The sequence below is a fragment of the Alligator mississippiensis genome, chromosome 6, assembly GCF_030867095.1.
Source record: "Alligator mississippiensis isolate rAllMis1 chromosome 6, rAllMis1, whole genome shotgun sequence".
Classification (NCBI taxonomy): domain Eukaryota; kingdom Metazoa; phylum Chordata; order Crocodylia; family Alligatoridae; genus Alligator; species Alligator mississippiensis.
Window position 1 is genome coordinate 36181679 of NC_081829.1, and position 288358 is coordinate 36470036.

General features: G+C 42.6%; 2 protein-coding genes and 2 long non-coding RNA genes across 5 annotated transcripts; 1 reads left to right on the forward strand and 3 right to left on the reverse strand.

Moving 5' to 3' along the window:
• Nucleotides 1-53033: 53033 nt before the first annotated feature.
• LOC132251153 (uncharacterized) lies at nt 53034-56212 on the reverse strand. The gene is made up of 2 exons (XR_009463017.1): nt 55485-56212; nt 53034-54457 (listed from the first exon to the last, which is right to left on the reverse strand). It is a non-coding gene; the product is annotated as an uncharacterized LOC132251153 (long non-coding RNA).
• Nucleotides 56213-58266: 2054 nt separating this feature from the next.
• SH2D4B (SH2 domain containing 4B) lies at nt 58267-177649 on the forward strand. 2 transcript variants are annotated; one of them, XM_059729798.1, is made up of 8 exons: nt 58267-58353; nt 85938-86097; nt 87343-87490; nt 100105-100252; nt 117579-117789; nt 122115-122242; nt 168859-169079; nt 174242-177649. In XM_059729798.1, the coding sequence occupies exons 2-8, from the start codon at nt 85997-85999 to the stop codon at nt 174332-174334; spliced, it is 1050 nt and encodes a 349-aa protein (XP_059585781.1). In that variant the 5' UTR covers nt 58267-58353; nt 85938-85996; the 3' UTR covers nt 174335-177649. The 2 variants fall into 2 exon arrangements, with proteins under 2 accessions (XP_059585781.1, XP_014458107.1); XM_014602621.3 differs by lacking the exon at nt 58267-58353 and adding an exon at nt 67047-67441.
• A 7327-nt stretch (nt 177650-184976) lies between these two features.
• Nucleotides 184977-189806, reverse strand: LOC132251253 (uncharacterized). The gene is made up of 4 exons (XR_009463208.1): nt 189702-189806; nt 187635-187749; nt 186895-187021; nt 184977-185951 (listed from the first exon to the last, which is right to left on the reverse strand). It is a non-coding gene; the product is annotated as an uncharacterized LOC132251253 (long non-coding RNA).
• A 55794-nt stretch (nt 189807-245600) lies between these two features.
• Nucleotides 245601-256687, reverse strand: LOC109285591 (uncharacterized). Its single transcript, XM_059730325.1, has 4 exons — nt 256284-256687; nt 255360-255507; nt 246540-246920; nt 245601-246006 (listed from the first exon to the last, which is right to left on the reverse strand). Exons 1-4 carry the CDS (start codon nt 256685-256687, stop codon nt 245926-245928), a joined length of 1014 nt encoding a protein of 337 aa, XP_059586308.1. The 3' UTR covers nt 245601-245925.
• Between the last annotated feature and the right edge of the window lie 31671 nt (nt 256688-288358).

Genomic DNA, 288358 nt, shown 5'->3' on the forward strand with positions numbered 1-288358 from the left:
AACAAAAGTTTAGGTTAAGTGAATCTTAAATGCAGTTTCTTTCAAGAATGCCAAAAGAGCAGCCCTGGAGAGTCTTTTTTTTTAAATTGGAGCTAACAGGAAGTGCTCCATAGCTAAAAAGTTATAGAGAGATATAAGGTATAGACTGGGGTTCAGTAAGAGTGAATGGTTGGACACATTCAATATTACCAGACCCCAGAACTTTCAGCATATGGCAGTGTGTTTCATCTGTAGTTCTCTACTCTTCAGTCATAGTAATAACATCTTAACCATATTAGGACTTTCTAAACGAAATATCTAATGTTTAGAAGAGAAAACAGCAGCAAAACAGGCAGCAAAACATTCCGACTCAGAGAAGGTTGTTTTACAAATAGCAGGGAGAAGAATCAACATTACCCTGGGTCACTCATTAGATTGGTATTCTGGTAATTAAAAATCCAGGTGCTTTGTTATTCCTCTAGGGACTAGATCAGTGGAATAACACCATATGCACAATGACACTCAAAGTCCTTGAAAATATTCAATCTAGTTGAAGTCCATTGTGTTAAGGAATTAAATCAAATGCTACAAGGAAGATAATAAATAAATGATTGAATAAAAAGCTAGGTTCAAGAAAGATTTACAAAACCAATCTTAGAAATAAATCCATCTTAAAGCTTTGAATGCTTTTCTTCTTGGATGCTCTTGTCCAGCATCCATTTTTCTTCATTGTTTGCTATATACCAAAACTTAAACAACATAAAACTGGTCCCTGAATACTATCACTTTCCAGAGTGAGATCTTAAAGTAGTTGGGAGGCTGAGTTGATAACACTACAGTCGGCGATCTCAATGGCACAAATACATGCTATGACTGGAGTTGTCCTAAAGAGGAAACTTCTGTATCGCATGGAATTTAAGGTTGTCAGCAGGTTGCTCTATGTATGAACAAGAGTTTAACATTGTGGTATTTGTGGCAAAAAAATGGAACTATTTGTTTTGGCATTCACAAACCCGCACACCTGTCTGCCAGTGTGGAAGCCAGGGACTTGACAGCTGGCTGATGGCCTGCTCTTCAACCAGGTGGGGGGCAGGTTGGCAGAAAGCCAGTCAGACTGGCCAGTTAGCTAGCCAGTGTACCCGCCTGCTTCCTGTTGAAAGTTTCAACTGAAAAGACATGTTCCTATTGAATGTTTTGATTCTGTTGGATCAATGTTTTCTGATCGAAAACTGTTCTGACAGAAAATGTTTGCCCAGCTCTCATTCTGACTGTGCATGGGGATAAATAGGTTATGGGAGATAACTCTGATTAACTCTATCAGGACTGATATGCAGGGATTGAATTTGGGACCTCTGTATTGGTGTGAGTCTCCCCTGGCTGAACAAAGACACTTTTAGCCATCTTGGAGAGGATGCAGGCACACATCTACATGCAGTCTAACCAGTAGAATGGGAACAAGAACCCACACTGTGTTAGTGCATTGTGTAGTTCATTGACAGCGTCCTGCAACAAGCATATAGTTTCTCTTTGAACTATAGCATATGTTTTAGGGCCAAAACAGACTGCCAAATGAAGTGGGTTAAGTGAGGGTGGGATGCATCCTACCGTAGCTGATCTCCTTTTACTGGGCAAAACCCATGTACCTATTGTCCCACATTGGGCAACATCTGATGTGGGCAATTTGTCCCCCTTGCCTAGGAATTCCTCGCATCCCTTGCTGCCCAGTGCCTCCTTGCTGGGACTGATGCCCATGCTGGTCAATGCTTCACATGAAGGCATAGGTCAGAGCAGATCCTAGTATGGAGGCACAAGACATTCCAAATTCCCTGGGTCCCACTCTACCCCTTATCTCCCTGTTTGGACATGTGTTTCAGCAGTATGAGGGACCCAGTTCTGTTCAGGAATTCCCCCAGTGCACAGGATTGGGCCACTCAACCCCCAGAGTACCTACCTAGTACATCTACAGAGCAATAGATGTCTGCCATAGTAAAGGGGCACTATTTAACACTATCTTTTGAGCAACTTATGTGGTATGACAAGGGGTAGGGATATCTATTTGTTCAGCCATTTAGGCTGCCATAAACATTTTTATGGTGGCAAAAATGACATTAGGCACTATCTGTTTCTTCCCATGGACAGATGTCCAATTGTGATTTGAAGACTTTAGGTGAGGGAAGAAACACAACACCCCTTAAGTCATTCCAATATATAGGCAGTCCTCGGACTTACGACACAATTGGTTCCTGAAAACCACGTCTTTAGTCAAAACGTAGTAACTTGGAACCAATTTTCTCATAAGGAACAATGTTATAAATGGGGGACTAGTTCTTGAATCAAGGCCTTATTTTCACCAAAAATAACTCAGAATTTTGTACTCAATCAATTATAGATGAGTAATATAGCTACATTAATGTATTTATATTGTAAATAGCAATCATATTGATTTGGAAGGACTTCTTTGAGGTGACTTTGCTGGACTTTTTGAAAGGCTTTTGGTTGGACTTTTTGAAGGGTTCTTGGCTGCAGTCTTTTCAGGAGTCTTGGCTGCAGGTTTTTCTGGAGTCTTGTCTGCTTTCCTAAAGAAAGTGTCCATGGAAGTTTGGACAGATGTTCTCCAGGAAGATGAGCAATGCAGCAAACTTGTTCGCTGGCATGACGTTGCATCGTATCAAGCGTTGTAAAGTTGAAACTGACATCATAAAGTTGAAACAGGGTGTCAATTTATAAATGTTGTAGGTGTGAAACATTGTAACTCGAAACATTGTAAGTCGTGGACTGCCTGTATATATATTTTTATTCTTGTTAAAAATGAACACTTTTTTTGCTAGTTTCAGGTTCAATTTACTGATTTGGTAAGGCCTTGCAGGAAACATGCATAGGATATGGATTTTAAATGCTGTAAATGTAAGGAATAATTTGCAAGTATGTTTCATTGGCCATTTAAGTCAACTGGTTGGATCCTCAGCTCATGTCAATTGGCATGACCCATTGGTTTCAACAGACTTAAACCAATTTACATTAGTTTGGCCTTATTTATCTAGCCTCTTTCTGACCTTTCTCTTTAGTAATTTTATACATACAACCTCCCTCCTCCCCATTTTTGTTCATTGGTAATTTATCTCTGAAAAGATTTTCTATTAATATTAGTACTATTCCTAAATTCACAAGTTGGGGAATTCTTTTTCCAGATCTCTTTTTGAAGGCTTGGTTACCCATCTTGTCCTACGGAGAAATCTACTCCGAATTTACCTTGTGACTTAAACTGTGAATTCATGACTTCCTGTGGCTCATATAAACAACATGCTTCATGGAAGGCATGAGGAGAGACTCTCTGCTGATCAATTTACAGGAGTTTTTGAGGTCAGGATTATTCAGAAGATATGTAAGTCCTTAAGTAACTAAACTTTCCAGCACAGAAAATAGGAATGCACCATTTCTATCAGGAAAATTAAAATAATGGGTTCAAATGGATTTTAACCTCTTAGGATTATTTTGGGGGGTTTTAGAACTAAACACATTTCCTTAAGAAATGATTAGCAGTCACCTAAATCTCCTTTGTAATTCCACAATAGCTGTCTCAAAACTTCACAGAAGAACTGCAACACTTCACTCCTTCTCCCCTAAAGAAGGTATTTATTTGGTATGCCAGGTATTTATTTGGTAAAGAAATGGGAAAGGACAAGTTTGATATGAAGGAAGCTGGATGACGGACTGAATGAAGGGCACATGTGCAGTAAGGGCCAGATTCCCCAAGCTTTGCTCATGATAAGGAAAATATCATTCTCTGTATGGTCCCATTTGAAATCAAGGGTGGCAGAATCTGCTCTTTGACTCCAGTGGTCTATTTGAGAAGTAAACGTGAGGAAAGGTATTAGACTTTCTCTTACAGTGAATGATTACATTCCTCTTTTGCAAAGCGGACCCAGTGAAGAATGTCTTGCATTCAAAAGCTTGTCTAACTCTATCCCAGCTTAACAGTTGGTCCAATAAAAAATATCACCCTAAGAAATCCTAGCCTCTCGCATTTTTTTTCCAAAGGCATTAGAATGTCTCAGAACTAGCTGACACAGATTGTTTCCAACAGAAGTATCTTATCTGGGTGCATAAAGTACAGTAAAGAAGGAACAAATTCTCCATCTCGTCAGACTATCAAAGCCATAGCTGGAAAATTGTTCCATAAATCAGATAAGCCATTATTTCTGTCTTTGTGAAAAGCCACTTACAGTCATGTTAGAAAATATGTCTTGTGTCTCTGCCATTTTATGTAGGGGTGAGTAGATTTCTAAAAAAAAAATAGCTGCAGATTAAAAAGGCACTCAGGAGGGGGTTTAAAATTGGTATCCAAAAGACCACAGGCACATAATTATAAACAATTTTTCACTAGATCTTTCTTTTTATAGTTTCTATGAAAAGTGTTTCAGGTTACTCGCATCTAATCTATAGTCATAAAAGAAATTGAAAATGGAAGTAAATTTTCAGGATTATACAAAGCAAGCAAAATCTTGCTATTCTCTCCCTTATCATCCATGTTAGCGAATAGAGGTGGAAAAAGATTTTTTCCCCCTTAGGAGTGACTGCTATATTTCAGAGTTAAAGGCATTAAAAAAATTACCGTCTTCCTGGAGAGATCTATTGTATTGAAGGTTAGCACAGATTTAATATGTGGGGTTTAATGAACTTATAAAAAAAATTATTTGCAATACTCAGAAAATATTGTACTGTCTTTAAGATACAGGGTCCCTAAATTGTAGTCTTGTAGCTAAATATGCTCTTCAAGGTCCTGGGTAGGTCAGTGCCTGGCTGGATGGTTAGGTAGGGAGGGAAAATGACAGATCCCTTTTCCACCGATCCTAAGCCTGACTGGCAGTCAAACTGGAGGCTGGGGCCCAATGCCTCCATTTGTGCTCCCTCCTCCACCCAGGATGATCTGAGCAGCGTGTGGGGCTGGGACAAATCAGCTTGTGCGGGGTTTCACCTCCCGCCCCATGGCACGTCCATGGGGAATTACCAGCATGGCACACCAGGTGTTTGGGGGGGGGGGGGGAACAGGAGGGGGACTGGCCGGAATTTCCTGCTAGAACATCAGAACAAGCCCACAACCTGTCGGGTGGGCGGGTAGGCTACACAGCAAATGTGGGAGGCTCTCCCGCAGATGCCCCCCCACCCCCAGGCCAGTGCCTATGCCCCCCCACCCCCAGGCCAGTGCCTGGGGGCCATGGCCCCCCTCCCATTGGTATGCCACTGGCCTCAGGTGCTGACTTAGAGGGGTACTAGTATGCCCCTCTCTCTCCAGAAGTCTTTACAGTGGTAGGGGCAGCTCTCTGCTACCCAGCCATAGGAGCCAGGCAGGCAGTGTCCCATGACAAGTAATGTATCTGGGGGCAGCTGTGGAATGGTACCTCCCTAGGAGGCTTTGCCACTAGAGGCACAGCTCTGGACCTTGAAGGAGGGAGAGAATGACATACTAGGAGCAGCCCCCTGTGAGCCCACGTTACTGCCTGTCCTCCAGCAGTAGCAGCTGCTATTGGAGTGAGGAGAGCTTGGCAGGTAAGACTTCTCTCCCCCTCCTCTCTTCCCACCTGCTCTCTACTGGTTAGCATAATTCCTCCCACCCCCTCTGCCTTGTGCACTGAAATAACTTGCTGTGCCTCTGCTACAGATTTCTTTATATTCTTGTGAGTTGACAAACAAGCAATTTCTGGCAATCTGCTGGGGCAGATATAAGTATAAGCAATTTACTTCTGTTCAAGATTTCAACTGAAATTAGGCAAGGCTCTTGGGTGCCCACAAACTAGCTAAGTTCACCCTTTGCTGTCACAATTTAAACCTACTGCACAAGTAGTGAAAAGGGCCTTCCACATATTTTCCCCCACATTTAGCAGTGATAGACCATACGAGTATAAGTAGCCTTTAAAAAAAAAAAAAGAAAACCCAGTATTTGAATAATAAAAACAAAGGGAAATTAACTATCTCTTTGGGGTCCAGAAAAAACATACTTTTTCACTAGGTGCACTGAGCCAGGAAGCTCTCCTATTATACCACAGTTCTGGACTCCTGAGGGCTCCTGTGTACTCAGCGTATCTTTGGATATTAAGGGGCAGTTAGGACAACAGCATGAGGATGCGACTTCTTTGCAGCTCCAGCTAAAACTATTTTGCTGGCCAGAGAGAGAAAGAATGATGGAAACAGGAATTCAAGCCACAGGTACTAGAAAATACAAAAATGTCCCCTATTAACTGCAAAGGACCTTGAATAGTCTCTTATAATCACTAGTCAAGATTTGTTTAATTGTCATAAATCAGCAAGGACAGTCACAGATTTTGTTTCTCTGACTGAGGTGCTTGCCTGTAATATTTTTTTACAGAACCTTTGAGCCACAACATTGGGTGAAGGATAATAGAAAGTCATAGCAATAAAACGAGAGAGGAAAATGTGTCACCTTGTCGGAAACCAAATATTGGTGTTTTTAATGGGGTAAGAGTAGTGCTGTAAGGAGGAAAAAGAAGTCTTAAAATGTGATTCAGTTTGAGAATCATTTGAGGATTTGGTAGCCCTGTAAAGGGGCTGAAAGGAAATTTAATCTCTCAGTAGGAGGTGTTTGGAAATCCCACGGTTGAGGGTTTGTGTTGGTTTCTTGTAAGGACTAAGTAGATGCTCCTCTCTTCTATCCCCATGGAGGTATTAGTGGCCTCTTTTATTTTGCCCTTCTCTAAAGAAGTGGTTTTCAACTTGTGGCCTGTGGACCCCTGGGAGTCCTCAGACTGTCTAAGGGATCTGTGAAAGATGACTACAATTGATTAAAAGTATGTTAATACCCACCCATACAGTTCAAAAGGGTCTGCATCTTGATTCATTTTTTGGGGGTCTGCAAATGAAAAAGGCTTTGAACACCGGCCAGAGCTAGAAGTAGAAGTTCGGCTGGGGTGTGCTGCTCTCCTACAGGTACATATACTTTTCAAGTGTCTATCTGATTGGTCTAGCTTATACGTTCAAGGTGAAACTGATTGCCAAATTCATGCCAGGAAGCTAGTTTTCCCTGGATTGCCATGGACCAGTTTTTTATTTCCTCTGTACCATGAAGGCTGGTGGTTCTAGGACTGTCTAAATATATTTTCAACTAACTAATTTCCTACCACTGGTGTGGCAAGGCATTGGCAATATCCTTCCCCCTCCCCCCCCTTCTTGTAGAATATTATAGATTTTTTAAATGTGTACTTGGTGATGTGAAAAACTTATTCTTGTGGGCCTTTTTGCATACTTGTTGCCTGCCAACAGGGGGCTGGACTTGATGGCCCAGGAGGCCCTTCCAGTCTATGATCCTTAAGTCCCTGGCAGATGTGCAAGTAAAGATGTGTGGGATCCCACAAACACGCTTCCTGTCATGCCTCATGTGCACGGCAGGAGGTGAGATTGTAGGATTGAGCATCAGATCCCATCATGCCTTATTGCTATTGCAGGGGATGTCTGGGATCATGATCCTGGGCTCCCCCTGCCCTGGCAAATAGCATGCTCCTGCAGCTGTAACTCCCATCAGCTATTGGGGCTTCCAGCTGTGAGAGCTCCTGCTTGGCCACACATTCAGTTAAGTGTGTAATAGGAGCCAGTCTCAAAGTTATTACACATTTTTTCTGTAGTAACTTTGTGGTTTAGCCTCATAACAACTTAAGACATGATTAACTAGTTAATCACATGTGATGTGTGCTGGGGGCTTTAGAGGAAACATAGAGATAGTATGTGTGGGGCAAAACGACTCCACAGCCAAATGTCAAGTGTTGGCTCAGGTAACAACTTTAAGAGCAAAAGGGTATCAACTTCAGTATAATTTCATCTGGCATAGGAAACCAGCAAAGTGGAAAAGGAGCAGGGAGATGTGAATCACAAGGTAAAGCAAAGATGTGTTGTAAAGCTTGGGAGTGAGGTGACTAAAACCAAGGATTTTGGAGTGTTGTACACTGCAATGACTGACGTACAAGATCCCAAGAGTGTGAACCAGGGCCCCAGCTGTATCATATTAGGATGCAAAAAAGATGATACTGACAAGAGGAGAAGCTTGGGCTGAGAGATTTAAAAAAAAAATGTTGCTGGTCAAAAATTATGCCAGTGCTTGTGGTAGTGAGTCTGCCGGAAATAGCAAGAAAAGCAGCCAGCAAAAGACATGGAAGAGAACTGTAGTACAGACAGAAGAACACTTTTTCATCCTGATCATGTTTTTTTAGGGTAGATGTCTTTCATTTGAGAGAGAACAGAGATAAGACAAGCAGACAAGCATTAGATTCTAGATATATGGTCTGGGGTGGGGCAAGAAAGACATAAAGAAATTCAGTTCTCACCAGCCTTCAAAAGGCAGTGTAAACCGTGAGCAGAGATCAGTTTATCTAGGCACTCTGTGATGCTCAAAGTAGTATCAGCCAGCATCTTATAATGTCAGAAAGAGTGCAAGCATAGGAAAAAAAGAGCTGGGCCTAAAAGTAGAGCCCTGACCAAAAACAGATAAGAGGAAAAAGACGATTATCTTAGGATAACCTGGAACGGATCAGCTAGATAAGTCGGGAGACAGCCATCTGAGTGCAGAGTCGGAAAGAACGCATGTGCTGAGGTGATGAAGAGAATAAACCCAGATATAAAAAGCCACTAAGGCTTATATTACTAAATTTATCCTGTTTACTCTTGGGATAGGAAAGCTACTTAGACTGTTGATGTAAAGAAGTGCATCTTGTACTGCTTTTTTTGTGTAATTGTGTACCTAATTTGTATGTACAATTATCATAACTCTATGTACAAAATCTGTATTCATTTTTTTACAAGTGCATGTTCCTCTCTTGTAGTATGTGTGAATATTGGCTTGTGTGTACAACTGCTATAATTTTGCATACAAATGAGGGCACAGTGTTTTACAATAAAAATCCCACATGAATAGCTACAGAAGTTATATAGTCACAAATGCCAACCTTAAACACTCCAAATTATGAATAAGACATTTTAAAGAAAGACACCTAAAGAAAAAAATATTCTCTTTTCAGTTATATCTTGACCACATTTTCAGGAGTTTTTTTTCATCCATATGAAACTTAGTTGATGATTTAAAAAAAGAAAAGAAAAAGGACCCGGATTCTTCTATACTTAGGTGATTCCAGGAGATTAAACGTTAATTATAATTGTTATATATTTAATATAATAATAATATAATTATTATTTATAATACTAAATATGATAAAACTGTGAGATTTGGCAACTTCATGTGCTAGTTCCAGAAGTCTGTAAATGGGAACTGATAAGAATTGGCATGAATTGTGACAGCTGGACTGTGACTGACATACATCTAGAATACATTAGACTTCAGGAAGGCCTTCGATACGGTATCCCACCCCATACTGGTGAACAAGTTAAGAGGCTGTGACTTGGATGACTGCACAGTCCGGTGGGTGGCGAATTGGCTGGAGGGTCGCACCCAGAGAGTCATGGTGGATGGGTTGGGAATCCATAGCCGAGAAATCACTAATTTTGTTTGGCTGACAACTACTGCAAGGGTTTTGTTCAGTCAAGTAAAAGAACAGCTGTGGAAAAAAAAAGCTAAACCCTCTCTCTAGCTCAGTGCATCAGACCCTAAATGTCAACACTGAACAGTTTGTACAGACTGGGGATGCACCATGGATATACAATATCGACTGAGACATAAACTTTGCTTGGATTCTAAATTGCACATGAGCACGGCAGCAATGTGAAATGGCCTTTATAGTGGGCAGAGATGATGGGTGGCTACAGAACCCTGATTGGCTAGACAACTGAAAAGAATTACTAACCCTACTTTCTATCTGCCCTCTTGTTTTTGCACTGATGGAAAGCATTTTCATTCCTCAGTGGTAGTACTGTCCAGCCCAGGTGGGGAGAGGGGATTGGTTGCAAACCACCTGGTTAGCCCTGGGGCTCTTTGGCTGGCTCAGAGGCATCACATAATTGAGGAGAAGGATCAGACCCAAATTCAGCCTTGACTTGGGGCTACAGAATTAGCCAAGACAAGGTTAAATCTATGGCAGCAGCCAGGAGAAAGCCCAACAGAGGAGCCCTATCCACCATAGTAACTACTAGCACACGTACTAAGCAATATGGCAGACCTTGGAGCTTGGCACATGGAACTTGAACTGCACCTCGGTATGGAGGAGCACTGCAGTATTCTTGGCATTTCCTATTGGCTAGCTTGGTTGTCAGACTAACTAGACCCCATTTTGGGTTGCCTTACTTCCCCCATGCATTTTATAGGATCCGTGATAGCCAGCTCAAATCTGTGGATTTTGCTATGGTAACCAGGGGCCTAGAAGTCTGAAGCCACAATTCTCAGATCTAGCTTTAAGCTGATTCTGCACATGCCCAGAACAAAATTTCATAAGTTTTAGGAACTTCACTGTCAAAAATCCAAGTATTTATGGGCAGGCAGCTCCAGATTTAGGCTGCAGTTTCATGGGCATGGTGAGGATCTACATGCTCAATTGAAATACTTAAATCCTTTTGTTCCGTTGAGGGAGGCTGGACACAGGCAGGATAGAATTCATAAGGTGTTTGACTACTGTAATATTTCTGTGCGTTTGTGTGTGACCTGCTACCTTGGTCACATGTAAGGTTGTACCTCACAGGAACGTTTATTTAAAATATTCTTAATCAGAAAGTAACAGACTGAATCAGTTTCACTTCTTAATCAGAAAGTAACTCCTTTTCTAAAATAAATCAATCAGATCACATTATGGTGTAAATCTGAAATTTAGGTTAGTTTGGATTCAGATGCAGACCCAACATTTTGAAACCTGTATCTCTCTCTACCGGACAGATCTGAAACTTTTCATGCCAGTGCTCCAAGCTCAGAGTTCATTTTGAGGCTGAATATAAAATCTGAATGTTTTGATTCTGGTCTGTCACTATACTTGAAAAAAAACAGCCAACCTTCAGCGAAGGATGATATGTATTGCCTTCCTCAGAGCGTCTTCTAACTGATAATTTATGCCTGATACTGACATGAAGTGCCAGCTCAACTGCTTGTCTGCGCTACTGTATGATGTAACATGTTAGACCAAAGAAAGAGAGAGGAGAGTTACCAATTAAAATGACTGAAAATGCCTACTACAATGCATTTTCAGGATGCTCTTCCTGGTAAGGTGAAACAGAGGTCCCCACTATTCACATTATACAAAATGAATGGGTATATCTTTTTCCAGGGAAGAGAACAGTTCAAAAAGTCATTGGTGCTTGTTTTGGCCAGGGGAATAGCTTTACTTTCTATCATTTTGCATGTCTATGTTTTCATTAATAACCTATGCTTTGAGGGAGGGGACTTCAAAGAGACTTGAGTCTGGTAGTGAATTTTTCTTGGTTTTGTGAGAGAGTTCACAATCTTATATTCTTTGTTATTTGCTTTGCATTCAGAATAGGTTCCATGTTATGTGAAGAAAGTGGAATGCCAGAGAATGAAAATTGGTGGCGGGGGAGGGAGGATGAAACTGGATGGATCTGCTGTAGAATATCAGAGAATGGTGGCTGTAGAACTTCCTGTGCATCTTCCTGATACTGCCCCCAAAATAGAAGACAGGACTTAAAGTATAACCCTGCACTGATGAATTAGAACCTTTTAGGCTTCTTTCATTTATGATTTGTTCAGTGTATTAGAGGTGTACATCTTTTTACAAAATCACTTTCTTTTTAAGATTCTGTTTTGGAGTTCACACAGTTGTGAGAAATTCAACTGTCTAGTTGTACCTCTGTATTGGTAGATTTTCATGGGCATTTGTACACACCACAGCGTTTGATCCTTGTTCATTTAACATGCCTAAAATTTTTTAACCCAGGTTATTTTGGTGCATCGCATTTGTATCTGCATGCCATGGGCTTTTGAATGACTTAAGTCCCTTGTGTAATTAATTCTCTGCAGATTCCAGGAGGGAAAGAAATTACAAGTCTTTGAGTCACTGGGTGTTTACACACCATGAATCCATAGATATGTTGATGTAAGCGGTGGCAACACAAACTAAACTATGTCCTAACCGCTTTAGTTTAATGTGCCGAAAAGACTTTTAAAATGGTGGGAAATCCTGCTTGTGCAAACACAAACGCAGTTGCGGCGGCATAAATGGGAAATCTTGTGTCATGTATAAACGCCCCATGTAACTATCTTCCTGATCTTTGTATGCTTTTAGATCCTGACTTTTGATATGAGTTTTGAGTAAGGAAAATAGTGTTTAGGAAAATCTTAGTTGAGGTTATGGACTTTCATAAGTAACACCATGAAGCTCTAGGGCTTTCATGATTTGGCAGTAAAACCATAGCAGCCCAAATTCAGTTAAAGGCTTGTGAATTCAAGCAAACCTTTCCATGACAGTTTGACAAACTCCAAACCCCTCTACTTTTGATTGGTTTTGCAAATTCCAGTCTCAATACTTTTGGGAAGTGTGGCAAATCACTGAAAGTTAGTTAAATGGCAGCTGCTATAAATATATTAGGCAGCAGTAATTGGTATGGAAAATGAAAGCATCTCAGAACAATCCAGTTTAGGCAAGATTACTTATAAGAAGGAGGAAGTGTCTATTGGAACAGAAACATAATTTGCTTATGCCAACTTTTTCAGCAAACTTCCCAAGAGTCTGATTCTGTGCTGTGATAACCTTGGAGGATGGCTCAATTTATAGTTTTTTTTACATTTATATTTATGGTTTAACATAAACCATGCTGAGCCATGTGAATTTCCCTTCCCCCATCTACGTTATATTTTGCAGCCCAGACAAAAACTGCCCAAATTGTGCTTATTTCTGCAAACTAAATTACTCAAGAGACATCCCCCCAAAATACATGTTTTAATTAAAATAATTGCTTGATAATTAATTAGTTAATCATTTCTACTTAATTATTTGCATGACATTTGAGTTTAATTTTCCCAAGAAAAAGTAGGAACATGTTAAATTACGAAGCCAATATATAGAAAAAGGACATAACTTAGTTCATGATTAAATACATTCCATGCTATCAAATTTTCAGTGAAGCATATTATGGAAAGAGGGTCAAGTGGTTCCTCACTGTTCTAGTTTTGGAGTGTAATTAGAAAACCTGTGGTCTTTAATAGTTACTAAAGTTGTATCATAACCTTTATATTCTTTTAGTGAAGGCTTTTTGGCTAGTGAATTTGTTTCCTCTGTTACGAGCCAGTCCGTAATAACCTTATTTAAGCTGAGCAGTCTGTTACTCCTTGAATAATCCTGTTCATTTCAGTTGGGCTATTTAGAGAGTAAAGTCCTATTCATTGTGGGTGATGGTATTACATCTGGCAGAAAACTTGCCACTGTGTTTATTCACTACTCCATCATCAAGGAATTAAACTAAAATCATGAGCAAAATCCATTTTTAATAGAAATATGCAAGTAATTTAGCATTCTATACTCTGTGACTTTGGTAATATTTAAGCATCAAATATAAATTTTGAAATTCTGATCAGTATTTTGGATTCTTAAAATAGTAAGTCAAAATTAACACCTTGCTTTGGAGCTCTGTGACAAAAATATTAGACAAAAAAGGAGTATTTCTAAGTACTATAGAGTAAGCAAAAGGTCTGGGGACCCTCCCCTCCCCTCTCCTCCAAACAACAAAAACATTAACAAAAAGCTCAAACAACCCCCCACAAAAATGCACTCTTACTCTTTGTAGCTATTGTCAAAACAACAATAAAAATGTATTTTTCTAGGAGTGATGTTAGTTCCTACATCAGGAGGTTATATGCTAAACTTAAATGATTCTATTTTGAAATTTTAACACAGACTTGAATAACTAATCGGTATAATAGCCATGTTCACTGGAAAGATAACGCATTGTAATTTATCATTTATTAAGGGCGGGATTTCCAGAAGTAAGAAAAATAGACATACAAGTTTCATTACATTTCAATGAGAATTAGATACTTTTAATTCCTATTGGTTGTTTTGGAAAATCCCAACTTCATTGTATCTATTAAAGTCTACTACTTGTAAAGTGTTATTCAGGGTAACTGGAATTACAGGCTGGCCCTAAAATTGCAGTTGGCATTCATTTCTAAGTAAAATGAGGCTACAGACATTGAGACCTGAGTAAATCTGGTAAAAAATATTAACATTCATTCCCATTTTATCAAAACCATTTAATGTAACCTTTTCTCTCTTTTTAAATTAACTTTCTGCAAATTATTTGTAGCACAAGTCTAATGATAGAAAAGTTCATTAACATAACTAGTTTTCAAATAAATATTAAACAGTATTAAATGGAAAGTGATTTTTAATTTGTAATCACGTTTCTAATATGCTACTTGATTCTATGATTTATTTTCAGTCAGTCAAGGAATAGAAACATCCTTGGATAGAAGCCAGTTTTTTAGAAGCACGCATCCAAGCTGAAGTTGGAATCTTAGGCAAATTTGCTGTGGTGCCAAGTGCACCTCCTATCTCTTTGGTGGATTTCTCTCAGTTTCACTACTAGAGGATTTGACTCATATGGACATTCATTTATGAGTATAAAAGTAAGACTTTCACCATTTCAGAAGCCTCTTGAATATTTTCCCCTTGTTGTTATCCTCTACATTTCTATTTGCAGTGATGGTATGTCACTACTGACAACTACTGATTTGAAATAACAGTGATCAATAATTTGATCATTTCTCTTCTAGCCCATTGGCCAGCATGGTAAATGAGCAGAAAGCGCTCTATAGCTGTAACTGAACAGACAGGGCACATAGAGTGCTGTAAAAATGGTGCATCCTGCTCTAAGATAACTCTGGGTGTATGTGGTATCAGACTTTAGTGCTGTAGGTTAGAGCATCTGTATCACATCCTAACACAACTCGTGGTAGGCCACATTCTATTGACATCCCATGAAGCAGCACCCTACTCATCCCCTCATGAGGTGGTTGTCTAGCTTAGGCCAGATCTCATCTCTTCCTCAGTGACCTGAGGCAATGAAGCCTCTGTTTCCAAAGCTGCTCCCCTGCCCCTTTTACCTCTAGCCAGCTGTGAGCCACTGTCTGGTATTATCACTCAGTGTGCAGATTTAATTCTACCTCATCTTGGCATTTGTAAAGATTGAAGTTTTTGATTAAGTGCTGTGCTGATGGTAGCCACTACACTCACACAAGGGGCTGTCCAAGATGTTCGCCTTGTACAGTGTTGTTTTGATGTGCCTGTATTCAGGTCTCAGTCTGTTCAGCTTGACCCACGCTCCTCTGTCAAGGTTCTACCCAATGGGAGGACTCATTTGGTATTAGTATAAAACACTGTAGGAAGAGATTTCAGACCAGGCTATTCTGAACTATCATTTCATTTCCATTTACCCTGCCCCTTACCTAAATTTAATGCAATACACAAGGCTACAGTACCCAGCCTGCCAGGCTCTCCATGGCCCTAGAAATCTGGCAACAGGGGAGTGGTTAGGGTCTGTTTTCTTATGTCAGTTGGTCTAATGTCCTAGACTGCAGGGAATACATTGGTGTATGTGCAAGTTATGCAGCCTGTTATGAATCTCTGTGCACTAAGTACAGTGTCAAACTTCTGGACCATACAGGAGCACAGTAATTTGCTGGGTTGTATACTGTTAAAAGAGTGGTAGTTCTGAGCTCTCTGAAGTTGGCACACCATGTCGTGCTGGCTAAACATCTTAAGGCAGATACATATGCAGACATTGTATTGCTGAACCTTCTGAATGTGACATTTATAGGTGAGGGAGGTACGTATGGTAAATTTATTGGTATGGTCTAATATGACCCCTTGGTAAAGTTTGGGTATGCTTACGGGGAAGGATGTGGTTGCCTACTCTGATATTCAGCATACTCTTGGCTCGATGATTGTGCAGGTGGAAGACTGCTGGTACTGATTTACTGATGCTCCTCACTGACCTCTTGCCTTTCAAATCCCCCCTCTACCTCCATCCTCCCCAACCCCTGTGCCACTGGCCAGGAATGAAGCTGTTGTTGGGGCTTATCAGTCTGTGTTACATTGAGTGGGATCATACATTTGGTTACTTGACAACTGACTGCCCCATCCCTCATGGCCACATTGCTTTCCTGAGAGAGGCCAGTGAGTTGACACCGACCTGCCTAACACAAACCAGCATGCAAATACTAGGGCTGTGTGAAACGGCTATGTCTCCTTTCGATTTCAGATTTGGCCATTTTGGAAGACAGCAATTCATTTTGGTGTTTCGGATCACTGCTTCATTTCGATTTGGCTGAATCTGTCGTGGAGTTTTGATGCTGTTTCGGAGATTTAGATCAGGCTGGGAGAGGCAGGCACAGCTGGGCAGCTGCATGTTCTCCCGCAACTCCTCCAGCTGTGCCTGCCTCCCCAGGCAGGGGAAGCCACGGGCAAAGCCCCCATGGCTTCCCTACCCAGCGCCATCCCCCACCTGGCCCCAGCCTAGTCCTAGCACTTAAAAAAAAAAAGCCCCACACTCACTGGCTGCAGAAGTGGCAATTGGAGCCTCTGGGTGCTCACGACAGAGCTCCCCCTCACAGCACGGGGCAGTGGGGATCACCCCCCCCGTCTACCACCCATGTGGTAGTTGCCCCATGGCACAGGTGCAGCATGGCTCGGCAAGGCACTGCACGCTGTCTGGAAGCTGGGACTGCTGGGGCTGAGCGGTGCTGGGATCTGGGTGACTGTAGGGGCTGCCCCAGCTCCCATATAGGCAATGGGGCTTCTCCTGCAGCTCCTTTGGCTGTGCCTGCCTCTGGTCTGGGAAGGGGAGCCACAGGAGAAGCCCCCATGGCTGACCTGCCTGGCCCTGGCCCTTGCCCAGCCCCAGCCTAGTCCTGGCACTTAAAAAAAGCCCCACACTCACTGGCTGCAAAAGTGGCGATTGGGGCCTCTGGGTGCTCATGGCAGAGCCGCCTTTTGCAGTGTGGGGCAATGGGGGCAGCAGGGAGCCCCCCTCCTGCCTGGCACCTACGCAGCAGCTGCCCCATGGCGCAGGTACAATGTGGCTCGGCAGGGCACTGCACACTGTCTGGGAGCTGGGGCCACTGGGGCTGAAGCGTTGCCAGGCTTGGGTTGACTGCTGGAGCCACCCCAGCTCCCAGACAGTGCGTAATGCCCTGCCGAAGCATGTCGCACCCGCAGCATGGGGCAGCTGCTGCATGAGTGCCAGGCGGGGGTGGGGAGGGGGAGAATCCCTGATGCCCCGCTTTGCCCCTTACTGCATGGAGGGGCTTTGCCAAGGGCACCCAGAGAACCTAATTGCTACTCCTGCAGCCAGTGAGTGTGGGGCTGTTTTTCTTTTTAAAGTGCCGGGATGCTAGGGCTGGGAGGTGGCGGGGGGGAGGGGGCTGCATGGAGGGTGCTCTTCCAGGAGGCTCCAGAGCCTCCATAGCCCCTACTGCATCCAGTGAGTGTGGGGCTTTTTTTTTGTGAAAGTGCCAGGAGGCTGGGCCAGGCAGCCATGAGGGCTTCTTCTGTGGTTTCCCTAGCTGTTCTCGGTGAGGGATGAGTTGAGCAGACTGGGGTGCTGGCACTGGCCTCAGCTGGCAGCAGCAGCAGCATGCTGTCATCCTTCACACAGATCCAGTGGCCTGCACCCCCCGGGAGGGCTGTGGGCCTCTGCCGGACTCCTCCTGGGGGTGTGGGCCCCCAGATCTGCATGCAGGATGACAGCAGGCTGCCATCCCACCCCCAGAGCACTGGGGTTGGAAGGAACCTCAGGGACAGCTCACAGACACTGGTCAGCTATAGATGTCAATATCAGAGCAGCCCTTCCACTCTTCTTCCCCCTCCTTCTTTTTAGTTTCTGTTTCTCTGCAAGCCCAGCTCCAAAACATCTGAAACATTTTGGATGGTTTTGTTTAGTTTCAGAGATGTTTCAGAGCCTTCCATTTCATTTTGGATTTGGTGTTTCAGGTGCCAAAATGGGCCAAAAGACCTCTGAAATGAAATGGCTGCTGAAATTTTGTACAGCCCTAGCAAACACACCCTGAAAGACACTGAAAGCTTTTTTGAGCCCCACAGCTGAGGTGTAACCAACAATTGCAACTGTAGGTTTTTGCTGGCCTGCCTCCAGGTAATGTTTGGCAGAGCAGCTATAAATGAGTACTAATGCAGGTAAGGCACAGTGGAAATGAAAAATTCCCCCCAGCAACCCCCATCCTTTCTTACTTCTCCTACTGAAGAAGGCTTATCCCAGCCCTCCCGGCTCCCACAAGAGGGAGATAGACCCAGGTGTCTGGGTTTTCCCAGGTGGGAGGTGGAATGCAGACATTTCATGGTGTGGTCAGTGCTGCGTGGTGAGCATCTGCATGGCTTCCTAACCCACGCCGAGGAGAGTCTGCACAGGGAACATACCATAGGTCCCTCTGTCTCCCTTGTCTTCAGACTCCACATCTGTGTGTGGGAGGCCTGGTTGTGAAGTCCAAGATCCTGGATCTAGGATAGTCAGCCAGACACCTGCAGAGCACTGGAGACATGTGCTTAGATGGCCAGCAAAATGAGGACCAAATAGGACCCTTGATGTGGGAATTCAAATGGACAGGTTGGTGACTGTACCCGTGCTGCTGCAGCACTTGAATGAACTTTCTAGGGCCAGGAATGTGCTGTGCAGGTTCAAGAATGAGGTCTACAGATGGCTACCCATTGTCTGAGGGCAGCCACCCATGTTACTATGGAGCAGAGAGAGTCTCACTGCCAGGTTAAGGAGTTTATGCATAGGATCAAAGACTGCTTGGGATCTAGCTATGACATCCCTGAGTGGTGCTTGCCCCCAACACCTGCCCCCCCGCCCCCGTGTGGAGAGACCATAGCTCTCTTGGGCAGGAGTGGGACCACAGCTCTCAGCCTCCCCTGGCATAGAGAGCCCTGCTCCAGGGATTCTTTCCTGGGGTGACAGGAATTGGGGTCCCATGGGGACAAGTCCTGAATGACAGCCAAGAGGGAATGCTCCAAAGTGTGCATGGGAACTGCTGATCCATGGTCCAAGGAGCCAGGAGGTCATTTGGTGGGGCCCACTCTGGGGAGTAGCAGTGTCAGAGAGGAGTGGGGACCAGGCTGTCTGGGACCCAATGCCAGGGCCAGCAGTGACTCAGCCCATCTTCCAGGGCCAACTCACTACTCTCAGCCATAGGTGGTCACTGGCATAGGCACAGGGTCCCAAAGAGGTTCTAGGTCAGTCCCAGAAGGGCATGGGAGTCCTCAGAACTGGGAGGAGTAGAGCCTGCTGGGCCAGGCCACTCTGGACCCAGATCCCACAGTGGAGTGGTGCAGCCTTTGTGAGGATAGGCAGCCCCTAGGCTCAGGTCCAAGGGCTGGAGTGGGCAACATTCCAAAGTTTTTATTTCTTAAGCACATGAAAAGTTTGACAGCTGCAACATTTAATTAAACTGAGAGGCATTAGTGTTACATGTAGTATGCCCCCTGCTGCCCCAAGATTTTGTGTTTGTTAAGTTGAACCCTTCTCTGCCCGCTCAATGTCATAACATCCTGGTGCAGGTAGGTTCTTTTCTCATTCTCTTAATGTTAACTAAGAAGGTTCCAAGTTCTGGAGCGGGCAGCATTCCACAGTTTTTGTTTAATAAACATTCAAAGTTTGGCAGCTACAACATATGATTAAAATGAGGCAAATCTCTTCCTAGAGTTGCATTCTCCAGTGTGGGCCCCTGTGGGGATTGAGGAGGAAGAGGAGAAGGGGATCATGTCTGGCCAGCCTGGGTTGTGGGCAGCAGTGCCAGTGATGCAGGGCCAGAGGACCCCATGGATGGACTCCTATGGCCTGGTGGGGGCACTCAGTCCTCCCGCTGTACTGATCCAGGAAGAGCTCCTAGTTTACATGGGTGAGAAGCCAGAGCTTCACAGATCTGGACTACTTGTCAATGTGCAGGGTGTGAGCTACCAACATTGGCTGGGGGGGATTACAGACATCTAGGACATACACCCCTCCTCCACCCATGTGCGCACACAGAATACAGGCATCTGGGACACGCACACATGGACACACAGAACCCAGGCATCCAGCAAGTGTACATGTGCACAAAAAGATTAATGTGTGTTCTGCTTGCTGCCGACCTAACCTTGAGTGCTTAGAGTAAAGCTCGAAAATTAGAGTGCTCCCACCTCAGGCTTTATGAATGCCTGTACTTAGGCTTAGTGAACTTAGAGGCTAGGAACAGACATTCAAAAAGTCCAAGGTACAATTGATCTAAGTGAAGTGGTTTTTTCTAAGTGGAACAGTTTAGATCAGTAGCAAAAAGAACACACTTTCGCCCTCTGATATGTGTGTTGGGGAGCAAATCTTAGACCAGGTTAAAAATGGCAGCATTTTTAAACCAGTTTGAGTGTCAAACTTCTGTTCAGTTCTGGGTATAGACCAGTTTTGTGTACAAAGCTTCTATTCTGTTACGGTTATACGCTGGCTTCCAATCACTTATATTGGTAAAAGTGTAACATCTGTACCTGGCCAATGAGTACATATTACCATATTACTCTGGTAAAAGTTACAGAAGAAAAGCTCTAGCAAACAGCTATATTATTTGATTATCTTGTGTAACTCTATGGCCATCTGTATGGTCACCTGATGAAGTAAGCCTTCTTCTTATGAAAGCTGATGTTATACATCATTGATTTAGTTAGTTTATAAAGGTGCAAATCTACACTGCCTCTTGCCTGACTTCAGACTGATGCAATTAACTGCGTCTTTCATCCTTTTGAAAATCTTACTAATTGACTGCCTTAATTTTGAGAGACTTTAAAAAAACTTTTACTGAACTCCATTTAAACATCTAAATGCATAGTACAGCTGACTTTTTATTGCTCTAATATATGACCTCTCTAACAGAATTTTACACCAGAGCCAAGTTAATTTACCGGAGTGCTTAGTGACCATGTTATTGTCAGTCAGTTACTGTATATTGACTGTATTATTCTTGACAGAACATGGAAGACAGCATTTTCAAAGGTATATAGGTGTCTATAGAACCAAATATGCTGCTAGTAGGATTTTAAAAAAGGTAGGGGGTCTGTTAAATGTACTTAGGTTTGCCTGTATATGTTTCTATGCCTTTGAAAGTCTGGTCTAGATATCTTATACTGAAAAATGTTTCATTTCTGCATGGTAGACAGTTTATACACTTTTGGCTGTAGGATATTTTCAGGTACAATTAATAACAACAAGAGTACCAGCCTGTGTTAAAGTACTTAAGAGAGAAATTACCCAATTGATCCCATGATTCTCTTTCATTTTATTTCTCTCCTTAGGTAAATACTGATGCAGCCTTTTTCTGTTTATAAGAAGACTAGAGCTTTTTAGACACCTATATTTTATATAAAGCTGTGCAAAGCTGTTGCACTGACCAATCGCACACACGAGATTCTGAGGCCACCTTTCTTCATTGTCCAGAAACTGTCTTTCTGGTTAATAGGGATTACTTGCCACATTGGACATCTGGCATTTGGTAAGAGATTTTAGTAGAATAGGGAAAGAAGATATTTAACAATAGAATACAATGAGACAAATAAAAAAAAACAGATTCCTTGGCTTTATGTATTTAAATAATATAACCTGTTACATGTTTCTCTGTTCAGTAAAACATTTTCCACATACTCTTTCCTGAGGCATTTGCATTTTGAAGGGAGACAAAGGGATTGGCTTTTATGCTATTTTCAACATCTTAAAATGCATTTTGAGATTTATCTAAATGAGAACTCAGTTAATTTCTAATCTCTTACATTAGTGAAAGCCAAAGGAACTATGAATGAACATCCACTACAGACACAATAGATAATTCACTTTGACACATGCTTATTTTGTTGTAATAGCCGTATTTCTGGTTATGTCAAATGAGCTGTCTTTTGTTACATGAATGGAGCTTCTTGAGATTTACACCAATCTAGCTGAGCAGAATTTGTGTATTTAATCCAAATAATATTCTGAGTGTGGGGCTGCAAACAACTTGAAACCAAAAGGGCTATTCACATGTCTATAGTTAAACACATGCTTACCTGTTTTGTTTGACGGACTCCTGGATGAAGTGATTTGTATGGCAATGTATAGTTTGCAATTTGCTGTTCATTATTAAAAGGGCCTATCTAAAATATTACCTAGATTCAGATATTAGGTTCTCTCTAAGCAGCAAAGAGTTAAGGCAACATTGTCCATAAAGAATATCTATGAAGCACTTTCTTTCTCTCTCTTTTTTTTTTAAACAATTGCCATTAACTCATGAGTAAAGTGTATTTAATGTGAAAGGAAGATGAAGACAACTTTGATATGCACAGAGCAGAAAAGATAAGGGTTTTTCAGCGGCTATCAGTGAATGTGTGACACAAGATAACCCACTGAAAAATTAAATTGCATGAGAACAAGGGAGTGAGAGCCCGGATCCTTAACAAATGTAATTACACAGGTCTAAAAGACAAATCCTATAAGGTGCTGAGCATTTTCACTCTGATGCTGAAGTTAGTAGGAGGTGAGGTTGCTTGTAGGAAGGTGGGGGGTTCCTCTAAACCATGACATTTGGGGGCCCTATTTGTCAGATTCTTAGTTGGTGTAAGTCAGCATAGCTTTATTAACTGGTGTGTAAGCCCTGGTTCTAATTCTGCAAAACAAAAGTGGCTGAATGAATTCCCCTTACACATTAGCAAGCCACAAGCTTTGTTGACTCCAATTTATTAAGCACAACTGACACATTGTTTTCAAATCTATGAAAAAGTCTTGAACCAGTCAGCAGCCTTTGGATTTCCCTCTGTTATGGATGTATTAATGTATAATGTTGCTGAAGAACTAAATAGTGTACTGTAAGAAGCTGTGGAATATGAACACCATACATGCAAATAATTCCCAATATTGTTTAGGTTAGTTTTCATATTGCTGAGGTGTAATATGAACATTAAACTGTTTCACAAGAATAAATGTTTCTTTCAAAAAGGAATCTTGCAAATCCATTTTAGACATGCGTCATTTGTTATTCTCTTGTTCAAAGTTTCATAATAGGAGAGTGGAAACAATGCCACGTGAATAAATGTGGGTTGTGAATAGCAATTATGAAAGAAGGGAAGGAAACATTTTGCAAACAACGCATCATTTTAAAGCTTTTTCTTTTGGACTATTTTCTGAATTCAGAATGCAGAAATCAGGACTGGTTCACATGAATCATGAGTAAAACAAAAGAAAAAAAAATCTTTCTCTGGCATTTTACCTTTAGGTCAGATTCAGTTTAAAAAAACCCAACCCAAACAACTTGTGCAACAGTAGTTTAGCCAGCATATAGTATTTTATTGCTTCTGGATCTTATGCTGGTCATTATGCTTTTAATTGTATTTTAATGTGTCCCTTATATATATATGTGTGTGTGTGTGTCTGCACACACACACACACACACACACACACACACACACACACAAAATTATATCATTAGTAAAAAAATACTTTAAATTTATATATATATTTAAATAATGTTTTTACTTACTAATGATATACATTCTTATACATGCTGCTCAGTTGGCAGAATTCATTTAGGGAAAGATTATTTCACCTTTGTGCATTTTGAGTATTTCTGTTATCTGTCACTTTTCATGTCATTGGAATTAACTTTTGAGTTGGCTGATGTAATGTAAATGAAGGTAGCAGAATTCATCCCTTAATAATTGATCCTTCCTGGTATCTTTTAAGAATTAAAATCTCATAAGTGTATTTCAGTTCTAGTATGAATGTGACCCATTTTATAAGACAAAACTATTTAGAGTTAAAGCTGACTCTCCATCCTTTCCTAGCTTAATTTTTGAGACATGATGAATCAAATGCAAAGGCTGTGAAACATTTAAATATGGCTTTGTTCTTTTTAGTGGCTATTGACAATTAAATTAAAAAAATAAAAATATGGCTGGAAGGAATCTCAGAAGGATACTACCTTGCTTGAGGCAGTATCATCCCTGTCTAAACCATCCCAGACAAGCAAGTGTTTGACCTGCTCTAAAAAACTTGCAAAAATAAAGGTTTCACAACTTCTTTGGGTAGTGTTTTTTGTGCCTAAACACCCTCACACAAAGTTCTTCTTAATATCCAACCTATATATTTCCTTTATTGCAAATTTAGATTGTTATTATTTGTCCTGTTCAATGCAGTGGTAGAGAATGATTTACTACCATCCATTCTATAACCACCCTTCATGTATTTGAAGACTGTTACCAAATACCCCCTCAGTCTTCTCTTCTCCAGACTAAGAAATCCTAGTTCTCCCAACCTTTTCTCATAACTCTGTTTCCTAGACAATGTGCAGTAAATGCCCAGAGCCATATGTAAGATGTTTTGCCTCATCCAATAGGCAATGATCCAATTAACGTCTCCTTCAATGTATGTGCTGTGGTTGTCACCTTTTTATTTTCCTTTTTGTTCTTGCAAATCACATTAGTTGACTTTGTGTATATAAAGTTTGAATTTTATATTGCCCTTCTCACACCTTTAAAAAAATTATAAGCACATCTTATCATTTACATTTGGTTTTAGGGATACACTTTAATCCATGCATGTTTGAAATAAGACAGACAGATTTCAGGTCATAGTAGTAATGCGTGTACTGGAGAATTAGTTATGCATAATTGAAGAATCCTAAAGCAATAGTATTTTGTGTGTGTGTGTAATATTCACATAATTATTTATGTAGGTAAAAAAAAATCAAATAGTTTTGCTATTCCTAGTAGAAGAAATTAATCATGTATTAAATATCTTCCTCTTTATATTTAGCATTAGCATTACTCACCCATGAGGCTGCAGATCCACAAACAAAGGAAAGAATAGGCAATCTGTAATGTGAAGCTCTGTCCTTTGCAGCTACCAAGCTGTGAATAAAGAGAATATTTTCTAGCTTATAGGCAAACTGGCAGCCCACACCTCAATCTCTCTCCCTCTCTCTCTGTGACCCTGGTCTTTAAATGTATCTAATACTCCATAATTACTTAATCCCCTACCACTGCTTGTGTTTCTAGTTCTTAGATGTCATTAACAGAAATGGGAACAGAGTAATTATCATGCCAGGAAGAACCTTTAGGAACTTCAAAATAATTTTGATTGAATTTGCCTCTACTGTCCTTAGATTAGTAGCTATTGAGCTAAACAAGGGCCTAGTTTTCAAAAGAGCCCAGATCTTACATAGGTCCAATATGCTTTGGCCAGTTCCAAATAATAATTAGTTCCCAAGGGCAACTTTAAAAAATCTGACCAGTGTACTTTCGTGGCCAAATGAGAAAGCATGATTGGCTACTAAGTTCTTTGGAAATCCTGGGACTTTTATTCAGTTTCCCCTGCATATTCACTCTACAAAATACAGGGTTTTCTTTCATAAAGAATGTTTTAAAACGTGAAGCTAGATCCAAACTGCCTTTATTCTCTTATTTGTAAAAATGCTTAAAAATGTGGGTTTTTTTCTTCTCAACTGTCTTTGAAAAATACACTTTCACATGGACTGCATTTTTCAATGGCTTGCCTTTATTTCAAGGGTCAAGTATCTAACTGTCAATTTGCATCACTAGACTGGTATAATCAGCTACAAAACCATAAGGAATAATTGTATGACAGCTGATGCTTTTAAAAAGTTGCAAGAGATGGTAGATTGGGCTCCACTGTGTGATGCTGCTTAACAGACATAGGGGTGGATCCAGGGGTTGTGCGGATCCCTTTTGGTTGTACTGCCACATGCACAATAAGCTCACTGGTACTTCAGCACAGCTCCTGCAGAGAGCACTTTTGGTTGGCGCAGGCTCTTCCTGGAGTCTGCTGCTCTTTGTTCTTCCCTTTTCTCCTTCTCTCCTGCTGCTGAATTCAGCAGCAGGGAAAGGAGGGAAAGAGCAACTCTAGAGATTCCCCATTGCCTCTGCTCTGCTTGTACCATCTCCTTTTTTTCCTGCACTTTCCTTTTCTTCACTGGACCACACCCTAGCTGCTGCAATCCTGGACCCATCCATGAGCGGCCATTACATGACAAAATGCAGTCCTGGGAGAGAGAGCTGAGGTAGTATTGTACTAATGTAACTGCAGTATTTTCAGCATTGAATATTCCTACAGAGCACTGGGTATGTCTACACAAGACATTACGTCACCATAGCTCATCACTATGGCAGTGTAGCTCACTGCTATGGTGATGTAGCATCGGCAGGTATGAATTCTGTTGCCAGCGCTACTGTGCAGTAGCTCATTGCTAGTGAATTATTTACCCTGAAGAAGAGCAAATTGGGGGTCGGGACAAGAAGTAATGATCTTAAATTGTAACAAGGAAAATGTATGTTGGATACTAGGAAGAACTTAATAACAATGAGGGTGGTTAAACCCTGGAACAGATTACCTAGAGCGGTAGTGGTTATTGGAAGTTTTTAAGAACAGGTTAGACCAGTCTTGTCCAACATATGGCCCGTGGGCTACCATGCGGCCCGCCAAGCCATTTTATCTGGCCCGTGGCGGTGGTGGTGGCACGGAGTGCGGAGCTGCGGCGAGGTGGGCAGGGCCAGCCCACGGGCCCCAGCCGGCAGGGAGGGGAGCTGCTTACCCCCGCGGGGCCCAGGGGAGTGGCCCCACACAGGAGGCCAAGCAGCGGCCACTGGCACTGCCAGCCCGCGCCTGCCTCCTCACCAGCCTGCTTTGAGCCAGCCCCGCTGCCCTGCCCGCCCCACAGCAAGGCGGCGTCTGCTTCCCCAGCCAATCTCCCCCAGGGCTCTCCGGGCCCAGCCACCCACGCGCAAGGCCCCAAGGGGGCCGTTTCTCATGTGCTGCTGAGGACGGGAGGAGCCCGGCCGGGTCTGCACCGGCCAGCTGCATGCTGCTTTTCCTGGCTGGTGCCAACCTGGTTCTGCCCAGGCGGGTCCTGCAGCACCATGTTGACCCGGGTATGGCACTGGCAGGCTGGGCGGGACCCAGGTTAAACCTGGCTTGGCCCCGCGGCTTCTCCAGCACCAGGTCAACCTGGTTGTAGCCAAGCATCTCCTGCAGCACCATGTCAACATGGGCATGCATGCCATGTCAACCAGCACCATGTCAACCTCTGCAACTTCCTTGGTGTCAAAGGTCACGTGACATCACTTCCTGATATGATACCACTTTCTGTGATGTCTTTGAATAGGGCTCGCCGGCCCACTGGGTGATAAAAAGTTCATGATCCGGCCTCACATTCAAAAAGGTTGGACACTCCTGGGTTAGACTAACCTACTTCTCTGTGATTCTGTGCTATACCTACTGTTGCTAGAATAGGTCTTGTGTAGAACCTGTGTTATATTAGATAGGCTCTTGGAAAGCATTGTGATATAAATGTCTAGGCAAACAGAGCTGCAATATCTCATCCAATTTCATTCTGTATGATTTACCTAATCCTCTTTACATCAATGCTCATGACAGGTTGCTTAGAAGCTCTTGTTCACCATTGCATGAGCAGTTAGCACTGTGCTCAGTTTGCTGATATTCTAAAACTTTTACTGAATCATGGTATCAGGTGCACTGAGTGAAGTTTACATTATTTATATATCCCTAGCTTCTACTGAGAATACATATTTTATGCCCCAAGCAGCAGGCAAGACAGCCTAATCGATAAATAAAAAAGGTTATAATGTCAACTCCTCTGTTCCATTCCCTGTGGCTTGTGAAAGCATGCCAACTTCTAAACTGGATATTATGTTTAAGTCATGGGAAGCTGCAAATGTACTGGAAAAGAGAAGTCCTTAAGTAAGGATTGCCTCATTACATTCAAGAATATGGAAGGATTCTTACATAGTTAGCAGCAGCCTGCACCACTGAATAGAGAAAAACAGTGTGTTCCACAGACATCAAAACACTGCAGAAATGTTTTCAGGAAGAATATACTTAACAAGGGCATGTGTTTCAAAAGAGACTAGGGAAAATTAGGTATAAAAACAAGTAGTTACAAAATGCAGAGTGCCTACTTCTATGCACAAATTCAAGAGTTTGCACAATGAACTTAAAATGTGAACTTCTACTGGTTAATACTGGGCATCAAAGACACAGTCATTTTATTTTGGATGTCAACAGAATCCAAACTAGAATTGCCACATGCTGGAAACATGTGTGGAGGTACTGAAATTTCAGAAATCCAGGAGGGGATAAATGTTGGCATTTTGCAGGCAGACTTAATAAACGATGTGGTCCAAAGACAGGCAAAATACAATGTACCAAATGAGCTTAGAGACAGAGGAGCAGGTGGTGTTATTGTGACATTAAGCAGCCAGAAACATCCAGCCTATGTTGGGGGAAGAGGGGAAGGGACATGATCCAATGCCACTGAAATCTGTGGGAATCTTTTCATGGACTTCAAAGAGCATTGTATCAGGTCCAGGGATATCTGCAGAAAATACAGGAATTACTTTTGCAAAAGAATGTAGGCAGCAAAAGTGGCAAAGAAAGATATGTGGAACATAGCTGCAATCAAAGAGGAAAGCTCATCTAATGAACTCATCTTCAGTATCATACATCATGTAGGTGCAGTGAATACCAATGGGAAAACAGACAGCTCATAATATTGTGCTAAGCACTGAAAAGCAGCCAGGTATGGAAATCCTGTGCCAGATGAACGATGGTTTTATATGTAAACTAACCAGCTATAAAGATTGCTGAAAAATAAGAGAGGATGGGAATCCAGAATTATCCATTTGTCAAGTTTTTCTAAGCTTTTCATCATGGAGACTTCATATACCAGCAGAACTTTAAGGCTCTGATATCAAAACCCCATTTTCTGAGGCACTATAACCAAAGTGAGAGAGAGTCTCTGCTAAGTTAGAGGCAAAGGGTGCAAAGTGAAACAGAAGCACAAAAAAAAAAAGACATGTCACAAAGAATCAGGAATGAAACTCAATTTGGTGACTTCCTCTTCAGTACCATTTTGACTAGGCAACATTGCCCACTAATATGGCCCATTATTTAAAACTACTAGTAGCAAACAAGATAGAGACTCTGTTCCCATTAAGGGAAGATAAAGGACTGCTCAATGTACACAGCAAGACAGTTTTTCAGAAAATCAGATATTAAGGTGTTTGAACTCCTATGTAAACACTTATTTTGGTTAGATTGGATCATTTTGGTTTAGCTTAAATGGTTAATTAACTTAAACTAAAGCAAAAACAAACCAGTATTACTCTGAAATAAGAGTATCTATGTATCCTTTTGAATCAGTTCAAATGCAGTCATTTAGAACAGTGCATAGGCAACATGTGGGGTTGGGGGGGAAGGGATTGGGGATGGGGGCATGTGCCCCCCCCACCCCAGATTTCTGTGCTAGTGGCGGGCACAGGGCTGCAACCTGATTTCAGCCAGCACCTGGCAGTAGTGGGGGTGGCAGCAGGAGTGCAGAGAAGTGCTCCTCACCCCTTATGCATCATCTATAATAATGCCTACAGACAGTCAAGCAAATTATATTAAATTAAACAGTGGAGGACGCTACATAAGAACAGCTCCTTACCAGCAGTTGGTGAATGATACACCAGTCCAGATACTTTTTAAAGAGAGGAGACTGGATTATCAAGCACATCCTGAAAATGTGACACAAATGAAACTGTTGACCAGAGCAATAAGGCATTGCAGTATATTGACTATAGGATTAGATTGGGAGTCAAAAAACCTAAATCTTTCTCTAGACTTTGTCACTTTCTTATTATATGATGTTAATGAAGGCACCTCTCTGTACCTAACCTCTCTGTATCTTGTTTCCTGTTCCATCTTTTGTCTATTGAGGTTACATGTAAGCTCTGAAAAACACTTGAACATATGTGCTTCCCTTCCTTTTTACCCCCCCCAACTGTTTGTGTGTTTCAGTCTCCTTTACTGCAGCCATTAGAATAATACATTTTTCTCCCTATTTAGTTGTCATATGAATTTAGTTCGCTTCTACTCTGATAAAAATATATATAAACTGATTTTGATACTGTTATCATACAATAAAAATGCCAAGAAAAAATGGGTGAGTGTATTAAAAAAAAAAGAAAAATAAAGTGTTTGCTATCTAGCTTCCTCCACATCAGAAACAATCCTCCCTATTCCTTGACTCACCCTTTTTATAAGCTGATAGAGAAATTAATAAGCTTACCTGGAATTTTAAGACAAAAGGCAGAGGTCTGGAGGAGTTGAAAACTATGATTTTTTAAACCAATAAGAAAGTCCTTTTTTAAAAAAAGATGCAAAAGAAGAATCATCATCATACCACTAAAAAAAGAGCTTGGATGGCAAATAACTGACTAATAGGAATGTGTAGTATTTTGGTTTTAGCTCTCATTAGGAAGCTTCTGTGTGAATATTCAAGCTGAAGGTAGCTGTGCCATTCTCCTATCCTGCATGAATCATTTTTACAAGGCTCACATGCTAACATTTCTCATAGTTGGCATAACATTATTCCCAGGTGCATCTGATAGTACTCCAGCAATGTCAGCAAAAGAGCTCAAAGCTGCGCTGGTGAAGCAATAAGCATTTGGTCTCAGCATGCTGACCAAATTCCTATGACAGTAAACTAACTATGTTGCTCTGATACATAGGCAGATCCAGGCTTTTGTAAAGGGAGGTGCAGGAGCCCAGGGCTGCATGTGTGGGCTGTATCTTCTCTCCAGCCTCTCCCATCTGTATCCCGCCCACCCCCCCCCAAGCAACCAGGATGGGCAGACCACTCTGTAGGAGCAGAAGCTGGAAACTTTTCTTAAGGCCCAAAATCAGGTAAAATCCTTTCTTCTGTGCTTAGTGTCATGTGACTTCTCTCACCTGCCACTGCCACTGCCACTACCTCTATTCTTTATGACGAAGGGTGGAAGAAACTCCAGAGCCATGCCTGTCTCACCCCAGCTGGACTGAAGGGGAGACAGGCTAATCTGGAGAAAGTGTCTTAAAAAAAGTTCCCAGCTGCTGTTCTGGCAGTGGTCCAAAAAGGGGGGGGTGCCATCATGTACCCTCTGGATCTGCCCTTGCCCTGGTAATGGAACTAGATATAAAATTATTTCTTAAAACCTTATAAAGTAGTGTTGCTGAGTCAGAATGGTTCCTATGGTTCCAGCCATATGATGCTGGAGGAAGTCCATGGGAAGATGATTGTAGTATAGATGGAACATCATCCACTATCTATAATCTACAATGGGTATTTAATCCAGAAGCCGTACATATATGAATGTAGCCTGTAAAATATGTTGTGTAATAAAAGAAGCTGTATAGTATTATGGCAGTATTAGCCTTTATTCAGTCATTTTTATTATAAAGGCTTTGGTAGTGTTCTTGAAGGAGCAGAGAATATATGTATTCAGGCTTATTAAAAGAATATTCATTACATGCTTTCTTTTTTCAGCTCCTCTTTTGATTTGTTGCATGACCCTGGGAAAAAAAGCATTTTCCTACTCTGTGCTTTGATTTACCCATTTTTATAATAGGAGCAATACTTACCTGCATCACTGGATCATTGGGGGAGTTAATTGTTTATAGTATGCAGATCATTTGGAAATCATCAGATGAAAGTTGCTACAGGGGTGTGAACTAGCTTGGCTTTCTACTCAGTGAATAAATGTTCCTTGTTTGAATGTTGCATGTCCCTTATTACTAACTACTGAGAGAGTTGTTTCTCCTTTATTTCAAGTCATAGTTTCCTTTTATATGGTGCAAAAGGATCAGATTTCTATTCCCTACTCCTGTTGCAAGGTTTTAGTGGCCATGCAATCCAGCATACTGACAACAGTCAACAGCAAAATTCTAGGGTGTGGAATCATTGCAGTATTTTATTGAATAAAATGGGAGGGATGTTTCCTTCTATAGATTTGTAGGAAGACTTCACCTCTTTGCCAAATTAATGTTCTGAAAATGTTTTCCACCTGAATGGATGTTTTAAAAAAAACCCCAAACAACAAACAAACAAAACTCCCCAGAAAGAATTTCACCAAGTTTTTCAGTTTCCTTCCCTAAGATATTCAGTAGCAGGAGTATTTGGTTCCTGCAATTAGTGATACTCCTGAAAGATATAGTACAAGCCCCTTTATCAGTAAAAGTGGTGCACCACTATTTACATTTGAAAATAACTGTGTGTGGTGTGTGCATAGAATAGTTATTAAATTAACTGTATACTACATGTAGCTTACTCTCAGATTCAATGGAGGGATAATTTTCCAGATATGCCATATCACAGTCGGAGCTTGCTGGAGGACACCAGTTCTGTTCCATGGCAACTCCCAAGATAATTAAATTTGGCTTTGTCCCACATTTAAAGATTTTGACTCCATTGCAGTGTTTTCATAAAAATGGAATTGTGTTGAAATGTCTGGTTTTTGGAGCAACACTTGAGTTTTTTATTTGAAAAGGTCCTTCTCACTTTCTCATCTTGTGTTTGGGGTAAAGATGTAGGAGAGATTTGGCTGGTGATAGGGCAGTCAGGATGTGAAAGATCCAGTTTCAAGTCCCTATTCTGTCTCATTCAGAGTGATTTCAGATGAAAATCTGCAACGAATCAGACAGAACAGAGACATAAAAAAATAGGGCTGGAAGAGTTCTTATGAGGTCATCAAGTCCAGCCCCTTGCTCAAGGCAGGATCATCCCTAACTAAACCATTCCAGCCAAAGGTCCGTCTAACCTAGAAATGAGAGCAGGTTAGACAGATATTTGGCTAGGATGGTTTAGTTTAGGATGGTCTTTGGCAAGACCCCTAGCAGTTTGGAGCAGTACCAGTGCTGGTGGCTGTGTGGCAGTGTTCCTGCCTACCACATAGGAGATCTAAGTTCAAGTTCCTGCTTTGGTGACTTGGGGTGAGTGAGCTAGTAAGGACAAATTCCTCATGCAGTGGAAATGGGCCATTGTGTTTTCCCCCCTCCAGGTACCTAGGCGCTATATTTCTTTGTCCTTTGACATTTTGTATTTTGTGCCTTTTTATATTTCCCCAACCAGTATTGTTTGCTTTGCTGTTTGTGTTTTATATTTTGTTAACCCTGTCTTTTGCCAATGATTGTAAGTGTCTAACCTTTGTTGAAGCCTGCCCCTTGGGGCATTGTAGTGTTCACTATACCCCCTGATAATACTGGGAACATAACAGGCATAGTTCCCTCATTAAAAGGTATATGGTTAAGTCCCCAGTGGTGGCCTGGCTCTGCTCTATAGGGGGAGGAGAGTCCCTACACCTCCCACAGCGCTTGTGCACCTGCTTTGATCCCTTCAATTGGAGAGGGGGTACCTTTTGGAGTACCGCCCGGGTTACAAATACAAATGAGTTTCAGTCCACAAACCTTCCTGATCACAGTTTTGTCAAAACCCCTAAGTCCCGTGCAACATTTCAGGTCCATGAAATTTCATGAAAATGAAATTTCATGAAAATGTTCAGATCAGCTCTCATCACATCTCTGTGTGCCAGCATATACAACACAGAATAAAAAAGAAGAAACATCCTGCTTTCTACAATTACTATGTTTATTGCTCTAGGGAAAAGTTTAAAAGAGAGCATCAGATTCAATTGTTTGCAATTTATCTCTATCAGGTTCTGTGGAGTCATATTCCAAGCGTTTGAATGTCAGATACAATTTATTACAGCATTACTTGAAAAGTCCTACCAAGATATTCAGTGTCTTGTATGTAATTTATTAATTACATTTTAAAAAGTATCTTGCCTGTTCTCTTCATGCAGGTTTTTTTTTTGTTTGTTTTCAAAGGGAAATCCGCAGGGTTTTGCACTACCAAAGCAATTTTTTTAGTGTCATATCTTTCCTTTAGTTCCAGTTTAGTGTCTCTCCTTGCTGTTATTAATAACCTTAGTGTGTTTAACAGCAACTGTCCTTATCCTTTACTTGTTAATACTGAGGGTCCAAGGAGTGGATGCAAAGACCTCTGAAGAAAAGAGAAGCACTGTTGACTTCCCAGGACTTATGATCAGACCCCAAATGCTGGCTGTCTGCCCAAAGTGATCATGATGGCTTTAACATCACAGTAGGAAAACAGATTGCCATGTCAGAAGTGGCTTGGTTAAACTAATCTCTGTCCTGAGGTATAGAGAGTCGGTAATGGTCTAAATTGACAGATAAGGAAACCTCAGAAGCTTGGGATTCCGTGTGAGGTGAAGAAATATTCGGATAACTCTAAGAAACAAAGAACATCTATGTTTATATATTTGATAGAATTATGTACCACAAAGCAATCAACTAACTTGTCTTTTTAGTAAAAAACATTAGCTGTGTTCTGCATATAGGATTTTAAGCCTGCGTGAAAATTTGTACTCCATTTGCTCTTGCTTTCAAAGAGCATGTACAAAATAATAGAAATAGCTTAAACTAAAGATTTTTAAAGGTATTAAAAGACCTGTGTCAGGAGATTTTTCTAAAGCCAGAAGAAATATTTATTGTTCTTGCCACAATGGGATACAATTTGAACACAATTTGAAAAGTCATAAAGGTCTTTACAAAAAACAAAACAAAACAAAACATAAAAAACCCCAGAAAAGGTTGCAGGTATTTGTGATGTTGTGGCTTGTCAGTCCTGAAAAGAACAAGATGCTTTTTCTAATCCATGATGGGCCTTTTCTAGCTTAGTAATGACTGAACCTTTGCAAAAAAATTAAATTCTTAAGAATTTATTTTTTAAGACAAGACACTGTCACCAACATAGCTATTGTTTTTATATTTGCACCCCCATAGGATTTAAGAAGGTATACTAATACAAGCATACCCTTATTTTGATAGGGTATAGTAGCAAAGCAGTGGAAGTGTTCGGGAGCATGAATTAACCACATTTGTCCTTGAATCTCTAAGCATTGGAGGATCTATGACTTCAGTGGTTTATCTTATCTGTTATCTACTTTTGATTATGTTTCTTTGCTCACTTCCCAACATATCCAGTAAAGGTGTGCTGCTACCTAAGAACTTGTACGTGGGTAGCTGTGTTCTTAGTGGATGCAAACCCACAACAAAACAGAGCTGGTGAGGGGTAATATTGAAAGCAGGTTGAGCTGTGTGGTGGCACAGTGTGAGGAGGATCATGAGGGGCTGGGGTACTGGGGTGAGATGGGGGTGGATCTGTGCAGTGTGGGGGGCAGGCTAAGACTCAGTGGGGTGTGAGGGGGATGGTAGGGTCTGATGGAGGTTGGGGCTCAATGGAGTGGGGCTGATCATGGGTATGATATGCGGGATAATGGGAAACAAGAGTGCAGCCAAGGGATATTGGAGGAGGCAAGTGTAATGCATGAAAGGCAATGGGGAGCACTTTGTGGCCATGGTGGAATGTCTGGGGGATCCATGTGTGGAGGCAGTAGTTCTGTCCATGGACAGGCTTGGGGAGTAACAGCTGCACTCCCTTGAGATGAGGTGCCTGCCCTGTCCTAGAGCTGGTAGTCCCCTTCCCTCAAAATCCAATTACGTTTGTTTTTGCTTGGGTCCTTATGACTGTGGCATATTAGTAAAGCTTCTAATTTATTTTTAACTGGAGAAAAAATATGTACATGTTATGCAGTGGTGCACCACTTCACCTGTACCCATTTTTTCATAATCCTGAATCCACACATGCATATAGATTCTCCAGTAGGCCTGTGCAAAGCAGCAAGTATTCACTTCAGATACAGATTTGGCCGATTTGGAGGGACAGTGATTCAAATCACTGGCGATTTGATTTGGCCAATTTGGATCTGGAGACTTGGTGCCGATTTGGAGATTCAGCCATATACTACAGGCAGCAGTCCTTGGTGATGCTGGACACAGCTGCCTTCAGTTGGTAAGTCTGTTGTGGTGGGTGGAGGGGGAGGGAAGGGGCATGGTGAGGGGGGTAGATCAACACCTCCACAGCTAGGGAGGGATTGGGGCTGGGGCTGGGACAAGATGCTCAGCTGGAGTGGAGGGGCATGGGACATGGAGAGGGGGGCTCCCCTCTGTGTACCACCAGTCCAGGAGCTGCTCTTCCAGTGGCTCCTCCAGTGGCTGTCACTGCTGGTCTGGGAGGGCATGGGAGTGGAGGTGTGCCCAAGGATCTGCGCAGGGTGGGCTGGGCCAGGCTGTGCTCCAGACAAGCAGAGGGAGGTGTTGGGAGTGGGGGCTATGCCTTCTCCACCGCTGACCCAGCTGGGGCAGGGAGACGTGGGATGGTGCCACTGCACTGCCTCAGACAAGTGGCGCTCAGTGGCGGAAGCCACTTAAGCCTCCCCGTGCCTCCTGGACAAGACGCAGTGTCATCCCGCTCTGCCCGGGCTGGGCAAGCAGCGGCAGGGCATGGGGGTGGGTGTGTGCACCTGGATCGGGGCAGGGCGGGCTAGGCCACACTGCATTTTGGGAGGCTAGCCCCAGCCATCCGCTGCCATGCTGCACTTTGCGGGGTGGGTGGAGCCAGGGCTGCACTCTGGGCTGCGGCTGGCGCAGCCCAGCAGCGGAGGCTTGCTGCCTGGAGTGCAGGCCTGGCTCTACCTGCCCCCAACAGTGCAGTGGAGTGGGGGCTATGGTGGGGCTGCAGCCACCCTAAAACTCCTGATAGCTCCTGCTGCCAGGCCTGCCCTGATCTGGGTACACACACCCATCCCATGCCCTGCTGCTGCTTGCCCAGCTGAGGCAGGGCAGGGTGAAGCCACGGCTTGTCTGGGAGGCACAGGGAGTTTGAAGCGACTTCTGCTGCTGTGCACCGCTTGTCCGAGGCAGCGCAGTGGCACTGTCTTGCACATTCCTGCCCTTGCTGGCTGAGTGGTGGGAGGGCATATACACCCACTCCCAGCGCATTCCACTGCCTATCTGGAGCGCAGCCCAGACCAGCCCACCCCGCATAGATCCAGGGGCACAAGCCCGCTCCTATGCCCTCCCAGACCAGTGGTGAGAGCCACCAGAAGAGCCACCAAAAGAGCAGCTCCCGGACCAGTGGTGCGCAGTGGCGGGAGCCCCCTTCCCTGAGTCCCATGCCCCCCCCACCTCAGTTGGGCAGCTTGTCCCAGCCCCAATCCCTCCCTCACTGTGGAGGCCTTGATCTACACCCCACCCCGCTCTCCTCCCCCTCTGCCCACCACAACAGACTTACCAGCTCGAGGCAGCTGTGTCCAGCATCATCAATGACTGCTGCCTGTATAGTCTATGGCCAAACCTCCGAAACTCTCCAGATCGATTCGGAGACTTCCAAATTGATTTGAACATTTTAATGGGTCTCCTAATTCGATTTGGATTTGGAGATTCAGCCACTGAATCAGGCTGAATCTCCTCGGAATCAAATTGGCTACCGAAGCTTCGCACAACCCTATTCTTCAGGTGGAGAGGATTGGTTCAACCCATGGCAGATTTCAAAGGAGGTTGTGTTTGGAAAACAAATCTCTCCAAGGATCTCCCTGTGGAGTTTTCCACACCCATTCATCCTTTGGTTAAAGATTGGGTTTTGCCTCCAGAACCCCCCTTTGGCTATCCCTCAATATGAGGAAATTATCTGCCAGGAGGAGAGGGAGTGAGTTTTAAGGTGGCTGAGGAGTCCAAGCCATGCTCTGCAAGTATTTCCACCGATATGACAGGTGGTGCCTTGACAGAAAGGCAAAGCGGGGCACAGCTGTTGGCCAGGATATTGGGCGCTTTCTTTCTTCCTCTGCTGTTTCTCAGCTTCCCAAGCAAGACGGTTCTCTATGAAGTGGGCTGTAGCTTGATGTAGCTTGAAGTGGGCTGTAGCTTGGTGCAGTGCCATTGAGACCTGTTACCAGGCAGCACTTCCCAATTTCTTGGGTTGATGCCAGCCTTCTTAAAGTATGCTTTCCTTGTAATGTCCTCCACGGGTCCACTTACCATGAATGAGTTGGAATAAGAGGACTTGTTTTGGGAGATGAGTGTCAGCCATCTGCACACAGTGGTCAGCCCAGTGGATTTGATGTTTCATGATCTTTGCCTCAATGCTGATTATGTTAGCTGCAGAGAGGATACTGGCATTGCTGTAGTGGGCTTCCCATCTAATGTGAAGGATCTTCCTGAAGCAACACTGATGGAACCATTCCAGGCACTTAAAATGGTTTTGATATGTCATTCATGTCTCATATCCATAGAGGAGCATGTAGATTACCACTGCATTTTAGACCAGGATATTAGTTACCATCTGCAGTTCTCGGTACTACAGTAGAATAGGCTACTGCTCATTACAGTGTCTCATGTAGATGTGCCTAGGGTCATTTATAAATTCTATGGAAAGGATACAATTCCTGGTTAAATAATGCTTTGTAAAACTTTTCCACGGTGCAACAGTATTTTTCTGGCTTCACCCACATCAGGAACATGCAGATGGAAAATAACATGGAATGTTATTTCTTTTTAAAAAAGCGTCTCAGATCTTTAAGTTATGGGCTGGTTCAAGCTTTTTATGAAGGTTTGGGATAAGGACTCCTTTGTTTGAGGCATTTTTCTCATTTAAAGGTTGAGATTTTTCTACCCTTCCACTGAGAAGTATGTTAGCATATCAACTTTGCTGGTAATCACAGCAGGATTAGTCCTGTAACACAGGTACACCCAAGGGTGTGCCCTATTCTCAATTATATGGGATGGGTAGGTAGGACGGGGTGCTGTGAGAGGGATGCCAGAATTTCAAACATCTCTCTCTTTTGTCTATAGAGTTAGCCCAAGCCCAAAGTTCTTAACTATATACAATTTATTAAGTTATAATATACATAAACATAAAACTAAATATCATATACATATATTTACACAGTGAACACTAACCAATAACCAAGGTCAAGCCCTAAATAACTCTATTTATAACATCACAATACATTTCAATTACAAAATATAAGGCACAAACATGAACAATTTTAATAACATCTATTCCTTAATGTAGTCCCTGACCCATGGCAAGAGAGCCCTCCTCCCAATGGGGTCACTTGTGGGGTGTCCAGGAAGCACCAGGGGCCTTGACTAGGTGGAGGGCTGCTCACCTAGCCCCTTCTCTGGATTTGCCCACCCCAAACGTCCTTCCCCTGTGGGACCCAAGGGCCCAATAACTCACACTCCTTCAGGTGGCGGTGATCAGGGTGAAGCTCGATGGGGTCTCCTCTGCTGGAGCACTCTCCAGGCCTCTCCTGCTCTGCTGGGCTCCTCCTCACCCTATGCTCCACTATGGGCACCGAGGGCTCAGCTCCTCTCGGCTGCTGCACCACTGCTGCTGCCTCCCAGGTGCTGGGCCTCACACTGCAGCACTACCATTTCCCTGTGCTCTGGTTTGGCACTGAGGGCTCTCTTAGCACAGGCCAGGCCCTTCAGGCTCTGGCTGGCCATCCTCATGCTGGGTGGCTAACCCAAGCAGCCTCCACTGCTCCTTGCCTCCCAAGGCTTGGGCCCCGTGTGCTGCCCTGTGCACTGTGGGACCTGGCCGCTTGCCAGGAGATGGGGCCTGAGCTGCCTCACTGCAGCCCCAAGGCCTTTGCCCCATGCACTGCCCCACACACTGTGTGGCCCGCCGGCCCTGCTGGGGTTGCAGGCTTGAGCCGCCACTTGCGGCTCCCAAAGGCTGGGCTCCATGCACCGAACCGTGCACCGTGATGGGCCTGAGCAGTCTCACACCATTCCCAGGGCTAGGTTTCTGTGCATCATCCCTGTCAACAGCCCAAGCTTTCTCACACTGCTACCAAGGCTGCTTCTTCAGTGGCAGCTTCAGGAACCTTGGGCCTCTTGCCTGCTGGGGGAGAGCTTCCCAGCTTTTCTTGGCTCCACTCTTTTTGAGTCCCTTGCTGCATCTGCCCCTTGTGCTGGGCACGCAGCTCCTTTTATACGCTCCAGGGCTCCGCCCCTGAAATCTTCTGGACCTGACAGTTTACAGCCTTCAATCAGATCCAGGGGAGCTCTTCTCCCCCTCCCCTCAGGAAAGGGGCATGTCTTTATTTCTCCTTCTGCCTCCTGATTGATAGATGGGCTCTACCAATCAAAACAGCAGGATCTCAAGCCTGGGACTCAACCCAAGCCCTGAAACGTGAGCCTGCTACAAGTCCTATAGCCAAGAACTATACAGTATGTGATGGCAACTTAAATGCATTAGGTGGTGCAAACATGGAGAGAGAAAACACTTGTGAAATACTTGATTTTATGAGGATTGATAACTTTGCACTTTATGAATCCATAAGCCTATGTGTAGTTGGAAATTAGAAATAAGCTTTACTTTAAAATATACTTTAATACGATCTGTTCATGACATTCCTTCTACTCCACTGTTTGCATCAGAGGATAAAGCAAGAGGTCGATTCTGAATTTTCCAGCTTCCCAAGGTGGGAGCTCAATTTCTATGTCAAGCAGATTACATTAATGGCACAGCATAGTTATGCTCAACCTCTAGGTCACACGGGCCAGATCTGTCCCACAGAGATGTGTCATCTGGCCCATGGGGCTCCCTACAGGTCTGGAAATTTGGTGGCAGAGGAGTGGTAACAGTGTAAGTTGCCTCTCCCCTGCTGCCAAATTTCCAGATTCCTGGGCCAGAAAACATAGCCTTGAGTGCTAGATTGTGTTGGTGTGCAGTTGAGCTGGCACATGGGGTCACTCTGTAGCTGGATCAGGTACATGTGGTTGGGCTGGCATGTGGCATGATCTGGCATGTAGCCTCAGACTGAGACATAGCATGATCCAGTATGCAGGGTCAGGCCAGGATGCAGTATGATACAGTGCATGATGCTGGGATGGCATGTGGCTGGATCAGGCATGCAGGGCTGGGCCAAGATGCTGGACCCCACCCATGGACTAGCTGACTGCATGTAATCCAGTCTGCAGATTGATCCTGCACCTCTTATCTGGCCAACAAGTCTCAGGGGTTGGGTACCACTAGCACAGAAGATCACATGAGTATCAGGTGTATTACTAACTTTCAATACAAATAATAACTGCACATTTCCATTGAGTTTAATGACGGCTATGGATGTGCAATGACAGGAGAAAATGTGACTGTGTGTTATGCAAGCATAGTCACATGATACAAAAAATGCAAAGACTATGATGTGTCTGGTCTAGAGAAACCTGATGGTACCATGAAGGCGGGCTTGAAACCCTTATCAGTTAACTAAGCTGAGAACTGCTAGTTTTACATTAACTAAGAATGATTTGAGTCTTATGCAATTATTTGTATCATACTGGAATGTTTGGAATTTGTTGAAATAGGATGGGTTTCACTTTCAGCAATGACATTTCCCTCCCTCAACAACTTTTTTTCAATCTGTCCATTTTTTAAGAACACGTAGCTGTGAATTGAAAAGGACTTCAAATCAACCATCTGCATCCTCCTGCAGTTAGATTGTTTCTAGGGGCAGAGTCTATTTAGTCTTAATGTCTGTGGCATTTCTCTGTGAAAATGCAAACATTATTCATTTTGCTGTGCAACAGATTTTATTTTCAGAAAATAAAAGGTTATAATGTAGCATTTGGGGAACTGAACAACATGCATAAAGCTGCTCACAAGAAATATGATCTCTGAATATTTATATAACATCAATATGAAAAGAAGAAAAAATGAGGAGAAAGAAAAGAAAATGGAAACTGATTAGCCAGCCTTTAGTCAAGCCAACCTGTGTTTGCTGCAGGACTAGAGCAGTGAAGGAGAAGAGGTAAAGTTGACTTTAAGATCTATTTCCAGCTGTGGCTGGACTAGCTTAGGTCAGTTCCAGGAATGGATCCAGAGCAAGTGTGGCAGAACAGCCCCCCACTGGACTGTGCACTGTAGTCATGGTGAGCATGTACAGGGGAAGGAGACAAGAGGCCTGCTGCAACATGAGGCACCTGCTTTTTCCCTGTTGCTGAATTCCAGTGGGGAGGGAAGAGGAAGGGGATGAGCAAACAGTAGCAGCACTCACCCCTGGGCTCTGGAGCTGCTTGAAAGCAGGGACTCTGGGAAGACCCCATGGTGAGTAGCTGGTGAGCTTACAAAGCTCTCAGCAGGAGATCCACTGATATGCTGGTAAGCTCTGCGGCTAGGTCCTGACACTCAAAAAGCCCAAAGCAGAATCGATCTAAGTTATGTGTTTTTTAATAAGTGGCATAGTTTAGATTGGTACCAAACAGAGCACATGTTTGCCCTGGGGGGCGGTGCACAAATCTTAGAACAGGTTCTGCCATTTTTAAACCAGTCTATGTGGGCTGAACTTCTAGTCTGTTATGGGTATAGACTATTTTTTGATTGCTTATACAAGTAAAAGTGTAATGTCTGTACCTGACCTGAGAGTTCACCAGCATCCAGGATCTCAGCACAGGGTGGCAGCCATAACCCTTTCAACTATGCCTGTGCAAGAAGCTCCCTTGACTGAGCCTGTGCCATACTGCCAAAGGGTATGTGGCAGGACCTCTATTGTTGTGATCCTGGATTGGCCCATGTGTAATTCAGAAAAGCCTTAGGATTACTGGGTGTCCTTTTCCAGCAGGACCTGAATTCAGTGGAGTTGACAAATCTACAAGCAAATCCAGTCAATCCTAGAGAAAGATAAAAAGATGTTTTGTTTTCATTTCTATAACAGTTGTTATGGTTAGAAAGATTATTTTGTTGAATCACAGTGAAGACTAAATAAAATTACCAGCCCAAGACTATTGCATTATCCCAATGCCTTCTGGCAGTTACCATGTTTACCAGCCTCTGTGTACTGTTCAGTGACATATCTGTTTGGGAACAGTCTGTCTCACTTCTGGATGAGTTCATGTTCTAGATTCACAGTGTAAGGCCAGAAACAGCAATAAGGTCGCCTGCCTGTGAATCACGTCAGACTTTACCCTTTCATCCAATTATCTCTGAAATACTGATTTATAAAACTGAATACACCTGCAACCAGCTTGAAGTCAAACGGATTTAAAAAAGATTACTCACGTGCACAACCATAATTGTTTGCAAAATTGGGGCTATATATAATAACAGAAAACATATCTTCAGATCTGACATGTTGTAGAAGTACTGTTCATTTTAAATAACACTTTTCAAACCTGAAGTGCCTGTGGCTCCTTAAAAGCTCTGACTTCAGGGTCTGATTCATCAAAACACATAATCAAATGCTCAGTGCAATTAAGCACAAGCTTAATGGCTTTGTGTAACTGGGACCCAAAGCAATCAGTAGTGTTCTTAGCTTTGAACAAGATAGACTCAGCAGGAAGATACAGATGAACCAGGTGCCCAGGTGAAAGGAACAGGAGTTTATAGAAACATTCAGGGAATGCGAAACATGATACTCAGCCAGGTTTCTGAATGAAAATAATTTGCAGGGAAAATTTAATATGTAGCAATAGATGGGGTGATGAAAGTTAAAGTGCTGGAAAGATTGGTTTGACTGTTTGCTTAAAAAGTTGGCTGATGACTGTGGCAGGGCACCTTTGGTGCCTGCCACTTTAAGAGCTGAAAACAGGCAGCAGCCAGGTCCCTGATGAGGGCAGCCATTTTGGACCCAGGGATATAAGATGTAGTTTGTTGCAGGAGGAAGGAGGTAACATTAGGCTTAGAGGCTGCTCTGGCCAGTCAGGAGGTAAGGGCAGGGGCTATTGGGTGGAGGGCGACCCCTTTGTCCTGGGTAAGACGTAAAACTGCACCCTGCCAGAGAAGTGTGGTTTGGTGGGGCTCCTAGTGGTGTGGGAGCCCCCAGGAAATGCCAGGCCAGTTACCTCTCCAGTGAAAGGTGGGTCAGGTTGCCTTAATAACCCCAGCCCTACATCCCTGGTGGTGCTCTAGTGAGCAGGAGGAGCCCAGGGCTTGTTAAGGAGCCCTGAGACAGAGCTCAGGCTGGAGAAGGGACCTGGGGCCACACCCAGGCAGCAGGGGAAAGCCTGGGGGTGCGAGAGAGACCCTGAGTGAGAGGGGTGATGAGTAAGAAAAACCCTGGGTGAGAGGGGTGATGAACAGAGTGGCCCCATGAGTGTGGGCAAGTGAGGAGGTCCAGTGCAGGCATAATGGCCCAGTGAGGGGCTAGGAGCGAAATAGGCCTACAGTCGTAGAATTACCAGGTCATCACTTGGGAGAGGGTAGTGGGAATCACTCAACAGACTGCACCGGGACTGACCAAGGCGAGGAGAGCTAAGCCTGAAGCCAGGTGAGGCTGGGTGGTATGAGTGTGGCCCCTGAGAGAGGGTAGTGTTAAAGAGGCTGGGTGAAAGCCAGTGGAGTGAGTGGGACTCTGGTGAGAGAGGGGTAGCGTGTGAGTGGCCTTCCGGCAATGTATAAAAGAGCTACAACTGTGTGCCTAGTTTGCTCCACCCATAGGAAAGAGAACTAACACCAAAGTAGCATCTGCGAGGCATGGGACCTATGGAGGGGAGGTTAGAGTGGGTATGAAGGCCCTTGTCACTGGGGCGAGTAATGGGTAGCCTAGCCTCCCTCCTTAGTAACAACTCTCATATTTTTCCATCAAGGCATGGCAGGTGAGCGAAGCGGGTGGTTACCCCAGGAGCAGGGTGGCTGGCAAAGACCTGACGAAGAGGCCACCCCGTTATAATGACAAATTACTGTAGCACCTGTTTGCTTGTTGTGTGGTTAAAAACAATACTTCTATAATGAATGACTGGCCACGTGGTATTCAGAGATTATGTTCCCAATAATAAAATAGTTAAAAGTATTGATGTATTCAACACATTTTTGTCTAAAATGTCATGCAAAAGGACAATGTTATAAATATTGTACTTTATGCATATTTGATTTTGGCAGGCCACTTAACCATTAGAAACAAGGAAACATCATACTTAAGAAACAATACATTTTGTATAGACATTTGCCATTGATATGTCCCATCAATAAATGTTAGCTGAGCTGAAGCATACCTTTAAAAAACCCAGCCAATCTTGATTTTAATTATTCTTGGACACACACCTATTTAAGATACATTTAGTGGGCTGGTTTCACAACTGCTGGAAGTTAGATGAATCATTGAAGTCAATGGACTTATGTTGCTTGGCACCATCTGACAGTCTGTCCTACTATAGATCTGTATGCTATTTGATTCACATGGTAATAGAAAGTTCCCTATGTTTTAAAAACATGAGAGTCAAAGACAAGTTTATTTGTGAAAACTCCACTTGTATGTCAGCCACATTCAATACCCACCTCTTTTGTGATTCAAGTTGTGGTGGTTGCACTTAGGATGTCTCCTTTTACCACTGTCTGTAGTCACCCAATGACCTGTTGGTATCCCGACTTTCCCACCTGCCCCATCTTGGATGTTATTATTATTTTATGCTCGAATTTTTTGATGTCACTAGTCAGGAGGGTTGTTTAAAAAGAGAGTTTTTTCTCTCTCTCTTTTTTTTTTTTGGTGTCTCTTAGGGGTTCATGGGTACTATAGATAAGTTATCTTGCTCACTCCTCTGTATATTCACAGCCACTCAATGGTATAGATAATCATAGTCTGATTCGGATCAAAACTTGTATTTATTTATTTATTTATTTATATCAACTTGGTGATTCTATTTATATACTGTTCTTATGCTATTACTATCAATTTCACTGACCGGAACCTAGTATTAATAAAAAAAAGTCTCTTTTGTATTAGTCCATATTGCGTTTCTATCCTTTTCATGGGTTTTTATCTTCAAACCCTGCTATATACTCTCTCTTTACTTCGTTGGCTGATAAGTCTATTCCCTTTTTTTTTGCATGTGTCTGATGCCTCGGGTCCTTTCGATGGGCACTCAGACACTATCTCCACAGCTGAATAATCATGGGTCAATTTCACTCTTTTCTTTTCCTTTGCTTTCTCTTTCCAGGTCGGCAGTGCAATACGCATCCCATGGTGTTTATCTACTGGATCCGCCCCTCGCTTCCGAAGCTCTGTTCCTCCCACTGACTCTGTGAGAGATCCTCAGGTAAGTTACTGATCCCCTGTGGATCCTCTTTCCTCTCTCCTTTTCTCTCATTGCTGCTCCCTTTTCGCTGCTGCTGCCACCACCACACTCCGATCTCGGAGCTTCTAGCCTTATATGGTATCGGCTCTGGAAGCGGCATTCTCCGGGTCCTTTCACTGCCGCTGTGCTTACTCCTCTACACAAGTCCTAGCAAGGGGCTACCAATATGTGTGTGAGATAGTTTAGCTAACACAAGGCTTGGAAGTTGGGTAAATTGCCTTCCTGAGTCTTAATAGAAGATCGCTCTGAGCTACTGTCATTTCTAGACTTACATATAGGAGAGAGATTAAATGAAGGAGCTTCTTATAAGAGAAGAAAGTGGGGTTTCTTCCCCCCCCCCTTAACAGCTATTCTTTGTGCCTTTTAACCAATTTGCCAGTTAGCTACCTCAAGTTATCTCATCTGAAAAGGTGTGTCTGAATGTTCCCTGAGCATTTGTTTCAGGTGATAAATACTTATGGTTTATTCTGAATATGTGAACCAAGTTTCTCACTCTCAGCAAAGCACTGAGAATAGCTCCTGCTCTCCTGATTCCACAGCAGCAGAGTCAAGCTCTAAACAGGGCCATGTAGCAGTACCTTTGCTTGGCCAAGGGTACTGTGATCATTTATCCAAAAGCAACATCTGCCCTGTGAACCTGCTGCTGTCAGATCCCAAAGCTTTGCTATTTCCCTCTGTTCCCATAAATCAAAGCTGGGAGGTAGACTCACCATCTAATGAGCTACCTGAAGCAGCATTATTCTTTCATTACCTGTATTGGTCAAACACAAGGGCCACTCAAAATGGGGTAAACAGTGTAAACTTTCATCAGTCAAAGAGGGGTAAACTGTCCTGCCCACTAGTTCTTCCTAAGACCTCTGCCTCCGAAGGCTTTTGCTGCCCCCTACACATCAAATAATCTCAGCTCCCTTTTTGGTTCTTTTTCTGAGTCTTGGACTCCTTCATAAGCCTCTGGCTTTTTTGTAGTACTCCTTCAAAGAAAGGGATACTGTTCTGACAAGGACCATGCCCTCGGTTCTAACCTAAATCCTGGTTCTAAGTTCCAAGTTAGGCAGAAACTTCCCCACTGCCTCAGCTGACATATTTACTGGCTGTCATGAGAAGCAGGTGACTTTCAGCCTCAGCTTCACAAGCTCAGCTAGAAGTAGTGGATGGATTATCCATGCTAGGGGTAGTACAGAGGTAGAACTCTGCAGCCCTACAAACAGCCATAACATACTGTGGATTAGTGACTGCAGAGCAAATGGATATTAGAACATCCACAGGGGCTACCCTCTACTGAGGCTGGAGCTTGTACCAGTTGGTTTCATCCCAGGATAAGATAGGTCCTGGATGAGTGATGGGTCTTACAAGCTGTCTGGTGAAGACAGCTAACATGGAACAGGAGGTAGAGACAGTACTGAGTCAGCCTCTTGCCAATGTAGAGCCATTTCCCAAAACCTGAGGAAAGTCAATATTAAGAAGTGGTTAGAACCCAGCTGTTTCTGACGCAGGAGTAGAAGAATCTCTCTACACATGGTAGAAAGGAATAATAAGGGGGACTCCTAGTGCATGCTTCTGTGCTTGAGAGATGGCAAAGGAGTATGAGGACAGGGAATGGATAACCTTAAGCTATTTCTTCACATTTTGAAACTTTGACGAGCATGAGGAATGAGGAGAGGGGAGTGGGTGGCTTGAGTCAACTAACAGAAAATTGAATACAGTGGGAGAGGCTAAGAGACGAGCTTTCCTGCACTGCAAAACAAGAATCATCAGAGATACAGACATCTCCTGGGATTGTGAAGTCCTCACTGGTACCAGCACTAGAGCTGAGATGCTGCTCAGACAAGAACCTCAGAAACAGTAGAGCCTGTTGACTGCACATCTGGCAGCACAAGACGAAACTGGTCCTTTCTAACCTAGAAAATCGACCTGCATTGGCTGACAGTTTTGTATTCTTTTGCACCTGCTGTGAATGGCAATGCAAGAGGAGATGGTTACCTAAGAAGTGCAGGATTTGGAAATGATGTGGAAGATAAGAGAGTCAAGGGACGGACTGGAAGTGATCAAAGAATAGATGTAGGGTGGAAATGGGCAGAGAAATTTGTGATGCGATTGAGAAATGTAACTGTGATCACTAATAATATATTGGTGAGTTCTCTGATATTGACGGGTATTCAGTAGGCTGTTTGCAGTGATCCAGAAACTTTGGTTAAAGACATTAACTTTTTGGAGAGCACGTGCCAGATATGATGAAAAGCAGACTGCCAGGTGTTCATGGTTTTGTTGCTGAGACCAGATATCAAGAAGTCAGTGTTATGTTTTACAGCCATCTAGTGCCTGACAAACACATTGTAGATTGGTTAAACAGACACGTGACTGTTTTGGTCCCGGTGAGAAAAAATAGGGTATAGTAGTTTTTTTTCTAGGGGAATGCATGTTCACAATGCAGTTCAGAGGTACAACCATTGTATTTGCATTTGCCTGGCCCTGTTTGTGGTAGTGGAAAAATGGGGTTACTTCAGTTACTCCAGTATAAGCATGGGGCTTCAAACTAATTTGCCTTTTGTCCAATGTAGTTTTGCCCAATGTAGTTTTTTCATACTAATTTGCTTTTTGTACAATTTGCCTTTTGTACAATTTGTACTGATATAGGCACTTTGGTCAATTAGTGGTGGTCATGGTACCCCAGTTGCTCACAATATGGGAGCTGGGGGAACAGGGAGAAGGCATGTCTTGTTGGTGGATATGTGGTGTGGGGAGAAGACAGAGAATGTTTTGGTACAAGTAAGTAGAGAGCTGGACTTGGGTAAGCCCTTGGAAATTCATGGGCAGGGGGTGGAATCTGAGAACAAGAGGGAGGGTAAAGGAAGGGGAATAGTACTGCAGTGATGTCACCACCCCCTATTGCAATGAGCAGAGGTGAGAAAAAACAGTCTGGAGATGGTCCCCTTCTAAAGGAGATGGGAATTCTTGGTGAAAAATATAGAAGATCAAAACACATTGCCTCAAGAAGTGCCACAATAATAGGCTACATTTGAAGGAGAAGATATTAAGAGATAATGGTGACTCTTGGGTTGGAATGGGAGAGGTCAGGCAATAGCATTTTGGGCAGGGATTAGGCTGCTGTATTTGGCAAGGGGAGGTGGGGCGGTGAAGGAAGAGGGTTTCTTTCTCTCATACCTGTCAATAGTAATAGATAGAGATGGAGAAAGTATCTATCTTGCAGGACTTTGACCTGGCTTGGTGGGCCCTTTTTTCCTATTGTATTTCTGCCACTTAATCTCCTGCTTGTCAAATGATTTCTCTGAGAATTTGATTGGAGAAAATGGAAGCCTATGAGACTGACTAGGGTCTATGCTTGACAAAGTAGCAAAAGGCTGGTACTGTGACAGTGAGTCAGCAAGCTGAATTCAGGCTTTGTGGGTTGGAACAGGAGGATGGTGAAAACAGTCAGAACCTACAAGATGAGTCAGTACCTGGCAAGGTCTTACTTTGGTGGGGTAGAAGGGAGATGAACTGGGAATGGTGTTCCGATTTTTTTCTAGCCTTGTGCTATTACTGAGAGTGATAAATGAGCTGTTTTTGGAGGATTTGTTTCTGTCACCTGTATCTGAAACTGCTGCTTGCTCTGTTTCAGATTTTTTATAGCGATCAAAGCAAAACTTTTGATACTACAGCATACACACATTTATGAACTGAGTTACAAAAATATGGAATTCCTCAGATTCTTATTTGGTGTCTGCACACTTGGTATTCGAGTGTTTGTTGATAAGTGCCAGGGTATGAGGCCAGCATCTCTAAATTCTGGGATGAAACAAGGGTACCTACTGAGTTTGTCAATGTACACATTGCTGTAGAACTCTGCTTTTCCCAGATGGACAGCTGGAGCCAGGAAAAGACCCTGGAGGAGGGAGAGATCACTATGGAAAGGTAGAGAAGGTGGCAAACTCCCATCATCTTCCAAATGATAAAAATTATACATCAGTCTCAGTTTCCTTTATTCTTGGATTGCAGCTATGTGGGATATTTGAATGTGCTTATGGAAATCCAAGGTTAGACCTTTTTTTTCTTAAAAAATGCTGTTTATGATGAAAAAAATGTATTCCTTTAAGACCACAATATATTCTGTGCTGGCAAGCAAGGTGGCACTGTTACCAACACCAGTGGCTTTTCACTTCTATTGGAGAAAATGCAATACAGTCCTATCCATGCATGATTGGAGTGCTCAACAGGTTAGTCTGGGAGGGACATAAGTGAAGACAGGGGGTAATCAAATGAGTGTGAGTGCTGCTAGCCCTAACCTTTTAGAAGCCCCACTACTTAGTGGGTTCCATAGCTTCAGCTTAGGCACCTAAGCTCCATATCCAATCATGGGAAGAGTAGGTCACCAAAGAATAGGATTCCTAGAATCCAGAAAGCAAGGAACTCAGAGGAGTGCCTCAGAGAATCAGGCACCTAACTGGGTTGGAAGAAGGTGTGCTCCTCCACTTGGAATTAACAGCTATGAACCTTCTCCTGGAGTGAGGTACCTATGGCAGGTCAATATTTTTTCATGAAAAATGGAAGGGGTGGTGGTGATGGATCCCTCCCCATTCTTTGCACCCAGTAAACCAAACAGGAAAGCAGTTACCTATGATGTGGAAATCCTAAATTCAAATACCTTCACCTTTGTCCAGCTTGGAGCAATGATTTGAATGCAGACTTGTCCCTTATAGACATCTAGTATGGCATTGCCTTGTCCTTTGCTGTAGAATATTTATAGATATTCATAGAAAAATTAAACCATAAACTCATGTTAATGCACTCACCTGGGAGACCTGGGCTTCAGACTTTGCTCCAATGAAAATTTTATGCAAAATGAAAAGGAAAGATTGAGAGATGCCCACTGAGAACACATACTGGTTGTCCCTGGGGCTAGAATGCTAAGCATTAGGCTAATATGTATAAGGGGAAACACTTCTACCAGCATCTATTTTGTCCATACCATTTCTTTCTGTGAAGAGTGCAAGACACTGAGCCAGCAGGTGTGCCCTAAAAACACGGTGGGCCCAAAGTCCCTGGTTTCAAAATCATATTAGGGCCAATGTTTAATTGAAGTCTTCTGAGCAGCTCAGTGATGTCAGGATGTGGGTAATTCTTTGCATGTCCCTCAGCAGAAATGTGCTGAGCCTGGGAGCCCACAAAGAAGTGTGCCCCACCTGTTTTTTTGGCTTAGCACACATGAGATCCTGTAAATGCAGCAATATAGCTGTCTTAGAGCAGCTGTGAGCATATGAGAGAGCATGCCCAAAAGAAAACCCAAGAATGGCACTGAGATTCATAATTGGAACTGAGATTTACATAAAGGCCATATTTCTGAAATTTATCATGTGTTGAGTATAAGTGACTGGGAAGAGGGTGGGTTTCCTGGCAGAGCTCTCAGTCTTGGCATAGAGACAATGCAGACATGCCTGTAGAACTTCATTCTGCAGTACACTGATAAGGACAGGAGTGGTTTAGGTGAAAAAATGCTATACACTAAAAAAGAATCAGTTGCACAATGTGACTAATTCCAGGAACTTTGTGGATGAAACCAACGAGGCATTTTGTTGATTAACAACTTTCCTGTTGGTGGCCTTTAATTACACCCATAATCAATTTAGCTGCTATAATACAATTTCTGATTTGATGTGAAGTTAATACTATATGACTGCTGTATTATACATAATTCAGCTAAATTGTATCAGGGAGTATATTAAAGAAAATCAGCTTTTACATGATACATTTTGATACATTTACAGGGAAAAAAGTGAACTTACTCAGCATTTTACTAAGCTAGTATATATAAATAAAAGGAAATGAATGTTATTAATAGAAAACAGTGAATTTCACTGAAACTGCATTTGATCCTAAAGGGATTTGCTTCTGTGTTACCACATGGACTCCAAAGGTCTCCTGGGTTCCACAGATGCACAAAACTAATAACTCTTCTGAAGGAGAAATCCTCCTTCTTTTAGAGCTACAGAAGGCTGAATTATTTCCAAGGATGGACAGACTGTGATTAAGCTGGCAACTGGGGTCTTCAAATTCATGTTGGGGGAATCACTGAGTTCCTGATCTGATATTCTAAAATGAGTAAGTTTTTATATGCTGCTTTTTTCTTGACTGACATTTCCATCCAAGGGGAAACATGAGGGGAGAAGAAAATGGGCTCCCTAGTGTTAAGCCATTCTACTTCAGTGTTATATTGATTCAGCTTCCTAATCCTACTCTACAATGACCTCTTTTGCTAAACTGCTGTATTTTGTCCCAGCCAGTGTTACTGCAGGGTATTAGGCTTCAGTGTATGCATGCTGTCTAAGGGCGTGTGTAGACAAAACAGGGGCCCTAAATTGAAGTGGTGGGTTTTTAAAAACACCGCTTCAATTTAGGGCCCATTAAACCCCTGTGTCGTGCAAACACCCTGCTGAATTAACTTCCTCTCTGGTGGTGGCGAGGGGAGGGGGAACTGCCGGCAGGAGAAGCGGTTCCCAGGCTGTGGGGGAGCTGGTGCTTCCCTCTGTGGCAGTTCTTTACTGATCTCATACTTAACAGAGGATTTGGTCCAAAGAGCTTAATTGCTCATTTGTAAATGAGGAATAACTGAAGAGAAATCACCAGAATTACAGAATATAAATTAGAGGAGAAAGTGGTTCAGAGCCCTCTGGTACAAGGGAGCTGTGTTCTAGTAAACCATGTTGACATTTTTTCCCACGTGAACCATGCCTTCAAGTTTCTTGGATTCTGCTGAAGTCAGCTGTCATACCACATACAATTCAGAGGCAGCCTGCAAGGCCACGTGCTGCACTCCTTCATGACTTGAGTTTGTTTGTCTTTTATTTTTTGTTTTTTAATTTCCTTTACCCTTGCAATAAAATAAGTGGAGGTAAGAATATACATTTAATATTATGCCTGGAAAAATGTTAACTTCAACTCTATCCTTGCCTTGTATACAAGTGAGCACAGTAAATAGCACTGCATGAACAATGAGTATAATGTTCAGGCTGTTTCCCTATATATTACTGCAAAGGGAGGGAAAGTACAACAACTCTGTAAACTACAGCTAGGACAGTTGATGAACTTGTATTAACCTCAGCCCTTTGTAATGTAGGTCAGAATTTCAAATGCTCACTACCAACTGGAACAGAAATTGGAGTGCTGCCCTTTCTGACCAACTTGTCAAAGCTTTGACAAATGTTGCTGACCTCTGCAGAGGTCTACAGGCTATAAGTAATCATATACAACAGCAGTAGCAGGGGACACAAAGGGACAAGACCTAAAGGCATCTTGCTGCTAGGTAAAACTGTTGGCTACAAATGTCCAACTCGGGATCCTTAAAATTCTAGTTTATTAGGCGGATTGAAGCACTGCAATGAAGTTAAATCATAAACCTTGGGGTTGGTCCCCACATGCACACACATGTACACACACAGTAGCAAGCTACAAGAGTCAGGTATACCTATCCCACAGGCACTGGAGTCTGCCGTTGAGGCTTCTTTCAGCATGGTGTTATCTTCCAGAAGGGGGTCGCCAGCTGGTCCTTCTGGTTGGACAGGTCGGGTGCTGGTCAAGTTGGAGATCAAGAGGGCGCTACTGAGGGTCACTTTTCACTGCTTTTTATCTGTCCTTGGCAGACTTTGGTGACTTCCCCATTTTTTAGGTTTGCCCAATCCAGGGGTTGTTGACCCTCGTGGGACTTCCCCTCTCGGTGGCTACTGGATGGCATCTGTCAGCCCCAGGGGTCGTATGCATGTACATGCAGGTTTGGGAGTCCATTGATGAATTTTGAATAGGGCTCTGGGAACGGTCGATCTGGAGATATTCAGCCCAAAAGTTGGTCCCCGGTGTTGATTAACTCAGGCCAGGGCTTCTAGCCCTTGATCAGTGAGTTTAGAAATTTCCCGGTTGTTACATTGTCTTCTATTGAGTTCTTCTGTTGGTTGATCTGCAGTTTCCTTAGGTGTTAATTGCTGCCTGCTACTGTGTTACACATTCAATCACTGATTCACTCGCTCTTTCAGGGGCCAGCCTGATACAGGGAAGGGCAGTTTGATTCCTGCCCTTGTTAACATTGTTACAATGTATAAATTACTTATGAAACTAAACACATTTAGTTGAAAGTTGAAAGGTGAGGAGTATAAAATATAAGCTACAAAAGTAATGCCATGGCACACAAATAGATAAAAATACCAAAATACAAGGGGAGATACAAAATGCACATATACAAATTTCAAAACACAATTCCTTATCTTAAAGTTAAAGGAAGAGGAAGGAAGAAAAGATAGAAGAGGAAAAACATATCCAAGGAGGGGAGAGCAACTGCAGGCAAGAGGAAAAGGGGCTTTCTGCTACAAAACTATTGCTGACCAGATTTCTTCCTTAAAAGCAAGCAGTGTTGCACTAAATTAACCTAAAATCTCCCATTATCTTAATAGATGATTACAAATCACTGTATTGTCTGCAAGCCTGTACTCTAAATAACTCTCCCCCCTCACCTTTTTAAAATGAATTCTGTTAAGTTTATTTTTCCTACTAACAATATTGTCTATCTTTTTAGAAAGAATTTAAAAAAATATAACTTTGCTTAATTATCCATTTTTGGGATGCGGTCAGGTGGTTGACTCTTCCAGTTCAATTAATTTCCCATCTTTTACTACTGCCATCTGGATGCTTTTCCACTGCACAGATATACTGATACTTCTTTTGTGGGTTAAAAATATGGGATGAAGGTTTGGGTTGTCTCCTGTCTTCTACCCTGGAAAAGGAATGCATTTATTTTCTTAGCAATTCGAATGTAGAATTTAAAGGTGGTGGTTTCGTGTTAGACTGGTCCTTGATCCTGTTTCCATGTCTACAACTGTAATGAGGTGGGAAAGTCTTTTAACTTTTGACTTTTGTGTGTCTGCTAATTTGTACCATGGGCTAAATAAATTGTGATTGCTTCATGTTGTCATTGGATGGCTTTATGCCTGAAGTTCTTTGAAAAGCTTGGGGGAAAGTTCCTATAAAATTACAAAGCATTAATAATGAAAAGTACATTTTAAAGGTTGTCTTTAGTTGTGCTGATATATGCATTGAACTTGGTATCAGAGCTCTTCTTCCAAATTAATTTAGCAGCCAGGTTTCAAGATTGTATTTTGCAGTTATGCAAAGGTTCAGTTTTTAATCAGTGTCAGAATTATGTTATAGAGTTTATTTTGTACATCTGTTAAATATACCAACATAAGGACCAACTTTTCTATTGTACATCTGCTTTAAACTGTATAATTCTGTTGACCCCATTCCTTGGCTATTGTAAAGTAGGTTTGCTACTTTAAAACCCATGTCCTCAGGCTACAACTTCTGAATTACAGAAATGTAAGTAAGAGCAGTGTACAGTCTGTACCATACATCTTTACTAACCAATTTATTTGAATTTACTATATCAGATTCCATTTATTTATGGATGAGGGGGTTTTGAATAAGTGCAACTTGGTACCTATTTTGCTCTGTTAAGCTTTTATGTTTTCTTTGTGTAACCCTGGGCGCGACATTACATGTGCCCTCACCTGAATAGTAGGATCCTGGGGTACCTGGTAGCCAGTAAACCTGCCCAGCCCCCCTGGGAAGCTGCTGCAGTGCCCCTGAGCAGAGAGCCTCCCCTTACAATCAAGCACCCTCGCAGACAATTCTCAAACTATTTACAAGATTTAATTATTTACAACATAACAAATAATCATTAAATAAGCACATGGATATACCAACTAATAAACCCTCAAGAACGTATTTACACAGTCTCTCACTTGCAACCTGTGTACTGGGGATCCCGTGTGCACTGCCCCTGGTGGGGTATCTCAGGGAGTGAGACTGTCTGTGTCCCTGCACGTGGTCTGTGGATGCTCCCTGGCACTGGTGTCCGTCTCCGTGCTCCTGGGGTCTCCGGGCAGCAAGCAGCGACTCCTCTGCAGTTCCTACAAGACAGCCTTTCCCTGCCTTTGGCCCCCTTCCCTGGCTCTGCTGGGAGCAGTGTCTGGGCTGCAGGCTGTTGAAACCCTCCTGCCCCACACAGCCTCTCAGCCCCGGCTCCTCCCTGGGCTTTGCCTACCCCTGGGGCCCCTCACCCATCAGGGAAACTAGGGCAGACTCTGGCAGTCCCCCCCACCAGCTCTGCTGTGCTCACCCAGCCACACCGGCTGCAGTCAGGTCTCTCCAGGTTTGGATTCTCCGCACAAGCAGTCCCAGCCTGATCCTGCCGCCGCAGCTTCTCCACTGCTACTCCTGCAGGCCTCTCTTAGGGGCTCTCCGAGGGACCACTGTGCTGAGACTGAATCCGGTCTCCAGCCTGTCCCTCAGCCCCTCTCTCTCTCTCTTGTCCTCCCCCCACCCACATGGGAAAAACTGCTCCCCCTTTTATCCGCGCCTCTCAGCCAATCCCAGCTCAGGGCCCTTCCTGGGATTTTGCTCTATTTCAAAACTTTGCTGGGGTTACATCACCCCTCCCACTTCCAACAGGGCTGCTTCCAAAACAGCTTCACTTGCCCTCTGAGCCTACAGTGTCCCCTCTGGGACAAACTCTGTCTCTGCCAGGCAGCCCTTCCCATTCTGTTCAGGTGGGTCCCTTTTTTAAAGGCTGCTACATTTGTATTGTGAGAGCACCTAAAGGATGCCAGTCTGGGCCAGGACCCCATTGTGCAAGGGGGAATACACAAAATAAAAAGTCAGTCTCTCCCCGAAACAATTTTACAACCTGACTAATGTCCCTATAACTACTCAGAAATATTAACCAGAAATCCTTCCTTAACACAAACAAATACATTTACCTTCTGTCACCATCAGCTGGTTGTAACAGGACCTCTTTTCCAGGTGAAGGATTGTTAGCAATTGCTTCAGTGTCTTAGATCAGGCGTATTACACATATGGCCTGTGGAGCTGTTATTTGGCCTCATGGGCAAGGGGATCTGGGGGCATGGCCTGCTGCATAAATTTGGAGTCTTTACATCCTCTATACCTGGGCCTCAGCAACAGAAGACGATTGAGCGATGTGCTGACATATGCCTTGCAGCTGTGCAGCCACTTGGCACAGCTGTAGTAGGCAGCCGCTGGCCCTGCTGCCTCTGCCCTGTAAACCAGGCCAGATCTGGCCCATGAGAAGCCTCACAGTCCAGATTTGGGATGAGTTTGACACCCCTGTCCTAGACTATACAGTATCTTCTGTGCAATCCAGGGAAAGATAGAATGTACTACATAACCAAACAGCTAAAACAAATACTTAATTTCCTTTGTTAATAAGCTGGCGTGGCACCAAAGCAAGGAAAGGGGCCCTTCTGGAAATATTGACTTAGGATTTCTGAACTGCAGCATTAAACAACTGAATTAAGTGCATAGTCTAAACAAATTCATAGAATCATAAATCATAGGATTGCAGCATTGACGGGGACTTCAAGGGTCAATTAGTCTAAACAACCTGCACCAAAGCAGGATTTGCTGTTCCTACACCATCTCAAATCCATGCTACCCAGCTTCTTCATAGCATTCAGCAAAGGAAAACCTACAACTTGCTTAAGAAGCTTTTTCTTCATTGCCTTACTGTTCTTACAGTTAAGAAGGATTTTTCCCCTCTCAGATTTAATGTAAATATGCTTTGCTACAGTTTAAACCAATTGTCTTGTTCTGCCCATAGTGAATTATTAAATTGTAGTAGTCAGAGAAAAATAGGACAGAAAACCAACAGGGGAATCACTGCAGAATCAGTGGATTCTTCAAGCAAAGGCATTGATGGGACTCTGAAACCTCCCCTTTTTACTGTATATTACATAGTTCTTCTGAACAAGAGATAGCATAGCTGTCTGCATTTTACAGGGGCCACCAACATACACATATACAAGAAATCACTGAACAAAAAGAAAGCCTGCATAAATCTGTTTGGCTTCAAGACTGGTGACTTGCATAAATACCAGTATTCCTATGGAAAAAATAGTGACAAAACATCTAATGAATTCTTTACTTTTCATTATTTTATGTACATTTACAGTTCTGATTCCTTCTGCAAATGTTTCAGTGTGCTGTTAAGCACTGTTGCAACATTGCTTTGAAGCACAGTTTATTCTAGCCCTTAGAGGGAGCTACAGACCTGACTATGCCTTTTGAGGAAAAATAGGGTTGGACAACCAGTCTATCTATAATTGAGGAGGAGGAAAACAAAACATTCAGGTTTGTCTTTTTCCATTTTTCTAATTGACAGCAATGTCTGTGGAGATCAGACGTAAGAATGGTTTGTTTTGGTGAGTGCTTTAATGTGTTTGCTTTTCTAATGACAGTAGGGTTTTTTTTAAGGCCTTGAACAAAATGTTAATTTTATCTCTTCTTTCACATTGTCAATTCCCCCTGCATCACCGATTCAAGATTCTACTGTTCTTGCTCTGATGCTGATACAGCAGTTACACTCTAGGATTTACCAGATTACAAATACTACAAAGACACCTCCCCTTAAAAAAAAAAAAAGACAAAAAAAGGCTGTATGACTCACTGTATAGAAGAAATATATATGACTGATTTTATGTATGTATTGTCATTTTTCCCCAGTCACCCTTGCTTCTGAAGAAAAGATTTGCTTCTTTGTCTCTGAATATGTGGATTCTGACTGAATAACTTTATGTAAATTGCCTGACTGAGGTAGGTGTCGTAAAATATGAATGGAAATGCTGTGCTGGCACACACATGCTAAAGAAAATGGATGAGAAAATGAGGAAGACGTGTTTAGTTGAACACAATTCCTTTTAAAAAAAGAATAAAATAGCTTTTTATGCATGAATTCAGTAGAAGATGCTGAAATGACACTGCTTAGGAACTCAGGACCTCTGGTAGCCAGAGGACAGCTACTGGAGGTGTCATGGTGGCATAGGTATACTCACACAGAAGGATATTCCAGTCTGAACTCCCAATCAGCTCTGGGCTTTTTGTTAAGATACCGAGTAGTTGTCATGTGAACAGCTGTCTGCTGGGAACCAGATTAATGTTGCTCACTCATTTAGCAAAGACCATTGAGTAGCAATGACTTTCAGCCATGAAGTTAGTTCAGTCTAAAATTGGAAATCAAAAGGTGACTGATATGGAGAAATCGTATTGATGTAAAAACAATAGACAGCCCAGAGTTCCTTTTTGTGAAAAACTGTGAAGTGGCCAATGCTGAGTCTTGTCTTTAGGAGGTTTTAAACTCAGCAGAAGCCCATTATGTCTTTGTAGGACTTCTCAGGAAGACTGGGAAGGCCCCAAATGTCCAGAGCTTGGATCAGCAAGGGGGCTACTGCTAAGTTCAGAGTCCCCTTCCTGCTGTGTCCTTGCTTTATCAGCTCTTGAGTTCTTCCAGACTAAGACAGAGAAAGAACAAGGTCCCTTTTACAAAGGAGTGCTATCTGCTCACTTGTGTTTCCCTGTTTCTGTGTATCCTTCAGTGTTCTCCTCCTCCTCAGTTGATTTCCAATTCCAGTACAGGCAGTGGCTGGAATCCAGTACAGTGAAATCCAAATGCTCAAAAACCATGACTCGTTAAAAAAAAAAAAATTGAGATTTTAAAAATAAGCATGAAGTTCTTTATTTGCCTTCTGACTTTTGAGCCTTAACGGGCCAGTTTTTGACAAGATCTTTTTTTTTTCAGGAGTCATAAGGGCTAAATCCTTACTTTATTCTTTTCTTTTCATTTCTTTTCTTTTTTTTTAAAGGAAAGTTCAGATTCCCTTTTGTTTCTGCAGTCATGGCTCACTCCCTCAACATCAAAATTAAGGAAACTTTCCTCAGTGCTATTTCTAGAGAAACCCTTTGGCTTGATAGGTCTAGTTAGAAATCTGTGTCTCAGTTGGGCAAGGAAATCTTGCTTCTCCTCATTCATTCTGACTTAAAGCATGAGGAACTTGGGGAAGTTTTATTGGCTTCTTTGAACATTTGGCTTCCAGACATCTCTCTTTACATCAGCATCTGTGAATTTCTGTTCTGAATTCATTATACAGTCTTTATAGAAGACTGTAGCCTTACTGGCACAGCTTTCAGTCAATGAAAAAAGAGAACAATAGGCAGTGCAGTATAAACATCTGTCAGCTCAAATTCATTATAGCATGTGGTGTTGCAACCTAGACAATATATTTCTAACTAAAGCTCCTTGCAAGAGACTAAAATATGTGTAACGCAACCTACTCTTTTAAGAGTATCAAATCTCAAGTGAGAGAGAGGCATTATCATCTAAAAATATACCTCCCATGAGGAGATAAAAGCAATGTGGATTTACAAAATTATTCCTCATGACTGGACAAAGAGTTACAATGATGGAGGAAGGTTCCTGCATTTGAGGTGCCAACTAAGAAAAACAGTGTGTTAAGAAATTACACTTTGGAAAGAAGCAAAACAGGATTGGATGTTTTGAATAAACTGGCCTGGCAAACAGATGGAAGGAAACTTGTCCCACCGTCCAACTGTCACAGGATGCTTACTATATGTTGACAAATCATCAAAGTGTGTAAGATGCATCTTACTCTTCCTAGGAAAAATTGGCAGTGTAGACATTGGAACATTTCTTGGGTACCAGTAAGAGCAAAATTCTTTTTCAAAAAGCGAAGAGATGATCCAGTCAGATGTAATAAGTATGGCACATAGGATTGTTGGAGCATAATCTTTTTCCCTTCATCCTTCAATCATTTTCCTTTTTTTCCCCTTTGAGATTCTTTTTTTCAGAAGGGACGGGTGAAATTAAGGACCTTGTTACATGCTGCACTTTGAGCTGCCCAAAAGTTAATCGGTGTTAGTACTAGCTTGAATTAAGAGTGTTGATCAAGGTAGGATTGGTCTACACTACAAAGTTCTGAGGGCAGAGCTGTTTCAGCTGGAGGATATGGAAAGATTACGTCCACTACTCTAGTGGTTCCTAATCTTTTTTATACTGTGGCCTGGTAGGAGCAGGATGGGGCATGTGGAACCAGGTGCCTCCCTCCTGGGGCTGCCTTGCCATGCATCTTTAACCCTAGAAGCTCAGCTTTAACCCTGGAAGCTGCTCGCCTGGGTGGAAAAATGTGGGTCTGAGTGGGGGGTTCATGCCATAACCCAGCAGCCAACACGCCATGGCCTAGTGGCAGGCTGCAGCCTGGTGGTTGGGAAACTCTGCACTAGTCCAGCTCTGCCAGTAAACCTCTTCCCCTTTTCATTTGGATGCAGCCATGCTGCCAGAAGAAGTCATCTTCTGGTTGATTTAGTATTGTATGTAAAGGTGGTATAGCAAAGCTAGTAGAAAGCCCTGTTCTGACTCCATATCCTACATTTCCCCTAAAGCCTCTGAAGGCAAAGCTGTGCCAGCAGCAACTATATAATATGAATTAACCTCTATTTACTGGGGATAATATTGATCACAGATTTAGCTCTTTTTAGTGCCTTTTTCAGAAATCTGTGCACATTATTTATTTGTAAGTCTTCCTCAATTAGTTTGGATGAATGGTGTTGAGGCAATTGGTTTCCCCACCCCCCCTCAATTCCTCATTATTCATTAATTTTTCTCATGTGATTGTTCACCCAAGACACCCAAACACTCAGTAGTTGCCCGTATACTTGCATATATGCTGCCTTATACTCCCTACAAAATTTACAGAGCTATTCCAGCAGCTAGATGTATTATGCAACTCAGAAATAGCTCTCTTTCCTTTTCACACTTAAATGCACATAATCCTTGATGAAGAGTGTTCTTCATATTGTGGTCTCTTGTGATAAGGATTTGATTTCTCTTCTGTAAAGTCAAATAAAATGAAAAAGATGAAGAATGTGGAGAACATCAAAACTGCCTGCCCTGAAGCCTTTGCAAGGGTGAGTCTTTTTCAATTGATGCCAAAATGTGAAGCCTTAGTTCTAATATAATTGAGTAAAAGTAGACACATAAAGGACAAATCCCCCAAGCCTTTGTCTTTCAATACCTGAGTAAGTAAAATAGGAGAGAGGTAGTAGGATATAATTCCTTCTTCACTATGAGGTGCATTTTTTTTGCCAAACTGTATTTTTTTTCTTTCTTTAAACAAATGGTATGGAGGTATGGGGAGGGTGTTGAGGGAAGACTTTGTTACACTGTTTTGTAAGACAAAATCTCTAAATCCTTTTGGAGAAGAGGTGACTTGAACTACAGATCATGAACATAGATCTAAATTTCCCAGAGCTCAGAAGTGTTGTCATTTAGGCTCCATTACAAATTCAGAAATGGAGCAAGGGGGATGTAGCCCCCCACTTTGGCTGTGCTATGCATGCTGCACAGGCGACCATAAATATGGAGATTCCTGACTTAGGACAGCCTTACTCTGTGATCTAAATAATATTCTACCATCTAGAGAACTAACTAGATTATCTGGCAGTGTGATAGAGTGGAGGAGATGCAGTTATCTGGGGAAAACTGGCCTGGCCTGCTCTGACTTACATGTTTACATCTCTCCTACTTAGAGCAACCACCTTTTCAAAATGTAAAAGTGGGAAACATGCCATTTAAAAAAAAATCAGGGGAGGCGGGTATTGTACCACTACCACCACCTGGAGGATCTCTACAACAAGAAGTGAAGGGGGGGTGGCATAGAGCACTGGTCAGGGGGGGTGGCTTGAGGAGTGGGGGAGGGGTCCTCCCCCCAGCCCTGTACACATGGTGGGGAGGTGGGGAGAGGTGAGTGCTGCTTTCCCTTGGGGGAGACATTTCAAGGGTAGGTTTATCCTTCTGAAGTATGCTGGGTGGTGGGGTCATGGACCTTGTGACATCACTACAGAAAGGATGTGGACAAATTGGAGAGAGTCCAGTGGAGGGCAACAAAAATGGTGAGGAAGTTGGGGGACATGGCTTATGAGGAAAGACTAAGGGAACTGGGCTTATTTAGTCTAGAGAAGAGAAGACTGGGAGGGGATTTAATTTCAGCCTTTAACTGCCTGAAGGGGAGTTCAAAAGAGGATGGAGCTAGAACTAGACTGTTCTCAGTGGTGGCAGATGACAGAACAAGGAGCAGTGGCCACAAGTTGCAGTAGTGGAAGTTTAGGTTAGATATTAGGAAGAATTTTCTCACTAGGATGGTAGTAAAACACTGGAGCAGGTTACCCAGAGAGGTGGTGGAAGCTCCATCCTTGGAGGTTTTGAAAACCTGGCTAGACAAAGCTTTGGCTGGGATGATGTAGTTGGGGATGGTCCTTCTCTGAGCAGGGGGTAGAACTAGATGACCTCCTGAGGTCCCTTCCAGCCCTAAATTTCTATGATTCTATCTCTGAATGAGACATGCAGCCAGAAGGACAGAGCCTCAGAGCTTGGGCGGGGGGTCACACATAGAAACTGTGTTGAGGGGAATGCGGGACAAAATGCTGCCCTGGAGTTATTCAGACCAGGACCAGGATTTGAAGTTTACATTTTGGGATTGTCCCACCCAATTAGGGATGGGCGGTCACTCTACTCCTACTTTCTCTGTAGGTAGGAAGGCCTATTGAGTTGTCGATGGTTTTGGTTAGGAGTGATATGAAAGCTCAACATGGCCCACCTATATGTCTCATCCTTTTACTTCAGACGGAAAAGAATCAGATGCCCATTTTTTTTGCTAAAGCATTTGTTGTCCATAAACCAAACTAGGAGCTTGTATGCAAGATGTTAGCGTGGATGCAAAATAATTAATTTGAATAAATCATCCTAAGAGAAACCGCATAAACAGTTTGGCCATGGGGTTTGGGAAGAGCCTATGCTAAGGAATGCAAGTTAAAGAAGGGAAGTGGCAATCTAACCGTAACTTTGGAAAACCTGAATGGAATTTTAGAGTACTTCCAAGACCTGAAGACTTTCTCCTAGCTGAATGCGTAAGGGCAGCTGCAAACAATAGAGGTGAGAGAACTTCTCAAAAAAAAAAGCTTATGTGTATCTTTTATAGCTGAAAATGCTAGTCAAGCCTATATACAGAGACACAACCTCCCTTCTTAATAGAGGAGTAGAAAAACAGGCCTACTGTTCTAGTATTTGTCTTACATAGCAGTGACACAATTATTGAATATTCTTAGGTGATGGCTAAAATTTCAAAATTTTATACTTAGTGCTTATTGCTTATTATTCAATATATTTTTAATATTATAAATGTGGATAATTCATGTGCTAAAAAGAAAAATCAAGCTGTATTAAAGGAGCAGCTTTTTAATAAGTCAGCTCTCACACATTCCAGAGATAGAGATTTTATTTTGGTGGAGAGTAGAGAGTGTCTGATGAACCTTGAGAAGAGAAGTGGCAGGAGTATTGAGCCCAGGCTAGCAGGAGCTCTTGTAGGGGCTCTGCCTGCCACAGGCCCTGAGTGTCCTGAAGCCTCATGGCCTGCTGCTGTTGCTGGTGATGGGCTGCCCCCATGAACACCCCACACCCCCTCACACACCCCAGCCACCCTCCTCCTCCACATATGCTACAACCTTCCCCAGCCATCTTCCCCACACACACTCACATCCCCCCACAAATTCCATACCTACCCATACCCCACATAGCCACACCCACATGCTCTCCCACCCCACATAGAAACACCCACACACCTCCAAACCACATAAATCCCCACACTCCCACACCTATTCACTCCCCCACAAATCCCACGTACTGCCCATACCTATCTACCCCTCACAGCCCACACCCTCCCCTACACACCATATGCCCACATACTCAAACACCCACAGCCCCTCACAAACCTATTCCCACCCACCCATACCTCCTACACTCTCCCCATAATATACAAGAATAAGACTTCATTTTAAGCTATTATACAATCACCTTGATGTACACTACACAAACACAAATCATGACAAAAATATTTTTTTGAAATCAAGTTAATGAATGTTGTAGTAGATGTTTGATTTCAGAATATAATCTGGTATTTTTCTGGTTCTGAGATGGCAAACTCCCTTGCGGAAAGGAGTACTTCCAGGTACAAGGGGAGGAACTTCTGGTGGCAAAAGTCAGGGGTTAGGGGGCAGGACTTACAGTCCCAAGATGGTGACCAGGGGGGCAGGGTACTTTTAAGGGGTGAGACTACCCATGCAGCCCTTGACAGCTTGCCAAAACTTGATAAGTGGCCCTCTGGCTGAAATAATTACCTGCCCCTGGGATATAGTTACCCATTCTAGTCCTTGATTTTAGGGTGGAAATTTCAAGAGTGCCTACATGAGTTAAGCACCCAAGTGTCATTGATTATCAATGGGAATAGGACATCTAATTCTCTTAGTCTCTTTTGATCATCTCTTATGTAAAATTATGAGCCCAAATCTGTTTCCCCCTGAAATTAGACCTTGTTCTTCTACTGCCTTGAGTGAAAAAAGTTTCATAGGCAGCCTGGTTTTGGCAAAATATTTTTAGCCACAATGGTCCTAAAACATTTAGATTACAGCACTCCTGAAGATGGAATGAGTTCAGCTGTTGTCATGTCTCTTTCCAAGCAAGTGATAAAATGTTGAGTTTTTTTTTCTGTAATCCTTGTGAAGAAGATAGAGGACCACATTTGGGGACCAAATTGCTGTTTGAAGGCAACTGCATTGCTTGGTATCTCTGTGCTTTAATACCGCATTATTTTATATGTGCCATTGTCCACTAATTTGTCTTCTGATATGGATCTGCCTTCAGTTTTTAAATTCTTGTAACCCTTTAGCTATATAAATTCTCAGGCAGGAGCAATAGTATAGTGTCTTTAAGAAAACAGACCAAGAAGGATCATGTTTCCCTGTCTCCGGGTTTATGCACATTAGTAAGATGCTTTTACTGTTTTCTGGGTGTGGGAAAAGGTATTTTAGTTTACTGTGAAATCCCAACCTAAATCCAGGGACAACAGTTGCAAGGCATTCCCTATTTTTCCTGCACTTGGCAGAGAAAGTGAGATCTCCATACTTGCCCAAAATACTTATGGTGTAGCATCTTTCTTAAAAAATGGCATTGGGGAAAGATGAGCGAATTACAAGTAATCTCCAACAGAAGCCCCATAATGTAATAGATTCTGAGTCTGAGATTTCAATTTTCTCTTTTGAATTCAGTAGTTATGGAAATTTGCTGGATAGAAAAAATATGCAGAGTCAGTGTGACCTTTTGAATTTTGACTGGCTAATCAGCTTCAGCCCTCCATCTGAAAGGATAAGGATAAGGAGATAGTTCAGTGTTGAAGACCATTCTCTCTGACTAGAGAAATGGTTTTAGAGGGTGTTTGAAGACAGGGTTCCATGAATAGTCTTTAACTTGGACTGGTGCAAACCTGATCTTTGAATATTTGTGTTTAGCTATTATTTTGGCAGGTTGCCAAAAGCTTCCCGAGGAAGCCAATAAGAGGAGGGAAAAGGTAATTTTAGAAAGTTTCCACCTCTGGGATAGCTGAATGGAGTGTCATAGGACAGAAAAACTCACAGAAATTCCCAAAATGGAAGGTAAATAGAAATGTGTGAATTACACAAGCATTTGAGTTTACTTACATGTACTTAAAACAGCCCTGGTACAAATTTAGTTTGGCTCAAAAATCCCATGAAATGCATTTTCCTATGAAAATGAATAAGTCCCCTAGAGAAATTGGCATACTATCAGTAAAAGTTGGGTTGGACTTGTACTGGATTAAAAAAAAAAAAATTATTAACTGCAGTTGGTCCAAGTGCTGAAATAATAGTATTTCACTGAGATCCATGAAATGTCATTAAATAGTGAAAGGTCACAATTTGCTTGAAGAGCAATATTATATCTTCCTCCAGCCCCAAAGTGAAAATGAATTAACAGCAAGAGGGTTAGAGTCCACATGAACTGCTGAGAACTGACTCTTGTCTAATTAATATTAATTCACTCTTTATAAAGTGATAACAAGATTCTCCTGGCTTCTGTTGCATCTACTTTTAATTTTAAATGAACTTTAATCAGTTTGCTGAATCACCATGTCTGTTGGGTCTAAGTAAATATGACCTCTGGTATAATTGGATGGCACACCCTATTGAGACTAGTTAGGCAGATAGACTAGGAAACAATGTGCAAACTAGTTTCCTCTCTTATCGGAGGAGATCGATTCCCAAAGGGAGCCAGAGTGATATAGATATTGCTGGTGTAGTTGATACTTTTAACCATGACATCACTCAAAACCCAAGAAGAACGCTATATCACAAAGAGTACATTGCTACAGAATGGGAACCCATTCAACTAAAATAGATGGTGTGCCATAACCAAAGGCTTCCTTTTGTACTGAAGTTTCTTCACTTATTCAAGAAGCATAGATTGCAGATCCATTGTGCGGAGCCTGCTGTTTTTACTTGCCTGCAATACATTTCACGCAGGGCCTCTTCTCCTTTTCTTTTTTTTCCCCGCTTTTCTCCATATGACACCTGTTGCTGCCTGGTGGACACAATGGTCAGGGAATTCTGTAATTGTTAAGCAAAGAATTGCAGAGCATGCCGGTGAGAAGAGGGACAAAGCAGGAAGAATCAAATCTCCCTGGGCAGGCAGTTTTGGGAGCGTGCTCTTGCTTCAGGTTGCTTTGCAGTGTGCGGCGAGTAGGATTTTGTCAGCATAACGTGGGCCAGTCTTGAGGGCTGTCTTTTTTTCGGAGTGTCACCATGCTGCAGCAAATTTTACGTGATATGTACATTGACCCTGAACTCCTGGCAGAACTCAATGAAGAGCAGAAGCAGATCCTGTTTTACAAAATGAGGGAAGAGCAGCTGAGACGCTGGAGGGAGAGGGAGGAAAAAGCACAAACGGAGGATGCGCTGTTGAAAAAGACGGCAAGACTCAAGCGAAGTAAGCTTTGCAAGGCTTTTCTGTGTTTGGGCAGGGGCTGGATGCAATGGGGAGATGGGCATATATAATACAGAGGGGCAAGTCTGGCTATATGGCAAAATGGAAGATATTAGTTGGAAAGAGTATTGCCAAGAGGCTAGAACCAAACCTGGGTTCAGTTTCTGATCCTGTAATTTATTTGTCATATGATTTGAACATATATATTTGAACATGTATTACTGAAGACTAGATCTGACTTGGCTTCCACACGTACAGGGTAGTTCTCCATGGTTCTTTTGTATATCCTTCTTGAATTACCTGCTCTATTTTGGTTCCTGGTGGGTAGGAGTAAGTGGGGTTACACACTTTCTTTCTCTCTGGAGTAAATAGGAACACCCTTGGTTCCAAACCCCTATATTCATTTACTGGCTAGATTACCTGTTGCATGGCATGTGTTGTCACTTACAACTGATATAAAGGAGCAGTATTACAAGCAGTATTACGTACCCAGAACCAGATGAGTATGAGGCAGGATGCTAGTCAGCAATATTCCTGAAGTCATACTTCCCTTTCTCTGTGCTGCATCCAAGATCATAATCTGGTCTGTAACTTCTCTAGCATGAATTTTCAAATTGACTAGTAATTCTGGGTGGCAGATTTTATGAAAGTGCTGAGTACTTGAACCCAGAAAAGCATGGCTCCAGTTGTGTGCCTTCAAACTGAGTTATTATTAAAATCTCTTGAGAATTTAGACTTCTGTATCTGGGTTCTCTCATCTATACATTGAATGTGATAAAGCTCATCTTTCTGATAAGGATGCTGTGAATTGGTATTTGTAAATAAACTAATGTTTGGAATGCCTTGATGGCGGGTGTTCTAGCACTTGCACAATCCCAGGTTCAGTACATTATATACTTATATTAAGGCACAACCAAAGTAAAAGGCTTGTTCTTTTTTTATAGTACAGTTATAAACATGGATTACAAGGTTTAGCAGAGACCTTTTGTGTATTTAATAGCCTAAGAACTGTTGTTTGTGAGGTGGGCCGCACATACCATTAGGAATTTAACACCCTGAGGGATCTTTAAAGCCATCTCTTGATTACTTCATTTACTCAGAACAAACTCAAATGCTGAGACTTCTCCCATGAACAAGGGTCTTCACAATCTGACCCAGTTGTAAAATGATTATACCTCACAAAAGTATTGTTAGAACAAACAAGAAAAACTCTGTGAAAAGTGCAGATTATGTTTTAATCTATGGATTAGCAGCAACATAGGCTAGAATCAGCCCTATCTAGTTGCTAGCATGGGGTCTGAAGCATCCTTTGTTTCTTATTTTTCTATCTCTCTCATAACAGTCTTTAAATACACCATAAAGAGCCTTCTCCTAGGTCTATCAGTTTTGCCTTTCATAGAGCCCCCAAGGCTTGTGCACTTTGATTTGTAGCTGGGAAAAAATTAAAAATGCAGTTCAGGCCTACAGACCAAAACAACATTATAGCATCAAGATAATCTGTATTACGCTCATTCTCTGAGAAAAATAGATGCAGAAAAATTTAACTGCAAAAATATTTATATGATGATTTGTCACAGTGTTGACATCTAAATTTCCATATATAAATTATACATTAAATATATTCAGCTTCTTAGTACAGGAGACTATTTTCTGGGTAATTAATTTTCTGATTTATAAAGAATGAGAAAAAGGAGAGACGAGCAGCAGAAGAACCTATAGGTTATATCAGCACAGACACGTGCCCATATTCATGCTAAAGTTACCCAGAGTAAAACTACACAGTGGCTAATATTTGTGCTAGGTCCTTTCACATGCTAGTGCATCTATTAATTGTTCATATTCCCATGATTTATAATAGTAAAGGGTCTCAAATGAGAACTGGTTTCTTGTTTGGAAAATAATTTTAGGTCATGCAAAAATGATGCCCCCAATGCAGGAAGTACTATGTGAAATTCTATGGTGTGTGTTATACTGGAGGTCAGGAGTGATGGGTATCCTTGGTTTTCTCTTTGGATCTATTTTTGTAGAGGTTTGTAGTCCACTCCATAGTTCCAGAGGAAAATAAAACCGGTTTTCTGTTTTCCTCAACTTGCAATGTATATTGCAATTTAGAAGATTGTCCCTTCTTCAATTTCTTTTCAGTGCAATTGACATCCAGGAAATTTGGAAGCACCACAACCACCTCCTCCAATTTCCATTCCCACTGAGGGATGTGGGTGGTTTTAATTGCTGCCTCTGCCAAAAAGTGTAGTCTCTGTTTCTCTGATTTTAATGTGTGGCTTTATGCTGGTGTTACTCTGCAGTCAGTGGAGTTGTACTGGCTTTATCTTGGTATAGATGGTAGAGAATCAAAGTCTTAGGTTTTACTGTGCTGATCTATGATAAATTCTGATGCCCAAGAGCATTGTAGGAATGAGTCTTCAGTTCCCAGCTCAATGTAATCCTGCTGTAGGCCAGGATTACTTAAGATTCAAAATGTAAGGGTCAGCCTCCACTAGCTTGATTATTATAGATCACAGTCTAATGTGGATGTCCGTTACATAAATATTGTATTGCATTATACATTGTTTTATTATTTTATTATGTTATTTATATGGAAACTAATTTGTGTAACCTCTGAATTTTATCTATAATTTGTATTTTTACCTATCAAATTCTATTTTTGATAGTTCAAGGATAAAAAAAAGAAGAGAATAAATACTTGTCAATTTTTCCTATTTTATAACAATTTAAACTTAATAGTTGCTACATACATAAGAAGTCTTTATAGAAAGTAGTGCCCCAAAAATGCTCTTACTGTATATGGAGGTTGTACATCTTGACCTGATAGTGAACCAAAGTCCCAAATTGGTGTCAGGGAACATAAGATCTGCCAATCGGACAAAAATGGTAGAATTTTCATAAGCACCAGTTTTCAAAAGTGACTTGGGAATTAAGGCTGCTAATTTACTAGGGAACCAAGGCTGTAGAAAATTTTACCTGAAAATATATTTTGATCATTCAGTTTGCCAGGTTCTCAGCTGATAGATATCAGAGTAGTTCTGCTAGGCATGAGTACATGGCACTATGCAGAGGTACTCATGCTAGGTAGCTTAGATACTGGAAACATGTTAGCTATCAGCACAGCTAACATAGCACTGCCTGTGCTAATTGACCCTCTTAAGAAGCTGGTATGTAGATGTACTCTTCATGTCAGTGACACAGTTATTAGCAGTCAATAGTAATACCACGTGTTCTCTTACACAATATACATCTCTCCCCCCAGAATCAGCTCCCTAAAATTGGGTTTGCGTACCAAGTGAAGGAACTATTTTCTTCACTAGAAAAGACGCAGGCTTAAGAACACTTTATAACATGGAAATTGGAGGCTGCTATGGTGACTGTCACTTGTCTGGCCCGAAGGAAGAGGCAGAGTCTTATGTTAACCCTCTCACAGCCATAGCAATTAGCTGAGTGCTATAGCTTGCGCTTGAAGTAGCAAGTGAGCTCCTGGTAGTATCTTAATGGAACTTGCGATGTGGAAACTACTCCTTTGTTTATTGGAACATAAATAAAAAGCCACTTAGAGTAAAGAACTACCAGTCTTGCTGTTGCCCTTGCAAGGGTCTGGGGCCTACCCTTGTGTGATGTTGAACTTCCACACAAGGAAGGTCCTGCTTCATCTGGACTGTCTCCTTGGATGCAACACTTCCTGGACACTTTGGTTGGATCCAGATATTCAGGCATGCATGGTGTGGCAGAAGGCCACCTCTGTTTCTCCCCAGAAACTCTGCTCTGTGACAGTTTGGTTAAGATGGGCCCTGCAGAGGGTACACACCTTACCCTATCTCTTTAGGTAACCTGAGCTGGATACATTCCTGAGGGAGGGGGGAAACCTGCTCCCTCTGCTTATGTGACTGGCATCACATACTTGGGTGAGGGGCTTGGACTCCCTGGGAAGCTAGGAACTGCCAGTCTGCCCAGCAACTAGTGATGCATTTCAAATTGGTTGGCTGACAGCCAACAGCTGCTGGCTTCCATTGGACCAGGTAAATGAGGTCATAAGATTCATAGATGTTAGGGTCGGAAGGGACCTCAATAGATCATCAAGTCTGACCCCCTGCATAAGCAGGAAAGAGTGCTGGGTCTAGATGGCCCCAGCTAGATACTCATCTAACCTCCTCTTGAAGACCCCCAGGGTAGGGGAGAGCACCACCTCCCTTGGGAGCCCGTTCCAGACCTTGGCCACTCGAACTGTGAAGAAGTTCTTCCTAATGTCCAATCTAAATCTGCTCTCTGCTAGCTTGTGGCCATTATTTCTTGTAACCCCCGGGGGTGCCTTGGTGAATAAATACTCACCAATTCCCTTCTGTGCCCCCGTGATGAACTTATAGGCAGCCACAAGGTCGCCTCTCAGCCTTCTCTTGCGGAGGCTGAAAAGGTCCAGTTTCTCTAGTCTCTCCTTGTAGGGCTTGGTGTGTAGGCCCTTAACCATACGAGTGGCCCTTCTCTGGACCCTCTCCAGGTTATCCGCATCCTTCTTGAAGTGTGGCACCCAGAATTGCATGCAGTACTCCAACTGCGGTCTGACCAGCGCCCGATAGAGGGGAAGTATCACCTCCTTGGACCTATTCGTCATGCATCTGCTGATGCATGATAAAGTGCCATTGGCTTTTTTGATGGCTTTGTCACACTGCCGACTCATGTTCATCTTGGAGTCCACTAGGACTCCAAGATCCCTTTCCACTTCCATGCCACCCAGCAGGTCATTTCCTAGGCTGTAGGTGTGCTGGACATTTTTCCTCCCTAGGTGCAGCACTTTGCATTTCTCCTTGTTGAACTGCATTCTGTTGTTTTCTGCCCACTTGTCCAACCTGTCCAGGTCTGCTTGCAGCTGTTCCCTGCCCTCCGCCGTGTCAACTTCTCCCCATAGCTTTGTGTCATCTGCAAACTTGGACAGAGTACATGTGACTCCTTCGTCCAAGTCACTGATGAAGACATTAAAGAGTATCGGTCCAAGGACTGAGCCCTGCGGGACCCCACTGCCCACACCCTTCCAGGTCGAAACCGACCCATCTACCATGACTCTCTGGGTGCGACCCTCTAGCCAATTCGCCACCCACCGGACTGTGTAGTCATCCAAGTCACCGCCTCTTAACTTGTTCACCAGTATGGGGTGGGATACCGTATCGAAGGCCTTCCTGAAGTCTAAGTATACGACATCCACCCCTCCTCCTGTGTCCAGGCGTTTCATAACCTGGTCATAAAAAGAGACTAGATTGGTCAGGCACGATCTGCCTGCCACGAACCCGTGCTGGTTTCCCCTCAGCATAATTTGTCCTGCCGGGCTCTCACAAATGTGAGCCTTGATAATTTTTTCAAAGACTTTGCCAAGGATGGAGTTGAGACTGACTGGCCTATAGTTGCTCGGGTCCTCCTTCCTCCCCTTCTTGAAAATGGGGACCACATTGGCCCTTTTCCAGTCCTCCGGGACTTGGCCCATGCGCCATGAGCGTTCAAATATTCCCGCCAGTGGCTCTGCAATGATGTCGGCCAGTGCCTTCAGCACCCTCGGATGGAGCTCATCCAGGCCTGCCGACTTAAAGGCTATATAAGTTAAGGACTGCTCAGGAGGAGGAGGGAGCAGCCATGAGGAAGACTCAGAGAGAGAGAGGAGCCCCGAGGAAGGCACTCAGAACCTGGAAGGTGGTCGGGCGCAGTGAGGTGGGTGGCTCAACGCAGGAGCACCCCCTACTGGCCATACTGGCCCACCACACATGGTTTGTGGTGCCATAAACCTCTTTGTGGTATCACAGATCACATGTGTTACACATTAAACCATGTATGACACTGCTAATTTGCAGTGCTGGGGCAAAATTTGCTACCAAAATTTGCTGGTAGCAAAAAGAAGAAAAATATTGCGAGAAAAAAGCAGCGCAAAGCATGCCGAAGTGGCATGCGCCAGGACAAACGTGGAGATGAGGGAGCTGATAGGTCTGCTCTGCCTGCTCCCCCATCTCTGTGTGCTGCAGAGCTCCCATGCTGAGGCACCCTGCCTGTGCTTCAGTGCATGGGCTCCACGTGCCTTAGTGTGGGGGCTCCTGCACTGAGGCATGTGAAGACGGAAGCAGTCAGTGCAGGGCTGCCTGCCCCCCTGTCTCGAGGCACACTGTGCCCCAGCCAGCCAGAGAGCAGCTGCCTGGGGTGCAGGGTGCCTCAGTGCAGGGGCTTCATGTGTCCCTGCCCAGCTGCCTGGGGCACAGTGCCTCAGCACAAGGGCTGCCTGCTGGCTAGCCCCTCACTGAGGGACTCTGTGCCAAAGCCAACCTCTCCCTGCACCATGAGGCAGTGGGACAATGTGTCCTGCTGCAAAGTACATGAGCAGGGGTGTGCACTGCAGCATAAATTAGCAACGCATATTTGTGCCACTATTATTTGTACTGCTGCAAATGCACACCCTTGCTCGTGTGGACACAGCCTTTAGGTTCCCAGAAGAACTTACTGTGTATCAGACAATCAGTCATGACTCTGGAAGTCTTCCCCCGCCCCCCCCCCCCCCCCGGCCTCTATTTTGCTTTCCAAAAACAAGGTGTATGTTTTATTTGGGGGCATGCAATATGCAATAAATATAATAATCTTTAGAAGCTTCACTTTTTGTAAGAATAAGATTCCTCACTCTGTTGGAGAGATTATTTTCTAGCTCCTGTCCTGAGAAAACATCTTGGTATTGCTGGAGCAAAATAACTGACTCCCTTCCATCTTATGGATCCTTTCAAATATCTATAGAGGGTGAAGTGATCTGTGTAATCTTTAAGACTCAGATTCTTCTGGTTAACAAAAAATTCTATATTAACTTGACAAGTACAAGTTTTATGTAGCCCACTCAAAGCATAAAGAAAACTGTCCACTTTTAGAAACAGTAATTACAGAATTGAAAAAGAATAATACATTCATATGTCAAGGGACAGGAAACCTTGAATGGTATCTAAAAACATCTGCAGGTTCAAGTGAACATAATTCAGCATGACTTTTAAACAATTTATATATACATTCAAACTGTGATTTTTCTAACTTCTTTAGAGTTTCATTCAGTGCAGTTTGTACCATCTGATCCACTGGTACAATACATAGAGGGTCAAGTGTCTGTTCCCTTAAATGTAGAAACATGTAAGAATCTATCGCTAGACAAACTACATAACTGATATATGCTTATGTGCTTTATACTGAATGTTACAGTATTTCTGTGGGAACAGGGGGTTAGACTAGGCATCTCTAACAGACGTTACAGGACTGTAGTTATGAAAATAAGTTTTTTCTTTGTTGTTGTTTTTTATTTTTTTTTTGGTTCAGTAGCCAAACCAAAACACTGGAAAAATCAGTCCAGGGTAAACCAGAATGGGAAATTCAGGAGGTTTTTGACAGAATAGATAAAAGAGCAATTTTGTTTTGGGTCATCCCAAAACAAAATATTTTGTTTGAATTTTGGTACAAATAAATGTTTTGTTCTATGTCCAATTAAATATTTCACTTTTAGGTTATTTAATCTTTTATAATTTCATTTTTAAAGGAACATGGTAGTTCAAAAAAAAAGCTAACTGAAACATTTCAACCTTTTCAAAATGAAATGTTAATTTGAAAATATTGCAACAATCATTTTGAAAATATTGCAACAATCATTTTGAAAATATTGAAACAATCATTTTGACTCCTCCTTCCTCTTCTGCCTCCCCCATACATATTAGTTCTTTTCAGTAAATTTCTGTGTCAGGTTTAAAAATAATATTTGGTCCTTTCAAGGTGGATTTTTTTTTAGTGAATTTATTCTTTACCACAAAATTTTGACCAATTCTGCACAGTACCACTCTCATTGTCTAATAAACGGCTTTCCTTTCTGGTAGTTTGATCTCAGGAAGCCCAGAAGTGGGAGAGTGTTATAGCACAGGATTGCAAAGTTCTGGCACAGCTGCTTCATAACTGAAGCATATACTATACCAATTAGAAGTATACTTAACTTAAGCTAACAGTATCAGTCCACTGATCAAAGTATTATTATGTAATGTGAATGAGATGGATTGTGACATTGACTTCTACTGAAAGAACTTTTTCTTAATAATGTAGTAGAATTCTTAGAGCTTTGAATTTTGGTGCTGGTATACCATATTTTCTAGCCTATAACACACATCTATTAGAAATAATAATTTAAAAGACCCTTCTGCTTGAAATTGGGGTGCACCTTACAAGCAAGGAAATATGGTAATAACTGTTTCTGCTGCTTAAGCAAAAGTAATTACACACACTGCACGAGGAGCAGAACAATGTGTAGTTTTGGCTTTCTAGATGTTGCTGTTTAGTTACTTAGTATGAGGAAAAATCCTTTTTCTTCATTCTGCTATTCCAAAACAAGGTGCACTTCTTATTCCAGGGCATGTTGTATGCAAAAGACTATGGTATTTACAAACTGGTTCTCAGGTTTGTCCTGAAGGGACATATTTCCATAGCAGTAAGCAGAGCTCACAGTCCTTGCTTGACTTTTTGTCTTAAAATCACTTAAAATAAATTTTAAAGTCTTAAAATTTAAGACTTTTGTGTCTTAAAATCACTGACATAAGTCACCTCAGCTTCAAGATGCCTTTGGGATTTGCTCTGGGTTGAGTGACAGGCAGCTTTTCTACTTTCACAGAAACACATTTATTTGATCAGGCAGGAGCCCTTTAACTGATTTAGCTGAATAGGGAATAAGTGAAGGAACCTGCCATTTTGGTTGCAGATTTTTCTTCAGTATCCAGAGCTAAGGTAGTTTGGAACTATCAGAATACCATCAACAAGATATCAAAAACAATTGCATTAAGCTGCTGAAGTACAGGCTTGTGAGTGCGGAGGGGATATCGGTTTGCTGCTACTCATTCTGACATTTATTTATTGTGAGTTGCAACTCATGAGGTTCAGAAAGGAACTGGTTGTAACAGCTGTAGTGCCATTTTCATGTCCTTAGCAAGACTAGCTGGGGATAGATTAGGTACATTTATCATTGCATGGTTAGAGAATAATTTCTTTATCTAAATTATATCAATGTTGCAAGGTCATTGGAGAATGAATGAAGATTCTTGAAGGTAAAAAAATAGGGCTGTGTGACGCTTCAGTTGCTGATTTGATTCGACAGATATTTGGCTCGATTTGGTGGCTGAATCTCTTGAATCCAAATTGAATCAGGAGACCCTTGAATCTCTCCAAATCGACTGGAACCCTCCAAATTGATTCACAGAGGTTCAGAAAGATACAATGATTCAGACATAGACACAGCTTTAAATGTTTTTTTCTACATACCTCAAGGTACCAGGCAACTTGTGAATGCTCTGATGGTGGGGTAGATGGAGCATTCTATGGGAGCATGGTGGGGGGGGGAGGGGGAGGGAGTGTCCCCACTGTGCTCAGCAACAGACTTGGAAGTGGACCACAAGCACTTCCGGTCCACTTCCAGGTCCACTGGGGTGTGTGCAGGGGGGGCCCCTGCACCTCCCATCCGGCTTGGCGACTGGTGCCGTCTGGGTCTGGGAGGGTACCTGGGGTCACCCTACAGCAGCTAACCCAGAAGTGGACCAGAACTACTTCCAGTCCCCTTCCGGGTTTGGTGCCAAGCACGCGCCCCCCCCTCTCCCCCCCGCCCGACTCCTGTGAGACTTTCCAGCCACCCTACCATCACAGCATTTATGACCCCTGCCTGGTACCTCAAGCTATGTAGAAAAAACATTTAACACTGTGTCTGTGGCCAAATCACTGATTTTTTGAATCACTGAATCTTCAGATTCAGATTCGGCCCAATCGAATCGGGACAGTAATCCGAATCAACAAATCAAGTCACTGTCCCTGATTTGGGCCGAATCTGAATTGAATACAGCCCGTTTTGCACACCCCTAACAGATATCCCTAGTGTCTCAGCCTCGTAGTTGGAGACTCAACTTCGTAACATATTGTGAATTTCAGCTGTGTGCATTGGCAAGTGCTCCTTTGTACTTCCCATGGTTACTGTAGAAAATATCTCAAACACTAAAGCCTGTCCTTGTTTACTAAGCCCCTGAGCACTCTGGTGATGTTAAAGAGCTGTAAGTTGCATAAATATAATTACCTGAGACATGCATTGCCTACTGAATGGCATCTGCTTTTAACAATGTCTGTTTTCTCATTCTCTGCATTTTTGGAGATGGGTCAAAATAAGACTGAAGCTCTCCAAAGTTTTTTGCAGTATTTGGAACCAAAATCAGGAGTGAATTCTTCCATTTCCAATGCAGTTGCAACATGAATGTCATGCAAACAAACAGTGTTCATTAAGAGCCTGATCCGACTGTAATTTGAAGCCAGCGGAAGGATTTTAATGGGCTCTGTCGAAGTTGGATCATGGCCTTAGATTTCTCATAATGGATTGATCTTCTGAGACCAGTTTAAGATTTTGACCGTGTTGGATTTAAATCTTACCATTTATTCATCCTTGATCCAAATTTGTTTACTTCAAATCCCAGTATGCACTATGCTTCAAATCCCAGTATGCAGTCTATATATAGACTGAGGAGAAACTGTGCATACTGTGCCATATATATATATATATATATATATATATATATATATGGCACACATTATATATATATATATATATAATGTGTGCCATACATAACACAGACTACATGGAGTTATTTAAATACATTAAAATTGCAAACCAAATCTTCAGCCAAAAGCAAAACAAAACAAAACAAACAAACCAAAAAAGTGCTGAAGTCATATTCTGTTTGGTAAGAAATGAACTCACTGGTTTTTAGAATAATACTGGATTATTGAATTGCTGGTTTTTAGAATAATACTGGATTATTGAATTGCTGATGTTCAGTAATTACTGGGTATTTGTTATACATTTAACATAAATCTTAGAACTAGGAATTTAATTTAGCTTTTAACACTAGAGGCATATTGTTATTCCTAGGATGCAATAATGTAATAGTCTCCATGTATTTTACTGGCTTGTGATATGATGTGGTTTTTTGTTTAATACTTTATACCAGCTGCACTGAGTATATGCTTACTGCAGGAGCAGGTTGAGATGGGGCTAAACAGTGGCTTCCAGACCATCATTTGGCTTAACTGATCCCAGGGCTAGAGAGAGCTCTAACAGCCCCCATAAAACCTGGATATGTACCATCTGAAACAGTGTTGCAAGGACTGCTCTGCCAGCCTGGGTTCAGTCAGAAGTCTGTGCTTCAGTTTTAGTCCTTGCCTGCCCTGTCATGCCTGCAACACAGCGGTTCCAAGTACACTAGCTTTATTTTGCCTGTGGGTTCTGCTACATTACACATGCTCATAAGCCCTCACTTTATGTAAAGTCTAAACAATCTAGCATTGGCTACTGAGACAGATATAGTGGAACATACATAGGCCATTAATACTGGGATTTCTGTGTAACTGTGTCTCTGTTTTCATGGTGCGGTCTGATGTTGGCACTAACTGGACACTCTCACATTCAGGCGAGTCTTCAAATAAACACACGCATTCTGGTTGTGAGCCCTCTGGTAATCATATGAAACTGATGGTGAGTTCATGAATACGTGATGTGGAAAGACAATAATACGTCAGCCAAGAGGAGAAAGGGAATTGCCAAAGCATATGCAACATTTCTCAATTGTTTTTTGTTGTTTTTTTTTAAAATATAAATCACCATAATATTTGGCTTAAAGGGACTGCCTTCAGTTAGCTAGGACTCTAGGGAATGAAGAAGCTGGGAGTTGTTGCAAGACTAGTTGGTGTGGGTGGTATCACATTAAATGGATGGATTCTGGAAGCCACCTGTGAGGGGCCTTCTATGACACTTTTTAAAAAAAAGCAATGTATATACGGACCAGAAATCATATTGATAGATTTGTTCCATTTTTAAATAATGCAGCAGTTCAACTAGAAAATGAATTCAGAATATTGCACTTTAGTTGGATGATCTTACAAACTTTCTTAAGTCACTGGCATTGAAAAGTCAGAGAATAATGGGTGGGCAACAAATTTACTCTCAACTGCAAGGGCTGGGCAACAAATTTACTCTCATACTGCCTTTGTGAATAAGAGTGTAAATCCTGGATATAGTCTCCCAGAAGGTACACCTGATATGAAAATAATATTGAAGTGGACCTTAGAGGACCAAGAAGATCTTTAGAGTGCTATTAGGGACTAATTTAAAAATGCAGTGGATTTATTTTGCTCCTTTGTGGGAATATGATAACAGCACGGAAAACGTGGAACTGTACCATGTGAATATGCAAACTAACTTGTTTTTTGTGTTACATATCGTTATCTTTTGCCATATTTGCTAATTATCATAGCCCTATTGAAATAAGTGTTTGTTCCGTTACAATCTTATCTCTTTTTCTTCGATGCTGCAGGAATATATTGTAGCATAATTATTTCCATGGTAACAGGCTGTAATTCTATAAACACAGGATTATGAGTTCATTATACGATCAAGAAGCAGCAGAAGAGCTATGGAGGCCTGATTTTTTTTTAAAGAAGACTTAGACCCCTCCCACCACCCCTTGATATATTATACAAAGCAGCTAAATTTCTGCCTCTACAAAAAATTATCCTCTAAAAAAGCTAAATTGCTCCATTCTGAAGTATGTGGATGTTCTGGGCGCTAAAGACAAAAGTCTTGGGTGCCGGGAGAGAGGTTATTTTTTTTTACCTCCCTCTGTTAATTTAAACAAAAATAAAACAAAATAACAACCAAAAAAATGTGTTTGGGGCAGGATAAGGAGTAAGACAGAAATGTACCTTAAGTTTTGGATTGTTGTTTTGGCAAGATGGATTAATGGCCAGCAAGCAGATGTAGCAGAAAATTGAATTTATTACACTGGCTATTCAGTTTATTGCATGTCTATGTTGTTTTTTCACAAGAATATTGCTATGATATAATTGGCGTATATATTGTAATGGATGAAACTAGTAGATTTAATGTAGCAAATGTGTTTCCATTTCATCTTCTGCTGGATTTCTCTAATCTTTGTAATTTTCAGAAACATTCATTTACAGACCAACATTTCTTAGGTTTGCTCCCAGCAAAGAAACTAATATTATTTTTGTTTGAAAGTTTAAGGAACAAAGTAGTTCAGCAAGTTTTGAAAGTAAGCAGAGTGGGGAAAAAACTTGTCCTTTTTTAAAGAACCAAAATGTTTAATGAGTTCAGATCTGCTGGAAAAAATCCTTGACTGTTCTAGTGAGAACTGTTTGTGTGTTGACTGAATGATATTCTATCTGGTCTTGATTCTGATGTAACTAACAGTGGGTGAGTTTACATGAGATGCTTAATGTGCAGAAGAGTAATTCTACTGTGCATTAGCATGGTGGGCAAAGCAAAGTAGATTGTCTAATGCGCAGTAGCATCACCAAAAATGTCCATCTGTGTTAATGCTCAGTAGTTCCAAATATGGCACATTAAGTTACTACCTGTCATTACAGGTACTAAACTTAAAATGTACCATAATTATGGTGCATTATTGAGCATGCAGATGCGCCCAGTGGTATACAAATTGCACCAAAGCATGGGTGTGTTTGCCCATTCACTCAAATAAGGCAATGAGAGGAACTAGTTTTTCCTCCATATTGCAAACATACCTATGTGAAAATCACTTGCAAAAACTTGCAAGTAGAACTAGGTAAGCAATAATATTTTTATTTATTTGCTCTTTTTAATATGTGTGATTAGTCTTTTTTTTGCAGACAAAAAGTACCTAACTTATAGTGTTGGTGACATAAATGAAATAAAATCGGTGGATAATTCTATGGCAGATGATCTTGCTAGATCTTTTAATTTGAATTTACAAGCAATTAGGAAAATGCCAATAGTCAGCTGTGGTGAAGTTTTTCTAGGACCTAAGCATCCCTGTGCCACCTTAACTTATTTCGCTGACTAGAAGAATTTATTAGACCTGTAGAATGAAGATTATACTTACACAGATAAACAAAACATCATATAGAGTCAATTTACTACAGCACATAAAAGAATATTTACTCCAGTGAATGTAGTAGCTTGGTGCAAGTAAGCTTGGAGAGGCTGAGTCCAAGTTTCTCTGGCTCACAACCTTCTGTTTCTAACTTAAGCCAGAGCATAACTTGCCTGAATGTAGCAAATGTAACTTGGAATAGAAATGCACTTAGCCTGTAGATTTTCCAGATCCAACCTGAAAACTTTGAAGATGGAAATGTCCTTAGTTCTGAAGGGCGTGTGAGAGCTGCTGATAAAAACTTATGCAAAACACACCATGCTTTAATGAACATATATCTGGTATCTATGTTCAGAAAGAACAAAACATTCCCCCAGAAGCTGCAGTGTCTGAAAACTACAAAGGAAAACAGGCTGATCAGCCTGGTGCTGGAGCTAAATGCTGATGCAGCCTAATTCAAATGCAGTACAAGTTTCAGGAGGGTTTAACCTCCTTATAGAAATCGTAGTAGAGGAGTAGAAAGAAAAGGAATATTTTATGCAGAGATGATAAAGAGGTCAAAGAGTATGAGTACAAAGCTTTCCAGCTAGTCTCATGGCTCTACAGGACCTACAGCTGCACTCAGTGGAGAAGCCGCACTTGGCAGCTGGAATGCAGCCTCAGGGCTGCCACCACCAAGGGCTGGAATCCAGCAGATATGCCTGCTCCACCAGAGGAGGACCCTAGACAGGTGGATGCAAGTGTAGGTGGATGCAAGTGTAATGTCTGTATGTACCCAAAGTAATTATTTGTAAAAGATAGCTCTAATAAAGCTAATTAAATGAAAATATTTAAAAATGCCTCACATATCAGTTTCCTGCAAAAAAAAAAAGATATTTTTGATGAAATGCCAGTTTCTTTGTGATTATTTTCAGTTTAAATATTTCAACAAGCTCTAACAAGAAAAGACCATAAAAGCTTAAAATCTAAACAGACAAAACAGAGAAAAAGGCAGAATTTTTATCCCCATTTGAAAAATGGCTTACTGAAGTCATACAGGAAGTCTGGTTCAAAGTCAGGGATTAAAAATCAGGTCTACCATGCCCTAAACCACTCTTAACCACAAGAGTTCTCTCTTCCAACCCAGCCTGTGGTAGGCTGCAAAATAATCTTCCACAGGAAGTAATGAAAAATTAGACTGGCTAGAACACTTAAACTAAATGCATTATAAGGAAAATACTGTTTAAACATGGGAATGGACTGGATAAATTACCAGATCTCTATATCTCAGATATTTAGGTTCTAGAATTTAACAGCTTTAGTCCTCTACCATTTATTCATTTAAAGAATTCACTCAGTCATAGGCACTAGGATAAACTCCTGCAAGTTTGTGAGAGTTTGCAACATTTCAGAGATAAAATGCTCTATACCAGGGGCCGTGTAGTGCCCAACCTCAGATCAGAGGTCAGGTGTGCACAGGTGGCCAGGGACCAGAGTAAATTGGCTTAGCAGGCCTGGGTCCAGGTGGCCACCATCCAAGACCCTGTCCCTGCTCACTCCCCTGGGGCCAGCAGGCCACTGGGTGCTGGCCATGGGTAGTCTGCCTCCCTTGCCTCATTCCCAGGGTGGGACAGGACAGGCTTCTGACAGCACCTGCTGCCATGGCTCCAGACCCCTCTCCCTCTCCCCCCACTCCAGCAGGCCAACCACTCTGCTGTGCTGCTTGCCAGCCTGTAGTTGCCAGGCTTTGGGTATGTGGGGCTCTGGGAAGACTGGGATGAGGAGCTTCCCGTGTCCCCATCGTCCCCACAGGGGTCTTCTCTAGGGAGACACCCCCCCATGCTGCCATTGTGCCCTGAATGTGCCTCTCCTGTTCATGCCCTGGGTGGTGCATGAGGAGCTTTTTGTGTGGACTGAGGAGCACTGACCCACTATGCCCTGCTGCTGCTGGCCATAGTGCCCTGGGTGCACCTGTGCACCTGGTACAGGACCTTGAGCCACAATGTTGTGGGAGGCAAGCCTGGGCTGCCCTGCAACCTCTACTACTTCCTGGAGAGCTACCTGTGGGTGTGCTACACATCCCTGCCCCCTGCAGCCAAGGAGTTGTCACAGGCCAGCTGGGCACTGTGAGTGTATCAATTTTATCACAGGCCAACTGGGCTGTTTGGTTCAGTTTTGGATTGAGGAGGCAAAGTTGGGGGTGGAGTAAAGGCAAATTTATTATAGCTTACACACACACACCAGTTAACAGAAAGATAAATATGATAAGCAGATAATGCAGTATTAAAGAGCTAATAGTAAAAAGCAAATAATAACAACAGATAGATCAATTCTGTCACAGGCCAACTGGGCACTGCGAGGGTATTAGCCACTGAGCTGTTCAAAACAACAGATAGACAGACATGGGTTGGCAACTTATCGATAGTCCCTCAATGCCAGGTATGCATCAAGTGATTCCAGCGAAGTCAGGTGTCCCCGATTGCCGTTGTCAGAGGGATTAACGGGGAAGATCCCTTGATCAGGATCCGATCCTCACTCACACTGGGAGTCTGGGGTCTGGGCGTGGAACAGAAATGACCGTTCCATTCCCTCCTTCCTGCTGGTCACCTGATGCACATGCTTTTTATACCTAGTCTTATGCTAATCTGTTGGCTTTAGAGTCACTCACAATGTTACCCTATAGCTGACCTATGGGATTGAAAGGTGTTAAAAATTATCATAAAATGTTACTACCTAGACTCAGTTTTATCCAATAAGCAAATTACAATGTAGCACTTTTAGGTTTGAAATTGACATTGCTCTGCCTAAGCCCCAACCCCTTTAAGGTTTTCTTTGAATATGCTTTCCTGGAATGTGTTGGGTGTGCCAGGCAGTTGGATCCAGTTTTTTATCGTTAAAGCTGAACCCTGAGCAGAAACCATTAGGTCAGCTAATCTTGCATCTACAGCTTTGTCCATGGGGCCCAGTCAGTTCTACAAACAGTTAATTTTATCATTTTGGTTAAATTTATGACAGACAAGTTACATTTGCGGTTTACAAACTTACAAGCTTTATATTAACTAATATTACCTGTTTAGGCAAAATACCAAATGCCTCTAAGAAGCACATATTTATTACTTATTAATCCCTCTGGTTCTGGCTGTCACAGGAGTATATTACCACCAGCATTGATGCATTCCTTGGCCTGTGAGGCCTGTGCCCACCTAGCTGTGCGGGCATGGGCTGCTCAATAAAGTTTGGCAGTATCTCCCATCTCTCTGCATGCTGTGGGGGATTGGTGGGGGGCGGGAACCTGGGGCCAGGAGAGTGCAGACAGGCCAGGCCAAAAGGGAGGGCAGGGGCTGGGGGCTGGTGTGGGGAGGGCCCTCCCCCCAGAGCAGGGCTTACCATGTGAGTGGGGCTGGTGTGGCTGGTGGCTCCATGTGGCCACAGATGTTGGCAGTGGCATGTGGCTCTGGGCAGTGTCCTCGGACAGCAGGGCACAGTGGAAAGGTGACCATCTGGGCCCTCTCCCCTCCCCTTGGGGAGGAGCTGGCATTGCTGGTGGTTGGTGGTGTCATGGCCAGCTGTGCTTCATGGTGGGAGCTGGGGCTGCGGTGCTGTCTTGGGCTCTCCAAGCAGCTGGTGGAGGGTGCAGCTGGGGAGCTCAGTGGAATGTGCTGCTGAACACCCAAGGGGCCTTCCCTGGCTGGGACAGGGGCTTGGGCAGGCCACCCATGCTGCTATAGACAGAAAAACTGTAGCCTGGGTCCCAGGGCATGAGTATGTCCATCAGTTGCCTCATAAAGGGTATGGACTTACAGGCACTCCCTGACCACTGATTGTGGTTGTTGATGGATACCTACCGCACCTGCAAGGCCTTGACCTTTATGTGGTACTGCCATGCTGACCAGTCATGCCCATGCTCCCACATCCAGGCTGACAGCCCCTCATAGACATGGGTGTTGGAGTGCCCACCCTGCTCAAACTGACACTGCACCTCCACCTTGCCCCACAGTACCACGAGATCATCAGTTTCCTCCTGGACCAGTTGGGGTCCCACTTGGCAGGCATGGGTGTGGGCACAGCTGTGGATAAGGAAAATGCCATTGTGGGTCCTGTGCTACCTCTCTAGGTCCCCAGTGTGGCTGTCCCTGTGTTGCTGGGCCTGGACAAATGCCTTAAGCCTATTTTAATAAGTGAATTTAAATCATAGGCTTAATATTCCATTATGCCAGAGGTGTCCTGTGAGGTATGTCCTGAGGGGTTCCCAGAGGTGCTGGGAATTTGGGGGTGGAGTGAGTGGAGGCAGGGTTTACTAACAGATTCCTTACTACAGAGCCCCACTGGGGATACATGTTGGTGAGAGTTGGGGTTGGGGTGGGGCTGGGGGTGTGGGATGAGCAGCAGCAGTGCAGGGACAAATGTCCAAGCCACCAGGTACTTGCCATGAGAAGCCCTGTGGTTTGGATGTGACCCATGGGCCCAGGTAAGTTTGACACCCCTGCAGTATGCAATTTAACCTGTATTTATTTCTGAATCTGAGCTAGCTGCCTTATGAGACCTTATCCTGCTTATTTTGGTGGATGTTACAGGTAATGGCAAACGTGTGCAGTGGCTGCATGGAAGTGATGATGAGGTCTGGGTCTGGGTTATGGGAGAAGCCACAGGTGACAAGCCGTATGAACAGATTTCTGAAGAACTAATTGCAGAACGAGCCAGGCAGCAAGCACAGAAGGAGGCAGAAGAATTATGGTAAGGATTTAAGAGTTTGAATTCAGGCTCGATTCCTTGCCATTCACAGCCATTTAGAAAGGTGGCAGGTAATACTGAGGAAGTATGGTAATAATATTCTTGTATATATTTTTTACTTGAATGGGATTATTTAGATTTTTTTTAAACAAAATGCTGTATTCACTTCTAATTCAAATTGATGCAACTTAATTCTTTTCTACAAAATATAGAAACAAATTATGTTTTAGGAGGAATTTTTGTTTTCTTTGAAAAACTGGAAAACAAGGAAAAATTCTCACAATTTTTCATTTATTAAAAGATCCCTTTTTTACATCGCTAATTTTTATCTGCTACTCCGTATAACTTTGGCTGGACTAGATTTGCTCTGATGAACTCCTAAAACCATTAACCTGTTTGCAGAATAAAACTAACCAACCTGCTTTTGAATAACGATTAAATCAGAGATGCCCATTGTCAGAAGTTTGTGGCTACAACTGGAGGTTTTTGTACATAAATTCTGTTGCAGCATTAGTTTTTTTGTAAGTTAGTTTTAATTTTTAGTCCAAGAATAGTATAACTCATATTGCCATAACTATACTTCTAATAGAGACGTCTGTAGCTTTGGGAGTAGTCAGAGGTTTTTCTGATGCTCAGTGACATTGAGAGAATAGGGTCATTATAAAGCTTCCAAAAATGGGTATTGAAATGACAAGTTATTCTATATTTATTCCTTCTCATATCATTTGTTTTCTGTCCAAACTGTCTGCTGCCTATTTCTAGTTTGCATATTTAATGTGGTATTCAAATTTGTGTTCTTTTTGCCTCTTACATTGTCAGTGACAATGCATATTCTACTACTGGAATTTAGCAGTGGATTTTTTTTTAATATTTAGGCAAAATAAAGGTTCCACATTACTTTCCCATATTGCTATGCTGAATTTGCATTGCTAATAGGGGAACTTGTGTTTTTTTTATCGGGAAAAGAAACAGGTTATGGTGTGACTCAAAGACATTCAGGAAGCAGATATCACTAAGATAGTGCTATTTTTATTTACATTTGCTCTGCCAGCTGGGTATTTGCTTGGAACTTGGACCATAGTGCTTCATTTTAGATACATTTGAATTATTTTCCTGTATGTTTTCATGCAATCTTGTATATTACTTATTGTCAGTAATTATTGCTTACCTACTGAATAAAGGCTAATTTTCACTTCAATTATTTTCAATTTTTTTCAATTATTTTTATTTTCAAATTATTTTCTGTAGGAGGCAAAAAGAGGCTGAAATTACAAAGAAATTCCGGGATGCTATGGCTAAGGAAAAAGCCAGAATAGTGGCTGAAAAATGGAAAATAGAAATAGAAGATCGAAAAGCAGCCAAACTGATGGAGGAAAAAATTCAAGAGGAATTAAAGGTTTGCACATAATCATCTTTAGTCTCTATTGTCATTTTTACTTTTCCATATTGATTCACCGAGCCTGTCACCTTCATGCAGTTTATTTCTAAACACTGAAAAACTGTTGTAGGGTTCCCTCCTGAAATATACAAGTAACGCCATTGCATTTCTTCGGTACAGCTGGATGAATAACGTACAAAATAATACATTGCATTCAAAAATATCATGATAGTCATTAAATAGGTTTTTCAATTAACAAGTGAACAATTGTTTAGCTAGCTGTGTAATGAATAAAAATAGCAAGAATATACCAGGAAAAAGGTTTGGAAAATGTTGTCAGTATGTTTTAGATTGTACACGTGTATATTTCATTTAAAAATGCTTTTCCCTTTTTCTCCAATTAAGTAGAAATTGATCTTGTTCCTATTAATTATATGCATGAGGGAGGCAATTGACTTAATAGCTCATTGTTCTTCACTCCACAGGTGTTAACAATTATCTCTTCTTTATCAAGCTAACTTTTCTTAAGGCAATTTTACAGTCCACTAGCTTTACGGTTTTCAGCGTTTTTTGTACCAGGACTGATCTGTAAACACTGATGGCCAGTCCTGACCCAGTGCCCCTCACTCCTGACCTGTTGTCCCTCTGCCTCTGGGCCCTAGCCCCCCAGTGTGTGAAGCAGGGGTTGGGTGTGTGTAGGGTGTGGGGGGGCCCAAGTAGTCCCAAGCAGCCCTTTGAAGGCTGGAACTCTGTCAGCCTGCAAGGGAAAAGACACAGTTTTTCTCCTTTAGAGGAGAATCAATTTTTAAATTTTGTATGTGACCCTTTCATGTATTCTTCTGGGTTGCAACCCATAGGTTGAGAAATGCTGCCTAGCTGCTCCTGGTTTCTGTCCTCCTAATTCACAGCATTGGAGACTTGTTAGCTCTTTTCAAAATCATAGATCCACTTACAGAGACCAATCTTCAGGAGTAGCTAAGGTCTCAGCAGAAAAGTGAGAATAAACCAGCTGAAAATTAGGCTCTGATCCTGCTCTATAACTGTGGACCATTTTTTTCCCTTCACTCTGCCTTTCAAAAACAAGTTTCATATTATATTCTGGGGTGTGTTATAGGTGAGGATTTATGGTAATATTCTGCTAGTGACCTCCCAGGAGTTATAATCCACATAGGAAATGCTCACATATTACCTTGGTTCTTCTTCCAGTTAGTAGGTCAGATCACTGATTTTAGCTGATGCCAGCAACTAACCACTCTTGTTTCTATATATCAGGTTGAGGAAGCTGCTGATGTGTGGAGTTGTGGCAGGAGGAGATCCTGTGTCTGTTATATGTGTGTCATTAATTTTTGTGCAGTTGTCTTAAATGTATTCCTCCCTTTGTTAGAAATGAGAGGAGCAACTTTTGGAATTGTTAAAAGTAATAACACTGTCTGCTAAGTGGATTACATGTGTAGTAAGCAGAATAAATATTTGTGCTTGTCCTCCTCAGATCACCAGAAAGCAAAGCCCTCTTGAACAAAGAATCTTACACATCTCCTCACTTTATAAGTTGCCACCCATACCATGTTAGCAGCAACTAAAGTCAGATTGCTCTTATCTGAAGGATAATAGAACAACACTCTTCAGTCATAGTACCTTTCTTACATTTCAAAGAAAAACACACCTTGCAAAACAGTGTGGCAAATCATTGCATTGCTCATGTAACATAGTGCCACTTGCATTTAGGGGAAGGCAATCGCTTATGCTTTTTCTGCAGCTTTAAATTACTGATACCAAACTCTGCTCTAAGCTCAGTGGGTGTGTCTACACGTGCCCCTGACTGCACAGGTCATTTTTGACCCTACTGCACAGCAGCAACAAACTACTGCAAAACTACATGGTTAGTGCCTGCCAATGCTATGGTGACATAGCGTCTCATGTAGACACACCCACTGAGTACAAAGTGAGTCGTGGATTGAATGACCTTTACTCACACAATTCATCTGTGCGCTAGGAGACATTCCATAATCCATCACAAATTGTTATGAGGTTGGAAGCCTTGCAAAATTTCCCTGTGCTGTAAGGAAGACCAGAACCTGGTCCATTTTGAATACCAAACTTCAGTAATTTTTGCTCTGATCCTACTCAGGAAATGTAGCTTATTGTTTTTTTTCACTTTCCCATAGCTCAAACATTGGAAAAGATTGTGATGAAAATTAAATAAAGAAAAACTACTTTAAAGCAGAGGCCTCATTGAAATGAAAACTTAAGTCTCAAAGTTTAGCTTGTGAAACCAAAAAGTTATAAATGAAAGCTCTTTTGCAATACCAGTGTTATAATAATAGATGAATTACCTTGAAGCTCCAACCCTACAATCAGATCTGTATTTGTGGACCCTCATATTTCAAAGGGACTCATAGGATATTGCCTTCTTGGATGCAGTTGGGGGATTGGTACCTTGCATAAAAAAATCCTGTGTAAATGTTTTTAAAGCATTTCATCTTTCTTTTTAAGGGCAAATCATACGCATAGTTATCTAGGATTGATTAAAAACAATAGAGAAATGTAAAAGTCAAATATCAAACCAGATGGCCAGCTTGGTCAGTTGTTCAGCTTTGTGTCCACTAGAATATTTAGTTCCACTCCATTTATTCTTTTGATGTCTTCCTTTGCATGGTGCAGTTGCCCATTTCAGTAGCTATATCAGATATCTTTAAAAGAAATATGACTGGAAAGTATATAAAAGTGCTTCTAGCATTTTCTTTAAAAAAATATTTATTTCCCTCTAAGAAGTTAATCAAAGCAGGATAACAGTGGAAAAAGAGGCAAATTGGTTAAAAATCTATTCATGTTTGACTGCAATCATTGAAATCCTAAAGAAATGGGTCTTTCATGAATGATTCAGGGGATGGAATGAGATGCAGCTCAGTTAGCGAGCCCACGTTAACAAGTTTAAAATATTTAACACATCATTAATCATCCTTCTGTGATGATGACTGGACCACATTTAAAACAGTCTCCAAAGCGGGGAATAAAAAACATGAACTCCATTAAAATTTCATCGTCTTGAAGCATTTTGATTTGGGAAATTGAAGCTTTCTGTCCATTCTACTGATGTGTTTAATTTCTAACCATATTGTATCACAACTTGCCCTTTTAAAATAGCTTTTATTCCTCTTGACATATCATGGGACTTTAAAGTTGTCTGGACTAGATAAAATATATCTTCACATATCAAAGTGAGTGATGATCCCAGTTTCCTTTTGCTAATACTAATCTTACCTTCCTTGGTGTTTCTTAAGCAGAGGCGCATTTAATTTATGATGCCATAGACTAAGTGTTGATTGCTCTATTTTTGTAATTTAAGGGCAGCTATCCTTTTATGCTCCTTCTTCAATTGACAAATAAGAAAGCCAATTACTGACATTAATCTTCTGCTAATTCTCAAAGACTGGGCATCATTTTTACTGTTACCTGTCATTGCTGCTGCTGCCAAACAACTTTGCACAATATGCAGAATGAGCACAAATGAAAGGTTTGAGTCTTAGCTAGGTGACCATAGAATTCTTTATAGACTTAGAAGAAATAGTGGTGTGATTACTGAGTGACTGCTTCATCTGCTCCCCATTCAGCACAGAAATATTAATGGTAATGAACTATCTACTTGACAACTTGAGATGCTTGCCCAGATTAACGATATAAACACAGCTCATAACAAAGCTAGATTCTTTCTTAGGAAATATTTGCTAAATGAAATGCATTTTCAGCAAAAACTTGATAAAGTTCATTATAGCTCCATCGCAAAATTTAGTAATATCTAAGAATTCTGACTATAAAGAAAAAAACCTTAGTATTTTTCTTCCTGCTCCCATCACTTAAAAAATAAATATCTTTTTTTTTCTTTATACAGTTGCCTATTTATCTGTTATAAAAGTTAGAGAGCTGTTTGGTTCCCGCTGAGAAGGAGATCTCACAGTTTCCCCATCCTATATTTTGAAAATTTATGATATTTTAATTTTAAAATAAAATATTTTCCCCACCAACACCAACTGTAGTTTTACTGCCAGAATCAGACTCTTTATATAGGATATTAACCAAAAAGTACCATTTAACTCTGACAGTTTCTACCACCAAGCAGATTAACAAGATATGTTTAAGCCACTAATGAAAATAATGCCATATGTTTCATAGAATTCTTCAAGGCCCAAAAGATCCTTGTTTTGCAGGGCTCACATTTTAGGTAAAGCACAGCAAATTTGATCTTCGGCTTGTATGAAGTCCACACAACTTCATTTCCCTTAATTGAACTATGCCAATTTACATTAGCTGAGGATCTGGTTCAGCAAATGTAACCAGTTCACAGGAATACTACACAACTGCTTAGAAAGTGAACTGGAAGTGTTGTCCCCTAGTGAAACTTGAGGAGTGATAAGATATTATTGCCTGAACTGGAATTTGGCCAAAAAAACAAAGGTAATATCTGAAAAGGGTTTCAGGTCTTTTGTGATTAAAAAAAAAAAAATGGTTATGATCTCAGATTTTTCGTGGCTAGAGATAGTCATAATCTTTGCTTTCCATATTTTCCAAAGTAGAGCCTCTGTGCACCGAGGCACAAAGCCAGGTCACCGGTTTTGTACTGATTCTGCATCTTTGTCTATGGTAGATAATTATACCAGGTGTAATTAATACAGTACAACAATAACTGGCATCCTCTAGAGTGTCTAAATAAGAAGAACTCCTTCACTTGCATTTGTCTTCGAACTTATGAACAGGGTAGTGAATTGATACCTTACACTGCCCCTGGAAGTAAAGAGGGGGGCAACTTTTGGATGGGAGTTTAACTTTTAATTTAATGGCTAAGTACAGAGGTTCAAAATGCCCAAGGTGGAACTGATTCAGCCTTTGCAGGATTTTCTAAACTGCATAGATTGGACTCATAATGAACTGAACTGAACCCAGAATGAACTAATCTGAACTGATGTTTCGTGTTCCAGTGTCTAAAGCAGGCAGAACCCTGCAGTGGCCCAAGCCAGGATCCTGGGGACAATCATGCATGCCTCTCATCATGCCAGATCCTGCTGAAGGCTGCTGAACCCATCCAACTGGCATACCTGATTGGCTGCTGAAAACCACTTCCACCCTCTATTGTCAGCCACAGGCAGGGGGGAGAGCCAGTACACAATCGCTTCTCCCTATCTCTGCCCCCTCACCAACTGCTGGTTTCTCTAAGGGGTGTGGATGGGAGCAGGGGAATGTACACCTGGTTGGGCAGGGGTTTGCATGGCATGGGGGTGGGGGGTGGTACCACCTATGCGAGGGCTTTTCCATCAGCTGTAGCTCAGTGAGTCAGGCTGGGAAAACCCCAGTTTTGCCCCTTTGCCAGCTGCTGGCCTATCTGAGAGGTGGAGGGGGGGAACGCACCCTTGGGTCTGGCACTGCAGGGCAGTGCTGGGCGGGGGATTTGTTCCCCCCTCATCTCTCAGAGAGACTAGTGGCTGGTGAGCTGGTGGGGTTGAGTCTTTCCCAGCCTGACTCGCTGGGTTGTGGGCAGGTTGTAAAGCCCCTATTGTGGGGGCTGCCCTCCCCCAACACCATGCATATTCCTGCTGGGGCACTGGTGGCAGGCCAGGGTGGGGGGAAGTCTTACCCCTCCCCTTGCCTCTCAGAGAGGCTGGTGGCTGGTGAGGGGACGGGGCTGGGGCTTTCACAACTCAAGAGCTCTCTGGGTTGGCGGAGAAAGCCCCCCTTGGGTAAGGATTTTCCTCTCGCTCTGTGCAGACCCAGATCCAGTGGGGAGGAGTTTGTTCCCCTGTGTCCCCATCCTGCTGGACTGACAGATGCAGGCTTGGGAGAAGAGGCTATACTGCCTCTGCTCTGTGACAACTAGGGATGGGGCCATCCCTGCTCAGAGCAGGCAGCACACAGCCCTGGGCTGCAATAGACTGATTTACCTTAAATCAGTTAAATCTGATACTACATCCAACTAGGTTTATCTTAAACTGGTTTATGTGCCCTGAACTTTTTTATGTTACAGGTTTGAATTGGTTTTCAATCATTTGCACTGTTTTATGTGTAACTTCTGTCCCTAACCAATATGTATACAAGCACTTCTCTTTGGATCATGAGAGAATTTTCTGAACAAACGTCTATTGGGGAAATTCACTGGTTTTGACAGATTACTGTTGAAACACAGGTAGGGTTCCAGAGTCTGTGGCTTTGGGACTATTTTGCTTTGCAGACTGTCAAAGGATCTTGGAGCTTCCTGCTGCAGAGCTGAGTGTGGGGAAGCTCTGGGAGCTCCCTGGTTCTAGCAAGGCCTCTCAGGATCTAGGCTTCTGGGTCCCTGGCAAGGAGCACCCCAGTCTGCATATCCCTGGAAGTTCTAGACATTTTGATGTCACAGCAGAGAGCCTGGAAATGCTGAGGCTCCCAACTTGGCATGGGGAACTTGTGCAGTCAGGAGCTTGGGAGCCCTGGTTGGAGCTAGGGTACTTAGAACTTCTAGGCTTCCTTTCTGAGGGGGAGATTCTGTCTCTATATTGATACAATGGGGACTCTTCCCCACTTTCTGTGCAGGTTTGGACAACACAAGTAGACCCTAGACCCTGAGGAAAACTTCTGCTCAGTTTAGGGAAACTGTCAAACTGAAACATTTTGATTGTTCCACAGGAAACTCATTTTTGACAAGTTGCAGCTTCATCTGCACTAGCTGGAAACATTAGCAACCAACCTTATCTAAGAATAAGAGTGATTTATTTAGAGTTGGTTGCAGCAGGGCTAACAAATGTTGTATAAACATGGCTTTTCAGCATTGGCAGGAAATTTGTGGAAGACTCTTGACTTGCCAGGGGCTAAATAACATAATTTAGTTCACCCAAATTCTCCAGTATCCTTAAAGCCAGAGGGAATGCTTCTAGCTACTGAATCTCCAGTATAATATGCTGCAGTATGTTAGTAATTTAGAACTGAGTATTGGATTGGCAGCTTTCTGCCTGGTCTTTGAGATATTAAAGGATCACAGAACTAGGTGCTGTTTCTTTCATCTAGCAGCCAGGGTGTGATATTTCTGATGTGATGTGTGGATTATTAGAGCTGCTCTTTACTTACAATTTTGACCAATAAGACTGCGCTTATATGGAGAAAAAGGCAAGGTTGGTGGCAGAGTTTACCAATTGGGTTGTCTGTGGAAAACTAGTCCATGTTCATAGAGATGCACACACACATACCTTAGATTAATGTTTTATATTTTTCAAATTCATTCTCTCTAAAAAGGACAGCATGAAAGAGTTTTGTGAGTTTAGAGCAAGTTAATATCTTTTAAGTGCTCATTTTTTTCTTAGCTATTTCTCTTTTGACTTTGGCTTTTGAAGATTCAAAAAAATAAAAATTGCTGTAATTTTCTCACCAGGCAAGACCTCCCCGTTCTCACTACTCAGAGGTTTGCAAGATTCTGTTGTTCCCTTAGGCTGTAAATGGATATCTCATTTAAGGAAGTCTTTTTTGTCTTGGGTTTTGTCCCTGACACATACATTTACAAAGGATGTGAACAAGCATTCATTGCACCCAGTCTAGGCCTTATTTTAAGCCACCTTGATTGGGAGCAGTTTATGCAGCAGCATGTGCAGTCATTTACTGCTCCTGGGAGACACACAGGGAGCCTGACTTTAGTAACTTGGGGTTGGGGGATCAGTGAAGCTAATGGGTCTTTGGGGGGGAATTGGTAGGCCCGTGGGAAGGGGAAAGATTGCCTGGTCAAGGGTGGGGGGTCAGGGGGCTAAAAATAGCCCAGTCAAGGTTGGTGGGGGGTGGTGTGGGATTAGCGCAACCTGGGGGCTGGGGTGAACACTTGGGCTTTCCCAGCCCCAGGGCTGTGCTGCAAATGTGTACAGGCATTCAGGAGATTGGGTTACTCTACTAGATTGGGTTAATCTGATCTCTATCTAAATTGGTGCACTTCCTGGGGTAAGCTAAATTAGATCATGCACACCATTTTTTGATTAATTAAATCTCCTGAATGCCTACACAATTGGGCCTCTAGATCAACCTAATCTTGAATGTGATGTCTGTACATACTCGAATCTAGCATGTCCAAGCTGCAATGATACTCCTCTGCCAGTGGGTGGTTAGGGAGAGCACACTTCCTGACAGGCTTATTTTGAGAATGACTTGAAATTAATTTAGAGAAGCCTCTAGGGGAAGGGTCTCTGAGGAAAAGTGTTAGCATATTTTACATGGCATGCTTCACAGGAACCTTATGTGGGATAATGGGTGTGAATATCTGTGGGAACTTGAAACAAATGGTTTTCTTCTGGGAGAAAATGCAACATCTGTTTACAGTCTTAGCTACTGTCATTTTTTCACAACAACAACAACATAGGAATTTATTTTGTTTCTTTGTTAGTAGATTTGAACTTTTAGTTACTGGTGTAAATTGGGATTTTTTTTGCATGCCAAGACTGCCTATTTCATGCCCACTTTGCTTCTAGCTGCTGGATATGCTGTTTTGCAGAAGTGATGAAAGAAAAGGGGTGCAGGAAAGACATTTCACCTTACAAAAGATAGGGAAGAAGAGCTGAGCAAATACTTTATTCTGAAAACAGAACAAACCCCTTTGCTAACATCAAAGGTTATAGAATCCTTAGCTTTACACCAAGTAAGACCAGAGTTTTTGTGTTCTTGCCAGACCCCTGTCAAGAAGCTGCTGGGATTCAAATCTAGGTTTCCCAGTAGTTTTGATATATCAGAGTTGGTAGTTCAACTGTTTTTTCAGGACATGAAGGGTGGGTAGTCTTAGAAATAATAAGACATCCCAGCCTTAACATATAAAATGCATTTAATCCATAAAATGCATTAAAGTATAGTATTGGGCTTTATGCTATGTGTAGTCTAATTAATTGTTCCCTACATGTTGTGTTATGGAACCTGTATGTTCTCCATGGGCACAGTGTTGTTAATATCTATTATTTCAGCTGGGAAGATTTCAGTTTTGCTCAAAAAAAATTCAAAACAAGGGGATAAGTCTTGTGTAGTAAAGATATGGTAGCTTCAATGGAAACATTATGTTGATGTATGCTACTTGAAGATCTGGCCCTTTAAGAAGCATAAACAGTATTTGACTCATTGCAGAAGGCAGAGACTTGTACTTGCTCCTGTTTCCCAATCCCTGAAGATGATGATTGCTTGTAATTAGTAAATTGCTTGCTTTTTTCAATCACTTTGAAATGTCAATGGACATGAAGCATTTAGAGCAATGTCAGCTGGCTGAATACTGTGAAGCAAGTGATCCCTGTGAAACCCAAGACACCTGTCCTTGTTTATCCACAATTGACAAAGTATGGCTGTTCTTTTCCTAGCCTTGCTAATAGTGAGTGTCATTTCTCCTTAAGTATACCTTTCTAGTGTGCTCCATGCCTCTGAACAACCAAACAACTCTTATCTTTGCTGCTACTTCTGGCCCTTGCTGAGATTGCAAAGGTCACACATGACACACAGATACTTTGGAGAGTCATCTAAAATCCTCTGATCCTTGTAGCAAAAGCTCCTCAACCACAAAAAAAACCTTTTAGGTAGAAAAAAGAGAAAATAAAACTTGTTTTGCAGTAGGAAAACAAGACACAATGTTTTTTCTATGTTCTGGAGAGAGCCCCTTCTCTCTACTGGAAATGCAGCTATGTTCATAGACTCATAGATTCATAGATGTTAGGGTTGGAAGGGACCTCGATAGATCATCGAGTCCGACCCCCTGCATAGGCAGGAAAGAGTGCTGGGTTCAGATGACCCCAGCCAGATGCCCATCTAACCTCCTCTTGAAGACCCCTAGGGTAGGGGAGAGCACCACCTCCCTTGGGAGCCCGTTCCAGACCTTGGCCACTCTAACTGTGAAGAAGTTCCTCCTAATGTTCAGTCTAAATCTGCTCTCTGCTAGCTTATGGCCATTATTTCTTGTGACCCCCAAGGGCGCCTTGGTGAGTAGAGTCTTACCAATTCCCCTCTGCACGCCCATGATGAACTTATAGGCAGCCACAATGTCACCTCTCAGCCTTCTCTTGTGGAGGCTGAAGAGGTCCAGGTGCCCTAGTCTCTCCTCGTAGGGGTTGGCTTGCAAGCCCTTAACCATACGAGTGGCCCTTCTCTGGACCCTCTCCAGGTTATCCACATCCCTTTTGAAGTGCGGCACCCAAAACTGCACTCAGCATTCCAACTGCGGTCTGACCAGCGCCCGATAGAGGGGGAGTATCACCTCCTTGGCTCTGTTTGTCAGCAGATGCATGATAAAGTGCAGTTAGCTTTTCTGATGACTTCATCACACTGATGACTCCTGTTCACCTTGGAGTCCACTAGGACTCATATGAACTTCTTTTAAGGATAACAAGGAGTGACAAGCAAATACTAATTGGTATATGACCTTGACTTCTAGGTGGCCTATAACAACAGATTTGACTTTGACTATAGGCCTAGTGAGTAGGGGCCTGACTAGGAGTGACAGCTGTGAATTGCCACTAGAGGGCTGGTAAGCCCAGGACCGGCTTCTATTCATGATCTAGGTGGGGGGGGGGTGTGAGAAATGGATTATGGTGGGAGGAGGAGGGAACAGAAACATGAAGCTGGAAGGCAGAGCGTTAATGGGATGGGGCTGATTAATGAAATGGGAGGTGGAAAGGAAATGGGGGTGGGAGAAGGGTGATGAAATGAAGGAAGCCAGACACTGGAGGATAAAATAAAAAGACATAGAAAAAACCCTCAAAGGGATGTGTATATATACCCTTTGATCCATGGGATGTCTTTGATGCACAGGGCATTACTGTGCTGCTAGCAGCAATGCCATCAGTGCCAACGACTAACCACAGCTACTTTTCCGTATATATATATATGTATATATTTTAAGACTAGGTTCTGCTAAAGATTATGGTGCAGATTGAGCCCTCAACATTGGTGAAGTCTTGCTCTCTATTTGAGGGGGTGACACGAGTCTAAGCAAACTAATACTACAATCCACTGGCAGGATGGAGTAATTACTGAGAGTATACCACAGATTTCAGAAGATGGTCATAGCTAGGAAATAATGCCAAGACTTCAGTCACATACACTTGTTTGGGGATCTTGATTAGCTCTTGTAAGCTACCATAGGTCAAGCTGTGTTAGCACGGTACCTGGAAAAGAGACATCCAAGTAAAACTTGGATACCAAACTAGCACTACAGCATAACTCTGCGCAGGGTGGCACTGAGTCTTGATCTGGAAGTTATGAGACTTCGAGAATATCAATAATCAGTTTATAGTCTGAGTCCCAGTATCTCTTCATTCACTTGTATGTATTTATAGTGTTTAATAAAATAGACTGTAGATTGTACTGGTCAGGTTGTGAACCCTGCTGTAATGAAAACTGCAGAGCTATATAACACACTGGATTTATTTTTGGAGTGATAAAGTATGTCCTACCACAAAGTTCAGGGTACATGTCCATAATATAATAGAATACACTGAAATGTGTAGAGATCCCCCTTGGAATGAAGGAGCAATCCTATCCAAAAATCACTGTCCCTCTCCCACTCTACCTCTCTACCCCATACCCAACACTTGGGGAAAAATGAACAAATGCAACTTTTACATTTAAGAATCATTTGCTCAAATGCCTGAGCACAGGTGCCATGTTAGAACAAGTCAGTCTCTTTTAACACATGTAACAGATTATTTTCTATTTGTTTAAATAGCTATAATACTTTCCAAAGACTTGAAGCCTAGGAGTACGTGGTTGTATACTGAACCTTGGGAAATGTCGAAGACCTTAACCCACCTATTTTTCAGTGTCACCTTGTTCCCATTTAAATCAGTTGTAAAAAATCCCATCTAAAAGAAACAGTTAAATCAACACTATGCCCTTTTGAAAATATCATTGTTAAGCCTCACACATGCACAGGGTACTTAAAGCTATTGGCTAATAAAAAGCCAGTTTTAGCTGAAAATCCACTGCAAAGATTAGAAAAGAAAAAAAAAATCAGTTTTATTTGCCCTGATTTCATGGGGCTGTTCTTAGAGATTAGTTAATGTTGAATTTCTTGAATAACCCATATTTGCTCTGGGCCTTTTTAGGTACAGGCTGGATTATGACAAAATGTTTGTGAGGAAATTATATTATCTAACTTTGGTGTTATAGGAACATGTTCTCTTTGTTGCTTATACCATGTAGATGCTGTACTCTGTGCTGCTAAAATTAGGAAACTGTAAGGCAATTAAAGCAAACAATGAATTCCACAAATCCTGCATTAGAAGATACAAGTGGCTTTTGACTTAAAGATGTCACCCATGGTGATGTAGCTTGTGTGAAAGCAACAGGGCAATTTACAGAAATATGGCTAACAGGTATCACATGACAGCAAATTCTCCTTGCCAGATTTCAGGCAAGCAATCCTTTTTCAGTACTTATATGGCCCTGGCCACTGTAGTATGTTATGATAGTATTTAGTGTATTAATCTTCAGAACATCTTATGAGATAGAAAAGTATTGTTATTCTTATTTTATAGATGGGAAGGTAGTGAGACTAATGGTGATTTGTCCACATAGGAAGTTTGAGGAGAAAGGGGGATTAAATTTATTTCCTAAATGCTGACCCTCTTACTTTATTAGTGATTTATGTCTCACCTTCTTTCATTTAGAAAAGAGAAGAAGAAGAGAGGCAAAAAGGTGAAGAACTGATACGGCAACAGGAAGAACTTAGAGCAAAAGAGTTGTACTTGAGTCTCAAGCAAGCTCAACAACATAGCCAACATAATGAGCATGAGGACCAGGAATGGGCAGAACAGTGTGAGTAGAATTAATGTCTGAATTTGCATGCTGTGTACAAGTCTTAGCTAAAGACATGAAAGCTATAAGCATGTAAGACATTTATAAAATTCACACAAAAAAGTAATATGGAAAGGAAGCTTCTTTTTAAACCACAGAAAAAGGCAATATTCTAGATGAACTTACATTTATGATTTGGTTCTGGTGTCCAGCCTGGCTAAGTGCCTCAAGTTAAAATACTAGGGTTTTTTTTTTTAAAAGCACCTTGCACAGTGTGAAATAATGCATCATTTGTAGAAAGTAACTTATTTAACCATGTCTTTTCAGTTTTGCGAATTTTTCCTATTTAAAATTTCTTCTTATATGTTGGCATCTCTCTGTTTCTTTAATGGAAACTGCCTTTTGCCACTAATAAATTCTTGAAAACAGAAACGTTAACAAATATTGGAATATTTTGTGTTCAATGTAATTTGTAAAACTTAATTTAAATACAGAATATTTTGATCTGCATTTCAGTACCTCTACTGTAGGGCCAGATACAGACATTACACTTTTTCCCATATATGTGATTGGAAACTGGTCGGTAACTATAAAAGGAATTCGGCATGCAAAAGCAGTCTATACCCGTAAACAGAACAGAAGTTTGGCACACATAGACTGGTTTAAAAATGGCAGAACCCACTCTAAGATTTGTGTCCCCTCCCACGCAATCAAAGGGCAAGCACGCGTCCTGTTTGCTACTGATTTAAACTATTCCGCTATACTGGTTATATAAAATGGAGTGACTTGGATTGATTCCACCTCGGGCTTTTTGAATGTCTGTACCATTTAGCCTATAAGTCAGTGTGATCTTGTTAGCCAAATAGTTGCTTCCTTTCATGCTGGTAGGGCCAGACCCCGATGCCAGTACTCAAGCAGATTTCCACTGACTTTAGAGATTTGTTTTGTAAAGCATTTAGATCAGGGGTTGGCAACCCATGGAATGCATGCCGAGCATGGCAAGCAAGGCCATTTTCCTCAGCATGTGTTGGGGCTGGGGCCAGGGGTGGGGAGGCAGCAGCTGTTTGCAGCTGGCTTAGGTTCTGGGTAGCTACTGAAAGCCATGGAGCCTGGGCTTGGAGGCAGGGGTTTTGGATGGGGGGGGCAAGGGGCAGCAGGGCTGGGGGGCAGGGACTTTGGGTGGGAGGCAAGGGGCACAAGCAGGGCATCCTGCCATGTACCCCCTGCCCTCATTTTGTTTTTCTGGCATGCTGGCACTCTAGCACCTTCCAAGGTAGGCTTTGTGGGTTTTTTCAGTACTCCAGCCAAAAAATGTTGCCTACCTCTGATTTAGATCATAATCTTTAATAGATCTTTGTGTGATTTTGTCATTCCATAATGATCATTGTTCAGCTTCTTTTATAGATCATTGAAATATTTATCGATATAATTTGTGTGACCAGCAATAATTTAGAAACCTAACAGAAGCTTGTATTTATCAGTGACCCAATTAAAAGGGAAATGACTACCTGATGGTGTGTGTTCTATATACAGTTAGTCCAAGCCAGGCTGCAGGGACTAAAATGTATTTAGATCTCTCAGTCATATAGTTATAATTTGGGGATAGGCTGTGTACTCACTTGTACATGGGTGGAGTTCTCACTAATGATGAGAAGTACACAGTTTTACTGAGGGAAGACTATACTTCATGCCTCCTCATCTATATTGGTTTGATTACTCTGCACAAAGACAGGAAGACTAGCTCTAACAATTACATTGTCTTAATTATGTGCAACAGGAAGGTTAAAAACTAAAACTTTTAAAACAGCATTTGTGGGAGGGGGTCAAAGATAATTGTGTGGTGAATGAGATAATTTAGTATCTTCTGAAGTAGGGAAAGCTAAACAATAAAGGTTATGTTGTGTAGTGTGGCTAATTTACAGAAAAGGAAAACTGACAGAAGTAAAACACATCTCAAACGCATGAGATAAGGTGACATATTTTTCCCTCCACTTACTGCAAAAGTCAGGAGACTAATTGTCATAGTTCAGCCACCTGCCATTGACATGAAACTAAATCAATTGATACAGAATTAATTTGCTATATATGACACGCTGGTGTCAAATGTGGTAGCTCATTGACATTATTTTTGATAAAATAAAATGAACATACATTACATTTTCTTTGAAGAAAATAATTATTTTCTGTTAAATAATGTAAGTACGGGATAATTTGTTCATTCCAAAAGGGAATTTATATTTTCTTGTCTTCTATGTCTCTGAAGGCCACAATAGACATTACACTTCACAACCCAATAATGTATTACAACCCGTAACATGACACATGTGCATGAGGTTAAATCTCATTTAGGGGCCTGATCATGGCTTGATATCAAAAGTTTGATGGACATAGTTTAGCTGAACCAGATGTAGTTGAAACAGGTTCTGTGACTGGTTTGTAATGTCTATCATGCAAATGTGATTTATGGTCCACCTGCATTGAGAGTTATGTAATTTGTCCATCAGGTGTAGTTCCAGAGCCTGCATTTTCTTATCTCCATGCTTTGTTGTTCTGTGTGGGTGTGAGTGAGGTAAAATAGATAAAGCAGGTGTTGTTACTGCAAGTGCAAAGTACTCAATTATCACCTTGGTATTTGCCAACTTTAAAATTCAAGTAGCCACTTGAGCTAGGAGGTTTTAGCAGTGGGATCTTAGACTGTCCTGCAGCTATAACGGCTCAGACATGGGTGTGAGAGGGCTCAGACCAGGCCTGATCCATGCAGGGCTCACACATGGGGGTGAGAAGGTGCTGAGACAAGGCATGCTTTGTTCAGGGAACAGACATGGGTGTGAGATGGAGCTGAGACCAGGCACACTCGATGCAGGGCTCAAATATTGGTGTGAGATGGAGCTGAGATTGGGCATGTTTGGTGCAGGGCACAGACACGGGTGTGCGATGTATCTGGTATTTACCAGCACTGAAAGTAGCTGCTTGACATACACAATAGTGGGATGGGCAGTGTCTTGTTTTAGGAGGTTTCCCTCTCATCCTCCAAGCAATCCCCCTTGAGGTGTGGTTGGGGTGGGATTTGAGGATCAAGGGCAAGCTTGGTGTCAGTGACCATGATCTGATTACTTTCTCTGTCCAACACAGGATGGGCAAATCCTCAACTTTGGGAAGGCTGACTTCCACAGACTCAGGAGACTGGTTAGTCAGGCACTAAGGGCCATGGCCTCCTAGGAAGGGGAGTCCATGAGGAATGGTTGTTCCTAAAGAACTCAATCCTCAAAGCGCAAGTGAAGTCCATCCTGTCCCACAGGAAATGCAGTCAGAGGGCAGGGAAGCTCCCTTGGTTCAACAGGGAACTTGTGGGTCTCCTAAAACAAAACAGAGAAGCCTGCACCAGATGGAAAACTGGAATCGTCACCAAGGAGGACCACTCCGCACTAGCCCATACCTGTAGGGAGTGGGCCAGAAAAGCCAAGGCAGCAACCAAACTCAGGCTAGCCACTGGAATCAAGTATAACAAAAAGTCATTCTGCAAATCTGTGGGAAGTCAGAGGAAGAACAAAAGCAACATTGGTCCCCTGCAAGATCAAGTGGGCCAGCTGACACCCAAGAAAAGGCCAATCTCCTAATTGATTATTTTGTGTCAGTTTTCTACCTGCCCAAGGGGGTCACACTGTCAGATAGGATGCAAAGCAACCAGGGCTTGGGAGATGGGCCCACGACTGATGCAGATCAAGTGAGAGAACACCTCGAGAGTCTTGACATCCATAAGTCCTTGGGCCCAGATGGATTACACTTGAGAGTCTTAAAAGAGCTGGTGGACATCATAGCATGCCCTATGGCCAAGATATTTGAAAGCTTGTGGCACTTGGGTGATGTACTGGAAGACTGGAAAAGAGCCAACGTGGTCCCAGTCTTCAAGAAAGGGAAGACAGAAGATCCAGGGAATTATAGACCTATCAGTCTGTCTTCCATCCCTGGAAAAATCTTGGAGAAAATTATCAAAGGATACATCTGCAACAGGCTAATGGAAGGCAACCTACTGAATGCCAGCCAACATGGTTTTATTACTGGAAGGTCTTGCCTGACCAACCTCATCTCCTTCTATGACCAGGTGGTGCATTGCCTAGACAACGGAGATGAAGTTGATGTTATTTATCTGGACTTCAAGAAGAACTTTGACTTGGTCTCCCATGATATCCTCATGACCAACCTGAGGAACTGTGGCCTCAACCATCTCATGGTCCGATGGCTGGGAAACTGGCTCCGGGGTTGAACCCAAAGGGTACTAGTTGATGGGAATAAATCAATGTGGTGCCAGATTACCAGTGGAGTCCCCCAGGGCTCAGTGCTTGGGCTGGTAGTCTTCAATAGCTTCATTAATGACCTGGATTTGGGCATCAGATGCAGACTGGAAAAATTCATGGATGACACTAAACTATGGGGGAAGGCGGTCACTCTGGAAGAGAGGCGGGGGATACAGGCTGACCTGGACATGCTTGCAAAGTGGGCAGACCTAAATCTGATGGCATTCAATGTAAAAAAAATGCAGGGTACTCCACCTTGGGAGAAAAAGCCAGCATCATAGTTATAGGCTCAGTGGTGCTATGCTCACTAGCACCGCGACCGAAAGTGACTTGGGGATCTTGATTGACCACAAGATGAACATAAGCCCCCAATGCTGTGGCTGGCAGAGCAAACCAAACTCTAGGATGCATCAGTTGATGCATCTCGAGCAAAACCAGGGATGTCATCCTCCCACTTTACTCGGCCTTAGTGAGGCTGTAGCTGGAGAACTGCATCCAGTTTTGGGCCCCCCACTTCAGGAGGGATGTGGATAAACTCAGGAGAACTCAGAGGAGAACCACCTGTATGATCAAAGGCCAAGAGACCAAGCCTTACGAGGAGAGGCTGAGGGACATGGGACTCTTCAGCCTGGTGAAGAGAAGGCTCAGGGGGGACTTGGTGGCAGCCTATAAGTATATAAGGGGGGGGGGGGTGCATCAGGATCTGGGAGAACAGTTGTTCATCAGAGCTCTCCAAGGGATAAGTAGGTCTAATGGCCACAAACTTCTAGAAGGCTGATTTAGACTCGATATAAGGAAAAAATTTTTGCAGTCTGAGTGTCCAAGGTCTGGAACAGACTGCCCCCAGAGGTGGTGCAAGCACCTACTTTGGACTCATTCAAAAGGCATTTGGATGTTTATCTTGCTGGGATCATCTGATCCCTGCAGACTTCCTGCCTCTGGCAGGGGGGCTGGACTTTATGATCTTGCAAAGTCCCTTCCAGCCCCTAATGTCTATGAAATCTATGTATTGAAAATGCTAGCTCTCTGCCAGGAATTATGGCAAGTTCTGCAAACTCAGATCCTCCAAATAAAGATGGTTCTGTTGCTGCCAACACTGTACCAACAATGAAAATTCAAGTATGCGTACAGATACAATTCAAGACTGTCATGGTCTCAACAATGGAAAGGGCAAAACTTCCATTTATTATACTAATAAGAAAGTAAGATTCCATGTTAGGTGTAGTGACGGAAGCGTTACAGTAAGAAAAAGAAAAAGCTTTTAGCTCTGTAAAGAAATAATTATAGTATGACCTCCCTTTATGTTGTAGCAAATGACTGTTTTCTTCTTCTTTGGAGGGGTAAGAATGATGTAGGTTGCTGGAAGCATTAGCACTCCTAATGAAGGAATGTTGTCTTAATACCTGTCTTGTGTAGTGTGCAGTGTGGGAAATTTATATTTTGAAAGGAAGAAAAGTATACAGATTAAATGTATAATTCAACTCTTTTGTTTTATAGCCTGATTCAATTAATAAAGGAGAGCATCAACACGCACTCCAGAAGTGCAAAATACAAGGGATTTCAAAGCATTTTGTAGACAGAATTAAGCCTCAAAATGAGCTTCTGAGTAACATTGAGCTTTACTCAGTACAACTGTATTTGAGGAATGTGGTGGGTGAGGTGTAGGAGTAACAGCCAGGGCAGGAGCCAGGCACTGAGCTACTGGAGGCCTGTGGGGGCAGTAGGGGTGTTGGGGTCTGGGAGGGCAGCTCAGGGCTGGGAGCTCACACTGGAGCTCTGTGAGCCCCCACCCTTGCACAGGCCTTTCAGTCCTTGCCGGCAGCTCCCCAACCTTCAGTGCAACTCCCTGAGACAGTGAAGCATTTTTTCAGCTAAGCTATGGTGAGGAGGTGGCTGAGATTTTATGATCCTATGCGTTATGCTCTGTTACATTTACCCTTATGCTAACCCACAATTACTTTACCTTTATGATAACTAGGCTGCTGTAGCCAAAATAAGAATGCCCACACAATCTTTAAGTTGTACAAGCAAATGGATAGAAACTGGAAGGCTAACACCTAGAAGCAATTAGTGAGCAGTCAACTTGGTAATTGCTACCATTGTGAACTCAAGTAGCCCCTTGACCAGAAACAATGGTGGGGTGCTCTCCTCCCCACCCCCATCCCTGCCCACCTTAAGAAGAAACCAGGCTCAGAATAGCAAGCAAATAAATTTTATTCTTTACAGAGAGGAAAGCTTTAATTTATTTTATATACATACATACATATATACATATTATTAGTTACAGATAAATAAATGCTAAGGTATTAAAGCTAGCTACTTAAATCTTAAATATTTAAGCTTATAATATTCATTTATTTATTTAAGGCAATATATTTAAGCTTGCACAGATTTAAATTAAAGCTAAGTAATTAAAGCTAAATTAAAATTAAATAGATATATTTTCTGTCTAGAACAGCACCACCCCAAGCATGAAAATTTGAAGTACATGAATATACCCTGTCAAAGGTATCATGGTATCCATCCAGTGGTGCTATGAGGTACATAACTTAATACACATGACCAATTGAACATATATCACCCACATCTACTTTGGCATGCACCTAAATTGGATGCAGTTGAATCACATTTGGATAAATCACTTGTACGTGTATCAAGGCCTTGAGGGATTCAGTAGGTTGAAGGAAGAAAACTTTTCAGTTTTATGCCAGGAGGGGCTATGCCATTTTAGACCAGCTGACAATCTGTCCCATAGAACTATATTTCAGTTTCTTACACAAATGCTGGATATAGAAAGATATCACATTTGTAACAAAGGTACAAACCATGGAAAAAGATCTTTAGACAGAAATTGTTAACAAAACAAAATACTATAAAATTTACTAAAAATAAATAAAAAAACAGTAGCCTTTTCCTCTGTCTTTGTACTTGTTTTCTTTTTTAACATTGTTTTAAAACACCAAAATGATTTTTCTATTACTATAGTTTGCTGGAATATGGGGTATGGTATAGCTACTGTGATGGGAGAAAATGGAAAATGAGGGTCAAGATATGAAAGGAGGCAGGTTGCTGGAGTGCCAGATTCAGTTAGTCAGCACCATTTCAACTGCATCTTTTTTCTGATGTACACTGTTTGCAACCAGTAATTTCTGTTGTATAGACAAGGCTTTAGAGAACTTTGTAAATATAAGGGGAATCTAAAATAGCACAGCTTCTTCTATCACCCTCAAGCCCTATGTTTTGTCAAGTAAGGATATATTTACACTGTGGGCAAAGGCATATTTACACCATGGCTGCAAACAAGCATTCGCAGGGCCCGGCTCATGTTTAGGAGGCTTAGTTTAAGCTGCATAAAAAATTGAGCCTAGATTGCCATGTGCAAACATTTGTCACTCACCAAGAGGGGGTGTGGGCAGCTGGAAGCAAGTAAGTCAGGGGGCTGGGCACAGACCCAGGCTAATAGGTAAGAAAATATAATAGGTAAGAAAAATCAGATGCAAAGTCTAAAGGTGTCCCAATTATTGAACTTCATATGTGGAGAACCAGAAGAGAGGAGCATAGCTAGAACAATGATTTAAAATGCATATGTTAAGGTTAGCTTGAGGAATTCTGAATGAGCATAACAACACTATGCTCTTCACTTTTCAGTTTGACTCTAAATACTGCTTTCTCCTTTGAAGTTGTCCTCAGGTTCCCAACTGGAACATAGAAACGAATACTTGTACTACTGCTAGCTTTGCTGTAATTGCGGTCAGCACTGTTTCACATCTTTCATAAACACTAAATAAATAAATAAGCACATGAATACATTAAAGGGGCACAAGTAGATGCAGCATTAGCATTTTTGTCATTGCACACCTGCAGTTGAAGATATGTTATCCACCAGGATCTGGGCCAGGTTCCATCCAGTCGTATCTCCTTTAAGTCAGTCCCCTTCACTGAGCAGTTCTAGGGGTCAGGGCTGACAAGGAACAGCAGTGCTAGTGCAGCTGTTGTGGAGAGTGAACGTGGCAATGATATTGATGACACTACTAATTTATTTAGTAGATGGAATTTAGAATGGAATGAGGATTCATCTCTCATCATCACATTATCCCTCAGCTGTTTATTGCTGAGGCAGTAGGCAAAGTGTTGCTAAATTTAGTTTCTGTTGTTCAGTTTGTTTCTGTGGTTTGCTGGATTATGCCAAATAACAATAAAAGCTCTAAGAACTGCAATGCTAATTGAAATATATAATTTTAGTGCATTTTAACACAAAAAAATGACTAACATTCAATATCCTGAATAATCACCACCATAACAAGTTATTGATGTTGAAAATGTAATTATACACTAAAACTTCATGTGGGTGACACATGATAGGGGCTTCTTAGAGATAATTTGTGAGTTGATACAGGGAGCAAATATATTAGTGGACTAATATGAAAGTTAATCATGGAGAAGTGTGAACCAAAGAAGTCCATATTTCAGGCCTGGTAATAGACGATAATATGGTGAGACTGAGAAGTGAGCGCTGAGAATTAAACTTGAAGCACCCCTCAGAAAATGCCAGGTCTTCACTTTGACTTCAGAAAAAAAGTAGAGCAATACTTTGATTGCAAAGATCTCAAAAAGACTACAACGGATCAGAAAGTTTTCAGCGCTGTCTCTGGGTTTGTCTTGTGAAATCTCTGGCTTTAGCTATCCCACAGATATCACATCTCCAGGTTTATTTTGTGAATCATGTTTGCATACCTAACCATTGTGTGGCATCCTTGAAAGGATCCCAGGCATCCCGAGTGTCAGAGCACAAGTTGTGAATCACTGGGATAGATACTGCTTATCACAGTTGCTAAGCATTGTGCTAACGATCTATGATGAAGTAGGAATTTTCTATTTCACAGTCTCTAAAAGTGGCCTGTGGCTTTTGCAAAACAGTAAACAAAGGACTTGAAAATTATCAAAGGAATTTGACTAATAAATAGAAATTTCATTGAATATCAAACACATACTTCCACGCAATAAGTTATTTGCAGAAAACTATAAAATGTACTTAGTGCTATGTTAATACTGTTTGGCCAGTCCCAATCAACATAATTGCAGTGAATAATAAGCAGAGCAGAGTGAGAATTGCTAAAATTTTAGATTTTTGTTGACATTTTAAAAGGAATATCCTTAGGATGTTGTGTTGATGCATCCTGTTTGTATTTGCCTTCCACAAAATGCACATGAACAAGTTTACTGGCAGAAATGTAAGATGAGAGGATGAATTTTAAGTGAATAGGTCCCAGTTTAGCAATTCCTTTAAGCAAGTTCTTAGTTTGAGGTATGTGTTCATATTTGAGTAGGGACAGGATTAAGCAGGACATGCTTAAAGATAAACAGATTTCTGAACTGGAAGTATATTGCAGAATATATATGTGAAGCCAATTTCCAATTACAAAACAAAGATGTACCATGTGACCCATGTATGCATTAAAAAGTTTGACGTTTAAATCTGGAATACTAAATAGCAATAGTTAATTGCTCTTAAATGAGCTACAGGCGAGGAATTATTAACCAAGGCATAACTGAAACAAAATAATTTAGAAATTGGGATGCATATTCATGGACCATATTTTGCAGCATTCATCAGCTTTAGCTGTGACTCATAACTCTTCAAAAGCAAAAAACAGACCATAAAATGGTCTTAATCTTTCACAGCTGATGAGACTCATTTGACTACAGTCCCAGCACAGCATGAATTAATCCACATCAGTATCAAAAGATCTAGCATTAGAATCCTGTGAGCTCTGCAAACAGGGAGTTCCTGAATCTAACTGAAAATATAAAACACAATGCTGTATTTTAGGAAAAAAGATCATTTGGTGTGTTTAGGCAAATTGTAGGGGCTGGTAAACAGGTCTAGAATATGTCAGGTCAAATCAAAACTCTGCTGAACCTCATTTGTTTTCCCCAAGCTTTAGGACTGGTTAATAGGTATTCTATTCCCATGTTTTTCTCTTACAAGCTTTGAAGATTGTTTTTTTCTGTCAGTGCAGGTCTATACTGCAGTGATCATTGTAAGTGGATCGTATGCAGGTATGCCCTACCTAGTTGAGGTAGCAATATCAGCAAAATTGTGGCAACACAGCTTGATACAGGTTAGCAGCCTGAGAATTTACCCAGTTCTTGGTAGATTTTGCTGCCCATGCTGTTATGGCTACACTGTTATTAATATCTATGCTAGGTACCTGAAAGCTAGCTTATGAGCTACAGTGCTTTCAATGTAGCTATGTTCTTAATTAAAACTGAATTAAAAAAAATAACTCCATCGCATACTATTGCAAAACAGAAGGATAAAGCAGGATACTGGACTTCACAGCTGGAGACCTGAGTTCATTTCCTCATTCAGCCAGCAGACTTCTTGTGTAGCCTCAGCACACCAATTTATCTGGCTCTGTTCCTGGTCTGTTCAAAAAGCAAATGGTTTCTCTAGTTCACAAAGAAGCTGTGATGGTAACATGCATTAATGTGGCAAGGTACTCAAATGTCTGCATAGATAGATGGATATTAATGACATAGGTCCACCCATGTTGGATATCAGCAAAAAAAACCCTTCTCACTGGGGCAGGGGGTGGTGAATCACTGGAATGGGTTACCTGGGAAGGTGGTGGAATCTCTATCCTTGGAGGTTTTTAAGGCATTGATCAGGGGATTGGATTAGACGATCTCCTGAGTTCCATTCCAATCCTAATTTTCTATGACCTATGGAGTTTAAGGCCAGAAGAGCCCAGTAGTGTGACATCTGATGAGAATATGCTGCAATTTGTTTCATACCTAGGGTAAGTGTATACAATGGACTATATTTTGGTAGTCCACCAAGAAAAGCAATCCGCTTGTGCATTAAACAATCTAAATTACTTCTGCCTTCCTATTGGAGAAAGACTGCAGTGAGATCTGAAAGGTAATAAGGAGCACAGAATGTGTCTCATGTGCAAGTGTATAGTGTAATGATAGCTGTGACTGGTTTTGATCCAAGCAAAATATTTCCCTTTTAGAGAAAGCTAGGAGGTAGGAGGAAATTGAGAGTGACACTGAGTTATAGAAGGGTTTGGTAATTAAAAAAAACTTGACCTGAAGCATGTTACACTTCCACGAGTTGAACTTTGATGTCTGAGCATGTGGGACTGTGCAGAAAGAGTAGGACCAGCCCTAGAACCTACATAGTTTCGATTGTGAATTTTGAAGAAGGCCCTTCATGGATGCTTGATAGGTAGGGGTGGAAACAAGGTTGACCTTTGTCTATAGTTTCATTTCCCCTTAACAACAATGGCTATCCAGCCATAAATTAATGTTACAAATCTTGAATCAATAACTTCAGTTAATTCCCTTTAACAGTCCTTGGGCTTCTAAAGGAAATTCATTTGAAAGGGGTGGGGGAGGGGGTACCTTAAGAGCACTGTGTATGTTCCATATGCTTTAGTGGACAATTTGGGGGTAAGATATAGTGCCTCCATTTCTGATGAAGGTATTTGAAGTGATTAAATGAAGAGTACAATACATTTTTCTTTCTAAAGGAATGACCAGTAAGAAACCCATATGGTTGGAACCAATTTTCAAGTAGCTCCCATTAAGGAATACTTGATGGGAACACTGCAAAACACAAAAGATAAAACAGATAAATATATGAGAGAGAGAGGAGGATGTAAGTCATAGTTCCAACGTACTTGGAAAAAGGCTAATTACTTTTGATGTTCAGTTGTTCCAACCAAAGCTGCTCTCCTTAATGCTTTGTACTTAAACTGATCTGGAAAATGTAGTCCAGATCACTGACTCCTAATGATACATGTGCTAGCTTATGTATATTTTGCATACATCTGGCCACATTGGAGTTGAAATGCTATTGTTGCAGGAAATGGAAGAAGCAGATACTTTGTTTTCTTACCATTCTCTCTCTTCCAGATATACAGGGAAGCCTGAAGTATCTATATCATGGGAATAGAATCCTATCATGGGTTCAATAGAGAAGTCAGGGAAGACGATTGTGTTTGGAACTATGTTAGCTGTGCTATAACTGTAACACAGGTCTACCTTATTTTTTTTAACATGCAGCATTATAATCATAGCTCATCATCAGTGCTGTTCTTTGCATTCTTTTTAGGATAATGCCAAGACAATAATTAGAGCAATTATTGTCGATTTCTTTACAGTCTTAAAAAAATAAACAGGAAAAGCTTTCCAAGTAATACTAGCGACACTAAGGTTGCATATTAGGATCATGTCACTGTCCACTAAAATTCAGCCATCTCTAGATTAAGTAATAAAATCTGTTTCCCTGTTAATCCCCTCTTTGCAATAGTACAGTCTGCAGTACTACACTGGAAACTGCAGGGTGCATTTAAAAGGTCGACAGAACTGGAATTCTGCCAATGTCATCAAAACACAAGACTGAAACTAGATAGTTTTTCTTGTATTGCTTGTTAAATTTAATCTATTTTAATTTAATCTCTCTACCCTTCTGATACCACATGCCCTTTTATTGTGGACTTTACTAAATCCCCAAACTTCCTGGCCATCCCTTGGCCACTTATTTCTTGTGGTTCATTCTTTTGGTCTTTCCTGGTTTCACCGAGTGCCCTAAAACACACTTAGGAGTGTACCTTTGCTCGATTTAGGTTTTATAATCCAGGTGTTTGGAGTAAATTTTGGGAGTGAAGCAGCTGGTAAGAGCAGATAGAGTAGGAGGGAAAATATTCAATTTAGTATATTCAAAAGGTTGAGGATCAGTTGTTCATAATTTGGATATATCCATATACATTTTTGCTTGTTTCATTTGAGGTATGAAAGCTAAAGGCATATAAGCATCCCCATTGCATGTAGTTTTCTACTGTACAGTGCTAGCCAAGATATGATTGCTATAGAGGAAGAGTTTGTATATGTGAGAATTAGGGTTGTTGGGCATACACAAAAAACTATACTTGTAGAGCTTCCCTTGTTTTTTTAAAACATCTTATGTACACTGAGAATTGCACAGTGAGTGCTCACCATTTATCAGATCATTTTCTTCTGGTGCCTCTGGCCCCATTTTGATGATGTTTTAAGACACAAATAACCTCAGGGAGGGAAATTATTCCACTACAAAACAAAACTTTAACATCCAGTAAGCAAATGTTAAAAAGAAAATCAAGCTACTGCCTCCAGTAGCAATTATCAATCCTGCCACAACCACCCTAGTTTAGAGCATGGATGAGGATGGCCCTTAAAGCTAAACCAAAATTGTGTTTACTGTTCATCTGGGTGGTGGAATAGCTACTGATAGATACTGAAGATAAGTGATAGGATAAGCGAACAACATATTGTCTGCAATGAAGTTAACACCCACAAAAGTGATTTAGTGGAAAAATATGACAAAATAAGCAGTCTATTTGAAGTTAATATAGGCAACATTAATAGTCCCTATTGATGTATTAGTAAAATTATTTCCTATTCACTTTTTTGCTGCCAAGCTGTCATAGGTTTTTCAAACACTCTCCTTCTTGAGTATACAAGGTTCTTTGGGTAAATGTGATATCTTTTATGAGACCAACTAAATAGTTGGAAAAATTGTTCTTTGCAAGCTTTCAGGCACAAACATCCTTCTTGAGAGTTTGCTGGAATTGATTTAGGTTTAGCATTACAATGTTCTACTTCTACAGCTGTGCCAGCTAAAAATGTGAAAAGATCACACTCTCTCTACAGTAAGTATCCTGGCAATTCTTCCAATTTGGTTGCAGCTCTGCAAGCAGAAGAAGCCTTCTTCTGGCAAAGTTTGTGGCTTTTAGGGAGCTGTTGTAACTCTGATACATCCTCTGGCATATGCTGTATCTACTCTGAGGAGCTCTAACACCCTAGCAGTTGTGCCAGCAGGCTTGTAGCGTAGACAGCTCTAACTGTGCTAGGAGAGATCACAATGTTTTAATTGGGGCTGGCTAATGTCAGTAGTCAAATGCTAATTGACTGTATGTTAAACAGGTGTAGAAAATTCCTTTTTTTCTGTCCTTTTACTACACAGATTTCCAAATAAGAAGTGTTTGAATGCTTTAGTTAAGGATGTCTCATTTGAGGGCACCTCAGTAAAGAGTATCAGTCTGCTATTTGTAGAAATTCAATTTTACATGTTAGTGCAACCCAATAGTTGGTATAGTCATATGTCACCCACCCCCTCACCTCCCTCCCTTATACCAATACACATATAGTGGGAGTGTTTTATAGCACTAGATAGAGCCTGGTTCTTTAGCTCTAACTGCAGAAATTCAATTTTTGTGTTCCCCTGTGAAAGCGCCAAGCAACCTTTTCCAATTAATTTCATGTCTCTTTAGTTGTTTAAGATGTTTTCTATTGTAAAAGGCAAAGCAAAACAACAAAGATGCAACAGGGGAGTGATCCTTAATCTAAATTTAATTTTTATAACCAAGTGTGGTGCAAGGAAATGTCTTCTGGGACTCAAACAACTGGTGAAAGCTGAGAAAACAGGTGGAGAAAGAGGCAGCCAAGGAAACCTTTGAAAGAGAGAAATGCTATGCTGCTTAAAAGTGTACGAATGAGATATTCATAAACCAAGGCCTAGTACAGCAGACATGTCCTTTTTGGCAGGCACGTCACAGATTATCCTTGTACCCTGCCCAAGTGCCACTCTGATTATCCTATCTCTGCCTGATCTGATGCTCTGCTTTCTGCTCCCTGCCCTATTTGTCACTGAGCTGCCTGTCTCCTCTCTGATCTGTCATGTGCTACACAAAGGCTGCCCATGCCAACTGGGGCACACATGCAACAGGTTAGCCACCCTGGCCAAGTATATTCTGTACTCCTTCTCTTAGGAACTGCTTCCCATGGTGGAAGGACACTCAGCATATACTGATTGCTTTGTATTTTATATTACTTGTATTTTATATGTATTTTATATAACTTGAATGAAATTCAGTTATAAGAAAACATACATTAATAGCAATACATTCTAGCCTAGGTGTGTTGTATCTGTTGTACCTCAATCTATCAAAGAACTTAAGGGTGTATTTGTCTGTGTAAATAGTCCAATTGAATTTTTCTACGCATGTGCTGAAAATTAAACATTGGAACATGTTCTGTGCCAGAACAGAATGTTTGGTGTATGTCTGGTGTAGCTGAATGCATGAGGTTAAAGATTAAATTTTTCATAAAGCAGCCAATGTGTACATGAAGTGTTTCCTGTGTAATAACCTACTGACTATAAACAGACATCATCTTTGGAGCAGAATCAGCTGTGTCAAGATGCTTTCTGGCACTGAAGATCTGGTTCATTGGCATCTACAGGTGTTGTTGGAAGTGTTGTCCTGCAGAATCAGGCCTTTGCCACTCTTGGGGCTTCAGTCTAGTTGCTGTCCCATGAGTGTGGAAGTGAGAACATATGTTGCAGGAATCCCCTGCAGGGTTCTCCCTATAAGCACAGCACGGGGGCTTCTATGTAGGTTCCAATACTTGCAGATGTGCATCCTGAGTCAGGGTGCAGCAGCCTGATATGCATGCTGTGGGAATTCCCATGATACAATAAGCAAATAGTCATCCTCCCATGTAAGTCATCACAAACTGTAGCTATCTTGGGCATGCCCCATGACGCTACCTAATTAGCTCTGCAGTAAACATCTCAATATCTACATGTATGGCCCTATTAAGCTGCAGTAAACTAATAAACTCCACAGCAGGGCAGTGCTTGTAAACACAAGTACTACCCTCCTGCAGAGCATTTTTTGTGCACAGCATGTAGATGCTGATCCAGCTGGTTGAGGCACAAGCCCAGATGCTGACCCAGATACCTACTGACTAACCCCATACTGAAGCACCCTTGTGCCCCAGCCAGCCCCTCCACAGCATGTTGAGCCAGGCAGAAGCAGCCCCAGGGTGGCAGGCTTACCCTTGGGGCCCTCTGCCAGTTGGGATACCCTGACATTGCTTAATGTGCTTCAGTCCCAGGCTCATGTTCAAACAGTGCACTCAGGAGCAATAAACTGTGGCATGATAAGCACTAGAGTTTATTGCCTCGTATTAATTCCATGTGCAGATGTGCCCCCTTGGGAGCAGCAACATTTTTGGATACTTGAGCACTTCAAGGGGCTAGGACATCTACTTGCTCACAATTTCTGCTGCCATACATTCTTTTTTATGGTGACACAAGTATTAACCAATACTCTACCCATTCTTATATGATTGGTCATTGATCTAAGACTGTTTCACTTGTGGCATATTTTCTACAGCAGTGGCTATGTTTATAACATGTGATAACATTGGATGCAGACAGAAGTGAAAATTTTCATCTGATCTGGCTACAGAAAGTTTTCTATAGCCATGACCTAACACAAGTGCATGACTGAAGACAGCTTCCAAAATGGCCATTCAATTGAAAATATGAACCCTCATTGCCTAAAGCATTAGATGAAAACATTTCAAAACACAGTGTCTTCTGTATCTTCTGTCTGTGCTGCCTCCCAGCCTCGCATTGTTTTCATAATGGGAGGGAGTTTGGTCTGGAGTTTCAGGTGGGTGTATTGGAGCCCCCCGAGCTGGGGGGGGGGGAGGGGAGCTCCAATTCACCCATCCCATCCTCCAGTGCTAGATGGGGAACTCCTAGAATAAGCTCCATCTGTTCCCTTTCTGCCCTTCCATTCTGAAACAGGGACAGGCTGGGAGAAGGACGGGCTGTTGCTGGGGGAAACCAGCTGCAGGTTTCCAGCCAGCAGCTAGATTCCTCTCTCCCCTGGAACCAACAGTGAATTTCTGTTTGGTCCAGGGATCATTGTAACTCAGAATGCTTCCTGTAAAACATTCTCAGTTACAGGGGGGAGCTGCATTTCTGTCTGCACCCATTGTGTAATATGCTGAGGAATAAGGCATAATGATGACGAGTTTATTATTCAAACACGTTCAGACTTCCTTTATCTTCTATACATAATCACTAATGGCATTACCAGACAATTATCCATCTCTTTGAAGATACATTGTGTATTTATTAGAAATAAATATGTATATTTCTGTATTTAAGAAACCAAATTATTTTCTTTCTTGCCTTACCTGACATCCAGTGCGCCGCTCAAAAGCTGCAGATGAAGAAAGGAGTCATAAAGCACGCAGAGCTCGGGACGAATATCGACGCCAATCCCTGCGAGCCATCCAGAAAGGAAAAGTGGCTGGTTTAAGTAGCCTGTTCAGGGGTACTAGCCTGAATAATGATCAGGAGACAAAGCTGAACAACAACAGCCGAAGCCCGCTAATGATGCTCACTGCACCATCCAGGTTATATATGCTAGAGATGACTCAGAAAAATGATCTTCCATTGATTTGTTTCTTCCCTCCACCCTTTGAATGAGCAATTTTTTTCCCCCACAGATTCTCTATCCTTTTGCTCTTTGACCATGGGTATGAGGCAAATATTTAAAAAATGTAAACAGATGGAACGTTTAATGTACATTAAATTATAATTATTTCTTGAAAGACCTTTTACTGTCCACACACAAAGAAATGCATCTTTAAAAAGTGAATGGCTTTATTAGCATGCAAGTTTGGGTTACAGAGAAAGTCAAATGGACAAATTCTTTTCCAAACTTTAACTATCAAGCCTAGAAATAGCTGCTACTCAAGTGCTCTTTGACACATTTTAGAGAGAGCTGTCAAACTCCTAAGTCTCAATGGCTTTGAATTTTCTTCAGGTGAAATCAAGTGTCTTCTGAGTTTCTTATCTATTGATCTTTCATCTCTCTCTTTAGCAAACCAAGTGCATTGGAAAACAATCCAACAGAGAAGATGGGGTGCTGCAAAGTTTATCAATCTCTCCTCCTGGGTTTACATGTTGCCATCTGATATTATTAATTAGGCTTGGTAAGATAATCAAGATAATGTGAACACAGGCAACATAGTATGGTTTAGAAGGGAAAAAGGTAACAAAACCAATAAAAACCCAGGTTCACAAAAAGAAAGAGTGAAGCCCTTTGTAACACCTCTTATTTTCTTTTTTACTTCCAAGAGATTGTTCTTATGATGTATGGCAGCCCAGCAAAAAGATTTCAGTCCTTTCCTGCTTGGGGCCAGTGTTCTTCTTTGACAAGTAGCTCTTTCCTATGTTTTGCTGAGAGACATAACATGCTGATAATGGTTCATGAAATTCCCAGTTTGATGAGGAATCAAAATTATGCTGTCTCAAAGGCGGCAGGATGTCTAACCTCACAACCAAGTCACTTGTAAAAGTGATCTCATTATTTTTACTTTTCCAAGCCACTTAAAACTCTTTTCTGATATAAAGTAATAAAATAACTAATAAAGGTAGTAAATTTTGAAAACCAGTGGCTATAATTCAGCCTACACTGCTGAGCTCTTTAAGTGGGGCTATTTGCTACAGAATTCAATGGCATTAGGCAAGAAATTTTCTTACAAATAGGTCTGAGAAAAAGTTTTTCGATCATTCTCCAGGCCTTGTCCAAAACTGTATCCATCTCTGATATGTCATAGTTTGAAAATAGGCCAAGGCTTCTTTTTGTCTTTGTGCATGTCTTCGATGGCATATCTGCACAACATAATCAGGAAGAGTGAAATATCCTTATTAAACCCTTACTTAAACTATTCAGACCTTGATTGCATGCATAGGAATAAGCAAATACTTTGCAACTGCCTACTGCCCCATGCCTGGAGTAGATGGGCAAGAGAGGGAATGGGAGGAACTGGAGCTTTTTTTCACTGAGCAGACCGATGTCACTCAGCTGGCATGTGCTGCGTCATAATTTGCTACAGGTTTAAAGGTAGAATGGGGTTAGCATTCTTTCTCCAGGAAGGAACATCTGAGTTAGAGCTTCCAGTGCATCTTGTATACTGCCTTTTTATTTCAGAGCTGTGCTTAAAGTCGCCTTAGCATAAATATTCCTTCTTTTTTCTATTTAATTCAGCTTTATATTCTTTGGAAAGCTTCTATGTTCCATCTTCCTTCTTTTAATTATTTTATTATTTATTAATTCCTGTTGGTTTTTGCTCATTTGTTAATTTATATAAGCATTTGGTTCCTTTTGCCTATTATTTTCTTTTGTCTTTATCTTTACTGCTGTATTTGTCCTCTTTCTGCCTCTATGATGCTCACGTTGTCTACTGTAGCTCTGTAGAAATTGACTGGGAGTAATTCCAAAATTTGGCCCTATGCAGAAAACTACTATAAACCAGCCCTTTTAATTCATACACAATCAGTTCCCAGAAGGCAGGTGGATCCTACATATCTTCCAGTATTAAAAAATCCAAAAGAATGAACTCTGGATTTTAGGGCTGAGGCCAGACACAGTATTATCTTCAAAGGAAAACTATCTGAGGGACCTCACAGCACATCAATATCTTATTGTAGTTTGCTTTCTTCTATATGCGTAGAATACTCATACCTCTCTGGTCATGTATAGATGTTCTGTTTCTACTGGGAGAATTGCCTCTCTCTTGGTAGAAACTACAAGCATACAGGATGTTCCAACTTTTTCTCCTGGAGCAAAAATGATGGTTCCAGGAGAAAAATATGTCAACTCCAGTTAGAATAGAGTTTCTCCTGGGAGAATAAATGATTGCACATTTCTATGACTTAACTCCTCCTAGAGACCAGGAGAGTGGACCCTTGGGGAAAAGCTCCCTGGATTTCTGGAAAATGGGGCCACAGGAGGGAAGGACCAGCTGCCAGCTACTCCCTGCTGGCTGATCACTTACCTGAGTCCCTAGAGAAAGAAGTGGGAAGGGGGCTTTGCCCTGCTGCTCAGTCAGCTTGACTTCTGGACACTGGGAGTTTAATGGAGTCCCCCATGTGAAAAATAGCAGGGAGCTTTGCCTTGCTGCCCCAGTCTCCCAGGGAACAGTTTTTTGCCATTCCACAGACCTAAAAAGCCTATGTCAAGTGTTTTCCCTAGGAACAGGGAGACTGGAGCAGCCCACACTTTACTCAGACTAGGATCACCCCAGTCTTGGGAAGGCTCAAGAAGCAGAATGAGGGGGTGGTTGCAGGCTTATATTGCTCCCTCTCCCAGAATCATTTTTAGTAGTTTTCCATTACTAGCAATGAACATTTGTAGGTGGCTTGTCTCTCTCCCTATCTTTCCCTGTGTCTCTCTTTCTGTATCATCAAAGCATTTGAGTGGGACTCAGAAAAAATGCAGGCCAGATCTACTCTGACTTGGCTATTTCACTTGTCACTTGAAATGAGACTGTTTGGGTCCAACCTCGGAGACTCCTATTAATTACACTACAGCTTAATTTTTCATTGGATAAAATTGACAGAAAAATTTTCAATGACTTGAGTGGAAACAGGAACCCACCTTAAAGAAGGATATCATTGGGTTCCCTTACCTTCTTATGTCTGCTCTCTAGTCATGAAAGAAACCTCTACTGTGAACTGTAGAACTTGCTTCTTTTGGACTTGGTTCTCTGGTATGTTAGTGCATTACTCATCAATGTATTTCAAACTAAAACTATAATACTACCCAGGTTGTCTTCAGACTTGATTTATTGAATAAGAATTCCATACCAAGTGGAACATGATAGCTAGAAAAATGAAGGAGGCTAACCTAAATGAAGATTTAACAAAAGGATATATTGTACCAAGTAAAACAAAGATTTGATTGTAGTGTGGGTAGGTATATTAGATTCAGTACAGCTGACACAGATAACAATGTGCCCTGAGCTAGCAAACCTGAATTTGTGTTTAGGTTTTCTGGTTGGTTGACACAGTCCACACTAAAGTTCTTGCCACTGCATCCTTTATAATATTGTTACACACTAGATTACAGGTTGCATGGATCTATGTACCTGTGTACTACAATCACACCTTAACCTTGTTGTGTAAACTTATCTAAAATATATGAGAGTGAGGGGAGGATGGCTGACACAGAGCTGGACAGAAACAGGAGCCACTCCATAGAAATGTTTACTCTACACTTTCTTCTCTGGTTTAGGCAGAACAGATTAATGGTTGAATCTGCTTTAGTATTTCTTCTCAATGCAGTGGAACACCATAAAAAGTAAAAACCATTTTCCCCCCTGCAAATTAATGTCTATAAAAAACCAAAGAAATCAGGAGGAAATAGTAGGGTCAAGAAAAAAAATATCTTTTTTTAAAAAAAGAAAAAAAATACTTCTTGACAAAATGGACATTTTGTGGTTATTTTTTTTCCTCTCCCCTCCCTATTTTAAGCTGAAAATATTTTTCATTTTCATTGAGAATAGAAAACAAAAATATTCTGGTTTTGGTTATCTATCTATCTATCTATCTATCTATCTATCTATCTATCTATCTATCTATCTATCTATCTATCACCAAAAGCATATATATCTATATAGACAGATAGATAGATGGATAGATCACCGAAACCAGAAAATGAAAAACATTTTCAGTTGAAAAAGAGGAGGGGAGAGGAAAAAAATTAATTTAAAAACTTAATTTCGTATATATATGAAAAAAACCTTTTTTCCAAGGAAAAAGGTAATTCTCTTGAGCTGTTCCTGTTCCCTGTGCTTTACAATTATGGTGCAATTTGTGTTTACATTACATATGCTTTACAGGCATACAGCCTCTGCATGGAGTTTGATCTATTATTTGTGTTTTAATTTAGTAAAGTTTGGGAACGTCCTTCTAGACCCTTTTCTCGAGAAATCATCATTCGTTGGTTCAAGGAAGAACAGCTTCCACGACGTGCTGGGTTTGAAAGAAACACCAACAACGTTGCACCCTGGTTTCATGGTAAAACACTGGTCTTCATTCAATATATATATATATTTGAGTCTGAAGTTAGTTCTCAATAAGTTTTTGAAGTGGTGGTGCAAAAACATCTCAGTTTGGAATGCTTTTGATGGAACGCAACAGTATAGGCAATCCTTGGACTTACGACACAATTGGTTCCTGAAAACCGCGTCTTAAGTTGAAACGTTGTAACTCGGAACCAATTTTCTCTTAAGAAACAAAGTTATAAATGGGGGATTGGTTCCTGAACCAAGGCCCAATACCCTATTTTCACCAAAAATACCTCAGAATTTTGTACTCGATCAATTATAGATGAGTAATATAGGTACATTACTATATTTATATTGTAAATAGCAATCATATTGATTTGGAAGTACTTCTTTGAGGTGACTTTGCTGGACTTTTTGAAAGGCTCTTGGTTGGACTTTTTGAAGCGTTCTTGGCTGCAGTCTTTTCAGGAGTCTTGGCTGCAGGTTTTTCTGGAGTCTTGTCTGCATTCTTAAATGCACTTAAGAGAGTGTCCAAGGAAGTTTGGACAGAGGTTCTCCAGGGAGATGCGTGATGCAGTGAACTTGTTCACTGGCATGGCATCGCATCGCATCGGCTCAAGCATTGTAAAGTCAAAACTGACGTCATAAAGTTGAAACAGGTCGTCGGTTTATAAACGTAGTAAGTGCAAAATGTTGTAACTTGAAACGTTGTAAGTCGAGGACTGCCTGTACTTTACCTTCATGTGCAGGACAAATCCCATTTTTGGTGACTAAACTGAACCAAATGCTCATAAGACCTCTAGATCCTCCATTACATCCCATTTCATAGGACGAGAAGTAGGCAGCATAGGTGTTTGTGCCTAAAATTCGTCATCCAGTTTCTCATCCAGATCCTTTGCCTAGGTTAAATCTCCAGTTTTTGCCATTCCAGAGGCCTAAAAAGCCTATGCCAAGTGTTCTATTCCTATAATAGCCAATGGCGTGCTATGTAACCTTAGGCAAGTCTCTCAATACCTCTCTCCATCACATTTATTACCGCATAAAATGGATATAGCAAATTATTTGTACAATATGGTAATTACCTAAATTGTCAATCAAAAGCACTATGATCATGTAAACTATTGTTGGATAGATGGACTAGCTATTAAGGGAATTATGTATTATTAGTGGGACTATATCTGGATTAAGAGAATGAAATCTCTTTAAAGATTTGTATCTATCTTTTCTATTATCATTTCAAATAACCCCTTGAGCTGACGTCAATTTCAACCCCAAAAGTCTCTTTTCTTTCTCATAGAATAGAAACATCATTAATCTCCTTTCCTCAGTATATGGAAGATTTATTATTGAAGTTATGGTAACATTCTTCTTTTTAGTTTGTGTTCAAGAAGTGTAGTGCATTCTTGCATAATTATTATTTTGACATTATTTTGAGGCTGAGTCTTTTAGCTCTATAGTTTAGGTTGAGTGAAGGATTGCACCTAAAGTTGGCTTTCAGATTTTTTTTGTGTGTGCAGATAATATTTGTCCTCCAGACTACTTACTGCTAGAGAACAGGATTCACTGTATGAGTTTTAAATGTAAACAACTTTGTTTTAGTTAAAATTAAATGAGAAAGGTAAAATTATAATTTATTAACTTTTTTTTCTTTAAATGTTCTCAGCTCAGACATTTTCCACAAAAATTGCCAGATAGTTGAACCTATAATAAATATGTAGCTTTCTTGAAGGATATCTTTAGAATTATCAATCATTTCTCTCATTACTCGCCTATAAAAGAAACAAAAATATCCTGCTGTTGGGCATGTTTCAATGAATGGGCATGTTTTAAAATGGGTGCCACTTCCTGTTATCCTCAATAAACTTCATCCATGGGCTGTCCTCAGCAGAAGTGGTCATTCCCACCATTCCCCTGCCTGCCTCCTGACAGCATGAAAGAACACCATCTTTGCTTAGAACAGGTTAGGTTCATGAAGATTAAGAAGTATCAATTATTGACTAGCATAAGATTCCTCAGGAACCATAGCTGCTGATTCTCAAACTTCCTGAAGATCAAGGAGATTAAACTAGCTCCTTTTTTGCCCCTGAGGAAATTTTGTTTTCTTGGCTCAGGAAAAATTGGGACCAAAATATATTTGCAGAAATGCTTTCTAATAATTCTTATACACTTTAAGATTGCTTTAATGCCTTCAGGTAAGAAGTATTTCTTAAATTATATATATGATTAACAGACTAATTGGTCTGAATTCCAGTTAATTTCCAGCATTCATAGAGGAGTTACATTAAATAGACAGTCACTGATACCATGCAAACTAATATGGACTTAAAATATACATACAGATATACAGAACTCTTGTTACAAACTTACAACTCAGGCCCAGTTTTGACAATATCAGTGGATTTTGAGTTTCAGGTACATTTTATATGATAAGAAAGAGCGTATCACTTAGGATGGAAAGCAGGGCTGTTAAACATGCATCAGAGACAAAGACATGTTAAAATTGGCTGTCAAAGATGGGATTTGCTATGATTTGGGGGCAGGGGTGGGGTTCAAACCTCAGTATGACCTATGCCAAGTAAAATGAATAAGTATAACAATCTTCCCCCATCTGTTGCAGAGTTTTGCCAAACCCTGTCATATACCTCAGGAAACAACCTGGTTGTCATTTAGCTACAGAAACACAGCACAGGGAACAACATTTATATTGGCAATAAAAACATGGACCTCTACCTCCATAGCTCTTAACTATCCTGAGCTAATATTAATATTCTTGTGTTAATATTTTCCTTCTCTCAGCTATGTTTTGTCTTTGTCCTTTTCTCCTTTTCCCCTTCTGTTTAAATTCCACTTGGGCATGCAGATATCTTCCTATTCAGATTGGCTCATCGCTTGTTATTTCTGAAAAAATAACCTCAGATATGGCAAATTTTAGATTCTGAGTGTTCACATAACATGATCCCTAAATATTGCCAGGCGGTGTTTCAAATTATTGCATTGTTACTATGCACAAGAAGAACCAAATTAAAATTCCCCCCAACTTTAGTTAAGGTCTGCCAGTCCTTGGTGGTTAATTGTTATTATGTATAGGTACATTATGTCAGTGGATGCTCTCAAAGGTGTAAGAAAATTAACATGTCAGGAGTCAGGGAATTTGTACAAATTACAGATTACTATGGGAAGTTTTGAACTCTCTTTATGAATCTTTACCTACTCCCATCACTGATCTTATTCCTACTAAGAAGAGCTTGTTTGCTAAGGGGAGGTCTAACTGGAAGGGAAGTTAGGGGTCTGATCACTTTGTAGGATCAGGGGGTCAACCCACAGAGGGACTGAAGAGTTACCAGAGGGGTAGCATCAGAGCAGTCCATCTGCTTATGCCTTCCTGAATACAAATGAATCCTAAGAAGAGGGAAAGTTAAAAGCAGTGTGTTTAGGAGGCTTGGGTTTTCTAAATGTTTTGCAGTCTTTTGTGCTTTCTCTTTAACGTAATGAAGTGATCAGAAACCTTCTTCAAAATGTTATATGTTTCCTTATATCAGTCACATACTTCCTTCATGTGTTAAACTGTAGACCATAAGGCTGATGTCTTTACTAGGATTATAGCAAAGGTGCAAATAAGTTACAGTAAGCATGTAGGGAACCTTAGGGCTAGGGACACACGTTACACATAAACTGGTTTAAGTGATCAAAAACTGGTTTAACCCTGTAACAGAAAAAAAGTTCAGTGCCCATAAACCAGTTTCAAAATGGCCAAAACAGGTTTAAGATAAACCTGGTTGAATGTAGTATCAGACTTAACTGATCGAGGTCAAACCAGTTTATGGAACTTCTGTCCCAGATCGCTTCCTGGTTTAACTTAAATCAGAGTCCTCTAGCATACCAGTGCGATATTCAGCCCTGGACTGCACTGGGCTGTCTGCTTCAGAGAGCAGGGCTGGTCCTGCCCCTCTGCCCTCCAGCCAGCACTGGGGTGGGGGCTTGGCCAGACACCAGTGTGGCATTGGCCCCTGAGGCAGATGGGGAAGGGAGGAGGTTTATTCCCCCCTCCCTCCCCTCTTCTCCCAGGGGACCCCAGCTGGTATCTGCTTGACCAGGGCACAGGAGCCCCTGTGAAGCATTTTCTCCACCTTGGTGCTGGAGTGGCAGGGGGTGGGGGGTGCCGCCAGCCCCAGCAGCAGCCTCAAGTGAATGAGGGACAGAGGGGTGTTTAATTCCCCTCCTCCCTCCCCCCTCCCAGCATCACAGGCCCCATCTGGGGGAGGGAGGGGAGCAAAACAGCCCCAAGCCCAGGTGGGGACAGGCACAGAGGGATTACGATGGTAGTGGTGGCTCCATCCTGGATGTGAGCCCCACCAAGCAGAGGGACCCAGGCTAGTGGGGGGTGGGGAAGGGGCTTGAGTGTGTTGGCACTAGTGCAGAGCAGAGCCAAGCCAAGCCGAGTATGCAGCTGGGGGAGCAGCTTCTGCCTGGCGGCACCTCCTACATGCTAGAGAGCAGTGCTTGGGCTGCCCCTGGCTCCCACAGCAACATGCATGGCACAGGCTTGCCCTCTCAGTCCTGAGCGCTATAACTTGTGGCTGCCACGTGCCGAGTTGGGCATGCACTGCTGGCTTTTCCCCACCCAGCAGTGGTGGTGCAGCCCAGCTCCAGGCACCAGGCTTGGGGTTCTACCCCTATGGCTTCCCCACTGCCACCACTGTCAGGGGGGCCCACGTTGGCCATACTGGTAGGTGCTGCCTGCAATGCTGAACTGCAGTCAGCTGCTGGGTGGGCAGATGACGGCAGTGGTGGGGAAGCCATAGGTACAGCATGGCCCCATGTACCAGGCATAGGGAGCTACTCCTATGGCTTCCCCACCACCCCTACCACCAGCTGCCCACCTGGCGGCCAACCGCATTTCGGTGGCATGGGTGGCACCTACCAGTATGGCCAGGGGAGGCCCCCCCGATGGTATACCCCATGCCAATATACAGGGCCATGTTGCACCTACAGCTTCCCTGCTGCTGCCACTGCCAGCATCTGGTCTGAGGCCAGATGCCAGCCCAGCATGGCCCCTGAGGCGAAGGGGGAAGAGAGGGGGTCTCTCCTTTTGCTGCTTCAGGGTTGGGGGCATGGCCAGACACCCACCCAGCATGGCTCACTGAGGGTTTATTTCCCCCTCCATCCCATTTCCCACTGAGGGACCACAGCTATAGTCTGCAAGCCCCAGCTGCCACCTCCACAGCTCACCCCTAGCCAGGCAGATGCTGGGGGCCATGCCAGCCGGCATCTGGCCATGCTTCTGCCCCTACTGCTAGACTGGCGAGGGGGGAGGGACCCTGACAGGGAAGTGGTGTCTTGGGGAGTGCAAGCCTCTTGCCAGTTGTGGGGGGAAGTGCTGCGGGTGCGAGAAGGGTGGGCAGAGCTGCTGCTACCTGCACAGGGCAAGCAGTGGTGGCAGGGCTGGGAGAGGTGGCTATAGGGCCTAAGCCTAACTTTGGAGTGGTCATAGTCCCTCAAACCCTCCTAGTGCTGCTGCCACTGCCACTTTCCCCACACAGGATGCAGTAGCTCTGCCAGCCCTGCTCTCATCTGCAGTGAAGCCCCACACACCAGGAAGAAGCTTGTGCTCCCTGGGAAACCATAACAAGGCTGCTGCCCCATCAGGGTTCCTCTCCCCTAACTGGTTCAGCAGCAGGGGCAGGGGCATGGCCAGATGATGGTCGGCATGGCCCCTAAGGTGAAGGGGGCAGGGAGGGAGCTTATTCCCTACTCCCTCCCTGGACCCCTCAGGCAGGGTCTGCCTAGCTGGGGGTAGGTTGTGGAGGCAGCAGCCAAGGCTGGCAGATCCTGGCTGTGGTCCCCTGGTGGGAGAGGGAATGGAAGGGGAATAACCCCCCTCCCTTCCCCCTTCACCTTGGGGGGGCCATGCCAAGCTGGCATCTGGCCATGGCCCTGCCCCTGAAGTGGTGAGGTGGGAGAACCCTGATGGGGGCTGTTACACCCCAGCCAGGCAGATGCCAGCTGGGGTCCCCAGGGGAGTGAGGAGAGAGCGAGGAATAAACTCTCTCCCTGCCTCATTCACCTTAGGGGGCTATGTCAGGCTGGGATCTGGCCAGGACAGGATCTAGCCATACTCCCACCCCAAAAACCTGGCCAGGGCTGCTTCTCTCCTCCTCTGCAGGCCAGGGTGGGGGTTTAAACCCCTCTGCAATCATACTTAGGCCTTCTGGGACCTGGCCACGCCCCACCCCTGAAGCTCAGCTTCCCTTGGCCACTGTGTAAGGGATGAGAGGGCTTGCTCTAGCACCCTCTGGCTTCTGGCCTGAGCTTTTTGAATGTCTGTACTTAGCCTAGGTGTAAGCAGTTGAGTTATATTGTTATGGTATGACTTCTATCACTCAGAAGGGAATTTTGTACATTGTAAATCCCATGTATCTAGCATTTCTGAGCCGTTTTGTTTTTGATCTTTTTTTTCTTTCCTTTTGAAATAGCCATGCCATGGGGATGCAGCACAAGAGAAAGGTTTCTTATAGTTTGTATTGTAATGAGTGTTTTTGAAGAACCTAAGTACTTTGGCTGTTGGATCTACTTGATGCATCGTACAGCAATAAATACAGTTTGCTTGTCTAAACATAAAAAATATGCACCATTTTGTCTCTACATACAAATAAACAACACGCAAAAAACCCAAAAACAAACCCCTGCCCAAAGGAACCCAAAAGCAAACATTCAATATGTAACAGTATGTGTCAGGAAGAAATGAAGCAAGAGTTGAAATAGCCCAGTGGAAATATATTTGTGGGGTTTTTTTAATGGATAATTATTTATTTGCCTATAATTATCTATCAGCCCTTTCTTTTGTTTGTTAAGTTCATTGAGAAAAGAAAGACAAATTCTCAGCTTTTGAAAAGTGAGTATCAGTGGGCCCATCTACATGAGACAATTGCTATAGAGCTGACTAATGAGCTCTGCAGTAAATGTCTCACCATCTACATGTGAAGGACAATTAGACTGAAGTAAACTAATTCTTCAACAGAAGGATAATACAGTATAACCTCATAAATCTGGATATCAAAAATCCAGAATTCTTAAAAATCCGGCACTTTTAAAAAACACATTAAATAGAGGAGTAGCAGTGGCTGGTCCCAGAGCAATGGAGGGGGAAGCTTGCGCATGGTGGCTGCCACTGCCATCTGCCACCCTGTGCCGCCACTCTGCATTCAGCAGTCCTGAGACTGGCCGCTGCTTCCCCCCACCCCCACTTTGTGACCGGACACTGCTCCTGTTTCAATAATTCGGAATTTTCAGATTTCCGGCAGATGCTTGGTCCCGAGCATGCCGAATTGATGAGGTTATAGTGTACTTGTAAATACACTGGTTAGCCCCACACTGGAGCACTCTTGTACCCCAGACAGCCTCTCCGCAGCACACTGAGCTGGAGGGAGCAGACCAGGGCTGGCAAGCTGACCTGTAGGACCCCCTGCCAACTGGGGCTGCTCTGACATGGCTCAATGTGCTACAGTGCCAGGTACACATTCAATGGCATGCCCAGGAGCAATACACTCCAGAGCAATACATTTTGGAGTTTATTGTTTCACATTAATTACACATTTAAACATGCTCAGTGAGCATTATTATTTTTTTAGCTTAAAATTTACTTTAAAATTAATTTTTTTTAATTTTGAGGGCACTTGGTACAAAAAGTACCATTTAATTTATTCTTTCCATTTATTTATGTGGGCTTTGGATGTGGCCCACAGTGAATACGGTGTGGAATCTAAAAGTTTGAAAGGCCCTCAAAGAACAACAGGGAAACAATAATATCAGCTCAGCTATAGTTTACCAGTTATATGTCATGTACCCACAGGATGGTTCTGGTGCTCTGTGTTATTTACGCAGTAAATAGAGTCAGGAGAGGTGAAAGAAAGTGAGAGCAATACTTCTCAAAGTCGGTTGTGATTTGGCAAATATACTTGATTGCTTACACAGTTAAGATCAGCAACACATAAGTTAGAGATGTGTTGGTTCATCTCATTTCAGCTGCAGTTACTGTGAATAGCTCGCTGAGACATGTTAAAAAAGCCTTTTGCAATCATAGATTCAGACTAAATTACAAGTTATCCTTTCCTCACAAAATTGCTTTATTCAGAAAAAAAAATAGGCAACTTCATTTCTCTGCCAGTGTGCTGAATGCTGCTGGTGATGTAAGATAAGCCATCAAAGGGTAACATTTGTGTAGATATGGCCACCAACCCAGACATCCAGAGACTTGACAGCTCAGGATTGTGATAATGGGAAAAATCCAGGTTGGCAGGGGTTGATAGTTGAAGTCATCTGGTTGTTCAGTGCAACTTAATGCATATGAAATAAGATGTTATAAGCCACTTCCAAGAGGATGTCTCCGTGTCCTTAAAAAATATTGTTGTAATTAGATCTAAATGTCACCCTAGCTGACACTCTTCAGAAAAACTGCAGATTGAATGAGCCTGGAGATGGAATTATTCTCTTGTCCCTTGGAGGCACCCTCTGGAACTGGGCTGAGGTGTATTGTCAGGGATAGATGGAGAAGCAGATAATGCTTTTTTGCCTATTTCTTGCTCCTTTTCTGGTGATAAAAATAGTGGAGTAGTCTCCAGGACTTGTCAATTCAGCACTTTTCATCATCACTGAATCCAGATATGCAGAGGTGAATATTGTACATTCCATAGAGGCTTGGGCAGGATGAATAAAATCCTTTGTGTATGTTGTAAAGAGATTGCCATAAAATGAAATTATATAAATCAATCTGGGAAAATCTAGGCTCTACTGTTCAAAGGGCTATTAATAGGGCCATTATTTTTCTACGAAATCCTGAAAATAGTAATTCTCAGGTGAAGTAATGTATTGTTGGACCATGGATGAGTATATGGATATTTATAATGATGTGATATGAGCTGTATATTCACTTGGGATATGGTGGAAAGCTTGGCATTGCTAAATCAATCCCAACCAACCACCCAAAATGTTAAATGTCATAGAAATGACATTATTCAAGGACAGTATAGTATTCTGTTGTAAGGGTCAGATCCTGTTCCACCTATTGGGTGTCTAAGTGGTATTTAGGAATAATCCTATTCCACTCTGTTTGAGACCCTGAAAAAACAACCCAACCCAACCCAGCCCAACAAGGTGATAGGGCTCTCTTTCCTCCTCTCCACTTTTTGTTTCTCCATCATACAGCTATGGTGAAAGCATGTTACAAAAGTAGACGTGTTAACAGTTTTTCAGGGATGTGAATGGATAAATGCCCCATGGCATAGGATTTGGCCCGAGAGTTTGTGGTTACTTTCATATAGTGCATTACCTCATTACAGACATTTTGAGTTGAGTAACATATGACAATTATGGTAGCAAAACTCGACTGCTTCATCAAATCTAATTCAGGTCTTAAATTCTCAACTTCGGAACTTGAGGCATTTTTGCTTTGTTCTAAGAAATAACACAATCTTTTATGCAGTAGGCAACCCCGCTTAGCTCTTAATGATTGTCTTAGCCTTTCAATTTTATTGAAGGCTTTGGAATTGTTTTTATTTTCCTAGTGCCATTACAGTTCAAAAGTGTCTGCATGGATGGGTTATTAGCAAACAAAATAAATGTTTTAGAGGCATAGTCCCCCTTGGAAGATAGCAAAGTATTGAAGTAAGGTAATCTGATCTGTGGCAGGCAGCAAGGAAAAAGGAAGCACAAAAGAACAGCAGAGATATTACTCTGAAATGGTAGTGAAGTGAATGAATAATTCATGTAAATAGGCTAATTGATAATGTGAAATAGGCTTCCCGTTTCCTTTACAATACATAGTCTTCCCTACTTTCTTTAAACTGAGAATCAAGTGCTATATACCAAAGATGTTGATGGTGGTTAGGAAGAGACTGCTTTACTGGCCATATATTATGGATACTAAACATAAGTGATTACTCAAAGCACGTGGTAAAGGATCTGAGGAGATTTTTGCCTGATGAAGTGTGTTAAAAGTTTAAAGAACAGAAACAGGATAGGTATGTTTGATGCACATTGTCGTAGTATATAAAGTGCTTTTTGTTTATTTGGGGGTTTTTTGTTTTAAATAATTCTTGTCCTTCTAAAGTTTGAGAGGTATCAGACTGAAGGGAATGATTCAGCCTTTTTGCAGAATTTACTTACAGATACCATCTCTCTTTAAAAAGTGCATATTGCATAATTAACCAATTTGTATACTGAAACAATCCCTTTAGTAAAAACTCTTTTAAAGTGTATATCCTTTATGTAAGGCATTGTAAGGCAAAAAAGCAAGCAAGCAAGCAATCAACTCATGCCAGTGCACCACTAACTAGTTTTGAACTATTTAGCCATTTCAGAAATAAATCATATCTTAAGACACAAGAAGCTATTTTGTCCTCAGTTCCTTGAGCTTTACAAAGGGGACACACACTTATTTGCTCTGTCAAACAGACTTGACGTTTTTACACTAAACAATAGAAATAAAAGAAAAAGAAATGTATTGTGTTCTCTGTCAGGTTGGGAATTAAATGAAAATGTTTAATAATAGCCAGAACATTATAGAAGAGTGGCATTTAGAGTAAAGTACATATGGTGACATTATTTAAAGAAAATAAAGAAGATAAGCTATGAGGGGCAAAATTTCCCATTTTCCAAAAAAAGTTTTCTTCTTCTGGGATATATGTCTTTTTCCCGTTCACTAGACATGCAGCGTTAGAGGATCAGCAATACCTTATAATAATAGCATCTTATTAAATAATTAATAAATATTTTAAAAAATGGACTCTAAAACAAACACCATTATAAAATCTGTAATACACAATCATGCTGTTCTATTTGGTAGCTGTGTTGGTCTGAGACAAAAAGAAATGCAGACCAACATGGTTACCAAAGACATCCCTGAAACATGGAAGATGGTGAATTTTAGCTGATTTTGGATTATAAACATCATTGCTGAACAAAAAGAAAGATTTCTACACCTCCCTGCCTGCCATCTGACACCAACAGGGAAGGAATCCTGCTTGAGCTGCACAACAAAGAGCAACCCCACAGAGACACTCTCACGGACCCAGAGGAACAGATTTCTAGTTTCTCCTTCCTCTGTGCAAAAATGAAGTTTATTTCCTACATATGGAGACTTTTTACCATGTTTAACTTTCCCTGAGCCTGATGAAAGGTGTGCGAGCCCAAAAGCTTGCAGAAAAAGAATTTTTTTCGCAATTTTTTCAGTTGGTCTAATAAAAGGTATCATTTCTGAATCAAGAGTTCTAGATTTTTACATACACAATCATATACCTTTTTCATATATTATTTATAAAGAATATCTTAATATTCAGTAAGACCAAACAATCAATATTCAATCCCAAATTAGTTACATTGATTTTTGCAGAATTTCCCCACTTAAAGCACAGTAAATATGACGGTAAAGCCAAAGCCAGGCACTTAAACATCTTTCTTGCAGGTGGCCTTCTTACTGGCCCCTCCATTTCACCACTTAAAGCACTGCTACTACAGTTCTATTGATCCTGCCTCCAGGCAAAAACTACACTGTTACCAGGCTGACAACTGCTTTGGAATGATGATAAATTTTTTTGAGTCTTGCTAAGTCAAAACTGGTCTCTCAACAGGCTCTCAGTAGGCTTTATGTATAATCATGCAGAGAGTAAAAGCATGTGACCATGGAAAAATAGGTTCAGCGTTACAACTCTAGTTCACCCAGGTAGCAGCAGGGTGTCATACTTAACCTGCTCACACTGCAAGAGATAAATGTTGGAAGAGCATTTGAACACAAAGGGAAGTTGTGAGTTTGTTGGTAGTTAGCTTGTACATGCCATTTTAGTACATGCTTACTGGCTGGAGGCAGAGTAAAGAGGACTGTGGACAGAACCTCTGAAAGCAAATGATATTCTGCCCTATCACACAGTCCTTCTTTCAAGCAAGCACAAGGATGGGCCCACAGGGAATTGTGACATAGCCTTCTGGACACCTGTAGCGGGTTTTGGCCTCTGAGGGTGGCCATGATGCCCCCTGGTGACTCCATGTCTGCCCTGCACTCCAGTTCCTCAGGGTACCCTGCCTTCTTCATTTCCCACCATGCCCTGATATAATTATTTTCTAGTGTAAAAGGGAGGCTGCCCACAGAATCCCCAAGTGAGCCCAGTCTGGCTCCACCTTGCCCCAGACCCTCTGTTGCCTTATGGACTATTTGTGGCCTCCTGCTGCCTCCATAACCACACCTATGTTACTTTGTCCACAGTTTGGTCTTCTTGTAGAGGCCTCAGCCCTCTTGGTTTTAGCTCCCTTTTTTCTAACTGCAGACTTCCATCCCTGGCCTGCTGGCTCGGGCCTGGATCTCTCATCCTAAGCCCTCTCTGTGTCTCCAGTTTCGAGGACCCTCAACCTTGTCTCAGCTCCCCTGATGTCCCTGGCACAGGGCAAGGCTGCTCTTGGTTCAGCCTCCCTCTAATGTGTCTGGACTTCTGCCCCACATAGCCCACCAGGCCCCAGACCCTGGAAGGGCTCTATGTTGGGTGCCCCTGCAGCACCCCTGTAGACTCCAGTCCACCTCTATCAGCCACATCCAGTCCTCCGGTATAAACTAGGACAAAAATTCAAGCAGCCCTTTGACTCCAAGTCCTTCCTTTAGGTCAGGGATGGGAAATGTCTGGATCTAGCCAGTCAGGGACTCCATGGAGACCCCAGCCTCAGCCGCGCCAGCAGCACATGCAGCAGAGCAGTGCAGGGGGCTGCTCTGGAGCTGCTGAGAATGTGAGACGGGGGCAGCTTGCTCCAGAGCCAGGGCAGAGCCACGATCTATAGTCTGCATGCTCCGGGCAGGGGCACACATGCAGGGGATTGTGGCTCTGCCCCAGCTCCTTGCAGCCTATCTGGAGCCGGGGCAGAGCCACAATCCCCTGCATGCAGGCTACAGATTGCAAATCCGGAGCAAGCTGCCTCCGTCCCATGTTCTTGGCAGCTCTGGAGGTCTCCATGGAGACCAGCACAAACCATGTGGTCTCCATGGAGCGGAGGGGCTGGGAAGTGGAGTCCCCAGCAGACCAGTGGCCCGGAGGTTCCCCATCCTTGCTTTAGGTCATCCTACTATTGTCAGGCCACCTTCCCATTCTCTGGCTCTCTGCCTTGGGGGTACCTGCCATGGCCGGCAGCTCCCTCTCCCTACCAGCATGAGCTGGCAGGAGCTCCTTTCTCTGCAGTGTTCCAGGCTTCATTGCCCCTCTGTCTCAGGACCCAGGTTTATATCCCCTGGGCTTCTCCCCCTTCCCTCAGGTGTTGTCTTGCAGGAGTGTCCCCTCATCTTAATGGGCAGCTTACTGCAGCTAGGATGCAGTTACCCCCTAGCTGTTTTTCCTCCTTCAGCCAACATCTGTTCAACTCCTGGGGCTCTTTGTGCTGCAGTCTCTCCCTTAGGGCATTTGTACATAAGGTTGCACCCGCAGCGCCAGGCGCTTTTAAAAGCACCCAGCGCTGTGGCACATACATTTGTATAAATGGGGAAATGTGCATTGAATAGACAATATAAAAAAAAAATCTTACTGATTATTCTGGCTCTGAAGTTATTCGTTTCTGACCACATAAGTCAACCTTCATCCTTCTTGGGTTTGTACTATTAAACAAATGTAGTGTGTTTGGTAAAAATGGAGTTGTGTGTGGCTGTATGTTTGCTTCCAGAAGAATTCTTTTTTGTTTGAATTAAGTTTAGACAATTATAAACATCAATTCAAGCAAAAAGGAAATGATGACTTATTAAACTGAGAGCATAGCTTTCCCTTCACAGTTCCTAGCACCCATTCTGAGGACTACTTTGCAGAGGACACTATGTTATATTAATGCAAGATTATGTAGCTAATTTTCAATGTTTGCATGTATTTAGATCCTTACCTCATGTAAATTGGTACATCTTAAGCTATTGTCTAATTTTAGATAAATCAGGAGCTTTAATTCTGGAACCTATGCAGTGTTCCAATATGGATTCTGCTAGATTCTCAGCTGCTGTAGAGTAACTGAAGTAATTTCCATTTATTGAAATTTATGTTCAGACTTTATCCAGACTGTACTGCAATACATTTCAGTCTAAGTGATTCTCAACCTTGTTACCCTGAGGTGCAGTGAAATCCATTTAAGGGTGCTATGCAACACTGTTAGGTGTGCAAAAACCTACATATAATTCACAAGATAAAACCCAGAGCTTTCAAGTAGGAATCCATAGTGCCAAAACCATTCTGAATTAATGTGGTCTTTCTAAGTTCTTTCTAAGTTCTTGCAACAGAAGAATTGCTCTATTATTTTATGTAATCAGAAAAAAGTGAAAACTAAGATAAAGATAAGGCTAGGGTCTATTGAAACAATCTGGATGTGTACATATCCATGGGGTCAATCAGATGCACCTGAGGGTGCTGAGGGAGTTGGCTGATATGATTACAGAGCTGCTGGCCATCATCTTTGAAAACTCATGGTGATTGGGAGAGGTCCTGGATGACTAGAAAAGGGAAAATATAGTGCCAATCCTCAAGGAATCCATTTCTAAGCATGTGGAGGAGAAGGCCATTAGGAACAGTCAGCATGCCTCACCAACCTGGTTGCCTTCTATGATGAGATGACTGGCTCTGTAGATGCAGGGAAACCACTGGATGTGATATCCCTTGACTTTAGCAAGGCTTTTTATATGGTCTCCTCACAAATATGGTACAGAAGTATGGGTTAAATGAACAGATAATAAGGTGGATAGAAAACTGGCTGGATCATTGGTTTTAGAAGGTAGGAGTTAATGGCTCGGTTTCTTGTTGGCAGCTGGTATCAAGTGGAGTGCCCCAGGGCTCAGTCCTGGGGCTGTCTTTGTTCAATATCTTCATCAATGACCTTGAAATTGGGATAGAGTGTACCCTTAGCAAGTTTTCATATGACACCAATCTGGGGGAAGCAGTAGATATGCTGGGAGGTTGGGCTAGTATTCACAGACACCTCAACAAATTGGAGAATCGGACCAAAAGAAATCTCATGAGGTTTAATAAGGACAAGTGCAGAGTCCTGCATGTAGGACAGAACAATCCCATGCACTGCTGAGACTAGGGACATGCTGAGACTAGGGACCATGCACATGCACCCTGAGACTAGGGACTGACTGGCTAAGCAGCAACTCTACATAGAAAGACCTGGGGGTTACAGTGGACAGTAAGCTAAATATGAGCCAACAGTATGCCCTTGATGCCAAGAAGGATAACAGCATATTGGGCTGCATTAGTAGGAGCATTGCCAGGAGATTAAGGGAAGTGATTATTTCCCTCAATTGGGCACCGGTGAGTGCTCACTATTTCCCTCAATTGGGCACATGTTAGTGCTGCAGTGCCAGGTGCTTTTAAAAGCACCTGGTGCTGTGATGCATGCAGTTGTATAAGGAGCAAAATGTGTGTTGGCACTGAGAAAATGGCAGCAGCGCACTTTTGAACTAAAACACATCAGAGGTGTTTTAGTTCAAAAGCACACTGCCGCCATTTTCTGTGCTCTGACGTGCATTTTGCCACGTGTACAACCGCATGGAAAGCAGTGCAGCGCACATCAGCTTGTGTGTGGAGCAGATTCTCTTAAATGAGTCTGCTCTGACCTGCCAGATCTCTGGTGTGTCACAGAATGAAAAGGTATGTATATAAATGCCAGTGTCCCGTTTTGGGCCCCCTACTACAGAAAGGATGTGGACAAGTTGGAAAGAGTCCAGCAGAGGGCAACAAAAATGTTTAGAGCGCTAGGGCACACAACTTCTGAGGAGAGGCTGAGGGAACTGAGCTTATTTAGTCTGGAGAAGAGAAGACTGACCGGAGATTTAATAGCAGCCTTCACTTACCTGAAGGGTGGTTCCAAAGAGCAAGGAGCAATGGTCTCAAGTTGCAGCAAAGGAAGTTTAGGTTAGATATTAGGAAAAACTTTCTCACTAAGAGGGCAGTAAAGCCCTGGAACAAGCTTCTCAGAGTTTGTGGAATTTCCATCCTTGGAAGTTTTTAAGACCCAGCTAAACAAAGCCCTGGCTGGGATGATCTAGCTGGGGGAGGTCCTGCTTTGAGTAGGGAGTTGGACTAGATGACCTTGTGAGGTCCCTTGCAGCCCTAATTTTCTATGATTCTATGAGTTTTTGATGGATGCCTTGAGTTTAAAAAGCTTAAAAAATATTCTTCAACCTCCTAGTCTATTTTCTTTGTCTTTAGTTGGGGGGTCATTTTCACATTACGTCACATCACATTAGAGTTGTATCTTTCCAGTGAAGCTGTTGGCTTCACTGAGAGCTAAATCAGGCTCTCACTGATGCCTAGAACTGAAATACTACACATGCTGCATTTAGTTAACAATACTGCCAACGAGCAGAATAACAAACTTTTACAATGTCTACCAGGATTTGGCTGTAATGGGCCCATACTGGACACACTAAATATATGTGTCTATATTAGTATTTATGTCAGACCATGTAATAATATAAAATACATTTTACTACATGGAACAAATATACTTTTAATGTATGGGAAGACATGGAAGAGTTGAATAGTTAACTGCACTATTTAAATTTTAAGTAGTCCTACTTAGCTGATTTTTACTTTAATCACTTTTTGAAGGCAAGTCTTTTTTCTAGGACTGGCTAAAATCTGAGTATAGTTATATTGTAAGCAGGTAGACAAAATGCAAGTTAGTTTTGTTATTTACAGATTCCTAACTCTAGCCAAGTGTGCTAGAAGAAAATTGGTTGCTTAGATTCCCTTGAGCAATTTCCTTTTAAAGCTAAAAAATGAAATATTGTTTCTGAAGTATTTAGAAATAGCCATTCCAAGAAAACGCTTCATAGAAATGTATCTAGAATTTCTATTTTAGAGTGAGTATAAGAATGATATTCCATGTACTTTAAGAATTAATTTTATATGTGCATTTATACATGTAATACAAGCAAAGAAAATATGACCTAAAGCTCACTGAAGAAAACTGAAATACTGCCATTCTTCAGTGGGCTTCAGATGAGGTTCATGTTGTACACAGCAAATGTTTGAGTCCATCTGTATGAGTATGTGTGTCAGACAATGCCACAATATAAAACAGTGTTATAATATATATTATTTTATCTCTGTGCGCAAGGTGAACAAACACTTATCACTGTGGGAAGATGGAACACCCAAATTACAGTATGCTTTCTCCATAGTTAACTGCATGGGCCTACTTATAAAATTGGAATTCTTGGGCTCCATATCAGCTGTAAGCTTTTCTCTCTCTCCTTCCACTCAATGAACTCCCATGGCACTGTGATTTACAGTGAAAAATATAACTGAAGTTTATAGAAGAGGATTGTGTCTTGACAGTTTTCCTGGTGATCTCTAAGATATGATAACATATGTAAATTGTTAGACCTAGACTGTTTCAAAGTTTGTCATGAACACTGTGCATATACATTTGTATAACTGTAAGTCAAGCTGTGTCTCTGGAGCTATTCACTTTTTTTAAAGAGTAGGGATACGTACCCAACTTCTTATTTTTTCACTCTTAAAATAAAATCTACAAGCCAAGTGATTTAACAATATTAAGGCCAGGAATAGACATTACACAGAAATCAATCTGAACACATAACCATGCAGAAATTTGCTGCACATAGACTGGCCTAAAATTGTTGAACCCAGTTTAAGGTCTGAATCGAGGTGCACTCAAACTTAATTGATTTAGGTTAGACCAGTCAATTTGAACTTCTGTACCAAATACCCTTTCAGTTCAAGTTAGATTGCTGTCCTCTGGCATCCCAGACTCATTTGTGGTCCCCTCACAAACCCACCCTCAGAGGGAGGCGCACTAACACTCATCCGGTGCAAAGCTGCTGTGGCCGAATACCCAGCAGGCCCCACCCTTGAACTCTCCCAAAGCCAGGTCAGCACGGACCCTTTCCACAGCTCCGTCTCCTGCCTCAGTTGCAGGCAGGCAGTGTGGGACAAAGGGAGGCATCTGTGCCCTCTCTGTGCACTCTGAGACCTGGGCACCTGTGTCCCTGGGCTGTGCCCTCCGACCCCATCATGAAGAAATCCATGATGTACACACGGTTCTGATACGGAGACTAGGAAATACCCCCATGCTCAGATGCAGCCCTATGGACTGCAACACTGGCTCCAGCACACCCACTCATGCAGGCACAGCCTCTTAGATCACAACCCTGGCTATTGTACATGTAGCCAATGACTCCTATGCTCCGCATGCAGGTACAACCTCACAGACCATAACCCTAGCTGTTGTCCGTCCAGCCAGGGACCCCCATGTCCTTGAGCATGGGTAGAATCCACAGACCACAATCTTTGCTCCTGCACACCACAGCTCATCAGTGAGAGCCAGGCACCCTGCCACCTGGGCCCCAACCTGCCCCCCCCACCCCTCAAGTAGGAGCTGGTGTGGACAGCTTGCCTCTGGTGGGTCAGAGTTGCAGGGGGCAGAGTGTCATAACTGTGCCTGCATGGAGGCAACCCTGTGACCTCTGTGGCTTGGCCACTGCCCATAGATACCTGGACCATAGGCACCTGGGGTGCTGCAATGCTTTTTTGTCCCACAGCTGCAGGAGTCCAGAGTACTAGGGCGGGGGTGGGAGGCACTGAGCATCCAAGCTGAGTCAAGCAGGAAGATGTCCCTGGAAACTTCGGGAGCAGATAGGGTGGGGGTTGATGTGGCAGGGGACTGGGGGCATACTTGCCCATGTCTGGCAGCCAATCAAGGGGTGGCTTGGGTGTTCAACTGTGCTTGGCAGCCTTGGGAGCCCATGGAGCCTTCTGAGACATGTGCAGGAGCACCCCCAACCTGCTGGCATTAGCCAGTGCAGGAAGCCTGCATGCTCCCCCCTCCCCCTCCCGCCCACTAAAGGGCGAATGTGTGTTCTGTCCACTACTGATCTAATCTGGAACACTTACAGAAACCTGCATAAGTTAGACAAATTCCTCTGGATATTTTCTAAAGGTTTTTGAAGGTTTGTACCTGGCTGTGGCAGGGCACTGTTTGTGCCTGGCACTTTAAGACCTGAGCCAAGCAACCAGCAGGCGCTTGATTGTGGCAGCCATTTTAGATCCCTGGCTACCTATATAAACAGATCAGTTTCCTGCTGGCAGGCCAGGCAGCAACATCGCCTGGCTGCAAGGCTTCATTTATCATCATGGAGGGAAGGGCAGGAGCTGTAGGGGATGGTTTGGAGGCTCTTGGTCCTAGGCATGAGCTAAAACTGCACCTTGCCGGGAGTGGGGGGCCTGGTGGGGCTCTTAGTGGCGCAGGAGCCCCTAGGAAATGCCAGGCCACTTATCACCCTGATGAAAGGTGGGTTGGGGTGCCTTAACCCCAGCTCCTACAACCAGGTGGGTCACCTGCTAGTAGGGGCCAGAAGGCAGACCCAGGAGTGAGAGTAGGGCTAGAGGCTCAGAAGCCTGACTGAGAGTACCCTTGACTGGTCAATGCTGGGGTCAGGACCAGAATGGTCAAAAGGGCCAGGGGCCCACTGTGAGGGATGCCCAAAGCTGGAGGCCTGAAGTCCCAACTGGCCTAGGTGGTGAGGCCAGGGCCTATGTGGCCAAAGGTCCCAGGGGGACCATGCCTGAGAGGGGAAATAGTTTCAGGGAGCTAGACAGCCCTGAATGAGGGTGAGGTAGGCTGCCTGAGTGGAAGGATCCAGTTGGGGTCTGAACTGGAGGATTGTGGGGCCCAGTGTGGGGCCGGTGAGATTAACATTTGTGGATGCCATCTGCAAGGCATGGGCTGTCGTGTAGGGGAGGTACGGAGATGCAGACAGCACCCTTGGCATTGGGGCAAGAAAATGGGAAGCCTCCCACCTAATTAAGATAATTAATTAATTAACAACAAGGCATGTCAGGAGAGAAGGTGGGTGGTTGGCCCAGAAACAGGTGGGTGGGCCAAAGTCAAATCGGCCCCGAGAGGCCCACCCCCCCATTACACTGACCTAAATAGATCTTTTGTATTAGTACACCAAAGAAGTTAGTATATTTCTATTTTAATTTTTAGTCAAGTGCACATTGACCATCAAGAAGCCAACTAATTTTGACAAGCTAGGATGTGTCTGGGATAAAATCTTTGTTGCTAATGGCTGACAGGTTTTTTTTCTTCTTTACACTTTGACCACATACAGTTGTGCTGGTTGCAGTGCAAATTGTGCTGACTGCCCAATTTTCTGTGTTCCATATGGCTTATTCAGCAGGTTCCAGCTCATACACTGGATTAGTTGTAAATTATGTGGCAGATCCTCAGTAGGGACCTAGGTTTTTTGTACTGCCATAAGGCAAGGGCAAACTACTAAATAGCTCCTACTGCCTATGTTTGGGAGTATGTCAAGAATAGGGAGTAGCTGAGACTTACTGTAGCTTCTTGTGGTCTTCGCCTATCTGGTGGAAATCAGAGCAAGCCTTAGGCTGCCACGATCTTTTCAAGAATTAGCACAGAGTGTCCTCCCAGATAAGTCAATAACAAATAATTCTATTGTTAAACCACCAAATTAGTGAGATGACAGGTATAATGCATTTCTATTGGGTTGGCTGAAAATCAACGTTAAGATGAAACCAAAAATTCTAAACAAAATCTGCTAGGAAAAAGCCCATTAAAAGACACTGAAGATTCCCAGTTCTTATACAGGTCTTGTGCTTTCAGCCTTACAATAGTCATTGATCTGTAGTTCAGTTAGTAACATTTAGGAGGAGCAGTCAGCCAGGTTGGACTGTTCCAGGAGGTTCCTGGCTGAGATACAGGACCTCCACTTCACCCAGGAGGTGTACAGTCCCACCAGAGGAAATGCCCTGTTGGACCTGGTCCTGGCTACAGGTGATGATCTGGTAAGGGGGGTCCAGGTCCTTGACCACCTGGGTGATAGAGATCATCGCTTGCTGGAATTCATCATCCAGGTGACAAGGGCCTGCAGCAAGGCGGTAGGTAGCCCTAGACTTCAAGAGGGCCAATTTCAACGAGTTGAGGAGACTGGTGGGAGAGGTGCTGGGGTTCTCGAGGGCAGGGGAACACAGTGCTCAAGATGAGTGGTTGTTCTTTAAGGAGACAATACTCAGGGCTCAAGGGGTGACGATCCCAACAAGAAGCAAGGGGGGCAAGAGTTCCCAAAAGCTTCCCTGGCTCACCAAGGACATCTGGGAATGCCTGGTTGCCAAAAAGGCACCCGGTGGAAGGTGGGGGCGATCTCCAAAGAGGAGTATACCTCCACTGCTCGGGCCTATAGGGGGGCTGTTAGGAAAGCTAAGGCGGACATACAGCTAGGACTAGCGTCCAAGATCAAAGATAATAAAAAGTCCTTTTTCAAATATATAGGGAGGATGAAGAAGGCGCTGGGAAATGTGGGGCCCCTGCAAGATACGCTGGGCAATCTGGTGGTTGCGCCAGAGGAGAAGGCAGACCTCTTTAACAAGTTCTTCACCTCCGTTTTCTTGTGCAGGGACTGGGACTCCCCCACCATGATTCAAGACAGACTCGAGGGGAATGCCCCAAGACCTAAGGTTGAGGAGGACTGGGTTAGAGTGCTTCTGGAGGGGCTGGACGTGTTCAAATCAGCAGGTCCAGATGCTCTCCACCCCAGGGTGTTGAGGGAGCTAGCAGGGGTTATTGCAGGGCCCTTGGCATGGCTTTATGAGCGCTTGCGGTGCTTGGGCCAGGTGCTAGATGATTGGAAGATAGCCAATGTGGTCTCCATCTTTAAAAAAGGGAGGAGGGAGGACCCGGGCAACTATAGGCCCAGCAGTCTTACCTCAATCCTGGAGAAACTCTTTGAGAAGATCATCGAGGAGCACATCTGTGATGGGCCGGCATCAGGGATGATGCTCAAGGGCAACCAGCATGGTTTCATTAGAGGCAGGTCATGTCAGACCAACCTGATTGCCTTTTATGATCAGGTCACAAAAGCATTGGATGCAGGTGTCACCATGGATGTAGTTTCTCTGGACTTCAGCAAGGCCTTTGACACTGTCCACCACCCCATCCTCATTAAAAAACTAGGCGACTGTGGCATTGATGCCTACACAGTCAGATGGATTGCAAATTGGCTGAAGGGTTGTACTCAGAGGGTGGTGGTGGACGGGTCATATTTGACCTGGAGGGAAGTGGGCAGCAGAGTCCCCCAGGGCTCGGTCCTTGGGCCTGCACTGTTCAATTTATTTATCAGTGATTTGGATGATGGGGTGAAAAGCAACCTGTTCAAATTTGCTGATGATACCAAAATTTGGGGTGAGGTGGGCATGCTAGTAGGGAGGGAGATACTGCAGCAAGACCTGGATAGGTTGCAGGGGTGGGCTGACAAAAACAGGATGCGTTTAAATACTGACAAGTGCAGGGTGCTGCACTTGGGCAGTAGTAACCAGCAGCACACTTATAAGATGGGAAACTCCCTTCTTGAGAGCACGGAGGCAGAAAGGGATCTTGGAGTCATTATTGACTCCAAGATGAACATGGGCCGACAACGCGAGGTCACGGTTGGCAGGGCTAACTGGACCTTATCGTGTATCCACAGGTGCATCTCAAGTAGGGCCAAGGAGGTGATCCTCCCCCTCTATGCAACACTGGTCAGGCCACACCTGTGTCCAGTGCTGGGCATCCCACTTCAAGAGGGATGTGGACAACATTGAGAGGGTCCAGAGGAGGGCCACCTGCATGATCCTACAATGAGAGGCTACAGGACCTGAACCTGTTCATCCTTCACAAGAGAAGGCTGAGGGGGGACCTGGTGACCATCTATAAACTCACTAGGGGGGACCAGAAGGGTTTGGAGGAGACCTTGTTTCCCCTAGCGCCCCCTGGGATAACAAGGAATAACGGCCACAAGTTGTTGGAGAGTAGGTTTAGATTAGACATGTGTAAGAACTACTTCACAGTTAGGGCGGCTAGGATCCGGAACCAACTTCCAAAGGAAGTAGTGCTGGCTCCTACCCTGGGGGTCTTTAAGAAGCGGCTTGATGCCTACCTGACTGGGTTCATTTTAACCCAGTTTTCCTCCTGCCCAGGCAGGGGGTCGGACTTGAAGATCTACAAGGTCCCTTCCGATCCTACTTCTATGATTCTATGATTTCAAAACTTGCCACATATTTGTTGTAAGTCATTCTGTAGGGTATGCACAACATGTTAATTCACAAAAGATTTTGACACATCTGTACTTGTTTCACTTATAGTACTAACTTGAGGATGTTGTTTTCACACATTATAGACATCAGAGAAAAATCTTAATTCTCTATTTCATAGTACTCATTTGAAGATTATTTAAAATTTGCGAAGAGCTTTGAGATAGAACTGCAAATGATCACAAATGCCTTTTTGGTAGGTGTTTTTATTACCTATGTATTAATGCTACATTGTTTCTGTTACAGGGATACATCATAGAGTTTTAATATTTGGGGCAGAAGAGTTTTTAAAAATCCTTATTTTATCAGTGACACTTATAAATATGTCCCAATACTGCCAAATTTTGGCAAGTCCAGAAGATGTGTCACATTATCTCCTTTAAAATTTCTAGGAAGGTGGGGTTTAATCCAATTTAGATATGCAGCTCCCCAGTACATCCCCTTTATGTATACAGGCTCATTCGTGGTCAGAGTAAGCCTGTATTCCTAGCTCTCTTGGGTTTTAGACTGTTCATTGCCAGTTATTGGATTCAGAGGCACCACCTGCTTGTCTAAGTTTTTCTCACTATGTTGCATCGAAATCAAATGTTTCAGGTCCACTAACAAAAAGACTGTGATCTCAATTTCTAAATTCAGGTTTATGCTTGGCTGTTTTTTCTGTCATGACCCAGTTCAGCAAAACACATTGCTGAACATATGCTGAAGCCTAATTGAAGTTAATGGGATTTACATTTGTATTGCATTTTAAGTGAATGCTTAATTCAACTTCTAGTCAGCAAAGTACATAGGTGCTTTCTACTTCTCATTTTGATTTCCTTCCCATTATGAGGGCCCTAATTAGTTAAACACACACACACACACACACACACACACACACACACACACACACACACAAAAGACAGTCATGGGTAATTCAATAGTCTTCCTGCATTTATAACTGACCTTGTTATAAAAGAGCAGTATGCCAATACCTAAAGACATTTCACTCTCAAGCATTAATGCTTTGTCACAGGATGGAGAGACTATGTGAGCCAGAGCCAGGTTTTCATTTGTTTTGCAGGATGAATGCTGCAAGGTGGCAAGGCTACTGGTTTTCAAGCATGTCTGCCCTAAGAATTCATTCTAATTAAGAATTAAAGTTACTGTTTTTTAAAATTTAGCTTATGGTTGAGTGGCCTGTTTTTCCTCCTGGTTTTTTGTATGGCTCCTGAAGATGCTCAAGGATAAAGGCAGGAATACCTCATAAAATATATTAAAATAGTTTGGCTTTTGCTTTTTTTATAGTCAAGTTCTGCATTATTCAACCCTAGGTACAGTTAACTGATGATTAAAGTTTCTGTTTGTTGTTCACTTTGCTACTTGTCTTTTGGTTTGAGGAAAACTGCTAGTGGCTTCCTATTTGTATGCGTAGTAAGTCTCATGGCAATGTCTCATAAGTATATAAAGGTACGGTGGCAGATGGCAGCATTTTTCTAGTAATTTTGCTACCAAGCACTGTACTTTTCCTACATGTTGTGCAACAGGGTACATTGGCTACACAAAGGATTGAGATTGCAATCTCCACATTTACAAAAACTAATAAAAATCTGTGAATTGTTTGCCTAAGCATCTGTGTGCTTATGCAAGAAAGATTTTTCATTATTAATACTTTACTGGCCAACAGTAAACTGATAGATATGCTTTAGCATATTCCATTTTTCCTGTGATAAAAAATTATTTAAGGCTGGATTTTGCTTTTAAACTAAATTGTGCAATATTCCTCAAGTAGCCTCGATGCATTAAGAGTGACAGGATTTGGAACTTAAATGAAACAACTGTATTATGGACATTTTTAGATTTCAAGATATTATTTTTAAACCAGTGTGCTTTAACACGTAGTTATACATTTGAAATGTATTTCTCACCCTTACCAACAGTTTTAGTTCAGAGTTAGTAAAATATATAGAGCTTTATTTAGACTGTATGGTTTCTCTTCACACCCAGAGGTTTTTGATTTCCTGTCAAGATTAAGCACCTGTTGATTTGAAAGTATCTCTTTGGCATGGACTTTCAGAGGCAGGCTTGATGTTCATATGTACATATGTAGATCACTGAAGGGAAGAATGACAAGCTGATAAAAATCAATTGGTGCCAAAACTGATGTGGAAACTTCTGAAATGGATTGAAGCATAGCAGTGTCCGGAAATAAAATGGTGTATGTTCCATTGTACAGCTTAATTAATTTAAACATGGCCTATAACTTCTTTACACAAAGCATAATGAGACAGAATCACAAATGAGATATTATCTTTCCTGACATACATAATAACATGTTGGGCACAACAGGGCACAGATGTTTTAGGTTAATAGCTGTTTTCACACTTAAAAAAGCTGTGAAATGAAGCATAACATTGGTGTCTTGATTTACATATTGCTGTAAGTATGTCAGCTCTCTGTTGTGTAAAATTTACCTTCCTTAATTAGTTTGGGGTAGGATATCCCTTGTTTTTCATGATTAGCTCTTTCTGTTTAATTTTTTAACCTTTGTCTATTTACTCCTTCACTGCCACCAAGGTGCTTGATATAACTTGCCTGTAGCAAAGATCGTAATTAAGCAACTCCCAGGCACAGTAAATGTGTGCATTTCTATCCCTGCACAACATAGTGGCAAGTTCCTTTCCACAGACTGACTTGTTCTTGTGAAATATTTCAAACATATTGTAAATACAATCTTGTCTCACTTTTTGAACATTTGTTTGTGCTAACATTCAGAATATATATCCTCTAAAGATATAGCGAGCCATTTAAAAGCATTTTGCTTTAACCTCTTAGGTCCCTTGGCGCACATATATTTATGTAATACCAACGTTTTATAATATGATTTTCTGTTTTGATTCTTTTAGTGTTTTACAAACTGCAAAAGGTTCGATGAGTCCAATTCTTCAATCTATTTATGTCAATTTTATGCTGCTGTAGCCCCATTCACTTGAAGTCAATGGGACTAGCATCACTTTGGCATTCACTTGAAGCCAATGAGACTAGCATAAAGTTAAGGTTAAACATTGATGGATACAACTAGCATTGATTAAATACATTTGCCATTGAGTCAGGGAGCTTAAATGATCTCACATGACTTAACTAAGCAAAATATTAGATTGCCTGTTGTCTCAAATAGTTCCCTATGATGTATGATATGGTAATATCATAAAGTTATCCACAGTCATTAACATAATGATTTTTACCTCTTCATGTCAAGGATGTGCTGAATAGCTACAGAAAGAGAAATAGGTTGTTCCTTTCTTGTTCAATTGTTGTAAGAAACAGATATAGTAGTTATGATTTATTGCAAAATACTTTTTAGAGGTAAACTGTTATATATATATTTATATACTATTATATTTTAGAGGTAAACTGTTAGATATATTATAGCAGAAAATAAAGGTCTTTGCAGTTACAACAATGACATTAGACACCCTTACATGGAATTCTTTGTATAAAATTACCCTCTCAATTACCTGTGGGTAACCTGTTTACATAATAAAATGCCAGTGTTCCAAGCATAACAAGTGCCAGAAGTTTTTCACATGGTGCCTGACCAAAAAGCACCACATCTTAACATAAAAATATATGGATAAAAAGGCACACATCCAGCTGAAGTCCCATTTTCAAAAGCAACTTGGACACTGTCTTTGGGAGCCAAGAGATTCCAAAGTAACTGAGTCATTTTGGAAAATGGGATTTAAGACATTTTCAAAATTTACTTTGAAGCCTAAATGACACTTTTTAAGGGGATTTAGGCTGTTAGGAACCTAAGTACAATTGAAAGTCAATGGGGCGTGGGTTCCCAAGTTATTTTGAGAAATTGGCCTTAAGTTCTCAATCTAATTAGTTAGACAAGATTCTTTGGGTAAACGTGATATCTTTTATTAGACCAATGGAATAGTTAGAAAAATTGTTCTTTTCAAGCTTTTGGGTACAAACACCCTTCTTCAGGTTCATTTTTTTTTTTTAATTTGAAGCACATGCCTGAGGACCTCAATCCATTTATCTGACTCCCTACTGGACTTGAACGTTGTGTTTTATGGCTCTCATCTAGGAAAGCACTTGTGCAGATTTTCCCCTCTCTGCCCCATCCCCCCATAAAGTTAAGATCTTGTACAAATGCTTTGCTGGTTCAGAACAGGCGAAGAACAAATATTATCCTTCTGATCCAGGACATGTAGTGATTGCTTATAGAACAATACTTTTCCAGTTCACTTGTAGCAGTTTATGGATCAGAATTGCAATTCCTGGTCCATGCACTATTTAATGTACGATCCAGTGGCGACATATAATAGCAATTATGCCAGGCCAACCATATAGCCTGTGCCCTAGAGCTGCTCTCTGTGTTGTCCTGGTTGTGTTCAGTGGTATGACCCGGGGTGGGGAGGACAGGGAGGGGATTGAAGCTTCAGCCTGGTTCATAAATACCAGAGGGCCACTCAGAAAGTAACTATAGCTTATTCTGAACTACATTGCATCTTCATCCAAAAATACATGAGATTTTTTAATTTATTTATTTATAAGAAGTTATTTTTTCCTTTCCAGCTGGTTCACTGAAAGATCAGCCTGCCAAGAGATTCCTTATGTACTATACTATGCTCAAAATATGCAGGCAGAATGAGAAGGATTTATGGGGGGCTGGAGTTATGAGAATGTAAATAGTTCCCAGGATGGTTTTTGCTTTCTCATTCTTTCCTCTCAGAAGAGCTCAGGTTTCTCATCTTTCTCCTTTATTTAGACCTCATTTACATACTGACAGCTTTTCTCTCCAGTTTCCAAAATCAGCAAAATTAGAGGACTTAAATGAGAAGCAATAAGGTGAAACAGCAATAGGAGAAAAGATTGGGAAGAGGAAGCTTGCAGATGATGTTCACAGGATAAAATTTTCCTTCTATCAGAAATGCTTCTTGGTATTGCAAATATTTTAACTAGTCCATTGAAAGATTTCTTGATCTAATGTTGTAGTCATAGATATATGCTTTATCCATTAAGCATATTGAATATCACAAAAATACAATATGTAATATATAGTATGTATGTATCACATGCTACCAAGATATATAGCTGTTCTGTAGAATTGCCTACACAAATAGAAATGAAAATTCATTCTTATATATACACAATGAGAGCTAATCATATCTATCCTTTTTTGGGTTATAGAATAGCTGTTATTTCAAAGCAAATTTATTATCTTTCTTATTTGCTATTTGCAGATATTCCTATGAATATATACCTAGCTATACAACTGTTTGGGAAATGGTAATAATTAATAGAAATGCCTATAGTTACAAAGGAACACTTACTATTTATTTTTTCTCCCATTTACAACATTTGAGTAATCCAAGCAGGGAAAAGAAAAAAAGCATCATGTATCATAGATTAACTAACTGCGTACGTTAAACAGTCAGGTTTGCAAAAAATCTATGGTTTGAAATATATTTTTATAAATTAGTTGCTCTTAGAAATAATGACTGGTTCATGAATGATGGAAAGACTTAAAAAAGGGCTACAAGCTTATATTTTGAAAAAATATATAACTATATACAACTACTGTGTATTTATACAATGCATACTACTGGGGAAATCTTATTTCTAATTGTAAATAAAACAAATAGGCATATAATCATAAACCTGGGTGGCTTCAGAAAGCTTTGAGAAACTACTGAAAATGGGAAACTTAATAATTCCATTTTTTTTTAATGTGCTAGTTTTGAGAAGCTGTTCAGATAAGAGGAAAAAAGACACAAAAATTAATGAGAAATAGCAGAGATGTAATGGAAGAATTTCCAACCACAGAAGCCTATGTTCAATGACACATGAGAAATATGTATGCGGGATAAATTGACAGACATAAAAGGGAAAAGACTTTGGGCCACCTTTATTTCTCTTACAGGCAATGCGTAATAACGTAGAAATAAGAGCAGTTGAGATCCTTTCTTCCCTCCTGACCCACTGAAGTTGTAAGCTGAACTGAGGGAGGAAAAATGAAACCAATGGTATACTTTGAGGAGATATTAACAGACAAATGTATAGCTCCATTATACCCATGGTGTGTTCAGACACATAATGCAAGTGTCTTACTTTTATGTGCTGTACTGCTTGTTAGTGAATACAATGTAAATATTTTGACAGTGAATATGAAGGGGTTTATGGTTTGGATAGTCTAGATATAGAATGAACTTACAGGAGACAATTAAGGAGTACATTTCCAGCGGAGTGCATAGGGAATTAACTGTGAGCCATGCTAGCAATTATGAGTGCCTCATACCAAATTCCCAGCAAGCCTGAAGGAAAAATAGTCTCTTTAGCTGCAGTGTATTTTTAGATTGGGATTTTCAGAGATGCCTAAGGGTAAGTGAAACACCCATCTCCTACTGAATTACAATGAGATTTGAGCACCTAAAGGAATATCAGCCTTGGGGAATTAAAAATAAAAGACTTATGGGTTGATTTTCATTCATTATAAGCCACTATACACTGTCAGAATGATCCATAAAGTAAATAACAATCAAGCCTGATCATCTTGAATGAAATATTCCCCTTATGAAAGCCTGTGCTTAAGGTCCATGAAATATGGACGCCTTCACATACGGCTTGAAAACTTCCCCATGCTATACCATCAATATACCTCACCTTTGCCTTGCAAGGTCTTTTGTCACCAGAAATACACTATTCCTTTAGGCCTGAGTTCAGATCTGTAAAAGCCCCAGGTGTACTACAGAGTAGGATGATTCCCTAGTTCTTTGTTATCCAAACCCTACTGTAAGTTAAAGCTGTGTGGAGGGAAGGGTGTGTTGCTGCAGTTTTACCTTCCTCTTGCATAGAATTGGGCATAAAAGTCTTGCTTCATTAATCTGATTCTCTTCCCCACACTGATGCTGACCTGTAGCTGTGGACTTGAGTAGAGGGATATTTTTAAGCATTCTCTGGCCAATATAATTTCACTCTGTAGAGTGCAAATACAGTCCAAAAAGAGCACAACAAACTGGGCCCACTTTCCTTCATGATTATTTTATGCAGTGGCAAAAATGGCAGAATGTGAAAAGGTCTATTCTGGGAACTGGCAGCATTCACATGTTTCTCCCCATTATGAGTATGTCCAAATCCATTTTTTCTTATTGATCTGTAGGGCAAAATAGGGAGTGTTACTTTCTTCACCCATTTCTATTTCAGTTTCTCCTCTTGCTCCTATTAACAGCACTAACAGCATCTTTGACACTGCAATCTACCAGTCACTGTGGCCTGATTTTCAAGGTCCTTATTACACATTGCACTTTGAGCAGCTCAAATGTTGATTGGTGTTAGCGCTAGCTCGAATTTGGTGCTGTCATACCTGAGGGCTAAAATCCTTCTCTGACTCTCCCACACCTACACAGCTGTGACTTGCTATTTGAAACCTGGAGAAGAGAGGCCTGACTAGGAGCTACACCTGGGAGTGATGTGATGATGGACAATCACTCATGAACGAGTAAGATTATCTTCCAAGGATCTTATTAGTGAGTCTGCAGGTGACTCCATAACCCAATTCTAGATCCACATGTCTTGTCGCAGTGAGGACAAGTGTTTCCAGGAGGGATGTGCACTGTGTTGCTGCGTTGGATGTTCTGATGTTCTTTTTGGCTGTTTCTCTTTTCCTCTTCTGCCTGTCAGTGAGTTGTTTCAAAGGGTTGAGGTCTCTTCCAAAGAGCCTTCCTCCATTTTGGTCAGTCCTGAGCAAGGGTCGTGTTGATGTCGATGTTACACCTCTTCATGTTTGCCTCCAGGGTGTCTTTGTAGCACTTTCTTTTCTCTCTGCAACTTTGCTAACCTTCTTTCAGCTGTGAGAAAAAAAAATACTCTTTGGAAGATGAGAGTCAGGCATGCCTGACACCTGTGAGTAGCCACTAGGTGCTGGTGAGTCAGGACAGGCTTTTGTCCCTGTTTTAGGTATGGGCATGTGAGCAATGGCTTGCGGGGGAGGGGTGGGAACATGAAGGCAGAGATTTAATGGGTTGGTGGTGGGTAATAAAATGGCAGGTGAAAAGGAAATGCGGGTGGGAAAGGGTGGTGAAATGAAAGAAGTCAGCCACTGAAGGGAAAAATAAAAAGAAGTAAAAAGGAAAAAGAATTTAAAAAGAAATAAAGAGGAAGTGATTTTAAGAAGGTTTCATGTTTTTAATACATTGGCATTTGGGATTGGAATGTGATGGGTGCTGGTCATGCCTCCTAAGACAGCTGGGAGGTGGGATCAGGGAGGGAAGATGCTTTTGGGGGAGCTACTGACTGTACCCTGGAAAGGAAGCTCCAGCTCATGGGGACCCAATTCAGCCCCCTAACTTGCTCCCCTGATGCTCCCCCTGGGCCCTACTTTTGGACCTGTCTGTGCCCTCAGACCTGGCTAACTGACATGTGCTCTAGAAAGTGTCTGCACAAGGTTTCACCCCTGGGGGCAGAAGAAGGAGTTGGTTTGGTGCCAGAACTGACCCCTGGGCAGTAGAGGTCAGGGAGTGGAAAGTTTTTCTACTGAGAGCAGGGAGGTGGGGAAGGGAATACTACATTGTGGAATATTGGAGAACTGCAACTTGCGTTACTCATCTGGCCACACATTAATGGAACATGAGCGGGGTAAAAAGATTAGAGATAAATCTGTCCTGCAGTGGCATAACTTAAAACCACCTAAAGTGTGCTTAAAACTAGTTTCCTGTGTTAAAGTTTGGATAATCCAGGGGTTAAGAGTTCCAGGAGCCACCCAAAATAGATTAATGTGCAACAAGGCCCAAAGAGACTTGTGTTTTCAGCAACCATACCAGATTAGATTTTCATAAGTCCTCAGCACCATGTAGCTCCCATTCTGGGTACATCTACATGAGGCGCTTTACTGTGCATTAGACTAATCTAATGTGTAGTAAAATGTCACTGTCTACACGTTAGCAGAAATTACTGTGCATTAGATTAATTGAAAGTACTGTTTGCTAATACCCACAGATACAGGTACTAGAAAACAGCATGTTAAACTAATGTGCAGAACTGCACATACAGATGCTGACAGGAAGCAAATTGCTCCGAATCATCCCAGGCAGCAGGGAGCCACAACTGCTGCTTGGCTAACTCCTGAGCCCCAGGTTTAGGGTCAGCTCCCTCCCAGCTGTGTTGAGATTGGGGATGGCTCTGAGTCACAGGGGACAAGGGGAGCTGTCCTGGCTTCAGAGCAAGATCCCTCCCAGCTGCATGGAGATTGGGGCAGACCCTGATCTCCATGCAGCTGGGAGGGATCTGCCCCTGGAACTGGGACAGTTCCCCCTTGGCCCCTGAAGCCTAGGCCTGAACCCTATACCCTCTGCCAGCCCTGGGCTGGCACTCAGGGGAGCCTGGAGCTCCACCTGGCTGCTCCTGGGGGAGCAGAGCAGGGCAGGAGGAGCCCTGAACTAGGCTGCTCCTGTTGAGCTCAGTTTGCTCCCGATGTAGGTGCATGTTCAGATGTGCACCATTAGTTGCACGTGTAGTCATGCCCTGTGACACTTACAGGCAGCATATTGGGTACTGAAAGGTTTAGTTTGGTTGCTTATCTTGGTGCCTAAATCAGAGCAGAGTTCTTCCTAAATTTATTATAGCCTATATAGCTGCTATTTCTTTACTTTCCATTATTTATTGCTTCTACTCTGCAATAGCAGAGGCAGAGCTACTGCTGTCTCCTAGCCAAATTATCATATATAGAAGTATTGATCTTATCTTTCACTGTTTTTGTTCTTTCACCTATTCAAAAAAAGTAGTGCTTGGCAACAAAACAAAACCAAAAAATCCCTACCTCATAGAAGGGTAGCAGATTTAGGGCCCAGATCCTTAAGACTCTTCTGCCTGCACCTAATTTTAAGCAGCTCTAGGGTGCCCCTGATTTAGTGCCACACCACAAAAAATGAAAGAGTAAGGGGTCTAACAACATGTATGGGACTCTAGCTATATGAGTTGCAGAGTTGCTGGTATATGGCAATCCAAAGAGACCATAACTTGGGTCTTTCTTGGGGGCTTCATTAAAATTGTGCTTGTTTCTGAGAAGTCATATGGTTGGAGTAAAGGAATCATTTCACAAAATATAGTTTTCTTAGACTGTTCTGCATTCATATGCACAATCAGCATATGAGCATGGACTAATGGATGACTTGACATGGCAAACTGAAGGGTACAGCTCCACTGGTGAGATCTCAATGTCTTGCCTTTCATGATCAACTATCTGTGGCTGATTTAAGAGGTGGTTGTGATACTCACATGAGAAGGAGAAATCATCTAGAAGTCTTCATTCCTTTTCCCTTTATTTTCCTGAAATTTCTGGTTGGTTGGGGAAGCTGTCTGCTAACAGCCTACCTTTGCTAGAGGAAGCAGTTATGTTTATGTAATTTGTTGAGAAGTTTGTAATAGACCAGGTCATGTATGGTCTGGACTAGTGGTTAGGCCACCAGAGGAGGTCCAGACACAGGGGCAGTTTAAAACACAGGTCCAGTCCAGTTCAGGAAACAGACACCAAGTTACCAGATCCAGTGAGGCTTACAAACTCTAAGATTTATTCTAAATCCTAGTCTTCTTGCTTAAGGTTTCTCCTTTATTATCTTTTTTATCGAGTTAGTACTCCCTCATTCTGGATTAAAAAAATCTATGACATCTCCACCGGATACATCTACTGTATTAACCAAATATTAATCTTTCATTCTGCCACATTGCTTTGAACCCATCCAGCACTCCTATTCACTCTTGCATTTTCCTTTATGATAATATATGTTGCAATTCAATTGCACTAAATAGTGACATCATGTAGCAACACGTCTGATGTGAGCTCTCATCTTTGGAGGTATGGGACTCCTTCTTGAAAACTTCAGTTATTCACTTTCAGGTTCCAGGTGGCTTGGAGAGGAGATAGCTCTGTCATTTGGTTGGAGATCTTTGGTTTCCAAATTGGAAGAAAGTGTTTTATGCTTTATGTCAGCAGCTTCCCAAGAATGAAAGTGGGGAAATTAATCTGAAAGGGTCTTATTGTGTCTTTTTTTAATCTTTACACTTTCTGGTGTGACTACTGCATTCTTCCATTGCAACATTTTAACTTGGTAATAACTTTTATTGCTTTAATTCTGGTACAAACACAGTTTACTTTATGATTTTGTATTCCCTTTTAATGCCTACGGTAGGCTAAAATACTGGCTCATATATCTCTTTTACTGTTGCATATTAAGTAACATGGTGATTTTAATAGTATTTTCAAGTACTAGTAGTATAACTTTTTTCTTTAGAATTGATTACTCTATCATTTTTTGATTCATGAAAGGGAAGGGGCTATTGTTCTGTCTTCTATGTCAAAATATTTCTCATACCTTTGCCTTTAGTGTTGTGTTGCTTCATGGAGTGGGTCCTTCTCTTACTAGTGTCAACAATAAATTATACTATTATATGTAAAAACACACTTACTTGCTAAAAAGGACTGGATGTTACAAAAGGGTCTGCACAGGGTTTCATAAAACTCCTTCAAATGCTTTGCATACAATAGTCCTAAGTATATGTAACTTTGGTAATAATCATTTTTCAAAGTATTGTTTGCAAATATTTGTCAAAATTTCATTCTCTGTAAAGTGGGGTTTCAATGAAAGTACCACCTTACTGATACTTTCTATTACTCAGATGATATGGTATAGACTTTGGATTATGCAGGTATATTATAAATCCTCCCATTTGGATTCATAAGGAAGCAGGTACTTCCCAAACAAGTGTAAGCCAAGGTCTCAGTGCATGATGTGTAATTGTACAGTGCCTAGCACCAAGGATACTTTGGCCTGTGATTAATAATAGCCATTTCCCAATGCTCCTATTTTCATAGGAGAGCAGGGTTTTACTAGATATGTCTACAATGCTGCTGTGGCACTCTCCAGGCTGCTGCTGACAAATAAGCCCCACCTATCTACCTTTTCCTACACCAAATGCTCCAAACACAGAACTGAGCTGATGAGGGTGCACTGGGAAAGATGCTCGTTAAGCACTCTCAAGCATGCTAGATATCCTGAGTTCTCTTTATCAGACCTGGCCTTCTCTTTTCTTTTTTTGATGATTTGCTTTGCTGAATCATAGATATATTTATAAAGTTATATTTACAAAGTACGTAAGCTATTTACACTTCACACAACCTTCAGTGGGAACTCAGCATGTCTTAAAACTTTTGCTGAATTGGAGTCTATGTACACATAGAATTTCTTTATACTAAATGCAACATAAACTAAACTCAGTGGTAGCTATGCACTGAAAGCTGCTTAAAAATCCTAACCTACTATTCTGATACTTTTATGAAAGTTCCACTCAATGTTTTATTTGGTATTAGAGCCATGTGAAAATATTGATGTCAATGATTGACAGTAGACTAACAATCAAAACTGAAGAAAGATGACATTTTCATTACTGCATAGTCTTCATATTGCAATTGATACCACAGAGTGTGTTTGACACTAAAACCTTGTTCATAATACTACTAGAGAAATAATAGACCCTTTAAACCCAGACACATTGCATACCATGTGAAATGAATGTAAAATAATTTTAAAATGTATTACCAAAAACTTAAAATTTTTCATAGCATGGGAACTTCTGAGAGTATGGAGATAGGAGTTTGGTTTTTCAATCATCTTTCCCTTTCAAATGTATATGTTGATGTTATGTTCATGAGTTTTTCTCTGAACCTATTGAGAATCTTTGGGTTAAGTTTAAAGGGGAGAGCAATAAGGGTGATGTCATGGTGGGTGTCTGCTATAGACCACCAGATTAGGAGGAAGTGGTGGATGAGGCTTTCTTCAAACAGCTAGTGGAAGTTTCCCAATCACAGGCCCTGGTTCTCATGGGGGACTTTAATCACCTTGACTTTTCCTGGGAGAACAATACAGCAGGGTGCAGGCAATCCTGGAAGTTTTTGTAGAGTGTTGGGAACAACTTCATGGCACAAGTGCTGGAGTGGCCAACTAGGGGTCAAGCTCTTCTTGACCTGCTGGTCACAAATAGGGAAGAATTAGTGGGAAATGTAGTAATGGATGGTAATTTGGGCATATGGGGAGAGGCTCAAAGACTTGGGACTGTTCAGCCTGGAGAAGAGAAGACTCAGAGGGGACTTGGTGTCAGCTTCTAAGTATATCAAGGGCATACATCAGGGCCTGAGGAAGCATCTGTTCACCAAGGCCCCTTAGCGGAGGACAAGAAATAATAGGCATAAGCTTTAATAATTGAGGATCACTTCATGCTAGACATAAAGAAAACCTTTTTTACAAGTCAAGGACTGAGGGTTTAGAACAGGCTCCCCCCAGAGGTGGTACAGTCACCAACCCTGGCAACCTTCAGAGAGCATCTTGATGCCAGTCTTGCAGTGGTCATCTGATCCCAGCAGTCTTTCCTGCCCAAGTGCAGGGGGGCTGGATCCAATGATCCATGAGGTCCCTTTCAGCCCCTAACAACTGTGAAACTATGAAACTATAAAAGCATAATTGGAGTTGCAGCTAGGGGTGTAAGGGGTAACAAGAAGGGTTGTAACAAGTATGTCGGTAGCAAGTTTTATAAAAAGGAGAAGTCCTTATTTTGTTCATTGATTATCTGTGGACATTCATAATTGTTCAACATGTCAATTCTGCATATAACAGAAAGTTTTTCATGAGGGTTAAGAGAGCACTTTTAGCATGAAAATTTTCATTAATATTTCTTTAAACTAGTATTCATGATTCTTTTGTTTTAACCTCAATCACCAGAACATTTGTTTGAGAATCAGCTAATGAAAAAGGTGGCAAATATCAGCAAAACAAATGGACTAGATTTTTTCCTGAGAACATTCATGAATACTTTTTTGACTGTGTTCACCTTGTGGTGCTCACTGGTTGTATTTTAGAAAATAACACTATTGAAAAGCAAAATAATTCAGTGCTGTGTAGTGATAATGTGCCTTTTCTGGGTGTATATTTATAATGTAAATAAAAAGACATTATAATGCTAAGGGGTTTACTAAGTCATGCAAATGAAACAATTCAGAGTAAAGGATTTCTCAGTCTTTCGTTATATACTGCCATAAGGCCTGTGAATTGCAGTTCACACGGTGTATTAGATGCATGCTGGTTGCAAATTATAGCACATGTGGATAACATCATGTAAGTCTAAGATGAAATCATGTAGGTAGACTATCATCTCTATCTCTTTCTCTTTTATTTCTTGTGTTTTCTAGTTTGGATACACTCCTTTTATACTAATAAATCTGTATACACTTCATTTGTCTTTTACCCAGCTGTATGAAGATGGGCGGTCTGCAGCTGGAATCTTTTTGGTACTATTGAAAGGAATATTCTCATCACTATAATGGTTATAGATCAATACTAAAGTTAGTTACAGTGACAAGATTTTAAGCCATGGTTCCTAAAGCAGTAGTCGGCCCCTTTAGTTGCAGTATGATTCTAACATTCTCAAAGTATTAGGATTCTATCCTATAATGTCCTATAGATTACATTAAATTTGCAAAATTACAATTAAAATCTTTTAAATGGTTCCATCCTCATGCTAATTTAAATCACTACATTTAAAAAGTCATCCCTCAGTCATTCATGGATCACATACAGCTACACTGAAAATAATTAGTGTTTTAGTTCAGATTTTCAGGTTATGCCTATGAACACACAAAAATTAAATATTTAAGCACTCTGGTTTTAAAGTGCCTGCAGATACTTGTACCTGTGAGTTGTAGTGTTTGTACATATGTAGTATAATGTGTGCACATAATTGGATTTCTAGGGCTAAAAATCAGGTCATTTGTCCAGAATATGCTTACTAGGGCTGTGCGAAATTTCACCTGGTGTTTCATTTCAAAGCTGTTTTGATGTGTTTCAAGCCCAAAACAGCGAAATCAAAATGAAACAAGAGCCTTTGAAACAGCTTTTAAATGAAACAGGGGCACTTGAAACTTTTTGAAAGTTTTGAAACATTTTGAGTTTCGAAGTCAGGCTTACTTGGCTATGCCGGACTCCTCCTGGAGGTACAGTCCCCCAATCTGCCTGCTGGATCACAGGAGGCTGGTGCTACTGCCTGGGACCTGCACTGGGCGCAGTCCGTACCCAGTGCAGGGAAGATCGGTGCTGCTGCTGGCCGTAGCCGGCAGCACCAGCCTCCTGGCAGTCATCTGGCAGGCAGATAGGAGGCTTGCCCACACTCCTGGGAGGGCTGTGGGGCTGTACTGGACTGCTCCTGGAGGTGTGGGCCCCCGATCTGCCTGACAGATCACAGGAGGCTGGTGCTGCCACCTGGGACTGGCACTGGGCAGAGCCCACACTCAGCTCTGGGAAGATAGGTGCTGCTGCTGGCCCCAGCTGGGGCCAGTGGCAGCACTGACTTTCCCAGCACAGGCTGTACCCAGCAGCAGTCCTAGCTGGCAGCACTGCTTCCTGTCATCTGGCAGGCAGATCGGGGCTTGCTCACACCCCCGGGAAGGCTGTGGGGGCTGTGCCAGACTGCTCGTGGGGGTGCAGGGCCCCCATCTGCCTGCCGGATGATAGAAGGCTGGTTCTGCCACCTGGGGCCAGCGGCAGCCAGGACCATCCCTAGGCACGAGCAGATCAGGGTGACATCCTGGGCTCCATGCTTTGGTGGGGGCCCCATGTTTCTGGGAGGAGTGGCTGTGGCGACTCTGTGCTGCTGCCACCAGCTTTGTGTCCGGCCCCGTGCTACCCCACTCCCGCTGCCTGAGCCACCACCAATGGTGGTGGCAGTTTCTTCACATTCAGGGCATGTGGAATCGGGTTGGGGGCAGGTCCCCGCACAAGCTGATTTGCCCCAAGCCCCGCAACAGAGCTGAACTGAGTGGGGTGCAGGACACAGGGCAAATCAGCTCATGCAGAGACCCATCCCAATCCCGCACCTCCTGGATGCAAAGAAGCTCCCGCCATCATTGGTGGTAGTGCTGGTGGGGGTTGGGGGAGAGGGGAAGTGAGCAGACAGGCGTGAAGTCAGCAGCAGCAGTGCAGAGTCACCATGTCCACTCCGTGGGCAACCCCAAAGCATGGGGCCTGGGATGGTCACCCCGATTTGCCCCTCCCTAGGGACAACCCTGGCTGCCCCACGTGGCAGAACCAGTCTTCTGTTATCCAGCAGGCACATCGGGGGCCTGCACCCCCAGAAGCAGTCCAGCACAGCCTCCACAGCCCTCCTGGGGGTGCAGGCAAGTCCCTGTTCTGCCTGCTGGATGACAGGAGGCTGCTGCTGCCAGCTGGGACTGCTGCTGGGTGCAGGCCATGCTGGGAAACTTGGTGCTGCCGCTGGCCCCAATCTTCCCAGTGCTGGGTGCGGGCTGTGCCCAGTGCCACTTCCAGGTGAGAGCACCAGCTTCCTGTCATCTGGCAGGAACATTGGGGGCCTGCACCCCGAGGAGCAGTCCGGCACAGCCTTGCTTGGTAAAGCTGAGCTTACTTGAAAAGATTGCTGATTTCGATACTATGTTCCAGATCCTCAGACTTGCTGGGTACTGATGGGTAGGTTAAGGGGAGGTCAGAGCAAGTTAAAATGGCTACCTGATCTAAGGTAAATCGAAATTGGAGGGGTTAGTGGGGAGATTTCTGGGGTCCAGGAGGGCTTGGCAGGATCAGTGGCTCTCACAAGGACTGTGTGGAAGCTTGGGGGGGATGGGAGGGCTCTCTCCCCCGAGGAACCAGGGGCTATTTTTAGCTCCCCTGATCCCACTCCCAGCTAACCTACCCCCTCATTCTGCCTGCCCTTCTCCCCACTGGGACTTATTTCCTCCATTCCCAAAATTAGTGAACACTGATAAAACTGGCAGTGGGAGTGGCTCGCAGGATGGGGAGTTTGTGGCTGGTCCATGGGGAGGCGGGGGGGAGGGTTGTCTGCTTGGAGGTAGGGTAAGGGGAGGGGCTAAAAATAGCTTGGTCCTGGGGGAGTTGGTAGGAAAAGTGCAGCCTGGGCTGGGCCCCGTGGCTGGGCTTTCCCAGCCTTGAGGCTGCACTGGAAGCTGTAAAGAAGCTTGGGAAGGCTAGATCAGTCTAAAAATGGCCAACCCAATCTAAATTAGACTACCTCAGAGATAGGGTTAAGTTAGATTGAGTCAGCCTTTTTTAGAGTAATCTAACCTTCCTGGGCAGTTTGCACTTAGATTGACGTAAGTAAGGATCTATGTCTTCATCTGGATGAACTAAGTTAGATTGGGTGGCCATTTTTAACGTTATCTTACCTCCCCAAACATCCTAACTTCCCCAAACAACTGTATGCACCCTCAGTGTGTAAGAGTACAGTTTTAGGATTGAAGGGGAGGGGAAATCTCTGACCTTACCCAAGATATGCACTAAACTAAACTATGACTAGGAATAATGGATGTAAACTGGTTGAGAGTAGATTTAGGTTAGATATTAGAAATACATTTTTCACAGTAAGGGTGGCCAGGATCTGGAATGGGCTTCCAAGAGAGGTGGTGCTATCACCTAGCTTGGAGGTCTTCAAGAGGAGGCTAGATAGTCACCTGGCTGGGGTCATCTGACCTCGGTCCTCTTTCCTGCCAGGGTCAGGGGGTCGGACACGATGATCCATTGTATTCCCTTCCGACTCTACAATCTATGAATCTATAAACTGATCTTAATTTAAGTCATGGTCATTAACTACACAGCATTGTCAGTACTGTGCTATTAGCTGCCCTGAAAGTGGCTATGGCCAGCCCTTCTCATTTTTAGCAGTAACCTAGAAGCTAAGTGGCTCCCAGCAATTTCAAGGCTTGTAATAGCTGCTCTTTGACACTTGAGTCACCTTCATCCTTTCCATGCATTTAAATGGAGTAAAATTACATTACAGGGTCAACTGTGGGGCTGAATGATGCTATGCATGTCAAGAGTTTATACAATTAACTAACATGGAGATAACCAATGTTTGTCACAAGCTAAAGAGGGTTAGTTGGCTATGTTAGTCTGAAGTCAGTCAGAAGTCAGGGTAGGTATGCACTTTTATAGACTACCTAAATCAAATATACATAGAGAGAGAACACAAGCTTTTTTTGAACCCAAGTTCAGTGAAGTCAGAGACAGAAATTGAGACTGACATTCAGGAAATTTTTAAATGTATCTAATATGCAGGTAAGTACAATACACTGTAGTTTGAAATCAGTGGATTTGCACAGCTGAGAATCTTGGTGTTTTTTATTTTGCTTTGTTTTGGTTTTAAAAGAGATTAGCAAGAATTATAGAGGGCAGGAAATTAGCTTTCAAAGCATCAGAGATTTCCTTTCCAGATAATATTTCCAATTAATATCCTAACCAGCACAAATAAAAGCACCGGTGATTGTAAACCTCTTAGTAGAGCCTTGGGGAAAGCAAAGTTTCTTGACTTCAGTTCAAACAGTTTTAAATGTTGAAGCGGGGCTTTCACAGATGTTGTTTATTTCACAACAGTGGTCTCAGGAGCGAGTGGTGCCACTCTCTTTCTTGTTGCCTTGAGAATAGTATAATGTTTTGAAAGGGTGGAGGGAGGTTTTCATGGCTTTAATTACCACATGGTGAAAAACTGAACCTTAAAAAAATAAAATAAGATTGAGGTAAGAAATAAAGATGAAGTTCTCAGAGCTATTAACAGTATCAGGAGAGAGAGTGAAGAAAGCAGCTGGCTGATAATTTATTATACCATCTTTAGGAGGAAGGAGAATTAAAACAAAAAAGAACTTGGCCATAAACAATGTAGCATTTCTCACCTACTCAATGACACAGGGGCCAAAGAACAAAAGGAAGCTTTGGCAAAGAAGATAGTGTCATGTGGAAGCCTGCAGTGTTTTCACTCCACTGGTGGGAGTTGGAAGCAGCATGACATTGTTTTGGATTAAACAAACTGATGCTAAACATATTTGGTGCTATACGTCTAATAGTGATGGTCACTCAGATCCAAAAATATCCTCATTTTATTGTTCTCTACAGAACATCTTACTTTCCCTTGCTTTAAAGCTGTCAGATTGCCAGTTCCTGTTGCATGCTAACAGGGTCCTAAGTAGGTCTATCGTTAGTCAGAGACAGCTTAACCAAAACCACTGCCGCTCCCACAGACACATTTTAACAGCATAGTGACTTAGTTCCAGCAATGTATAGTCACTGGAGAGTTACTGGAGAGCCTGGTAGCAGAATAAACTTCTATCTGTCACTGGAATATTATGTGCTGTGAAATTATGACAAGAGCACTAGATCTATATATTTTCTAATAGAGATAACTGTTTGAAAGAGGATGTGCAGTGTAATCGCTGTTAAATCTTTTTGTTTGTATATTCAAATTAGGGCAATTTTATAGAGATTTGGATGTGTGCCTTAATAAATACTTTGATTTCACAATCCATTTCATGTGATTCTTGGCACACAGTATCTGATATTAAAAATCTAATAATGCAGCTTTACATAATAACATGGGTTCATACTGGCATGATCTTTCCTTTGAACTGATCGGCAACACTTATTGTTAACATTTTGGATAGGAGCATTTCCACCACTATTTCCTCTTCCTCAACAATATGCTTTTGGTTTTGTGAAATGAATTAATTGACATCTATAGTTAATCATTTGACTGCCATTTCTAAACACATGCATATATGCATATGCTTACTGCCTGTTTTGTATGTCTGATAAAAACAAGGCACAGTGCCCCCTCAAAAGGCAGACAGTACTTTTTACTGTGGCCTCATTCATTTGAGTTATAATCTTATGTGGATGTGAACAATAGCAGGGTTGCTCAACCCCCAGTCCATTGGCCAGATGCAGCCTCCAGAGCCATGTGATCCAGTCCAAGGGGGTCCAGAAATGTGGTGGTGGGGGAGTAGTGGCAATTTCATAGATTTCATAGACATTAGGGCTGGAAGGGACCTCACAAGATCATTAGGTCCAGGAAGTCTGCTGGGGTCAAATGATCCCAGCAAGATAAGCATCTGAACGTGCTTTAAAGGAGTCCAGAGTAGGTGCTTGCACCACTTCTGGGGGGAGTCTGTTCCAGACTTCGGGAACTCGGACGGTAAAGAAGTTTTTCCTTATGTCCAGTCTAAAACGGTCTTCCCAGAGTTTGTGACTGTTGGACCTTGTCTTCCCTTGGGGTACCCTGGTGAACAAACATTCTCGCAGTTCCTGGTGCATACCCCTATTTTTATAGGCTGCCACCAAATTCCCCCTGAGCCTTCACTTTTCCAGGCTGAAGAGTCCCATGTCTCTCAGCCTTTCCTCATAAGACTTGTTCTCTTGTCCTTTGATCATGCATATGGCTCTTCTCTGGAATCTCTCAAGCTTCTCCATGTCCTTCCTAAAGTGCAGAAGCCAGAACTGGATGCAGTACTCCAACCGCAGCCTCACCAAGGCCGAGTACAACAGAAGGATGACTTCCTGGGTCTTGCTTGAGATGCATCAATAGATGCAAGCCAAGGTTTTGTTTGCTTTGCCAGCTGCAGCATTGCATTGGTGGCTCATGTTCATCTTGTGGTCAGTCATGACCCCCAAGTTCCTTTTGGTCATGGTGCTAGCAAGTGTAGTGCTGCCAAGCCTATAGGTATGATGTTGATGTTTTTCCTGAGGTGGAGCACCTTGTATTTCTCAGTGTTGAATGCCTTCAGGTTTTGGTCCACCCACCTTGCAAGCCTGTCCAGGTTGACCTGAATCACCAGCCTATCCTCTAGTGTGACCACACTTCCCCATAGTTTGGTATCATCAATGCATCTAGCCAGTCCACTTATACCTGAGTCCAGATTGTTTATAAAGATGTTAAAAAGTACTGGTCCAAATACAGAGCCCTGGAGGGTGCCATTGCTCACCATGCACCATGTTGACACAATTCCATTGACTACCACTCTCTAGACCTAACCACGGAGCCAGTTCCTGAGCCATTGGACCATGAGTTTGTTGAGGCTGCAGTTCCCCAGTTTAACCATGAGGCCTTCATGGGAGACCAAGTCAAAGGCTTTTTTGAAGTCTAAGTAGATTATGTTAATTAACGCTACCTCCACTCCACCACTGCCAAATTCCCAAGCCCTGCAGGCTAGATGACAGGGCCTCATATATGGGATGTGGCAGGCATGTGTAGAGCTGGGGCTGGGGTGGCAGGCCCAATCTGGCATGCACAGGGTTGGGGTGGTGGGCCTGATCTGGAACATGTGGGGCTGGGCCTGGGGCCAGGCTAGGGTGGTGGGCCTGCTCTGTTGCCTGTGTGCTCAATCTGGCTTGCACCAGATCCATGGACTGACTCCACACTACTCATTTGGTTGGTGGGGCAAAAAGGAGGGGTAACACCAAACTACAGGACTCCAAAGAGCCACAAAGTGTCTGTAGCATTCTGTAGTAACATAAAAATATTCCATGAGACTGCATGAAGTAAAGCCTTGGTGACACTCTTTCTAATACACTTTACTGCATGGCTTTCTAATCATCATACATTGTTCCCTTTTTCAACTGACACTTGATGGTTTGAGAATGTTTGGAAAATTGTTCCAAGTGGGCATCATTGTTCCCAGAGAAGAGAGTTGAGAAATCCACATGCATTAGATGTTGATACTTTACTTTGTCACATGGTTTTCTTCAGGATTACTTAATTCAGCATCTTTTTTTTTTTAAGCAAGTTCATTTGGCATGTAGTTCCTCAGGACAAACTTGACCCAGGTTCCCAAAGTGGAAGGCAAGGGGAATAGTTCAGCTATGTGGCCAGTCCTAATCTCACCATTTGTCCACATACAGAAGTGCCATCTCATGAGCCCACAAGTATCACTTCTGGGCTCCTGACTGAGATTATAAGGGTTCCTTGTTTTCTAAAGAAAGTGAGTATTTCTCCAAACTGAGTGGAACAAAATACATCATAAAAACTCCATAGAGATGTAAAATGTGCAAATTACCTAACAGCTTTGGACATTTATCCCCACTTTATTTCAGTCTTCTTGGTGGTTTTGAAATCTCACAAGGGAAGTAATCTATCATGCAACTAAGCATGGTGCTGGAAATATTGCAACTCCTGGGACAATCTTTCACTCTCCTGCTCTAGCAAAGAAGCAGTTTAGTATCAGTAGGTGACACATTTGTATCTCACAACTTAACTCATTTCTGGGTAACAAATTTGGCACAAAGCTACCCTCTATGCTTTGGAGAATTTTTTCATTGTGTCTTCAGAGATAACAGTAATCAGAGGGGTTCATCAAACTGGGATCTTAATCTAAAAGCAGAGAAAAGTGAAGGGATACTGTACTTCAATTCCTTTCTATCTCAATAGGAATGTTCCCAAGAAATGACTGCAAGTCAGTGTTCTTCTCTCAACTCCTCCACTACTTTGCTGTACAACTCCTGGCAATTCATTTAACTTCACTGTACTTCAATGTTAGGAACAGACCTTGCATTTATCCTGGGACAAGTTGTCCGTATCTTTGTCCTGGAACAGAAAGGTGCCAGAATTGGCATGTCTACACATCACCCTTCCAATCAGGGTATAGTGAGCAGCTGAATTCTTTGCCACTTTTCTGCCATTAATTCAATAATCCAATCCCAGGACAGCTGTTCAGATGCACTCAATATCCCAGGACAAACCATTAGCACATCTTATCTCATAAACTTTCTTAGAATTTGTCCCAGGACAATGGACATCTGAATGATTGCACTTCACAGTGTTTTTTCCTGGGATAAATGAGATGTCTGTTTGTAGCCCAATTTACGTTTCTATAATAGTAAACATAGAACTTCTGGCACTGATTTTGTGCATCTTAATAACCATAAAACAACTTTGGGATGATCAGATCAAAGGTATATTTCTTGTTGCTAAATTAGATCATTATTGAAAATAATAGCTGAGTATCCATGATATAGGAATTGTAATTCCTGGACCAGTGCTTCAGTTAGTTTGGCATCCTTTGTTCTTTTGATGGTTGAGGATGTAGAAACTGTATCCAGAGATCAGATGACCTTTTTTATATTATTCGTTTATCCATCAGTTTTATTTGTGCAACCTTACTAGAAAGATGAGGACGGGTAAAATGTGACAAATAGCATAAGAGGAAAATAATAATAAGTAACCAAATTATTAATAACTGAAGCTTATAGTATTCTATCAAAACTCTTTCATAGCTTTTCTTCAAAGATGGCTAATAATTACTGACTCCTATAAACAGTAATCAGTAATCTCTTAACACAACATGCCTCTATCCACATTTCAGCATTTGAGAGGCTTTATTCATTATAGTTTCATTTGTACTCTTGGGCATAAATCTGTTTTATTTTATTGTATTTATTAAGGATCTGTCTATACCATCACTATGGTAAATATGAGACCATTGCAAAGAAATATACCCACCCACTTATTCCCCCCCACAAACTTCATGCATAATAACGTCGTGCACTCAAAAATAGAGTAGTAACACAAATGTGTACCACTGTTCTTGAGATTGAGATTGCGACAGCGTCTGTGCTATGTTCAGAAAACTAAAATTTTCCGAGGCCTATCATCCACCGCTATATATTTTTTTTCTTCTTGTCAGGTATTATTAGCCGCCAGGAGGCTGAAGAGTTGCTAATGAACAAGTCTGAAGGAGCATTTCTGGTACGAGTCAGTGAGAAAATCTGGGGCTACGCCTTATCTTATCGCCAACAGAGTGGATTCAAGCACTTCCTGGTGGATGCTTCAGGGGATTTCTACAGCTTCCTGGGGGTAGATCCCAATCGGCATGCAACACTCACAGATCTTATTGATTTTCACAAGGTATCACTTGATATGTAAAGATCAATCCATGACCTCTGTAGACTAATAATTTAAAGGGGAAACATGTACTTTGGAATCAAACTGAAAAACAGAAAAAACAGTAAAAAGAGAAATCTACATGTACCATAATACGTGTCATCATAATGTCCATTTTTATATATACACTTTTAGAGTTTGTTCCACTAGTGAAGTGAATCAGGGATTTTTTTTCCTTCAAAATCTTCAGTATATATTTATGTCCCTTTCTAACCTGCTTCTTATGCTTTGCTGGACAAAAAAGGTGCACTAATAGGCACTGACAGAGCTAATGCTTGCTGAGCTTCTTTGGTCTGCAAAGTTGGACTGAAGATACTACAAGAAAGTGCTTTTAATAGTATTTCAGCATGTTAGATGTTGTTCCCAAAGATATCAAGTGCAGAAGCAGACCCAAATGGGAATGAATCAGGCTGTAAAATAAGAAATAGTCCTGGTTCAATTTTAAATGTGAACTACTGGTCTTTCTTATTTTATCCTAAACCCCACTTATAAAATAGTTTGTCATAGAAACTCTAGGTAGACATGAAGTAGCTTGCCTGAATGCTGTGCTTTCTGTTTTTCAGCCTGTAACCAAAAAACAGCTCCATTACAGTCAGGACACATATTATTCTCTTGTTTGTCTCTCCCTATGTCACCTCAATCAGTTATAATCCTGCTTTAATCTTTACTTCTCATCCATACTATTTTTCTCTTCCCTCTGTAACCTCCTTTACATTCCTTTTCCTATATTTTTTTCATCTTTGCTTCATAGTTGTTTTATTGATATTTTTCTCCATCTTTTCTGCAAATACGACTTTATTGCTTTTCTTTGATACAACATATAAATAGCTTTTTTCATTCCTCTACTTTCAGTATCCCTTGTCTTTCCTCTAAGCCTTTCCTGAGATGCAAGTATTGTGCTACATGCTGAGCACATCTACATGTGCCCCTACAGTGCTGTTGTAACTGCATTGTCATTTAGTACTTCCTGTAGGAAGTACTATATGATAGCATAATAACAGCTGTTACTGCACCATGCCAATGGGGGAATTATTTTTAGCCACTACATTGCCATAGCAACATGCTATCGCTAGGGAGTGCATCACTATGGCGACATAGCTGCAGCATCATGGTTTTTGCCTACTGACACTATGTTGCTTTAGCATGTTGCTGTGTCGATGCGCCCACAAATATACACTTATAAAATTACATGCTATTCATTTTCGTATTAAATCTTATGTTTTAATTATTCCTTATTTATATATTGAATAACCAGAGAGAATTGTTGTTACCTTGTGTTTGCATAAATCTGAAACATTTGTACCTAGCTCACTAGGTTTGCCTTTATTTCATGTTCAGGAGAATTTTGGCCTGTGTGTTGTAATTGCCACTATACAGTACATGACAGTCTCTGCCTCAAGGAATTTATATTCCGAGTAAGAGAAAGAGAGAAGTCAGAGTGTAACACTATGCATAAGAACATTTGAATGCATAGTGAATAGCTGTGTAAACAATGACTTGTTTTGTTTTGGTTTTTGGTGGCCAAAAATACATATGTGACTTATTTCAGCTGAATGTTTCATTTGTCTCATAACAAACATTTTGTTTTATTTATCTCTGTACTGTTATACTATCTCCCCTTTTACCTGAACATAATGCAAACATTATGTTCAACATTTCAAAGCAAAAATACTAACCATTTCAAAATGGATGAGGATTGAAATGTGTCAAAAGAAAGAATTTGAATTTTCTGATTTTTTCTTCATTTTTTTGGTTAAACCTACATACCAGATATGAACTGAATCTGTGAATAATTTTGACTCCCAGAAACTATTTTTAAAAATAAATTTACCAATTTCCCCAGAATTTTACCTAAGGACAGGTACAGACTTTACAAAGAAACTGTATCTAAATCAAAGAAAACCAATCTAAATCCAGAACAGTACAGAAATGCAGTGCATATAGACTAGTTTAAAAATGTAGAACACAGTCTAAGCTAGACCTGGATGGATGTAGAATGAGAGTTAAGCAATTTAGGTTAGATCAGTTTATCAAACTTCTATACCAGATCCCCTAGCATCTCAAGTTAGGCCGGAGTCCCCTGGTATCCCAGGCTGCTTTGCAAGACCCCACTAACCTTCCCTCACACGGTAGAGTACTAGTCTTACCTGCTCCAGCTGAACAGGTTCTCACAGAGCCAGCTGCTGGCAGGTTGTGGGGCTGGGGGCAGTGGTGGAGAGGGAGGGGGCTGGGTCCACCTGGCCCTGGTCCCAGTTTGAGCCAGCCCAGGTTGGGGGGCCCATGAGGCAGGGGCTCCCTGGCCCAGCTGGCCAGTGTGGCTCCTTTCTCCATCCCCACCCTCCTTGCTGGCTATCAGCAGCAGTGGGGGAGGAAGGTGGGGAGCAGAGGCCCCTGCCATGTGGATCTGGCCCCTGGAGACTGGAGCCAGCACATTGGGAGGGGGGTGCTGAAGAGAGGTGGCCTCTTCTTCTCCCTACACCCCACTGCCACTGATAGCTGGCCACAGGTGGGTGGTCAGACCTAGGGCTGCACTGGCCAGCTGTGCCAGGCTGTGGGAAGGGGGAAGCACCGTTCACGCAGTACCCCCCACCCAGCTGTGCTGGCTCAAGTCTTGGGGGCTGGGTCTGCACAGCAGGGGCTTCTGCTGTCCCCCTCTGCTGCTGCTGCTGGTGTTGACAGCTGGCTACCGGCAGGGGCGCATGGCTGTAGAGAGGAGTTGTGCTGGCAAGCTGAGCCAGGCAGTGGAGGGAAAGCCACTTTCAGGCAGGCTCCCCCAACTGTGCTAGCTCAGGTCTGCTGGAGCTGGGGCAGAAGCCTCCATTCCCCCCTGCCCCTTGCCACCACTGACAGCTGGTCACTGGTTGGGGGGAGGGGCTGGAGAGAGGTCCTGTGGTGGCCCATCATGGGTGACCGGCTGCTTGGCTGGGCTTGGCAGCCCCATCTACCAAAGGCTGAATGTTTGTTCTGTTCACTCCTGACCTAACCTAGGGCACTTAGAGTAAAATGTGAAACTTAGACTGCTTCTACCTTGGGCTTTTTGACCATCTGTACTTAGCCTAGATGTAATTGATACAGATTCCTAGTCCCCCTAGGGAAGTGGTAAAAAGAGGGACTTAAAACTACATTAAGGAAGCAAAAACTGATTCAAATCATATAGAAAAATCTTGAACCAAGCTACATAAAATCATTATCCACTGGTACAAGATAAGTGTGGAAAGGTAGCAGAATGCGGCCTTTGCTGGGGGTAGACGTTGGGTAGGAGTTGAACATAAACACTTGAGTTTTCTTTTATAATATGAGAAAGTCTCCATCCAGACTACCTTTTTCAAACTCAGTACATCTCCTTGTAATGTCTCCTACAGAGCTGAGCAGCACCTAGATTGGTGTATTTGAGAGAGAGAGACTCAGGGTTAGGCCCTGTCAGAAGGAGAAGAGCTTAAAAGAGTCACACAGCAAATACTTAAAGAGTCCAGGTAGACATTGTGGGAGATCTCAGCACTAGCTGCAGCAGTTTTGTTTCCATATGGCAGCCAAGTGTGATAAAAAAATGCCTGTATATTTCTTGTTTCCTCCTTGCTCTTCATAGGCAGTAGCTACCTTAGAAAGCCTATCCACCTACAAAGAGCACTGCGGCACCTGTCAGAAGCAAAATGTCTTTTAGTAACATTTATAAGAAAAAATATTTCTGCTCCCCCCTGCCCCTGGATGATAAAGGCAATAGTTCTAGCTATGACAAGCTTATTAGAGAAGTTGCTTTTCCTCTAGGGTAACCACACAATTCTATTTTAATTACTTAGCTTAATAGCCATACACAAGGCTGGCCAATTTGCTGGTAAGAGTCAATTCAGTATTCTGTTCCTTTCCTGTCTCCTACATGGTTGTTTCTGAAGCTTTTCTGTCTGCCCTTTCCTCTGAAGTGTGTTGTCAAGCACTCCACAGCCTTTTAATAGTCAGCTACCCAATGCAAGAAGCTGTGAAGGCAGTGCAGTGGAAATTAACAGAATCTCTTCCAGATCCTGCCCTAGTTCTGTCTTAGCTGAAACTCCTTCAGGGAGTCTCCTGGTCTTTTGTCATGGTTAAGATAAACTGTAGGTGGATTCTGTTTATATTCAGAACTTGAAGTTTACTGTAATTGCTAAGACTAGAACAAGTACTATAAGAATTCAGAGCCAGCCAAAGAAACGAAAGAGAAAATGGCACTAATAAGGGTTGTTTCTATTTCCGTATTCTATTCTGGTCTTGATTTGAAGACATTAGCTAATGATTATTAAACATGTGTGTAAGGGGGAGGGGGGTGCTTGTGGGTGGAGGGGATATTTAGACCATGGCAGGAAATTATCAAGCTCTGCATCCACAAAAATCCATATGATACCAGCCAGTCTAGTCTTCATATGTACTTTTAGACTCAGCAGCATTTGTTTTTGTGTCAGTATATAGTGTCATATTATTGACTGCTTTTAATCAACTTGAACTACTAGACACTTGCTTCTACTTTCTTGTAATTTCCAAAGAGGTTTTCATATGATAAGGAAGATTCCATATTTATTTGTATCCCAACACAGTGACCATGGATCAAAGTGAGGATTTGGAATGGACTTTTAAGGAATCAGCCACTCGAATTCCTATTGCATTTCAATAGGAATTAGGTCTCTTTTGCAAATCTCAGGCCCAAAACTTGGATCTAATTTGGGATGAGATGCACTGTGTTTATATCATCCTCACTTCGGACTAACTTTGGCCTATCTCTGGCAAGTTCTTTTTCCCTGACTGTATGGAAGAGAAAGTACCAGTACTTATACCAGTATAAGTATCCAAATAGAGATGAAAAAGAACTGGTCTTGCCTAGCCAACTCCAGAACCTGGATGGAAAAGGAGACATTGCTAGGATCTCAGTGCATATTTTATCAGATACCCTTTTATGTTTCTACTAGGTTTGCAAATAATAATCTTATAATATAGACCCTGGGCTACAGGAATCTTTTTCTTTTCCTGCCCAGAGGATAGGTCCTCATTACAATTGAATGGGGGTGGGGGGTGTCTTCTTTTCAGTTAAGCGTTTATTTCTCTCTGAGATCAAGGGAAGTCTTGAATGCATGATCATTTAAACATCTTTTTTGTCTTTTCAGGAAGAAATCATCACATCCTCAGGTGGGGAACTACTACTGGAACCATGTGGACAGAGGAGGAACCCACCAGACTATAGTCCCTTATTTGAATGACTGCCTTCAGGACTTCAGTGAATACCTTATGCATAGTTAAAATAGTAAGACTCAAGCTGATAAATAGTATGCTAATGATCAAATTTTCAGTCACTAGTTTTGTGGACAACAAACTGCCACCATTAAACAGTCCGAGAAATTACTATTTAACCCGATTTGTAGAAATAATTTATATCACTAATATTTTAATTATAGATGAATACTGGTGGATTACAGTATCCCTAGATATGTTTTAGGAGTGGTGATCAACTAGCATTGACAGTTATGGTTACATTTTGATTGTTCACTTCTATCCAGAATTTAAAATACAGTGTGACAAACAAGGACAACTATTGTATATATTCATAAAGTATTATATGAAAGAGTGTAGAATAGTCCCCCTGCGCCCTGCCCCCCCACCTTTAAAGTCAGGTTTGCCAGTTTCCAGTGACAGTGTTGCCAGTCAATCTTCTGACCAGGAAGGAGAAAAAGACTTTAGAAACCTTCTGTAATTTGCTATCTTGTATTGTTTAGTTTAAGCTGGAAATTTGCCATATTTCTTTGGAATTCATCCTCATAAAGTGAAGCTCATTCCTGTGCAGTCTAAACAAGGTCATTTGTATCACTGAAGACTTTGTGGTAGGTCTGCGCAAATGGCCTATCCCTTCAGAGAATTATAAACTCATAGAAAAGTATAGCTAGAAGGGACCCGTTGAAGTTATTTAGTTTAACCCCCTGCCTGAAGCAGGATCCTCCCTCTCCAAACCATCCCAAGAAAATCATTGTCTAACCTAGTAGTAAAACTATACAATGGCAAAGCATAGGGCCGTAATCTGCCACAGGTAAAGCAGGGTGACAATAGTGGCCAATGTTCTGATGCTTCCAGGTTTGTTAAAATACCCATGACAGTTAGCATGCCCAAGATTGGGGACTGAAAAGCAACACCGGGTATGTCCTGGGAACTAGAGCCAAACATCAGCCACATTTTATTTTTTCAGCATTTGGCATGTGCAGAGCAGGAGTGAGTGGGTGAAAAGTAATTTCATGGTGGTGATGGGTATTCTATAGCAGTGTCTAAGGCACTATGGACATGCCATGTGTAGTCCAAGCAACTAGAAAGAATTATATTCATACTAAAGGAAGGGGAAATTATTGTGTGCTAGCTGATCATTTTTTAAAATAGGCTCAAAGGGTATGTGCATACATTACATTTAGATTGACCTAACTAGGGTTAGGTTGATCTAAGTGCTGATCTTTTTAGATGTTCAGGGAAGTTAAATTAGGCAAAACATGTCTGGTCTGATCTAACTTAATTCATCTGAGGAGGTTCACTAAGTTAGATTGGGAACAACTCAGCCCAACCTAGTAAACATTGCACATGTTTGGAGCACAGCCTTGGGGCTGGGAAAGCCCAGCTGCTTGCTCCAGCCCTGAGCTTGTGCTCCTCAATTCCCTCCACTCTCAGCCATATTTAGTTCCCCAAGTTGACCTTCCCACAGACAATCTTCACCCCCCACCCACAACAGACCCACCATTCCCCCTGTGGATCCTCTAGCCCCTGGGCCTTCCCCAATTTATTTACATCGGATTCCTGGTATGGCTCCCAGAACCACTGAACATGTGCACAAGTGGGACCTGATCTATGATGAACATCTGTATGTACCCAAAAGGGAGTACATAATCTGGTGAGTACACTGTTTTTCTCTGTATGTATATTTTGAGATTTAAGACAATGAGTTAATGAAGCATGGCATGCTAATTTGGCTAAAATATGAACTCAACCATTTTATCATCCAAAATGCAAACCAGTCCAACATGTTCCCTGCTTTCAGTGATAACTAAACCACTGGGTGAAGTTTCCAAGCTTTACTTTAGTTCAATATGCTTTCTTGTCTGTCCTGCAAGGTGGGGAGAAGGTGTTAGACTGATTCATGGTTCATGCCCTTTGATATATAAGGTAAACACATACAATTCAAAATCTTATATAATATACCTCAAAGCTTTGTCATGCATCTTTATACTAGACAACAGAAAACATTAAAACAAACATTTATAAAAATGAGTAACAGAGTAGGTGCTTAGGGTATGTCTATGCTGTAAATGGCAAGGTGTAGAAATAAACAACCTAGCTCTGCCTGAGCTAGCTCAGGCACAAGAACCAATTTAACTGTAGAAGCACAAGCTCATCAGGCATTAATTTACCCCACAGCAGCCAGGGTTCTATCTTCCCCATCTTCTTTGCTGATAAATCAATAGAAATCCAATTTGTCACATAGAATCATAGAAAAATGGGGCTGAAAGGGACCTCGGGATGATATCTATTCCTACCCCTGGCTTAAGGAAGGAACTTCCATGTTTAAACCATGCCAATCAAGTATTTATCCAACCTGCTTTTAAGAACTTCTAAGGAAGAAGATTCCAGACATTTTCTAGGAAATGTATTTGACTGTTTAACCTACCACACTGTTACAAATTAGAAATTCTTTCAAATATCTACCCTAAATTTTCCTTGTTGCAATTCAAGACCATTAGGTTTTGTTCTGCCCCCTGCCTTCCACCCCAAGAAAATATGTTTAATCACCACCCTCTTTATAAATATCCATCAAGTAGCTGAAGACTTTTATCAAAGCCACACCTCTCCACCCCCCACCCTCATCTTCTCTTCTACAGACTGAATATTCCAAGTTCTTCCTACCTTTTCTCATAAGCCATGTTTCCTAAAATTCTAAATAATTTTTGTTGCTCTCCACTGGAATCCTATTTTTTTACATCTTTCTGTAATGGACATTTCCAAAACAGGAACTAGCATTCCAGGTGAGACCTCATTAGTGCTAAAGAGTGGAAGAATCACTTCCTGTAATTTGCAAGCAATAGTCCTGTTAATACAACCCAATATAATATTGGATGTTTTTCAACAAAAGCTCTTATTCAGTGATCCACTATAACCCACAGGTCCTTTTCTGCAGTACTGCAACCTAGCTGGTCTTTTCCCACCCATGATCATAGGAGGGACACATTTGAAATAGCTATGTACTCTTGGGCTGGAATCACTGTGAAACTTTTAAGTGGTCAGTTTCTCCATCTTTCTTAGATATGCAGAATGCATTTTGGAAAAAGAGGGACTTTGTCCATAGGTTCAGCTCCTGCCTCATCTCATCTGCCTGTCCCTTAAAATTCTCCCAGGAATTGCTATGCTCCACACTTAACTGTGCCCTAGAACTGGTATCCTGTGTATTGTATTTGTCTGAATTAGTCTGTAAACTGTTCAGGGTAAGGGACCCTGTCTTGTACATATTTGTAAAGCACCATATTCACCAGGACTGCTATATAAATAAATTCACATAATAATGATAAAAGTTTTTGTGTTATTTCCACTCTTTGTAATTGTTGAAATCAGAAAATTAAGATACAGACTGCAATGCCATACAGAGTATTTTTTCTTATCTTAACATTAATTTACTATGAGATTGAACCCATCTGTGATTGTGATCAGTGAGAGGGAAACTTTAATTAACTTTCCACAGTGAGACATTTAGCTGGACAATTTATGTGCAATTTACATGGGTCATCGGCTCAAGCAGTTTTAAATGGTTATTGTAACACCTTATAAAAAATGGTTGGCTAGCAAGTTAGGATTCAGACTAAATTGGCAACACAGTGTTCTCCTTAGTAGTTAGAACAGCTAGGCTCATGGTACTATACTCTTTTGCCATTTATTAGTCTCAGGTGCTATCTCACCTTTCTAATCAGGTCCATCTGAAGTGAATCTTTGTCTATCACCAGGAAACCAATTCGCTTTCCTTAAAGGAGGTCAATGATTCCTTAACATGGACCATTACATGCCTGGGGATCTTTTAGAAACTTTTTGCTGTGCGTAGGACATAAGACATGTTTGGGTTTATGTAGCAGCTGAGTAAGTGCTTTGAGCTCTTAAACAGTGGTTTTCAACCTGTTCAACTGTTAGCCACCAAAATTCTATTGTGAATATATCCCACAGTCCTTCTGAACTTGAATTCACCATTTGCAAATAGTATTACATATGCTGAATATAAGACACATCATTTTCCAATTCTTTTGATGTTTAACATATCTTTAGTATTCATTCCCTGTACAATTATGGGCATGTAGAATATGTAGAATTGAAGAGTTTGTTCTATATAAGGAATTCACATTCATAAGAGGTTGACAGTAATACAATTATTTCTAAGTGATGTATTTTTTTAGTCCCTGTTCACATATTTGTACATAGAACAAGAATACTTGGCTGATTGAATCTTTAGCTCACCTGTCCCGTTGTGCCCTAATTAACATGTAGAAGACAACAGCATTTTTTCCCATGAATAATACATTTCCTCATTTTTGGTCTGCATCCATGCGTGTCTCATTTTCGATTTTACCTGGCTTTAGAATAAATTCCTTGTAAGTTCCCTTGCAAATGAAATTACTGTCTGGAAAACTGCAATTTCATCTTGAGAGTTTTATTATGCTAATAAATGTCAGAATTCTCAAATAAAGGAATTGCTTTTTTCCAGAGCCCCACAGAAATAATGAAAAACAGCCAGCCAATTCATGGAGTACCAGCAAAGAAAAACTACACAATATATAACCAGAAAGAGCAGCAATAAAATATAGTGCAACTTAACTGAAAATAAATTTCAACGGAAACAAAAGGAGATCATAGCAGGCAGAAATTAGGAACAGAAGCTTATCTTGGTAAAGATGTACAGCTGCTGCGAATACACTGGAGGGTGGTGGGAGAAATACAACTGTGGAGACATTTTTCAAGCTAACAAATGCTTCTTTCTGCCTTCCAGAAAACAGACAGATTATGAAAAGGTAACCAATGAGTGGGAGGGATAGAAAGGAAGAACAAATATAGAAAAAAAAGAAAATAGAGAGAGAGAGAGAGACAAACGTGTTTATTCTATTGTTTTTAAAACTTTTTACTTTATTTTATGCAGCCCCTAGAGAAAAGACTGAATAATGTTGTCTTCCCAGTCTCAATGCTTAAACTGTGAGATGAGTCTAAAATACAAAATTCAGAGGGAACTGGAGAAGGTGGTAGCTCTTGTAAAAATAGCCACCAACTACAGATTGCTTTCCAGGTTTGCAGTCAAATTCCAAGGTCTCAAAGCCCACTCTCTTGTACCCCCGCCCCTCAGCCCCACCTTTACATTCAAAGTTGTTTGGATTTGCTCACTTTCCTTTACAGTCTTTTGTGGTGTTTCAGTTTCCAGATTGCCCAAGTTTATGATATTCCAGCAGTGACCTTCAAATCTTGCTTTGTGATTTATTTTTCCAGTGGTATCTAATGTTGAGTCACGGGAGGTACATGCTATGGATTTTCATTATAAGGCTTCCTGTCAATATTTCCTGTCAATGGGGCCTCTAGGAATGGATTTAGAGATCTATTCTGGTAAGTCTACTTTTATAGGAAAACAGAATTCAGTAATAATGAAAACCTTTTCAATTTTTAAATTAATTAGACTTTCTTTTACACCTGTGTCATAGCAATAAAAATATAATACATAGGCTTGTAAGTATTTGTTTATACCCTTTACAAAGAAGCTTTAGTGCATTTATTATCATTTTCTTACTAGGACCACCTTTGTATATGGAATTTCTGAGTTTTTCATTATCTGTTCAACGTGGAGAATTTTCCAGTTTAATCGCATAGGTTTGTCCATGGGAAGGTGAAAACCAACCAGCTACAGCAAAATCTTACAAGACTGAGATTGTCAAATCTGCTAAAAAATTTGGATGCTTAATTTTCAGTTTATCTCTGTTACAGTTATTGTATATTATTTAGTATAAGTATTTGAATCTTATATTTTTTAATTAAAGCAGCACCTAAAACTCATCTTGCTGAATGTTCACTGAGCAATGTTTGGTGTCACTGCACTTAGAGAGAGATGTCTTTTGAACATTTGTAATTAAAAATGATGAAGATAAACATTATTTTTGTATTTCCTGACTATAACTGAGATCCAAGCTTGTTGAGTCAATATGGGACTCTGTATTAGTTTCTATTGACTCTGAAAGATGTTTTTTCATCCTGACCCTCTGTTTGCATAAAATTAAGTACAGTGAACCCACCCAAATTTATTCAAGTTAAGGATAACCTCCACATATGTTCATAGAAACAAGTCTTCCAAGAGGTATGGAAACACAATGTGCTCTAAGCACACAAGCCTGTATGTATAATAATATATAATGGTGCTTTTTTATACAAATGTGGTTCAAAATCAAATTCATAAATCCTTTTCTTCAGACATTTATAACTCCATTGCTCTAGGGTGAAATGTGGCATCTCATACTGGGAGCAATTCTCTCCTTTTTTATATGAATAAATCCATTTGCATCACTTGCAAGCTGAAGTCTATTTTTCACAGGTTGCCAAAGATTTACTTTCTTGTTTGTTTTGTTATGTCTCTTTAAGATTCCATTTTTCCTCCCCCTGAGGATTGGGTTAATGATTTGATGGACTAATATGCCCTATCAATTGTGAAAGGAGGTGTTTTCATATGTTGTGTTTCCTGGACAGATTCTTTTTCCTTGGTTATGTATTAGGCTGCTTAACAATAATGATGTATAATTGATTTTTGGACCTAATTTCTTGCCATGAAAGTACTTTATGTAACCTCCACTTCAAATATTTGCTTACTGTTAGTGATTAGCTCTGTAGCCGGTGTGTTTATATTATGGCATGTGGATAATGCAGATTTTCTACTAGGCTAGCATACAGTTTGTTTGCTTTTTCTTGGAAGTCCTTTAAATAGTTAAGGTTACATAATTGTATTGAATATTACTGAAACATAGACTATACACACTTTTTTTTTCCTGAGGAGGAGAAACAACTCCATAAAAGACGGGTCATATTATATTCCCTAGATCCATGCTCAAAGAAAACATGTAGTTCTTCCTTATTTTTTCTCCCGGTACCAGACATCTGGACTTATGGAGTGATAACTCTCAGTAGCAGCAGTAGATGGCGTGCAGATGTCCTATGGAACTTACACATCAAGTTAACATAGCCAATATAACTCCAAATCATTCCAGGTAGGCAACCTGTTTCATGTGCCACAAATTGCACACAGTGCATGTGCACCCTTTTGCCATGCTGCTAATTTGCAGCGCAGCAGTTTTTTTTGACACTGCCGTTATTCATTATTAGTGAATCTTGTTTTCTTATAAAAGTGGACTTACCAGAATAGAGCATGCATTCAGAGGTGTGCCTAGGGACAAATAGTAGTGGCATAAATATGTGCTGCTGCTATTTGTCCCATGCGAAACATATGCCCCTGCACTTGCGTGCTCATTGGGATGCACCCATGGGGCGTGTTGAGACAAGTGTGTATGTGCCTCTTGCCCCACCTCAAACCCCTTTGAGATGGGTCAAGAGGCACGTGCAGAAATGAAAAAATGTTCCCTCCACTGCAAGTTTGCAGTGCGGGGGCAAAATTAGACCACTGGATATCCAGGGGTCTACAAAAAATGGAGTTAAAAAAGCAGGGCTGGGAGGACACAGCCTGAGGCAATTAAAGGCTGGGTCCTCCACAGAGATGCTCTGGCTGCCAGAGCATTTCTGTGGTTGGCCCTTACCTTGGTGCTGAAGCACACTGCCTGCTAGGAAGTATGCTTCAGCACCAGGGTTCCAGTGCCAGTAAGTAAGGGGCTGGGGGGGAGAGGGGCTATGGGGGGTACCCTCACTGGCCCCACACACTCCCCTAGTTCCCCATCCCTTTTCCTGCCTGGCCCCACCCCCTGCCAGCCCCCCTGAGGCCCCTGATCCCTTTCCTGCCCAGCCCCACTCCCTGCCTGCCCCCCCAGACTCCCCTGATCCCTTCCCTCCCCCATCACTCTGCAGCTCCTGATCCCTGCCACGCCACCCCAACATCACCACCATAAAAGAAAACTGCCCCCCCGGCACATACCAGCAGTCCAACTGCCATCTGTATCACTGGGGCCCCGCCTGCACAGCATGGGACAGAGGGACAGCCCCAGTGGCCCCAGTCTGGGCCCTCCTGCCCTCTGCTGCCCTCTGCTGCCTGCGGGGGCTCTACCAGGAGGCCCTAGAGGCCCCCAGCCCCTGCTTCTAGGGTAAGTAGAGGCTTTTTCTCAGGTGTGGGGGTTTCTTTTCTTTTTTTTTTTCAAGTGACGGTGCCTGGGGTGGGGGGGCAGCCATGGAGGCCTGGGGGTGCAAGTGGGGGCTGGGCAAGGCAGCCATTGGGGGGGGGCTGCAGCAGCTGGCAGGGATGGGGCCAGGTAGGGCAGCAATCAGGGGGCTTGGGTGGGGCATGTGGGCCTTTCAGGGGAGGATGGTAGCCCCTGTGGGGGCCATTTGGCTCCTGTTGGGGGGCCACAGCCCCTGTGGGAGGGCAGCAAAACATATATTCATGTATTCATGAATTCGTGAAACATGTATTTAGAGTTCACTTCATTATTATGATAGAGACACTGGTAGGCTTCCACATTGCTTTAACACTGTAAATATATAAATAAAACATTGCCCAACTGCTTGCTGTCTCTGTCTCACCTCTCTCTCTCTCTCTTTATAGTGGTCTTTTGTTTTACTTGAGGAACATGGATTTGGGGGTATTTTACAGAGTGACTTTGGGATTTTTTTTATCAAGGATTTTTCAGTTTTCCAATAGGGAACACTAAAATTCCTGCTAGGGAGGCCAATGGCAGAACCCTACCTGCTCAGAGCTGGTACCTTGGACCCAGCTGGCTGTGGCTGACCTCCTGGCCAAATGGGGCTAGGAGGACATGCTTTGACAGTTCAAAGCAGGCCACCACACCTGGAACATCTGCCAGGCTATAGATGCCCAGATGGCCAGGCAGGGGGCACACATGCAGAACTGCCAAACAGAGGCCAACTTTGCAGCCATAGCCCACTGGCAGCTGGCCCAGAGGGGCAGATGCCTCTACTGGCTGTGCAGTCCCCATCCGGGTCTGGCAGGTGCACAGCAGGTCACAGCCAGGCAGTAGCCCCCACGGCCAGACTGCTGCAGTGGGTAAAAGGTGCAGGGAGCTCTCAAGGCTGCTTCAGCAACCTAGTTGGCACAAGGGGTAGTGTCCCCAGGTACCAATTGCCTGAGCCCCAGAAGCTCCTGAGACTGAGTAGCCCTGAGCTACTTGCCTGGGTGGCTTTTTATACTGCTGGGGCCAGGACAGGGCAGCTTTTTATACAGCTGGGGACAGCACAGGTGCTAGCCCTGGGCTCTAGCTCCCTCTGGCTGCAGATCTGGGAGGAGCCAGGCAGGGTTATTTTGCCCCAAGTGGCACAATTTACTCCACAACAAAGTGCATGTCCAAGCATGTGAGCTGAGGCAAAAAGCCCCAGCTCAAATTTGCACTGCTTCTATTTGAGCTGTTGTAAGTGCATGTGCTTGCATGTGTGGACGTGCCCATGGAGTCTAGTGGAATTGATTGGTTAGCCTGTCAATATCTCAGCAATGACACCCAAGTTTTAGCCTGCAAAGAATATGCATACAATAGGCATGCAGGATATGTTAGCATGGTTCAGGCTATTTTCTTGATATATATTTTATATATTCCTTAATGTCATATAGCTAAGAATACTGACAAAAAACAAGAGGCAAAGCTTTTTGTGGACGATTGCATTTATTGGATAAATTATGTAGTTGGGAGGGATATAGACAAGTATTACCCTTCCTCTGATCCAGGTGGAGATTATTTGTTCATCCAGAGTTCCTGCTAGACTCCCATATCCAGCTCCACATATTAGTAATAATGGTGGTCTTCTGAATACTTAGAGTCTCATGTCCAAATACAGTAATTTTTTTTTGCACTCTGAATGTTTATTGGGAAACATAACGATGTTTTCCTTGTTACTCTGTACTTTTTACTGTGTTTTTTTTGGTTTTCATTTTTTCTGATCTTGGCTGTGGTTCAGATGCTATTTCCTTTCTTGACATTATGTGAACATTATTCTCAGTTACCTTAGCCAGTAAATATTTAGAAATACAATTTTCTACATACAGTTTAAAAAAACAAACAAACAAACCCTCATTTACTCTTTCGTTACAATCTTATTTCTTCCAAAAAATGTTCTTGTGTTGATAGATATCATTATGTTTCTACATTGGAAGTGATTTGGGACAGAAAACTTCTGCAAACTGAAATGCCCATCAGTGACAACATAAAGGAACTGATCCTTGTTGACCATATAAACAATTATTTAAATTTTGCAACATAGTATTTATGACACAGCAAGACTAAGCAACAAACAACTGTTTCAGTTTATTTTCTCCTCTTTGAAAGGTTCTGTCACTGAAGGTTGTAAAAACAGCCTCCTAGACTTCTTTTATATTAAAGCCTAAGCTTAGTAGGGAGTTTTTAGGCCACAGCAAATTATAGGCAGAGTCAGGATGCCCAATAGTGATGCAATTAACAAATCAATCCACTGCCATTATTTGGAACCACAAAGTATTGTTTTTTATTGGCCCATGGCTATAACAAATTACTCAGATTTTGCGTTGGGTACACAGTTTACTCAAATTATCACAAGCATATATGCTAGAAGAGGCAAGAATGTATCTGATGATATGCTTCCTTCAAACAAAAATTCTTTTTTCCTAGTGCTTCCCTGAATTGATAAGAATAAACGAGGCAACTAGGTAAATATAAAGCTTGATTTGATTTTTATTTGACACAACATACTAAAGAGTCAACAGTTTCAAACTCTGGTACATCATATACTGTAATGTCTAGTCATGACTGGCTAGAATTCCTCAGAAATTGCTAGCATACACCTTTTTGAGAGTGACTTCTGCATGCATATGAACATTTTTGTGTTTTAGGCAGAATGCTTGATACAAAACAAAACATTTTATTTGTGATAGCTTTTAGAGTATGAAAAATGTTTAAATATTAAAATTTAAGTAAATGTTGAACTAAAATTTTGTGTTGAATATTCAAAAATATTTTGAAATTGTGAAGACAAATTTTGAAAAAAATATTTGTTTTAAAAATGTCAAGACCAAAAGATTATTATTAATATTAAAAAAAAAAATTCCAACCAGCACAACTTGTTATACTTCAAAGGCTGCAAATCTGTGAGGTGAGTGTTAGGGGTTAGAAGGAGGTTGAGCAAAATTATTTTTGTCAGTTGCAGAACTGAAGTCTATGTGCTTTTCATAATTAATCCTTAATTTACAACAGCAGGAAATTTATGTGACTGACATACCCTTTCTACTCTGCAACTTTTACTTTTCTGTTATTCAAAAGAGTGAAATTAGATATGGTCAAAAATCTTCCACTGAAATTGTTTTAAATACAGAATAGACATTCTGTTCCTAAAATAAGAAGTCATGCTAAAAAGAAGTCTCACTTGAGATTTTCCAGGTTATATATTAAAAATGGAAACAGTAAACTGAAGATATAAAAGAACAGCAAATATTTTGTATAAAGAAAACATTTTTTGCATGAAACAAAAACAAAAGGTTTTTTTAATTTTCCGCAAAATACCATTTTTTATTAGCTCTGAAGGAAAGTATGCTCTTTTGTCTCCAAATTCACAAGGCATTCAATGGTTTTGGTAATTTGAATGTAACTGCTTCATTTCACTACTCTCCATCTTTCAGTATGAGTTTGCTTAAGAGAAGAGAGACACCTGGAAAATAATTATTCAAAATGTCAAGACTATTAAATATCTGGATTTGACAACTGCTTAAAATTAAGGTTTAAATAAGCATTATTTTTCTTTCCCTCAGCAAAAATCAAGCTGTAGAGATGAGTGAATTTTGGAAAAAGAACTGATGAATATTGCAATTCTGAATCTGAATTTGTTTGGAATATCTGTTTCCTTTCTCTATGATGTCTATGAATATTCTAGAAGCTAGGCAGAATAGTAGAAATATTCAGAAAACAATTAATTTTTAATTGAAAAAATACAGGTAAATTAAGGCTTCAATTCCATTTACCAGAAATCTAAGCAATTTTATTTCTATGCATATTCTGACTGATTTTTAATAGGATTATTCTTATGAAAATTGTTAAAATTTGCATAAACATCTGCAGGACCAGAATCTAAATTTAAAAGCTGTAATCAGGAGTATTCACATTGGTAAATTCATTTTGAATCAAAATCATCCAGTCAAGGAACAGAGATACACTGCAGAGCTAAATACATTAAATCTAAAAAGGTCAACTCTCAACTACTAAAAGGATATTATTTTCAATAAACCCCTTTCAATCATAGGCCTACCTAGAATTATTTTAAGAAATTATTTGAAAATCAGTTTTGTATAACAAATATATCTGGTAAATAATTATATTTTGTGTTAAGAAATGTGAAAAATATGCCAGGAGTACATCTGGTCAGAAATTATTTTTCCTTTAATTTTTAATTGGCAAATGCTTTTTTGTCAACCAGGAACTATTCACAGGAATGTATCAGTTTTGCTAGAAAGTGTGTTCAGAAAAGGTTTTGTCAGGTCCAAGATAGAATTTCTTGTGAGTGAGAGAGAGTTGGCTCTACTCTCAAAAAACAATTGCTCAGGAGTGTGAGAACTTACTTGGGATTTGGGGGGATCCAGGTCTAGATCCCCACTTACCTTGATTCAGGACAGGGCCTGGGTTTCCTTCCTCACAGATGAGTACATTAACCACTAGGCCATTGACTGCTTTGGAATAAGTCTTGGTATCTTTTTTGGAAGAAGATAGGCAAACAAGCCTCCAACTCTAGATAGGAGACATTTCACAATAGAAAGGCAACAGTTGGTATCCTTACTGTCTTTAATGCATTTGGTGATCAGTTGTCGTGCAAGTAGAATTGCTGAGGTCAATGGCACTAAGATTGGGAATAAGGGCTTTCCAACTTGGCTCTTTGTTATTCACTCACTCTGGTACGCTGTACATACATTTCTAAAATATTAGCCCATCTGTTACCAAAAGTTGTTCAAAATCCAAAGGACTAAATATATTCTGCCTGCCAAGGAGAGAGTCAAGGTAAATCAAAAAAGACTTGGATGCATTTACTTTGGGCCACATTCTGCAGATAAATTGACTTTTTTCCTCCACCAGACTTATTAATAACAAATCAAATTCACAACAATCAAGGAGAAACCTCTCTTCTGGCTAATATTCTGTTCGTAAATGTAACATAGTGCCCACATCTGCCTATGGTGCTAAAATTCACTTCAAGTTAAGCCTTAGTAATTGATGATCACTTCTGTATCCCTTTATAAAGCTTTTTTATCAATGTCTTTGGTGGTTCATTTTATATCAGCAGCAAATCAATGAATTGTTAATGGAACAGAGTGCTTTACTTCAGACTGAATTAATGTTGCTTTACCTGTTTCAATAGCAAGTGAAGTTTTAAAAGTCTACATGGATAAGAGTCTTCAGATTTTTTGCTTTGATAGCAGTCTTCCATTGTCTGAACACAATGATAGTACCCTCGTGATTGCCTGTAAGCAAAATTAAACATGTTAATGAACTTGGTTTATCAGTAGCATTGTCTTTTACAGCACAATAGGAAGGAACAGGAGATGAAGCTGATAGCTGAATGAATGGCCAAAACATATGAATATTCACATGCAAAAATTACATCTACACCCCACTACCTTCAACAGCTCTGGGGAAGAAGTGTCCAAAATAAGTTTTAGATTTATCAGTGTCATGTAATACCTGATTATGCACAGAGAAGAAAAACAATCTTGTCCTTTTCTCTAAAACTGCAGAAGGACACCTGCTTGAGGGATAAAATTTGACTGAGACTCAGAGTACCCACAAACTTTGGGAGATATAAAACATTGCTCTTTGGAAGAGAAGACAGTGCACAGGGAGTGGTGAGGTTATAAGTGGGCTATGGTACAGATTCTACTAATGCTTCCACTTCAGAAGTGATAGGGGTATCATAGAGGCTCTGGCAAGTAGCTTGGAGAGAGCAGCTGTAGTAGTGTTTCTCAGGTAGATAAAGAATCTCCCCCCACCATAGATTGTCACAAAGATCTAGTTATATAACTTGTTCTAGATCCTCTGTAATCTATGCCACTCTAGTGTAAATGACTATGAAGCATAGATAGTAAGAAATGATGTCCATTTTAGTGTGGGTAGACTAGAAAGAAATATAGGATTTTCCCCAAGAATCTTTTAGTTGTGCTTGTCCTATGTGCCTAGAAGTGAGGCTATTTGCTGTCTTTGTTATAGGATGCACCTGGGCACCTCAGGTGTTCCCACTTATAGAAATAGGGCTATATTTGTAAGTCAGAAGTTTTTGCTCAAGAGCAAAATCTTTAGAAACTTGGGGGGAGAATTTTAGAACTAGAACTAGAGAGAAAAGTGACACATACACATATTTAAATTTACAGTGAGGAAATTCTCATTAGAAGATCTGTGTTAATACCTAACAGTTAGAAAAGCTTTAAACTGCAAAACAGTTCAGGCTCTTTAAAAATATATAAATGTGTTATTTTTTGGTTGGGGAAAGGGATATAAACATAATTAGAACATATTATTTATTTACTTGTATTTCTTCTTCAGAATCAAGACTTGTATTCTTCTTAAACTTGCTTAAAATTTCTGGCATGTTTTCCTAAGGTTTTGTCTTTCCATGTTGGGGGGGTATTAACATTTTTAAAAAAAAAATTGTTTTAAGCTTGATACTCAAAAAAAATTTGAGCCACGTCTGAGAAAATGCAAGAACTATAGTCTTCTGCAGTCTGTCTAAGCACCAGCTCAGTGCCTGATTTCAGCTAATAGGTCTAAATTACCCCAGAATGAACAATGCAGGCTCCAGTTTGTATTATAATATTTTGTTCGGATTTTTCATATAATACAGCAAAGAAGGCAATGCACATAAAATATACTTGTAAAAATAGTGCAGAGATGGGTTCTGATTCTGCAGACATAAATACTTGCCCATTACTGTTAATGATCATCTTTAAACCTTTAAGTGGTTTGAAACCCTATGTCTTAAATATGGAAATTTCATTTAAGATTTCCAGAAGAAGTGACAAGCCCATTTGGATAAAATATTTAATTCAAACCTTTAACCAAAGCTTAATTCTACCAAGAATCGGTTCTTTAGCAAATTTAGAAATGTCCAGACGTCATTGTTCTATTACCTACAAGTTGCATTGGTCTAACTTAGCCAAAAAGCAGAAAAGTAATGATTTAATGAGTCTCAGGATATTTGGGTTCATTTTCTCCTTCAGACATATGCTTCTTTTGTGGGTCATCTCTTTGTGACTCAGGCTGTAGACAGAAATAACAATAGTGTCGCTCTCAAAGGATACAGATACAAGACTATGCTATCACTGTTAAGTCTGTGTGATTCTGTAGTGATACACACTTAGTAAAACTGTTCCTGCTTTAATCTTTCTGCATTCAGGGACAAAATTGGGGTTATTTAACTAACCTGTATAAAGTTTCAGGATCATGCAGACTGGGTTATCACTTATATAGTAACAGTTCCTACAGATGCCCCAACCAGCTTCCTGCTATGCATTTCCCCCTCCTTTATTTAAAGCATTCCTCTGTACCCTCACTTCCTTGTCTCTTTTAAATGGCAACATGACCATCTCATTTACCCACTATTTGGCTGTTTAAATTGTAAGCTCTTAGTATTCAGAGTTTGTCTTATTACATATTTTTGCAGTGCCTTGCAGAAGACCTGATTTCTGTTGGGGCTTTTTGCTACAAGTAATGATAACTACACTATAAGAAAGGCTATTTCTATATATCTGGTCACAAATCACACACACAAAAAAATCAAGTTCTTGGAGAATTAAGACACATTTTGCAGCTCAGTGTTGGTGATGTTCGTGAAGCAATTGTGTTCCTGGAGATGTCAAAACTCATTTAACAAATCCTGCTGATATTTGCATTATAGCAAAGCAATAAACATGCTCTTTTATTGTAATCACAATCGAGTTCTAGAATTAGGACATACGATAACTTTTAATTAAATGATTCATAACCCACGTGGGACTTGATAAAAATGATTTACCCTATCCTGGATGTTTTTCTCATTTTATTTTCTTCCTCATTTTGAGTAAGATGTAGTTGCAGTGAAGTGTCTTAGGATTGTGAATGTGTGTATGTGTTAACAGGAAGAACATAGGAAAAAAGGATAATGAACCAAAGCTAGCTCAGTATTCTGCTTCTTAGCCCTCATTAAATAAAGATTTAGGGCTTGGTGCTCCAATTTTCTAGCCTCACTGAAGGAAAATCTCTCATTAATGTTAATGGTGGTTCCATCTGCACTATGGCCTAGGTGATCTGAGAGCTCTAACTGAATCAGGGCCCATTTGCAGGCAAAACCCTCATTAACTTCTATTGACTTCAATACAGATTTACATGTACTTAAATTTTGCTTGGATTTAATGTAGGTGGTTGAATAAAGATAGACTTGAAAATGCTAAAAATATAAAATAGACATATTTTATGTCTAAAAATATAAAAATATAAAATAGACATTAAATAGAGTAGTTAATCATTTTAATGAATCCTAATACCATTCATGTGTTGTACAAAAATGGGTAAGTATGCCAATGTTGATAGAAGAGAGATTCTGACAAGTGACCCAGACAACAATGTTCCATCTGAAGGCAGAATAAACCTGGTCTAAAGTGAGGGCTTCAAGGTTTGAACCTTCTCACAATAAAATTATCTTCAAATTTTCCACGGAAGTCAGTGGGAGTAAGGTAGATTTCACTGTATTTCTTTCAATGTTTTTGACATGCATAGTCCCTGACAAATTACATTTCTTCAAATTATTTATGCCAACTAATGTCAGTTTAGGCTGCTTGGCTCATTTAATCAGTCTGAATGAGAGGCTGGAGCAAGCTGCTTTGCCATTAGTTATGGCTCTAGTATTTAGGACCATATTACCTGGAAGCTCAAAACTCAGCTGATCCAGGACATAGCCTTAGAGAGTAGGAATATATGTTGCTTCCTGAAAGCCTGGAGATTTGCATAGCAATATCTAATTACTTCCTAATTTATGGCAGGAGAACAGAATGGGAGACAGGTTGATAAGCTGCTGCCAAAACCTTCAGCATTTACTTTGATTCATTAGCCCAGTGCTGAAGAGGCTTTCAGGGGTCTAATAAACTTTTTCATGAGCTTGGTGTGAAAAAGAATAAGAGAGCACTAGAAATGTCTGTAATATTTTGCTGTAATATTTAACTTCTATCATTTCTCTGGAAGTAATATCTAATTCTGTTCCCTACCTTTCTGAGGACTAGATTTGATGGTGTTCAGCCATTTATAGATCTCTCCAATAAAGTGACATGTAGTATTAAACACTTGCACACTGGAACATGGGAATCAAAGGGGCTGCCTGGTCCAAAATCCTGAACTCATTGATAAATATTTATCTGGGGATTCCCCACTTCAGGTTCTCTCATACAGCCATAATGGATAAAGTTAGAGAAACCAAAACAGCATACAAGAGGGGTTTGCAACCTTTTTTCATTTGCAGACTCTTAATTTTTTTAGAATGGAGGTGCAAACCCCTTTGGAAATTTTGAATGGAAGTGTAAACTCCTTTGAATTGTAAGTGTGGGTACTGGCATACATCTGATTGATCATAGTAATCTTTTGTGGACTCCTCAGACTGAGGGCGCAGACAGAAGTGTCAATTTTCATCTAATCTGGCCACAGAGAGTAGTTTATAGTCATGATCCAAACACAAGTGCACAGCTGCAGACTGCTTCAAAAATGGCTGATTGGGTGAAAATCTGACCCCTTATTAATTGAGGGATCAGATGAAGATGTTTCAAAACAGAGAGTCTTCTGTAACTTCTGTCTGGACTACCTGCTAGCCTCAAAATGTTTTCAGAATGGGGGGAGAAGGGGGAGTGGAGAGAGTTTGGTCTAGGTTTTTTTCAGCTCCCAAGATGAGAAGGGCTCCAATTCACCCATTTCACCCTCCAGTGCTGGCTGGGGAATCCCTAGAATGTGCTCTCTCCGCTTGCTTCCGCCCTCCCCCCATTCTGAAAATGTTGCATCCTGACAAGGAGCAGGGGTTGTTGCTAGGGGAAACCAGCTGCAGGCTGGCAGGCAGCAGCTAGATTACCCTTCCCCTGGAACCAACAGTGAACTTCTGATTGTTCCAGGGGATTGTTGTAACTAAGAATGCTTCCTGCTAAGTGTTCTCAGTTACAGTGGGTAGCAGCACTTCTGTCTGTACCCATAGCCTGTGAACTCCTAGGGGTACATGGACCACAGGGTGAAAACCACTCCTCTACAACATTTGACAATCATTTTGGAGACAGTTTTACAGTGGCTTTTTTGTCTGGATAACCCTGGGCCCAATATTTCTATAGTGTGAGCCTGAGGAGTTGGAAATTTCCATGAAGATGATTTCTCTTCAATTGCTTTATGGGGGAAGGTTGTAGGTTAGCTATATATAGCTGAGGACGTGTCAGTCATAGATTGCCATGCAGGCTCAAGAAGCAGCTGAGGAAAATTCTGTTCCTTGTCTTTAGACAGTTAGTGTAGGGCAGGAGTTATTCTTGCAGCGCATCCAAATAGCAAAAAGGTATGCTTATTGGGCAAGTTGCAAACTGTCCCTATAGCTAGCTCATCAGTGGCAGGATGAGGAGTCACATTAATCCTGCAGATGAGGCCATTTCCTTGCTGCTGCTGCTCTGGCATTAGGTCCATTAGATAAAACCCTTATTCAATGAACAGACAGGCCAATTGCCTATGAGGACAAATCTACCCCGGACTCTTCAGCCTGGTGAAGAGAAGGCTCAGGGGGGACTTGGTGGCAGCCTGTAAGTATATAAGGGGGTGCACCAGGATTTGGGAGAACCAGAGCTCCTAAAGGGATAACTAGGTCTAACAGCCACAAACTTCTGGAAGGCCAATTTAGACTGGATATAAGGAAAAACTTCTTTACAGTCTGAGTGTCTGGGGTCTGGAAGCAAGCACCTACTCTGGACTCATTCAAAAGTTGTTTGGATGTATATCTTGCTGGGATCATTTGACCCCAGCAGACTTCCTGCCTGTGGCAGGGGGGCGGGGGATGGGGACACTCGATGATCTCGCAAGATCCTGTACAACACCTAATGTGTATGAAATATATGAACTTTCCAAGGAGATTCACCCACTAGAATTTTTGTTAGTGAAGCCCCATCTGGCCTTCATGCCTGGTCAACAAAAGTTGGCCAAAATATTTGCAGCTCTTCTATGTTTTGCTTCCCATTAGCAAGCTACTGCAAGTGTTTCATGTCAGAAATGCACAGAAATGCTGATTTTTAGAGAAGTGAGAAGTGCCCAGGGAAGTTTAATATTCAGTTTTTAAAATCACAGGGAATTGAACAAGAAACTTGAAAGAGCATTAATGTAAACAAGTCATGGAACAGAAATATATCATGTGAATAAGTAGCATTTCAGAGTTACAGTTGAAACACAAAGTGCAAGGGTAGCTTGTACTACTTTTGTCCATGCTACATGTGTCCAATGGAGAAAATATGAAGTCCTCAGTTATCAGAATCAGTATCTAGAATTTATCTAAAAACATTCAATACATAAACTTACTGTATTTACTTAAATACAAGAGTTTTTCCCCCCAGGCAGGTGGGGGGGGGGGGCAGCAGGGGGAAGGAAGCCCCTCATCTTGTACTAGGAGGAATATAAGGAAACCTTATTAAATACACTGTCTATCATTAAACTGCTGCCAAAAGCAGCCTGTATTCAGTAGTGTAAACCAACTATGAAGTTGAGCAAATGTAGCCAACACTCAGCATGACTATAAATTATATACCTCATATTGGGCAAACATCCTGGTGTGAAACTACCAGTATGTTTGCCCAATCATCTGAACAAACTATGGGGCAGTGCTCTTTGCACTCAGCCCCCCATCAGCACTGACTCTTTTTCCAGTCATAGTTAGCTACTACACTGAATACATTTTGACTTCCTCTTCACTCCCACAGTTGAGCTGCAACTTTCTTTCTCATTTCCAATAATTCCTGTTTCTTTACTACCTTAACTGTCTAGCAAACATCACCAAACAGGGTCCCAAACTGTTAAGCCAGAACCCCTTTATCACCCCCTCTCTCAGCCTGTCACATATGATTAGTATGGCCCTGATGTCCATGAGGTAGAACTGGACCAGGTTGCCGTATGCCTCACCTGCATATACATTTTTGGAGGATCTCAGGACTTGTGACAAGAACACTGAGTTTCAGTTATTAGTGGGGTGTTAATTAGCATATGGATCCATTGTGATGGGTATCTGAAGTACAGATACATACTGAACAGTGTGCAGCTGTGGGGTCACTGTGGCTTGTAATGCTGTTGGGATTCAGCCTAATGAATACGAGAAACCATGAACCCTTTGGCTTTGGACTAATAATGTGCATACTTCGTCTTATATATAAATAGGTATGCAAGTGCTGCTTAGAACTGTGTCTATGAATTACCTGTGTTAAAGCTTGCATCAGTTTAAAAAAAGATGGCCAAATGTATCAATTCAAGATGAACTAAGTCTATGGGTCTATAATGATTTGTCTATATACTTATTTTGTCTTTAATTTGTTTATATGTTTATTTCAAGATTTGTGTTTTTAAATTTGCTCTTCACCTTGATGTACTTAGGGAGAGTGAGGTCTGACAGAAGGGACTGTAGGGGGAAAAAAGCTGAGGTAGGAAGGGAGCTACCTGACCCCCCCAGATTTATTTTCCCTGCTGTAGCAGTGGGAGGAGAACAAATTCAAGGCAAACCTCCAACAATTAGATTGTATAGCTGGAAAATTAGAGCAACTTCATAAAATTTAACATATAAAATTTAATTATTGGGATGTCATCTTGAGTTCAAGTAAATATAGTATTCCTGAAAGAGGTGGCAAGGGCAGGAGTGGGTAGGACATTTGTACACACAGATCCAAGATACAAAAACTTATTAGCCTTCCAGTCCAGACTGAGGAGACTCTTTCATTTTTTTAAGTGAAATTTCCCTGGGAATCTGCAGCTTTGCCCTAGCATGAACTATTCATAGTTTTATAGTAGCTAAGGTCAGGAGGGACCTGAACAGATCATTTAGCCTGACCCCCTGCCACAGGCAGGAATGAATGCTGGGTTCACAAGACCCCAGACAGGTGATCGTCCAACCTCCTTTTGAATATGCCCAAGGTAGGGGCGAGGACCACTTCCCTGGGAAGTTGGTTCCAGATTTTGGCCACCCTAACTGTAAAATATTGCCTTCTGATCTCCAACCTAAACCTGTTCTTCATCAGCTTATGACCATTGTTCCTCGTCACCCCAGGTGGTGCTGGGGAGAAAAGAGCTCTGCCTATTTGCTGTCGATCCCCCTTGATGAGCTTGTAGGCAGCCACCAGGGTCCCCCTCAGCCTCCTCTTGCTGAGGCTGAACAGGTTCAGGTCCTTCAGTCTCTCCTCAGGGCCTGTCCTGCTGCCCTCTCACCAAGTGGGTGGCCGTCCTCTGAACCCTCTCCAGGCTGGCCACATCCCTTTTGAAGTGCGACGCCCAGTACTGGATGCAGTACTCCAACTGTGGCCTGACCAAAGTCACATAGAGGGGGAGTATCACCTCTCTGGACCGGCTTGAGATACACCTTTGGATGCATGACAAGATATGGCTGGCCTTGCTGGCTGCGGTCTGGCATTGGCATCTCACGTTCATCTTGGAGTCAATAATGACTCCAAGATCCCTTTCCGCCTCTGTGCTTTCAAGAAGGGAACTCCCCAGCCTGTATGTATGCTGTGGATTCCTTCTCCCAAGGTGCAGCACCCTGCATTTGTCTACGTTGAACCCCATCCTATTCTCATCTGCCCACTTTTGTAGTCTGTCTAAATCTAGTTGCAGCCTCTCTCTCCCTTCAAGTGTGTCCACCTCGCCCCACATCTTAGTGTCATCAGCAAACTTGGACAGCGTGCTTTCCACCGCCTCGTCCAAGTCGCTGATGAAGATGTTAAACAGTGTAGGCCCAAGGACTGAGCCCTGGGGTACCCCATTGCTCGCATCTCACCAGGTTGAGTACAACCCGTCCACCACTACTCTCTGGGTGCGCCCCATCAGCCAATTTTTTACCCATCCAACTGTACAGGCATCAATGCTGCAGTCACTTAATTTATTGATGAGGATGGGGTGAGAGACAGTGACAAAGGCCTTCTTAAAGTCTAGAAAGACTGTCCACAGCGACACCATCATCCAAGGATTTAGTTACTTCGTCATAAAAGGCAATCAGTTTGGTCTGGCAGGACCTGCCTTTGGTGAAGCCATGATGATTGCCCCTGAGCATGATCTCTCCCTATTTGGTACATGTCTCCTCTCTCAACCTGGCTGAATTCAGGATCTAGTGGACAGGATCATCAACTAAATCAGAGATTTGCTCAGTCAATGAAACTGTGTCCTCTGAGAGGCCTTATTTGTAGAATGCTTTGAGCACACCTCACACACACTGGCAGGACTGGATTCTACATAGAATGCAGTCGTCACTACTATATATTTAAAGCAGACATACTGGTGTCTAATTTTTATAGTTTAGTGGTTAATGCCATTCCACAGGAAGTGGGAGCCTGGGGTTAACTTCCATCTTTAGTGTGAGGGCATTCAAATCCATATGTCCCAGGAGAATATCCTAACAACCAGGCTGCAAATGAGTCAGGATGGGGTGCATCTTCTCCTTCTCCTGTTGAGGCTGGGCCAATATGAAGAAGGAGTATAGAGGAATTTTAGCTCAAAAACGGGATTTTGGAAAGGATTGCATACAAAAATTGATATTTTATGGAGTCCTTCCCTTTCTTTAGCTTTCCTCTTTTACGTCTACAGTACTGTAAGTTTTTTTCTCTTCCCTTTAGTCTTCACCAGTGTTCTCACCAGTGTTCTCACCAGTGGAACAGTACTTGGCTGGCTGGCTGGCTGATTAATCCATCTAGCATGACTGTCCCTGATGTAATACAGGGCTCTGCATTTCCCAGAGGGGCAAGGGGATATTTTATTTCTCACTACTGGTTTTGTTATATATTCAAAACACATTATTTGGATCTAGCAACATCTAATAAACACAGAGCGTTTGTAATGCGTGAATATAGATTTTGCGTAAAGAGTCCTAAAAGTGCAATTCTTGAAATTCCATTGGGGAACCTATTCTATTTTTCCCTTTCAGGCTACTAAGCCACTTAATAAGTATTTTAGAGCTATGGAGTTATTTCTTTGAAACTATCAGAGGAAGCACCAGGAATTTATTAGATGTTTCATTTTAGCTCCAGAATGTCTTCTTAGGTACAACTCTTATTGCTAATTTTTTTTATCTGATATTTTGTGATTGCTGCTGTTGCCTGTCTCATAGAAGCACTAGTACTGCAAATTCTGTAACAATTAATGGTATAACTGAAAAACAGTGCCTGAAAGTTCTGGGAAGTATAAAAGAAAAAAAAATGATTTATTCTAACCATAGAATGCAAAGGAAACTATTTGTCACTATTGACAACAAGAAAATGAATAAATATTGCAACAGATAACACATCTATATACTTCCACTCAATGAATTTATATTAGCATCTGAGTGATGTCCTGTCTCAGGAAGACTAGTAGACCAATTTTATTAGCTTTCTTGAGGGAGATCTTTATTGTTGGAGACAATGAACTACCAATGGAAAATTGTGGTTCTTTAATTTTTGATTCCTTGAGGGAGCAGAGTTACTTTTACATAGGGTGGCATTAAAAAGCAAATGCACAAAGCATTCAAGTGTGGATGCTGAAATCTTTCTAAGCAGATTCTTAAAAGTCAGATATCTACATCAGTGATTCTCGACCAGCGTGCCATGATATCCTTTCAAGGATGCTGTGGGTACCACACAGTGTTAGATTTTGCAACCCACCTTTATGTACCCAGATTTGAAAATCTGGTCAATACTAGTAAGACAATGATATTAAGAAAAAAGATATTTTCTGTTTTGTACAAAATGCTGTAAAAATGGGATGAGATAAACAACTTAGTTATAAAACAGAGGTAAAGGGAAACAGGTTCAAATAAACTGACTGAAGTCTCCATTTATCTTTAAATTCAGTTCTGAATGCTTTTGAAGTTATAAAAAATTTGGGGAAAACATTCTATTCTGTCTTTCTTTTTAGTTACTGGCTCTCACTAAGTCCTGAATTTAAAGTGCTGAAAGATTGCCCTAAAAGGGCCCAGTCCAGATGGAAGGCATATCATTAACTTCAGTGGACTCTGCATTATGCCCTGAACACTTATCCTGTAGTACTGGAATATGATGTACTATTGAAAGAAAGAAAGCTTTTTTCCTAAGTTCCCACTGTAATTTTGTCAGGCCCAGAAGGCCTATATTTTTTTGAGTTGGTGTCATATGAATATCTGAATTCTTGTGTTCATATCTGAACTTTGGGAACTTTTTGAGAGAGTCTGGTCACTAATAAAAATGTCCATATATATTTTTTTAAACTCCTGTAGCAGATGTGCTGTTTTTGATGATAAGTTCTTTAATACCTCTTGAGAATACATCAACATATCATGTTGTGCAATTCACTTACTTCTTTTTTCCCCCCTCCAGGATCATAGCTTAAAACAAAAAACAAATGCCATACAGAGGGGGATCATTTTGGATTACAGAATAGTATCTCCAAATGTCACGGGTAAATAGTAAATCTCTCATTATCAATAAAATAGCATTGATATATAGTAAAAAGTCATTTATAATACTTTCAAATCCATATCTCTACAAACCTTTTAGCCTGTAGCAATCCCAGCAGAACTTAAGCAAAACACAACTTAATACAAATGGGATTTTGTGGGGTTATTGTTTTTTGTTGTTGTTTGTTTTGTTTTGTGAATGGCAAAGTTATGTAAAGGTTTTGAGAACTCCTAAGGTACAAGGAAATTTGATTTTAATTGTGCTTAAATGAATCCACCTGTGGCTTTTTTTACCCCTCATCTTTGATTATCATAGGAAATACTATAAAACCTTTGGTACATATTCAAATACCACTTACATTGTGAATAAGAGGTCCATTACTGTTTATGGCACTGTTCCATTGCTTTGAATACTGAAGGACATCCAATAGTTATCGCTTGAATGTCACTGAATTAATCTTGCTGAGAGTTTTTGGATCATATCTCTGACTTGTGTTAAGTTACCTCATTTATTCATACCTGTTCTTTAAAGATATTCATCTTGTGTGAATTAAAATCAACAGCACTCTAATGTTACTGTCATGGAAATTGTAATGCTATATACCTACAACCTGTTGAAGCCAATGCTGAAATTCCCATTGAACTGACTGCTATGATGACTGATATCTCAAAGATATCACATCTACCCTAATAACCTTGCCTGCCATTGCACTGACTGGTATGATACCCCAAATAAGTAGCACTGCAGTGAAGCAAGCCTCTTATTCTACTTTCATTAAGGGAAAATAGACCTCATGTTTACTGTGGGTTAAGAGCATGAGCACATGCAGTTACTTTTAAAATAACTGTCATTCACGTACTAGATTATCTCACATTAACTTATCTGTATATCTATATCTTACAATGCACAAACCAAATAAATGTGTTACACTTCAACAAAGAACACAGTCATGAGAATCAAGACAAGAACACAGTTCAATGATGGTGGTGATGCAAAATGATAGCAATAGACATTAATATCCACAGGTAAAGTGATTGCAAGCCAATACACGTTGTCCAACACTAAGTCACCTAAGGGTCTGTGCTATTGGCAGCTAATTAAGATTGCCAGTAAAATGAGGAAATTAGTACCCGCTATGAAGGGATAGCTGTGCACGGGGATTCGTATTAAGATAAACAGATCATTTTACACATGTTTCTAAGAGCCATCATAATGAGCCTGAGTATCTTGTTGCCAGTTGCTAGCCAACCACTATGAAGCATCAAAAGAGCCATTTACAAATATCACTTATAAGAATTTAAAAGTTAGCATACAATAAATAGGTCCTCTAAATACTTTCCCACCAAGCATGATCTTGTTATCAAATTCTGCTTAATAGAAGAAAGCATTCTTTTTCTTTTAGTAATACATGCCTCTGAATATAAAAAATAAGAAAGATTTTAAAATAAAATATTTCTGAATAAAAACTTAGCTCAATTTGGCCTACCAATAAAAGATGATGGAGACAGAAACAATAAATAGTTCACAGAAAATAAAGCTGTCTCAGATGGGTGCCAGTTTACCAAACTAATCCCAAACTATTTTTCTTAGATTCATAAATATATGGTTGCTGGGTTTTTGGTTGTAGCCATGTTGGTCTAAGGACATAGGCAGGCAAGATTCGTAGATTTGATATTTTTTATTAGACCAACTGAGTAATTGAAAAAAGTTCTTGGCAAGCTTTCGGGAGCAGTCACCCTTCTTCAGGCTTGGGGAGTCTCTACTGTTCTGAGACTCCAAGAAATGAAAGAAGCTATGGGGTACCAGTGAAAATGTAAATAGGTAAAATTAGGAAGACAAAAGGTGGGGGAGAGAGGTGTAGCAGAGGGGGGAGAAGGATGGGGAAGTGAGCAGGGAAAAAAAGGCTGAAGGGAGACAGTGCAGTGATAGAGTACAAGGTAGAAAGATACCTGGTGAATCAGATGTCAAGCAGGTTGTAATGTGTCATAAAGCAATGTCTATATTGAGTCTATGATTTTTTTGTATCCAGTAGATTTATGAAGTGAAGTTTAGAGGCTCGTCTACCGAAGGTGTTTTGTAAGTTCCCTTTGAGGATTAGAACTGAGAGATCAGAGAGGGATTGATTGTCCTGTGAGAAGTGGGCACCCACAGGTAGTTGGGTATTCTTGTCTTTGATAGATATTCAGTGTGCAGTGTGCATTCCTGTGCACAGTTGTTGTTTGGTTTCTCCAACATATTTTCCCTCAGGGCATTTGTTGCACTGGATGAGATGTATAACATTTCTGGAGGTGCAGCTGTACGATCCAGGAATGGTGGTGGTTCTGTTGTGGAGTGTAGTTATAATGGGGTGATGGAGATATGTTGGCAGGTTTTCATTTCTTGTCCTGGTGTGGTCTGTATCCATTTATTGATGTGGTTTGAGTCATAGGGAGTTTGCTTCTCGTGATGAGGTTAGCAAGGTTTGGTGCTTGTTTGAAGGCTAAGATGGGTGGTTCTGGAAAGATCTCTTTAAGAATTGGATCTTCTTCTAGTATGAGTTGCAATTGTTTGAGGATTTTCTGTGTAGGTTCCACGGAAGGGTGATACGTCATAACTAATAGGGCTGTGATATGGCAGCATTCCCTTTCAACTTCCATTTTGATGTTTCCACAGAACAGTATTTTGTTTTGAATTTCATTTTTTTTCATTTTGAAACCACTGTTCTGTTTCATTTCATCAAAACAGTTTTGCTGTTTCAACACTGTTTCGAAGTTCCGCCCATAGGCAATAACGGGGAAGCATGAAACTACCTATGACTTTGTCATTTGTTGCCTGATTCAAATGAAACATCCAGGGATGGTAGTTCCTTCTCAGGGCATGAAGTCTGCCAGGTTTCAAGGAGATTGGTGCAAGGGTTCTGCAAAACTCCACCTCAAAGTCTTGACAGCAAAACTCCCATCACGTGTGTATGATAAGGTACAGGGGGGTGAAAACTGCAGGGATGGTAGCCCCTGCTGAGACCACAAAGCCTGCCAAGCTTCAAGGAGATAGGTACAGGGGTTTCTGGGAAACTGCACCTCAAGCTGCTGAAAGGCCAAACTTGTGTTGTGTGTGTAAGGCACAGCAGGGTGAAAACTGCAGGCCTGCTAGCCCCTGCTGAGGCCACAAATCCTGCCAGGTTTCAAGGAGAAAGGTACAAGGGGTTCTGGCTTCTGGGGCCCTGCACCTCAGGCTGCTGACAGGCAAAACTTGTGACATGGTTGGGTACCACGATGCATGTGGTACGGTGTGCTCTCACTGGCACTGGGGCCTCTACACAACATGGTAGTGTGCCCCAATGAGATCTCCTCCTCCCTTGCAGCCTCAGACTGGTCCACCACTTCAAATGACAACAGGTGCAACTTAATGAGCAGCAGCACAGTAGCACTGGCAGCATCTCAGGCAGTCAAACTGTCAGAGACTACTAGAGCCTTTCTTTCCTTTTCTGCAGGAGCTTCTTCTCCAGCAGGTGCCAGAGAACACTCCCTGCCAGCCCCAGCCCTGGGGCTTAAATGTGCCCAGGACCCTGCATCCTTCTGGTCAGGTGCTAGGGGTGTTAGTCTAAGGACATGGCACTTGCAGACAAGGTCCTTTCCCTTGGCTCAGTCTAATCTGGCATGTTTTGGCAGATGAACGGAATGATAGATTAGTTACAGAAATATATTTTAGCAAGCTTTTGGGTTGAAAAACCCTTTTGTCAAGTTGAGTAAGGACCTGCAGTTGAGGTGTCTGCTGTTTCTGGATGGAAGGAATAGTAAAGAAGCCAGAGGCTGGCTTGGCATGCAATGCAGGCAAGGAAGTCAGTCAGTGAAAATGAAAATGGAGGCATCGGGTGGGGGAGGGGGTGGGAAGGGGAATGTAGTAGCACAGGTAAAAGTGAAGAGATACCTTTGGAGTCAGATGTCCAGCAGGTTGCAGTGTGTCAGAATTCTACTGTCTATATTGAGTCCATGAGTTTCTGTACCTAGGAGGCTGATGAAGTGAAGTTCATAGGCCTGGCTCTGAAGAGTGGTTTGTAAATTCAAATAAGCACCTAACCTCATCACCAGAACTGAAGCCAACTTCTTACAGCTCAAAACACAAAACCTGCCAACAATCTCCAGTACCCCCACAAACTGCACACTAGAACCTATCAGACAATGATACCCAACTACCTGTGGAGGCACATTCCTCCGAAAAAAGCCCACTCTGTCCCAGTCTCTCAGGTCTGAACCTGGAAGGGAACAATTTACAAGTGTGTGTCCCGAGGGTGAAGGGCAGTGGTAGGCTCTCCTTCAAGCTGTGGTGATGGATGAGTCCCACATGGCAACAGAGACCATGGGGGCCATGAATCACTTGGTACAGGGGTGGCTCATGGGCAGAGTGAGCTCACCTGTGGGTTCATGGTCACCGACAATGGGGCCAATATGGTCAAAGTGATCCATTGAAGGTGGTGCATGAGGGAGGATGGGGCCACGAGTGCCATGAGCTACCTGAACCCTGGCCCCTCAACATTTCCAGGATCCAATGTTTATTATGATAGTAATGACAATGTGCCAAGAGGTTGGCACATTGTAACTCTTTTCAAACTGTCCTGGATTTGTTTTGAAGGGAAAGAAGGAAGGAATGAAATCTTACGTTTTTCATTCCCTTCAAAACCTCTCCATTCAGCCCTCCAGTGCCTCTTCTTTATAACCCATCTCCGATAAGACTTTACTCCTCCTTCTCTTACTATATTAATGTATATCCTATCACAAGTTTTAATATATACCTTTGTAATTCTCCAACTAAAAATTCCTAAAATATAAAATGACAACTTTTCTCAGCTAGGAAACCAAAACTATTGGTAGTAAAGTGTTGTTTCAGTGAGGCTTCACTGGAATGTGTTCTAGCTCCAATCCAACTGCTTTGTTGGGGGGAATTTTTATTGCTGTTATTCCAAGGTGCAGAAGAGGAGCAGGCCAAGGAAGCACTAGGCAGAGGAACTTTACAGTATCTTAAATGCCACAAAGCCAAGATCTACAGCAGCCTATTCTGCAAAGGTTTCAAAGCAGCTTGTTTGGGACTGAAGTGATGCATAGACCAGATGCTGGCCTTCTGAACAGGGATGAATTTCACCCCAAGAGCCTGAAGGAGGAAAAGCCAGTGATCCAAAGTTAGAGACAACAAATACACAAAATGGTGCTCCATGCCCTACTCCATGCTGAAGTCACACTGAGCAGGAGTAGGATGGAGCTGAGGATTATGCCATGAAGCCCTATATCTCTGTGTCTCAGTATATACCATTTTAGTTGGCTGTATGTGCATTTATAGGTATCAGCTTCACTGAGACTTTTGCAATATTCCTAATTATATCTTCTGCAGCTGGTTTACTTTGTCTCTCATCCTCTGTCTTTTCCTCCCTTCCACTTGACCACTTTCCTTCTCCTGGCATTATTACTCTTAGGTATACTTCCAACAATGGCCAAAATCTAAAAGTATCAAATGAGACCTGCCACTATGCTAATCTCTATTTGTGGTAGACAGTGTTTTACATTCTAAGCTTCACATAGAATTGTTGATATGGTGACAGTTACATGGCCAAGCATGTTAGGGTGACAGTATTTGCATCTTGGGGAGCATTGAATTTGCAGCTGAATAAAAGGCTATAACTTGTGGCCTAGCAAAGCTGCTAACCACAAGGCAGAATGATATATTAAAAGTAACATTGCAAGATGCTTAGGCAAACATTTTTCTAACAATGTAGCAGTGTAGTAAGATATATAGCTCATTGTGTAAGGAGAACAGGATGCAGACCACCAGCTGTCGTTAGACATAAGCAGAAGCAAGACCTTGGAGATGGTGAAGAAATCAGCAAGAAACTGCAAATGACTGAAAGAAACCGGGCTCATGGTTTCAGGCATGCGCTCATAGCAAAAAGACATGTAAATAAGTGAAATACATAGATAAGTCCATGGTAATGAAACAAACAGGAAACAGAGGCAGAGTTTGACATAGGAGGGAATGTGAGTGGAACAAAGGATGGACAAAGGTGTAGTAAATGTTAATGAGCATGAACCAAGGTGTATAAATGCAGAAAGAATTAATGTTTGGGGCAGCTCCCCAGTTTGTTGGAGCTGGCCTGAAGCTGTCTCCATTTTGAATAAACCTGTTGATGAGCAATGCGTGCAGGTGATGCGTGATGGCATCGATTCATTGTCTCCCTAGTTGTTGGGCATCACATGGAGTTGGGGTTCAACAAAGCAAATCCACAAACTGACACTTTGCTTAGCGTTACTGCTCAACAATAGACTTTGATTGGCAACCTGGGAAAAATAAAATTTGGGAAGTGGAAAGAGTATTAGAATATAAACCTTGAAACAACAAGTTTGTCTCTGAACAGAGCATGGGTTAAATCCCAGCCCCAGGAATGTTAATGGAGTTTTGCCAATGGTTTCTTTAAAGTCACAAATTCACCTGGTAAAGACCATAATCAAGTATTACCACCACCTGAGACAGGCATCTTCTGTTTTCCTCCAGCACAGAGCAAAAGCAGGCTGGTAGCCTGAATTAATACAATTAAACAATGTTGGTGATTCCATTAATCCCCAAAGTCTGTGAGGGAGGAAGAGTGCCTATAGCTCAGATAGAACTCCATTTTTGGGCTTTAAAATAGGTGCTGTCAAAAAGCAGGGGGGGGGGGGAGGGGGGCAAGAAAGACCAGAGAAAGACCAGGCTTGGCAATGGTTTGGTGGCCAGCCAGGGCAGGGTGCACCCCCAACTTCCTATCCATGGCAGGACTGTCCCAAAGAACCCTGGCCACAGCCCTGCCTGGCCTAAAGCGTGGTTTGTGCAAGCCAGGCGGCCAACGGACAGCCCCCCTATGCCCACTGTATTAAGTATATGGGCTTGAATAAAGAACCAGTTTGGGGCTGGGATTATGGCTGGATATCCTTCTTGGGCCACCCCACACCTTGCCTCTATGGCACTGGAGGACTCTCTTGGACATCTCTGACCAGAGACCTGTCTAGCCCAAAGCCCAACTGACAGCCCACTGTACTGAGTATATGGGCTTGAATAAGGAACTGGCTTTTGGGCTGAGATTACAGACTGAAGTCCTTTCTAGGCCATCTGACACCATGCCTGTGTGCCACTGGGGAACTCTCCTGGACATTCCTGACCAGAGTCTTGCCTGGCCCAAAACACAGCTTGGCCATGCTAGGCTGCCAACTGACAGCACCCCAACCACAATGCTAAGTATATGGACCCAAATAAGAAACTGGATTTGGGGCTGGGAGTATGGCTAGAAATCATTCTTGGGTCATCACATGGCATACCTCTGTGGCACTGGGGGACTCTCTTGGACATCTTTGGCCAGAGTCTTGCTGAGCCCAAAGCACAGTTTGTGCATGCCAGGCTGCCAACTGACAGTCCCCACCCCATGCCCACTGTACTAAGTATATGGGCTCAAATAAGGAATTTCTTTTGGGATGGGATTAGAGGTGGAAATCTTTCTTGGGCCACCCCATACCATGGCTCTGTGGTTTTTCTAGTTTTCTGATTTTCCTGGAACTGGGCTGTTTTTGGGGCTGGGATTACAGCTGTAAATTTTCCCTGGTCCAGCTCATATGGTCAGGGGTGTCCAAGAGAGTCCCCAGTGTGACATGGAATGAAGTAGCCTTATCCCTGGGGTGCAATAGCCACAGATAACTGCATGGGAATGGCAGATATGCACCCAGCTCTGGGGTGTAAGAGCTGCATATAACAGGGTATGGGAAGGGCTGAGATACACCCCGGAGCTGGGTGCAATGGCCACATATAACAGCTTAGCACAGCCCACACCAGTTTAGCACAGGACATGCCAGTGACCTTCATTCCTGATTCCCAGGAGTGGCGTGCATTGGGTCCCAGAGGGATCAAAGCCCTGAGCTGCAGGTGGCAACCTGGGTTCTTTCCAACCTTACTCTGGCATGAAGCCAGGCAGCTCAGTGTGCAGATAGCACATGGAGACTCCCAGGGGCACTAGAACCTAGAGTTGCAGTGAAAAGCCCAGGCATTGATAACTCAGTGGTACAACTTTTGCCTGAAACATGGGAGACCTGGGTGTGATTCCCAGCCAGGGCACCAGAGGGTTGAGTTGCTTACAAAAGGGAATCCCCACTGGGGAGTGGGTTCCACTCACATCTTTTACTCTGCCCCACTGGGGTGCCTATGCCTCAAATTTTGTGGGATCTGCTCCTCATACTTTGGGAAAACCTGCATTTAATTTTTTTTTGTGAACCCTGTGCCTCCGGTCTGTTGTTGATTTGTCTCTGTTATATGTGTATGTTCACTTAAAATCCCTTTGACTCCCCTCTGCTCCCCTGGTTCCCCTCCCCCCCCCCCCGGGTGCCTGGGTACCATTATTTCCCAGGGTCCCTTTGCTTCCCACATATATGTTATATTCCACCCTGTTCTTTCCCTATTAAACCTGTATATGGTTAAGTTCCAAGTGGTCTCAGCTCTATAGGGGATAGGAGGAGAGCTGCTCCCTCATAAGTGGCTCTGCCTCCCATAGCACACTATCACCTGCTAAACACATTGAAGAGGGGGTACCTCATCTGAATACCACCTGGGTGACATTTACCACCTAGGTTACCTCTACCACCCCAGCCCTGCTGGTCCTCCTCATTCCTGTCCTGCCACACTAGCCCTGCCAAACCAAAAACAAAAAAACCCAGTCCAACAAAAACTAATTTTAATTAGCCAAGTCTTGATCTGCCTGACCCATAACAATTTGATCTTTGCCATGAAGTACGTGTGTACACAGGGAACAATTTTTTTTGGAATCCAAAAAATTGTAGTTTTCATTAATTTGAACCTTGAAGTAAATCACCAGTAAAAATTTGCAAGATTAGCCCTTGGAGTCTTGTTGAAGTATTACAATAGAGAATCAATGAATTTCCATGGATTATTGCATGAACCCAAGGAACACTGGGTGAAGTAATAGTTGCAAAGCAGGGAAAATCATGATTTTGGGCATGTCAGATCCATGTTGAAAATTTAAAATGATAAAAAATACCCTCATGGAAGAAATTCAGGAGCTAAAAATAAAACATGTTGGAGGTGTTTTAAGTTACCACAATAAAACAAATCTAAAACTATAAAATCAGCTGACAATGTGGATACACAGATGCTATTTAGCTAGTTTAATGGTGATTTTTGTCACGTGAACACAGGAAAAGTGTAACATGGTAACAGGAGAGCTGTAATGTGGATAAGCGTCCATTGGTTCCTTAAATCACCCATTTCTAAAAGTGTCTTTCATTAGATATATTGGAGGGTAAGGCTAGGATTCAGAGAGACCTCAAAAAATTGGAGGACTGGACCAAAAAAAATCTCATGAGGTTCAGTAAGGACAAGTGTGAGGTCTTGCACTTAGGACAGAACAATCTTGTGCATTAGTATGGGCTGGGGACTAAATGGCTAAGCAGCAACTCTGTAGAAAAGGACCTGGGGGTTACTGTGGGCAATAATATGAGCCAACAGTGCATATGAGCCAACAGTGTGTCCTTGTTACCAAGAAAGCTAATGGCATACTGGGTTTCATTTGTAGGAGTGTTGCCAATAGATCATGGGAAGTGATTCTTCCATTCTGTTCAGCACTGGTGAGGCCACATCTAGAGTTCTGTGTCCAGTTTTGGGTCCCCCACTACAGAAAGGATGTTGACAAATTGGAGAGAGTCCAGTGCAGGGCAATGAAAAGGTCTTGGGGGCTGGGGTACATGACTTATGAAGAGAGGCTGAGGGAACTGGGCTTATTTAGTCTGCAGAAAAGAAGACCGAGAGGGGATTTAATATAAGCCTTTAACTACCTGAAGGAGAGTTCCAAAGAGGATGGAGCTAGACTGTTCTCAGTGGTGGCAGATGACAGAACAAGGAGCAATGGTCTCAAGTGGCAGAAAGGGAAGTTTAGGTTAGATATTAGGAAAAACTTTATCACTAGGAGGGTAGTAAAACACTGGAACAGGTTACCCAGAGAGGTTGTGGAATTGTCATCCTTGGAGGTTTTTAAGACCCGGCTAGACAAAGACTTGGCTGGGATGATGTAGTTGGGGATTGTCCTGCTTGGAGCAGGGGGTTGGACTAGATGACCTCCTGAGGTCCCTTCCTACCCTAATTTTCTATGATTCTATGATTCCAAATTAAAAAGAAGACAAAAATGTCTGTCCCTTGTGCATACAAAGAGCTTTAAAATATGAACCAAGTACACCCAAAAGCATCAACATTTGTCTATGTCAAATGAAAAGAATATCAAATGTATGTATTTATAAACTCATGTTTTAAAAAAAAAAATGTAATGAGTCAAGGCCTAGTTGGAAGTGACCAGGGAGAAGGCTGAGTTATTCTCAAGGAAGAGTCCTTTACTCAGGCCTTTATGGGTGTCTATAAACAAACATGGAGGCTGCTCCAACATGCTGGAATTCCAGCACATTGGAGCAGACTCAATTAATATAGTCTACTGGAGTGTGGCAATTGCTGCGGCCCAGCAGCCTCCTGCATCTTGTGTATCAGTGTCCCCGCACTTAAAAATGGTAGTCAAATGAGCTTTAGTTCAAGTGCCCCCACTGCCTTTTTAAGTGCAGGGATGTTGATACACGAGACACAGTGGTGCTTTATTTAGAGCAGTTCTCAGATCCACTCTAACTAACATGCTGCCCTCTGCCAAACCCCCAGAGCATATATAACAGTGCCCTATAAGCTCGGAGCAGATAGCAGCAAATTATGGGCAGTAGATCAGCTTGCTGTGCCTCTAGCTTTCTTGGAATGCCTCTAAACCTGGCCTCTTGGATCTTGGACTCCTGATAACTTGTACCTCCACACTGACTATACACACCCTAGGCCCTTTCACAAATCTCACAAGTTTGGGGACCTGACTTATTACACACTTGGAGTTGGCAATACTGAAGTCAGAAAGCTCCTGGATAGATCCAATTCAAATCAGTAAGAAAAGAGGAACTTGGGAAGTGATTAGAATAATCTTACTTTTAACTTGTCCTGCCCATGTAAAATACACTAGAAAAGTTGAAGTCCAATTAGGCCTTACATGCCAGAAGGTTAACATGGTTGATTCTGCCAGTGTCATGCCTACCTGCCCTTGATGTCCCAGGTCAAATGATCAGGTGTCCGTTTACACTTTGATCTTCTTGGCACAAGCCCAGCAAAGAGCTCAAACATGTATCTCAAAAAGATTACTACCTGTTTATGTTTAATATACATAAACTCAGCACAGTAATAATGATAATCTTCATTAACTCTCTCTTACCATGTTTCTTAACTGTAAGGCCTTTGCACTGCAGGCAGGCAATTGAGTCAGCAATACTCAGCCCCATAGGTAGGGCCAGCTGAGCCTTAGCCTGCTGATTGGTTCTAGAACTGCTTTTAAGGAGCTCTTGCAGCACCTAGCCCCTGCTGTACAATAAACTGGCTTCAGTCTGTGAGAAGCTCTCATCTCTATGACTTCCCTGGTGCTTGCTCTTGCTCCTGTGTTCCTGTCCACATACCCAGTTCCTGAAGTTCAGGAGCCGAGTTTTGACCTCAGGTTAATTCCTAACATCCACTTCTGGAAATCCCTCTGGTTTTGCATGAGAACCTTGGTTTGACTTTGGCTTGTCGCTTGACTCTGGATGCTGGTAACACACTTCAGCTCTAATGCCTCCAGGTACCCTGACATTATCAAGGCATTGAAGCATATATGTAAATTAGTCTCTCACCTGCAAAATATTTACATATGGGTATGTGTGTGTATACATATATATTTACATTGTGGTTAAGCGCTTGCTTAGGAGCTTTGCTAAATATAGGCAGACAGCTGAATCAGGGCTATGTTGTACATAGGTTGGCTGTGCATCACTACTGAGCACAACCCTTTCCCTTTCCCCTTGGTATAAGACATATTTCAGTGATCTTCAGACCCAGAACCAGCTCATTAATCTTTATAAAATATATTAATTGGGATAAATCTTATGTGCTTGAGAATTCCATGCTATATAATGCTGCCACATCTTGCCAAGACTTGACAAGTGGTCATATTGCTTCATAAATATGTAACCCTGGCTGTGGCACTACCTGTGGCACTACCTGCAAAGCCAAAACCCAACTCCAGATCCCAGGAGGTGCCCACAGCCTGGAATGACCCGCCCTCCTGAAGTGAGGGAGGTTCCCGTCACAGGAAGGCACCTAGTGTCCCTGGACCTTTGATTAGACACCACACAATTTACAACTATGCATGCTTTATTTACAAAGGGTTAAAGAAGGGTTAAAGAAAAGGAAACTAATTAATATACAACTGATAAACCATCAGAAACTTATTCACAACCTCAGTCAGTAACATTATACATGATGATGGCCTTGGATGATATGCTTACATGGGTAGCGTGGACTAGATGCCTGGGAAGGCAGAGCTGCTTTTGTGACCCTCCCATGGGAAGACATGGGCAGGTCCTTGCTGTGAGGGTCTCATGAAGCATGCCCCAGGGGTTGCTGTACTGCAGGCAGGTGCTTCCTCACTGAATTCCTGTAAAATAGCTTACCCTGTTCAGACCCTCATCTCTGACACACATGGAGCAGGGTCTGGGCTGGAGACACCCCCACTTGCCAGGCAGTCAAAGTTTGCCCCCTCCCTCAGGTCTTAACTCTTTCTCACAGGACCCCTGCTATATGTGAGGAGGGCTCATGTCCCTTAGCTCTGCCTCCCAGCCAGAGCTCATGGTGAATTGGATCAATCTCTCCAGTCCCCCTCTCCTGCACTGAACCTCACACCACACAGGGGCTTGGAGAAGATTCCTCCTTCCTGGGGGGGGGAGGGGGGGGCGCTCTGGAGGGGTCAGGGGCTCCTCCAAGCAGCTCAGGCAGGGCTCCCAGGTGTGCTGTGACTGGGCTTCCCAACCCACCAGCCTACAGTGCAGCCCACACTTCCCTCAGGCTCCAGCAGCTCTGAGGACAGGACATTGTACCCAAGCTCTCCCTCAGCCTCTGGGCTTCTCCCACAGCTCTCCCTTTCCTCAAAATGGCTGCCTCCAAGAGCAGGCTTCATCTGCCCTGATCACATGATCTCTGGGGAGCCATTTTCCCCTTTCTAAAATGATTGCCTCCAGAGAAGGCTTCATTTGTCTGTATCAGGTGGTGTCCCAGGAACCATGTTGTCCCGTGCTGCTGCTGTTGTCCTGTGGGGCCAGGGCAACTCTCAGGATCTCAAAATTGTGCTGTTAGATAGGATGGAATGACAGAATTGCACATATACCAACACACAAATCACTTAGGCACACACACACACACACACACACACATACACACACTAGGTGCATATACACATGCACTACCAATTCAGGCACATGCACATCCAAGATTACCAGTCTAAACACATGCAAACCTATAACCAATTCAAGCACAGACACACTATACACACCAAAAATTAGACAAAAATCAGTCCTCACTACCCGCACACCCAATACACAGAGGGGGTCGTTGGCAGGGCCTCTGGGTAGACAGGTGGCATGACGTAGTGCCGGTCTAGATGGAGAGGGTGTCCCACTGGGTCTGTCTTCACTACCCCTTTTTATAGGGGCAGACCTCCTATGACCCTAGTGGCAGGGGCATACCCAGGCAAGGGTCAGTCCTGGTGTATTGAGCATGTGCACTCCAGGCAAGGACATGCAGTTCCAGGTGTCTGTTGCAATAGTGGGTTGGCTGATTTCTGTAAGGTCTTTCTTTCAAGTGCTGGGCCTGTGGTTCCTGGGTGAGTCAGTGGAAGGCAACAGTCTGGTCGTTGAGCTGACGGTCCAGTCATTGAGTTGATTACTCAGTAGAAGCCTGCTACCATTGTATCTCAAGCACCCTCATCCGTCTGCATTCATTCAAGAACCAATTTATATGAGACTGGTTAGACATGAGTCATAGGTTACACATGGGCAGAGGACACAAGATGGAGGCTTGATGTACAAAATGGAACTTGACATTAGTTATGCTACCTTACATACATAGGCCTAAATCATATAGTATCAATAGAAAAACAGTAAAAATCAGTAAAACAGTATAAACATAATAATTATACAATATAAAACAGTGGATCAAAGAAGGAGAGAGAAAAAAAAAACTTGCTACAAAAATGCTAAAGCTCATCCTATGTCTTAACTTACTCATACATATCTATAGGGAATAGAGAGGGAGAGGAAAAGTAAAAAATAGTTGGGGAAGGAAGGGAATGCATTTCAAAATTTAAAAAAAGAAAAACTGGGGGTTTTACTACACTGCCTGGCTGAGTTCACCATAGTAACTTGTTTTCTCAGGTAAGGTGATTTATTTGTTTGTTACAAATATCTAATGTACTTTTTGACAGGAACAGTCAAGTAGGTTTCCTTCTCAATTTATCTAGAGATTCACCATTTGGACTTCCTTTGGGTTTAGCAGGTGTACTTGACTTTTCTTTTAGCTTGTAGTGGAACTTGAGCGGGCTTAGAACCCTTCTTAGCTTATTGTGTCTCTGTTAAAGTACTGGTGAACTGGTTCCAAGGAAGAATGAATGAATGCTGTAAAGAAGCACTCAGGAACTGTTCTGAGGATAAGCAGTTCCTTACTTTGCAAAAGAAACCTTTTTTTATAGACTAAAAATTCAAAAGTTTTTAACCAGGACATTATTGCTTCCAGTTTGTTTTAGAAACCTCTTGAGAGAAGCCTGAGTACTGAAATGCCAGTATTTTTATTCTCATCTTCCTAGTAAGTAGACAAGTAGGCAGTCAGTTAGTTTCAAGCATATTATTTTAATAACTTCCAGCAACTTCCAGCTGTTTTGGCTTTCTCATGACGAGCCTTGTAGAAATGAAGCCACAGAGCAACATAGTCTGTACTTGTCTGAGAGTATAGGGCAAACACTTATGGACTAGAGAGAACTGCATTCACTTAAAAGTACAGGTTTCCCTTGCTATCTGCCATACATGTGATCCTGGAAAACGGTGCACAACTCAAATTCGCATAAAGGGGATCCACTTTACAATGCAACAAATAGGGATATGTTCCAAGATCTCAACTGTCCTGACCTCCAGACTCATTTCTACCAATTTTACCAGACAATTTTCATACTCACCAACATCAGACAGTACACACAAGCACAAGGCACTACTGTAATGGGGATGGCAACTATAGAAACATGTGTTGGAGACAACAAGTGAGGAGCACAGATCCACACAGGAGACTATATTTTGGTGCATGTCACTCCCACAATGCACCACAAAGAGGAGCTGACTGTGGGCTTCCACTACACCAATTGCATAAGAGGGAATCCACCTTGCATATAATGAATTTTTGGTATAAACAGGGTCATCACATAAGAGCAAATTCGTACACACCAAAACCACATAAGCTGAGGGAAACCTGTAGTTCTTTGATTGCTTCTTAACAGCACCTGATTGGAGCTTTTCTAAGAAATTAGGCATGAACAAGTAGATGTCACTTAGAACACAGAACTAGAGGTCACTCTTATTATGGACTATTATTGAGATAGATAAGGGTACTGTACAGAATGTATAATACATACTCTGTGAATGTGATTCTAATGAGTGATTCAGAGTCACACTGCCTGAGCATCAGCTCTTGAACCCATTATGTACCTACCAGATGAGAAAAGGCAATGCATAGGGGTTGCACATGCACCTCTTGAGATTTGCTGTGCACCCCCTGGAAGTGCCAGCAGTGAAACAGGAAGTGCCACTGGCTCGGCAGTCAGCCGCTGGGGGGGACCGTCAGTGATCTGGTGCCCTGCCAGACTCAGGAAGCACCAGCCATCCATGGCAGGGAATGTGGCTACCTTGTGTTGCCTCCACATGAGAATAATATCTTCATTAGGCCATAGGATGAGAGTTAGAAAAGCTGTTTAGTTTGTCTCTAATATTAATTTTGAACAGCCATCCTTGCAGTATACCCTCTGCCCATTTCAGAAGGCTATTTTTACTATAGGACTGTATATAGGACTCCATAACTTGTAGTACAAATTATGGGGATCTACTGTTTGAGAAGAGGTGGCAATAAAAACTGATCACCACTGGTTTGCTGTTGGAAAGCAATTCTTTTCCAGATGACCCTGAGTAAACTTGATACTGGTTTACTGCTACTGCTTCTTTTCTTCTGATGGTTAGTTATAATTGGAGGAGCTTGTATGGGTGTAATTACACATTAAAATTAGCACAGGTTAATTCTTAGGAACTTTAGGCAGTGGTAAAGTTAGCACAGGTTAATAGTACCATCTCTAACACTTACAGCCCTGACCCACTGCTAGAGAGCTGGTGAGCAGGGGCATGGTTAGGATCTTCTAAGTCTGCTTGATGCCTGCTTGGTTCATCAGCTCCCTGGCAGCAGTTTAGGCAGCATAGGCTCCAAGATTGGGCCCCTAGGGGCTCAGATTGTTCCACATTTGCCTGCCCACCCAGATCAGGCCCTGCTGTCCTCCTCTGGTCTGGACTGGGTCTGTGTTGCCCCTGCTGGCAGCCAGGGAGGGGGAACCCACCTGCCCACCACTACTACTCTATGTGCTGAGCTCAGCTCCTGCACAGCCCTGGAGCAAGACAGGAGCTTCCCTGAAGCTGAATGGGGAGCTGGGGGAGAGGGAGTAGGGAATGAGCCTAGAATGGAAGCAGAGGGGGAGAGGATGGGAAGCAGAGATATATGCAGGGGGAATTCTTATTCAGGGGGAATTCTTATTCTTATTTTAACACCCTGGCTGGAATTCCTAATGTTCCAGAGGATGGAGTGTTCATGTGGTCGAGGCCACAGGCAGTGACTTGTGGAAAGCTGGAGGACCACTTCCAACCCCTATTATCCCCATGTTGCAGTTTAATGTTACTGCAACATGAGCTGTTTAAGACCAGAGAGTCCTTTCTCCAAAGAGGATCATCTCTGAGATGCTCAGATGGTACTTAGTCCACTGTGAGGACACTTCTATTTTAAGAGCCCTCAACACGTGCTAAAGGTAACATGTAACTACACCCTATGCGAGTCAGTTTTTGTGGTCTCAGATGGGTTTATTAGGAAGGCTGGCCAGAAAACGATGATTTTGATTCTTCCAAAAATTCAGAGTTTCAAAGTTTATTTTTCTCCTGATATGGAATGAAACAGACTTCTGAAAACTTTTGCAATGAGAGAGGGGGCGTAGGAGGTGGGGAGAGAGACTTTTTGAGAATATCAGTGTGTCATTTTCTAGGGGCATCACCTGGGATGTGGAAGGTCTAGGTTGAAGTGTTTTCTCTGCAGTTTTGGAGACCTGAAGCTCTTACATTTCAGATGTGTCCTACTCACCTGGCTGTTGCTAGTTATCCCTCCCTTCCTCCCTCATTCCCAACCCGGATGTATGAAGCATAATATTTGATGTAAAAAGATTCACCATTTTTTTTTTTTGACCAGAACTACCTATTAGCCGCTGCACTTTGAAAAAAAAAATCCTCCCCATGATGGAATGAACACAAACCTAACTGATCATCTTCTGATGGGTCTATTCCTAACTTTACATCAACAAGTAATGGACCAAATGTTTAGACTTCATAGAACTATGTCAGCTGAGAATTTTGCCCAGCACAATTTAGAGCTGAGAGAAGAGAGGAAAATGTAATGCTTTTGCTTCAGTTCTTTTGAGCCTAATACACAGATATAGAGTTTAATTATTTTGTACAAAATGCCTCTTGCAGTTCTTTTAGTACTAAGTGAAATAGTACTTTGTAGACTAAGTAGACAGTTTCTCTCCTATTCTAAAAATGCCTTTAACTGACTCATCCCAAGTCCAAAGAGAATATTGAACACCAAACAATTGCTGTTTGGAAACAACGTAGCCTGAAGGTTCTATAGTGTCATGTATAACTCAGATTCAAATACCTCTCTTGAAATGTACTAGTACTTGGGAAAAAAGTACTGGTAATTTATTGCCAGAACTTCTTTCTCACCTAACTCCCATGTTCCTTTTTGCTATGCCAGCAACTTAGAAAATTTACCTTGAAAGTTACTTGAAATATGTCTTCTTGTATGTTTTCTTTTTTTAACTTGTAACTCCCAGTGAGCAAGAGGTTCCTAACTGAGAAAGATCATGCTCATTAAGTCACAATCAAGGGAGTAATTGGAGGGTTGATTAGCAATGCAGCACACAAGGGAAGAAAGCTCATCCAACCTGTATTATGATGGGGAAAACATATCACATGATCCAGCAAGGGCAAGTGTATGTGTTTGTGTATGCTCATCTGTTTGTCTTGGGTATATACTTTAGGGAAATGTGTGATTGCCAAGCAAAGCAAAATCCTGGGAGTGTTTTTTCATGATACACTGCAACATTGCCAAGGCTAATTTATAGACATAATGGTTTGAATAGCACTGTCTTATTAATCACATTTACTAATTAAGAAGATTGCCTTGGGTTTTTTTTCCCTTCAAAATATCATTAGAGACAAATTATACAGCATTGACATTTCTGTGGAAAATCAGCTTTAAAAACATTTTTTGTTCTATAACATAGGTAATTAAATAGGGAAAAACCAGCATCTGACAGATTCCACAGGATTCGGCAGCCAAACAGCAGTTTGTTGTAACCTAGTGAATTTTGACTAAACTAATTTTCAGCAATCATAATCATAATTAACAAGCATCACTTAAAAAGAACGGTATCAGATTTAAACAATGTCTTTCCTGTAGAAGAACCGAGGTGGCTTTTGTTCAACAACTTTTTATGTTGTAAATGGTTTTATGTAAGTTGAGAGAAAACAAGGAAAGTCCAACATAGACAATCCAACTCTTAATTTATGTTACGAAACTTCAAGAGTGATATATGTGGAAAGCAAATAAACTAATATCCATCATTCATGCTATGTAGCACAATGAATACATAGTGCTCAGAGTCTAAAAGCAATAGTAAAAATTATCCAGTACAGGACAAGACAGCCTGCCTGCAATACAATATGGCTGTTATAACATGAGTGTATCACAGATGGAGTAACATTTTAGAAATTCCCTTTGGATATTAAGGGATTAGAACATAATTATCAGAAGACGACAAACTATAAATACCAGAACAAGGTGTAGGGGTTTGGGTTGTAGCCGTGTTGGTCTAAGGATATAGGCAGACAAGGTTCCTTGGGTGAATTTGATATCTTTTATTAGACCAACCCAAATGGTTGGAGAATAGTTATTAAGCAAGCTTTCGGGTTCAAAAACCCTTCGTCAGGCTAAGGAAGCTGCAGCAGTTGGTGTGTGCTCTTCCTGGATGGAATGAAAAGTAAAGAAGCCAGGGGCTGGGCTGGGGAGTCAGTTGCCAGGCAGATTGTAATGTATCAAAAATCCAATGTCTATGTTTAGTCCCTGATCTCTAGTATCCAGCAGGTTGATGAAATGGAGCTCATAGGCTCGTCTCTGGGATGTGTTGTGTAAATTTCCCTTGAGGATCAGGACTGAGAGATTGGAGAAAGAGTGGCCCTCCTGTGAGAAATGTGCCCCCACTGGTAATTGGGTGTTTCTGTCTTTGATGGATTTCCAGTGTGCGTTCATTCTAGTGCGCAGTTGTTGTCTGGTCTCTCCTACATATCTTCCATCAGGGCATTTGGTGCATTGGATGAGGTATACTACATTCCTGGAGGTGCAGCTGTAAGATCCTGGGATGCTGATGGCTCTGTTGTGGGGTGTAGTAATAGTGGGGGTGGTGGAGATGTGGGGGCAGGTTTTGCATTTCTTGTCCTGGCATGGTCTGGATCCTTTTGGTGTGTTCTGGGGTTGAGGAAGTTTGCTTCTGGTGATGAGGTTGGCGAGGTTCAGTGCTTGTCTGAAGGCTAGGATGGGTGGTTCTGGGAAGATCTTTTTAAGAATAGGGTCTTTTTCTAATATGGGTTGCAATTTTTTGAGGATTTTCTGTACAGGTTCAAGGGATGGGTGATAGGTCATAACCAGCGGTGTGCGATTTGTGGGTGTTTTTCTTCTGTACTGTAGCAGTTCTTCACGTGGTATCCAGGTGGCTCTTTCAAATGTGCGATCTACCTCTCTGGAGGAGTGTCCTTGCTGGGTGAAAGCCTTTTTAAGATTGGTGAGGTGGCAATCCCGGGTGTTCTCTTCAGTACAGATGCGGTGGTATCTGAGGGCTTGACTGTATATCACAGCTTTTTTGGTGTGTTTAGGATGATTGCTGGTTCTGTGCAGATATGTACGTTGGTCTGTGGGTTTCTTGTATACTGTGGTCTGTATTTTACCCTTCTGGATACTGATCCTTGTGTCTAAAAAGGGGATGTTGGTGTTGGAGTATTCTAAAGAAAGTCGGATGGAGGGATGGTGACTGTTGAATTTCTGGTGGAACTCAATTAGAGATTCCAGGTTCTCACTCCAAATGATGAAGATGTCATCGATATATCGTAAGTACAGCAAGGGTTTGATGGTGCAGTTCTTGAGGAAGTCTTCTTCCAGGTGGCTCATAAAAAGGTTGGCATACTGTGGGGCCATTTTAGTGCCCATAGCTGTTCCCATCATCTGGAGGAAGTGTTGATTTTTAAAAGTGAAATTGTTGTGTGTGAGGATGAATTGTATAAGCTCAATGATATCTTTGGGTCTGTATTCTGGGTTGTAATCTTGTTCCTGTAGATATGTAAGGCAGGCATGGATGCCATCCTGGTGTGGGATGTTGGTGTATAGGCTGGTAACGTCCATGGTGGCTAGGAGTGTGTTGCTGGGAAGGTGGTCTATGTTTTTAAGTTTCCGTAGCAAGTCTGTAGTGTCTCGGACAAAACTTGCTCTGTGGGTGACAAGTGGTTTTAGGATGGATTCAACAAAACCTGATATTTCCTCAGTTAGGGTCCCATGGTTGGATATGATAGGTCTGCCAGGGTTCCCTTGTTTGTGGATTTTAGGGAGCATGTAAAAAGTCCCTGGGTTAGGTAGCGGGGGGATCAAGGTCTGTAGTTTTTCTTGTAATCTTGGTGGAAATGATTTGATGGTATTGTTGAGTACAAGGTGTATGCTCTCACTGCAAACTTCCTTGGACATAAATATGAAAAGAAATCATGGGAAAAAACCCATAGAATTGGAGATAAGAAAAGGACCATAAGAGATAGAGTTGTCTACCCCCTTATTTTGAGATTAGGATAATTATACCTAGAGCATTTCTGAGAGATTTCTAACTTCTTGTTGAAATCCAATCAGGGAGATTTGAAAACCTCCCCGAGTAGACAATTTCTGTTTTTTAGTGCCATTATAATTAGAAAATGTTTTCTAATATTCCATCTAAATCATCCTTGCTGCAAATTAAATTGATTTGTATCCTTCCTTCACTGGTCATGGAAACTAATTTATCATTATCCCCTTTTTATCTGTTGGAAACCTACTACCATATCTTCTGTAATCTTTTGTTTTTTAAATTAAGTCAACGCAATTCCTTCAACTTTTCCCCATGGTTCACATTTTCAAACTGTTATATCCTTCCCATTTAGATGCTCACTAATTTGTCTACATTCTTCTTAAAGCACAATCGCCAAAACCAAACAGAGTAGTGCAGCTCAGGCCATGCCACCATTGATTTGTGTGGCATAATTACTTCTCATGTCTGGCACCAGGGCTTTCCAATTTGCGGTCTATGAGCTACATGCAAACTGCAAGGGATTAATTTGTAGCCCACAGATTCCCAGCTGGTCACTACTCCTCTTCCGCCCCCTCTTGCATCCTCTCCCTCCCCCCACCCCCCCATTCTCCAGCTGCTGCAGCAGCCATGGTCTCTGGGCTCCCCCTCTGTCCTCTAGCTTCTGCTTCCTGCCCCCTACCCAGAGGGTGGGGCAGAGTAGTGCAGCCCATGATTTCAGGGAAGCCCATGGCCTGGGGCACCTGTTGTACAGTGCAATAATGCTGTGCCCATGGCTGGTGAGCTGAGGATATGGACTGTGATGCCTATGTGGCATGGAGCAGTGTGAGGGGCAGGGGAGTAGGAAGGATACTAGCATGGCATATTATCTGGGGGACACATGGCTCATGCTGGTATGGACCACATGGCATGCAGCCCCTGCTGGTGCTGCCTGTGCAGCAATTGGACAGCCCTACCTTACATGCTACTTCTGTTTATATGTCTCATGATGAAATTTGCCACTTAATCAACAATGCAATCCTGTTGCCAATATTCAGTTTGGATTCACTACACACCCTATATCCTTTTCAGCAGGAATGCTGTCTATCCAATTATTCCTCATTTTATATTAAAGAATTTGATTCCTCCTTCCAAAGAGAAATGCTTTGCAATTGTCTTTACTAATTCCATCTTGCTGCATTCAGGCTATTTCTCCAATTTATCAATATCATTTTGAATGCTGATGTTGTTCTGTTCTTCTCCTCCCCTCCCTACACAACTTGGTATCATCTGCAAATTTTTATACATGTACTCTCTATTCCATCATCTAAATCAGGGCTTTCAGATGCGTTGCCTGTGGATCAGAACTGGCTTCTGGAACTGAGAGGCTGCGGGGCTGCTGCAAGGGCCAGGGAATTCAGGGGCTGAGTGAGCAGGGATAGGGCCCACTGCTGGTATGGAGCCTTGTTTGGAGATACATGATAGTAGTGGGAGCAAGTGATGGCTACATTAACCCCTGCTGCTGCTTCTGACACGTACCCTTCCATGTCTGGATTTGGCTTGGAGGACCCTCACAGTCCAGATATGGCCCAGGGGGTTGAGTGGATTTGACAACCCTGATCTAAGTCATTAGTGAAAATATGGAATAGAACCCAAGCCAGGACAAAGCACAATTCAATTGCCCTTAGATGAGAGAAAATGATTAATAAATACTGTTAACTAGTCTTTAAGCATGGCTTTCCAATCAGTTGTATCTCCACCTTATAGTGGTTTCATCCTGACCATATTTTGCAAGTTTGTTTTTTAGAGTCCTATGTTGTTACCAGATTTGCCCATTACTTTGGGGTGTGCTCATTTATTAGGGATAGTTTCTAGGGTCTTGGTGATTCTGTCAATGTGCTGCTTGTATTACTATACGGAGCTGTATCTCCCTTCTGCAAGCCCTCACCCCCAATGGAGCTATCTTGCAGGACTCAATCTTAATGGGACTGGGTTCCTCCAGTCACCAAATCAGTCATACACACAAATTAACGAGACACGCCTGACCTGGCCGGGCTGATCAGCATGGACGGGCTAACACCCTCATATGCCAAGAATCAGTTCATAAGAGCAACAATAAAATGCAGTCAGACACAATCACACAGGTGAACAGAATCCCTCTGAATCCAGCTGAGCATCCAGCTGACACCCTCATGGGCCAGCATTCAGTTCATAAGGGCACGTCTGAGTCAAACTGGGTCAATCAGCCTGTAGAAGCTGATCCCCTTATGTGTTTCAAACTCAGCACGTCCCAATCTTTGGCCTCTTGATGAGCAGACCCCACAGTATTTTTGGGCTTCACAGGGATCTTTAGCTTAGGTAAAAGGAGTGTTGCTGCAGAGCACAGAAGGAAAGAGAAGCAGAGAAGGAAAAATATACCCAGTTACTACCAGTTTGACTATAAAAGTTATTTATTGCTAAGCATATGAAATATATAATGGTACTAGTAGTAATAGACATGCAAAAGAAAAACAAACACAAGCAATTACAGTACTACCCTGGTTTCACTAAGTATTTGGGGAAACTTAGCTCAAGCTTAACTGATACAGTTCAGGTTCAGAAATTTATGCCTAGAGAGAAAAGAGAGATAGAGCGCTGGGGTCTCACCAGTCTGAGGCACTCAGGCTGCAGAGCTGACAGGCACAGTCCTTGAAGGGAGATGATCTGTTCTTCTAGTGTCTCAAGAACAACAGGGGATGGTGTCAGCACAGGAGTTTCCTTCCTTTCTTCCTTCTTCTTTCCTCCTTCTTCTTCTTCTTTCCTCCTTCTTCTTGAAGCACATACACTTTTTACAGATTTTTATACCCTCAGTTCAGCTGCTTCGAAGCATCCTTAATTGTGTAAATTATTGTCTTTTCTATTGACAAGGGGTTATCTGGTTTGGAACATCTCAGGAAACTGATTGATAGTAAGGAAACACATAAGATTAGGGAGTAACCAAATACTTGGGAGCCAGCTTGAAATTCCTATGGATGGCAGATATACTGATGGGATATCTCGTGGTTTCTTCAGAAACAATAGATAGCTTGCAGCATCAGGATTTTGGATTTTTACTTGTTGTGAACAAACCTCAGTTTAGCATGACTTTTCCAGATTTTACTATAGTCTTTTAACAGACTTAAAGCAATTATTGGGGTGCTCATAACCATTTGTGGAGAGGACTCCCACCAGTTGTCTCGGGAAAGGTATGACAACACCTGTGATTAGGGTTCCAATGGGCTGGACGTTGTGATGAACCCTTAACCATTGTTCAAATGTTGCCCATACCCCCTCTGACTTGTTCTCTTGCCTCAGCATTCCCTGACCCGGCAACCGAGTTTTAGTCAATCAAGTTTAAATAGGCCTCCCATAGTGGGACTGGGGAATGTACGGCCCGAGATGCCTATTAAATTTAGAAGTGTGTGTGTGTGTGTCTGGGGGGGGGGGGGGAGGGGGGGAAGTCCTTAGTAAATCCAGATTAGAACTGGTCTGATAAATGCTGAGCTGGGTGTGTGTGAACATGGGTTGATTAACATTTGGAGCACAGATTCCCCATCATGCAGTGCTCCCCTGCTTTTCTGGTCCCAGAATTCACTGCAGTCTCTGCTTCAGGCTTTCTGTTCTCCATCTCTCATGTAAATGAATGGTCATCTGGTTCCATCTCGGATGCAAATGAAACCTAGGGCAGTTGGTTCACTCTTGTCACCCTTATCTGGAGGGTCTTAGGTGCGTCTCTCACTGCATCTTAATCAGTTTCGTATAGGTAGAGGAGGGGAGGGAGGAGGGGTGAGTCCTTTGTGAGTCAGACAGACTGCATCCTGTGCCAGGGTTGCCCAAGAACACACAGCTGAGACGTAACAATGAGGACTCTAAATCATGTCAAATGCCCTTATCCATGAAGCCAGTTATCAAATAAGGAAATTAGATTCACATGACAGGATTTCTTCTTGACAAATCAATGTTGCTGGTGAGTATTTTTTTTTGGTTTTTGTTTTAATCACCCTTACCCTGACAATACCCCTGTTTATTTCTCCTTCTAGCTTCACCCAGAGTATCCAACAAGACTGCTTGAACTTCAGGGCAAACATATACATTCATATACATTATGCAACACACCTTATTTTTTCCCTGTGCTTATCTTTCGTAAACAATTTATACCTTCTATACTGATATTCTAGTTTTGCTGTTTGACCCAACAAATCTCTGCAATGCCAATTAAATTACAGCTTTGACTGAAAGTTAATACAGTTAATGCAGAATAGAATACTTCATTTTTTTTATTTCCCACACTTATGTAGACATCTCAGATTTTGACATGGTTCTCCATTATTATAGTCCATCTTATCTTCCTATCATAGTAGTGAAACTTTTAAAGCTAGTGTAACGTTCTTCTCACTAGGTTGGCGAGCCAGTGTCCTAAGAGGATGCTTCCCTTCTTTATCAAACGCTTCCCTATCTTTTCCTAGAAATAACTCTTTGCAGCATACCATCTCATAGTCAAGGAAGTCAAAGTCCATTAATACTGAGGTGGATGAACAGCAGGAGCTAATGGTCAGAGGTCCAGTTGATCTTTGGCATCTTCTCTATAACATCTAATATTTTTTCTGTAGGTAGGCAAGGCACACTTCCTGATATAATAAATCAGGTGTGAAAAAAATGCCTTAATTCCCTTTGTCACAGGGAGGAACAGAAGGGAGGACCCCAAAATGCCAGGGAGGAACCCCTGGGTCAGGAACCCTCGGAGGGAAATGAAAGTAAAAGAAAAGAAAAAGGGAAATACTTACCTTCCACGAGACCCGTGGCGAAGCCAGAGCCTGAGGAGGGACCTGCGTGGCTCATTAGCCACGCCTTTATACAGTTGCAGCTGGCCGATGATGTCAGCCGCAATCGCTGGCCAGCAGAAATAAAATGGGCTGCCGGCAAGGAAGGAGGAGGCAGATTGACACTGGCAGGAGCACCAGCAGGAGAGGTCTTCCTGAAGCTCCTGCAGGGGCAAAAGGAGCCAGAAGCTGCTTTTCCCAGCAGGGGAGGATGCTGCAGAACATGCTGCAGGACAGACACTGCTGGCTGCAGCAAAAGGAGCCAGGAGCCAGAGGCGGCTCCCCAAGACCGGGAACCCAGACGAAAGGGCAGAGGGGAGCAGGAAGATCCCAATGCCAGTGGCCACAGCAGGGGAGCTGGAGAGGTCAGCACGTTTCAAGATGCTAGACCAGTTGGAACCGTTGAGAGCACCAGGAGAGCCGAAGAGGTGCACCAGATGGGAGACAGGAGGCACGAGCAGCATGAGGGGCTGTGAAACACAGCCCTCAGTGACATAGAGCCGACCCAGCGGGTGATGTGGGGAAAGACGTCTGCTGGAGAGCCACAGTGGGTCCAGTGAAACCAAAGGCTGGGTGACAAGGGAAAAGAAGTGTGGAGTAGCCCTCAGGCTACTACAGACACATATAGGGCTGAACATAGACCACTAGTATCTGAGGGCTGGTATTGGTGACTAGGCCGGGGGAGCAGGGGAAGAAGGGGCAGCTGGGCCCCTCAGAGTGTATCAGCGATTTTTGTTTATATTTTATGTTTCCCACTGTTGGAGGGGTTGAGGGGCGGGGCCCGTGGAGCCTGATTGTTGTTTGAGCCTCGAGGTGGTTGGTAGCCTCAGAGAAAAGAAGATGGCCTCAGGGCGTGGGTAGGATATTGCCAGCTGTTTACACGTAGGCAGAGAGGACCATCCTGGTGAATGTACTCAGGGACTGAACAGTTGGGGATCTGGCCAGAAGGACATCTGTGACCCATCAAGGCTGGGTGTAAGGGTGAGGTAGAGGGGAGGTGGAGCCTCACAGAAGACCGCCAGACAGATGCCTCACCGTCAAGAGACTCCCAGTGGTCAGACCTTCCACTGAAGTAAGATTCAAAGTCGTGGCAGGTGAGGTTGGGGAACACTACACTGGAGGTAAATACCTATTCAACGGAACAGCTAGGACGGAGAGGTGAACACCACTGAACATCCGAGCCAGAGTGGCATGTGACCAGATGTTTGAGGCCAGACAGGCACACCCTTCAAAAGGCACCCTTTATTTTTTCCTCATAGGAGCAGGGGCAAGTGGCTCCTCTCCCTGATCAGGAGGTCTGTTCCTTTTTCTTTAATTCCCTAGGCAAGTTTTTTACTTTATTGAAGAGGGGATTTGGGATGGATGTTGGGCAACACCTGCTGTGCATAGGGTCAGCTGCCATTCGCTTCTCTGCAAAGCTGACTGTAGTTTTTCATGGTGCTATTGCAGTCTTCTCAATTATACTCAATTATACTCAAAGGCTCAATGCATATATATATATGTATGTATGTATGTATGTATGTATTTAAATGTCCACAGAAATATCAATCAATGTGAATTTTGCCATTGACTAAAATTTAAAGTGGGATGAAACCCTCAGAAAATCATAATATGAAAATTACTCACTATTTCTCTTTTTAAGACATAGAAGGCAACATTATTGGAGACGGTGAGATTTACCTCACAAAGTACTGTAGAAATCACATTTGCCCACATTGAATTAATTTTTTGTGACTTAGTGGAATTTCTTTTCTTCTTCATAATCTTTTCTTCACTTTTCTCATAAAATGAGGTATGTAATGTTCCTTTAAGAGGTAACTGATTTCTACAAAGAAATGTGCTAGCTTGATTAAAGGGCAATATGCCTGGTATATGCAACATTATTAATTTTTCTAGCAGCACATCCCTATCCCTTGATCACTCAGGTACTCATCAGCATTATCTTTTGTGCTCCTTAGGAGCTTCCGAATCGATTTGGAAAAAATTCGGAAAAGATTCGGCGATTCGGCCATAGGGTATAATAGGGAATCAATGAAATAGCTATAACTTTGTTGTATTTTGGCTGATTCAGATGGAACTTGCAGAGATGGTAGCCTCTGCTGACAGCATAATGTATGCCAAGTTTCAAGGAGATAAGTGCAAGGGTTTCTGGGAAACTGCCTCTCATATCCTGAAAGCAAAACTCATGTCACGTGTGTGTTAATCCACAGCAGGGTGAAAACTGCAGGGGTGGTGGCCCCTGATGAAGCCATAAAGCCTGCTAAGTTTGAAGGAGATAGGTTCACAGGTTTCTAGGAAACTGCACCCCAAATTCTTGAAAGCAAAACTCACGTCATGTGTGTGTGTGTGTTAAGCCACAGCAGGGTCTAAACTGGAGGTGTGCTAGCCCCTGGTGAGGCCACAAAGCCTTCCAAGTTTCAAGGAGATAGGTGCAGGGGTTTGGGGGAAACTGTACCTCAAGCTGCAGACAAGCAAAACTTGTGACATGGGTGACTGTATGTGTTAAGGTGCAGCAGGGTGAAAGATGCAGGCCTGCTAGCCCCTGCTGAGGCCACGAAGCCTGCCAGCTGTCAAGGAGATAGGTGCAGGGGCTTCTGGGTTCTGGGGCCATGCACCTCTAGCTGCTGACAGGCAAAGCTTGTATCATGGGTGCTTGTGCAACTGTGTCTGTCTTAGGGCACGTTGGGGGGGAAGGGAGGGCCAAACTACTACAGAAGCTTCTATGCTGTTTCTAGTCCCACCCCACAGACACTGTCATTGGAAAGGCATCCAGGGAGAAATCCTTCTCACTGGCCATCTACACATGTCAGTCTTCCCCCCGCTCCCCCTCCCACTGTCCCTCCCTCCCTCGCTTCCCCTCCCTCTTCTAACTTTCAGTGAAGCTGTCTGAAGCATTTCTGAAGTGCTCCGACCCACTTTGGACAGCTTAACTGAGCCTGCACTTCGATCCTGGCATGCCGCTTTGGACGCTGATCCAAATCATGATCCAAAGGCTCGCACAGCTCTACTCATTACCCCACCTGGACAGCTACTGAGCTCTCACTATTAGCTATGGAGTAGCTCTATTTCTACAACTCTGTGGTTCCACACAAAAGGAGTCTTTTCTCTTTCTACTTTTGTGGATTCCTCTAAGAACCACATGGGACTATGGGGCTTTGGGTAAGGTTCAGTAGCCCGCTGTGAAGAGACTTGAGATAATTATGTATAATAAAGTTGAGTTTTATAGCTCGTGTGAGAGAAGAAGAAAAGCAAATATTGAGGAACAGATACTTTTATTTAGAATCTTTTTTTCTCGTTCTAAGAGATTATGGAACAATTCATAGTACTAAGGGTAAAATAAACTAAGAACACACCTTGAACAGAAGAATGGAGCAATTAAAAGCAGTTGAAAGGTCAAAAGCACTTCAATCCAGATATGTGAAGACAATCAGAAAATGTCTCATTTGGCAACTCAAATGACTCATTTTAAAAAAACAGCTAGTTCTGAAATGCTTCACTTTTAAAAATAGATTCTTGTTAACATAGGCGGAGGAGACTAACTATACAATTGAGTTACAGGAATCTTAGGACTACTGTGTGTCAGAATGCCATCTCTGTCTTGCCCCAAACTCTGCTATCAGGCAGATGACCAATCTGACAATTTGGCTACCATGGTCATTGCAGAGGGCAGACACCTCTGGCCCCATCGGCTTCAGGTAACCCTGACTTGTAACCTGAGCTGGATACATTCCTGAGGGAGGGGGAAATCTGCTCCCTCTACTTACATGACTGGCCTCACACACCAAGGTGGGGGCTTAAAACCCCTATTCTAAGCAACATCATCATGGGGGAGTCTACCTGGCAACCAGCGATGCATTTCAAATTGGTTGGCTGGCAGCCAACAGCTGCTGGCCTTCATTGGATCAGGTAAACAAGGTCATAAGGTCTATATAAGTTAAGGGCTGCCCAGGAGATGGGGCAGCACCCATGATGAGAACTCTCAGAGGAGCTGGACTATCTGAAACTCGCTCTCCCTCTTGAAGCTCATGATCAATGAACTGCTTGCCTACAGATGGAATCTCCACCTGCCTCTGGATGATACTCATGTGTGAGCTACTTGAGATCTAACTAGATATATAGCTTGTAGTAACTCAGATGCATGATCAAAGGCTACCAAGTCACTGTTTACTCTAAGGTCTTTCTCTGATATTGCTCTATCCTGTACCCTATTCCAAACCTACTCCTTGTAACCAATGAAGTTTTCCTCTCCAGCTAGCATGGGAGACTTATTGGGAGAGAGTCTAGATTATGCCTTGAGGTCCCCTTGGTTCGGCTAAGGGACACCATTATTGGTGCTTCAGACTGAGGGAAGCACCCCAAGTTCTTGCAGTGGGTTGAGTATGCCTCAAGGACCACTAGGTCTGTGTTTCCCAGGGGGCACAGGGCCAAGATCAATCCAGAGCCTGGGTGGTGGCCAGGTTACCTCCAGCCTTGCAGGTGTGCTCCAGGAAGGGTGTTGGCCAGATGTGAGGTGCCCCCAGGGAGGCACTTGACCCTGGAAGGTAGTTGGGTGCAGTGAGGTGCGTGGCTCAATTCAGGAGCACACCCTACTGGCCTCCCACATACTGCAGTCTACATAAACATGAAATACGTAACCACTTATGGTATTTATAGATGTGCTCCAGGAGGCAGGGGAAGGGTGCTTTGAGAGCTGGGCTAATTAAAAGCACCCAGAGTGTCATGTGTATCAGCATCCCCATGCTGAAAAATGACATTGGAGCTCTTTGAACTAAAACTTGTTCGACAAGTTTTAGTTCAAAGGACCTCAGTGCCATTTTTCAGCAAGGGGATGTTGATACATACGGTGCTGCAGTCTGCTAGAGCATAATAATTACCACACTCCAGCAGACTTGATTAATCAAGTCTGATGGAGCAGACTTAATCTTGATTAATCAAGTCTGCTCCATCACTCTTTAATTACACCACATCGGATCAGGCTTCCTGCATGTGTATAGGAGTCCTTAGATTTTAGAGAGAGAGAGCACAACAAAGGTGAAACTGTAGTCAAAAAGTTTGAGAAATCTAAAGCTGAATAGACAATTTTTTCAATTAGGAGGTTAACTGAGGCTCTGATGAGAGATCAAGTTGTAACTGGGATCTGAGAATAAGCACTCTGAGGATGCATCAACATGTGGATTAATGTGCTGTAGTTACTGAGCATTTTTACTACCTGTAATAACGCATGCTAACTCCAATGAGCAGTAACCTGCACTACTGTGAAGTGGTGCTGGCATACATCTTTTTAGTGATTCTAATGCACAGTAGACTAATTCTACTGCACATTAGTACATTAGCATAGGTTTTACCATGACGCTTTAATGTGCAGTAGAATTACTGCATATTTATGTAGAATTACTGCATAAATACTTTTATATTTAGCATCTCATGCAGACATGCCCAGGAAAATCCAAAATTAACCATTGATAAAGCAGAGATAGGTAATTAGTAGCCATGTTAACCTGAAGTCAGGCAGAAGGCAAGGTAGAGGTGCATATTATAGGCTAATTGAATTGGCCTGGCTTTCAAACAACTTGGAACCCTGACTTTCAAACAACCTCCTAAACTTGTCCAACTCCTCATCAAAAGCAAACTATCCACTGCCCAACAGACATCAAGTGGGATATAGCTTTGCCTTGGCACAAAATTCTTAACCTGCCAGCCCAACTTCATTGCTTCTATCAAGAGCATCCTAAAACAAAACCATCAGAATCCATAGTTCCTACATATGGCTTTCCCAAAATGATATACCTGAGTGCCCTCATGGAAACTATGTACGTGAAATTAAAGAACACTGATGCACCAGAATGAACTCTAACAGAAAAAAAAATACAAAGGACACTCACACTTACACTCACACAGGAACCATTCCCTGTCTGACATCACTATCCTTGCACTCCAGGGAAATCTACCTTACACCTTTATAAGGTGAACTTAGAACAAAAATTCATAATTCTTAGCTGGATGCTAAGAACCAAGGGCTAAATACTGATATTGGTTTTATGGCACACTATATTTTACCTGACTCCTGAATTCTTTCCATGCATAAAAAGCAAGAATGGCCTCACCTCCCTTTTGACAGGCCTTGATCTTCCAGCAGTCAGCTTCTTTTCTTCTCCTAATTGTGTATCTACTACCCTGCTACTCTAACACTTTCCCTACTACTGTTCTTTACTGTGCTGTGCTGGGCTCACTCCAATCAGATCTGACACAGAATATCTTGCATTTGAAAGCTTTTCTAACTCTAACCTAACTACACAGTTGGTCCAAAAGAACATATTACCCTAAGAAATCCTTGCCTCTCACATAATTTCTGGAACATCACAGCTACAATCGCTTTTATGTTACCAAGGAAAGGAAGCCATTTAGTTTGATGTTACATTTATAGAACGAGGAGTGTTCTTTGATTTTACAGACATCATAGAGAAACTAAAATACTATAACAAATAAGATGTGAGGCAAAAATGTATGTGGTATTCAAGGCTAGAGTCCATGAAAAAAGCACACTGATTTGCTTCTGCTGCACAATGCCAAGACAATGTTTGGCATTTCGGAAAAGAATCAAAATGTATTATTGATTTTAAAAATGTTGTAAGAGTTTTCAAGCAGAGCATTATAGCTGAGACAAAAGATGATGACAAATCACCATTAGCTCAGAGGAATCTTTCATTAGAGGAATGAACAACATTGTATCAGACCAGCACCAACAAAGCAAATGGAACATTTATTAATTGTATGTTGGACTCAGGTGCACAAGCTAATGTGGTGCCAGAAACACTGTTACTAGCACAGAAAGAAAAAACAGAGGCAAGAGGAAGTAAAAGGTTGAAACTCAGGACTTATAGTAGGGGAGATAAATGTGTGAATTAATACATTTAAAAAGTGAAACTTTGGGGGAAAGCACCATAAATAATTTATGTTAAAAGCCTTGGTCATGGAAAGGATAAACTTGTTGAAAAAGCAGGGGACCAAATAACTGATGAAGAATTTGAGGACCTCCTTCAGGGGATAGAAAAACTTTTAGCAGGGAAGAAAATGGAGTTGTGCGAAGAATCCAAAGGTCCCATGCTTCAAGCCCGTATAGATTATCTCATTCTATAGCAAGTGTTTATAGAGGTGCTGAATAGCCTCAGTGGTCTGGGAAACATCAGCAAGTTTAAGAAACAATAGAGTGGGATCATTCACTAGAAAATGAACAAAATACAAGACAGAACCTTTTGCTTATGTGTGGTGTTAGGTCCAGTAACATAAATTGCTTAGCCTTATTGCTTAGTTTACAGCTTATGCTCAACACAAAGGTCAAAACCCAGGCCTGAAGGCCTCTGGGTCCCAACAATGGACCTACAAGGATTAAAAATATAAAAATAGAATCTTTCTCATTGTTAACAAGGGGGGAATATTGGAAGCATGACTAATGTCAAACATTTTTCAAAGCTGGATATACCAATAGGGTTTTAGAAAGTGCCCTTAGGATGCCTCTGGCCTCAGATATGGTCAGTGATTCAAAAACCACAATGAGAAGTGCAGACTATGGATATAGCATTAGCCTAAATTATGGATAATAAGTGCTTAAGCATGTACAGATAAAAATGCTGAACATATATAATCAGTCAGCAATAACATGGGAAAGTAGATTGATGTTTGTTGGTCATGGCTATAGTATCTTGAGGCTTGTGGTGTGGAAACCACTGTTTATTATGTGCAGGTACTTATATAAAACTAGAACAGCAAACAAGTAACAACAGTTTAAATACTGTCCTTGCAAGAGCCTGGGGCCTAGCCTAGTTGTTGTTCTCCCAAACTATGAAGTTCTTGCTGGCCCCACTGTTAGAGAGAGAAGGACTGGGTGAGGGGGAACCAACTCCTCTCTCTCTGTACTTACCCAAGGAGAACCACACAGCCAAAGGGAGAGCTGAAGCTGGACAGAGGGAGAGAGTGAGGAGGAGGGGCCTTCCAGCAAGGGAAAGAAGAGCTTGGGGCACAAAGAGAGATGAGCCTGGAGGGGCAGGGCATGCCCAGAGAGGCTCTTCTCTGAAACAGAGAAAGAGAGACAAGCCTGGAGGAGTGAGCTATGCCCATGGAGGCTCTACGGTGAGCTGGGGAGAGTAGAAGAAGTTTGGAGGGGTGGGGCATGCCTGATGAGGCTCTACTTCAAGTGGAGGGGAGAGAACTGAGCTGAGTGGGGTGAGACATGCTCAAGGGGGCTCTGCTTTGCACTGGAGAGAGATAGAGAGAGACAGAGAGAGAAGGGACACCTCACACCTGGGGAAACCCTACAGTGAACTAGAGGGGAAGAGATGTATGCAGAGGAATGCAGCAACTCTAAAAATCCTGGGCTTAGAGCCAGTGAGGGACACAAACTGGGGAACCACAGGCTGTGAATCTAACAGCCTTGGGAAAGGGTATAGAAGAATTGCAATGAGGTGAAAATTGTTTAAATTAAAGAACAAGGGAACAAGAAGTTTCTAGAACAGACAGATATGGAAAAGGCCTGTTTAGTTTTATTTTATTTGTTTACTGAATTTTGGTTTACCCTGAAATGATGTACAGGGTCAAGATGGAATGAGGAACAGGTGTCGGGGATTGTGGAGCCCCTTATTTCACAATAACCGCTGATCATAGTGTTATGCCTTAAAAGGCCTAGTTTCTTCTGTTTATGGTTTTCTTTTGTTTGGACCACCCTCCCATACAATCAAAGAAAATAATAAAACATCATTATTAAACATCAAAAACATGGCAGGTGAGATCTTTTCGGGGGAGGGGAGGTTAAAAAGGCATTTTCCCCTATACAACAGAAGAAGACGTTATCCTGTAAGGGCCATAAGTCCTATAGCACCTTTAGTTGACACTCACCCAGAATGTCTCTTGTGGTGCCATACTTCCTGGACCTTCTATAGTCCTAGAAGGACTTGCTCTATGTCACAAAGGCCACCAGTACTGGCCTAGACCAGATGTGGATAACTGCTTTTTAGAAAACACCTTTGTTAGAGCTTTAGTAATTTGATGTTTTATTTTTTATGAGAAGAAGTAAATTGTAGAAAGCTAGAGTAGGTTAGGATCCTATTAAAAGATAGTGTGGCTTTGCTGACTGACTATTGTAAGGTGGAAATGTATAATTACTTGTTGCCAGCTTTGGCCTGGTCAGCAAAGGAATTAAAAGCAATTAACACATCTAGCTAAAACATAGTAAATTAAGCAGTGGTTAAACTGGAGATCTGTGGCTTATGTACCACAGGTGCTAACAAACACCAAGTATCAGTATGTCCAAACAGAAGAATGGTTTGGTCTTAATCCACATGTGGGGAAAGTATTTATGAGAGGCTTTTGTTAGTTGAAACTGATCATAAGCCACTTACTGCTTTTGCCAAAACATACTTAGTAAACACACCTGCTGTCAAGAAGGCAGAGTTTATTTTTCTCAGCTGGAAATGTATGATTAAAAATTCAAAATGCACATGGGAGGAGTTTGGAGGCACACTTTCAAGACCATTTGGCAAAAGTGTAGTGAAGTAAAATCCAGACCCAGCTATGTCCATGTCAATGTAATTTAAAAAGTCACCCCAGTTCAGCATCATACAAAATAAAGACTGTGATTACTTGGACTATTGCTCAGAATAATCCTGAAGAAATTAATTAAGGCTATTTTCATAGGATGACTGAATCAGCATTATTCATAGTCATGATCAGTACAAATGCTAGATGGGGTTTTGTTTTAAGGCACCAGAATGGAGATTATTAAATTATTCCATAAAACACGCTAAAAGGGATACATATAGATAATTTAAATGTTGAAAAATCTAAGAGAAGCACCAGAGATATTTTAAATTGTCCTCAAATGAAAAGTGACATTGAGGAAGTAGTCAAGACTTGTTGAAAATCCCAGAAATGTAGGCCAAGTCAAAAGAAATTGCTCATGTTTGTTCATAGCAAAAATTAATCCCCTGAAGCAAAGTGCACATAGGTTTGTTTACAATGGCTGGGAAAGAAACCCCCAAATCCTAGGTTCTTACCATAGACTGTTGTTCTTTCTTCCCTGGTATAGATTTACTAGAAGATATTGTAGCTGAATAGGTGATTATACATGTCAACATTTTTTTTGATAAACATGGTATACCTGATTTAGTAATGGCTGACTGTGGGCATCAGATTAGTGGGAATACATTTAGGCAGTTTGAAATGAAAGTTTAGACATGTTGCTGAAAGTTCTCATCATCACTGGTGGCTTTGTGGAACATGGCACCACAATAATTAAATATCTACTAGAAAAACGGTCTGTAGAAGTGGATTGCAACCCATAGGTGCACTAGTAAATTTCAGAGTGGTACTAGGGAATCATGGGCTGCTGCCTACTGGCCGCGTCTACACAAGACACTACTGTGTAGTAGCTTGTTGCTACTGTGCAGTAGCATTGTGGGGCACTAACTGTGACATGGCAGTACTGTGAAATAATAACATGTGCTCATTACTACTGCACAGTAGCATCAGAAAAAATCTGTGCAGGGGCGCTGCTCCACAGTAATGCTGGTTACTGCTCAGTCATTTAATACTTGGTTATGCAAGTACTAAATGATTGCACAGTAACAATTGCACAATTTACCACTGACATGGCCACTGACATTTTGCTTAACAAAAAGCTAAAAACAAGAATGCCAGCACTGTTAGAAACTAATGTCAGAGTCATTGTGGATCTGTAGACATATAGCGACAGATGAGGCACAACAAAACATTTAGTATCATTTGGGGTCATGGAAGCTGCCACACTTCCTGAAAATGATGCAGTGGGTATCTATAATATAAAACAATTGTTGCAAAATCAGTGGTGCCACAAGAAATAGCTCTGCAATTATATGAGGTGGCATCCTACTTGGACAGATATTGCAGAGATAAGGAACAACTCCGTATTTTAGAATGGAAAAAGATAAAGGCCCTGACTGGCCAGCTTGCTTGAGAAGGTTTCAGAAGGCAAAACCTACAGCTGGTTGAGATGGCTGAGCCCCCAGACTGGGCACAACCAGAATCAGTTGACTTTCCACTGACCAACAGCACTGGTTCTGATCTTTCAGTGGGAACTTGCAAGACCACATAATAGGCACCTCAGAGACAGTTTGAATAGTGTTTGTTATTCTGCTTACATGTGCTTGAAATTCTGTATGTCTTTCACATTGATTGTTAATTGTTGTTATTGTTATGCTTGGCTAAGGAAGGAAATAATTTATTTTTATTTTTCGGCCATTTTTGACCAACTGTTGCAGGGCATTAAGACGTGCCTGCTTCTTTAAGGGCAGAAGCAGTTAAGCCAGAGGGCCCTGCAGGCTAGGCAGAGCTTCATAGCTGCAGATGACCTGAGCAGCAGGCTAATGAGGGAATTAACCTAGCTGGCACCTGCACGTGATCAGCTGACCAGAAGGAGTTAGGGCCCCGGGCAAGTATAAGCCCCAGGGCTGGGGCTGGCAGGGGTTAGTTCTCTGGCAACTGCCAGGGGTAGGAGCTCCTGCATGAAAGAGCTGCCCTGAGATGTCTGATCTTCTGCCTGCAGGACTCATAAGGTTCCCAGAACTCATAAAGCACCCTGGGCTGAGCAGCATGCTAGACTAGGGGAGAAGTTTGCCTTATTAAAGGGGCAGAGCATGATCCCATCATTATTGCTATGTTATAGCCTAGGGGATGATGTTTGTGTTGTCGTTTGAACTGGCGGTTTGGGATGAGGCTGTGAGGGGAGGTACAGAGGCCTCATTAGTGCCTAGAGGAGGTACATGATCACCTTGGGCCATGTAGTTACAGAGTAGTAGTTACATGCCCAGAGGAGACATGCGATCAGCTGAGGGCTCAGGTAGTTACAGAGCCTGCGAAGTGCAATGTGTGTGCAAAGCACAGGGCACACAAGGGGCCAGAGAGCCTGGTGTTAGAGGGACACAGAGACCCAGGGACGGTAGAGCCCAGTGCCAGAGGGGTGCAGTAGACAAGGGCCAGGGGCTCAGCAACAGGAAAGGAGGGAGTGGAGCTAGCTTCTCAAACACAGGTCCGACACAGTGGGCCTAGGTTAGAAGGTGTAGCCACATAAAAGGGGCAGTGGCCAAGTATGCTGAGGCCCCAACAAAGGTGCTAACAATCGTATAACACCTGGAAGGCATGGGGTGTGGTATAGGGAAGATTTGGAGCCATGCAGTTAGCCCATAAGTTTTAAAGTGTCCCGTGAAGCACCGACTTGGAGTGGGACCTGGCAAAGGGTCTAAGGACCCATAAGGTCTAGTAAAGTTCAACAGGACTGTGGCTGCAAAAACTTGTGGGCAGCCTCCCTACTTATTATTTTTACCAACAAGACGTGGCAGATGACACTAGAACGTGCCCTCGGGGCAGAGCTGGCATGGTCGGGGAGCCCTAGGGGCATCACAAGCATCCTCAGGGACCCTGCTCCATGACACCAACCCATTCCACTGAAGATAATAGGGATGTTTGGTAACATGTCTAAACTTTTATTTCTCTGCACTTGGCTTAAACTAGTGACTGCTGAAATGTTGCCTGTTGTCAGGCATTGAGGAAGGAATATGTGGAGACATGTACCTTCAAGCGGCTCTTGCAAGAGCCAGTGGGAACTGGTTGTCATTTTTTGGAACTCTTTGAATGGTTAGAAATTGAACAAAGCAGATTTCTCTATCACTCCTTGGCATTGAGTGATAAACACTCTCATCCTTGCTACTGAGGCACTGAAGGGACAGTTGAGACTAGACAGTCCTTTACAAGTGAGCTAAATTTTCACTCTAATGTGGGATTTATTTTTGCCATTGCTGTTTAAGGCACACCCAGAAAAATGTGAACCCTGCATCTGGAAATAAACAGTATTCTGTGCTCCAGAACAAATACTGAATCAGACTGAATACACTTTGAAGCGGACCCCCAGTAGAAGTAAATCAGGGGTCAGCAATCTATGGCCTGTGGGCTGGATCCAGCCAACTGAGCAATTTTATCCAGCCCATGGAACTGGACCATCAGTGGCAATAGGCAGCAGGGGAACTTTGGACTGAGCTGCATTAATTTGATCTGACACACACAAGGTTGCTGACCCTTGGTGTAAATTGTTATAGGCACCTTGAATACCTGTCTAATGAACTCACACCAGAACAGCTGTGCACACTAAGACACAGAACGTATATTCTGTATTTTCTACAAGTTTCCTGTTTAACTTCCTAGCTGGAAGTTAAACATTTACATTTTATTAAAGGAGAAAAAAAGCCTTCAAAGTATGAAATTAAGAAATCTGGAGCACTAATTAAACAAACTTGAAAAAATGGAAAATCATGTTGTTCACAACTGGTTTGGTAATAACACATTCTTATTTTTCTTTCAGAGTAGTCAGTCAAAAGGGATCTAATTTAGAAAGGAAAGCAAGATAATAATAATAGGCTTCCTCTTTAGTGGTAAATACTGATTCCTACTTCAAAAGCTTCTTTCCTGCTTTTAATACTAAGCAGAGGACATTTTGAAAAATGCACTTTTCTTTACAGCTTCCCTACATTTTTGAACTCCGTCGTCTCCCAAACAATTCCCTTCTCTCAACATGTGGTCTTTCATCCTGCTATTAACTTTGACAAAAGTAATTCTAACATTTTTTAAATTCCTTAATAAAATAAATTGGAAGAGCTATGCTAACTGACTCTCATAATCAGTGGGGGGGCCTATGTTTCCTTTAGTTGAGTAGCAAACATATTTTGTGCTTGTTGAAAGATATATGACATCTTTGAGCTGTGATCCATTTTATCGCCTGAGGCTCTACCACGCTCTTCAGGCCTTAAAATTTAAATTTCTAAAGTAAATGTGTTTCATAGTTTCATAGTTGGTAGGGTCAGAAGGGACCTGAGGAAATCATCTAGTCCGACCCCCTGCCATGGCAGGAAAGAGTACTGGGGTCAAACGACCCCGGCCAGATGTTCGTCCAGCCTTTTTTTAAAGACCCCCAGGGTAGAAGCCAGTACCAGTTCTTTTGGAAGCTGGTTCCAGATCCTAGCCGCCCTGACAGTGAAATAGCGCCTCCTAATGTCTAGCCTGAAACTACCCTCTGCTAGCTTGTGTCTGTTGTTTCTTGTAACTCCCGGGAGTACTCGGGGGAACAGGGACTCTCCCAATGCCTGCTGGTTCCCCTTGACTAGTTTGTAGACTGCCACTAGATCCCCTTTCAGCCTTCTCTTTTGGAGGCTGAACAGGTTCAGGTCCCTCAGCCTCTCCTTGTTGGGCCTGCCCTGCTGCCCCCTGATCATGCGGGTGGTCCTCCTTCGGACCCTCTCCATATTGGCCACGTCCCTCCTGAAGTGCAACACCCAGAACTGGTTGTAGTACTCCAGCTGTGGCCTGACCGGTGTCGCATAGAGGGGGAGGATCACCTCCTTGGACCTGCTTGAGATACATCTGTCGATGCACGACAAGTATGGTTGGCCTTCCTGACCGTGTCCCCACTTTGTCGGCCCATGTTCATTGTGGCATCAATGATGACTCCAAGATCCATTTCTGTCTTGACACGGGCAAGAAGGGAGTTCCCCAGCCTGTAGGTGTGCCGCTGGTTCTTCCTCCCCAGGTGCATTACCCTGCACTTGTCAGTGTTGAAACCCATCCTGTTCTCATCGACCCACCCCTGTAATCTGTCTAGATCTGCTTGCAGTGTTCCTTCCTACTAGCGTACCCACTTCACCCCACATCTTAGTGTCATCTGCGAATTTGAACAGGGTGCTTTCTACCCCCTCGCCCAAGTCACTGATGAAGATGTTGAATAGTGCGGGTCCGAGGACCAAGCTGTGGGGAACCCCACTGCCCACATCCCTCCAGGTCGAATAAGAACCATCCACCACCACTCTTTGGGTGCAGCTCTCCAGCCAGTTAGTGACCCATCTGACCGTGTAGGCATCAACACCGCTGTCTCCTAGTTTCTTACTGAGAATGGGGTGAGAGGCCATGTCGAAGGCCTTCCTGAAGTCCAGAAAGACTATATCCACTGCGACACCTGCATCCAAAGACTTGGTGACCTGGTCATAGAAGGCCACCAGGTTGGTTTAACAAGACCTGCCCCTAATGAACCCATGCTGGTTGCCCCTGAGCATAACCTCCTCTGCTGGCCCTTCCTGGACATGTGCCAGGATAATTCTTTTGAAAAGCTTCCCCAGGACCGAGGTAAGACTCACGGGCCTAGAGTTTCCTGGGTCCTCCTTCCTCCCTTTTTTTTGAAGATGGGGACCACATTGGCCCTTTTTCAGTCCTCCGGCACATCACCCAAGCAGCATGAGTGCTCGTAGAGCTGTGCCAGAGGTCCCGCAATGACCCCTGCTAGTTCCTTCAGCACTCTGGGGTGGAGATCATCAGGACCTGTGGATTTAAATACATCTAGTCCCTCCAGAAGTTCCCTGACAAGGTCCTCATTAACCCTAGACCTGGGTGTGCCACCCACTGGGCCCTCGGGGGTGCCAGTGAGGGAGATATCCGAGTCCCTCCTCAGAAATACAGAGGCAAAGAAATTGTTGCATATGTCAGCTTTACTGTCTGGTAAGATGACCAGATTTCCTAGCATGTCCTGCAGAGGCCCCACATTACCTGGCACCTTCTTTTGCCCCCTATGTATTTGAAAAAGGACTTCTTGTTGTTTCATCTGGGTTGCTAGTCCCAGCTCCATTTCCGCCTTGGACTTCCTGACCGCCCCCCTACATTCCCGAGCTACCGAGGTATAGCCCTCTCTTGTGATGGCCCCTCCCTTCCAATGGGTGTATGCCTCCTTTTTTGTTTGGAGACATTCCTGGATGCTTTTGGTGAGCCATGGGGGGCCTTTGAGCTCTCTTGCCCCCTTTGACTTGTGTAGGGATTAATTCCCTTTGAGCTTGGAGGATCGTCTCCTTAAGGAATGACCACTCCTCCTGGACACTCAACTCCCTCCTGCTCTGAGATGTCAGTGCTTCCCCCGCTAGTTTTCTCACCTCGTTAAAGTCCACTCTCCTGAATTCGAGGGCTGCTGCCTTGCTGGAGGCTTTTGCCACCTTGCCCTGGATGGTGAATTCCAGCAGATGATGATAGCTATTGCCCAAGTGGTCGAGCACCTGCAGACCCCATACCAGGTCGTTGCCCATGGCCAGGACCAAATCCAACCAGGCGTCTTCCCTGGTGGGGCTGTGTCAGTTAAGAACCTGCATGAGTGGTCAGACCCGGCTGTCTGCTCCTCCCAGCAGATATCTGGAAATTTTAGGTCACCCATGATGACCACATCCTTGGACCTAACTATCTCCGTGAGCTGATTTAAGAATTCCTGGTCTCGATCTTCTCCTTGGTTGGGTGGTCTGTAGTACACCCTACCGTTAAGTCCCTTTCTCCCTGACCCCCTTGTATTCTAACCCAGAGCACTTCCGTTTGCTCCTTCTCTGACCCAGTGTTACTCACTGTGGATGTATGTTGCTCCTTGACATAGAGCGCCACACCCCCACCCTTCCTGCCTGTCCTATCTTTCCTGTAGAGCCTGTAGCCCTTGATATTCACTACCCAGTCATGCGTTGGGTCCCACCACGTTTTAGTGAGCCCCACTATGTCTGGGTTGGTGCTGGCTAACAGGAGGACTAGTTCCTCCTACTTGTTCCCCATGCTTCGAGCATTAGTACAGAGGCATTTGAGGCCTCCTGAAGATGAATGGACCGCTCCCCTAATCCCAGCGGTACCCAGGCCCTTGGTCACTTACCTGATTACCTGTCTCTCTTGTCATCGGTTTAGGCTGGGCTGCTCCTGCAGGCGATGCTTGGCTTGCTTGTCTGAGGCTTCCTCCACCCATGCCATCCCCTTCCCCCAATGACCCCGGCCAGAAGTTCGTCCAGCCTTTTTTTAAAGACCCCCAGGGTAGGAGCCAGTACCAGTGTCTTTTCCACACTAAATAATATTTGTTTTTTCAGCCTTTCCTCATGGTGAAAAGAACTCATGTCTCCTAATCTCTTTTTCCTTGCTCTCTGCTACATGTTTTTTAAATTGTCCATATCCTTTTTGAAGTGTACAGCCCACACAGTACTCCAGGTGAGGCCTTGCCAGTGCTGAATAGAGCAGGAGAATCACTTTAATTGATTTGCAAGTGACAGCCCTGTTGATACAACCCAGTATGCTGCTGGCTTTTTTCTTTTGTTTGCAACAAGAGCACACTCATATTAAACTTATGGCCTACTGTAACCCCCAGACCTTTCTCTTCAATACTGCAGCCTACCCACCCGTTCCCCAGTCTGTATTTGTGGAGACAACTACTCTGTCCCAAGTGCAGGACTTTGCACTTGTTATTGTTTAATCTCATTTGACTGATTGCTGACTATTTCTTTGGTCTAGCCAGGTCATTCCATATTCTAGTTCTATCCTCCAGAACACTTGCAACTCCACCCAACTGAACTTGGTATTATCTTCAAATAAATAAATAAATTAAAAAGAATGAGTTGTGCCTAAGTCAATCATTATCTGTTCTTCAGGTAGCCCTTGATGGACTGTCTTTATTATTTAATGATAAGATATGTTATTATGGATTAGTATTATGTATAACATAGTCATATTTAATTCACACAACTCACTTTAAGTTATAGTTAAAAGTGAGGAGTGATAGCTCTGACTTTCTTCTTTGTTACACCCATCAGAAGATGGTAGTGGCACTGATCTGAGACACAAGAGACATTAATTAATTTGTTTGCTACGTCAGACATTTTCTGTGTCATATGGCAAGTCAGTTAAGACATGTCTACACCATGGTGGCAGCATGTCTCAGCCAGTAAGTTCTCAAGTATGTCCTGCCCTCTGCTCCTGCTTGTACTTTCCAACCTACATATAGCTGAAGATGCCCCAGGCAACACTCTGCGGCCACTCCTGGGGCATCAGTATCTGGTGTGCTTGAAAACAGTAACTGCCTGGGAATGATCCTGAATCAGCCTTGATGGCATATATCCAAGTTTGGACTATGGAAGAAATAATGGACAGTAAAGGTATGCTCAGGGCCATTCTAGTGATGGCACACTGCCACTCCCATATGGACATGCCCTTAGGCTCTGTTTTGGCCCTTTGTGCCTCATAAGGGTGCTTCCTTAGGGGACCATGACATTTCTAAGTTCATGAGGCACTTAGAATAGTAATGGAGGCCATGTAAGTATCTTAGATGGTTGTTGTAAATCAGGAGTAATTGCATTAAAGTTAATTGAATTATAAAGCCTGCATAAGTAAGAGAAGCATTCCACTGTCCATATAAAACTGTAACAATTACCATATATCTAGGAAAAGTCTGTAGATGAAGGAAAAAAAATTATTAGCTTCAATTGGTTTCTTGGATTTGCTAAATAGAACTTTTATAATGTCTTAATAAGATATTTCTATTATCCTAAATATTGCATGAGGCTTTCTGCTTTCTTATCTCTTGGGAATGACACTGATCATCTCAGTGTGGCTGAATGCTATAGTACGGGTGGTATAATTGCTTTTGGGTAACCATGAGGCTTAGCATACTGCTGTGAGAATTGGAATTGTCCTTCTTCTATTCACTATAAACTTGTTCTGGGTACAATCCATGCTGACAAAATATGAGTCTTTATCTCTGTTCCCTGGCTGTGCCAGATAGAAGACAGTTTTTGAGGTGGCTACTACCCTCATGTTAGGGGTACTGATCCCTTAGTTTAATAAGGATAGACTCCTGTCTTAAATCCAGAGGTCCTAGGTTCACTTCTCACAAGCCAGAAGCATACTTGCCACATATGCTTGAGGACCTCTTGCTCAATTGATGCATTACTTTGGGTCTGCATGAAGAACTAATGCTGCTGTACACTAAGGTAGGGTGCTTAAGAAACTATAGCATTCCCTTTTGCAGGTTTTCTCTATTTGACAGAAAAGTCTTACCTGCCAAGACTTTGCATAGAATCCACCAATATAAAGCCAGACTAACAAGTGTCATCAGGCTCTTTTGTAGTAAAAGCAGCCAAAGACCTTCAGTGGACTTGGCCTGAAATATTTATGGTCCAATCAGTGAATGCACATTCCATATTCCTTTAAATAGAAAACACACTTTTAAAAAAGATTTCTTCTAAGAATGGCCTGCATTTCCATTAAAAATTCAATTAAAATCTATAAAAGGCTCCTATAGATACCATAGATGTATCTTTATGTGACATTTGGATGGTTTTCTTTAATTGATAGAAAATTTGGGTACCTCTTAAATTTAAGAGGCTCTTACATTGAAAGGCATATAGTAAATGGAGGAACTTGAATGATAAAATATTTATGACCACTGTAACCCCTAGATCCTTCTCTTCATTAATACTGCAACCAAGCCATTCATTCCTCAGTCTGTGTTTGTCTATACAATTATTAATTCCTAAGAGTAGAACTTTGCACTTGCCCTTGCTGAATCTCATCTGACTGATTGTGGACCATTTCTCTAGTCTAGCCAGATTATTCTGGAACCTAGTCCTACCCTCCAGAATATTTGCAACTCCAGCCATCTTTGCCTGCAAATAAATGAATAGGAATGCATTGTGCCCAAGTCACCCATGATCTGTTCTTCAGATAGCCATTAATGGAATGTCATTATTTAATGACAAGATATGTCATTATGAATTAGTATCATATATGAGATATATATATACTAATTTAAATTCACACTAGTAGTTCCATTAAGTCACAATAAGTCTGACTTACCTCTGTTGCATTAATCAGAAGATGGTAGTGGCTGACCTGAGACACAAAGGACCTTAATTCAATTGCCTGCTCTCTCAGACTCCTGAGATGTTCCAGTCATGTTCCAGTTGGCAAGTCAGCTAGGACATGTCTATACCATGGTGGCAGCATGCCATGTCCCAAACAGGACGGTCTTATTTTGTCTGAGTAGGAAAGGGCAGATAAGTGAGTTGAAGGTTAGCAGGAGGGACAGAGTCATAAAGCCACAACTCTGGAAAAATATTCATTCTGCCTTGCCAAACACAACATTTGTCTTGTCTGAGGGATGTAGTATGCAAGAAAATACACTAAGTTAGGGAATAGGCCTGTGCGAAGTGGCTAGTATTTGCTTTGGATTCGGATTTGGCCAATTCGGGGCACAGTGATTCAATTCAGTGATTCAGATCACTGTCCTGAATCAATTTGTCTGAATCTGATTCGGAGATTCGGCTGCTGCTGAATCTCTGACTTACCCAGGCCCATCTTCCACCCACTCTCCCAGCCCAGCAATGGCTGCCCTGCTCTCCCCAGTTCCTGGCACTTGGGGGGGGGGGGGGGAAGCCTCAACTGAGCAGGTGCTGCCAGGCAGAGGAGCTATCCCCGCTGCTCCCCACTGCCCCACACTGTGGGGGGGCTTTGCACAAGCCCCTCGACTCCCCCCCCCCCCCCAGGTGTCCCAGCACTCCCATGGCTTCCCTGCCCACCATGGTTCCCGCCCTTTAAGAAAAAAAAAAAACAAACAAACCCTGAGAAAACCCTGTCGGGTGGTCACCATATAAGGACGTATACCCTGGCATCCTGCAGCCATTCACTGGCCCCTCAGGATAGCTGTGCCCCTACAGTCGAGTTGGGTGAGATCTGGCACCCTTTCTTTTTCCTGCCTGCCACAACTTCAATGATATAGGAGATTTGAAAAAAGGGAGGTGGTGACTGCCCATGTCACGCCTAGGTCAATCGCAGGGGCAGCCGAATGCCTGAAGCCTAGAGCCCAAAATGATGGAAGGAACAGCCTGGAGCCCACTTTCCAATTCCAATTCTTTTATTTTACATACCATATATTTTATATTTTCTCCTTTTCTTCTCTCTATTTCTTTTAAAATTTATTTTAAACAACAACAACAACAACAACAGAGTCCTTTGACCTTTGCCTCCTTCTTCTTCTGAGTGTTTGTAAGGTCTGGTGTCCTGTTGCCTGGGGCCGTCCCACTAGGACCTTCAGTTGTCCACCTTCCCACTCTGGTCACTTCCTTGGGACATTAAAGTGGAGCCGCAGTGGGCTTAATCACCAGCAAGCTCCGCTTCCACAGCTGGGGATTCCCTGCGGAGCAATCAGCTGGGGCTGAGCATGGTCCTTGCTGCTCGGCGTTTCTGCCTACCCCCATCTCAGCTATAGAGCCTCTCCAGGGACCCACTTCTCTTCACTTCCCAAGCAGACCCCCGGCCTTGGTCAGAACTCTTCGACAGCTGAAAAACATCCACGGGGAAGATCAAAGCAAGAGAAGAAAAAAAAGGTACAGAGAAAAAAAAACAAAACACCACGGCAAGCGGTTCAGGCAGATCCCTGGCCTCTGCGGTCTCCAAGGGTTTTTCCCAGATCCCCTTCCCCAGCTGGCTTCTGCTACCCTCCTCTTCACTCATATGGTCAGGGTGTCACCTCCTCCTCCCAGTCGGACCAAGGGCTCACCCACACTTATTGCTCCTTGGCTTTCCCATTTTGCTCCTTCAGTGCCCCTCCTTCCTCCGGCCCGCCCGCAGCCTTTAGATATAGCCCACACTGTGGATTGGCCCCAATCTGCTTCACCTGGTGTGGAGGTAAAGCCGGGCTGGTGTGGATCGGGAATTCCTGTTCTAGCCTGGACTTTGCAGCTTGGAGTGATTCCTGTCCCTGGCTGGGGACACACCTTTGGTGAGTGCCCTTCTGGATCTCACATACCTCCCCCTTAACTCACTGTTAGGTGTACTTACGCCCTGGGGATCTGGTATAACCAGATTCATACCTGCCTCCACAGGATCTGTTCTGTCTTCACTCTCATGGCATCTTGAAAGAAAATCAGCCACTGTATTAGCTTTTCCTGGCCAGTACGTGATCTTGAAATTAAAAGTTTGCAAGGCCAGAGCCCACTGGGTAATGCGCGCATTGTCCATTTAACTCTCAGCCACCTCAGGGGGGCATGATCGGTGATGAGGGTGAACTCCCACCCCAGTAGGTAGTACCAAAAGTACTGGATCCCCCATTTTATGGCAAGGCACTCACGCTCGATAGTAGCGTACCTTCTTTCTTGAGGATTTAATTTTTGGCTGGTGTAGGCTACGGGTTCGAAGGCTCCTTCAATCTCCGGGGACAACACGGCACCTAACGCCCACTCTGAAGCATCTGTCTGTAAGGTGAAAGGTAACTCAAAATTTGGGGTGTCTAACACTGCCTCATGGCAGAGGGCCTTCTTAGTTTGTTCAAAGGTGAGTGTGCTTTCGGAATTCCATGCAAGTGATCCCCCTCTTTTTCTTCGCAGCAGGTTGGTAAGGAGAGCAGTGATGTCAGCAAATTTGGGTATGACCCGCCTAGAAAGTCCCTCAGTTGCCTAAGGGTTTGCAGGGCCTTGATCTGGTGTAAGGTCTCTACCTTGTCAGCTAACGGCTGGACTTGTCCTCGCCCTAGCAAAAATTCCAAGTATTTGGTTTCTGCCTTGCCTAGGACACATTTTCTCGGGTTGGTGGTAAGACCTACGTGGCGTAGCTCATGTAACACTGCCCTCACCACCCTGAGGTGATCTTCCCACCCCTGGGTATAGATGATGATATCATCAATATATGCAGCTGCATATTGTTGGTGTGGGGTGAGTACCCAATTAATCAACCGTTGAAAGGTCATGGCTGCTCCGTGGAGCCCAAAGGGCATCATTCTAAATTCATATAAACCCCATAGGGTACCAAATGCTGTTTTTGCCCTGTCTTCTTTTCACAATGGGACCTGCCAGTACCCTTTGGATAAATCGAGCATGGAGATAAACTGGACTTGCCCCACCCTCTCAAGAAGCTCACTGATCTGTGGCATCGGGAAAGTGTCGAACCTGGAAATAGCATTCACCTTCCTAAAGTCAATACACAATCGCAAGGACCCATCGGGCTTAGTAACTGCCACGATGGGGCTCCACCAGGGGCTCCACAACCCTTAGATAACCCCTTGTTCCAACATTCTAGCTAACTTGGTGCAAATGGCTTCGTGCCTGCAATGGGGAATCCTCCTCCACTTTTCCCTGACAACTTGTCCCGGGGGCGTGATTGTGCAATGGGTTATTCCCTGGGCACACCCGAGATTCCACTGAAGACATCGTGGAACTCTTTTACGAGGGCCTTGACCTGGCCCTGCTGTGCTGTATCGAGTTGGGGTCCCATTGGGACAGCCAGGTCATTGGTCTCTAACCCTGTTCTTGGGCTGAACTCTCAGCCAAACTTGTCCTCTGGAGGGGAAGGGGCAATCAATAGACCTTCCTGCTCCCTCCACTCTTTAATTAGGTTAACATGGTAAATTTGTTTTTCCCTACGTGACCCTGGCTTAAGAACCTTGTAATCTACAGGACCCATTTGTCGTGTTATCACAAAGGGTCCCTGCCAACACCTCATAAGTTTATTCTCAGTGTTGGGAAGCAACACCAAGACCTTTTGACCTACCCAGAGGCCTCTTTCCTGGGCTTTTTTATCATATGTGGTACTCTGTGACTGCTGGGCTGTTTGCAGGCATTCACAAGCCAATTCTCCCACCTTCCGTAGCCACTGTTGCAGGCCCTGCATGTACTCAGAGGAGTTTAATTCACTCTCCTGCCTGGCCTCCCATCCTTCTTTGACTTTATCTAGCAGGCTCCTAGGCCAGTGCCCATACACTAGGTCAAATGGGGCACACTGTAATGATGACATGGGGGGGGAGGCTCCCACACCAAAAATAACAATGGAGGGATCATTAGGTCCCAGCATTGTTCTACCTGCACGCACCTTCGTAACATATTCTTCAGGGTTTGATTAAATCTTTTCACCACCCCGTTAGTCTGTGGGTGGTAGACTGTGGCACGAAGGTGCTTAATCTGCAGTGTCTTGCACAGACCATGCATGACAATCATTACCATTTGGCATGCTGGTCAGGCACGGCAAAACTTTTCAACCTGGTTGTATAGCCCAGCCCAGAAGCACCACCTTGTTAACCTAACCTGTCTTCTGGTGCCCCATGTGTCCCCCCAGTGGATTCCCATGGGCTAGGTTCAAGAGGAGAAGCCTAAACTGGGTGGGAAACAACAGTTGAGCCACCTCCACCTCCCCCAAAGGGTTCTGCTTTACCTAGTACAATAAACTGTTCCTAACCTCAAATTGGGGCATAGCGAGCCGGGTCCACCACTTTGTCCTCCACCTTTGCCAGCTCCGTTTCCTGGATAGCCTGAAATTCCTGCTCTTCTTCCTGGGCTTTTCAGAAAGCTCAACTGCTGGTCAGCTGCTCGAGGTCTAGTTCCCCGGTGTCTTCTCCAGCCAGGCCAACCTCCCCCATGACGATGTTCTTGGCTACTCCAAGCACCTCATAGATCTCACACCAGTCCCAGCCCAGGATCATGGGGTAGGGCAAATCCTGGGCCAGCCCCACTGGCATTTCCCGCACAGTCCCCAGAACCGTGACTTGGTAAACCCACCGTGGGTAAAAGGTACTATGCCCATGCACGCAGGTTACCTTCACTGGGATGGCCTTCCGTACATACATGGGATGGGCTAGTATACTTTGGATGAACATATGGGAACAGCCTGTGTCAACGGTCACCTCCAATCTTTTGCCCCCAACCCAAGCATTGACTGTGGGATGGGGTCTGGGGCCAACCAGTGTACCTCTTCCAATGCTACAGTCCATAATCTCAACTCCAGAGGAGTCTACTTGACCTGAAAACTCACTCTGCTCTGTGAATGGCAAGTGGGTCACCCATGTGGGGCCCTGAGATGGGGAGCTGCAGTCCCGAGCCATGTGCCGTGCTCTTCCATACCAGAAGCAGATCACGCTACTGTCTTCAGGCCTCCTGCTTTCCCGGGGTCCTCAGCCCATTGGCCTTGTGGGGTCATGGGGTCTCAGGGGTCCCATCATTCTGGGGCTTCATTCTTGCAACCTTTCCCCTGAGGCGCTCCAAAAATTCTATGCCAGCTGTAATGCCTCAGTGGAAGATCCTGGCTGGTGGCAGCAGACCCACCATTGGGTGTCCTTGTCCAGATCATACAGAAACTGTTCCAGCAGGATCTTATTGCAGATTTCACTTTTCAAGCTTTCCAGGGGTCTCAGCCACTTAGACACTAAGTTGGCCAACTGCTGCAATAATGCTCATGGTTCCTTTACTACCCATGGCTTCTGAGCCCTAAATGCTTGGTGGTATGTTTCAGGGTTAATGTCCAGCCTATGTAGGAGTTCCCTTTCAACCTTATCATAGTCTCTGGCTTCTTCCCTGGGCATAGACCCATAGGCCACCTGTGCCTTTCCATTCAGCAAGACTATGAGGTTCCCAGCCCATTGGGACCTTTCTAGCCCCGTGGCCAGGCCTGCTCATTTGAAGATCTGAAGGAACACTTCAGGATCATCGTGGATGGTCATCTTGGGAATTTTTAGCTCTGCTGCATTTCACTGTTGCCACACCTGCTGTTGAACCCAATTATCTTCCAGGGCCAGCTGTCAAGCAGATTTTGGCTGTTGGATGGCCTGCCCCATTAGGTGCAGTGTTTGCTGAATCAGGTCCATGCCCGCCGCAGCAGCTACCATGGGTACCTTCCATCCTCTCGGTTTCTTCTAGGCCACATCAATGTTCCCAGCCAATGCACCAAGTTGTCAGGCGGTCACCGTGTAAGGACATATACCCCAACATCCTGTATCCACTGGCTCCTCAGGATGGTTGCATCCCTACAGTCAAGCTGGGTGAGATATGGCACCCTTTCTTTTTCCCACCTGCCATGACTTTGATGATATAGGAGATTTGAAAAATGGGAGGTGGGGTCTGCCCATCTCACACCTAGGTCAATCGCAGGTGCAGCCCAATGCCTGAAGCCCAGAGCCCAAAATGATGGAAGGACCAACCCAGAGCCCACTTGCCAATTCCACTTCTTTTTTTTTACATATTATATATTTTATATTTTCTCCTTTTCTTCCCTCTCTCTCTCTCTCTCCTTTTTTCCTTTGACCTTTGCCCTCTTCTTCTTCTAGGTGTTTGCAAGGTCTGGTGTCCTGTTGCCTGGGGCCATCCCACTAGGACCTTCAGTCATCCAGCTTCCCGCTCTGGTCTCTTCCCTGGGACTTTAAAGCGGAGCCGCAGCAGGCTTAATCACTGGCAAAATCCACTTCCACAGCTGGGGATTCCCTGAGGAGTGATCAGCTGGGGCAGAGCACAGTTCTTGCTGCTCGGGGTTCCTGCCTACCCCTGTCTCAGCTATAGAGCCTCTCCAGGGACCCACTTCTCTTCACTTCCCAAGCAGACTCCTGGCCTTGGTCAGATCTCTTCGACAGCCGAAAAACATCCATGGGGAAGATCAAAGTGAGAGAAGAATAAAAAGGTATGGAGAAAAAAACCCCTGCCATGGCGAGCAGTTCAGGCAGATCCCTTGCCTCTGCGGTCTCCAAGGGTTTTTCCTGGATCCCCTTCCCAGCTGGCCTGCTACCCTCCCCTTCACTATGGTCAGGGTGTCACCTCCTCCTCCCAGTTGGACCAAGGGTTCAACCACACTTCTTGCTCCTTGGCTTTCCCATTTTGCTCCTTCAGTGCCCCTCCTTCCTTCCCCAGCCTTTAGATATAGCCTGCACTGCAGATTGGCCCCAATCTGCTTCACCTGGTGCAGAGGTAAAGCCTGGCTGGTGTGGATCAGGAGTTCCCGTTCTAGCCTGGATGTTGCAGCATGGAATGGTTCCTGTTCCTGGCCTGGGATACGCCTTTGGTGAGTGCCCTCCGGGCTCTCACATCCTGGACTCACCATTCCTGCCAGTGGGGGAGGTAATCCCCACTGCCTCCCTTCACTGCCCCATGCTATGTGGGAGCTCTGTCTGAGCCCCCCCAAAGCCCCAAGGCCACAGCAGGAGCAGTGAGTCCTGGTGTTTTTCTTTTTTTTTTCTTAAAGGGCTGGAGCTGGGGCAGGTGGGGCAGTCATGGGGGGGCTGGGGGTGTGAGCAGGGGGGACTTGGGAGACTCGTGGAAGAGTCCCTAACATGTCATGGGAAGTGGGGGGCAGCAGGGATTGCCCCCCACCCAGCAACACCCGGTGAATGTGGGCTTTTTTTTAAAGTACTGGGAGGTGGGTCAGGCAGGGCAGCCATGGGTGGCTGGGGAAGCAGGGAAGGGATGGGTCCTGGCAAGGGTCCCCCCGCAATGGTCCCTTCCCCCATCCCCTACCCCCTAATTACCAGCTCTGAGTCCAGCTGCAGCTCCTTGCTGCAGCCATTGGGGACTGCCCAAATCATTGAGGCTCACCGAATCTTTTCCAAAGATTCGGAAAGCTTCAATTCAGTTCAGACCTTTTAATTGGTCCCCTGATTTGATTCAGATTCAGAGATTTGGCCATTGAATTGGGCCAAATCTCCTCCAAATCCAATCACCACCCTAAGCTTTGCACAGCCCTATTAGGGAATGCTTTTTTCCGGTGCCCGTCTGTTTGAAGGGAGCAGAAAACAAGTTTTAATGAAAGAGCTGTCCATAATTTATTTTCAGCAGATAAAATAATCATTTGCTAGGCCTTGCCAGATTTCTTAGCAAAACCACTAACCCACTGAGTGTGATCCTGTGTTCAATGAGTAGAGTAGGTATGCATCCAGGATTTGGCAAGGAGTGTGGGGGTGGCCACTCACACTGTAGGGGTGGTTTAATTTCTGCTCCCAACCTCATCCCCCCCAACCCAGTGGCATGGGCAGACTGCATTGCAGGAGTCTATGGGGACTTTTTAAAGCAAATAAGAATCCCAGCCTTCCCTTCCACATACAGGAGAATGTTTCCTCCCTTCCCTTTCTATTAGGTCTGTGTGAAGATTTGGTAGCTGATTTGACTCAGAGGAGATTTGGCCCAATTTGGGGACCAAATCTCTGAATCCAAATTGAATTGGGAGACCAATTAAAAGCTCTGAATCAATTGAAAGCATCCAAATAGATGCGGAAAAGCTTCAGAAAAGATTTGGCTGCTTTGGAGATTTGGCCATAGACTGAACAGGTAGCTGACACAGCTGCCTCCAGCTGGTAAGTCTGTTGGGGTTGGGGGTGGAGGGAGGGAAGGGACATGGGGGAGGGAGGGAATGGGGCTGGGACAAGCTGCCCATCCAGGGGAGTGGGGTGCATTACTCAGGGAGGAGATGGGGGGGCACGGAATGTGGGCGTGGCAGCACAGGGAGTGGGGACTCTGCCCTGCTGCCACTTGCCCAGCTGGGGCAGGGGAAGGAGGTGGGATGTGAGTGCACCTCATTCCAGGTGGAAGGGGGAAAGCAGCAGCAGGGCATAGCCTCTGCTGCCAGCACTGTCGTGCCCGCATCCTGCACCCTCCCGCACTGGCTGGCAAGTGGCAGTAGGGCAGAACCCCTGCTCCCAGCACTGATGCAGATGCAGCAGCGCTGGGAGCGGAGGCTACACCCTGCTGCCACCCAAAGCAAATCAAATACTTCCCTATTCACACAGGCTTACTTTCTATTCCTTCCTCCTCCAGTTGCTGTTGCTTTCTCCACTGTCCTAGGGGTAGGAGAAGCTTCAGAGCTGCTTCTGCCTACTCCAGGTGGGCTGCGTAGGAGCTGGGTTTAACTGGAAATAGCAGCAGCAGCAGCAATGGGTGGGGCTGGGGTGGGCCCCTACACTGCCTGACTACCTGAGGAGAAGGCATGGGAAACTGCTAATGCTGTTACTGCCCTTAGTGAGTCCAGACCCTGCACAACCCAGCTGGAATGGGCAGGAGCAGGTCTGAAAATTCCCCCACTCCTGGGACTGTGGGAAAAGCATCCAGGGCAAGTAGGGGAAGGATGTACCTCTGTGAACATTTTAAAGTCCCTAAAGGCTCCAGCAGCATAGTCCAGTCTGAAAGGGAGGTGACGCTGCACCACTGCACCAGCTCTGGATCTGCCCTTGGAGTAGAGTGACAGCACTTGGAAATTCCCTACTAGCATCTGAGGCTTCCTTTCTTCAACCCTCCCTTCCTCCTTCTTTTTCAAATGCACAGGCCTAATCAATGGGTACATTCATTTCTGGATTGAAATAGTTTCATGATTCTTTACCGAAATTTTAATACTCTGGACCAGGGATTACCAACCTGTCATATGGATGCCACAGGTGCAGCCTTTGAGCATGGCATACAACAGATTGAGAAGGGGGAAGGCAGCACTTCAGTAGATAGAGCAGGGAGCAGAAAGCAGACCATCAGATCAGTTAGGGACAACAGGGCAGGAAGCAGAAAACAGAGCAGCAGCTTGATTAAGTAGTGCAGGGCAAAGAGCAGAAAACTGAGCAGCAGATTAGGTAAAGGAAAAGGATTTGGAATGGCACTTGGTGGGGCTGCATGTGGGGCTAATTCATGTTAAGCCTGCCAAAAAGGCTGGCCACTATTGCTCTAGACTATATTCTCCTTTGTTACCAGATTTGCCTGTCACTTTGGGGTGTACTCATCTATTAGGGGTATATTTCTGGGGTTTCTGTAATTCTATCAATGTACTGCATGTGTTACTTGCATTTCTATATGGAGCTGTATCTCTCCCTTCTGCAAGTCATCACCCCCAATGGAGCTATCTTGCAAGACTCGGTTTCAATGGGGCTGGGTTCCTCCGACCACCGAATCAGTCAAACACATGTACGCACATACACACACAGATTAACAGGATGCACCTGAGCTAGGCCAGGTTATTTAGCATTGACAGACTAACACCCTTATATGCCTTGAACTTAGTTCATCAGGGCAACAATAAAATGCAGTCAGACACAAACACACAGGTTAACAGAGTGCATCTGAGTCAGGCCAGGCTATTCAGCATCGATAGGCTGGCACCCTCATGTGCCTTGAACACAGTTCATCCCTTATTTCAGCAGGATAATATTACAAGCAGTTAGACATACATACACACACGCTAACAGAATATGTCTGAGAAGGCTGGGTCCAAGCCGATACCCTCATGCACCTCAAAACTCAGCACGTCCCAATCTCTTGTCACAATTGTCCTAGTAGTAACCCCCTTGATGAGCAGACCCCACTGTAGTATTGGGCATTGGGATTTTTGACTTGGGTAAAAGAAACGTTGCTGCAGAGCAAATGGGGAGGTCAAGGGGAAGAAAGAGTAAGTGAGGTTCAGAGAGTGCGTATAGCAACCAGCTTGACTATAAAATTTATTTATTGCCAAGTATATGAACTTTTTGATACCAGTAATAATAGCCATACAAGACAGACAAATAAACAATTATAATATTACATAGTTTCAGTTAGGTTTTGGGGGAAGTATAGCTTGAGCTTGATTAGCAAAAGTCAGGTTTAGAAAGCTGTGCCTGGAGTAACAGAATAAAAGTCAGGTTCAGAGAGACAGAGTGCAATCAGCAGAATTATGGTTTAGAAAGCTGTTACTGGAGTGAGAAAGCAAAAGTTGGGTTTAGAAAGCTGTGCCCAGAGTAAGAGAATAAAAGTCAGGTTCCTGGAGTCAGAGAGAGAGAGAGAGTTGGGGTCCCACCACTCAGTGAAGCTTGAACCAGTCAAGGTTCCCAGGTGTTGTTGGAGCTTGCAGACAGGCATATTTCATGAGACCCTGCCTGGGTAATCAAAGAGCAGCTCCCTACTTAATATAAACAGTCTTTTTATATAGCAGTTACTTACAGAGTTGTTACAGGGCCTGCTGTTCTGCCCCAGACTCCCTAACTCTCCTCCTCTTCCTGTCTCCTCCCCCTCACGTCCTGTTCCTCCTTCAGACTCCTCCTTGCTGCTGCTTTTGCCTCTGAAATCCATACATAGTGTTACATCTTTCCTTTCAACAGTTCAAAACAGATGATTAACTTATACCCCTGGTTGGGCCAGAGGTTGCTACCACATAGCCCACCATGGAGACCAAGCCTTTACTGCTGGTCTGCTGTGTTCTTTAGGGCTTACAGTCATCCAGGTATGCTGGTCATCGTACCAGCCTCCCACTTCTTGTTTGGTTGATTTTCTGGGTGTTACACCTGCTTCTGTTCTGTCCATGTCTTTGTTTTGTGGGCTGAACTCTGCTTGTGTATCTCTTTCTACTGTGGAGTCCATGGTATCTTTCTCCCTTATCTGGGGCTCACTGATGACTGACCAGTTGTCAAAGTTGTCTTGGTCCTGATCCTGGAATCTTTTGCTCATTTGTTTTTCCACTCTGCCAGCTCTCCGCAGCTGCTTCCTGTTACATCTCAGTCACTGTCCATTATCTGTGACAACTTCGTAGGATCTATCTCCCACTGCATCCTAAATGGTGGCCTTTTGCCGTTCTTTCACATGCGGACTTACTGGTTATACCCAGACCTTTTCCCCTCTGCACAGTGGTCTCAGGTCCCTGGCTTCTTTGTTATACTGTGATACTTGCTGAGACTGTTGCTTTTTTAGCTGCTTCCATGCACTGTTGCCCCTTCCCCCCTGGGATTATAGCAAACAGTCTCTCATGGGGAGTAATGTCTTAGTTCTCCAGCCCATTAATCTTTGGGCTGGGCTAGTGTCTATTCCCTGGGAGGGCATGTTGTGATGGTCCAATGGAGCCAGGTAGGGATCTCCTGCAGTCTTATTTGCCTTCCACAAGGTCTCTTGGCTGTCTTTACCACTGATTCAGCCTTCCCATTGCTTTGTGGGTACCCAGGGGATAATGTCTTGTGCTGGAATTTCCATTTAGTGCAGAACTGTTTGAATTCTCTTGAGGTGTATTGTGGGCCATTGTCTGAGAACAGTATGTCAGGTATCCCATGCCACGCAAAATGAGCATTCAGCTTCCTGATCACCGTTCTTGCCTGAGTGTCTTCGAGGTAATCCACATCCCCAAAACTGTAGTAGTCTATGGTGACCATATAGTTTCTGTCATTGACATTGAACAAGTCAATCCCTACCTTCTCCCAGAGCCAAGAGGGGATGTCATGAGGGTTCAATCTCTCTTTTAGTTGTTTGCCACTGTATTCCTTGCACACCTCACACTGCTCCATGTATGTTCAAGTGGGCATTCATGCCTGGCCAGTAGATGCACTCCTGTGCTGTCCTCAGGCATGACTCTATTTCCATATTTGAAGCATGGAGTCACTTCACGATGTCTCACCGCAGAGCTGCTGGGATCACTACCCTATCTCCCTTGAACAGAATTCCATACTGTGTACATAGTTCATCCCTCCATTGGTAATATGCGGCAACTTCTGGTGGTATTTGAGCTTTGTGCTGTGGCCAAACCTTTAGGATGGTTTGTTTAACTGCTTGTAGCACACCATCCTGTTCCATACTCTATTGTATTGCTTTGAGACTGCTTTTGGAGATGGGTAAGTCTTGTACCATATTAATGGACTCTATCTCCTGTTTTATAGATCCATCTGTGCTGCACTCTGGAAGTTATGCTCTACTTAGTGCGTCTGCCACTTGCAGGTACTTTCCTGGGTAGTATTTTATATTCACATCATAGGCTTGGATTCTCAGCAGCATGCGCTGAAGTCTCTTAGGAGCACTCAGCAAGAGTTTTTTCATTATGATCTCTAATGGTTTCTGATCTGATTACACATCTACTGTCCAAAAGTGAATTGATGGAACCATTCCAGTCCAAACAATACCATTTGTAGCTCCTTTTCTATCTGTGAGTATCTCCTTTCAGTTTCAGTCATTGCTCTACTAGCAAAAGCTATGGGCTGCTGGTTCTGAATCTGTACTGCTCCCAGACATCCTTCTGATGCATCACACTGTAGTACTAATTGCTCAGCTGTGTTGTTGTACTTCAGTGTTGGCGCCTCACTAATGAGTTTTTAAATTCTTTTGAATGCCTCCTCTTGGGTCTGTGCCCATTCCCAGGCTGCATCATTGTGTGTTAGCAACCTGAGTGGCTCACAAGAGTTAGGCAAGTGTGCACAAAATTTGCACAGATAGTTAACCATCCCAATAAAGTGCTGAACTTCTTTGACATCTTGTGGCCTAGGCATCTCCATAATGGCTTTCAACTTCTCTGGGTCTGGACATAGTCTTTCCAAAGTCAGCAGATGTCCAATGTAGGGTACTTCCATTCTTCTCAGCTGTATTTTGTCGGCATTCAGTTTAATGTTCCTCTCCCGGCATCTGTTAAGGAGTTGTTGCAGTTTGGCGTCATGGTCACGGATCGCCTCTTCCTTATCATCCCCTTCTCCTATGACAAGAATATCATCAGCCACAATCTTGATACCTGGAAGATCTTCCAGCTCCTGGTTCAGTTTCTGCTGGAAAACTTCCAGAGCTGGACTGATCCCCATAGGCATCCTTAACCCGCGATACCTGCCAAAGGGCATACTAAAGATTGTCAGGTGGCTAGATGATTCATCTAGCTCCACATGCCAAAATCCATTCTTAACATCACAAACTGCGAACATTTTTGCCCTAGACAGGTCAGGTAGTACATCCTCAATTGCTGGCAGTGGGTAGTGGTTTCTTTTGAGTGTCCTGTTAAGTGGTTTTGGATTAGTGCAAGATTCTCAGTTTGCCTGACTGCTTCCTTACTACTACTAGGCTGCTGATCCAGTCAGTGCTTTTTTCAACTGGTGTGATGATGCCTTTTTTCTGCAGGTTCGTAAATTCTTTCTTCAGTGGCTCCAGCTATTAGAATTCTGTATTTTGGTAGTTGTACTGGTTGGACCTGTGGATCTATTTCTAACTTCAGTTTGCCTTCAAAGAGTCCAGTGCCCTGGAATATGTCTCCATATCTTAACAGAATGTTAGGTAGTGAACCTAATGACAGTTCTTGCTCTTCGTGCTCTTCTGTGACCTGGAGGATGTTGTGGTGTTGCACTGTAATTAAATCCATGGCCTGTGCTGCCCGGCTGTCCAGCAGTAGATGGGTGTTTGCCCTGCCAATCATTATAAATTCCAGTTGGTACTGTTGGTACTGTTTCTTGTTGCGTGGATTTATTATAGTCAGCTGGCACTTTCCCAGTGGCCTCACACCGTTGTTTTGTTATACATTAACAGGACTTAGTGACATGTTTCCATTCTGATGCTGCTACTCAATAGATTCACAGGAAGGACATTTCAAATGGCTCCACAATCCACCTGGAATCTTATAGGTCTGTGCCCATCTCCGCTCAGTGATTCACTCCCGCGCTGCCTCTGCCCAAGCAGCTGACCTTGCTCACCAAGGAACCTCGTGTAGACCCCAGAGGGTTCCTCAATTACCTTTGAGGCATCCCCCAAACTCTTCTGCCATGACTTTGGATTTTCCTTCAGTGAAGGGGGTCCCCTTTGAGGATGCCTCCAGAGTTGTCACGCATCCCGGTAGATGTCCATGGGGCTCCAACCTCCCCTACACCCTGGCCATACACCAACCTTCGAGTCGAGCCTCAGGATCTTTTGCGGCTATCCCCTATTGATGCCTTCCCTGGTTCTCCTGTGTCCTCCCTCACGGACGGGCGCCTCGGGCTCTGGTCAGACCTGGAGGGTCTGGTGGCACTTGGCCTTTGGGATTGTCGCTTTCGACGCACTGCACTTTCTATGGCTGATGCTGTTGGTCGTCACCACGTTCTCATGCGGTCTTTCGTCTTTGCATGGGGTTGATACTACCCCAACCTGGTACAGTGGGCTCTGCTAACCTGCTCTAGACAGGGAACTAAAATAGATCAGACCAAAAAAGGAAAACACAAATGATACCCTCACCACCATAAAATCCCATGCCCCGGAAACAACCCAAAGTGACAAGAAAAGAAACTAACGACAAGACTACAAGGGAAATGAGATAAAGGGAGAAAAAAAAAGAGAAGAGGAGCAACCATGGGGAGAATCCCATGCTCCCCTAGCTCCTAATGCCCTAGGCTAACGTGTCCCCTGGGTCAGGGCCCATGCCTCCATCCCAGCCGGGGTCTCTATCCTCCCCTCCACGACCTGCCTCCACCCTGGGGTTGTGGCACCCACTGCCTCCAATAGGAGCTCCCTCACTGGCTCTTCCTGTCGCCGCTGCTGGCCTCTCTGCTGGCTCCTTTGATCCCTACTGGTCTTCCCTGGCACAGGGATCTGTCACAGCTCCTGCTGGCACCACCACTGCCGACTGCAGCAGCTGGACGTGCTCCACCTGGTGGTTCCCCACCACTCCTTTGGCCCTCAGCGTCCCTCTTCCAGCGCTCTCGGGGCCAATTTTTATCTTCACCGGGTGACGCATTTTCATGATGTCACCCGGCTCCAGCTGAAGATGGGTGTGGCTGATAAACCACTCGGGCGGTTTTCCCTGGCATGCCTCCACACTTCTCTGGGCCCCTGCAACAAGTATGTTTTTTCCTCCTTTTACTTCTGTCTGGGGTCTGCCTCTGAACGAAGCTTCCCCCTTGCCTGATCCTGCGTCCCTGGGATAAGGTCTTTGCTCTAGCATCATAGTTGCAAATATGGCTGAGTTGTTGTCCACTTTTTTTCTATAATGTGTGTATCCTGTAAGTCTGTGAATCTGTCAAATTTATACTGAAAGCTTCCTCCTCATCTGTAGTCTCCTGATTTCTCATCACTGCCTGGACTGTTTTTTCCTATTTGGGTGGCTATGACACTAACCCTTGAAATGATTCTTTTTTCCACATTTTTTGCACTCTTTTCCATAGACTGGGCATTTGTCCTTCCATCTTTCATGTAGCTTCCCATAGTACATGCACCAAATCATACTGTCAGTGTTTGCAGTTGGCCTGTCAGGTTCCTGCTTTCCAGAGTCCTTTAGGTTGAGCCTGTGAACCTGCTTTGTACATTTGGCTGTTGATATCATTTTGATCCTTTGTTTGGGCAATTCTGCTGCCCTTGCAATTTGGTGACACTTTTCCAGGGTTAGATCTACTTCTCTTAGTAGTCTCTCCCTCAGGGCAGAGTCCTGTGTGCCACACACAATCCTATCCCTGATTAGGGAGTCTTTTATGTTTCCAAAGTTGCATGAGTTTGCCAGAGTTTTTAGTGCTGTGATATAGGGCTCTATTTCTTCTTTTTCTTCTTTGTTTCAGGTGAAAAACTGATAACTCTCTACAGTCTCATTTTTCCTGGGGTCACAGTATGCATCAAATACTTCTATTAACTGTTCTAGTGTGTCTGGGTTCCCTGGCATCAGTGTCGCACTTACTTCACGGCCTTTTCCCCACACTAGATAGTAGAACAGCTTTACCTTCATTTTATCTTCTTTATCAGCCATGGTTAACTATGTATACAGACTGAATTCTTGCTTCCATTGTTTCTATGTCTGCACCAGGCTCTTTGTGTTAAAATCCAGCTGTCCTGGGGGCTTCAGTTCCTCCATGCTTCTTTCAATCTGTTTGAATCACTGCTGGGGTCCTGGTCTCTCTCGTCTTAGGCTTTCTCAGAGACTTTCTGCTGCCACCGTGTTTCATATGACCCTGTCTGGGTAATCAAGGAGCAGCTCCCTACTTAACATAAACAGCATCTTTATTATGGCAGTTACTTACAGAGCTGTTACAGGGCCTGCTGTTCTGCCCTAGACTCCCTACCTCTCCTCCTCTTCCTGTCTCCTCCCTCTCATGTCCTGTTCCTCCTTCAGACTCCTCCTTTCTGCTGCTGCTGGTTTTGCCTCTGAGATCCATACATATTGTTACAAGACAGAGTTCTGAAAACAATCCATGGAGGGATTCCAGGCAAGAAAAGACTGGAATTGGTACAGCTTTTTGTATCCAAGCACCAGGACAGAAACTTGAGCTTGGGTAGGCATTTTTGTAGAGAACTACCAATGGCTCAAGGGAGAACACTAGGTTTGTTTATGGGTAAACAATGGCTCATATGCTGGATAATAGGAACTGGTTACTCCTGGCTATGGGTGGCATTACCCTGAGAGAGCAGATTCAGTGTTTTGGATACCAATAGAGGAGTCATTACTAGAATTGGTCTGATAAATGCTGAGTTGGGTGTGTGTAGATGTGGGTTGATTAGCATTTGGAGCAAGGATTCCCCATCATGCAGCACTCCCCTGCTTTTCTGATCCCAGAATTCAGTGCAGTCCTTGCCTTGGAATCTCTGTTTTCCATCCTGAATGCCAGTGAAGGTGCTGCATGCCTGTCCCATTTCCCATTAAATTAGTTGTCATCCAGTTCCATCTCTGATGCAAATGAGACCAGGGGAATTGCTTCATTCCTATCAACTTTGTCCGGCGGGGTTTAGGTGCATCTCGCACTGCATCTTCCTTTTCTTTTGTAGGTCCTTCCTCTAATTAGTTCTTGTTCGGGGGGGGGGGGGGGGAGGGGGAGTCCTTGGTGAGTCAGACAGGCTGCATACTGTGCCACGGTTTCCCAAGAACACTGAGCTGAGAGGTAACACCTTATCAAAATGAAAACATTTTTACTGGTGGGGCCTGTGAAAGAGTTGGACATTCCAGCATTACATGAAAATATGTATACACAATTATTACTATTATGACTATTAATAACAGTGCACCTTTTACTATTAAGTGCTGTTGATCAATGTACATACTGGATATATTGCATGTACTTGATTTCATTATGTTATTCATTATGCAGAGCTGGAGCGGGGTTGCATTTGGGAATTGTACACTGTCAACTTCATCCAGGATGTAGAGAAAAGAAGCATATTGGAAGCTGCTCTATTATTACGACTTGAAATGCTTATATTAATGTTGGTAATTCAAAGGCACACCCCTGGGTGTATTCTGTGGAATGACAGTGCCTGGACCTTGCACCTTAATGCTGATTACCCTCAAGTTCTATTGATTTCAGTCATCTGTCTTCAGTGAAGTTGTAAACGATTACTCCAAATTTACTACTGTACTTCTGCTTAATTGCTTCAGACCAATCATGTAGTTAAGTACCAGCCTAAAGGAGAAGCCATAATCCACTCCTTGTCATGCCTAATTGAAATTGGACAACTTAATTAGAAATGGTCATTTTTAGTAAAATATTTACATTTGTCAGTATTCATAACAGAGGCCTATCAATTCCAAGAATTTGTTTAGTGCTAGAAAAAGCTTATTACCTATCAAGATGATGTTGGTTTCTCCTGTCTGTTGTAAGAAAACCTATTTAAATAAACAGTAATTTATTACCTAACTTGAAGAGAAATGTTATCATGGAAACCAAATCCAACAGAATATTTTGTGTATAACGTGAAAAATGCTACTTCTACTAAATAGTAAAACCAGATAACTATGTAACTGGCAAAATTGGCAAAACAATAAAAAAAATCTATGCCATGCATTCATTTCTTCCAGCAAAATTTCACGTTGGCTTCAGTGAAAGAAATTATATTATTCACTTATGGAAAAGAACTCAATAATGATCTGTTGAAATTTTGGAAATCATAGAAATTAATGGCTTTAGATTAATATTACACCCTTTCCATAACTGTTTTGCTTCTATAAATTCGATAAAATTTGTTAGCAAACAATCAAGTTTCCATTAAATACTGCAACAGCCAATATTTCAAAAAGGCCCATAGCAAAATTATGATTGTATGCTGAATTCCATATGGTTGTTTTCCTTCCGTATGAGCTTAATTTTCCCAAATTTTGAACAATAAACAAGTACCCCAAACAGTTAATAGCTAGAATGGTAATGACAATAGCAGACAACAAGGATAGGTCCTCACTGCAATGTGAAGGTATTTACTACTTCAGGGACAGAGCGGTTTGTTTGTTTTTTAGGACCAATAGAAGGATGTTCCCCAATTTCCAGGAATTTCCTTGGATCCTTAGGATACTAATATTGCCTTTAGCCAATATTGCCTTTAGGAACTATATGTCAACTCCACTCTCCACTATTGTGGCTGGATGTAAATATACAAGGATGTGTCCCCAAAAACAACTGTATCCTTATCACCAGCCAAGTCAGAAATACAGGGACACAACCAGTTAACCAGCTATAATAATTTTTCTCAGTTTCCCTAACTATAGATTTTCTTTATGATGAGAAGCATGTTACTGAAGAATGAAATTGCAAATTCTTATTCAAAATAATAACTAGAGGAATATGTTTAACCTGATGGCTACTGTATGTGCATAATGCAGAAGGGAAACGGTGTGTGTAAATACACTCCCAGTATTGCATTAATATAAAAAAGTGGCAGCTCTGTACTTTAGCATATTGTAGTTCCACAGACTTTGTTACTTACACCTCGCTGAACATTCATTCATTGAGAACCAAATGAGTAATCATTCAGAATGATACCTATAGACTAATAACATTCAACAGCCCTTTGGTTAATTTTGTGGTTAGTGAGTTGGGAAATTGTGAAGATGCACCATGAAAATATTGAAAATTAGTAGATTATGCTGGGCTCAGCTGATGTTAAAGCATTGGAATGGAAGCATATATTACTTAAGAGGAGCCCTCAACATATTTTTCTTCTATAATAAAGTCATTATGAATGTTAACCACTTAGATAGCTCTGAGAACTGCACAGCTGCTGGGAGAAAGGCTAGTCATATGCACATGCAGTTAACTGCAGGTGTACAGGAACCCAGACTTTTTGAGTTGCTATACTCTTGGAGCATATATACCAGGAACAGCTATTTGGAAGGAGTATGAACTCCAGGGGCATCATCCCCAAGATTGGACTGGGATCTCTACCTTTTACATTAGTCCCACTAATGTTCCAGCACTATTAGGGCTCTGAACATCTGATTTCATGTGAGCTGAGCATCTCTCTCTCTCTCTCTTGCAGCATTTCCTGCAATCTTTCCAGAACTTCCTCCTGTCATAGGAATCTCCAGCAGAACTTAATTTAAAAAAGTCTATGGAAAATTAGGAAACACTTTGTCTGTTGAGCTGGGTACTAATTTGTTGTGCATTAATGGAATGTGTACCTGGCAAGCAGAGCAAAGAAGAAGTTTGAAGGGTGGTTAGAGCATCAGACTGCATGGCACCCCTGCTGGGCCACTGAGCCCAGGCCCCTGTAGTTGTAGGCAACCGATTTAGCAATGTAGTTCGGTTTCATAATGTAGCAAAATTTGTGTTATCTTAACAGTTGGGGGACAAAGGAAATAAGCAATTGGCATAACTGTGTCAGTTATCAATGCAGAGAAAATGTCCACAAGTATTCTGACTCTTCAACATTTTAAGAAGTTCACACAAAGAAAAGCATATAAATCAGCAGTTAGAAAGACAGAAACAGTGTTTTAAATCATGCATATACCTTATTTACTTGAATACAAGGTGAGGTTTCCCTCCCTCCCACCATCAGCATGGGGGGGGGGGGGGGAAGGAAAGCTCCTTGTTTTACATTATCATACAAGAAAACCTCATTAAATGTATTGTCTATTATTAAACTGCTACCAAAAGCAGCATGTGCTCAGTAATGGAAGCCAACTATGAAGCTGAGTAAATGCACATAACACTGCATAACTATAAAACATATATGGGGCCAGCAAACTCTGGGAAGATTGTGTGTGTGTGTGTATGGCCCTTAAGAAGAAAAAAAAAAAAAAGGCAGTTGCTCACCCAGGAAGGGAACTGGTACTGGGCCTGGAGGTACTGCCATACCAGGCCAGCACCAGGAGAGCCAGAGCCAGCCCTTACACTCTCCCCTTGGTACCAAAAATGCTTGATCTTAATCAAAGGGCCGAGATGTGGATGGAAACCTTTATTATTACTACTACTACTACTACTACTACTACTACTACTACTACCACCACTACTACTACAAAACAACTAAAAGAAACTACATTAACACAAAGCTTGACAACTTGCACCTATAATAACATCTTGTTTGTACGATAACACCCTTTTTGCTGTTAATACACTAACCTCTCCTGAAACTCCCTAACTCTGGAGGGAGCTATAACTTTTACTACATCCCTTTGTCTTTTTAGAAGAAACACTGCCACGTTTCTTTTTTCCATGTCTTCTCTGTCGTCTTCTTTCCCATCTCGTCCTCATCCCGATCCACATAGTATTTCAATTCAAATACTATCAACTCTAAACATTCTTTTCTGGTGAAAGCCAGTCCCTTGACCAACAGTAGGTTTCTCACCTTCCATATCGCTACTGTTGTGCAAAGTAGTATGGTTCTCAGTCTCTGTGTCTCCAGCCCTTTGGGCCTTAACCCATACAGCACCATTTCATATGTTGTCACAGTTCATATTGATCACCCTCAAAAATCAACACTGTTCTCCCATACCAATTGCACAGAACGGCAGTCCCAAAACACATACAATACAGATTCTTCAGTTCCACATCCCTCTCTTGGGCATGCCACTGAGCTTACCATACCCCATTTATACTGAATGCCGCTCACAGGAAGAATATGCCATATCATCATCCAAATAATATCTGTATGTTCTTCTTTCAATCTATTATCTGTCATTTCTTTTCATACATTTGCCATCTGTTTTTCCATCCAATTGCCAACTGTTGTTGTCTTATCTTTCTTATCATATTAATCAATTTCTTATGGTCTTTCAAGCACTCAAATCCCACTTTCTCACTCTAATCCCACTTAAGTTAATTTACTTTTAAGAAGCTCTCCATCTTCGCAAAGTGGGCTGGTGGCTGCCACACCCATGCTTTTTTCAATCTTCCCCATACGTGCCCCATCTTCTTATTGTTCTTCCTGCCAGGTAATGGCAGAAAAATGTAGAACATACATATAAAGTAAATATACACAAAGCTTTCTACATCTGACATTCTCCAACCTCCTACTTCCCTGGCTTTGTATAACCCTGTCCTGGCTACCCCAAGACTTTGTATAACCCTGTCCTGGCTACCCCAGGACTGCATATCTGTCTCTGTACTGTCCTTATCTGTTGCCATGATGGTAGATACATCGCTCCTGAGTAAAGGATGGATTGGCAAGCGTGCTGTTTTCACCACAGTCACTTTACCCTTCGAGGATAATGTTCTACCACTCCATGATCCCAAGATCTGTCTGTCTTATCTCTAATTTCTCCCCCACCTTTGTTCCTTTCCCTTTGGCATTCTTGGGATTCCCAGGATCTTGATTACACCCTCTACCACCCACAGCCCAAACTTCTGTAAATTTTCCTGGCTCTCCACATCCATCAATGTACTTTTCATCTTAGTTAATGAAACTCCAATTGCACTTTGGCAATAGCTCATCCTTGATAACACACTTATAGATACAATACTGTAGCACATTACAGTCCCACAGGTGGCTGTGAAGTCCCCTGGTGGCCCTGTAAGTCATGCCCTGCTCTGCCTCTAGGGTACCCTCACTTCCTTGCCTGCTATGCCTTGATGTACTTATTGTGTTGTCCTGTAGGGCCAGGTCAACTCTCAGGATCTCAAATTGCACTGTTAGATGGGAGGGTATGGCACAATTGCACATATGCATATACAAAATTAAGTCAGGTGCATACACCCTCACCAGGCATATACATACACAGTAGCAACTCAGGCACACACGCATCCAAAATTACCAGCCTAGGCACATGCACACCTATCACCAATTCAAGCACATACACACTACATACACCAAAAATTAAAATCAGTTACCAACACCCAAACACCCAATACACAGATCACTAATTCATATATCACGCACATGATGAAATCGCCTACTGGAATTCACCATCCATCTCAGGGTGTCAAGGGCCTGCAGCAAGGCAGTAGCCCTTGACTTCAAGAGGGCAAACTTCAATGAGTTGAGGAGATTGGCAGAAGAGGCACTGGGGTCCTGGAGGGTAGGGGAACTGGGTGTCCAAGATGAGTGGTTGTTCCTTAAGGAGATGATCCTCTGAGCCCAAGGGGTGACAGTCCCAATGAGAATTAAAGGGGGAAAGAGTGCTCAAAAGCTCCCCTGGCCCAGCAAAACAGAGGAGAGGAGCTGCAGGGGAACCAAAAGGTAGGTGGGGAGAGGGAAACTCAGACTGGGGAGAGCTAGAGGAATTAAGGGGGAACTGGGAGCTGGGTTGGGAGCCATGGGTGTTGGAAAGTGGCTGTGGGGGAGTGGGGGAACTGCAAGGGCTGCCAGAGAGATCAGTAAGCTGGGGCGGGAGGGGCTCCGAGTGCCAGGAGTCAGAGAAGAGCTCTGGGGCAGCTGGAGAAGCTGCAGAGAGTGGAGGCAATCAGCGAGAGCCAGAGAAAGGCTCCAGCTGCTGGGGAATACTGCAGGGCATCCGGGAGGAGATGGGAAGCTGCTGGAGAGACTAGGAAGCTGGGGGAGGGGCTCCAAGTGCCAGAGCCGACTCAGGGCTCTGGGCACCAGAGAAAAACTACAGGGAGCTGCAGGAACTAGAGAGGGGCTTTGGGTGCTAGGAGCTGGGTCGGGGGAGCAGGGAAGGGAATGCATATCTATATCTATATCTATATAAAAAAAGAAAAACTGGGCGTTATTTAACATTTGTATAGAAAGGGAGTGTGTCTTGAATGTCCTAGAGCGAGCCTTACTCTCTCCATTAGCCATTAGGTCCTTCCTGCACAACTGTCCTTGATGCCACCTTTCAGCTGCTTGGACACTCAGCCAATCCACACCCCTGGAGCACCTCTAAGCCTCAAGAGTGCACTGTGTGGCTCTGCCCTTTCCTCCACCCTGGCCCATGCCATGTGGATATCACCGTATCATTACTCCTCTGTTGGGGTTTTGCTCTTATCAGTCTCCACCCCTTTTCTCTGGCTGGGTCTTCTACCTGGGGCCCACTGTAATGGGCCTGGCTTCTAGGTACCAACTTTAATACTGCCCTCTCAGGTGCCAGGATCCTGGCCTCTGTCCCCACTACTCTTGGGCGCTGGGCTCCTCTCCTCTGTTCACCAGGTCCCCTGGCCCCTGTTTCTACCCTTCTCAGGTTCTGGGCTCCTCTGCCCAGCTCTGGCCCCTGGGCTCTGCAGCCCCGTGCTCTGCCCATCTTCAGGTTCAGCACCTGCTCTGCCTTGAACTTTCCCTCATCAGGGCTCAAGACAATCACATGAACCTAGGGCACTAGTGAGACCTTCAAAGACCACCCCTCAGAATCCCAGCCCAAACTACCACTATGAACTTTTGCCAAAAGATAGGCCCCTGGCTATAACATAAACTCTCCGTTCTGGGCCCACCAACACTAACAAAAGGAAAAAACATACTTCCCCTTTAAGGAGAACATTCCCCTACCTTGGTGTAGGCAAATACACCATTAGGACAGCCCTCAACAGATATCAACATAACCCCCAGCCTTGAGTTATACCCTTGTAAATTCTCTGAGTCTCAGTGATAGTCCCCAAGGCAGCTCAGCAGTCCATCAGGCACTCCCTTGTAGCTTCCTGGCAAGGAGCTCCTTCCTCTGCTGCTTGCTGGAACAGACCTCCTTGCTTTGGTGATGATGAGGACTTAGGTACCCAGATCCCTGCCCCTTTCTGATCAAGTGTCTCTATGGGGTTGTCTGCATGTGTCACTTGTTTCGATTCACTGCCTGGTTTCCGTGGTAGCCCACCTGTGGCCGTGCCTAGACTCCCCTGCAGGGCTCCAGCCTGCAGTCCTAATGTAGAGCAAGTAGCCTTGCAATAGATTTCCTACTGCTCATGCAGGCCTCATCCTATTGTGCTACTTCAGAGCAACTAGCTCTGCATTAAACACTCATAGGTCCTGTTTACTTAGGCCATCTCTTCTGCTTGTTCCCCTTGTAGTCTCTTCCCACCTGGGGCTCTCCCTGGGCCCTTTCTCTCTTAAAGTAGCAGAATCCCTGGCTTTCTGTTACACATATACAAAGTCATGCTTGTCCATTTAAATTACACATCTCTACCAGTTTTATGAGTCTTCTATGCTGCTGCTCGATGCAGTTGGCTCTAATCCTCCGCCTCTTCACATCCCTATAGTCTTTGCCAGTAGTTTTATTGCTTTGATCTTTAAGAAAGGTTCCTGTTTCCCCTCTCCCCCACCTTTCCATTTCCCTCCCTCCCCTTTTCCCTCTCTGTTAGTCTACATTAGCTGGAATGAGCTTTTCATCAACCGATCTCCCTTCCCCTTTCTCTTTTTGTCTACCACCTTCTTTCTAAGCTTCATGGCTTGTGATTTCTTTCTTTTCCCAATTTGGCTCTCTTCTTCTTTCTCCTGCTCTGTCCTCACTCCTCCTCCTTCCTGTATCATTCTCTCCTCCTTCCCTTCTCTGTCCTCTGTCTCAAACTCAATTGTTCCATTTATCTTTCCTACTTTTCTCTCCTCTGTCACCAGCTGTGCCACTTCAACTACTGAAATTTCACTCTTTTCCTCCCTGGCTCTTTCTTCTTGTGAAGTCTCCTCCACTATCATCCATTCTAACTCAACATCCTCTTCCCCACTTTCCCTTTTCTGTCTCTGCTGCTTCTCTGTAGAACTAGCTTTATTTGAAAAGGACCATGGGCATTGTTACTGTATGGGTCCTTCTCCCCTGCAAATAACACAATTCTGTACTTCCTGGCACTCCTCTGCCCTGTGTTTTCTCTCTTCACATCTGTAGCATATTGTACACTGGCAGTATGTGGCCAGGTGTTTTTCCTGCTCTCACTTGCTACAGAGTTTTGGTTGTCCAAAATACATTGTAAACCCTCAGTATGGCCCTATTTGGATTACTAATGGTAAGTGCATTACCACATGAGCTCTCCATGATCCAAGCAAAATACTGTATTTATTGTGTATCTTCTTAACATACATAACTTTTTGTACATAATTCTCAAACATTTTTCTATCCCCCCATCTCAAACATGTCTGTGTACATTCAAATAATTATTGTCCTTTCTCCTGTCTTCTCTCCTGCAATAAAACTTTTATCCCCTTAAGTTCTGCTCTCTCACCTACTACCACATATATCTTCCAAAAATCTTCATAACCTTCTTGGCTCCAATATGAAATTTCCCAAGACTTCCAGTTAGGGACAGTGTCAAGGCTATTCAAATATTCCCCTTTAACATTTAAAACTTCAAACAATATTTTTTCTATAAATGTATATCTATTCATCATCTGTCTTCTCTGTTCTCCTTCCGCTGTTACTACTGCTCTTACTCTTAGGCATATATTACCTGCCAATCCATATCTTGCTTTCTTTTTGCAGGTCTGGCTTATTCCTCTCACTTATCATCTTCTTCCCTTAAGTCACTGTTTCATTCCTCATTTTTCCCTCCTGACCTTCTCTCCTCTTCTTCCTGCTGACTGGACTCTTCCCTTATTTCTTCCTTCAAGAAAGCCCCCTCCAAAACCACCAATCCCACCACCCCTTCTTTCCTACCTTTTTTGTCCCCTCTTCCCCACCTTTACCCATCCTCCATCAGACTTGCTATCTTTGCTTTTGCTCTCTGATTTGCTTCTCATCTCTTGGACTGCTTTCCCTTTCATAGCTGTCACTCTCCTCTAAATGCAACATTGATGCTGTGCCAGACTCTGAGAATTCCTCCTCCTCCTTATCCATCCTGATGCTCTTTCATTATCTCTTTAGTGCTCCTGATATTAATCAAGGCAATAAACAAGGCCTTTGCCTAGCTACTACACTTGATCTTAGCTAAGGGCTGGCCAAGAAGCTATGTTACTAATAACAACCTATCACAAGGATAGGTTAGTGCAGCCAATTTAATTACAAGATATGAAAATACCCATTATATTCATCCCACCTGATCACTGACTCTTTTTCAAGTCATGGTGAGCCACTACATTTTGACTTCCTCTTCACTCCCACAGCTGAGATGAACCTTTCTTTCCCATTTCCTATTATTCCTGTTGATTCAACAGTCTTAAATGTCTGGGAAAAATCACCAAACAGGGCCTAAAAAATTCACCCAGGGTCCCTCTATTACTCCCATGTCCCACCTTTCAGCGTGTTGCATATGATTAGTGTGGCCCCACCCTTCATGATGAGAAGCCAGACCAGGTTACCTGGTGCCTCAAATTTTTGGAGGATCTCGGGACTCATGACAAGACACCCAGTTCCAGTCATGACTGAGGGGGTTATTTAGCACATGGCCCTTTGCAGGGGTGTATCTGGAGTACACATCCATGCTGAGCAGTGAAATGTGGGGTCACTATAGCTTGAATTGCTGTTGCCTCTGGTGGGACTTGGCCCAATGAACTGTATGGTAGATCATGGGCCTTTTGGCTTTGGACTAATATCATACATAATGCACATGTCTACACATGCTGTTACTGTGCATGAATAAACTTTGGAGCTTACTGCTTTGGAGTTTATTTCTCCTGGGTGTGCCATTTGAACATGCTGAGTTTATTAGTTTTGTGCATCCTAATAGAGGCATATGTGTAGATGCTGAGATGTTTTCCACACAGTTAATTAGTCAACTGAGCAGTTAGCATCTCATGGAGAAGTGAGTGCCCATGTCAAAGCAATTGAACTACTATGGGTCTGGTTGCTGATATTTTTGTTCAAATTCTCAAGCTGCAGATCTGATAGAACATCTCAGAAACTAGAACATTAGTTATTGCTGTTGCTTTGCACCTCTCACATACATGGTTAGGGACACTGAATCTGAAAGACTAAATATCATAGGATCCTTCTCATAGTTTATTCAGCTCTCACAGATTACAGTCCTAAAACTGTAGGAACATCACTATGAACAGAATTTCACCTAGGTTCAAACTTTGCCTATATTTTGCTTTGCTTTGCTTTCAGTCCTGCAGGATTTTATAACAATAGCACAATTCTCCATTAGAATACACAGGGTAAGCCAGACAGCCTTTATACATTTCTTTAAGACTTTGTCCTAAAAGAATCATTTTATTAACATGTTTCTTATTACTAAAGAAAATAAAAGATCTTGCTGACTCAAGATATTTATTCAACTTTCTGCACATTGGGGTGATTTTTGAAGATTAATAGAGATTTAAGTGTACTTGTTTTTCAGCCTGAGAGAACAGAACCTTAAATCTTGTGAAGGATTTGCTTTTTACAGAGTCTTGAAATGGATCTGGATATCATACAAAGTATGTGTGGCTTCACACAAATAATAGAAGAACAAGCCTGACTGGTCTCTGTTTTCCTGGGTCTTGTATTTGGTTTCTTTTTCCTCCTTTGTTCTCTGCAGTCATTATTATGATTAGGACAGGAATTTTCTTTGCCCATTAACCTGCTATGTGATCAGGAGCAGCATTAAATGACCCTTCAAGTTAACATGCAACAGTCCCTCAGTAAGCAAGTATATCGTCAAAATGTTTGGAGATTTGGTTTGGAACTACAAATGTGTATTTTTTACCTGGATATAATTTAGGGTTGTAATGAAGTTGACACAGGGGCTATTGGCCAAATTCATTCTTAGAGAAATTCTATTGAGTTCAGGCCAATTTAATTTCCTAAATATATAGCACTAATAAACTCTTGCGTACCAATAAAGAATTATAAGTTTAGCCCAATAACCTTAAGAGTAGCTAGGAAGTTTGTAGGTCAACTTGAGCTATTATGGTTCAGAACTTTAGCTTGAAATTAATGGGATTTAGGAACCCAAATACCTGTAAATATTTGTGCCTAGCACTTTTTCACATTCTTATCATTGCTCTAGAGTGAGTTCTTTTGTCAAACCATATACATTTTATTCCTCAAATTTCTGACTGTAAAGTGGAATTAATACTAAAGCTTAGATAACATGATGTGCGTATTTGTTCCTAGTTTTAAATTGCTCTAAATAAGACCAGTAGTTTATGGATGCTCACCTATGGATGTTCTTACTGCAGTCTTTCTCAATGATTGCAAGAGAAATGGATGATACTATTATTATGTATTAGGACATCTGCCTGAATTCTTATTGCCATGGTAATAATAATATTATATAAACACCCTTGGCCTTGGTTTTGTGATTTTCTTTCTTTGCATTTTCTTTCTGTTTCCTGGAACACAAAATAAGTTTAAAGTAGCTAAATAAAAAAGAAAGCCTCCATGAATCTGCTCATCAGACTCCTCTTTCTTGTGCCAGCACCATCCAGAGGCAAAAATGTTTTCCTGAAAAATGAGTGGGTGCACCTACACATGAATAAACTCTGGAGTTTATTGCTTCAGAGTTTATTGCTCCTGGACAGGCTGTTGAATGTGCATCCAGGAACAATTAATTCCAGAGCAATAAGATCTGGAGTGTATTCATGTGAACCATGTGGAGCTGGGTTGAAGCTGCTCCTCCTAGCTCAACATGCTGCAGGGGGGCTGGCTGGGGCACAAGGAAGCTTCTGTGTTGGCCTAGCCAGCAGGCAGCCCCCACACTGAAGAACCCTCATGCCCCAGCCAGCTGGGCACATCTATATGTGCACTGCTTTGTAACTGTTTACTTTTCATCATTACTATCCTGCTGCAGAGTAAATTGATTTGCTCTCGCCTAATAGGGGCACACATGTAGACACCAAGATGAAAAGCTAATTAGTCAACTGTGCAGTAAATGTCTCATGTAGACATGCCCAGTGATGTCTTTGCAAAATCAGAAGAGAAATCTTTCCAACAGGAAGACTCAGAATATCCACTCTGTTACTGTTTTTCCAATTAATAAGGTCCTAAATGTAAATGAAGTTGAACTCTAAGGGCATGTCTGCACATGCAAGCACATGTGCTTGCAGCAGTTTACATAGAAGCGGTGCAAATTTGAACTGGGGCTTTTTGCCTCAGCGTACATGCTCGGACATGCACTTTGTTGTGGAGCAAATTGTGCCATTTGGGGCAAAATAACCCTGCCTGGCTCTTCCTGGATCTGCAGAAAAGGGGGCTAGAGCCTGGGACCAGCACCTGTGCTGTCCCCAGCAGTATAAAAAGCTGCCCTGTCCTGGCCTCAGCAGTATAAAAAGCTGTACTGGCAAGTAGCTCAGGGCTACTAGCTCTCAGGAGCTTCTGGGGCTCAGCCAATTGGTACCTGGGAACACTACCCCTTGTGCCAGCTGGACTGCTGAAGCAGCCCTGAGAGTTCCCTGCACTCTCTACCCTCTGCCCTCTACCCTCTGCAGAAGTCTGGCAGAGGGGGCTGCTGCCTGGCTGTGACCTGCTGTGCACCTGCCAGACTTAGATGGCGACTGCACAGCCAGTAGAGGCATCTGTCCCTCTAGGCAGCTGCCAGGGGATTGTGGTTTCAGGGTTGGCCTCTGTACAGCACTACTGCTGTCTGCACCCCCAACCTGGCCATCTGGGCAGCTATTACCTGGAAGATGTTCTGGGTGTGGTGACCTGCTTTGAACTGTCAAAGCATGTCCTCCTAGCCCCACTTGGCCAGGGGGTCAGCCATAGCCAGCTTGGTCCAAGGTGCCAGCTCTGAGCAGCCAGGGTCCTGCCACTGGCCTCCCTAGCGGGAATTCTGGTGTTCTGTATTAGAAAACTGAAAAATCCCTGATAAAAAAAATCCCAAAGTCACTCTGTAAAATACCCCTAAATCCATGTTCCTTCACAAGTAAAACAAAAGACCACTATAAAGAGAGAGAGAAAGTAAGATAGAGACAACAATCATTTGGACAATGTTTTATTAATACATTTACAGTGTTAAAGCATGTGTCTCATCATAATAATAAAGTGAACTCTAAATACATGTTTCATGAATTCATGAAAATATATTTTGCTGCCCTCCCACAGTGGAGATGGCCCCTACACAGGGGTTATGGCCCCCCCATCAGGGGATTTGGCCCCCACACAAGGGCTGCAGCCCCCCAACAGGGGGTATGGGCCCCACACAAGGGGTTCGGGCCCTCCAACAGGGGGATGAACCCCCACTCAGGGGGTACAGCCCCCCAACAGGGGCTAAATGGCCCCCACAGGGGCTACCACCCCCCTGCAAGGCCCACATACCCTGCCCCAGCCCCCCGGTTGCTGCCCCATCTAGCCCCATTATCCACCAGCTGGGGGAGTGGGCGGGGCTGGCGGGAGTTCCCCCCACGGTCATCTTCCCCCTCGTCCAGCCCCCCGCCCCACTCTTTACTCACCGGCACTGGAGTCCTGGTGCTGAACACATGGCCTGGTTGGCCATGTGTTTCAGCACCAGGGCGAGGGTCCAACCACAGAGATGCTCTGGCAGCCAGAGCATCTCTGTGGAGGACCCAGTCTCTGGTTGCCTCAGGGCATGGTCTGGGACTGCCCTGTTCCGCTTTTTTAAACTTAGATTTTTTTAGACCCCCTAGATATCCAGGGGCAAGAGGCAAGAGGCGCGTGCATGCTCATCTGGATGCGCCCTAAGTGTAAATCATGTTCTAGTATAGAACTATAATAAAACACAAGTTCATTGGAAAGGGTGATTCTCTTTCAGGACTCTTTGCTCAGGATCCTCATCTCCCATGTTCTCTCCTATGTTCAAAACATTTGTATATTTTGGTTTTAATTTCTCGTTATGTAATACCATTCAGTTGTTTTAAGCTTTTTGTATATACAAGGTGGGAAGACAACTAAGTTGGCTGAATAAATCCAGCTCAAACTATAGCCTGGATAAAATAAACTCAAGGAAACTCAAACTATAGTCTGCATAAAATAAACATTAACTCAAAGCTTAAACTCAAATCTGAGCCTTTTAATTTTTAAAAATAGGCTTTTTAAAGATTTGAATATATTCAAATAATGTCCGCACATACAACACCATTTTAATAAACTATTAGAATTAAGGACAGTAACTTGTGTTCACATCTCCTCATGAAGCACTTTGCACAAGTCAAACAGAATTCACTAACTTCTGGCAACTGCCTCTGGTGTTGAACATAATACTTATTCTGCATCATTACTTAAGAAATCAACTTCTTATTATGCACAGGCATTAATTGCTACCTGACTGACAGGGAACATCAATACACAATTCACTTACTCAGGTGGCAACACAGATTTTCAGTGCAAAACTGAACATTTGAGACTACTTTAGCAGAGGAGGGAGAATTAGCAGACAGAATTATAAAAAGAGTCTGTCTTCTGTCCCCTTTATAAAATAAGGGAATTATAAGTAGGCAGAAGGTAAATATTATTCAAATTGGAATTGTATAGGTGGAAACATCCTTGGTATTTGGCATTTCTGTGTTTGTGCCAGATAAACTACCTGTTCTGTTTTCAAAATAGCTTCACCGTTGTTTGTGTATGGTTGAAAAGAACAGGAGTCACATGACAAAACAGGACCTGTATGTTCTCTTCTTTCTTTAGAATTTGTTTATAACATCAGGGAAGTTTCTTTTTTTTTAATGTGTCTTTAAAGGTAATTCAATTCAGAATATCCACAAAAAAACCCCCTTAAAGCTCTGGCAAGCCTTGCATTCCCCATCCTCTGGAGGTTACTTACCTTTTATGGTCAGTGTTATTATTTCAGAAAGTTGTCAAGGTGAATGGCAGAATATTATGAGGCTCCAATACAGAATGGTATAGAATACCATCAGTTAGCATAGAAGCTATGAATTCTGGGTAGAATTAATCTTCCATCATACAGAAGATGTCTTTGTTCTAGGAAACCAATGGTTATTGCATTGTGGGATAGGTCCTCAACAAGGTCCTCCCATGGTCACATGGGAACACTGTCACACCCAGGTTGCTGCAGTTTCCCTCATTTTGTGGGGTACACAGATCTGATTTGTCTGCATTAGTGCCATGCTCTCTAACAGCAGTGCTCCGGGTTTTAGCAATCGCAGTCTGAAAGACAACAAAGGGGAAAACAAAACATTCTGGAGTTGTGATTGCTGCACGCATACCATTATCTTGCTTCCAGAGGGGAAGATAATGAAAATAACAATACCAGATCATTTGATTTTGTGTTCCATTTTCATTTATTCTGAGAAAATGTGGATTATATAAAAAATCCAAATAATACTCATAGGGATGGATCTAAGCACTTCCTATATTGATTACTTAATCTTGTAATTTAGAAATGACTTAAAGTCATGTCAGATACCTTGCACTGAACCAAATTACTTTCTGGGTAATGGAATTGCATGGGGGATGGATGTACCTGTACCCACATGCACTCTGGTATATCAGGATACACAACTGGTTTTCAATTGTCTACCAACACTGGTTCAATACAGTAAAATTCAATAGACTCCATTATATATAGTCTGACCTAAAATATATGCAGTCAGACTAGATGATTTAATGGTTCTTTTAGGCTATGAAATCTTTGAATCTGTGACTTTGTGGGTTATGATCTTCTGTACTGGTGTGTGTCCAAATGAAGCTTAAGCTGGCCATTGTAGAATACTGGAGTCTTCATTTAATTTTGTGCTTTCCTTCAGCATTTTCTGGATTAGACTAGTTAATAGAGAGGCAACATCCCTTCCCAATATTGCAGCTTACAAATCTGGAAATGAGGGAATCTCATCTTTTCTAACTACCTTCCCCTTCTCTTGGTGGTGTGTGGGTAATTCCCCTGCACTGCTTTGAAACTCTCAGGCACAAGGAGGTGCTGGAGTGGGGAGGGGGGATATAGGGGAGAGAAGCAATAATGCCTGTGCTGAATCCCTAAACTATCCCACTGTTCCTGGATGCAACCTCTCTAAGGTGCTGTATACCATATACAGAAACAGGTATGGGGGCTGGGCAAAACTCTATAATCATCAGAACATATACTTATGTGATGGTGTAATCGTCCTTTTTTTGGCCATAAAATCTTCAAACCTGTAGATCTATGGGTCATGTTCTTCTCAACTATATTGTATTGCAATATTTGTTATAACTCCACCCTCTCCCTGACCTCTAATTGGCATCAGATATCCTTTCCTTCTCCTGTGTATCTCTGTTCTTATTGGGAAAAAAAAAACAACACTTGTTATGTTTCCGCTGCATCATCTTAATGTTCTTAACCAGCTCAAGGCAGGATTTTGCATTTAAGCTCACTGTTTGCCTTTTGCCATTACATGACCTTGAATCTAAGAATTTATTACTGAAGATTAGAAAGGAGTTTTCTGTCAGATGGGCTGGAAACCAAGTGGAGTTTTAAGCGATGATCTTTTAAAATATGAAACCAGAAACATTTGCCTAGTAAGAGAGAGCTTTTATACTGCAGTCTTTTCAGTTTTCTGAGCTTGACAGGGAAACTCTGTGCTTTGTGTCTGCTTCCCTTCCCCTCTCTGCCTTCACGCATACTGCAATCCTGTCTCTCTCTGAAATAGCTTGGCTCTGTTTTCTGTAGCAAAGGGAGATGGGGATTATTACAGCAGCCATTAGCATTTACTAATGCAAGATGACAAAAGCCTGAATGAGCTAAGAAAGGAGCCCATTTTAACAATAAATAATGATATGAAAATAGATATATCACTTAAATCCTCCATTGTAATGTATGGGAGAAACCTTCTAAACCCAGAACCCTTCTCCCCCTCAACCAAAAAATGATATCTAGGCAACTCATATACAGAGTCCATTCCAGTTTCTGTTCTTCATCTGGTATTTATTTAAAGTAAAAGCTAGTGAAATGGAGAGATCCTTACTACAGTATGTTATGAAAAGCAGGACTAGGAAAACACAGCTAAAATAGCAAGCAATTTATGCAGTCTAAAATGAGGCATGCTGTATGAATAAACTGCTGGCCCATACTGAGGCATTTGGTGATTCACATTTTAGTTCAGTAGGTGGCACTATTGAGCTACTCATCTAAGCAGAACTGTTTTGCCATGAGACATCTTTTTTAATATCACAATGAGGTATTCAACACATCTCTCAAACTGCAAGTCATTATTGGATGCTGCTGTACCACTTTAAGAAGTGAGGGCAACAGAAACATTAAAAAGGAACAAGGTTACTTCTATCACTGGGACTAAAAGTCCATTTCTTTTTGTTACCAGGAAAAATCTCCTTGTTTTTCTATCAAATGCATTTTTATGACTAATGCTGTTCGTTATTTAAAAGCAATTTCAGACATACTAGCAGAATACATAATGGCACTGTGGACAGATTTTACTAGTGTGAGTTTGGGTGGTGGTACCCTACACATCCTGTTGGAGATTGTGTGTGATGGATTTTACAGGGGTAAAAACCCTATTTGAGTACTGTTGGCCCTGATCCTGCAGATTCTTATGCTCCTTCAAACTTACATATTTCAGTACCACTTTTTATAGCTGAAAACATACTAATGTATGTAAACATTTGCAGAATTGGCATCTCTAGTTCCTTTTGCCAGGTGCAAGGATAAGAAAAACACTGTTGTTAATGGGCTGAAGCTCATATTTCTGTAGTGTAGCAAGCTCGTGGACCTTAAATTTGTCACTGATACAGCACTGAACGTGACTCTACCAGGAAAATTAATTCAGGTTAATGTAGGGTGTGAATTTAAAGCAAGTATCTCTTCTTGATCTCTTTCTTTTGGGTTATGCTAGTTGGGAATACAACATTCTTAGTCCAGAATAGCATCATCAGAATTGCACCTGCAGAGAGTTGATCATAATATTTTGGAATAATCCTCTGGGTATGCAAACCTTCAGTGAATTTTGAGGGAGAAATCCCATATTTGCAGGGAGGGAAAGGGGGAAAGAAATATTTACTAAAGAGAAGTCAGACTTTTGAAATAATGAGAAGTCTAGGGTACTAGTGATTTTAGCAGAGATGCATCAGCACTTCAAATGGAAATAAAATGCATGTAAGAGTGCCTGTGTGGAGGATTTACCATCCAGTGTTCACCGGTATAGATTTTTTTACAGATGATGTCCATACCTCTCAATTTCTGTAATCCTAAACAATGGCAGCTTTCAAAGGCTGCAGTGTACCTGTGCATGCATTTTCATGCCACAGTGGTAATCTTAAACAGCAATTATTTCTGCCACATTTCTTGTATGTTTCTAATGCATTTAATTACCTGGAGCAAAGGTAAATTGGACATCTAGGCTTTGACTGTGACTCTGCATACATAAGAGAAGAGGAGTGGGTTTACTAAATTTGGTTATCAGCATTGGCTGTTTACGGTTATGCAGTACCAAGTTGTAGTGTTGTCATTGTAGTTATGATGATCTAGGAATATAAAAAGAGAAGGTTTTGTGAGCTGAGATAATATCTTTTATTGGACAAACTTTTATAGAAAGGAGAAATAGAAGACAGCCTTCTGGGCTTCAGCCAACCAATATCAACTCTGGGAAAGAAGTAGTCACAGTCCAAGCTCAAAAAATAGCTTTGGTTTCATCTAAATATGCAGTATCATCACATTATAGAAAGAAGGAAGAATGATTATCATTTTTTAATAGACAGAAATCTACTTTATCAGTTACTGCCTTTCCCCATATTTCTCACCTTTGGGAAAGGTAATAGATATGTTGGTTGTTTTTAAATTGTTTTTCAGGTGCTATAGAAATGAGGTGAAGATAGGGTGGCATCAAGTCTGGGTTACAGCCATTCTTAAGAGCTAAGAATGAGCTAATAAGGTTCATGTGTATTTTCCATCTAAGTGAATTAAGTACATTGGTCTGAATATTTTTGCAACCTTTGATATGAGTCATCATTGAATGTTTCTTTGGCATCTAAGATGATTATGATGGCGTCTACAGACATAAAACCTAGGTTCCACTTTCACTCCCATGTTGTTGAAAATGCACATGAAGCCTCTTAACAAAAGTGTTTCCAAACATGATATTACCATAACACTATTGTAATGTGTACCTGATACCCCATGGAATTTAGTCTCAACTTTGGACAGTTGCTTGGGTGACATTGCTATTTAGTTGCATAAAAGTTACCTTTTTCTTAGCCCTTTAGAAACATTAGCCTTGCTAACAGTAGAGGTCATTCTGAGTGTGAATAATAAGCCAGGGACCTTGCAGAATGTGTAAACAAATGCAAGTCACCTGCCCTGACAAGTATACAACTGAACGCTGTACAGAACACAGCAAATGAGCATTATCAACAGTAGCACTATCAATGTATTGATAGTAGCACTATCAACAGTATTGGCACTATCAATATAGAAATAAAGTCTGGAAGTCTGAGCATTGGATTTGCCTGGTAGATACCTTCCTTATAAGAAGACCTTTCCTGGTTGTGATACTGCTTTCTGCATAATTACCTCAAAAGCAGGAAGTCAGATCATCATATTACTTTTTGAGGATTTCCCTATTATGAAAAAAACAGTATACTAGAGGTAGTGTAAAAACATAGTATTGAGATATACATTTAAATGCCTTATGCCTTTATTTAGCTCATGATGACCTTGCAATGCCTCCCTACAAGCACAATGCTTGATATATTCCAATTCTCCTTCAGTAAGGCTTCCAGCAGGGTAGCTATTCTGTTTACAGCTTGTTCAGCGAACAGAGTCATATTTACTCACTGGTTTGAGCAATTTTTAGCAGATTATACCCATTGTTCACTCTTTACATTGGCTGCCTGTAAACCAGCAAATTGATCGTAACAAATAGAGAGGAGTGACAATTTAGAACTAATAATTTATTCACAGATTTTGTTTTCCTATTTTTCCTTTCAATTTGAAGCCCCTAATCTGTTAAACTGTTGAGGCAAGGATTTTTTTGCTGGGTGATATCTTTTATTGGACCAACTACATTGTAGGGATAAAGTTAGACAAGCTTTTCAATGCCATGCATCACACCTACAACATCACTCTAACACACCTTAATTTGTTACCAATGATAAGGTGCTTCGTTTCAATAGGTTTTTTTTCCCCTCATTGTGTTAGGATATGTTTACTTATGGTTCAAGGCATGCCTAGGTAATTTGGGCAGGATGTGTGGATGTCAAAGGTTTAGAAAAACTAGCTGAAGTTATTGATTTTGTTATGATTTTATTAGCCATGATCAATAAGGGCAGGGCTTTAGCTACCTTTGGTTTCTGAGAGGAGAATTTTGACAAAAGACTTTTTTCACATAGATGAAAAATAGTAACGGCACTTAGCAGTGATCTGGCTTCCAGACAAAGGTTTCCAATTTTGTTTTACAATCTCACCCTGCATCTTCAAAACATATCATTCTTCTCAACAGTGGTACCTGGACAATTCCCCTTGGTGTATAGGTTTATCCCAATTTTACACATGGAGAAATTAAGATGCAAATAAGCCAAATTCCACTATACATGAGTGGAGTTACTGTATGCATTATTGCATTCTCTAAAGTTAAAGGAGTATATTGACAGGCTATCACTGGACTACAGCTGTCCTTTGCCCAGGCTTGGGAGCAGTCCCAGCAATGCCACCATGGAGATAAACCAATAGGCTGCCAGTGCACAGGGGACTGGGAAGAAAGTAATGCAGGTTAGCATGAAGCCCAACAGAGACATAGAGACTGCAAACTAGAAGACAGAATGCTTTTTCAGCACCATATATTTCCTACTCAATGGTATGTGTCTACCTTCCAGTTTCTGCATTTTAAGAGAAGTAGTTAATCTTTTCTTTCCTGGGCTTTGAGATAGGGAGTGAAGATTCCCTCCAGATGTTTTCTGGGTCCTTAGTTGCCAGTCCCCTGGGTATCTAGGTTGTAATTGTTAATATCCAATATTTGATTCTGATAATTGGGACACTAGAAGGGAAGAGCAAGATGAAAAGAAAGGATGGGCTTGTTCCCTAAAACCCACTATCCTTCTGTTGTCCCAGGACTTGTGAACCTTGGCTGTGACCCAGTGCACTTACAAACATAGAAGAATGATTTTCCACATGGAGAGGGAGGATCATAGTGTCACTGGAAAGTATTGCTGGAAGGGACCTCATGCGATCACCTAGTCCAGTCCCCTACTCAAAGCAGGATCATCCCTAACTAAAAGATACCAGTCAAGTGTCTTTTGAAATTTAATTAAAAATTTCCAGCGATGGAGATTCCACAACTTCTCTAGGTAGCCTGTTCTGATGCTTGACCATCCTCAGTCAGAAAGGTCTTCCTAATCTCCAACCTAAATTTCCTCTGCTGCAGTTTGTGACTATTGCTCCTAAACACTGGGCTCAGAATGTGCAAATCTTATGTTCCACCCTACCAATAACACAGCCTTGTTTTCTGACCTCACAGGTTTGGATTAGATAACCTCATAGGAGGTCCTTCCCCTATGATCTTATAATTAGTCTACTAGATTATTATTTTTTCAGAGTACCCACAGCATGGTTGGGTTCCCATAGTAAGCAGTTATAAGGACCTTGCTTGCCTTGAGGAGCTTACAATGAAATGATAGGGGAGGTAGTAGGAGGATGGGTGGATGATATTTGCAAAAATAAAGATGAGCAGAAACTTAGATGTTATCCATGCTTTACAAACTATATTCAATTGCATGTACCGGCCACCCATCAAACAGCTAAACTTCTTTCTTCCATAGGAATGCCCCATTTTCTGATTCCTACACTGTCTAAGCTATGTCTTCCTTTCACATGAAGGACTCAGGCAAATCATCCTACATATCTAAATACATTAAATAAATATAAATCAATATAAATTGGCTCCTCATTTATATTGGTTTACTTTTTGCTTGCTATTTACCTTGGAAATATTAGGATTATAATGTCTCTTTATGTAAATGTGTTGAATATTTATGCTTATCTCTTGGTAATTTTATTTTTGAGATCAAAAAACTCTGAATATCAGAGCATGAGCCCTTCACTTTTAGACCCTGTTTTTAGACTCATTGCCCTTTTGAAGAAGGTGAAATAGTTAAAAGTCAACAAGTACAGACGTGCACATGGCACTATTGATTTTTTTTTCCCTTGCTGACATACACTCCATGGTGCTTTTTCAAGCAGCTGTAGAACCATTTGATTACAAAACAAGTAGGTAACATCATGGGGGCTCAGGTGCACTATGGTTTTCAGAACCTGGCCCTCTGTGTCAGCCCCAGAAGCGTTGAATATGTGGCAGTGGAGAGAATTAGCAACAGTGGCAGCAGCAGCATTAACACAGCCCAGTGGCAAGTTTCAGTAAGTTTTATTTTTAGAATAAATACTCCTGCAAAAGAGGAAATAAAACAAAGTACATTTCAAGTTGCTATTGAGCTTCAGTCATTTTTAGCTGTTACCATAGCAACACAAGAGCACAGCGAACGGGAGATATTTCTTTCCCCATTCCAAGCTTCCTCATATTTAACTGCTGGGGGCCATAGACATTTAAGAATCTATCACCCCACAAGTAAGCTCAAATTAGGTTTCAAATTATTGGGACTCTAATGCCACCAAATGACGCCTTGGCCAATAGCTACAGAACTGAGAGCAACACTTTGGTCCTTTCTCTCGCAGATAACAACAGTTTGGGGGGAATGAATCCCTGAAACACAAATGAACTTTTCTGTGGCAAATAAATGAATACTAAACCCATCTTCTTCTTATAAATTGTCAAAAATAATACAGAACAAGAAAAATATGTATAAGTGTGTTGGGTATTTCCCCGCTTGATCTTCTATCCTTGATCGAGTAATGTCATATAGGTTATATTGAGAAATGCTGCTTTCTTAACTAGCTAAACGAAAGTCAATGGGAGCTAACAGCATAAACTTGTAGCTTGGTTTCTTCTGACTGAAAATAATTTGGAATGAATTTCCAATTATAGGCTGAATTGGTCCCTTACTATCTAGCCCCAGAAACAGGCATGTTAAAAGTGTTGCTTCCTTGGAGAAAATAAGTTGCACTAATGCTTTCCATCCACAGTTTCCATGCTGGCTCAGTTACTGTACTACTGCCTGATCCCTGCCTCTTCTTGCTTGTTCCTTACCTATAGATGAAACAACCCAGCAGTGGCATTCTTTCTATTAGGACTTTCCTTCCTGTTGGGACTATGGATATGGAAAGCCCATGAAGGGTAATAAAGAGCACCCTTAACCCAAGCTTATAATCAAGCCCTATATATTAGTATTTCCTTCCTGCTCTTCAGCTAATCACTATGCTAGCTTTTTGGCTTGGAGGGCTTCCAAGAGTCTCTATGGCTGGAAAGGCTTCCAAAAGTCTTTTGTGGTGATGAGATAAGGATTTGGTTCTACAAGGGAACTGTGGCGGTGCACTTGCAGTGCCTGCCACTTTAAGGGCTGAGTCAAGCAGCCAGCAGGTGCTTGATTGTGGCACCCATTTTAAAACACTGGCTACCTATATACACACAGCAGTTTGCTGCTGACAGCCAGGCAGAAACATTGCCTGGCAGAAAGGCTGTATGATACATCTTGGAGGTGAGGGCAGGAGCTTATGGGGATGGTTTGGAGGCTCCTGGTCCTGGGCATGACTTAAAACTGCACTCTGCCAGAGATGGGTGGGATTTCTAGTGGCATGGGAGTCCACAGGAAATGTCAGTCCAGTTACAACCCCAGTGAAAGGCAGGTCAGGTGCCTTAATCCCTAGCCCCCACAACACTGTGGGTGCAAGGGGCCAGGAACAGCTACAACAACCTGAGACCAAAGAGGGTGTAAGGTTCAGGTGGGGCCAGGCATGGCTGTGACCACTTGAGCCTCCACAGGGGAAGGAAACCCCAGAGCCCTAAAGGAGGGGGTAGATGTCTAACCCTAGAGAGAGGGTGAGAGTGAGGGCCTGGAAGAGGGTTGAGTAGGGCTGAGGGTCAGCCTGAAGGGCAGCCCAGAGGGGGTGTGCTGCATAGGGCTGTGGGACAGCCTGAAGGGCAGTACATGGGCCAACCCCCTGGAGAGCAAGTTGAGACAAGTGTGGAGCCCCAGAAAGGGGAAACAGAGGGCTGGGAGCCCAGTATGTGGGGCCAGGGGTCCAGTGTGCGTTTGTGTATATTTATATAAAGCTGCCCTAGGAGGGGCCAGGGCAAGCTTGGCACTGGTCAGGAACTTGGCTGGCCAGTACTCAGGTGAGGGTCATGGGAAAGGCCCAAGAGACTATACGTTTGGCAGGCAATGCATGATCTGGATAAAGCCTATGGCCTATGGGAGCCACTCCAAGAGTGGGCGGAACAAGTTGTTGATGCAAGAAGGAGACCCTGTGAGACGGTGTAGAGTGCAAGAGGCCTTAGTCAGAGGACGGTGGAGTGAATCTGTGTGTGAAAGAGGCCTGAGAGTGATGGCTAAGCTTGGCCTGGCTCTAGGCTGGGAGCATAATGACACCATGGATGCCATCTGTGAGGCATGGGCTGCAGTGTAGGGGAGGCTTGGAGCAGCAGATAGTGCCACCTGGCATCAGGGCATATAATGGGCAGTCTCCCACATTTTACCACCCATTTTGAGAAAAACCAAGTCATGGCAGGCAAGACTGTGCAGACTGCCCCATAGACAGGTGGGCGGGCCAGCATGAAACCCAGCCCCAAGCGTGCCCCCTGTCACAGGAACCATCCCAACTTCTATCCTGGCTGTTGTTACTTACCTAAAAAACATGATGTGAATACATAAAACTATGCCCTAATTGGACAATATTTGCAAATAACCAGTATGGTGGGAAGAGTAAATATTAAAATTGTATATATTCCTAATATTGCTGGGGGGCAGTGTCATGGAAAGTAGTGAACCTGAAGAAATTTAGAAGTTCAGGTTCTAAATTCAGGTTCAGGAAGAACTTTGGCTTCTTCAAGAACAGGGTGATGTTCTTGGGAAGACAATTGCTCTCAAGAGATGGGATCCCTCTGATAAGAATGGGGAAAAGCATCTTTGGGCATTGTTTGACCAACCTAGAAGAATGGCAAGAGACCATGTGGCTATACAGAAAGCTTCTAAAATGCCTCAAATGCAAAAGGAAAGCATACAGGCAATGGAAGAATGGGCTGGTAACCAAGGACATGTACTGGGAAATAGCAAGAACCTGCAGGGATAAGATCAGGAAATCAAAGGTAAAGAATGAGCTGCACCTGGCAAAGTAAGTTAAGGACAACAAGAAGAGATTCCATAAATATGTTGCCTGGAAAAGAAGGACCAAGGAAGCTGTATCCCCTCTATTAACAAGCTGGGGGAAAATCTTAAGAGAAGATTCAAAGAAGGTGGAGCTACTTAACAGCTACTTTGTCTCAGTCTTCACAAAAAAATTGCAGCTAGACACCTAATAAGGATTATCTGGATGTGGAAGGGAGCAAGCTGAGGGAGGAGGTGACAAAAGAGATGGTGTGACAGAGAACCCTAACCCTGTCACAAGGAAGAAGGTGCGCCCCTATAAGGCCAGAACCTTCTGGGCACAGAGGGCTGGTGAGAAAGGGGTCAACTGCTGAACTGGGATGGCTAGTCAGCTGACCGGAAGAGGCAGGACTATAAAAACCCTGGGTTGAATGGCAGTAAGGAGGTCAGCAGCCGAAGGGGAAGCAGTGCCCCTGAGAGCTCCAGGAAGGAGTTTGGGGAGCGGTCCGCTGCAGGAAGGGTGAAGATACCGAAGCCTCTGCTAGGTGACAACTGCATCAACAGCCAGGACTGTAGCTAATGGTGTGGAGCTGAGACTCGAAGAGAGTTCAAGTAAGCTAACTCGCTGCATTGATTGAGTACGTGCAGTTATTAATATTATTTTGTTTTTGGGATTATTGAATAAAACTGGAGGTTTGGGTGAGGCTATTAGGGGTTGGAGGAGGCCTCAATGTTGGGGACCCACTCCAGAGTGGGAACCCCGGCACCAGTGAGGGCACAGCTTTTGGGGTATGGACCCTGGTACTAGTGAGGATGCAGTTTTTTGGGATGATCTTAAAAAGGCCAGGGAGGCCTTGGTGCACCTGGGGGTGCAAATATATATATTTTCTATTATTTTAGACTGGTGGGGTCACACCCTGGTTTTGGGCTTGCAAACCCCTGGCTGTGGGTCCAGCACCCATGCCTCTGGGCCAGGGAGTGCTATGTTCTAGAAGGGAGCAGGAAAGGGGGTCATGAGCCTCCTGACACTGGAAGGAAAAGCTAGAGTCTCGGAGTCGAACCCTGTTTAGTGGGTTTGGACAGGGAGACCTGGCTAGAGAAAAAGGGGTCAGGCCATCCTAGGAGAGACCCCAACATACCCAATATAATAGGCAGTCTCCTGCTTTCATAGTAATTTCCATCAAGACATGACAGA

Bases quoted from the DNA above. Each gene is read 5' to 3' on its own strand.
- SH2D4B (XM_014602621.3), top strand. From the start codon at position 67,258: ATGCTGCAGCAAATTTTACGTGATATGTACATTGACCCTGAACTCCTG. The intron at 86,098-87,342 runs GTAAGGATTTAA...TATTTTCTGTAG, and splicing joins AAGGAGGCAGAAGAATTATG to GAGGCAAAAAGAGGCTGAAA. The intron at 100,253-117,578 runs GTGAGTAGAATT...CCTGACATCCAG, and splicing joins CCAGGAATGGGCAGAACAGT to TGCGCCGCTCAAAAGCTGCA.
- LOC109285591 (XM_059730325.1), bottom strand. From the start codon at position 256,687: ATGGAGCAGTGTGAGGTGTGCAAGGAATACAGTGGCAAACAACTAAAA. The intron at 246,921-255,359 runs GTAAGTAACTGC...TTCACCTTACAG, and splicing joins GCAGGCCCTGTAACAACTCT to ACAGATGCTTCAGAGTGGGC. The intron at 246,007-246,539 runs GTATGAATCTGG...GATGTTTTTCAG, and splicing joins AACAGATCCTGTGGAGGCAG to CTGTCGAAGAGTTCTGACCA.